General features: G+C 40.8%; 2 protein-coding genes across 6 annotated transcripts; both read right to left on the bottom strand.

The window, feature by feature from the left end:
- Positions 1 to 26,617: 26,617 nt before the first annotated feature.
- LOC130912834 (myosin regulatory light chain 2, atrial isoform-like) lies at positions 26,618 to 43,516 on the bottom strand. 5 transcript variants are annotated; one of them, XM_057830910.1, is made up of 9 exons: positions 43,457 to 43,516; positions 43,299 to 43,400; positions 43,152 to 43,227; positions 41,498 to 41,602; positions 41,351 to 41,429; positions 27,277 to 27,460; positions 27,147 to 27,189; positions 27,041 to 27,068; positions 26,618 to 26,974 (listed from the first exon to the last, which is right to left on the bottom strand). In XM_057830910.1, exons 1-7 carry the CDS (start codon positions 43,457 to 43,459, stop codon positions 27,148 to 27,150), a joined length of 591 nt encoding a protein of 196 aa, XP_057686893.1. In that variant the 5' UTR covers positions 43,460 to 43,516; the 3' UTR covers positions 26,618 to 26,974; positions 27,041 to 27,068; position 27,147. The 5 variants fall into 5 exon arrangements, with proteins under 5 accessions (XP_057686893.1, XP_057686892.1, XP_057686895.1 ...); XM_057830909.1 differs by having other exon boundaries at positions 26,634 to 26,974; positions 27,285 to 27,460; XM_057830912.1 differs by lacking the exons at positions 26,618 to 26,974; positions 27,041 to 27,068; positions 27,147 to 27,189; positions 27,277 to 27,460 and adding exons at positions 33,725 to 35,364; positions 41,237 to 41,285 and having other exon boundaries at positions 43,457 to 43,514.
- Positions 43,517 to 48,050: 4,534 nt separating this feature from the next.
- Positions 48,051 to 244,113, bottom strand: LOC130913039 (hexokinase-4-like). Its single transcript, XM_057831303.1, has 13 exons — positions 243,963 to 244,113; positions 226,323 to 226,689; positions 217,282 to 217,534; positions 86,079 to 86,105; positions 80,062 to 80,224; positions 79,836 to 79,990; positions 72,678 to 72,797; positions 72,512 to 72,607; positions 69,077 to 69,176; positions 68,835 to 69,018; positions 67,035 to 67,190; positions 53,118 to 53,351; positions 48,051 to 48,198 (listed from the first exon to the last, which is right to left on the bottom strand). The coding sequence occupies exons 1-13, from the start codon at positions 244,111 to 244,113 to the stop codon at positions 48,051 to 48,053; spliced, it is 2,154 nt and encodes a 717-aa protein (XP_057687286.1).
- Between the last annotated feature and the right edge of the window lie 14,209 nt (positions 244,114 to 258,322).

The raw sequence follows: 258,322 nt of genomic DNA, 5'->3' as shown, positions 1-258,322 counted from the left end.
ATACCGATACCAGCCTATCTGAGCATGTATTAAAGTTTAAAGTTATTTAGCCTCCTTACTTAGTTGTCAGACTCATGTTGAAAAGGGTTTTAGTACTCTTGATAACAACTAGCCAGCTGAATTAGGTGAGTTTGAATAACACACAATGATTGGTAACAAGAAACTGAACTGTTTATTCAGTGACAAACACAAAACATTATAAATAACAAACAGAAATGGCATAGTCAGTCAGTAATACATAATAATACATACATAATACATAATACATAATAATAAAACGTGCAAGTAATATTGTAAACTGTCAGTGGAAAATCCCACAAACCCCCCCAAGCTATTAGATGCTTTTAATGTTTCGTGCATTAGTTACAATAATTGTATAAAAAGCCTCTCAGGTTTAAATAAACGACTATTTCAGTATCAAGTTAACATTTTGAAACGGTAAATAAAATACTCAAGTCCCCATTCTGTATCAGCAGCTTTAAATTACATTCAATTAATTTAATTTTGCGAATCAACTGTTAAAGTTGTTAAAATTGCTCCCGTTATTCCATAATTTCCCTTCTGTCTACTTTTAACATGTGAAAGTTTTAAAACTGTTTTGAAGATAGATTCAAGTCAAGATTTTGCGGATTTAGGAGTATTTTAAATAGTTAATTACGTTCGCTTGAAAGGTTCACTACAACAGCCTACAAGGGAAGTCTCCTGCTTTAAGATGGCGGCTGTTTACTAACGCACGTAGTTTTTAATGCACGTGTTGCTAACGGTGTCGAGTCTGTCATTTTGCATCTAGTTCTACATACATATGATATCTATTAGACAAGCATGATGGACGGCATTGTGTCCCGAAGACTGCACTGTGTATTAGTTCCGCTTTACTTGACATATTTCAAAAATCGGAATTTGGATGTCTGTGAATTGTTCTCGAATCTTCCACGGCTGAATCGCTGAAGGACGTAATGACGCCTGGGCATGTTGTGCCGTGGTTCTAATGCTGCGTTCCAGAAAAGTGGGATGTCGGACTTTTCCGACTAGGAAAATATCATTGGAACGCCACTCTAACTGGGAGGTCCAAGTCGCAAAGTCGGAGAAAAAATAACTACCCCGACTTCCAAGTTGTTTCAATCTGACGTCACTGGACAAAATGGCGCTCAAGAAAACGTATTGAATGATAACACAATAATGAAGTAAATCAAGTTTATTTGAGATGCCATGTATTTTTTCTCATACAGTGAATTATCTTTGTTGTGCCATGTTTTTATAATGACGATCAGCAAAGGATGTAACTAAAAAAAGGCAGTTTACAGTGTGGGCAATAATGCAGCCGTCGTTTTTCCTCTACTATTTGATCGCTTATAGGAAGGCAGGTTCGCTGGAGGTCAAAATGTCTTTGGATGGCCAAAATAAAACACACCTCGTCGCGATCAGCCATCTTTGTTGTTTACATTTGCTTGGAACGCTTTGAGGTCGGAACTGGTACCATCCGAGTGGGATAAATCCGACTTCCCACTTCTCTGGAATGCAGCATAAAGGTGTTGGATGGTGCGCCTTTACTCACGAGAGATAATGGCTTGTCATCCATCATGAATTCTTCGGCAATGACTCTTGTTATTCCCTTGGCTTTGGGACTGTCGAGTGCCAGTTTGTCACGCATAGCAAAAGTTTCTGCCAGTGTTAGTTGCGTTGGTTCTATTAAAACTTCTTACAGCTTTACCACCACGCTTGACTTTATTGTGGCATATGTTGCACTCTGCCTCTTCGTCTTTGTCGTCCTTTAAGGTGAAATGATCCACACAGCTGACATTTTTACCGATAAAGTCTCTCGGTAAATTGGGAGACGGTAATGTAGTGTGTTGAAGGAGTGCCGTAAAATGCGGATCGGATTTTAGGGAAACCGAAGCAAAAACTGGAATGGATTATGTATATCGGTGTGCTGGAAAAACCGGACCGGATTTTCCAAAAAACTGGATCGGAAGTCTGGATCGGAATTTTTCCGTGTCGGCCGATCCGATACCGATCCGCATTTTTTTGCCCATATCGGCATCCGATCCAATCCAAATATCGGATCAGGACATCTCTAAGATGTACTGTAGTCATGTACTAACCACATACTGTATGGTATACACTGGGGGGAGGGGGCATTCCATTTGATGAGGACACCGATCCAATCCCGATCGTTTTAGTTTGAGTATCTGCCGATCCTGATATTTCCCGATCGATTGCTTTTTTTTTTTTTTTTTTTTTTTTTGCTCCCGATTCAATTCCAATCATTCCCGATAATTTTTCCCGATCATATACAGTGGGGAGAACAAGTATTTGATACACTGCCAATGGATTTTCCCATTGGCAGTGTATCAAATACTTGTTCTCCTCACTGTCCATTTTGGCAATGCATTAAGAAAAAAATGAATAAAACTCGGACGAATATATACAGTTGTGGTCAAAAGTTTACATACACTTGTGAAGAACATAATGTCATGGCTCTCTTGAGTTTCCAGTTATTTCTACAACTCTGATTTTTCTCTGATAGAGTGATTGGAACAGATACTTTGTCACAAAAAACATTCATGAAGTTTGGTTCTTTTATGACTTTATTATGGGTGAACAGAAAAAAGTGATCAAATCTGCTGGGTCAAAAATACACATACAGCAGCGCTAATATTTGGTAACATGTCCCTTGGCCATTTTCACTTCAATTAGGCGCTTTTGGTAGCCATCCACAAGCTTCTGGCAAGCTTCTGGTTGAATCTTTGACCACTCCTCTTGACAGAATTGGTGCAGTTCAGTTAAATTTGATGGCTTTCTGACATGGACTTGTTTCTTCAGCATTATCCACAAGTTCTCAATGGGGTTTATGTCAGGACTTTGGGAAGGCCATTCGAAAACCTTAAATCTAGCCTGATTTAGCCATTCCATTACCACTTTTGATGTGTGTTTGGGGTCATTGTCCTGTTGGAACACCCAATAGTACCCAAGACTCAATCTTCGGGCTGATGACTTTAGGTTATCTTGAAGAATTTGAAGGTAATCCTCCTTCTTTATTATCCCATTTACTCTCTGTAAAGCACCAGTTCCATTGGCAGCAAAACAGCCCCACAGCATAATACTACCATCACCGTGCTTGACGATAGGCATGGTGGACTTGGGGTTAAAGGCCTCACCTTTTCTCCTCCAAACATATTGCTGGGCATTGTGGCCACAAAGCTCGATTTTTGTTTCGTCTGACCACAGAACTTTCCTCCAGAAGGTCTTATCTTTGTCCATGTGATCAGAAGCAAACTTCAGTCGAGCCTTAAGGTGCCGCTTTTGGAGCAAGGGCTTCCTTCTTGCACGGCAGCCTCTCAGTCCATGGAGATGCAAAACATGCTTGACTGTGGACACAAACCTGTGTTCCAGCAGCTTCTAATTCTTGGCAGATCTGCTTTTTGGTGATTCTCGGTTGAATCTTCACCCTCCTGACCAATTTTCTCTCAGCAGCAGGTGATAGCTTGCGTTTTCTTCCTGATCATGGCAGTGACAAAACAGTGCCATGCACTTTATACTTACAAACAATTGTTTGCACTGTTGCTCTTGGGACCTGCAGCTGCTTTGAAATGGCTCCAAGTGACTTTCCTGACTTGTTCAAGTCATTGATTTGCTTTTTCAGATCCATGCTGAGCTTTCCCATTGTAGCGTTTGTGGGCGTTTGCATCCAGTGAGCCCTATTTAAATGGCCTCAGAGAAGTCAAAATTGCTAATTCGTGTTGCTCTATGTATATTTTTGACCCAGCAGATTTAATATAATAAAGTAAATAAAATACATAATAAAGTCATAAAAGAACCAAACTTCACGAATATTTTTTGTGACAAAGAAGTATCTGTTCCAATCACTCTATCGGAGAAAAATCAGAGTTGTAGTAATAACTGGAAACTCCAGAGAGCCATGACATTATGTTCTTCACAAGTGTATGTAAACTTTTGACCACAACTGTACATTCAACATACAGTACATAAGTACTGTATTTGTTTATTATGACAATAAATCCTTAAAATGGCATTTACATTATTAACATTCTTTCTGTGAGAGGGATCCACGGATAGAAAGACTTGTAATTCTTAAAGGATAAATGTGACTTCGTATATTGTGACTAAATATTGCCATCTAGTGTATTTGTTGAGCTTTCAGTAAATGATACCGTAGCCATTTAACTGTTATGCCCAAATGCATGATGGGAAATGCAACCATGAATGTGCGTAGTGGTACCAATTGATATATCTTCTCTGCGTTGGGAAATAACATAGGGTGTTAAGAAAAAGATCAATTACTACCTTTGTTCCCCACATTGCTTCCTACGATATTTGTAATCGTAGGTAGAGGGATTGTAAGGCTTTAGCCAATTAAAAAAAGGCTCCAAAGGCTGCCAAAATTCACTCTACTCATTTCACGCTGCCTTTTAGCTCTTTATATAGGTAAAACGGCGCCATTACAGATTGACCGCGACAATGCGTGCGTGGGTCGTGCAGCGCATGCGTTAATTGCGTTAAATTTGATAACTCTACCTTAAGCCTAAACTAAACTCTGGATGAGTGTAACATATTAAGTCTGTAACGTTAAATACAATTAGAAAACGATATAATTAAAAAATATATATTAAAAAAAGGCATGTCCGATATTTTTTTTGCCGATTCCGATACTTTGAAAATGACGTGATTGGACCCGATCGATCGGGACGATCGGGGCATCTCTAATTTAAACCCTTGATGCCTATATTGTCGCGAAATAGTGACATTACAGAACAAAAGATTCAATGGCTTTTAACCATGCTACGGAATTTATTAGTTTATGTCATGATGATGATGATGAGTACCTCATTGACAGCAATAAACGTCGAATCCATCCATCCATAAATGGGGTGGCGTGGCTCAGTGGTAGAGTAGTTGTCCCCCAACCCAGGCAATGTAGTGTAAAGCGTTTTGAGCACCTTGAAATGTGGAAATTCCATACAAGTATAACACCATTCTATAGACCCTACTCACCTACGTCACAAAATGACGTGTTGCTGTATCTGGCCGCCATATTGTCCATCATTTTTTAGCCCTATTCTCAATGGTTTCAATTAGTCGTGCAATTTATAGAGCAATTCATGGAAGCCCCGGTGTTATCTGACGCTGTAAACTCACTTGATGCGTTGCATAAAAGGCGTTATGTGGAAAAGCTTCAGTTTATCCATTCGACCAGATCCATATTTGATGCCTAAATCGATGTTTTTCGACCCGCTGTCTCTGCCTGACATCTGCTACCCTGATATTTACAACTATCTTGTCCACACAAAATCAGCCTATTCTCACGAAAGTTTGAAAAACTTTAAGAGCTTGGAGGCTTATAAATACTTTGTTGCTGGGGAAACAGGTCCTCGTCCACGAAAATTCGGCAGGAATCTATCTTGTGCTCGGGAAGGTGAGTTACGAAATTTTCAATTCAAAATCTTTTGCTCTTGCTAACATCCACTGTCAAGTCCAATGTATTTCATGTCATTTGTCAATGGAGCTAGGGCTTTTAATGTTTATATGGTTTAGCGATAGCACTCTCACTACATACATATATAATATGTAATAAATATGAAGTGCGATAGCACTACTCCAGATTGTCCCTAGTTGAATTTATTTTTTGGCTTTTGACTTCAATAGTGAAATTGTAAATTAATTGTATGACAACTGTCTTATTATCCCCTTATAATTATATATTTTCAGTTCAATTACAACGTCTGAGTGTATGTTGTCGGCGATTAGCCTAGCAATGATCTTAATTGTGGTTGGCCCAAAACCCTCTAAATATATATTAAATGCATCTTACCAGATATAAAATGACTACTACATAATCTGTGGTAATCGTTTGGAGCCCAGTTTTCTCGTCGAATTGCAGCAGCCCATCTCGCTCTCCTCTCCGGGTCTCTCGGAATCCGGTAGAACTTCAAGTCTCTCCGTCTATCTTCTCTGTTATTGCAACCGACCGCCACACACGCCTTCACCATTTTGATTATTAATGTTAACGAGCAGAAAAACACGCCATAATAGGAGGAGTTTACGTAGCGGTAATGCATCAACAGTGACGAGTTGACAGACAATATGGCGCGGGGGCGTGGTTGTGACGTCATGTGAGTAGGGTCTATACAAGTATAACACCAAGCCATTTTGGCTGGGAGTCAGGTAAAACTGTATTGGACGTCTGTTGCCGTCAGTGGCAGTGAAATGTGCTAGTCAGTGCCAGTCATCCCAGTTGAATTGGATTTTATGTGAAAGATTTTTAAATCATGTTTTCTTTTTTAATTTTGGCATAAAGGGTCTTCTGCCCTCAGTTGAGCGTATGGCTACTCGACTTCGGCAGCGAGCTAAACTGACAAAAAAAATGGAGACCCAAACTCCTTCCTCTCATTTATTTCTTTGTGTGAACGTGTGTGTGCGTGGTAAAACTGAAACATACATAAAACACCAATGTTATACACAATATAAAAGGTTCTATACAATAACATGTTTATGTAAATAACAGAAAACTGGCTCAATTATGAGCTAATAAAATGAAGTGACTACTTTAGCTTAGCACAAAAACGTGTGGGTTCGCGCCACATAAATAACAACAAATTAACAGAATAGAGACAACAAAATTACATCTAACCCATTGTTAAAACGTACAAACTTACAGATTTTGTTTTGTCAAGGGTTCCCAACGATGTATGGTGCAGAGGAGGTGTGTAACGTCTTAACACCTCAAAGCCTCTTTTACAACTGAAATAAAGTTCTTTCTGCCTGCTGCTTACAGCAAGTCGCCACTAGGGGAAGCCAAGCGCACACAGCAATACCAAAGAAAAACTGCAAAGTCAGAGTTACAATAGCGACATCCTGTGGACAGATGAACAATGTACAATCTAAGAAAGAAATTAAACCCAAAAAGTAGTCAACATACGACCAGAGGACATAACAAAGGGGTTAAAGTGCCTGTCCAGAGAAAATGGTCAAGTCCAGTTTATTAGCCCAAATTTGATCTAATTAAGCATACTAGCACGCATTAGTCCCAACCTGTCAAGTAGTTTTGACACAGTCCCCATTGGTAGTGTTTCTGCCCAATAAGTTTAAAGAGCCTATAGCAGGGGTCAGGAACCCGCAGCTCTACAGCCGCATACGGCTCTTTCGTGCTGCCCTAGTGGCTCCCTGGAGCTTTTTCAAAAATATTTGAAAATGGAAAAAGAGATTTTTTGTTTGTTTGTTTTAATATGGTTCTGTAGGAGGACGAACATGACATAAACATTCTTCTAATTCATTAACATTGTAATAAAGTTAAAGGGCAACTGAAGACCTTTCCGGATTTTGGTGTAATTTTACGAATATAAACTTTGGACGAGTTCATCAAAACAACCATGACATTATCAACACGTAATTGCAAGGATAATTTGCGTTTTTTTTTTTTTTTAGTTTTTTTGCAGTCCGTTAATGGTCCCTTCGCTGACGTATATTTCCCTGACGCAACAGAGAAGACTATCCACAGCTAGCATAGCAGCAGCAACGATGTAAGTGATATTTCCACCAAAGGTAACCATTCAGGATCGCTCTTTCGTGACGCTACCGATGGCAAAGGCTCCCAGGAAAGATGAACTACAATTAATCCCTACAATTTTGAACCTGAGGCGTCAGATGACGGCGATTTACTTGACACAGCAGATGTCGTCATGACGCCAATTGACAGCTTGACACTTCATGAACGGGAGAGTGAGTGATAAGCCTAAGTCCAGCATCGTGATTTTTTATTTGAGAGAATGCGATTACGTGGTTGTATATTTTTCCATGCTCTCCACAAAGCTAAAACTGGATATTAGGTAATGGGACAGCTCCTACCGATCTAAATATGGTAAAGCTAGCCCAAATGTGGCTAAATGAATTATATGTTATTGATTTTTTGATATGTTTTTATTTTTCAGGTGTTGCTGTAAACCGTCAAGTAATTACCCTTCCAAGAGTATGCCTGTGTCGTCAGGAGATCCCAGACGTGAGAGCCAAACTTGAGGAGGCTGAAGCACTGACAGGGGCATGAATTACATTTAAAAAATAAAACCATAAATTGTAAACAACTGACATATTTTGTTGACTGTTTAATGTATTCTATTGGCATATAATATATTATAATTATATTACATTCTGAAAAAATATTCAATAGGCCCCAATAATAAATGATAACAGATTTATGTTGAATCAGCATCAGCTTTCGCTGTCAGATTGTGACACAACATAGAAAGCTAAGTTATATCAAGCACACAATAGCACACATCAAAGAACATAAATTTAGTAAACAATACTAAGTTAGTAAGCAATACAAAGTTAGGATAGCAACGGACTAGCGCAACATTGAAAAATTATCATGGCAGTGGGAAATATGTATTTACTCTTTTCTGTAGCATTAAGTGTTCTCTGTACAAAGATAAATCATTATCATTAAAATATGAAGGTAACTAGATTTTTCTTTTAAAAAATTGTACTGTATATATGACTAGTTTATGATTTCATGTCATCAAAATTTGCTACATTTATTTCTCCTAAGTCATCGTCATCTGATGTCGCAGTCGGAAGAAATTGAGCATCTGGCAGGCCTCATAGGATCTCTTCAGTCGTCATCGCTGGACACCGCATCACTTGGGTCATCATATGACTCGACCCACTCCCTCTTGAGTTTGGGAAACTGGGTGACGACTGACTTGCAACGCTTTTTTCATCATGTTGGGTTTCCGCCGCTTAATTTTTTTATGTTTGGCTTACTGGTGGAGAAAAAAAAAATCACAGCAGCATGAAAATATTGGATGAATCCTAATTTTAATTTCATAATAATTTCTTGGTGATCAAATAATAATGCGCCAGTCAAAGCAACATCTATTTGATGCTATTGTTCCCTCTTCAAATAGGCAGACCTTGATGTTGCAGTACAATAGTTATTGTTGTATTGAGATGTATTTGATACATTAGGGCCTGGCAGGTGGGTAGTTTTATATATAGGCTTTATATTTACCTTATGACAGGCCAAAAAACAACGAGCCAAGGACCTATTTGGTGCTGGGGACATTTGAATTTACATAATACCTATTGATATAGTAATAAAATCACATGAGTAGACCTGTCAGCAAACCTATCTACTAGAGATGTCCCGATCGATCGGCATCCCGATCGATCGGGACATCATCATCATCATAAACTAATAAATTCCGTAGCATGGTTAAAAGCCATTGAATCTTTTGTTCTGTAATGTCACTATTTCGCGAAAATAGGCATCAAGGGTTTAAATTAGAGATGCCCCGGTCGTCCCGATCGATCGGGTCCGATCACGTCATTTTCAAAGTATCGGAATCGGCAAAAAAATATCGGACATGCCTTTTTTTAATATACTGGACTGTCTCAGGAAATTAGAATACACAATATTCTAATTTTTTGAGACAGTCCTGTGTATATATACAGGACTGTCTCAGGAAATTAGAATACACAATATTCTAATTTCCTGACTGTCTCAGGAAATTAGAATATTGTGTATTCTAATTTCCTGAGACAGTCCTGTATATATACACAGGACTGTCTCAAAAAATTAGAATATTGTGTATTCTAATTTTCTGAGACAGTCCAGTATATATGTTTTTTAATTAAATCGTTTTCTAATTGTATTTAACGTTACAGACATAAATTGTTACACCCATCCAGAGTCTTTGGTTTAGGCTTAAGGTAGGGTTATCAAATTTATTGCGTTGATGACAGTAATAAATTTTCAAAAAATTTATCACGTTAAAATATTTAATGCAATTAACGCATGCGCTGCACGACCCACTACTCACGCATTGTCACATTCAATATATAATGGCGCCGTTTTACCAATATATAGAGCTAAAAGGCGGCGTAAAATGAGTAGAGTGAATTATGGCAGCCTTTGGAGCCTTTTTCTAATTGGCTAAAGCCTTACAATCCCTCTCCCAACGATTAGAAATATCGTGAGAAACAATGTGGGGAAGAGGGGTAGTAGTTGATCTATTTCTTAACACCCTATATTATTTCCCAACGCAGAGAAGATACATCAATTGGTACCACTACGCACAGTAATGGTTGCACTTCCCATCATGCATTTGGGCATAACAGTTAAATGGCTACAGTATCATTTACTGAAAGCTCAACAAATACACTAGATGGCAATATTTAGTCACAATATACAAAGTCACATTTATCCTTTAAGAATTACAAGTCTTTCTATCCGTGGATCGCTCTCACAGAAAGAATGTTAATAATGTAAATGCCATCTTGAGGATTTATTGTCATAATAAACAAATACAGTACTTATGTACTGTATGTTGAAATATATTCGTCCGAGTTTTATTCATTTTTTTTTAATGCATTGCCAAAATGTATATGATCGGGAAAAATTATCGGGAATGATTGGAATTGAATCGGGAGCAAAAAAAAAAAGCAATCGGATCGGGAAATATCGGGATGGGCAGATACTCAAACTAAAACGATCGGATCGGGAGCAAAAAAAAATGATCGGAACAACCCTACTATCTACTTATGACAGGGCAATAGCAACAAAAAAAAAATGTCGCGCTTCAACAAACAGGCAGTAGGAGTCCCCCTCATTTATCAACAGAAGTGCATCAAATTTTAGAATCAGAGGGTCTACTTACGTCTTTGTAAAACCAAGGTTGCATTGTTTTAGGTTTTCAAAGCTGTCGTCGCTGAAATAATGAAAACAATGAGCCGATTGGAGACCTGTATGCATGCTCACAAAATCGGTCCAAACCTTTGCAGGAGAAGTTTTTTTGGACCACTCATAGAGTCTCGAGTCTTCCTGTGAGCAATGCATCGCTACACATCGAGATGGCATGACGAATCTCGCGAGTAAAACCCAGCAAATGTTTGCAATATATGGCGAGGATAGCATGGTACTATATTTCTGTGTTCAGAGTGGTGGCGAAGCTCCCTGGAAGTTACGTCATCAGGTAGCGGTCGGCAGGGCGGCGCGTCCCTCGTTGCTATGGTGTTGCTATGGCCATAACTCAAAAACTACGCAGTCAGTCATTATAATTTTTTTTTTATGTGACTTTTTGAGACAGCGAATGATGCATTTAATACAATTCAACTGAGTAAAACACTCAAGAGCGAAATCTGAAAAGCTCTTCAGTTGCCCTTTAAACTTCAGGCGGCATCATACAACAGAGGAGTCATGTGGTACATCCTTCTCTAGGATTCACTGCCGTGAAAATATACATTTAATCATGAAGTCTCATTATGTTTTTGTAGCCAATTTAGTAATTTTGATCGTAGCCTAATATAGGTACATAGAGCCTGTGCTGCCTTCATCATACACATTTGTTTTTTTGGTTCAATATGGCTCTTTCAAATTTTGAGTTGCCGACCCCTGGTAGCGGCGGACTGGGAGGTGCGAAGTGATCCGGGAGTCATACAAAGACCGGCCCACTTCATGGATGGTGTTGGAAGCCATCCAACCAGCAACATAGACAGGTCCACTACTAATATCAACTAGGCCTGTCGCGATAACAAATTTTAGTGTGCGATAATTATTCTCATAAATTATTGCGATATGCGATATTATTGCGCCCCCCCCCCCAATTTTTTTTAACCAATTTACAATAACACAGTGCGAATACAGTATATATTAATAGATCAAGTACACCCATTTAAACACAATAAATATTTACTCTTAAATTCAAATACACTTTTTAAGAAATCACAACTAAAAACAATAGACTCTGCCTCTTAAGTAAAAAACAACAATATTGATACCGCACAGAAACACAGAATAAATGTGTTTAATAAAAAAAAAAATTGCACTTAATAACTTAAGCATTTAGGAAAATGAAAAAATTTCAAGTCAGAGCTTCTGCAATGGTGTTCCATAGGAATGCAACGATACAGTTAAGTCATGGTTCGGTACGAATTTTGATACGGGGGACACGATTTTTGAGCCGATTCAAAACATTTAATGCTCTGTAAAAAAAAAAAATAACAATTGTATTTTTTGTTTCTTTTTTTTTTTTTTTTTTTGCTAACAAGCAAAAATTAAATTGCCATCATATAAACATGCATTTTAGTGCATAATATTTATGTGCTTACTTCTTACTGATATGAAAAAAAATGGTATAAAAGTGCTGAGAACAATCTTTACTGTTTGTAAAGTGAGGCAGGGCACACCGTTGATTGCTACAGCTCTCTTAGCAGCTAGGTTTACTACATGAGCAAGACATCCTATTTATGGTCCGAATCCATCTGTGTCACGTACTGAGTTAGCAATATTTGCAACATTATCTATAGTCACTGGTATGGATTGATTTGGCCTTCTTAATCTCATGTGACAAATGACAGTTTAGAATTCATCGATGTAGTATATGGACTACATGTCCCATAATCACTCTTGGGCTCACGTAGCCAATGGCATGGGACGTAGCACATCTAGTTTGCCATTTCATGATATCTAGTGTGTGCGCGCAAGCATATGACGGCTTTCATAAACAGGACGAGTTTGAAGCACAGCGCTCTTAATTTCATTCAGCTGTTCGTTGTCAAAGTGAGGTTATTCGTAGCAGCCAAGTCGGTAACAATGTTTTGGCGGACTTCGTTGTAAATATCCAGCGTTGTGCCGAAAAATAGCCGCCCCGCGTGAAATGTCACTCCTGACGGGAGCGCCCACAGTCAACAACACCGGCGCGCCATAGATGGTCCACAGTCACTCCGGAGCACTGACGCGGCCGGTATACGTTGAACAATAAGATATAATGGGAAGAGATTGGCTCTGGCGCTAGTTTTTGCCGGACCTGGAACGAAGATGCATTTTGCGCAGTTGGTAACGAACTTTTAACAGCACGTCTGCCGCACGCGCGCACACACGTGCACGTGAGGCGATAAATCGCAGCGGAAAAATTACCGCCTTAATGTTTATATATCGCGCGATAAATAGAATTATTGCATATTGCGACAGGCTTAATATCAACTAACCTTGGCCAGAACCTATTCAGAACAGTGGATTTACAATACCACAAATCTGAGAGCTGTACCCTGGAACCCAATCTAAGTCCACATTTACTACTTTTAATTCAAATTTGCATTATATTTGTACAGTAAAAATGCATAGTTTTGAGTGTGGGAGTAGTCAGAGAAGTCTACTACTAATATTCAACAACCTTGGCCAGAACTTATTCCGAATTGTGGATTTACAGTACCACAAAAATGAAAACTGTAACCTGCTCAAAGTACAGGGGGGCAAATAAGTATTTAATCAACCACCAATTGTGCAAGTTCTCCTCCTTGAAAAGATTAGAGAGGCCTGTAATTGTCAACATGGGTAAACCTCAACCATGAGAGACAGAATGTGGGAAAAAAAAACAGAAAATCACATTGTTTGATTTTTAAAGAATTTGTTTCCAAATTAGAGTGGAAAATAAGTATTTCGTCTCCTACAAACAAGCAAGATTTCTGGCTGTCAAAGAGGTCTAAGTTCTTCTAACGAGGTCTAACGAGGCTCCACTCGTTACCTGTAGTAATGGCACCTGTTTTAACTCATTATCGGTATAATAGACACCTATACCTCAACCTCAGTCAGTCACGCTCCAAACTCCACTATGGCCAAGACCAAAGAGCTGTCGAAAGACACCAGAGACAAAATTGTAGACCTGCACCAGGCTGGGAAGACTGAATCTGCAATTGGTAAAATGCTTGGTGTAAAGAAATTAACTGTGGGAGCAATTATTAGAAAATGGAAGACATACAAGACCATTGATAATCTCCCTCGATCTGGGGCGCCATGCAAGATCTCACCCCGTGGCGTCAAAATGATAACAAGAACGGTGAGCGAAAATCCCAGAACCACACGGGGGGACCTAGTGAATGACCTACAGAGAGCTGGGACCACAGTAACAAAGGCTACGATCAGTAACACAATTGCGCCGCCAGGGACTCAAATCCTGCACTGCCAGACGTGTCCCCCTACTGAAGAAAATACATGTCCAGGCCCGTCTGCGGTTCGCTAGAGAGCATTTGGATGATCCAGAAGAGGACTGGGAGAATGTGTTATGGTCAGATGAAACCAAAATAAAACTTATTGCAAAGGCTTTAGCTACTAGATTAGAACAAACTCTTCCCACTATAATTCATAAAGACCAGACCGGCTTTATTAAAGGACGTAACTCTACAAACAATATAAGACGCTTGTTAAATCTTATTAATATTGCACAGAAGTATAAACAGAAAGCAATTATCCTCTCTTTGGACGCAGAAAAAGCATTTGACAAAGTCAACTGGATTTTTCTCTTCAAAATTTTGGAAAAATTTGGCTTCGGTGAGCCATTTATCCGTTGGATAAAAATATTCTACAACGCCCCAAAAGCCACGGTAAACACAAACGGGGTCATTTCACAAAGTTTCTGTCTTCAAAGGGGAACTCGACAAGGCTGTCCACTCTCACCCCTATTGTTCGCTCTATTTATTGAACCATTAGCAATTGCATTAGCAATAAGACTAATATCAAAGGGATCTGCTCGCAAACATCAGAACACAAAATTAATTAATACGCAGACGATATACTATTATATATAGAAAAAACAGAATCCTCCCTACATGAGACTTTTGAACTAATAAAGACATTTTCACAAATATCAGATTATGCTATAAATTGATCAGAATCAAATATAATGACCTTATCAACAAACTCATGGAATCCTGCAGATGGTAAATGGTGTTATACTTATATAGCGCTTTTCCACCTTTCAAGGCGATTTACACTATCTCGCCATCCACCTGCTGGTGATGCAGCACCAGGAGCAACATGGGGTTCAGTATCTTGCTCAAGGACACTTAGGCGAGTTCATCAGGGCGGAGAATTGAACCCACAACCTCTGGTTTGGGGGACAACTACTCTACCACTGAGCCACGCCACCCCACAGATCAAGATCAAAATCACAATATTCCAATAAGGAATATAAAGTATCTTGGAATCAACATTTCACCAAAACTTACCGAATTAACTAAACTAAATCATACACCCCTCTAAGCAAAAATATGTGAAGATTTGACACACTGGAATAATCTACCCATCTCACTTTTGGGCCGGATAGCAACAGTCAAAATGAAAGTATTACCACAAATAAACTATTTGTTCTCAATGATCCCCTTTAAACCCACTCAAAAATGGTTTCAAGACCTAGACTCAGCCGTCACAAAATTCTACTTTAAAAACAAGAAAAGCAGAATTAGCCTTGCCAAATTGCAAATAAATAAACCAGAGGGGTGTCTAGAGGCCCCTAATTTCCAACACTATTATATCGCAAATCAAATACAATATCTTATTAGGTGGTTATATCTTAACACTGAACAACAGTCATGGCTAGAATTAGAGCAAACAGACTGCAACCAAATACAATTGGCAAACCTCCCCTTTATTAGTTCTAGTATTAAATACCATAGCTGCTTCAAAAACCCAATGATAGCATGTACCTTGAAAGCCTGGTGGAGAGGTATGAAAATTACGCAATCACAACAAGCCCTGTGTAAATTTTCACCAATCTGGCACAACCCAGACTTTGGCGTTAATAAAATTCCTATCTATTTCAGCACAGGGGATGATACAGGAATAAACCAGTTACAGCATTTGTTTAAAGATAATACATTCATGTCATATGAAAAAATAATAAAGGATTTCCAGATCAAAGGGGTCAATTTCCTTCAATACAATAAAATCAGAGCAGCCATCAGAAGCAAATTTCCATCACTAACGGGTACGTTAGACCCACCACCTTTCGTAAATAAAATAATAAATATACATCCTCAACAAAAAAAAAATACTTTCAAAAGTATATAAAGCCCTCTCATGTAACAACTCTACTTGCCTACCAATCGAAAAATGGAATAATGAACTTTCGGTAACATTAGATAATAACTATTGGTCCAACATCTGTAAAAATACATTTATAATGACAAAGAATAAGAACCTTCAGCTTATACAGTTCAAAATACTGCACAGATGGCATATTACTCACTACATCTAAAATGCACAAAATGGGGTTCTCCCAATCCGATAAATGTACAAGCTGCAACGAAGATACTTCAGATACATACGTTCATGCTCTTTGGCAATGTAAACCATTACAAGATTTCTGGGCACAGGTAACGAAGAAACTCTCTTTCCTATTGAACTGCAGGATTCCATTGTCTCCAACTCCTTGTCTGCTTGGCGATCTGAATACAGTGAACATCTCTATCCATCAAACCCGTCTACTACTAGCAAGTTTAACGATAGCCAAAAAACACAATATTGTTGAATTGGAAAAACAAACAAAACATTAGCATTAACCAATGGCTAAATCTAATCATTGAATATATAACATTAGAGAAAATATCTGCCAAACAGACAAATAAAATGGACAAATACGAACAACAGTGGGAAACGGTCGCAAGAATGATGAACATAGAATAAGGATTCTCTCTCACCTGCGATGGAATGCCACAAAAATAATAAAAATGTATACATAAATTGATGTGGGGTGTCCAGGGAAGTTGTATGCATCCTTCTGCAGCTGCAAACTGGACATGTTTAAATCCGAACTGTTTTATACACTCCCAGCAGCATGTAATAAATAATTTTTCTTCCGTCACAGTTTAGTCGGTCAATGGGCTTATTTTACTGTTACGGATGGGGAGTAATTTTTCCTTTTGTTCAGGTATGTATGTTTTTCCTTTTACTTTGTACTGGTTTATGTTGGTTTTCACCTGTATTTTTCATTTGCAGTAGTTTCCACCTGTGTGATCTCAGAAGGCCTCCACAGCTGGAACCACTTCCTCATTAGTCAATCATCCAATCATCTGTTCGTCCTGCCACTATATAAGTTGAATTGTTTGCTCTGTTCAAGAGAGGCGGTGGCAGCTCTCACTTTGGTTGTATTGGTTTGTTGAAGCCTGTTATGTTTTGACTTTGATTCCGTTTGTGAAGTTTGCTTTCTGCCACTTGTTTATTAATGATCTCTTTTGTCTTTTTCTTTAGGTTGGCGCAGAGCACAGAGGTAGGGACTTTAGTTAGACACCTGCAGGTCTACATCGTGTCTCCCACCTCACGTAGGTACCAACTCTCTGTATTAGTCCATTAGATAGAGCGGCAACACCACCCATGTATTTTGGGGCACAATAGGTGCCTGTCACTGTAGTGTTTTAGTTTGGGGGTTGTTTTGGGTTCTAGGTTTAGTTGGGGTTTTTGAACTGTTTATTTGGTGTTTGCTGCATAGTGCAGGGGGTTGGGTAAATGTTTGTGTGCTCTGTGTCCATTGTTTCTTTTCTGTTAAATAAACTTTTTATTTGCAATTTTGACTTGTCACTGCCTCCTCATTGCACACCTGCCGTCTTATGTTACGCCGCGGCCCCTGACCACCAGGGGTACTCGTAACATTTGGGGGCTCGTCCGGGAGCTTTGTGGTTCCGCGGGGGCGGCAGGTGTGTTGGTGTGCAGTGGCGGTCGGATTGCGAGTTTTGTTTATTTAACTTTAACTTTTTTTGGTAATTCCCTGCACGCCCTGGTAGACGATGGCCACAGGCTTTAGTGTTGAGGATTTCTTGGCGGGTCCCACGGTGGGACAATTGGACCATTGTAGAAAAGCGGATTTTTGTGCAATCGGTGCGCATTTTGGAGTTGAGCTTCCCATGTCTAAATCTTGGGCTCAGCTGAAGGCGTCGGTCGTTGAGTTGCTGGTCATGGAGGGCGTGTCCGTTGAGGGGGTAGAGGGTCTGTCGGATTCTCAAGTCCCTCCAGTTTTTCGAGTTGTGGGGAGTGCGACTCCTCCCACTAGCCGTAGGTCATCGTTGGATGGAGCCGGTTCGTCCCCTCGGTTAAGGGTTCGCTTAGCTCGTTTGAAGCTTGAGAAAGAGGAGAGGGACCGTGAGCTCGAGTACAAACATCAGCAGGCCTTGTATAAATTAGAACTCGAGGCTAGAAATGCTGTCCGATTGAAGGAATTGGAACTGGAAATTAAGAGGCTTGATGTAACATCGGGAACTAATTTGGTCGCAACACAGGGTGATAATTCATCACATAAACCATTTGACGCTAGTCGGCAAATTGGTCTCGTCCCCGAATTCCGTGAGTCGGAGGTGGACGAGTATTTTGAGACCTTCGAAAGAATAGCCACGGCTTTTAAATGGCCACCGGAGGCGTGGGCGCCCTTGCTGCAGAGCAAGTTGATTGGGAAAGCTCGTGACGTGATGAATAAAATGCCTCTGAGGGATAGCATGGTTTATGCTACGTTAAAAGAGACTGTCCTGCGTTCATATAGCCTTGTTCCTGAAGCATATAGACAGCGTTTCCGTGTTCACAGGAAGGCCCCGGAGAAAACATTTGTTGAGTTTGCTAGTGAAAAGCAAACTCTTTTCAATCGTTGGTTAAAGGCAAGTGAAGTCACGGATTTCAATTCGCTCTGTGATTTAATTTTGATGGATTTTAAGAATAGTCTATCGGATCGGTTGGCTACTTATTTAAATGAGCAGAAGGTCACTAATGTGTCCGAGGCAGCTGTGCTGATAGATGAGTATGTGATTACTCACCGACAGCGCATTGACAAAAAAGATGACTTTGAGAAACGGGACAAAAGTAAATCGAGTTTTAAAAGCCGGTCTTGGTCAGGGCGGGGGTCGCCGCCTCCTTCGGCAGAACGTCGCTGTTTTCTTTGTCATAAAAATGATCATTTAATAGCCAACTGTCCAGAGCGGAAAAATGATGACTGTAAGCCTGAATCTTCCCCGATTGGGTTATGCGCTGTGCGCTCTGAACCGGTTCGAGTACATGAAGGTGGGGGTTCCTCTTACGAACCTTTTATGCTCGACGGTTGTGTTTGTATAGGCTCGGGTTCTAGGTTTAGTTGGGGTTTTTGAACTGTTTATTTGGTGTTTGCTGCATAGTGCAGGGGGTTGGGTAAATGTTTGTGTGCTCTGTGTCCATTGTTTCTTTTCTGTTAAATAAACTTTTTATTTGCAATTTTGACTTGTCACTGCCTCCTCATTGCACACCTGCCGTCTTATGTTACGCCGCGGCCCCTGACCACCAGGGGTACTCGTAACATTTACAAAGAAACCCATAGACAATTTGGTTTCCAGCTGCTGGGGAACGTATGCAACTTTTTTTTTTTTGGAACACCCTAAATATTACTTATCAGACTTGGTACAATTAAGGAACTATGCGTAAATAATACACTTCACCGGTCCTTGGCATACATCTAATGGTGTTTAACCCTTTAAGGTCTGGGCCTATTTTGTCTGATTTTGCATGCCTTTGAAGTTGCCTTTATGTTTCAAAGAAAGAATTGTTTACGATGGCCTGGTTTGGTCCCTTTTTTTGTGACACCTTGAACTTCATGTCCAAACTGTTGTTTCCGTCACTGACCAATTATAAATCATCATTTTGGGCCCAAAAAGACCAAAAATTCCACAATCGTTTTGTCAAAATTTTTAATTTTGATGTCCAATTGACAACCAAACATGCGTAACGAACCGTTTTGAAACTTTGTAATATTTATTCAACATGTTAGGATGAACATTCAACCAAAAAAATTTAGAATAAATAGTCTTATATTTGACAATTCAACATAAACAACAGGTATAGCATAGGCGTTTTTTGCCTTTATACATGCTCTAGTCAAAACAGGTTATATACAGCAGACCGAACAGTGAAAAAATATATACCATCTAACACAAGTGTTTAGAGGCCATCTCTTTATGAGTTTAGGTATTGCGGCCCATCACCTGATGAAAACTATGTACACACAATCAAGCTTCTTGAACACACATTTATATACACAAATTGAGAAGACTGATTGTGGGAAAAAATGTATATATATATAACATTGGGGGGGAAAAAAGTATTTTCAAAAATATTTACAATAAACAAGTTAATTTTTTTTCAGGCATGCCACTCCGAAAAGCAGTTTCGTCCTGGAATTCGAAACAGGGCGACATCACACAGCCCACACTTCCATGGGGTGTTGGTCCTCTTTCCACCCTTCCATTTTCATTTCACTTTACTTTCATTGTCACTATAAATGTACATGAAAAAAAGTCAGTATTTATGAAAATAATAAAGTATAAAATAAAAATATATACAGCAATAAATAATATTGGAAATCTATATGTATGACAATAGAAAGAATACCATAGCTGAATATGTGCTACATCCCTAATCTTCATATAGAAAGAAGATCACCACAATTATAAATTCCTGCCTTGGATACACACAGTTCACGTACGACTTTGATCTGATATGCACATTTTATTATTATATACACAAACACACACTTATATTGCATCAAAATTAACTTTGTCTTGCAATATCAAAAGAAACTTTCAAAAGAAACTTTTTCCAGCCTAAAAAAAAAAAAGTGAGTTTGCTTACCTCTGCTCGTCGATGGCGTCACCCACGTGTTCAAATACGTCACTATCTTCACTCGAGGACTCTTCCGAAGAAGACGATGACGAATTTGGACCATCCTCTTCCTCAAGTTGATCAAATAGCACAATTGCTTGCGCTAAATTTAGTTTTCCGTTCATTCTCAAAGTCACACAAAGTCGCTGCTCGATCCAAACGGCCGTCGGCTCGCCACCTCGCTGCTTCAGAACACTCCTCCCTCTCGTTCGGTGGAACCTCGCATGGCAGTTATATTTACTTAAAAAACGCATTTAGTGCGTCCACTGTGACTTCGAAAGGGTTCGTTTGATTTGTGTTTTTTTCATGGAGCTTCCGTTTTGAAAAAGGACAAGAAATGATGGAAATATAGACACAAACAAATGATCCATGCAGCGTTTTAATGTTTTTTTGAGAGGACAATAAAACTATAAAACTTAAATGACAATATCTCATGTTTTAATTGGTCGATTGACTTCAAATAATAACGAGAGTAAACCGCAACTTCCGCACTTTAAAACGAGACCAACCAACGGCATGTGGGTGACGTATTTAAAACGTGAGGGCGCTTCAAAGACGACGTGCGCTGAGGACGCGCCGGCGCGTCCTTCGACTCTCAAGGGTTAATAAACCTCTTCTTCTGTCAGCTTTACAGGTGGAGTTTGTTGGCGTCCTGCCCTGGGCCATCCCGTCGCCGGTCTTGGCCCCCGGGATTTTCGGCCGGGGCTTGTCTGGTTGCATCTGGTTGTGCGGGGGTCCTGTCGGGCGCGTGCTGGTGTCGTGGGCGGGTCGGGGTGCCGCGCGGGTGCCGGTCCGGGGCCGCGGCCCTTCCCCGGCCAGCCGGGGTGGGGGCTGGGGGGTGTATGCGGCGGCCATGGTTCCCTCCCGGGTCCGCCCAGTCGGAGCCGCGTCTCCCTTTACCGGGTGCCGGGGAGGTGCCCTCTGGTGTCATACCGCGCGCCCCTCCTGGCCCGGGGGGGTGCGCTTCCGTCCCCTTGGTCTGTTTCCGGCCCTGTCCTTCTTCCTGGGCCGCGGCGGCCGCCGCTGCCCCCCGACCGGCGGGGTCGTCGACAGGGCCTCTTGGGGCCCACGGGGCCTTGGGTGGGGCTTGCTGTCCCTTGCCGGTGGGGCGGACGTCCCCTGGTCGCCGGCGCTTGGTGTGGCGCCTGCTCGGGGTGCGGGGTGGGTGCTCGGTGGGGGGGCTGTCGCGGAGGCACCGTGGGTGGTCTGGGGCCCTGACGCTTCTTCCGCCCTGCGGCCGGTGGTTCTGGTGGACGGGGCCACGCCCGCGGGAGCCTGCCTCTTAACTCACGCACTTCTCACTTCGGCACTGTAAATATTTTTCACCCTGGCACTTACATGCTCATACATTTCTCCGGAGAGAGTTGGCTTTACAGTCCCGGCCCGGCTTCCCCACTGTTTTTAATGCACCACAAATCAAGGTTGTGGAATGGTTGGGACCTATTGGGGGGGGTACATCACGGTTGCCTCCTCACCACAGGCCCCGCCATCCCTGCACCTTTTTTAAATGCACCACACACATCATCCACAGGAGAGCTCCGGCAAAGGGTGGTGGGACGGGCGGCTGGGCAGAAACTCCATGCCCTAAGCCAAGCTCTCCTATTTTAATGCATACATTGCACTACCCTCCCCTCACATTCCCATCACGGTGCTGGGTGATGGCTGCCAGTCGGGAACCTGGCAGCCACAGTAATAGGGTGGTAGGTGGGTCCCACACTTTTTCCATATGGCGTGGCTCCTGGGGTGTGGCCTCCCTTCTGCCTGGGCTGCCGGCCGCAAGAGTGGGTTGGGGGGTCGGGGTTCCGATCTTGCATCGCCCCGTGGCTGTTCCTGGGCGTTCTCCTGCCTCTGCCTCCCCCCCTCTTCTCTGGCTGGGCATCCGCCCTGCGCTCCGTCGCGGGTCGCTGGCTGGGCGCCGGTGTATCAGCGGGGTGTCGCCTGCACCGGCGGGGGGACCCTGCCTTGCCTGGGGCTTGGTGGGCCGCTGGGGGTCCCGTGGCGTGCTGTGCCGGTTGGGGGGCTGCGGCTGTGGCTCGTGGCCCCTTGGGGGTAGGCGTGGGGTTGGTGGTGTGTCCCCTCCGGCCATCCCTGAAGGCCGGTTGATGGGTGCGCGGGTGGCCCGGGGGACCACCCTGGGTCCCGGGGGGGGGGAACGACGGCTCCTTTGCTGGGCTGCGGGAGGAGGGATGGGCCGCGCTTGGCCCCCCGGCCACCCGCCCGCCCTCCCTCCCCGAGCTGGCTGGGTCGGGCCGTGGCCCTGGGTTGGCGCCCGCGCGGCTTCTCCACCCGTCTGCGTGGCTGTCGCGCGCCTGGTGGGGCTTGCGTGCTGCTGGATGTGGTAGGGCATGCTCGGGTTGGGGGTCCCGTGCCGGGATTGGCGATGCGGCGGCGTAGGGTTGGTCGCCAACGGGCTTACACTCATAAGAGATTCACACGATTACTGGGTTCTAGATCACAGAACTGATTTGTGTACACTCTACCCCTTTCAATCACTTGGCTTATAGGCTTATAGACACCCCCACCCCAATCCCCCTCTTTCACTGGCCAATAGGCCCCCACATGGTGTAAACCGGAAATACATCTCACTGACGATAGCACCAGCATATTAGTGACTAGTCTAGTTGTTCAATGTATTTCTTGTTTTGTTTGTGTATGTGTTTCTTTCCTTTCTTCTTTTGTATTTCTTTTCTTCTGTCCCCCCATAATCCCCTCCTGTTCGCTGTTTTGTCATAATAAAAAGGTATTTTGAATGATCACAACGGGAGTATGTCAGACTCTCAATGTGAAACATTAAAACTGTTCAGACTATCCGGGCACTTAGACTTCCATTCTCTGTGTCAAACAGCTGACCAGGACAGGTTAAAAAAACAAAAACAAATCAAAAACAAAAAAACAAACAAAAACAAAATAAAAACTTTTTGGTAGCAACACAGGTTCTCGTGTTTGGAGGAGAAAGAATACTGAACTACTGTGAAGCATAGGGGTGGATTCATCATGCTTTGGGGCTGTTTTTCTGCAAAGGGACCAGGACAACTGATCTGTGTAAAGGAAAGAATGAATGGGACCATGTATCGAGAGATTTTGAGTGAAAATGTCCTTCCTTCAGCAAGGGCATTGAAGATGAGACGCGGCTGGGTCTTTCAGCATGACAATGATCCCAAACACACAGCCAAGGCGACAAAGGAGTGGCTTCGTAAGAAGCAGTTCAACGTCCTGGAGTGGCCTTGCCAGTCTCCAGATCTCAACCCCATAGAAAATCTGTGGAGGGAGTTGAAAGTCCGTGTTGCCCAACGACAGCCCCAAAACATCATTGCTCTAGAGGAGATCTGCTTGGAGGAATGGGCCAAAATACCAGCAACAGTGTGTGAAATGCTTGTGAAGAGTTACAGAAAACGTTTGGCCTCCGTTATTGCCAACAAAGGGTACATAACAAAGTATTGAGATTAACTTTTGGTATTGACCAAATACTTATTTTCCACCATGATTTGCAAATAAATTCTTTAAAAATCAAACAATGTGATTTTCTGGTTTTTTTTCCCATATTCTGTCTTTCATGTTTGAGGTTTACCCATGTTGACAATTACAGGCCTTTAATATTTTCATGTGGGAGAACTTGAACAATTAGTGGTTGACTAAATACTTACCGTATTGGCCCGAATATAAGACGGCCCTGATTATAAGAATACCCCCTCTTTTTCAAGACTCAAGTTTGAAAAAAGACTTTTTGAACACCAAATTAATTTTTATACAGAAAATAATTCCAGTACATCTGAAACGAATGATAACAATATATTTGAGAGAAAAAGCATGCTATTTTGCCTCATTCAAATCTTAATATCAACATTTAAATATGTAAACTAAAGTGCAATCATATTCATAAATGCATGGCTTCTGGTTTTTGAAATGTAAATAATAACCATCAAAGTGAAGTCTAACTGTAACTGTAGTTTGAAACAAATCTGAATAAGGAAAAACATTCCAATAAAATAATGCAAACTGGTTAAACTAGTAGCTGAGATCTGTCATGACAGAACATCGCTTCAATGAGATCTGGCGTCATCTAGCGTCGTGAATGGGTATAATGTCTAGACCGGGAATATAAGACGACCCCCCTCTTTTTCAATCTTATTTCAATGCAAAAAACACCGTCTTATATTTGGGCCAATACGGTATTTGCCCCACTGTATACATGTAGGACTTTTAATTCATTTTTCTAAATATTGGTACAGTAAAAATGTTTTGAGTATGGTAGTAGTCAGAGAGGTCTACTATTAATATTCACCAACCTTGGCCAGTACTTTTTCAGATTTGTGGATTTACAGTGCCACAAAAATGAGAACTGTAACCTACAATTTACTACAACAACTCGTTGCTCAGGGCAATCACATAATATTGGACTGACATGACAGTGCATGTAACACACATGTAAGATGGAGTGGTTTTAAGAGCAGGCGACATGATTTCATTTTTAAATGATGACAATGGTGGCATATATTTTAGAGTGTTGAGATTGTTTTTAAGAGTTGGGAACAAAGCTAGCACAGGGAAGTCGACTGCCTTGCCGCTTGCTGCATTTACCGTAATGCCTGGATTACACAGGTGCGCTAATTTTAGGTTCCGCTCATTTGCCCATCAGCTCATCGGGGAAATCCCCAGTATCCCCGTATGCCAGTCCGCCCTTGACCCCTGGTCTAGAGTGTGACATCACAAAAGGTGTTAACACTGTCGTATGGCCACACTTCCTTATTCCAATTTGCGAGTCCATCCATCCCTTTTGGCTTTATTTAATGAGTGACAGCTTGTGTAATGTATGGCTGTACTAAAAATCCTTTCAATACAAGATTCACATCTTTGTCCATTCACATCATTCATGTTTCAACATGGTACTACAACATTTGACACTCAAGGGGAGTCAAAATCAAAAGATAATAGTATTATCAATGCAATAACATTGACACTCCTATTTGATTTACTCAACCCCTTGATGCCTGTTGTCGAGAATTTTTGACATTTCAGAACAAAACTACTAAAATGCCTGTTTGCTGTATTATTATTTTATGATGTAGTTTACCTTATTGGCTGCCCGTGACAGCAACAGATGTCCAATCCAATTAGTCAAAATGGATTGGTTGTCTATCGCCGTGAATAGCACTCAAACATTATTACTCACTGTCAGACCTACCAGTTCAAATGTATTGGAAGTCTTATTGCCATCAGTGACAGCCAATGTTCAAGGGAACCTTAAAGACTTGTAGAAACAAATATTATTGCCGTTGATTTAAAAATCTATAATATTTAGTACAGACCTACGGAGGGCGTCATGTTTTATGAGCGCAATGCACGCTGGGGGTGATCACGTGGTTGGGCTGCACTGGGAGAATAGCTGTGCTGGCTAGCAAGCGAAGCTAGTATGACAACTGACATGATTTTGTGACATTCTGTTGCTGGTCAGATTGTTTTGTCACAGAGCTGTGGGCTGAGTTCCCAATGTCGTACCTGCATCCAATTCCAGCTCATCAGCAGTGTCTGTAAACTGATCCGATCCTAGACGTCTTGCCGAGAATTGACTTGCTTGTTTTGTATATCCCGTTGTTGCTAGTTGCATCCTTGCCTTGTTTTTGTTTCGTTCGTCTGCCTCTCACCGTGGTTTTCACTCTGTTTTTTCTTTTTCTTTATTGATCCCAACCTAATGTCACGGACCCAGGTTTTACAGCAAAGAGACAGAAAACGCATGTGGGTTGCGATTGAATTATCAGAAAAATCAAGACTCTGACGTCACGCGGAAATATAATCCTGTGGTCTACACGCTTGTCTGTCGGACCACAAACGTGGGTTTTAATCCCGCTGGAGACCTTGGTTTAATTGCTTTTGCTGCTCGTTTTGTGAAATATCGACAGTTCTGTCCTGTTCATCACTTGTCCGCTCAGGTAGAAATTGGAAAGGCAGAACCGACGACATGCTTATGTAGCTTAAAAGTGATTTTTTTTTTTTTACGCTGTGGTAGCCCAGCAGCACCGCCCAGTGACGTCACTGCCCCAGAGTGCATTGCGTCGTCAACAACATTGCCGACCTTCTAAATTTCATTAAAACGAAAAAAATTAAGAGGGGTTTTAATATCAAATGATTATAACTCGTATTAACATTTATCTTTTAAGAATTACATGTCTTCCCTTTGATGAAGGAAGCGAGCAATTGTCACGTGGGAAAAAATTCAATCGAAATGCTATGATTTGAACCCATTTTAATGTTATCCAAGTGTACAAAATCAAATGGCACTACATTTTTAGCAGCTTCCCTATTTTTATCTTACACAGCCTCATAAACAGGTAAAACAAATCACGGCACTTAAATAACACCTAACATGGCAGTCACTGTGAATGGTCAACATGGTTTGAGGCATTTAAAGTAGAAGACACAAATGAGACTTTTTGGTTGGCTGACCAATAGATGCTTTGCTGCTTATTTGGTCCTCACTGTCTTCCATCTTGAGTTGTTTTTCACTGACGTTAGACTTGTTACCTGAAAACAAATGAAGGAATTTCAATTTGTGAATTCAATATTGATTTGGACATTTGTGCACTTTACTTGAATGGTCCACGCTGCCTTCTTTGTCCTGAAACAGCAATGATAGCTTCACTGTACATTGGCTTGCTGTATATTTTAAAAAAGCTCATCAGAAGGGATTTCCTACCTCAGTTTTGGTAGTTTTGTTTTTCTTCCTCTGTTCCAAATATCTGCAAATTGATGACAACAATGAAAAGCTGAGATTACTTCAAAGAATTTTCTTTTTAGCAGCTCTACCAGTGCGAGTTGGCAGTAACCTTCCCACCGTTGCAGATACGAGTCGCAGTTCCTGTGGTCAAATTTGGCTGCCGCCTTGAGCGTGTCCGAGAATCCCACATCCACTCGGCCTGACGCCCCAGATGCAATCGGCATCTCGACCCGCGTTCATTTGGATGCGACTCAGCAGTCGGTCCTGTCGTATGGATTTTCAAATGCGCCTTCCTATTTATATATGAGCGAGCAGAAAAAAGAGGCCACTTGGATTTTAACTGGGGGTTTGTTGTCATATCCATGGCAACAGGAATGGCAGCTGTAAAAGGGGCTTGATGGTTGGTTTGGGGTGAATCTAAGGGCACGTGTAGAATGGGAACTTGGACACCGAACAGAAACGAGCATCCGTCAAATATTTGTGTTGTCTTGGTGACCAAAATCTCCAGATGAAAGAGCAGACAAGACAAGCAATTCTTCCTACTTATTACCACTATTAATTAAATTAACTCTTATATGACTTCTATTTTTGTGGGATTTGTAACTTGCTCTTAAGTTTTATGTGTGTATATATATATATATATATATATATATATATATATATATATATATATATATACAGTGCCTTGCAAAAGTATTCGGCCCCCTTGAATCTTGCAACCTTTCGCCACATTTCAGGCTTCAAACATAAAGATATGAAATTTAATTTTTTTGTCAAGAATCAACAACAAGTGGGACACAATCGTGAAGTGGAACAACATTTATTGGATAATTTAAACTTTTTTAACAAATAAAAAACTGAAAAGTGGGGCGTGCAATATTATTCGGCCCCCTTGCGTTAATACTTTGTAGCGCCACCTTTTGCTCCAATTACAGCTGCAAGTCGCTTGGGGTATGTTTCTATCAGTTTTGCACATTGAGAGACTGACATTCTTGCCCATTCTTCCTTGCAAAACAGCTCGAGCTCAGTGAGGTTGGATGGAGAGTGTTTGTGAACAGCAGTCTTCAGCTCTTTCCACAGATTCTCGATTGGATTCAGGTCTGGACTTTGACTTGGCCATTCTAACACCTGGATACGTTTATTTTTGAACCATTCCATTGTAGATTTGGCTTTATGTTTTGGATCATTGTCCTGTTGGAAGATAAATCTCCGTCCCAGTCTCAGGTCTTGTGCAGATACCAACAGGTTTTCTTCCAGAATGTTCCTGTATTTGGCTGCATCCATCTTCCCGTCAATTTTAACCATCTTCCCTGTCCCTGCTGAAGAAAAGCAGGCCCAAACCATGATGCTGCCACCACCATGTTTGACAGTTGGGATGGTGTGTTCAGGGTGATGAGCTGTGTTGCTTTTACGCCAAACATATCGTTTTGCATTGTGGCCAAAAAGTTCAATTTTGGTTTCATCTGACCAGAGCACCTTCTTCCACATGTTTGGTGTGTCTCCCAGGTGGCCTGTGGCAAACTCTAAACGAGACTTTTTATGGATATCTTTGAGAAATGGCTTTCTTCTTGCCACTCTTCCATAAAGGCCAGATTTGTGCAGTGTACGACTGATTGTTGTCCTATGGACAGACTCTCCCACCTCAGCTGTAGATCTCTGCAGTTCATCCAGAGTGATCATGGGCCTCTTGGCTGCATCTCTTATCAGTTTTCTCCATGTTTGAGAAGAAAGTTTGGAAGGACGGCCGGGTCTTGGTAGATTTGCAGTGGTCTGATGCTCCTTCCATTTCAATATGATGGCTTGCAAAGTGCTCCTTGAGATGTTTAAAGCTTGGGAAATCTTTTTGTATCCAAATCCGGCTTTAAACTTCTCCACAACAGTATCTCGGACCTGCCTGGTGTGTTCCTTGGTTTTCATAATGCTCTCTGCACTTTAAACAGAACCCTGAGACTATCACAGAGCAGGTGCATTTATACGGAGACTTGATTACACACAGGTGGATTCTATTTATCATCATCGGTCATTTAGGACAACATTGGATCATTCAGAGATCCTCACTGAACTTCTGGAGTGAGTTTGCTGCACTGAAAGTAAAGGGGCCGAATAATATTGCACGCCCCACTTTTCAGTTTTTTATTTGTTGAAAAAGTTTAAATTATCCAATAAATGTTGTTCCACTTCACGATTGTGTCCCACTTGTTGTGGATTCTTGACAAAAAAATTAAATTTCATATCTTTATGTTTGAAGCCTGAAATGTGGCGAAAGGTTGCAAGATTGAAGGGGGCCGAATACTTTTGCAAGGCACTGTATATATATATATATATATATATGTGTGTGTGTGTGTATATATAAAGCCTGTATAAATATATATATATATATATATATATATATATATATATATATACAGTATACACATATGGCGAAAAACACTCAGGTGACTTGAAGTTCCACTCTGAGACCCCCAATTTGGCCAAATTTCAAAATTGTCCGATATGCATGTGTGGTACATCATTAGAAAGCTTAAAATCTCCATTTTCTGGAGGAAGAAAAATTTTGAACATGAGGGCTTTTTGAAAAAAAAAAAAAGTTTTTTAAACAGCAAAACCTTATCTGGAGGCGAGAGCACGCGAGAGCAGAATTACAGACGCCGTGATTTTAACACGATATTATTGCGTACTTATCTTGTTTCGATCCACAGACTCCATGTAGCAATCACTGTGTCCAGACACAGTTGTGAACGCCCACAGCTGGATTTCTGGGGGATTTTATGTGTGAAACATGGCAATATAACAAGGGTCGCGATGCAGAAATCGCAGACATCAAGGAGTGGTCGAGATTTTCTTTTTCATATATTTACCCCTTTAAAACGTTTTATTTTTCAATTCTTCTTTGTTTGGATCGATTATTTATCATCTAACATATCGGAGAAAATGCAACAGTAACCAAAAAAAAAAAAAAATACAATTGAGCAATAGTTATGAGGTAGACATCCGTGACTTTTTTACAGACGCCATTTTTTTCATTTGTTTAAGAGTTTGAAATATGCGAGTGAATAATTTTTTAAAGTCTTTTTTTTTTTTTAAACGAAATAGACGAAATTAGACATCAATTAATGATTATAAGCTAAAAATGACAGACTTTTTGAATAATAAATATAATTAATTACCTTAGTTTTATGGCTGGGTTAAAACAAAAGCGGTTGCGCGCTTGGGTGCGACATATTTTATGGGTTTCAGCACAATGAGCGTTGTGTAATTATTGACATCAACAATTCCAAGCTACGAGTTTATTTTTTGTTTGAAAATTTTAAAATTTTATTTAAACGGAAACATTTAGAGGGGTTTTAATATGAAATTTCTATAACTTGTACTAACATTTATCTTTTAAGAACTACAAGTCTTTCTATCCATGGATCGCTTTAACAGAATGTTAATGTTGATGCCATCTTGCTGATTTATTGCTATAATAAACAAATACATAACTTATGTACAGTATGTTGGATGTATATATCCGTCTTGTGTCTTATCTTTCCTTTCCAACAAAATTTTACAGAAAAATATGGCATATTTTATAGATGGTTTGAATTGCAATTAATTACGATTAATTGGCTGTGATTAACTCGAATAAAAATTTTAATCGTTTGACAGCCCACCCGGGCGGTATGGTCTCTCGTTTCAAGCTCGGGTCCTCTACCAGAGGCGCAGGATCTTAGCTGTCCCTAGGATTGCACTCTTCTGAATCGAGATGTTGGACGTTGTTCCTGGTATTTGTTGGAGCCATGCACCCAGCTTGAGGGTTACTGCCCCTAGTGTCCCGATCACTACTGGCACCACTCTTGCCTTCACTCCCCACATTTTCTCCAACTCTTCCTTCAACCCTTGATATTTCTCCAGCTTTTCATGTTCTTTTTCCCTGATGTTGCTATTGCTCGGGATTGCTACATCTATCACTACTGCTGTCTTCTGATGTTTATCCACCACCACTATGTCAGGCTGGTTGGCCATCACCAGTTTGTTTGTCTGGATCTGGAAGTCCCAGAGGATCTTGGCTCGGTTGTTCTTGACCACCTTCTGAGGTGACCCCCACCTTGACTCTGGGTTCTCCAGTCCGTACTCGGCACAGATGTTCCTGCACACTATGCCTGCTACCTGGTTATGTCATTCCATGTATGCCTTGCCTGCTAGCATCTTACACCCTGCTGTGATGTGCTGGACTGTCTCAGGGGCCTCTTTGCATAGCCTGCACCCGGGGTCCTGTCTGGTGTGATAGACCCCAGCCTCTATTGCTCTTGTGTTAAGGGCCTGTTCTTGTGCTGCCATGATCAGTGCCTCCGTGTAGTCTTTCAGTCCGGCCTTTTCCAGCCACTGGTATGTTTTTCCCATGTCAGCTACCTCCTCGATTTGTCGGCGGTAAACACCATGCAGGGGCTTGTCCATCCATGGTAGCTCCTCAGGGTCCTCCTCCTTATTGGGGTTCTGTTGCCTGAGGCATTCACCGAGCAGGTCATCACTGGGGGCCATTTTCATTATGTACTCTTGGAGGGATGTAGTTTCCTCCTGGATCGTGGCTCTGATGCTCACTAGTCCTCGGCCTCCCTCTTTCCGCTTTGTGTAGAGCCTCAGGATGCTGGACTTAGGGTGAAACCCTCCGTGCATTGTAAGGAGCTTCCTTGTCTTGATATCCGTAGCCTGCATCTCTTCCAGTGGCCAGGATACGATGCCAGCAGGGTATCTGATTACTGGTAGAGCATAGCTGTTAATGGCCTGGATCTTATTCTTGCCATTCAGCTGACCCTTGAGGACCTGCCTCACCCTCTGTAGGTATTTGGTTGTGGCAGACCTTCGAGTTGCTTCCTCATGGTTTCCACTTGCCTGTGGGATCCCCAGGTACTCGTAGCTGTCCTGCACATCTGTTATGTTGCCTTCAAGTAGTTCAGCCCCTTCAGTTGAGATCACCTTCCCTCTTCTGGATACCATTCGCCCACACTTATCTTGTCCGAATGACATCCCGATGTCATTGCTTTTTATTCTCGTGAGGTGGATCAGGGAGTCGATGTCACGCTCGTTCTTGGCATACAGCTTGATGTCATCCATGTAGAGGAGGTGACTGATGATTTTTCCACTTCGGAACCAGTACCCGAAACCACTCTTGGTGATGATCTGGCTGAGGGGGTTTAGGCCTATGCAGAACAGCAGGGGTGACAGAGCATCTCCTTGGTAGATACCGAATTTGATGCTCACATGTGCAACTGGCTTCGTGTTGGCTTCGAGAGTTGTCTTCCACAGCCCCATCGAGTTCTGGAGGAAGATCCTTAGTGTCCTGTTGATGTTATACAGCTTCAAGCATTCCAGAATCCATGTCTGTGGCATTGAGTCATTGGCTTTCTTGTAGTCAATCCAGGCGGTGCACAGGTTGGTGCTCCTAGCTCTGCAGTCCCAGACGACTGCCCTGTCCACCAGTAGTTGGTGCTTGGCTCCCCTGGTGTTATTGCCAATCCCTTTCTGTGCCATGTGCCTGCTCATTTTAGCCGCCAATATGCCTGATAGGAGCTTCCATGTGGTGCTGAGGCAGGTGATAGGCCGGTAGTTGGATGGTGCTGTCCCCTTCTGGGGGTCCTTCATGATGAGGACTGTCGGACCTTGGGTTAGCCACTCTGGGTGGGTCCCCGACCTCAGCAGCTGGTTCATTTGTGCTGCTAGGCGTTCATGGAGTGCAGTTAGCCTCTTAAGCCAGTAGGCATGAATCTTGTCGGGCCCTGGAGCTGTCCAGTTCTTCATCTAGCCTTCGTTTCCATGGAGGCTCCTTCTGGCTACTGGCGCTGCTTATCTTGTAGCCAAGTGAACAAGTATTTGATACACAGTCAATGGGAAAACCCATTGGCAGTGTATCAAATACTTGTTCTCCCCACTGTATATATATATATAGGCTATATATATATATTTCTATATATATATATATATATATATATATACAGGGGAGCATCATTTGCTTCTAGCCATGGTATCTCCTTTAGCCACTTTTCAGCAAAAGTCATTTTTTTCGGTAGCTCCGGTGACGTCTCTGTCGTCTATCTTTTGACGGGGGTGGGGGAACACGGAAGTAATTACTCAGTGTGGCCTGCCTCTTCAACATTTTGAGAAGTTATTTTCTCGTGTCTGCCGCAAATACAGTGGTCAGCCATCGGTACGCAAAAGCGTATGGAAGCCGTTGAGGGCCAGCGCGTTTGTCTACGTCCAGTACGCATGCAGACCACTTATGTGCACCCCTGTATATATATATATATATATATATATATATATATATATATATATATATATATATATATATATATATGCATATATATATATATATATATATATATGTATATATGCATATATATATGTATATATATATATGTATGTATATATATGTGTGTGTGTATGTATATATATATATATATATATATATATTGGTACCTCTACTTAAGAAATCAATTGGTTCTGTAAGTAGTTTCTTAACTTTAAAATGTTATATTTGTCACATTTAAATGTAGTAATCCGTTCCAAGCCGCCCAAAATTCAGACAGAAATCTTTTATAATGCATAAAAATGCATCAAAACATGTAACAAATATATATTACAATTACATTTTTGCACAATAAACATAAAATCTGAGTTGTGCATAATGTCAAAAAAATAAAAATAAAAAGAATAGAGTAATGAATCAATGCACTCATATAAAGCTGTCGGAACACAAGGGGCACAGGACGCTGGGATACACACATACACATAAGGTAGAGATTCCTCTTAACCAATTGAATGCCAGGAATGCTAGGCAAAAGCCAATTGCAGAGCAGCTATAAGTATGTTATGTTCAGTCAACTTGGGAGCTGTGAGTACTTTCTTAACAAGAGGCAATATTTTCCCATTGAGGCGTGTCTTAATCTCAAAATTCTGTATGTAGAGACGTTCATAAGTAGAGGTACTACTGTATTTAAAAAAAAACAACAACAACAAAAAAGCTATGAAATAACACATTTGAAACACCTTTACCTCAACTTCATGATCTGCCTTCAACAGTTAGAATATTAATATATTTTCCAAATACTATATAATAAGCATATGACAAAATTTAATTCTTGTCAAAAGAACAAACAAGATATTTAAGTAGAAAATAGGGAAAAAAATATTATTCAACCAATTGACTTACAGTAAGTGTGTCCACCCGTTTATTATTAAGATGTAATTTAATAATAATACTAATAGAGATGAATAAAATGATCAATATACCATTCATACCCACATATGGTCCATCCATTCTCAACACCGCTTATCCTTGTCAGGGTCAGGTTTTATTGTTATTTTATTTCCACTGTGATGAAGAGCCATCGTATCTTTTTTTTAAATTTTGCATTAACTTTTTGAACTACCTATAAATATGATATTTGCTATTTGCAACAATGATAATTAAAAATTTTAGAACTAAACCGTTTTACATGATTTAAAATATTACTTTTTTTCCCCTAAAGATTTTCTTGCATTTTCATACTTGTCCTTGTCTATTAACATTCTGGATCCAAATACTGTACTACTATTTCTGTCTTGTTAAATTGAACAACAACACAAAAAACAATTCATCATGAATTCCCATTTCTTTCTCGAGAAAGGTTTTGTGAAAAAAGATGTCATGTTTCATCACTGACCGTTACGTTTTACTTATGGGCTGCTACTGAACGTTCATTTGCCACTCCCAGTCAAAAATGAATTGGCGTCTCGCGCCGCCTTTTGCACTGAAAATGATCATTCATCAACAGTCCTCCCAGTTCAATTAAGCTTTAGTTACATTTTCTTAGATGCACCAGACACAGCTTAAAAAAAAACTTCAAAATATGAAGGATCTCTTTGAGAGTTATTGAATTTGGGACTTGAGTAACTTAATTTTATGCCATCATGTGCACAAGCGTGCGGGGGGGGGGGGGGGGGGGGGCGGGGGAGGTTAAGGAGTTACTTGTGTTAAGGAAAAAGAATCTGTTCTGAACTGAACTGACACAAACACTGGTGTAGGTATTTCTTTCTTTCGACATTTTCCGCATGACTACCATGCGAGGCTTGTTCACGACTCTTCCTTCTCATCTCCGTGGGTGATGATGTAGCAGAGAGACTTGTAGTCAATGTTCCCTGTCGGGTCGATGGGAGCCAGCGCAAATGCCTGATCCACCTAGAAGACACATGACTTATGGCTCCAACTTTGGATATTTCAAAGTTAAAAAAAAATGTGTGTATATATAGTGTTGCACCCATACCTTAATTTGGCTCCCAATACCGAGTATGTTATGTGGCTGTGTGGCATCGACCATTGCTAATACTGTACTAATTAGAGATGCCCCGATCAATTGGCATCCTGATCGATCTGGTCCGATCACATCATTTTCAAAGTATCGGAATCGGCAAAAAAATATCGGCCATGCCTTTTTTAAATATATTTATATATTTTTTAAATTAAATCGTTTTCTAAATGTATTTAACGTTAGAGACATAATATGTTACACTCATCCAGAGTCTTTAGGCTTAAGGTACCGATAACGGCGGTAATTAATTTTAAAAAATGTATCACATTAAATATTAAACGCAATTAACGCATGCGTCGCGCGACCCACTCACGCTCAATCTGTAATGGCGCCGTTTTACCCATTTAGAGAGATAAAAGGCAGCGTAAAATGAGAAGAGTGAATTTTGGCAGCCTTTGGAGCCATTTTTTAATAGGCTAAAGCCTTACAATTCCTCTCCCTACAATTGGAAATATCATGGGAACAGGGGTCGCGTTAACCGAATATTTTCCGTCGTTGACCGATTTTTTAAAAACGGTGACGGAAAAAACTGAAGTCCATCCGTCATTTTGACCGGTTGCAATTCACACCCCAGACCACAGGGTAGCAAGTGAGCATATTAATTAGCTATTGTCTCTCTTGATGCATGACGTCGTTGGCCTTACTCTGAAAAATGTCAAGGCAACTGAGTGTCCGAAGTTTCTTCAAAAAGCCCCAAAACGACGATGGTGTTGATAAAAGAGGTGAAAAAACAGGGACTGCACAAGCGGGCACGCAATTCAAGTCCATGCGCACCAGGAGGAAAGTGTGAGACTACGTTCAGGCCACAGCAGGTGAACTGTTAATTTCATTGTTCCTTAATGTAGCCTACCTACTGGGGCCAGTCAGCTGTTTTTGTCACTGCGGAGAAAAAGTTACATATTCATCTGCTTGATGTGTGATGGCACGGTGTGGATTCTCTGTTAAGCTTGTTCGGACAGAATATTAATTTAAAATGAATGAAAACTAAATACTATTGAATATGTTGAAGCGGTATGCAATGTTAAGAGTCTTGTTAGCTGCGGGCGCACGATCCTATTCCCCTCACTATCCACTCGCGGGGGCCTGCGCTTGTCAGTGACGTTCCTTATTCTCGCTATATGATTATACAACTTTAACATTTGTTAATAATACGCTCTGTGTGTAGTATCATCCATCGCTTTTCCTTTTTAAATGGGCACTTATAAGCGAACGCAAGAAGAAACAACGGGAACATTTTTAAACAGGCATTTCACGGGAGAGCATTTCGACTCTTCGGCCAATCATATAGCGAGAGCAAGTGGATAGTGAGGGGACTGCGCGCGGCTCTTAAGTGTCTCTGTCACGTGACTGTCGTAGCCGGTGTAGGTTCACTATCCTCTTCCCCTCACTATCCACTCGCTCTCGCTATATAAGCTATATAATTGGCCGATGAAATGCTGTATGTTGAATGTATATATTCGTCCGAGTTTTATTCATTTTTTTTCTTAATGCATTGCCAAAATGTATATGATTGGGAAAAATTATCGGGAATAATTGGAATTGAATCAGGAGCAAAAAAAAAAAAGCAATCGGATCGGGAAATATCGGGATCGGCAGATACTCAAACTAAAACGATCGGATCCGGAGCAAAAAAACATGATCGGAACAACCCTAGTACTAATACATTTTTTTTCTAAACAAATACAAAATTATTTTTTTCTTTTATACAAAATTACTGCAAAGTCACTTTAATGTAAAGAAAAATGCTATCATGGCTTGGTCGGACTCTGCTTAACAAACTCTGTGCCTACCTGGTATGGGTGACAATAAATGAATGAAGACTGAATGAATGCTCTCAAAATACAACTAAAAAAAAAAAAAAAAAAAAAATTTTTTTTTTGATAACATCTTTATTGATGCCAATGGTTGTTTCTATCTATTAAATTTAGAGGCCCAGAAATGCTTCATATTCACATATTCTCACCCGAACGAGATTTTATTCCTAATGAGAAGGGGAGTTTTATGTGGAAGTATAATGCATTAAAACACTTATTCCAAAAATTTGGAACAATTTTTTTTTACCATGCATATCTGTGACATCGTGACACGTGTTTCAGTTACTAAAAAGCTAGTAAAAGCTGAGCAAGCTGAAGACAGGGCTGGTGCAAGACTGAACTGGTCTATCCAAGACAAACATACCGTATTGGCCCGAATATAAGACGACCCCGATTATAAGACGACCCCCTCTTTTTCAAGACTCAAGTTTGAAAAAAGACTTTTTGAACACCAAATTAATTTTTATACAGAAACGACCACGGAAAGCTTTTCTCTGACTGTGAGCATTTTTTAGGCGATCTTTTTGAGCTCTACATCTCCGTACATTACACTCTGTGACACCATATTTCACAGCCGCTTTGCAGTTGTTTGAAGACAGCGCCTCATTTATCACCATCAACTTGAAGTTTGCGTCATAACTTCTCCTCAGCTGCCGGTGTTCTGCCAAAATGTCCTACATCGGCGAAACGTCCTACATTAGTCGAATTTGACACCTAAATTACTACCGTGTGCTCTAAACTTGTTTTGTTTAGATGCATACAGGAATAACGTACTAAAGAAATGCCTGCAGAAAATACTTAAATGTAGTTATGTCAAATAAGGACGGTTTAAATACGCTACGTGACTAATGTGGTCAACTGCTTCAAAGCTAACACAAAAAAACACAATGGTTAAAAGTATGAGAGGGTAATACATGCAAAAAGTATCTTTGAGGCTGTGAAAAGGTTCTAAATAACTAAATAAAAACAAAAATAGTGAGTACTCGCCGCTTCCAACCGATGTGCGCATGCGTGTGAATGCATATGCAAGCGCCCTGAGCATTGTGTAGGACGTTTCGCCGCGTAGTAAGGAATGGCCAAACACCGGTTAACCTGGCCAATCTTCGACCCACTTTTCTCCAAATTGTCGCGAAGTTTCTCCATTTTCGGTTATCTCTTCTATTACCGGTATTTTCTTCTCTTTTCCTTCTTACCACTTTCTTCTTCGTGTCAGGGGTTCGCTTTGGCCGCCCGAGTCGCGTTCAGCATTCGATTCATTGATGACTGGCGCCATCAAGCGTCGTGAATGGGTATATGTCTAGGCCGCAGTTTTTTTTTTTTTTTTTTTTTTTTTTAGGCCGCAGTTATAAGACGACCTCCTCTTTTTCAATCTTATTTCAGTGCAAAAAACATCGTCTTATATTCGGGCCAATACGGTATTTATGTACAGCACAGGCCAAATGTTTGGACACACCTCATTCAATGCAACACAAATGAAGGCTCCAACCCCATTGATAAAGCAATAAATTACACTATTCAACCCTGAAAAGGCATACCTGTGAAGTCAAAAACCATTTTAGGTGACTCCCTCTTGATGCTCATCAAGAGAATGTCAAGAGTGTGCAAAAAAGTAATGAGAGCAAAGGGGGGCTACTTTGAGTATACTAAAATATCATACATGTTTTTAGTTATTTCACCTTTTTTTTTTTGCTCAGTACAGAATTCTACATGTGTTCTTTCATAGTTTAATTACCTTCAGTGAGAATTTACAATGTAAGTAGTGATGACAATAAAATGCACAAATACAGTTGTGTCCAAAATTATTGGACGGCCGCAGTCATTAAGTGTTTTTGCAAGTTTGACATTCATTTTTCATCTTGTTTATAATCACATCAAATAATGGCATGTCAAATAGACAAATACAACTGAAATAACCTAAATATTTTGGGGAATATTCCAATTAATGGCCTTTCCGTGATTATCTCATTGACAAAATTATTCAACCCCCCAAGTACACCACTGTTAAGAACAAAGGTTTCCATCAGGTGTTGTCAAATGATGATGAAAACATCTGTAGATGTGAACGGAACCCTAATAAGCAGCAATTAAGCAGATTTTAAAGGACTGTGACACATGGCTCTTCTTGGTCAAAAAAAGTTCAGAGAGGAAGTCATTTCACTTCATAAGGAAGGATATGGATATAAAACGATAACAAAAGGCATAAAAATTTCAAGAGACACAATTGGGAGAATAGTCTGCAAGTTTAAAGCTAAAGGCACAGTGGAAATGCTACCTGGGCCTGGTAGAAAGAGGTTACTGTCTGCAACTGCTGTGTGATACCTGAAGCGAAAAGGTGGAGAAAAATCTCCGGGTGACAGCTGAGGAACTACGACAGGACATGTCATTGGAAGTTATTCCGGTTTTATCCAAGACCATAAGACGCACACTGCGAAATGATTGCTTCCATGCAAGAACTCCCAGGCCCAAACCGCCTGCTGACTCCAAAGCACAAGAAGAATGCCAAAAAAACATGTGGACAAACCACAAAGGCTTTGGGATACTGTTCTCTGGAGTGATGAGACCAAACTGGAACTTTTTGGGCTAATGGATCAACGCTACGTGTGGAGGAGAAAGAATGATGCCTATAAAGAAAAGAACACCCTATCTACTGTGAAGCACGCTGGGGTGTCAGTCATGCTATGGGGTTGTTTTGCTTCATCAGGCACAGGGAATCTTCAGCGTGTGCAAGGTATTATGAATTCAGTTAACTAACAGGAGATCTTGGATGAAAATGTCATGCAGTCATTGACAAAGCTGAGGCTTGGGTGAGGTTGGACCATCCAACAGGACAATAATCCTAAGCATACCTCAACATTTATCATATCTTGGTTGCAAAAGAAGAGCTGGAAGATTCTGGAGTGGCCATCGCAAACACCAGACTTCAATCCTATTGAAAATCTGGTGGTACTTGAAGAAGGCAGTTGCAGCACGCAAGCCCAAAATTGTTAATGAACTGGAGGTCTTTGCCCATGAGGAATGGGCAAATATACCTGTGGATCACTCCAATAAACTTGTGTTAAGCAATGCTTCACGTCTAAAGGATGTTATTGTTCCAAAGGATGTTGTACTAAGTACCAAAGTTATACATACCTATCGGGTTGAATAATTTTGTCAATGAAGTAATCACAGAAAGGCCATAAATTGGAATATTCCCAAAAATATTTTTGTTATTTCAGTTGCATTTCTCATTATTTAATGTGATTATAAACAAGATGAAAAAGAAATGTCAGACTTGCAAGAACACTTATCTACTGTGGGGGTTGAATAAATTTGAACACAACTAGGGCGGACAACACAGACAAGACTGAAAAAGCAGTTTCTGCTCTTACAACCCTCTATAAAATAAACTGCTGTATTTTAAGCCATTTGGTCAATCTGCACAAAATAATTTGTTCTGACCGAAAGTGTGATGCATGAACGCAAATCCTCTTCTGATCAATAATTCCAGTGTTTATCTAAAACTGTGCATTCGATCATAATTTTAATCCAACCTCTAATTAGATTAAAAGAATTTTTTCCATGTAAATGTTGCCAATGTTCATGAAATTTTTAATCCTGGCTAGTGTTACCATTTGACATGTCATTTAGCAACCATCTAAAGTATATACCAATACATCGAAAATATGACTGCGATTGAATGTGAATGAACGTGATCGAACTACGAATGTGATCATATGATCTATTCAACAACACTTACCAAAATTAAAACTCTCCTAAGATTATATGTACAGTATATCTTGGGAAGAGGAGCCATCGGTTGAAAACTAAATCTCGAATTATTTCTTTTTACTCGCTGATACCGATGCCTGCATTTTAGTGTCGTATCGGGGCCCCTCCGGATACTAGTTTCGGGATCGGTGCAACACTAAAAAACAGACCACGAGCTAACCTCTTCTGCTGTAAATTTATCCGCCTGGTTCATCAATAATCGTCGAAATCTGGTCCAGAACAGAGTTGAATTAAGATTGAACGTGATGGTGATGAAATCAAAATGACAACCTACTCTTCCTTGTTGACGAATCCCGTTGCATTGGGGTCGAAGAGCTTAAAGGCGGCGAGGATGGTGTCTTCCGGATCGGTCCCTGCACACCAAATGCATTAAATTCAAAGCCCGATGTCGTGGAATCGAAGCTACCGGTCAAGTTCTCACCATTGAGTTTCTCGCCAAACAGCGATAAGAAGACGGTGAAGTTGATGGGACCTTTGCCCTCGTTCAACATCTCATCCAGTTCTTCTTCCTTTATGTTTAGCTTTCCTGGGAAGCAAATAGTGATCTTTTATTGGAGACTTCCAGGAAATACATTCATTCATTCATTTTCCATGCCGCTTTTCCTCACGAGGGTCGCGGAGGTGCTGGAGCCTATCCCAGCTAACTACGGGCAGTAGGCAGGGGACACCCTGAACTGGTTGCCAGCCAATTGCAGGGCACAAGGAGACATACAACCATCCACGCACACACTCACACCTACGGACAATTTAGAGTGTTCAATCAGCCTACCATGCATGTTTTTGGGATGTGGGAGGAAACCGGAGTTCCCGGAGGAAACCCACGCAGGCACGGGGAGAACATGCAAACTCCACACAGGAAGGCCGAAGCCCGGGATTGAACCCTTGATCTTAGAACTGTGAGGCAGACGTGCTAACCACTCAGCCACCGTGCCGCCCCTCCAGGAAATATTCATCGATATTTTTTTTTTCACCCCTTTTTTTAATTTAAAATATTTTGTAATAAATACAATGGGGAAAAAAAGGTTTTCTTTTTTTTAGATAAAAAATTTAAGCAAATGTAAATCTTTATGAAAGACACTATTGACTAATAACGATGAAATTTGTACCAGTCATTTATTTTTTTGAACTCAAGCCATACATTTTTCTTTTACATTACGAGCAATGAAAATGATGTAAAATTAGTTTGCAAATTATTATATGAAATTAAATTGACATTACATTGACAATGATAGACCATGTGGCTCTTAAAAACCAAATAAAAAACTCTCAAAGTGAGTTTATCACACTTAGATGTCCAATCCATTTGAAGTGGGACAGTGGCAACAAATGTAAGCTTTCCTACTTCTGATAAAATAATTTATGAATGTCAATTTAAAATAATTGAAAAATGATTAAATGATTGTCATAAGATTAATTGAAAATCATTTTTTTAATAACTCATTGAGTGCCATAACAGTGATAGACGTCCAATCCATTTTCACTGTGAAGGCTGTTAGCGATCGAACAAGTCAAAATGGATCTATCGCCATCAGTGACATTGCAAAAGTTAACGAAAAGTGGTGATGTTCAAATCAACTTTAGTCATTTGTATGTTAATCTTTTTTTCATGATAATGAAATGATTTAAATGTTGTGTAATGAGATTAATTGACAATATATCTTTTTATTTACAAAATTATATAATAAATTCAATATCTACACTGTTAACTAATGGTGTTTCCTACCTGTGTGACCAATGTACAAATATTTTCAAATTTATATTGAAATAAAGTTGACCCCACTCATTTTTTTTCAATTAACAAATTTATGAAATTTATACTTTAAACTTAATATAAACATATTACAATTTAAGAAAGGAAAACCATTATAACTACAGCGCTACAATTATTGGTTACACTTCATTTGAATGCTTCTTATGACATAGTCATAAGACTGTCATAAATATGACATGACAACTATGATGAATATAAATCATTACTTACAGATTACAGATGTCACTACCCAGTCATAATTATTATTAAATGTAGGTGTTTCAGTCCATTTTTAGGTGTCAAAACTTTTCCATCAAATTATTACCCAGTTGTGCATAGGTCTCCTTCAGGTCTTGTTTCTTAATAACGCCATCTCTGTCCTGGTCAATGCAACCAAAAGCCTGTACAGGAAACGGCAACAAAAAATACAATGGAGACTTTGTAATAAATTGAAATTTTTTTCCAGTCTTACCTCCTTGAACTCTTGTATCTGTGACTGCTCAAACATGGAGAAAACATTGGAGCAAGTCTTCTGCGCTCCCCTTTGTCTCTTATTGGACGCTTTCTTGCTGGCCTACAACATGACCCATGTAAAATCACATCTTCTCTTTGAGTGATTTTGTGACTTACCATGTCTGCGTGATCTGGCGTAGATTCCCAATCGAGGCCTGACGTCCGATTGGCTTTTATACACACAGCGTGTTATCTGCTGCCTCCTATAATAACGTATGGAGGGAGCGCAGACCCATACATGGCTGCAACTGCTGTCCATGTGTCACCAAAAGGAGCTGATAAGAGGAGAGGCAGGATTCTTGCAGGTTGGACATTGGAGATATGCCAAGCAGCAAGTGAAGCTTGATGTTTGACAGGTCAGGCCTCACTAACTTTTTCCAGTGATTGGATTGTATTCTTAGTTTAATAAGTGTGACTGGACTCGATGTGCACTTTTTGGCCTTTTAATATGTCCACCCAACATCGGTATCGTATGTATAACTACATTGCACAAACAGACCTGAAATATTGCACCACACCTCAGGTACATAGGCATCTCACCAAATTGTAATACATATTTCTGTTGTGTGATTGTTTCTGATTAAAATTACATTTCTTGAGATGGGGATTTTGGATTATTTGACAAGATAAGATCATGAAATGTTTCAGGAACAAGTAGTTTTGTCATTCTCAAGACTAGTCTAGGTCCTGGGATCCCATTTTGAGTTTCTTGGGCTGGTAAATGGACCTGCGAGACCAGTACCTTTAACATAATTCATGTCATTTTATGGAAAATCACTTGGTAGAAAAAATATTACTTTTTTGTGTTAGTGACATTCCGCCACCCCTGTCAATAGTTGCAACCTTACATATGTATACATAACTGGGACCGTGTGCTTTGGTCAGATGAGACCAAGATTGAGCTTTTTGGCAACAAACACTCTAAGTGGGTCTGACGTGCCACGAAAGACGCGCATGCTGAAAAGCACCTCATACCCACTGTGAAGTATGGGGGTGGGTCAGTGATGCTGTGGGGCTGTTTCGCTTCCAAAGGCCCTGGGAACCTTGTTAGGGTGCATGGCATCATGAATGCTTTGCAATACCAGGAAATTTTAAATCAAAATCGGTTGCTCACTGCCCGAAAGCTGAAGATGGGTCGTCACTGGTCAGCAAGACAATGACCCTAAACATATGGCCAAATCTACACAGAAATGGTTCACCAGACACAAAATCAAGCTCCTCCCATGGCCATCTCAGTCCCCAGACCTTGTTTTGTTGGCAAAAGGGGGTTGTACAAAGTATTAACACCAGGGGTGCTAATAATTGTGACACACATTATTTGATGTCAAATATTTTTTTCTTTGTGTGGGATTTTTTTCCCCACTGAATGAATGCACTTGTATTGAAGGTTGGATTGTTCTCTTTTTTTCTATTAAGGTCCCATATTATTTGAATAAAAAAAATATTAGAAGCTAAAAAACACATCTTTTTCAGGGGTGCCAATAATTATGGCGGGCACTGTATATACAGTATTCATTCACTCATTCATTTTATGTGCCGCTCATTCTCATTCTTCTGACGAGGTCTAACGAGGCTCCACTCGTTACCTGAATTAATGGCACCTGTTTTAACTCATTATCGGTATAAAAGACACCTGCCCACAAACTCAGTCAGTCACACTCCAAACTCCACTATGGCCAAGACCAAAGAGCTGTCGAAGGACACAAGAGACAAAATTGTCGACCTGCACCAGGCTGGGAAGACTGAATCTGCAATGGGTAAAATGCTTGGTGTAAAGAAATCAACTGTGGGAGCAATTATTACAAAATGGAAGACATACAAGACCACTGATAATCTCCCTCGATCTGGGGCTCTATGCAAGATCTCACCCTGTGGGGTCAAAATGATAACAAGAACTGTGAGCAAAAATCCCAGAACCACACGGGGGGACCTAGTGAATGACCTACAGAGAGCTGGGACCACAGTAACAAAGGCTACTATCAGTAACACAATGCACCGCCAGGGACTCAAATCCTGCACTGCCAGACGTGTCCCCCTACTGAAGAAAGTACACATCCAGGCCCGTCTGCGGTTCGCTAGAGAGCATTTGGATGAGCTAGAAGAGAATGTGCTATGGTCAGATGAAACCAAAACAGACCTTTTTGGTAGAAACACAGGTTCTCGTGTTTGGAGGGGAAAGAATACTGAAGAACACCATACCCACTGTGAAGAATGGGGGTGGAGACATCATGCTTTGGGGCTGTTTTTCTGCAAAGGGACCAGGACTACTGATCTGTGTAAAGTAAAGAATGAATGGGGTCATGTATTGAGAGAATTTGAGTGAAAATCTCCTTCCATCAGCAAGGGCATTGAAGATGAGACGTGGCTGGGTCTTTCAGCATGACAATGATCCCAAACACACAGCCAGGGCAACAAAGGAGTGGCTTCGTAAGAAGCATTTCAAGGTCCTGGAGTGGCCTAGCCAGTCTCCAGATCTCAACCCCATGAAAGTCCATGTTGCCCAAAGACAGCCCCAAAACATCACTGCTCTAGAGGAGATCTGCATGGAGGAATGGGCCAAAATAGCAGCAACAGTGTGTGAAAAGCTTGTGAAGAGTTACAGAAAACGTTTGGCCTCCCTTATTGCCAACAAAGGGTACATAACAAAGTATTGAGATGAACTTTTGGTATTGACCAAATACTGTACTTATTTTCCACCATGATTTGCAAATAAATTCTTTAAAAATCAAACAATGTGATTTTCTGTTTTTTTTTTTTCACATTCTGTCTCTCATGACTGAGGTTTACCCATGTTGACAATTACAGGCCTCTCTAATATTTTCAAGTGGGAGAACTTGCACAATTAGAAAGAAAAAAAGAAAACAAAAAAAACCTACAATGCTCAAGTATGTCGAAATCCAGCGTAGGGCTACTGCACCTTAAAACATGTTTTGTTTTCTCCTTGAGATAACCGTTGTTGTGATTTGGTCCAAACAAATAAAAGTTGATTTGATTTTATTTGACTTAGAACACATCCATAACTGAACAGTATGGACATGCAGGTGAATATGGTTTTTTTTCTCGGTTTTATTATTATTATCATTATAGCTATTCTTTGTTCCGCAGCCCCTTTGAGCTCAATTTGAGCCCTTAGAATGCTTCAAAATGCACCAAAATCGGCAAGGAGGTCAAGACTGGTGCAATCTTTGATACCGTGTAAAGACAAATTCCAAATACACTATGTAGCTCGTCCTAGCAGTCTTTCTTTGTCCCGATGCTTTGAGCCCTACTTTGACCCCCTCAGAATGCTTCAAAACTCACCAAACTCAACAGCCAGGTGAACACTGGTGAAAACTTTGATAAAAGGTAAAAAAAAAAAAAAAATCAAAATATGCGTAAATATGTGTAGCGCCCCCTAAGAACAAAACCAACATTTCTTTTTTTTTTTTAAGGTGAAAGAGGAGGTAACAACGCAAAGGTTAAAACGTAAAACACATCAGTACTATATGAATGGGATACCATACGCAGTGCCCAGACTGCCGTTAGTACTACATCCAGTTTTCTTTGGGTGGGCAAAGCGTTCTGTGGGTGGGCACTGCCCACCTCCCACCACCCCCCCAACTCAGTAACGCCTCTGTTTCAGTGAGTGATCTATACAGGGCTAAGACTAAAAATACAGTATATTTTTCATTAAAATGATTAAAATCGATTTTTTTTTTTTTTTTGTCTTGTCTCAAACTCAGCTTATCTAAATTTTGGTCAGTTTCAACTCTCTTCTTCGTCTTGGTCTCAGATGGTGTAGTTAGAGTGCAACACTGCAAATAATTGAGACCTGTCTGTGTTTCCTCTTCATCTTCATACCTAGAGTAAGCACAGTACGCCACTGACATCTATTGTCCACAATATAAAACGGGATTTTTTTGGGGGGGGGGGTGTCCTTCTGTCATTGAAGACCAAACACACAGATAATTTAACTCAATAGCTGCCACTGACAGCAATAAATTTCCAATTCTGACTGGGAAGGGTTGGCAGATATCAAACAAAGGCCAACCCCTCCCAGTCAGAATGGATTACAGTGATCCCTTGTTTTTTGCAGTTAATGGGGACCCCCCCAACACAAAAATAGAAAATCCGCGAAGTAAAGGCGGAGCTTATTTACACTAAAAAAAAGAAAAAAAATCAGATTGAACCGCATCGGAAAGAGAAACATATAAGAAATGTTTAGTTTCCCTTTTTTCCCCCAGAGAATAAAAAAAAAACTAAAAAAAACAAATAATAAATAGATTTTAAGCACTGAAAATGTAATATTTATACTATAAATGACATACTGTATATATATATATATATATATATATATATATATATAAGAAAAAAATGATTTGTACATGCATACATGCATTATCTTAACATTTTTAAATAACACACTGTATTAATTTGTTTTTATTGAAAAAAATTCTGCAATGGACTAAGGGCGCGAAGTTTGTGGCGCAATATAACGAGGGATCAATGTCGATGTCTAGCACCGTGATAGGTAATATAAGAGTTCAACATCTGTCCAAAGTTCTCCAATAAAAACAAGATCACTGCAGAGCAAACCAATACATTTGATTCAGTCATCCCAATGGATTAGACGTCTATCACTGTCAATGGTAGCCAAAGAGTTAATACCGATTACAAATAAAATCTCTTCCTGTCAACAGTGAGAGTTCCTTCATCCCACCAAGTCCGCCTTTCACCGTGTCATCATGGAGGCCGCCATCTTGCAGGCCACAGCGGAGATCAGCGCCGCTCCCCGACCGCTTCCCTCTTCTGATTGGATGAAGGTGATCTTGCAGTGTGGCGTCAGCTCTCTGACTATTTTGTGGAACCTGTCACGGAAACTACATGCAAAAAATAAGTCAAAATCTCACTTTAAATTAGTACTAAAATTAGAGATGTGACCGAAAATTCGGCAATGAAAACCTTCGGCCAAAAATAGTTAAAACTGTATTTTCGGTTTTCTCTTTAAGGGCAGAAAGTTTACCACTGAAAAGTGTGAGTCTTAGCACTCTTGTGATGACATCATCAAAACACGCTGTCTCGCTAACACTACTGGCTCACAGCCAACATGTCTGCGGTTTGAAAGTATTTCAAGGTCTCAAAGAAATGTTAAAGTTATTAAATGAAGGAAAATTAAAAAATTTTTTTTGCTTCATCGCCGCTACACGCTTCTTCTGAAGTTGCTTTCCATTGATGTCTCGCGTCACATCGAGTACAGGGCATTTGAGCCCGTGCGTGAGTAGTTTGGAGTTCAAACAAGCAAACAGTATACAATTAAGTAGTATTTAAATGCATACAGTATATGTGCATTCACTATTGTTGAGTACAATACATTTATAGCACAACCACTTCCTCTTTTAGTCACTTTTTCCGCGACCTCCACACCCCATCTGCCAGTTGTCGTTTAAAGCAGAGACTTCGATCAGCTCGCGCTGGAACTCGGCCCACTCGCCTGGTTCCAGATCGAATACACGTGTTACGCACGAAAGTACTGAGTCTTATTTTAAGTAGTAGGAGAGTTATAATAGCCTAATAATAAATAGTCTAATAGTAAAGAGTTTTACTAGTTTTGGCGAAAATGAAATAGCTTTTTGTTGTGAACCATAGGTGGAGTTTGACTGTTGAGGCGGGGGGGGCACAACATGTTGATGACCGTGAAACGCAGTGTCAGCAATAAAATTAACTTAGAAGAATATTTATAATAATAAGTTGAGAATGAGTGTTTTTTTTGTTTCCCATCACTTTTGAGGCAAATTCTAAATCAGGCTGCTAGCAGGACAGCTATGCTTTTCGCCAAAATCACCATCCATTGAATATGGTACGCCAGCCGGTGTCGTGCCAATGTAGTTACCTCAATCAAAAAATGTTATCCCCCGGGCGGAGCCATATGGAGGTAGATTTGTGTCTTCATTATTCGATCAAAAAAAAGTTGCTTCAATCAAAAAAAAATAGTTACATCAATCAAAATATATTTTTTCAATTAAAAAAAGTCACTTTAATCAAAAAAATGTGTTTGAATGCAAAAATAAATTTGAAAAAAAAAAAAAAAAGCTATTTTTATTTGATTTTTTTTTTTTTTTCTGATTCAAGCAACTTTTTTGATTGAAGTAATGTTTTGTGTTTGGGCCACATTTTGGCTAGGACATTTGTGTCTTTATTATTCAATTATGATGATCGAACACTCTGACTCTGTCTCACTTTATGCCCTGCTTTTTGTCAGCTTGTCTTGGGTAAATAACTAAGTTAAATAACGAGTTTTAGACCCAACATTTAATCATAGAAAAAAAAAGTTTTTGAATGCGAAAAAATATTTGAGGCTCAAAAATGTGAATTTACACACTTAATTTTTCATTTAAAAAGTTTTCTTTGATTTTAGCAATCCTTTTTTGTGTTTGGGCCATATTATGGGTAGGAGATTTGTGTCATTCAATCCCCCAAAAAGTTGCTTCAATCATAAAAAAATATTTTCAATCAAAAAAAAAAAAAAATCATTTAAAAAATAAAATTGCCCTCCCCAATTTGTGTGTGTGTGTGTGTGTGTGTTGGGGGATAATATGCAAGGCAAATGACTGTCTAAGGTACTAGTCACATGATCTGTTCAAAAAATAACTTTGACCCATTATGAAAATATCTTTTTTGTTCATTTCACTCATTTTGTTGCTTTACAACTTATATATATATTTAAAAAAAAAAAAAAAAAAAAAAAAAAAAAATATATATATATATATATATATATATATACATTTATACATACATACACACACTCACCGGCAACTTTATTAGGTACACCTGTCCAACTGCTCATTAACACTTAATTTCTAATCAGCCAATCACATGGCGGCAACTCAGTGCATTTAGGCATGTAGACATGGTTTAAGACAATCTCTTGCAGTTCAAACCGAGCATCAGTATGGGGAAGAAAGGTGATTTGAGTGACTTTGTACGTGGCATGGTTGTTGGTGCCAGAAGGGCTAGTCTGGGTATTTCAGAAACTGCTGATCTACTGGGATTTTCACGCACAACCATCTCTAGGGTTTACAGAGAATGGTCCAAAAAATAAAAAGTATCCATTGAGCGGCAGTTCTGTGGGCGGAAATGCCTTGTTGATGCCAGAGGTCAGAGGAGAATGGCCAGACTGGTTCGAGCTGATAGAAAGGCAACAGTGACTCAAATAACCACCCGTTACAACCAAGATAGGCAGAAGAGCATCTCTGAACGCACAGTACGTCGAACTTTGAGGCAGATGGGCTACAGCAGCAGAAGACCACGCTGGGTGCCACTCCTTTCAGCTAAGAAGAGGAAACTGAGGGTACAATTTGCACAAGCTCATCGAAATTGGACAGTGGAAGATTGGAAAAATGTTGCCTGGTCTGATGAGTCTCGATTTCTGCTACTACATTTGGATGGTAGGGTCAGAATTTGGCGTCAACAACATGAAAGCATGGATCCATCCTGCCTTGTATCAACGGTTCAGGCTGGTGGTGTAATGGTGTGGGGAATATTTTCTTGGCACTCTTTGGGCCCCTTGGTACCAATTGAGCATCGTTGGAACGCCACAGCCTACCTGAGTATTTTTGCTGACCATGTCCATCCCTTTATGACCACAATGTACCCAACCTCTGATGGCTACTTTCAACAGGATAATGCGCCATGTCATAAAGCTAGAATCATCTCAGACTGGTTTCTTTAACATGACAATGAGTTCACTGTACTCAAATGGCCTCCACAGTCACCAGATCTCAATCCAATAGAGCATCTTTGGGATGTGGTAGAACGGGAGATTCGCATCATGGATGTGCAGCCGACAAATCTGCACCAACTGTGTGATGCCATCATGTCAATATGGACCAAACTCTCTGAAGAATGCTTCCAGCACCTTGTTGAATCTATGCCACGAAGAATTGAGGCAGTTCTGAAGGCAAAAGGGGGTCCAACCCGTTATTTGTACGTGTACCGTGTACCTAATAAAGTGGGCGGTGAGTCAGCAACAATACTCAGGTAGGCTGTGGCGTTCCAACGATGCTCATTTGGTACCAAGGGGCCCAAAGAGTGCCAATAAAAATATTCCCCACACCATTACACCACCAGCCTGAACCGTTGATACAAGGCAGGATGGATCCATGCTTTCATGTTGTTGACACCAAATTCTGACCCTACCATCCGAATGTCGCAGCAGAAATCGAGACTCATCAGACCAGGCAACGTTTTTCCAATCTTCTACTGTCCAATTTCGATGAGCTTGTGCAAATTGTAGCCTCAGTTTCCTATTCTTAGCTGAAAGGAGTGGTGCCTGGCGTGGTCTTCTGCTGCTGTAGCCCATCTTCCTCAAAGTTCGACGTACTGTGCGTTCAGAGATGCTCTTCTGCTTACCTTGGTTGTAACGGGTGGTTATTTGAGTCACTGTTGCCTTTCTATCAACTCGAACCATTCTGGCCATTCTCCTCTGACCTCTGGCATCAACAAGGCATTTCCGCGCACAGAACTGCCGCTCACTGGATATTTTTTCTTTTTTGGACCATTCTCTGTAAACCCTAGAGATGGTTGTCTGTGAAAATCCCATTAGATCAGCAGTTTCTGAAATACTCAGACCAGCCCTTTGGCACCAACAACCATGCCATGTTCAAAGTCACTCAAATCACCTTTCTTCCCCATACTGATGCTCGGTTTGAACTGCAGGAGATTGTCTTAAACTATATCTACATGCCTAAATGCACTGAGTTGCCGGCATGTGTTCGGGTGATTAGAAATTAAGTGTTAACGAGCAGTTAGACAGGTGTACCTAATAAAGTGGCTGGTGATTGTATATATACTATATATATGAAAGTCAATTACTTGCAATGACAACTCTCGGCCACCAGGGTGGGTGTGGTCCCCCCCTTAAACTCCGCTTACGTTGTGAACTACATTTCCGGACAAACGTACATTAAGATCTTATTTAGCTTAGCAATTTGAAGCATGATACCCATTTTTCGAGTGTCCCAAACGTTGCGTGACATGTGTGTCTGCGTCCCCCAAACAGAATGCTATAATGTCGCCAGAGTTCACTGCCACCGGGAACGCACCCTCCTAGTGGCGGTTGTAAGGGGGAACCACAAGGGCCTCCTCTCTAATTTGAATGGGTGCCCCGGTTCCCATTTTATTAGAAAGCATTGCAATCGGCGAATTATTCTTTTCTGAAGTGAGCGCGAATGAGATAATGTTTCTAGAGCATGTTAAATATTAATGCTAATTTTGTTTTTAAAGTGGCTTTTCAAAAAAGTGATTACATTTACTGCTCCATGAATTGTATCCTTACTTACACACATTATGATTAAATTTGAATTATTACAAATTTGACCGGTTTTTACCTATAGTATTTCTTACCAGATGTTTTTACCGCCTTATGCAGGATAATCTGCATATTGCCGTGTTTACCAAAACAAACACTGAACAAAGATGGCATCAACACTTTGCCCGTTTCAGAAAAATCCTAGAACCGCCACTGCACCATCCCATGGGGTTTCAGAATCAGCAGCTGTCAAATGAAATTCCTCGAGCCTCTAGGGTTGAAGAACTAATGCCAAGGCAAAGGGCAGTAATAACCGAATAATGATTTTTTTTTTTTTTTTTAAGAATGAATTATATGCATGTGTATTTTCTGGCTTTTCAGTTTTTCAGCCAAGTGTTTCTAATATTTGGTTTTCGGTGTCAGCCTTGAATTTTGCTTTCGGTACATCCCTAACTAAAATATATTTGGTGTGTCTTAGGCAGATGGTCTCACCATGGGTGCAGCTTGTATACGGAACCGTCCACCCCCACGGTAATGGTGAGGGCCTCTAAACCGCGTCGCTCCCGCATCAAGTTGATGACGCCGGCCAAGCCTGCGCCGCACATGTGAGCCGAGCGAGTGGAAACGCTCTCGCAGACGAGACCCACGATGTCACAGTCCAACTCGGACGGTAGAACACCCAGCGAAGACAGAATATTGTAGATGTGCTTACGGTCACCCGAATCACTGGAAAGAGTCAGGCACAATATTATATTGCTGCTACTACCATTTCTTTTGAATGCATCACTTACTATAAAGTTTGGGAGGGAGCATGTTTATGTTTTTTTTGTTTTTGGTAGTATTTTTTTAGTTTTTCCTATCTAAAAACAGCCTTTTCGGTGTTTTCTCCATACAAGGCATGCACAATGGCAGTACACACCAGTACTGGATAGTTTATGTACTACTAGTGGGTTAGTAACAAAGACAGCGTTCTACTTCACCAGCAGTGTGTGTTGGAGTTTTTGTATTGGAAATAAAAGAGCCCGTGTATGATAATGCAAATCCAACAGCTCAACGGCGCAATTACACGAACACATTTGAAAACTAAAAGGTCCCATTACCACCTGCCTTTTCACAACACTAAAATTAATTGCTCAAGAATATCCAACAGCGTTCTGCACGGCGGCAGCTCAACAGCAGTAACAAACTATAATATGGCTACTATGCATGTCCTTTAATTCGTATTTGCGCCATGTTAACCCTTCCTCAGTCAACAGTTAACTTTTCCATTCCAGTAGCGCCTTATTCAACGTGATTCGGTAGCAAGCAAGGTGGCAGGTGGTGACCATGTTATTAACAAAAAAAACAACAACTTCGAAATATACTGTATATGTCACATTGTGCTGAAGATTGTCGTGTCATGGTCATTTCCTGCTTTATTTCCCTAATCACCAATTGGTTCCACCTGTCCCCCATTAAAGGGCAACTGAAGAGCTTTTCGGATTTCGCTCGAGTGTTTTACTCAGTTGAATTGTATTAAATGCATCATTCGCTGTCTCAAAAAGTCACATTAAAAAAAAATAATAATAATGATTGATTGCGTAGTTTTTGAGTTATGGCCATAGCAACACCATAGCAACGAGGGACGCGCCGCCCTGCCGACCGCTACCTGATGACATAACTTCCAGGGAGCCTCGCCACCACTCTGAACACAGAAATATAGCACCATGCTATCCTCACCATATATTGTAAACATTTTCTATGTTTTACTCGCGAGATTCGTCATGCCATCTCGATGTGTAGCGATGAATTGCTCACAGGAAGACTCGAGACTCTATGAGTGGTCTAAAAAAAACTTCTTCTGCAAAGGTTTGGACCGTTTTTGTGAGCATGCATACAGGTCCCCAATCGGCTCATTGTTTTCATCATTTCAGCGACGACAGCTTTGAAAACCTACAACAATGCAACCTTGGTTTTACAAAGACGTAAGTAGACCCTCCGATTCTAAAATTTGATGCACTTCTGTTGATAAACGACGGGGACTCCTACTGCCTGTTTGTTGAAGCGCGACATTTTTTGCTGTAGCTGTTGCCCTGTCATAAGTAGATAGGTTTGCTGACAGGTCTACTCATGTGATTTTATCACTATATCAATAGGTATTATGTAAATTCAAATGTCCCCAGCACCAAATAGGTCCTTGGCTCATTGTTTTTTTGGCCTGTCACAGGGTAAATATAAAGTCTATATATAAAACCTGCCAGGCCTTAATGTATCAAATACATCTCAATAAAACAATAACTATTGTACTACAACATCAACATCAAGGTCTGCCAATTTGAAGCGGGAACAATAGCATCAAATAGATGCTGCTTTGACTGGGGCATTATTATTTGATCACCAAGAAATTATTATTAAATTAAAATTAGAATTCATCCAATATTTTCATGCTGCTGTGATTTTTTTTTTTTTCTCCACCAGGAAGCCAAACATAAAAAATTAAGCGGCGGAAACCCTCAAAACGATGAAAAAAGTGTTGCAAGTCAGTCGACACCCAGTTTCCCAAACTCAAGAGAGAGTGCGTCGAGTCATATGATGACCCAAGTGATGCGGTGTCCAGCGATGACGACTGAAGAGATCCTATGAGGCCTGCCAGATGCTGAATTTCTTCCGTCTGCGACATCAGATGACGATGACTTCGCAAATGTAGCAAATTTTGATGACATGAAATCATAAATTAGTCATATATACAGTACACAGTTTTTTAAAAGAAAAATCAAGTTACCTTCAAATTTTAATGATAATGATTTATCTTTGTATAGAGAACACTTAATGCTACAGAAAAGAGTAAATACATTCGGCAGAACAAGTATTTGATACACGGCCGATTTTGCTGGTTTTCCCACTTGCACGCTATGTAGAGGTCTGTAATTTGTTTCATAAGTTCTCTTCAACTGTGAGGGACGGAATCTAATACAAAAATCCAGAAAATCACATTGTATAAGTTTTAAATAATAAATTTGTATTTAACTGCATGAAATAAGTATTTGATACATCACCAACTAGTAAATATTTCGGCTCTTAGTTCTTTTTTAAGAACCCCTCCTGTTCTCCACTCATTATCGGAAGTAACTGCACCTGTTTGAACTTGTTACCTGTATAAAAGACAACTGTTCACATGCTCAAACAAACAAACTCCAACCTCTCCACAATGGCCAAGACCAAAGAGCTGTGTAAGGACATCAGGGATAAAATAATAGACCTGCACAAGGCTGGGATGGGCTACAGGAAAATAAGCAAGCAGCTTGGTGAGAAGGTAACAACTGTTGGAGCGATTATTAGAAAATGGAAGAAGTTCAAGTTGACGGTCAATCTGCCTCGTTCTGGGGCTCCATGCAAGATCTCACCTCGTGGGGCATCACCGATCATGAGGAAGGTGAGGGATCAGCCCAGAACTACACGGCAGGACCTGGTCAATGCCCTGAAGAGAGCTGGAACCACAGTCTCGAAGAAAACCATTGGAAACACATCACGCCGTCATGGATTAAAATCCTACAGCACACGCAAGGTCCCGCTGCTGAAGCCAGTGCATGTCCAGACACGTCTGAAGTTTGCCACTGACCATCCAGAGCAGGGGTGGGCAAACCGGTCCTCGAGGGCCGCAGTGGGTCCTGGTCTTTGTTCCAACTGATTCAGCACACACAGTATAACCAATGAGGTTTCAGTGGAAACAAGGAGCACCTGACTGCAATCAACTGATTGCACTTGTAAGAAACCAGATTGGTGAAAGGCTGTCCTCATGATGGGTATGAACAAAAACCCGCACCCACTGCGGCCCTTTGTGGAATTAATTGCCCACCCCTGATCCAGAGGATGATCCAGAGGAGCAATGGGAGAAGGTCATGTGGTCGGATGAGAACAAAACTGAACTGTTTGGTCTAAACTCGGCTCGTCGTGTTTGGAGGAAAAAGAAGGATGAGTACAACCCCAAGAACACCATCCCAACCGTGAAACATGGAGGAGGAAACATCATTTTTTGGGGCTGCTTCTCTGCCAAGGGTACAGGACGACTGCACCGTATTGAGGGGAGGATGGATGGGGCTATGTATCGCCAGATCTTGGCTGACAACCTCCTTCCTTTAGCAAGGGCATTGAAGATGGGTCATGGCTGGGTCTTCCAGCATGACAACGACCCAAAGCACACAGCCAAGGCAACTAAAGAGTAGCTCCGTAAGAAGCATCTTAAGGTCCTGGAGTGGCCTAGCCAGTCACCAGATCTGAACCCGATAGAAAATCTATGGAGGAGGCTGAAAGTCCGTGTTGCCCGGCAGCAGCCCCGAAACCTGAAGGCTCTGGAGAAGATCTGCATGGAGGAGTGGGCCAAAATCCCTGCTGCAGTGTGTGCAAACCTTGTCAAGGACTACAGGAAACGTTTGGTATCTGTAATAGCAAACAAAGGTTTCGGTACCAAATATTAAGTTCGATTTTTGTGATCTATCAAATACTTATTTCATGCAATTAAATGCAAATTTATTATTTAAAACTCATACAACGTGATTTTCTGTTTTTTTGTATTAGATTCCGTCCCTTACAGTTGAAGAGAACTTATGATACAAATTAGAGACCTCTACATGCTTTGCAAGTGGGAAAACCAGCAAAATCGGCAGTGTATCAAATACTTGTTCTCCCCACTGTACATATTTCGCAATGCCATAATAATTTTTCAATGTTGCGCTAGTCCGTTGCTATCCTAACTTTGTATTGCTAACTAACTTAATGTTGCTTACTAAATTTATGTTCTTTGATGTGTGCTATTGTGTGCTTGGTATAACTTAGCTTTCTATGTTGCGTCACAATCTGACAGCGAAAGCTGATGCTCATTCAACATAAATCTGGTATCATTTAATATTGTGGCCTATTGAATATTTTTTCAGAATGTAATATAATTACAATATATTATATACCAATAGAATACATTAAACAGTAAAGAAATTGTGTCAATGTTGTTTACAATTTATGGTTTTATTTTTTTAATGTAATCCATGCCCCTGTCAGTGCTTCAGCCTCCTCAAGTTTGGCTCTCACGTCTGGGATCTCCTGACGACACAGGCATACTCTTGGAAGGGTAATTACTTGACGGTTTACAGCATGGGTGTCCAAACCTGTCCTCAAGGGCCGCTGTGGGTTCTAGTTTTTGTTCCTACCAATTGAGCACAGACAGTTTAACCAATGACGTTTGTGCTAAAACAAGCAGCACCTGACTGCAATCAAATGATTACACTTGTGAGACACCAGATTGGTGAAAAGATGGCGTCTTCTTTGGTAGGAATGAAATCCAGCAACCACTGCGGCCCTATGTGGAATAATTTGGACATCACTGGTTTACAGCAACACCTGGAAAATAAAATCGTTTTGTCATTTATTTTGAAAAATCAATAACATATAATTCATTTAGCCACATTTGGGCTAGCTTTACCATATTTAGATCGGTAGGAGCTGTCCCGTTACCTAATATCCAGTTTTAGCTATGTGGAGAGCATGGAAAAATATACAACCATGTAATCGCATTCTCTCAAATAAAAAATCACGATGCTGGACTTAGGCTTACCACTCACTCTCCCGTTCGTGAAGTGTCAAGCTGTCAATTGGCGTCATGACGATATGTGCTGTGTCACGCAAATCGCCGTCATCTGACGCCTCAGGTTCAAACATGTAGGGATTAATTGTAGTTCATCTTTCCTGGGAGCCTTTGCCATTGGAAAGAGCCATCCTGAATGGATACCTTTGGTGGAAATATCACTGACATCGTTGTCGCTGCTATGCTAGCTGTGGATAGTCTTCTCTGTTGCGTCGGGGAATCTACGTCACACTTCCGGGTTTGCAAAGGGACCATTAACGGAGTGCAAAAAAACTAAAAAAAAAAAACGCAAATTATCCTTGCAATTACGTGTTGATAATGTCATGGTTGTTTTGACGAACTCGTCCAAAGTTTATATTCGTAAAATTACACCAAAATCCGGAAAGGTCTTCAGTTGCCCTTTAACTTCTGTCCTCTTTGTTTTGTTCCAGAGTGGCTTTGTCTGCTGACGCATCATCAGAACCTGCTGTTATCCACAGCCAAAGTCACCATGTGAATCAAGAATTTTGTAAGGCCTTTAAGTTTTTTTGCTACTTTGTTTTTTGATGGTGTTTTTGTCCTCCATGGTGGAGTGGATTTTTGTTTGAGATCCTTTGTTCATTTTTGACCCTGACGGAGGGTTTGTAAACTAAAGTCTCTTTTTAACCGCATCTGAGTCCTGCCTTGAGTTCGGTCCTGACTGTATATTTATCTATTATAGTTAATTATTAAGTTAAATACGCTATTGTTTCAATAAATTTTATTTATTTTTAACATCAACAAAAAAGAATCTACCAAAACACTTTTTTCCCACCTCAACACCAGGGGAAGCTGCAGCCCTGTCCTGGACATGTCACGCCTTCAGTCCACTGACTAAGGCCACGTCTACACCTAGCAGGGTTTTTTTTAAAGCGAGGATCCTGGCCTCATACGTCCTGAAAAAGGAATTACGTCTACACCACCACGTTTGTAGAAAAAAAGCATCCACAGCCATATATATTCATTTGCTTTTAAATCATAACATTCATAACAAAGCGCGAAAATAATTGTGGATAATTTTGTCTCGTCCTTCACTTGTGTTGTATTCCTCAATATGCAACAATGCTAGAGCAAAGACTTCACTATCAGTTAACGGGACAGCTCCTGTAGATATTGCGCCGCGCCTTCCCGGAAGAGGCCGACGCAGGCAGGTAGAGCTGTGATGAACTCAAGCACATGCTGCGTTCTAACACCGGATTTAGGTGGAAACGGAAACAGGACGAAAGTTTTAGTGCATACAAGCAGGCACGAGTGTCTCAAAAGTGATTTGGTCAAGGATTCAAGGTAATTATATTTTTCGCACCATGCATGCACTTTGAAATGTTAATACAATGAAATGAATGGAAAAAATTAGCCTAATGTTAGCTTGAAATATTTACGTAAAATGAATAATGGCTGCCCATTTTTTTGCTTTTAACCAAGAATTTAAAGTGTTTCACGTTCATATCTATAAAATACCCGGGTTTTGTGCATTTATTTACAAGAATTTTCAACCTAAAAAGTTTGTTGTTTTGTTACGGCCGCCACGTTGGATCACACAATAGCTTAATAGTTTGAAATATTTTGGTAAAACGAATGATAGCTGCCCAGTTTTTTTTTTTTACTTTTAACCAAGAATGTAGAGTGTTTTACATTCATATGTATTTTTTAAAATTCCAGGATTTCCGCTTTTTTTTTTTTTTTTTTTTTTTTTTACAAGAATTTTCAATTTTCTTAAAAAGCTCTGTTTTGTGACTTGATTGTGATTTGATTTTCCTTTCAGAATCTCCCTGGACAAGGATGCCATAGAGCAGAACAGGCAGTTCCTTTCTTTCCATATGATCCTGTGCTGGGAGTGCTGCCCACCATGGCCAATGTGCTGATGATTGGAAAGAACGGGAGCTACTGGACCAGCGTAAAGAGCTTCATGGTCAGCAACAGGCTGGCCCTGTACCTGCACTTGCTAAAGCCTGTTTGGTTCTTCCCCGGTGACGTGTGGGCCGAGCTTGCCAGGGAGCTGGCCGACGATCAGCCAGACCCGCCGACGGAGGAGTTGCTCCTCGCCGCAGTCGGCAACTATGCCGGCTACCTGGCCAGGAAGGTCCAGGCCAACTCCTCTGTGGCTCAGACCCGACCTTGCAGGGGTGCAGGTGCCAGGAGGGGCAGAGGCTGGCCAACACCATTTTACCGCACATCAGCAGGTCCCCCCTTCAACTGTTTTTGTACGAACTTCTCCTAGGATGTGACTTCAAAAGCGAAGGAGAACAAGGCCTTGGAGTGGCCGACCGGCAGGAAGGGGAGCAGAGTCAAGGAGGGCAGGAAAGAGACGGCTAGGGACAGGGACTTGTACAAGTCCAGGAAGCCATAGGCCAAGTGGCTATGTGATTGGTGAAAGACGAGGGCCAGATAGCAGACAAAATTATGCAATTGTGACATCGGAATTCAGTAATTTCAATAAGTTGCCATTGTATATAGAAAAATTGATATTTTGCTTTTGTTCAATAAAATTAAGATTGTTCTGCATGCTTTCATTAAGTCTTAAGTTTTTGATGTGAAACTTGAGTGATTTATTAGCTGTGAAAAACATATGTCAAAATTGCACTAAATGACAAAAATTTAAGTTGCTATTTTGGGCAAAAACTGATACGATATGCTAAATATTTTTATTGATCCTGAAAATACAGGTGATTATCTCTGCATTTGGTGATTTTTAGCGTAAAAATCTGAGAATTTTATCGTCATTTCAAGTTTTGTTATACTTACATAAAAAAGAATTGTGATTTTATAAAGGAACAACTTTTTTATGCCGATGCTCATGAAGACTCATAGCACATAGCACATATAATCTAATAGAGTCTAATAATTAGATCTAAACCCACATCCATGTTGACTAAATGTAAACATTGGTTTATGTGTCACTTAGGAACAAAGATTGTCACAGACAGGGATGTTTTCACGGTTAAATCTTCAGTTATCAGGGTCCATGTGATGGCGCTACAAATGCAGAATTCGTACATTTTCACTTTAGTAGAGGTTTTTAATATCCCTCCAAAAAATGCGTGTGCGTGTGGATGATAGGCCACATCGTAGAAAAAAGTTCTTTTTTTTTGCTAATATACCCTACCACGTGTAGACATGGCCTCAGTGAAATATGCCTCACTTTGTTTCTCACCAGCATATGTGTCAGCATACTAGGGATGCAACGATACAATTAAGTCACAGTTCAGTACGATTTTCGATACAAGGGACACAGTTTTCGATTCGATTAAATACATTTAATGCTCCGAAACAAAAAATACAAGTGTTTTTTTTTTATTTTTTTTTTTTAATTTTGCTAACAAGCAAAACTAACAATGCCATCATATAAACATGCATTATAGTGCATACTATTTATGTGCTTACTTCTTACTGATCTGAAGAAATTTTGTATAAAAATGCTGAGAACAATCTTTACTGTTTGTAATGTGAGGCGGGGCACACTGTTGATTGCTACTGCTCTCTTAGCAGGTATGTTTACCACATGAGCAAAACATCGTATTTGTGGTCCGAGTCCATCTGTGTTACGTACTGAATTTTTTTAAATTTTTTTTTATGGGGATCAGAAGCAAGTGGGACAATCCACATTAAAGAGGCAATCAGCAGTAGATGTGCCCATCATCAGTTCATCAAATCCCCCTTAACTTTTATTTTTATACAACAACCAAACAGAACGACAACCCCAAAAACAAACAAACAAACAAACAAACAAACAAACAAACAAACAAACAAAAAACAAAAAAAACCCCAAAAAAACAAAAAACAAAAAAAAAAAAAGAAAAAAAGAAAACATACCGAAACCCACCCCCCGACCCCTAAAACCCCCGGCACATATCTCCGACCCATGTATTGTTATGAACAAAGGCTACATAACCAAAGTGTACATCTATATTCTGAGAGTTTTCAGGCATATTTCAAAAATTTAAACCAAGATGACAATCTGTGCTCCTAACATATAACAAAAAAGGGTTCCAAGTATTTTCAAAGGACCCAGATGATCCACCGAGTGTCAGTCTAATTTTCTCCAATTTGAGAAAATACAGCATCTCTTTAATCCAATAGCCTTGCGTAGGCGGTACTGAAGATTTCCATCGCAAGAGAATTAGCCTCCTGGCCAAAAAGGTTGAAAATGCAATGAGGTCTCTCTTCAGGGGAGGAAGAGAACGTGCAGATGGAACTACACCAAACAAGGCAGTCAAGGCATTTACAACAATATCTAACTCAGTGACCTTGGATAAAACAGAAAAAATGTCAGACCAATATGAAGTTAATGAAGTGCATGACCAGAACATGTGGACATAATCGGCTGGAGCCTGCTTACATCGATCGCAAGTGGATGAGACTGTATCAAATAATTTGGCCAGCCAAGCTTTAGTATAATGGGCCCTTTGTAGGATCCGGCACTGAGTATAACTATGTTTTGCACAAATTGAAGATTTGTGTGTCCTATGTAAGACTTCTCTCCAGACCTCCTCAGATATACTCATTCCCAAGCTCGACTCCCAAACCGCTTTCAGGGTGTTTAAGGTGGGGTCTGAACTGATTTTGTAAATGTTGGAATAGACTGTCGTTATTGCACCCTTTAATGACGGCAAAGGTGTTAAAAAGGTGTCTAACGCAGAGGCGGCAGGGAGTGTAGGGAAGCTTGGCCAAAGTGAGCGGACATAACTGCGAATTTGAAGATATCTAAAGAAATCACCATTAGGCAATGAATACTTTCCAACTAACTGTTGAAAGGAAGCAAAAATTGAATCCATATATAAATCCTCAAATGTTTCTATGCCCAGCCTAGTCCAGGTAGTGAATGTATTATCCAATAGAGAGGGAGGGAAGGCATGATTAAGCGAAATTGGAGCCTGACAGGAAGGCGCCTGTAGCCCAAAATATTCTCTGAATTGGTTCCAAATTCTGAGACACGAGAATACCACAGAATTTCGTAAATATGGAGAGGTGGATGACAGAAGTGGTGAAAACAGTAAGGATTTCAATGTCACCGGTTTAACGGAGTTGGCTTCGACAGCGAGCCACAATGGAATGCTATCAGTGTTCCCACCGCGGAGCCAATATGAAAGGTTTTTAATGTTCGCTGCCCAGTAATAGTATAATATATTAGGGAGAGCCATTCCACCCAGTTCTTTGGGTCTCTGTAGAGTTTTATAGCGCAGCCTGGATTTCTTTTTATTCCATATAAAATCTATAATAAGGCTGTCCACAGATTTGAAAAAAGAAAGAGGGAGAAACATCGGAATGCACTGGAACAAATAAAGAAAACGGGGGAGAATGTTCATTTTAACCGCGTTTATTCGAGCCGGAACGGAAAGATTAAGCAAGGACCATCTTTGAAAGTCCTGCTTGAGCTGCACAAGCAGCGAGTTAAAATTCATCTTACGAAGGTTACTCCACGTGTCAGCCACATAGACTCCAAGATAGACAAACCCTGATTTAGATACTTTAAATGGGAAGTTCTCTAACGGATATCCTTTGGCTAGCTGATTTACAGGAAATATTTCGCTCTTCCCAAAATTCAGTTTATACCCAGAAATTTCACTAAAATCACTTAAAACAGTGAGAGCTGCAGGGATAGAGCGAGATAAATCCGAAAGAAATAACAAAAGATCATCTGCATAGAGTCCGACTTTCAGCTCCACACCATGTCGCACTATACCACGTAAATCAGGGTGACATTTCAGCGCAGCCGAAAGAGGTTCCATGGCCACCGCAAACAACAGCGGGCTCAAGGGACAGCCCTGCCTGGTAGATCGAAACAAGTGAAAATATTCCGAATTTATGTTATTGGTTCTAACTAACGCTTGTGGAGACGAGTACAGAAGCCTAATCCAGGATACAAATTTCGTTCCAAACCCAAATTTCCCCAGACAAAAAAATAAATAATCCCATTCCAGTCGGTCAAAGGCCTTCTCAACAAGGCCTCCGACCGATCTTCCATTGAGTGGTTGTACACAGCGTTAAAAACCCTTCTAAGGTTAAAAAAAGAGTGTCTCTCACGAATGAAACCAGTCTGGTCTTGAGAGATAATCAATGGCAGTACACCCTCTAGACGAAGAGCCAATAATTTAGACAGAATTTTAAAATCTACATTCAACAGGCTAAGAGGGCGATAAGAGTTGCACTTTACTGGGTCTTAGCCCTTCTTAAGAATCAGGGAGATACATGCCTGGTTTAATGTTTGGGGGAGTACACCAAGCTCAAAGGACTCCGTAAACACTTCCAGCAAATATGGAGCTAATGGCTTCCAAAACGTTTTATAAAATTCACTCGGGAAACCATCTAAACCAGGGCTTCTGCCGCTCTGTAAGGATTTCACTGCCTTTTCCAGTTCAGGTCCGGTAATAGGGCGTTCCAGCTCCTCTCTCAAAGTATAATTCAGGACTGGGAGCGGTATTTTGCTAAAAAACTGCTCTAATTGTTCAGGCCCAAAAGAGTGATCCGATGTATACAGTAATTTATAAAACTCTAAAAATGTTTTATTTATTTCTAAGGGATCTGATGTAATTCCCGAGTCAGTCTCCACTCGTGAAATTAACTGAGAGGATGACCTTTGACGTAACTGGTGAGCTAAAAGCTTATTAGCTTTATCTCCCTGTTCATAAAATTTAGACCTTGAAAGCAGTAAGAGCCTAATAGTTTGTTGTGAAGAAATGGAATCGTATTCCGCTTGAAGAGCCATCCGCTCTCTGTAAGTCTCAGGCAATTTAGAAACGGCATACTGAGCATCCAACGCTGCTATATTTCGAGAAAGTTTTGTCAGCTTTGTTATGGTTGTTCTCTTTTGATGTGCTTCATATGAAATGATTTCCCCCCTCATAAATGCCTTCATTGATTCCCATACTAACGTAGCTGAGATACCCGGAGTTCTGTTAACTTGAAAGAAAAAATTCAATCGCTCGGTCATATGCTCAACAAAGTTCATGTCAAGTAAGAGTTGGGTATTGAGGCGCCAAGGTGGACGTGCATTTATGAATTTACGAAAGTATATCTTCATAGAAACTACGGAGTGGTCGGATAGAGTTATTGCGTCATATTTACAGCCAGAGGCAGCAGTAAGCAAAGAGTTATCTATTAAGAAAAAATCAATTCGAGTAAAAGTCCGATGGACATGCGAAAAAAAGGAGTATTCTTTTTTATACGGATTGAAAAAACGCCAAGGATCCGAGACATTAAACTCATCCATAAAGGCTCCAATTATTTTACTTGATCTCGACTGTGGCACTAAATTCAAAGAGGACCGATCTAATGAGGGATCTAGCCAACAGTTAAAATCACCGCCCAGCACTAATTTATATTCTGCCAAATCAGGTAACATTGAAAAAATCTGTTTAAAAAAACCCTCGTCATCCCAATTTGGCGCATATATATTGACAAAGACAACCTTAACTTCATAAATGTGGCCGATTACTATAATGAACCTGCCAGTAGAGTCTGAAATGGTTTTAGTATGAACAAACGGAATGTTTTTATGCAAAAGTACAGCCACCCCTCTTGCTCTACTGGTAAAAGAGGAAAGAAATATCTGGCCAACCCAATTACGTCGCAATCTGAAGGCGTCTGTGTTTCTAAGGTGTGTCTCCTGTAGATAAACAACATGAGCATTAAGTTGGCCTAAGTGATGCAAAATCTTACTCCGTTTAATAGGATTGTTTAGGCCTTTGCAATTCCAGCTCACAAATTTCACATCTCCGCCTAGCCTGATGTTAGCCATTGCAAGGGATGAGTGATATTGGGAAAAAATAAATCTGATGAGGCCTGTGATAAATGCCATATGCAAACAGAAGGAGATATGTGCCATCCTCCCCGTGCTGAAGAGCCCAACCCACTCTGGGCCCCCCATCCCAAAGTACACCTAAAAAGGACCCCACAAAACCAAAAGACAAGAGAAGAAAACCAAACAAACCAAGACAAAAAAACGGAAAGAAAAAAAAAAACAACAAAAAAAAAAAACAAAAAAACAAAAAAAACACTTACTCTCTCCTAGCAGAAGCATCCCAAAGGGGGAGCATGCTACCTTACCTAGTGACAAACTAAACTCTGTCATGCCTTAAACTAAAACTACCGTACGTACTGAATTAACAATATTTGCAGCATTATCTATAGTCACTAGTATGGATTGATTTGGCTTGCTTAACTTCCATTAAAAAAGAAGTCACGTTTGCTCATTACTGCACAACACCAGCATTTGACTATCAACTTTCATAAACAGAATGAAGTACAGTTCTCTTAATCTGGCACTCATTCTTCATCATGTAACCGTGAGATATCTCTCAGTGTCGTCCCATGGTGTCCAGCCGTCTATTGTCAAAACGAGGTTGTTAGTAGTAGTAGTAGTAGACTTTGTTGTACGTATCCGTAAAGACAGTCTTTGTTAAATATGTACGAGTAGGGATAGCATATCAGCCACCCAAAATGCTGCCAAACAACAGATCTGAACGACACTTAAGCTGGCATTCCGCCTCCTTAAGTTTCTGTTTTTCTTCACAAGCACTGATCCTTGTGCGCCACACCTCCCACCTTTCAGGCTGTTTGGGGGAGGAGTCGTGAAGGGGGGCTGCTAGCGGCAGAGTTTGTTTTTTCAAGGCAAAGCTGCACCGGACATTTTAGCGAGAGAGACGACAAAAATACATTCGGAAAATACATTTTGGGAGCTTTTCATTTGGATCGAATGTTTTTGCGTATTGAATTGAAGAGGGCGTATCGAATGGTTCAATACAAAACCGAGTATTGTTGCATCCTTACAGCATACTCACCTTTCCACCTGCGAGACGTGCCTGGTCTCGAAGCTGCTGCGTTTCTTCAGCATCTCTGAGGCCTCGCCATTGAACAGCAGGTTCTCGTTGACCAGCTTCATCATGACCAGCCTCGCCAGCTCGCCCATGTACTTGCCGCTGATCAGCTTCTCAAAGCTGCGGGGTGACAAAAGAACAAACAGTCGGAGTGCCGGAGAGGCCCGAGTGAATCTGGCCTTAGCGGTTGTCCGGTGGCCAAGGTAAACAACCCATTAAGCCTACTGGCTCTGCGGCCAGCTCATTAATCTGACAGCCTCGCCCGAGGGCCGGCCGCTGACGTGTGAGGCCCACGACCGTCTATAAACACCCTTAAGCAAGTGCAACCGGTAGCTCAGCAACCAACTCAGATGAGCGTCGGGTGAGCCCTAAAAAAGAACACTGCCAAAGATTAAATGTGTCACTGTAAGAGAACAGACCAATTACAGTGGGGAACATCATTTTTGTTGGGTTAGGCAGCTGTTTTTTTAGGTGTGGAATACAAAATTGATGCCAGTTTTTTAGATATCAGCTTGTTTTCTAAAACAAATAAAAAATCAAACAATGACATAGAAAGAAATATGAAAGAAATACAGTAAGAATGATGAGTATGTTTATTTAAAACAATTATATTTGTTTTTACAAAGCATATGGCTAGTTGTGTTAAGTAATAAAAACAATCTGTGACGAACAAAATTTGATGGGCTGGAACACATACTGACTCATCAGAACAAAACTCTAACAGATTTCTTTTTTAAATGCTATCCGCTCTTTTCGTTTGATGTTGTAAATATTTTTATGGACAAAGTGAACGAGTGGTTAGGACATCAACCTCACAACTCTGTAGCTGTGGACTCATGTTAATGTATAAGCTATAGCTCATAGATATAAATTTTTTGGGGTGGGGGGTCATCCCCCCGGGATCCAGGGTGGTCCCCCGGAGCATTCGCACCACCATTAACTGGCTTTCAGGGAAGGGATGAAGGGACGCCCCACCGCCGCCTACGCATGCCCCAACCACCGCCCGCCCACCCGGCCCACCAGCCACCCCCGCAACCCCCCCAGCCGAAGCAGCACACCGAGGGACCCCCACAGCCCACTACGTACGAGGCAGGACAGGCTCCCCAATCGGGGTGGGTGACACACCGCTGACCCACCGGGGCCTTGCCAGCTACCTGCGCCGAGCCCAAGGAGGAGAAAAGAAAGGGGAAGGCAGGAGCCGGAAAACGCCAAGATGCCCCCCCTCATCCTCGATGTATATGATGCATTAAAATCAAGGGGGAGACGGCCCAGGACTGGCCCAGTTCAGACTCCCCCCGAAGACATGCATGAGTGTGTAGGTGCCAGAGGTGAAAGATATTTACAGTGCAAAAGGAAGCGTGCATGAGCCCCGCCTGCCAAAACCACTGGCTGCAGGGCGAGAGAAGCACCAGGGCCCCGACCACCCCCCGCCCCAGACTAACCCAAGCGCCCCCACCCCCTGGGCACCCACCCTGCATCCCCGAACGGGCACCACGCCAAGCGCCGGAGACCAGGGGACAACCACGCCCCCAGCAGGGGACAACAAACCCCACCCCAGATCCCACGGGCCCCAGGCAGGCCCGCCGATGACACCGGTCAGCTACAGTTGCCGAATGCTGGATGGGTTTTCCCATTGGCAGTGTATCAAATACTTGTTCTCCCCACTGTATATATATATATATATATATATATATATATATATATATATATATATATATATATATATATATATATATATATATGTATTTACGAGATAACACTCACAGCTGCTGTCCAGGATTGACCGAGTTCTCATCCACCACTCTATCGTACTCCAGCCTGAACTCTTCCAGCTCGCCATTATCTCCGAACGCCCCCCACTCGGTGTTGACGCACATGCGGCCCTCCTCGCCTTCCGCCAACTCCACCGTCCTCATCTCTTCCATGTAACAGGCATTGCAACCTGTACCTAGTAAATAAAGTGGATTAGATTGTTTACGGACTGGTTTTGTGTCATTATTTCTTACCGACAATCATCCCCACTTCACAGCTGCGGTCCTCGTAGTAGCATGAAATCATGGTTGCCACTGTGTCATTTACCATGGCGACGACATCCATCTCAATATCCTGAATGGCATCAAACAGTAAGAAGTGTAAGAAGACAGTAGTCATTGACAAACTCAGTTAGTGTTGACTTGCAATTTGAATGGTGTTGCAGTGGACAGACATCCACATCTATCTGACTGACTATCCACATATTTGTGTGACATATATTTTTAAAATGAAAAAAAATACTGGTGGCGCAAGCAGATGCAAAATTTACCTGCATGATGTCAAATCTTATCTTTTTTTTAAATTGCTAAACTGTAAAGCAAAAATTCTATAAGCATAGGTGGAGTTTGACTTTTGGGGCGGGGGTGGGCACAACATGTTAATGACCCCGAAACGCAGTGTCAGCAATAAAATGAACTTACAAGAATATTTATAACAATAAGTTGACAATCAGGGCTTTTTTGTTTCCCATCGTTCTTGAGGGGAATTCTAAATCAGGCTGCTTAGGCAATACTTTTCGCCAAGATCGTCATCCATTGAATATGATAGCCCCGCTGGTGTCGTGCCAATGTAGTTAACCCAGTCAAAAATTGAATCCCCTGGGCGGAGCCATATGGAGGTAGATTTGTGTCTTTATTATTCAATTAATAAGAAATGGCTTCAATAAAAAAAAAAAAAGTTGCTTCAATCAAAATATATATTTTCAATTTAAAAAAAAGTCACTTCAATCAAGAAAAAAAAAATGTGTTTGAATGCAAAAATAAATTTGAAACTCAAAAAATTCACGTGAAAGCTATTTTTCTTTGAAATTTTTTTTTTCAATGGATGGATGGAGTCAAGTTTATTTTGATTGAAGCAACTTCTTTGATTGAAGCAATGTTGAATTGTGTTTGGGCCACATTTTAGCTAGGACGTTTTTGTCTTTACTATTCAATCAAAAAAGTTGCCTCAAAAACATATATTTTCAAAAAGAAAAATCACTTCAATCAAAAAAAAAAAATCAATCATAGAAAACGTTTTTGAATGCGAAAAAATATTTGAGATTGAAAAATTTGCATTTGAACACTTAATTTTTAATTGAAAAAGTTGAAGCAATCCTTTTTGTGTTCGGGCCATATTATGGGTAGGACATTTGTGTCCAAATCATTCAATCCCAAAAAAGTTGTTTCAATCCCCAAAAAATATTTTCAAAGAAAAAAAAACATTTGAAAAATAAAATTGCTGTCCCCTAATTCTTTTTTTTTTTTTTTTTTTTTTTTGTGAAAATTATATGCAAAGCAAATGACCGTCTAAGATGCTAGTCACATGATCTGTTCGAAAAGTAATTTTGACCCATATATATATACAGTATATATATACATTATATACAGTATATATATATATGTATATGTACTGTGTGTGTATATATATATATATATATATATATATATATATATATATATATATATATATATATATATATGTATATATATATATATATATAGTACTGTGCAAAAGCCTAAAACTTTTGCACAGTACTGTATATTTTTATTATATTATGTATATACAGGATATACTGTATGTATACATTTTCCCCAAGTGGAAGCTTCCATGATCCTAATAAATGTAGTAATTAAAAACAATATATATATATATATATATATATATATATATATATATATAAGAAAGCCAATTTCATGCAATGACACTGTTCTGCCATCTGGGGGGCCTGGCCCCCCCTTAAAATCCCCTTATGTCTATCAGGGCAAAATTATTCAACAATGAATAAAGTCCCATTATTTTTCAAATTTGAATGGATAAAATGGTTATGATTTTTAAAATTCTGACATCTAAGGCACAGGTTGCAAACTCAAGACACGGGGGCCAGATCTGGCCCAGCACTTATTTTTGACTGGCATACGAAGGCAATCATGTGATTCACAGAATGTTTACTGTTTTTGTCCTTTTATTAAAAATAAATAAATAAATAAAAATAAAAATATAAAGAGAATACCTGTTGTTCTCCATTTTTTGTTTTTTAATAAAACGATCTAACAAATTAAAAATAAATACATATAAAATAATATAACAAAAAACAAGAATTTTTACAGTCTTTGCCTTTTGTAATAAAACATTTTTACACTTTTTTAATTAAAAACAAATAATTACATTTACATTTTAAAAAGAGATTCTATACTTTTTTAACCTTGTTTATATTGTTAAAAAGTATAATTAAATAATAAATAAATAAATAAATAAATAAATACAGTGGTACCTCTACATACGATCACTTCGACACACGATCTTTTCGACATCCGACGTAAAATTTGAGCCGCCATTTGTTTCTACATCCGACGAGTTGCTCGAAATACAACGACATGACAGCACTGCAAACGAACCCACGGTGGATTTTCTTATGTGAGAAATCAACACAGTTTTCAAAAAAAGTTGATACAGTTGGAGAAACAAGGAAAAAAGTGATGCTTACCTTTGAAATGAAGATGCAAGTTATAGAAAAATATGAGCTTGGGGTGCGCGTCCCTGAACCGGCTCAACAATACAGCTCCATGGTCCTCTTATGACCACCGTTCGCCACTATTTATAAGTTAAGGTGACAATTATTATTGTGGTAACATTGCCAAGGAAATCGCCAGCTTTGTCACGTTTTTATCATTTATTTAAGAACTTATCCAACACAAAACGCTCATTGTCTTAAGCAGTTGACTGCTCTCAGGAAAACGAAAGTATTATCTCTACCGCACCGACCTATCTCACTGGAGACGTCACCTTCGCGGTGCGTTCAGGGACAGTAAAAAGTGTCCGCCATATTAGAATCCGATTCGTTACATTATTTTCAGGAATAATTATTAATTCTTCTTCTTCTTCTTATATTATTCTGAATTATTTATTTATAACTTATTTGTTTTTCTATGTTTAATTGCCATTTGTAACAGTGCCAGCAGTATTTATTAAGAATTTAGTGTATGTTTTTAGGCTTTGGAACGAATTAATGGAATTATAATGTATTCCTATGGGAAAATCCTGCTCGACATACGACCATTTCGACTTACAAACAAGGTCCTGGAACGAATTAAATTCGTATGTAGAGGTACCACTGTAAATAAATAAATAAATAAATAAAAGAATATTTGCCATAAACTGGCTGAAAAAAAGGGATTTGACTTTCTTTTCCGGTCAACAGTGTCTGTAAACAATTAATTGCCTATCAAAATAGTTGTTGATTTTATTTTCCAATCCATTATTTGTCAGTTAGTCAATTAATTAGGACAGCCCTCGTTGACAGACACACATTAATAAATGTGGCCTACGACAAAGATGGTTTGAAGAAACGTAATATACAACATTGCAAACACAATGAGCATATGTTATTATTTCACATTATTATCCTGTTTGCTTTGATGCATACATACCCCTCTTCTTTTGATAGCATCTCTTAGCAAACCCACAACATTATTCCCTTCAGCACCAGAAGCCTTGAAACCTTTAGTCCAGTTGAGTAGGATTCCCTGCAGGTACACAAGAGGCTGTAACCCTACTGAACAACAAGTGAAAAGAGTTATTGAGACGGAATGCTACTTTGTCAATGTCCTCGTGGCGCACCGGGAAGGAAAATGTAAAACCCAGAGGAAGCTTTTTGTGCTTGATGTTGTGCTGGTCTAAAAAGTTGGACATGCATTCTGCAATGTAGTCAAACAGCTGTAAATGAGAGGACAACAACAGTAATATGGTTGGGAACCTCTTGGTACCTCCCGATACAATTTGCGATAAGAGGCTTGCGATAATAATGATCTCACAGTACGACAATTACTGATACACGGGTCAGGAAATCAATCAACGATGCAACTAGTAATTAATTTTGCCTGACTCCGTCAATGGTAGCCAATGAGTAGACACTTTTCTAGTAGAAAAGTTGGCTCACAACCTGTTGGTTCCTTTATTAAACAGTGGTATTATTTTAAAGCAATATATCGGTTCTTAGCAGGAACCTATTGGGATCAGAGACTGGTACTAGTAATGCATTTACTCAATTCCATTTATTTGAGAAAAATGTACTTCTTAGAGTAGTTTTACCATGCAATACTTTTGACTTTTACTTGAGTAGATTTGTGAAGACGTAACACAACTCTCACTCCGCTGCTTTGGGCTACACTACAGTCATTACATTTTTCCTCTTTGTACATAGTGACTTTATTTTTGCACAGAGATGGTGACGGTGGTCTCAGTTTCACCAATACACAACAACAACCACATGACTCTACTTTAACACATGTTCCCTCTAAGCTGCACGCGTGCGCAATAGGGCAATACTTACAAATATGCAGCCCACAAGACATCTCTGCAGCGTACAAAATACAATTAGAAACCTATTGTAGGGTCACCAGGAGCGACACTTCTATTGGTGCATTCGATACAGCAACACGATGCTCCCATTGGTGGCTTACTACGCCATGTTTAGATATAACTTTGAGGTACATGACCTGAGTGGGTGCGGAGAAAAAAAAAAGAGTGAAAAGTGATTTAGTGAAGCAAATTATCAAATTATAGAACTGATATAATCAAGTTAATCAGACCAACAAAATTGTTTTCTGTACCATTTTGCAACGTAACTACGTAAATCAACAACAGGTGTTTTGCCAGTAAAGTTTTTCTCATTGTATTGGTACGTTTTTCAGATCAAAATTGAAATTCTCAAAACCACTTGTTTAATCCTCACGACATGTCACACAAGTAGCAAAACAACATGGATTACTTGCAAAAGCTAGTTTTCTGTGCAAAATACTTCGTTTTGAGAATTTCATTTCTGATCTGAGAAACGTACCAAATCAGTTGAAAAAAACTAATACAGAGAGGCTGTCAGAGTATAGAAGAAACTAGAATAGAAGAACAAGTGGTGAAACTGTGTGAGATTTTTCTTTTCTTTTTTTTTAACCTGTCCTGTATAGCTGCTTAGACACAGTGAATAAGAAACTTGAGTGTCCTTATCGTCTGAACAGTTTTAATGTGGGGATTTGATATACTCCCATTGTGGTTGTTCATTATCACATTTATTAGTTTTTCTTAATTGCTCTGATACGTTTCTCAGATCAGAATTGAAATTCTCAAAACAGTTTGTGTATTTCTCAAAACACGTCACTCAAGTAGCAAAACAACATGGATTACCTACAAAAGCATTTTTCTGTGCTTAGTCTATCGCTCAAAATTACATTTCTCTGTCAATGAACATGTCGGTGCTGTCAGAATGACAAGTCCTTGTTTCATTATGTACAGACAAGACAGTCAGATTGCTTAGTTATGCTCTCAATTGAACAGTTACCGTATTTTTTGGACTATAAACCTCTATTGTTTTCTCCATTTTCACCCTGCAGCTATTATAAGGAAGCGTCTTATTTATGGATCAGCCGCTACACTAGCACCGATAAAGCTTGCCAGAATCTCGTCAGACTTACTCAAAATCTAAAGATGCGCCGATATCAGCAGGGGGGGACTGATCTAACTGACCTAAAATGGTGATATCGGTATCGGCGAGTACCAACAAAGAGGGCGCCGATACCATTTACCAGTCCAGTATTATAAAACTTGACTACAGCCTTTTTTTCTCCTGATGCTCACTACACTCTGTTGTGTGATGACACGTGATCACTTTGAATGCCGAGCAGCTATCGCTATTTGCCTGCTCCAAACCGGTGAGAGCGGGCCAATAGCCGCTCTTAGCCAATGCCGGGGCAGCTTTTTCATATGGAGGAAAAACAAAGTACCAGAGGAAAATGTCTGTAAATATTTCACTCTATAATCTTCGTCGCGTACAATGGCTGCATGCAAGATTTACGACCTGAAAGTTTGGAGAGGTGGAGTTAAATCGGCCAGTTTCAATACCTGATAAAACATTTGAAGACAAAACATGTGAAAGAACGCAAACAATTTAAGGCTGCAACAGCAGGACTGCTATCCAGAGAAAGGTGGCTGGACCGTAGCAACAATCTCTTTAATTGTCTTTTACTGGAAAGAAATGCTGCAGTAATTTGATACCTATTTCAAAAGTAGGGTTGCCACCTTTTAAAAATAGAAATTAGGGACGCTCCCCTCGTGCCCAAAGCCGTACAGGCGACGAAACAAAAGGGACATCCCTAAAACCCCAATAATGCATAGAAATGTATCTATTTCTATATATTCCTTATTGGTTTAAAACGGAATGCAAATTTTAATTCCCAATTCGGAACGGTTCCTTATTTCAAAGGAAGGGTGGCAAGCCTATTCAAAAGTGCTGTAAAAGGAAGCAAAGTGAGCCAAGCTATGGGGCTAAGTGTGTGTTGCTGCTGATGCACAGAGAGGGAGGCTAATAGAGAGACAGGATGCTGTGGTCAGTTATTATCATTTATAATTTCATGTAACTTGCACTGTTTGGCCTTTGAGAAACAAAATTCAGGGTTTAAAAAAGTTTATTAATTATTTATTCATTGTATTTTTACCTTCTTACTGTTGGGCTAGTATTATACATATTTAATTTCAAGAATTTAGCACTATTTTGGCCTTTGAGAGCCAAATGTTTATTTAACTATTGTAACCCATACCAGGTATGCAATAAAATGTTCTACTGGATTCACATATATATATATATATATATATATATATATATATATATATAAAACACAGACGAGGCTGAAAAAGCAGTTTCTGCTTTGCACTCCTCTATAAAAGAATTGATGTCTAACATTTCGTTTGGAAAAAAAAAAAAAAACGACTTTAAAAAATTATTCACTTGCATATTTTAAACTTTTAAACAAATTACGTCACAATGAAAAAATTGACGTCTGTTAAAATGTCACGGATATCTACCTCATAATTATCACTTAATTTTATTTTTTTCGTTACTGGCGCATTTTCCTCAATATTTTAGATGATAAATAATCGATCCAAACAAATAAAAATTAAGGAGAAAAAAAAGTTTCAAAGTGATACATGCTACATGAAGTTTTTGGATCGAAACAAGGTAAGTACGCGATAATATCTCGTTAAAGTCATGGTGTCTGTAATTCTGCTCTCGCGTGCTCTCACCTCTAGGTAGGGTTTTGCTGTTTTGCTGTTCTTGTGATGTAATACACATGCATATAGGACAATTTTGAAATTTGGCCAAATTGGGGGTCTCGGAGCAGAAGTCATACATATTTATATATTTATATATATATATAGTCACAGTTCGGTATGATTTTCGATACGGCGGAAAACACAGACAAGACTGGCGGATTAAGCCCGTTTTTAATTTGCCCGTTTTACCCTGAAAACCCCCGTTTACAGACGTCGAGCAACCGCTTTTGTTTCGACCTAGCCATAAAAAGAAGGTAAGCAATCATATGTAATAGTCGAAATGTCTGTCATTTTTAGCTTAGAATCATTAATTGATGTCTACTATTTAGTTTAAAAAAATAATACAACATTAAAAAATTATTCAATCGCATATTTTAAACTTTTAAACAAAATAAGTCACAATGAAAATTTGGCGTCTGTAAAAAAGTCACGGATATCTACCTCATAATTATCGCTTAATTGTATTTTTTTGTTACTGCCGCATTTTCCCCGATTTGTTAAATGATAAATAATCGATCCAAAGAAGAAAAATTCAAAAATAATGTTTAAAACAGTAAATATATGAAAAGGAACATCTCGACCACTCCTTGATGTCTGCGATTTCTGCATGGCGACCCTTGTTATGTCACCATGCTTCACCCATAAAATCCCCCCAAAATCCGGCTGTGGCTATTCACAGCTGTGTCTTGACACTCGGTGATACATGCTACATGGAGTTTTTGGATCGAAACAAGGTAAGTACGCGACAATATCTCATTAAAATCGTGGCGTCTTTAATTCTGCTCTTGCGTGCTCTCGCCTCCAGTTAGGGTTTTGCTGTTTAACATTTTTTTTTTTTTTAATGCCCTCCTGTTCAAAAATTTTCTTCCCCCAGAAAATTGAGATTTTAAGCTTTCCAATGATGTATCACACATGCATATCGGACAATTTTACATTTCAAACAAAGTGGTATCGGTATGGTATCAGTATTGGCCGATACTGCACAGCCAGGTATCGGTATCCATATCAGGGCCAAAAATTGGTATCAGTGAAACAACTATCAAAATCTCATAATTTTATAGATGAATATGGCTCCATCTGATACTAAATGTTGTTACAAAAGAACAATTTTAAATGGATGGGCATCCACTACTTGCTATGGCAAGGGAAAGCGATGCTAGCGTTGATTAGCCGTTTTCAACTAGCATTCGGAAGACTTTATTACTACAGTATTCTACATCAAAGCTGCTATGTAAGGGTTAGCGCTATTAAACACTTTTAAGAGGACTTCATTCCCTTCAAGTTTGGAAGGTAAAGTGGATTATATATCTTTGCAAATGTAGTGACCTGTTTTTATAAAGTTAGTTTGTTTTTAGGCATTCAGACAACATGTGTTGGTGATGATGATGTTTGTTTATCCGGTTAATAAATATAATTTTGATCAATCAAATATTTTGATGTAGCATCTATGTGAATATCCAATGTTAAGATATGGACACCTGTGGCTTATAGTCAGGAATGGCATATATCTGGATATATTTCTAAAATATTGTGGATTTTGGCCGCTTTATAGTCCAGAAATTACGGTACTCTGGTGGAAGACTCTGGTGCTGAAGATGGTGAAGGTGATCGTCTCATGAACGAGATTATTATTATTTTATTTTTCATTTTAAGTGGGCCAAATCAATTATATAACAGTTTTTCCTCAATTGCTTTACTACATTTCTCTGATCAGACTTGTTCAATCCTCACGTTATTAGTGCGCATCAAAAAAGCAGTTTCTTATTTCTTTGAACAAGTTATACTATATATATTCATACACCCAACCCCAATACTAACCCTTCTCTGCTGTGTCCTATATTATCAGCTGCATCTGTCATGATGGTCAAAATTGATTATTATGGGTCTCTATTGAATAGTCTCACCACCCAAAACATTTAGTCATAAGTTCATTGCATAAGTCTTTACATGCAAAATGCATTAGCATGTTGTCAGAATAGCCTATATGTGTGCTTATTTCCAAGCCTTTTCGTTACTTATTTTACCTAACTTATTTACCAGTCAAAATTTGTAATAGTTTGGGACAATGTGAGTTTCCACCACATCAACATAACCAGGGAATGGTTTGCAACGCACAACAGAATGGAAATGGAGTTCTTCCGACCATACTTCCCATTCCTCCATCCCATAGAAGAATTTCCCCCCACATAGAGATGGCAAGTGTATGATCGCCAGCTTCACACTAAGATGATTCTCCTGGGTGCCATGAATGCAGCATGCAGAGACATCACAGCAGATGCCTGCAGAGGCTGGATAAGGCATTCAAGAAGATTCTCTCCACGCTGTATAGAGGACAGCCATTGTGATGTGGATGAAAATTTGTGGCCCAACAGTCAATATGTGTAAAAAGAATGGGGGGGGGGGGGGGGGCAACAGCACTCAAGGTATACAGTAGTTGTGTTGAATGTCTTATGTTCACATTTCTCATTTAGCTTTTTTTTTTTTTTTTTTTTTGTGATACTCAGTGCTGTCTTTTGCATGTCTCTGTATCGCAATGACATGGTCTGTCAAGACATTGTAAACACAGTAAAAGCGTAAACTGTATCTTGACCAGTCTCTTGCAATAAATATCTCACATACAAAGGTGTAACTTGCAATTTTCATCAAGACTTACGTAAACCATCTTTGACATGAGAGCTTTCTACCAAAGTTGTATTGAGAGCATGACAAAGCAATTTGACTGCCTTGTCTGTACACAATGAAACAAGGACTTGTCATTCTGACAGCACTGACATGTTCATTAACACAGAAATTTAATTTTGAACGATAGACACTTTATTTTGCACAAAAAAATGGCTTTTGCAGGTCATGCATGTTGTTTTGCTACTTGTGCGACATGTTGTGAGGATTGAACAAGTAGTTTGGAGAATTTCAATTCTGATCCGACACAGGTACCAAAGCAATTGAGAAAAACTGTAATAAGCCATGTAATTTGCTATGATCCAAAGTTTTGAACAGGCGTGATACTGATGTGTGGCCACAGCGTGCACATCTAATGTTGCTCGCAGTGGTCCTCAGTGTGCTCAAGGAGCTGGGGAGCTTGTGTGTCTGCTCAGACACATGAAAATTTTTAGGGAACATTGATCATAACAGTCAGAAGTGACAGTGTTTTTTCTCCACTACAGGGCACTCATGCTCTTTGGACGGGTGATTTTTCATAGTTTTGTTCTAGTCTGAGTTTGTTTATTTTTGTATCTTTTTGGCCTAATATGATCATGTAATAGGTTATAGTATTGTATAATAATAACAGTTCATATAGATGAAGTTGTGCTGAGAGAAAAAAAATATACCATTATTTTTTAAAAATCAGACATTGTAAGCAGTTACTCAAAACTCATTACTTGAGTATTCTTTTCAACAAATACTTCTTTACTTGTAATTAAGTACCGGTACATTTTTTTGGGGGAAGACTACTTTTACTTGAATAATATTGTTTAGAAGAAATGCTACTCTTACTTGAGTAAAATCTTTGGCTACTCAACCCGCCTCTGATTGGGATACAAAGTATCGTGATGTATCCCCATATCGATATAAACGTGATCTATTGTCCCACCCCAAAACAGGAAGTGAGCAGTGTTGCGAAAAAGTGAAACATCTCGACAAAATCCTCACCATCTCGGCCGTTCCTGTCATGGCATCCTCAGGAATGGAATACATCTGATTCATGGTCTCCACTTTCCAACTTCTTTCCTCGTCCGCTCCCACCTTAACCAGCATTACGCGGAAATTAGTGCCCCCTAAATCCAGAGCCAGGAAGTCGCCCACCTCTGTTCCAACACATACTACACGTCAAAAGACACAGTTGAGGAGTACTTGACCATATGTGAGGGAAGGCTACCTGATCCCTCGGGTGTGGAGCAAACATAAGTGGGCAGCATTTTGACGCTGGCCTCCTCATGCGTCTCCAAACGCAAGCCTTTTTCCATTTCGCGCCGCATCCTCTTCATGATCACTTCCAGCTCGTCCTTCTGCAGCCTGAACTCAGACAGAATTTGATGGACCTGTGGGGAAATTGAGAGCATAAAGCATTTGTTACTATGAGTAATCACCAATTTCGTGATAATACATTGTAAAAACGATAACAATCTATATATATTACTATACAATAAATCGTTTTGATAGAAAACAAAAATATATACAGCTAAAACTCAACATTTTAAACCCAGGGGCACTTTTCACTACAGTTTATTACTATTTTTGGTCATTTAAAAAAAAAAAATGACTGAACAAGTAGTTTTAGAATGAGATTACAGCATCAATTTTCATTAGGTTACTTTTAGTTTTTCTCAATTGCTTTGGTACATTTCTCATATCACTATTGAAATTCCCATAACTACTTCCTCACAACATGTCGCACAAGTGGCAAAAGAACAACATGGATTACCTGCAAAAGCCAGTTTTTTTTGTGCAAAATACTTGGTATATCACTCATAATTAAATTTCTGTGCCAGTGAACATGTCAGTGCTGTCAGAAAGATAAGTCCTTGTTTCATTGTGCACAGACGAAACTGTCAAATTGCTTAGTCATGCTCTCCATTGAACAGTTACTCTGGTGGAAAGCTCTGATGCTGAAGATGGTGTACGTAAGTTTTGATGAAAATTGCAAGTTATACCTTTGTGGGATGGAGATTGATTACAAGATTCGGTTTACACTTTCACAGTCCATGTCATTGCAATACACAAAGCAAGACAGCACTGAGTATCACAAAGAAATATAACATATAAACAAAATTAGAAATATGAACAGAAGACAATCGGCACAACGAAACTTTGAATGCTGTCAGGATTATTCAGCCTGTCTTTCTACTCATCTTGACGTTCCTCTCTGTTTGGCCACAAATTTTCATCCACACCACAACAGATGTTCTCTCTTGCTATACAGCGTGGAGCGTATCTTCTTGAATGCCTTACCCAGCCACTACAGGCATCGGCTGTGATGTCACTGCATGCTGCATTCATGGCATCCAGGTGAGTCATCTGATTGTGAGGCTGGCGATCATACACTTACCATCTCCATATGGAGAAAAATTCTTCAATGGGATTTAGGAATTGGGAGTATAGAGGTATGAACTTCATTACCATTCTGTTGTGGATTGCAAACCATTCGCTGGATATGTTTGTGTTGTGGAAACTCACATTGTCCCAAACTATTACCAATTTTGGCAGGTGAAAAAAAGTTAGGGTCATGGAAGAAATTATTGCCACCCCTGGAATTTTTCCAGAAAATACAGCCTCACAGAAATGAACGCAACTACAAATGTTTTCATTATGAATGTGCTATTTCTTGAATGTGCATTGGAAAAACACAAGAAAGCTGAACAGAAAAGCCAAAATGTACACAATTTTACACAGACTGAAAAAAATGGGCTGGACACAATTGTTGGCACCCTCAACTCAATATTTGGTTGCGCATCCTTTAGAAGAAATAACAGAAAGCAATCGCTTCCTAAAACCATCAACAAGTTTTGTGCACCTCTCAGATGGAATTTTAGACCACCCTTCTTTTGCAAACTGTTCCAGGTCTCTCAGATTTGAAGGGTGCCTTCTTGCAACATCAATTCTGAGATCTTTCCATAGTGTTCAATGTGATTTAGATCCGGACTCAATAATGGCAGCCTCAGAATTGTCCAGCACTTTGTCTCCAACCATTTCTTGGTGCTATTTGAGATATGTCTTTGTCATTGTCCTGTTGAAACACCCATGACCTCCGATGCAGACCCAGTTTTCTGATACTACACCGTACATTCCGGCCCAAAATATTTTGGTAGTCTCCATATTTCATGACTCCTTGCACACTGTGAAGGCACCCAGTGCCAGAGGCAGCAAAACAACCCCAAAACACAATTGGACCTCCACCATGTTTGACTATAGGCACTGTGTTCTTTTCTTTGTAGGCCTCATTCTTTTTTTTTGGCACTAGTCTCCAACCATTTCTTGGTGCTATTTGAGGTATGTTTTGGGTTAATGTCCTGTTGGAACACCCATGACAGGCCCAAAACATTTTGATAGTCTCCATATTTCATGACTCCTTGCACACTGTTAAGGCACCGGAATACTGAAATCATTTGTAATGGCGTACCGCAAGCAACACGCCACTTTTGCTCATTAATATTCATTAGGTTAGCAATTTTTGCTAGACGGGTCAACCTCCCGTTTGTCCCTAATAGTAAATGCGTGGAAATAGTGTAGGAACGTGATGTTTACTGAGCTAAATCTACCAATTCTGTCCGAAAATGATGTCCCTGGTGCCAAATTCACTGTTAAAGATGTGGTAGAACATACAAATGTTCAGTTATAGAGATGGCTTGAGTGTCGAGGACTGAAAAAGAGCCGACCTGATCCAGAATTAGCTTTTTAACCGATACATTTTTCTTGTGTGCATTGCCTTATGCCACTGACAATAACATTCTCGGGTTTCAACAATCTATCCTTTACCAACATATGCCCTGTCTTTCTTTTATATTATATCCTCTGGTTGTATTATGCTGTTGACCTTTCTTGAGGGCAATTTACATTGCTATTGTTGGGTAGTGATCGCAATTGCTACTCAGTGACAGCCAACGAATACTTTTAATGTTTTCATTAATAACAAATCTTAATTTTATAATTTATTTAAATTTCCCCCTTACTAAAGTTTTTTAAAAATTTTATTTATTTATCTATTTATTTTTTTACAACAGAAAAGGTAACAACAGTGGCAGCCAGATAACATTTTAATTTTTTCAGGTCATTCATTGTCAGACAAGCAGCACGGCAAAACGCTCCTTGTTTATCTGTCTAGCCGTCCTGGGAGTGGATCTCTCTGTGGTACTCCCCAAGGTTTCTCATTTCTCCCAAAGAGTTTTGGAGTTTTTTCCTTGCCGACATGGAGGGTCAAAGGATGGGGGATGCCCAGGACTTGGACTGTATTTATTTCATCTGCTGTTTCTGACTGTGTATCATATTGCCCCTGCAAAGCCCTTTGAGACAACCTTGTTGTGATATAGGGCTATACAAATGAAATTGAATTGAATGGAATTGACAACATGTTCATCCATTTTGCATGTATATACTCATGCAATGAACTAATGACTTAATGTTGTGGGTCGACTCATGAGACTATTCAATAGAGACCCATGATAATCCATTTTGACAATCATAGCAGATGCAACTGATAATGTAGGAAACAGCAGAGAATTGTACAAAATTATTTGTATATATATATATATATATATATATATATATATATATATATATATATATATTTATACTGGACTGTCTCAGAAAATTAGAATACACAATATTCTAATTTTTTGAGACAGTCCTGTGTATATATACAGGACTGTCTCAGGAAATTAGAATACACAATATTCTAATTTCCTGACTGTCTCAGGAAATTAGAATACACAATATTCTAATTTCCTGACTGTCTCAGGAAATTAGAATATTGTGTATTCTAATTTCCTGAGACAGTCCTGTATATATACACAGGACTGTCTCAAAAAATTAGAATATTGTGTATTCTAATTTCCTGAGACAGTCCAGTATATATATATTATAGTTTTCCTCAATTACCTTAGTATGTTTCTCTGCCCAGACTTGAAATTCTCAAAACTACTTGTTCAATCCTCACATCACTAGTGCACATCAAAAAAGCAGTTTCTCATTTCTTTGAACAAGTTGATGTTTTCGTACATCCATGCAAATGATTTGTACAATTCTCTTCTGTTTCCTACATGATCAGCTGCATCTGTCATGATGGTTTAAATGGATTATCATGGGTCTCTACTGAATCGTCTCACGAGTCGACTCACAACATTTAGTCATTAGTTCATTACATAAATCTTTACATGTAAAGTGGATGAACATGTTGTCAGAATATGTCAAAATGTGTGTGCTTATTTTTAAGCATTTTCATTATTTGTTTTGTAAATCTGTCTTGAATTGGTAAATTGCTACCAGGTGAATCTTTGGCCACAGAGCTGTGATCGATGTGCCAGGCTAAAGGAGAGGGAACATAACGATGGTGCTGCAATTGCTTAACCATATTCTCATCATAGGACCTAACAAACCAGAATGTCTTGTTAATTTTTTAGACACACTCTTCAGGGATGAAGATCAGCACCTCCAAATCCGAGACCATGGTCCTCAGCCGGAAAAGGGTGGCATGCCCTCTCTGGGTCGGGGATGAGATTTTGCCCCAAGTGGAGGAGTTCAAGTATCTTGGGGTCTTGTTCACGAGTGAGGGTAGGAGGGAGCGGGAGATTGACAGGCGGCTCGGTGCAGCGTCTGCAGTGATGCGGACTCTGCTTCGGTCCGTCGTGGTGAAAAAGGAGCTGAGCCAAAAGGCGAAGCTCTCGATTTACCGGTCGATCTACGTTCCTACCCTCACCTATGGTCACGAGCTGTGGGTTGTGACCGAAAGAACAAGATCCCCGATACAAGCGGCCGAAATGAGTTTCCTCCGCAGGGTGTCCGGGCTCTCCCTTAGAGATAGGGTGAGAAGCTCGGTCATCCGGGAGGGGCTTGGTGTCGAGCCGCTACTCCTCCGCGTTGAGAGGAGCCAGTTGAGGTGGCTCGGGCATCTGGTTCGGATGCCTCCTGGACGCCTCCCATGAGAGGTATTCCGGGCATGTCCCACCGGCCGGAGGCCCCGGGGTCGACCCAGGACACGCTGGAGAGACTATGTCGCTCGGCTGGCCTGGGAACGCCTTGGAATCCCGCCGGAGGAGCTGGCTGAAGTGGCTAGGGAGAGGGAAGTCTGGGCTTCCCTGCTAAAGCTGCTGCCCCCGCGACCCGACCCCGGACTAAGCGGAAGATAATGGATGGATGGATGGACTCTTCAGGGACCTCATTCCTGAACATGAGAAGGATCAGATTGGGCATGACCTGCCAAAATTTGTAATAGTTTGGGACAATGTGAGTTCCCACCACTCCAACATAAGCAGGGAATGCTTTGCAACCCGCAACAGAATGGCAATGGAGTTCCTCCCACCGTACTCCTCATTCCTCAATCGCATAGAAGAATTTATCTCCACATGGAGATGGCAAGTGTATGACCGCCAGCCTCACACTCAGATGACTCTTCTGGATGCCATGAATGCAGCATGCAGTGACATCACAGCAGATGCCTGTAGAGACTGAATAAGGCACTCAAGATGATTCTTTCCATGCTGTATAGAGAGGACATCCGTTATGACGTGGATGAAGATTTGTGGCCTAACAGAGAGGAACGTCAAGATGTGTAGAAAGAATGGGGAAAAATTCCAACACCACTCAAAGTTTAGTTGTGTCCATTGTCTTATGTTCACATTTCTAATTTTGCTTTTGTTTTTTTCTTTGTGATACTCAGTGCCGTCGTTTGCTTTCTGTATTATCATGACATGGTCATGGTAAAGACATTGTAAAACCAGTAATGCATAATGTAAGTCATTTGTACTTATTTGTGTTCATGTAAGATAAAGTGTAAGTTGTAATTTTTTTGCAGATCATTGAAAACATACAATTTTAAATGAAAATCAGTTTCTCGTGTATGTATGTCTTGACACAGTAAGTGTAATGCAGTAGTCCAATGCATATGTAAAACCTGTTAAACCTTCCCCCTTCACCACCACCACCACCACCAAAAAATAAAACATTTTTGGCTCCGTAGCGACCTTTATGTCAGGGAGTTCCAACAAGACATTCTAGCCACTTTCACCCCTGCCTAAGCCAGCTACATACACTGCCATAAAAAAGGAACGCTTGTCGCCCTTACCAAGATAATGATACACCTCCAATCTTGTTGCAACCAAGCCTTTCTCTGCTGTGAATTTCAATGTTGAGGTTAAAAAATATATAAAATGTTCTTCTTCTAGCCAAGATGCACTCTCCCACCAAATTCACTTTATCACTAGTAGATGCCCAATCCATTTGATGAGGGAGGGTTGGCAGCGAATGAACATTAATCGTTGAGTAATATCTGACCAAGCCATGATAGCAATTACTTTAAATTCAAATGAGTGTGCAGCAATTTGGCATTAAAAAGACAAAAATTATATACAGTACTTCTTAAAGCAAACGTGGTACTGGTACAGTACTGTCATTGGCCGATACCACACAGCTGCCAGTTGATATCGGGAGCCAAAAAATGGTATCGGTGCAACACTAATTACAAGAACCCCTAAAAAATAAGAGCTACACTCGTGGAAATGCAAGCTTTGAGACTTTTCACCAGTCAGATGGATTAGTAAGTCTTAAAACCTTTGACCAATGGTGTATGTTTAAAATGCATGTTTCTTTAGACCTATCAATGCATATACAGTATAAATATATATTGACGTGTATATTTACAAAACAAAGAAATGGAACTGAAATGAACAACAGGACTGACCTGTAAAGCTAACAATAGCAAGAAGCAGGGTAAGATCTCCCGTGCTTATTGGGGCAACGTTGACCCCTGTGATCTGACACCACCATCTATTAGTGAACCTAACCTTGACATTATGACACACTTTGACAGGTTGCATAACTAATACACCAACATGGACGGACAGATAAACAAATGCTTTTCCACGTACCTTATCCATTGTGTGACGACAAGGAGGTCCTCATTGGTATGTTGCTGCCTTCCGAAGATTCTTATATTGATTAAATTTGAACTGTGCTGTCTTGAAAAATCTTAAACTTGCAGGATTTTTTTCTATCCTTACTACATTATGAACAGCAGGAAATCCAACAACAGTTACATGTCGAGAAAAGCATCTTCTTATAGAAATACATGAAAAACATTTAGCAGTATGAATGACCAATGAAATTATCCTTATTGATTTGATTTGTTAAAAAATGGAAAATACAATCGCCTCCATTGAAAAAAACAAAGCTTCTTCATCTTCTTTTATATTCCAAGTTAAGAATTAGTCCCAAAACGTTTTACAACCTTAAAAAGAAATCATGAGCCCCTCATCCATTAAATCCGAAGTCACGTTTTGGCACTCAAAAAAAACTAAAACAAAACAAGGAAATAAACCAAACAAGCATCTGCTTTGGATTTTGTTCAAGCTGTAGACGCAAACCGAGCCAAGTTCCGGGAAAAGAATGTTGACTTCCTTTCAGCCGTCAAACATTTGCCTCCAAAACCATCATCCAAGTGTTGCCTAGGAAATCAGTTACAGGCACACTTGTGGCATCGAAAACACTCACCGGAGAGCTAAGTGGCCAGGAGGGATTGTTAAATGGAGCAAAACTACCAGATAAAAAACATCAGCTCAAGTCTGACCAAGGAAAACCCCGCTGCTGACCAAAAGACACACATTTTTTTCTCATACTGGAGTTTGCAAAAATGTACCTGAGTAAGCCTCAGTACCTTCGGGAGAAGGTTTTGTGGCCACACAAAGGTACATTAATGTGAGCTTTTTGGCGAAGCACTTCACTCTACTGTTTAATGAAAAAAGACTGATGCCTACAAAGAAAAGAACGTACCGCTTGAAGTCAAACATGGTTGAGGTTCAGTGACAGGGGCGCTGGAAGTCACTCACAGCAGGGGGTGCTGAAGATATCATTTTGTTTTTCCCCCATCCAAAAATAGCTCTTTCGGTCCAAATTTTTCATACAGGCGCCTTTTCTCCGTACAAGACATTCACAATGGCAGTGCACATGCATGCTGGATAGTTTACATACTACTACCAGGCTACTACAAAGACAGCCCTCTATTTCACCTACAGTGTGTGTTGGAGTTTTTGTATTGAAAATAAAAGCGCCTATGTATTGTAATGCAAATCCCCACAGCTAGACGGCGCAATGTCACACAAACACAATTGAAAACTAAAAGGTCCAATAATCCTCGGTTTAACACCCACTGTTCTCAACACTCAAATGAATTGCACACGAATATCCAACAGCGCTCTCCACGGCGGCAGCTCAACAGCAACAAAAGTGACTAAGGTGCTAAAGAGCCTACATCCCATGAAGGCACCTGGACCTGACAACATCCACCCCTACCTCCTGAATGATCTTCAACCTATCCTGGGTGTAACCAACAAATCCACGCACGCACTCGCACATACACAATCATAGTGTAGCACTTGCAAGATTTGGCAGCGGAAATTAGCTTCAGTAAATCAGCATAGAAGTCTCGCTCACTTTTTATTTTTGTCCGCGCTCACTCAGGTTCTACCAGTAACACACCAATGGGAGCATCGTGTTGCCGCATCAAACGTACCAATAGGATGGTCGCGCTGACCAATTGCGTTGCCAAGATTATTGCGAGTGACGCTACACAGCTAGTTGGTTAGATGTCCTCAGCAACTGCAGCTTCCAGAATGTTGTCCCGCAAATGGCAAGGAAGTCTGCGGCGCTGGGCGAACACGCTTTGTTTTTTCATTTGTTCCTCCAGCCTGGCTTTCATCTATTCTCGCAGTCGGCGTGATGTCACTATGACGTTATCTCGCATAGCAACGTGTCGCCATTTTGAGAGGGCGGCATGCACAGGTAAACATCCGTAGACAAACGTCTAAAATTCTTATATTTCAGCTGTGTTTTGCGTCTTTTTTTCATAAAAACGTCTTAAACATGAATTATTATTATCACGAGTCACTGCCGAAAACCGCAAGGAGGCGATACAACTTAAAATTAGCGTGTATTGGCCTGCAAATCTGCCCATACAAAGCTGTTGTTTATCCAGCTGGATAAACAATCCAAAGGAATTGCCTGCAGTGGTGTTCGGAAACATCTACAACTACCTCATTAAGTCACTCAGTAAGTTGACCTTTATCAATTATGTGGAATATGTACTGTGTGGAACTAAGAAAACTGGTAGTATATACGAAGTGATTATTTCTGCCGTAACCGGTAATTTGCCTCCAAGCGTTATGTAGCCGTGAACACGTCACGGCAAAATAACCAATTCCCACCAGGCCAATAATATACCAATTGACCAGAGCAGTTCACAGCAAAAGAAAAATAACGCTTTGCGAGTTGTCGCTTCTGGTAATAATAACCACTGCATCCTGAATACTAGCAGCTAATTGGGGCAAAAAAAAAAATCGATTAAAGTTTACTCACCAATAATAAAATATCGGCTGCAAACCTAAATGCGCCTGCTCCAAGAAACAGTCTTCTTTTACTGTTCCTCGATTGATTGCTTTCAGCCAATTGCTTGTCCTTTTCTTCTCACGAAGAAGAATGAAGAACTTCAAATGCGGCTCCGAACTCTTCCTTGTGTTACAACCTGCAACTTTTAGTCATTCCGACGGAAAAAAGACCGCAAATAAGACAAAAGTTCAACACTTTTGTACTACAATGCACGACAGAGCAACTGCTTGTGACTCGTGTTTTGCCCCCATTTCAATATGGCGACGCTTTGTTGGTGACGCCATTAATGCCCGGATGTCCGACTGCAAGAATGGAGATGGTCGGGATTAATAGGGGGCGGGCCGGCCTCAATGAAGGACGGCCACCCGGTTTCTCCTCAATCGTGGTTGTCATCCTACATTCCACTTTTGACACCAGTGTTGCGCTTGTAAGAATTGGCAGCTCACTTTGTACAGTTTATTTTTCTCCGCACTCAATTATGATGTCAGTCACCCACCATTGGGAGCGTCGTGTTGCCGCATCAACAGGAGGGTCGTGCTGACACATTATTGCAGCGCTTCCAAGTGACGGTACTGTACAATCGTTTTAGGAAGAAACAAAAGCACTGTGCATCCCATGCAAATGACCTACATAGATTTTGTTTTGTGTAAATGTCATTAAAATCAAGTTAAAATTACATTCATAATACTTTTATAAACATAATTTACTTTGAAAGAATGGATATTGCTGCCGGTCTAATTCCTGTTTGGTGCATGCTAAACGGCAGCACTTGATCCGGCCGCAGGTTGACGGACCAGAAAATAGACTTCGTCCGTATTTTACTTTTGACCGACCGGAGAGGCCGGACTCGGGCGGATCGGAGCTGAGCGGCTCATGTGGACCACCTCGTACTGACTACAATACAAACGTATTTGTTGCGTCGTTCGGACTGTAGATGAGTGTAGTGCGGCGGACCCAGTGGGATTCTGGGGTTAGTCTACAACAAAGACAGTGCTATTTCACCTCCAGTGCGTGTTGGAGTTTTTGTACTGGAAATAAAAGTGCCCATGTTTTATAATGGAATTCCCCGCAGCTAGACGGCGCAATGACACACAAACAATCTGAAAACTAAGAGGTCCAGTAAACCTCGGTTGAACGCCCCCTTTTCACAAATAGCACCTTATTCAACCTGATTAGGAGTCAGGTAGTGACATTGTTATTAAAAAAACAAACAAATATTTTTCAACATATATATTTAATCCCAATATACAACAATATGCTACTGTTTCCATAGGTTTGATTTATTTATTTTTACCACCCCCTCAAAAAAAATCTACTAAAACATTTTTTTTTTCAGCACCCTAAGCGCCCCAAATCCCTCGCCACTGTCAACATGTAAAGCAATATTCAATGTGTGATAAAATCATTGAACGCTGAAACATTCTAGCAGCCCCAAGTGTTATAAAAGGTCATATTTGTTTAAAATTGTTGTTTGTTGTTTAAAATTGTTGTTGAATTTCACTGTATTACATATTCTTTTAATGTGGCACATAAAAGACTGTGTGGAATCAAGTGTCACTCCAGGGTTCTTAAATTCAGAGACAATTTGTAGTTCCTGTCCTCCCAAAAACACCTTAATGTTTGATGTCCGAAGGTCACTTTGTGAATATCATACAAGCAGTTTTAGTTGTGTTTAGGTTAAGCCATTCATTTATAGGAATCATCGCAATTGTGAGAGCAGAGGCTGCGTCTTAAATATTTGTTTGCACCGGTGAAGATGACAGCATCATATTTTTCATATACAGTATTTGAAATTCAACATTTACACATTATTATCAAAATTATGAATTTGGCAAGTCATTATTTTACATAGCACATAACAGTGGGCCAAGTATTGTGCTCTGAGGCAGGCCAACAGGGACATTTAAAATGTTGATTTGACACTGTTAATGCAGACTCAGTTTACTGAGTTCTAAATATTATTTTATCCACTGAATTGCATCCAAGGAAAAATTCAAATAGGTTCATTTAGACAGAAGAATTTCATGATTTACGGTGTCATATGCTTTTCTCAAATCTGGAAATACTGCACTAACGCATGGTTTGGTGTCCAACATGCATTTGTACGGTGGCCCTGAAGTGCAAAACACAACGGCAAATCAAAAAACACAACGGCAAATTAAAAAACAAAACGCCAAATTAAAAAACACAACTGCAAATCACTTAACAAAATAACAAATTAAAAAACAAAACGCCAAATTAAAAAACACAACTGCAAATCACATAACAAAATAACAAATTAAAAAACAAAACGCCAAATCACATAACAAAAAAACATTAAAAAACAACTGCAAATCACATAACAAAAAAACAAATTAAAAAACACAACGCCAAATTAAAAAACACAATTGCAAATCACATAACAAAAAAACAAATTAAAAAACACAACGCCAAATCACATAACAAAATAACAAATTGAAAAACACAACGCCAAATAAAAAAACACAACTGCAAATCACATAACAAAAAACAAATTAAAAAACACAACGCCAAATTAAAAAACACAATTGCAAATCACAAAACAAAAAAACAAATTAAAAAAACACAAGGACAAATCACATAACAAAATAACAAACTGAAAAACACAACGCCAAATAAAAAAACAAAACTGCAAATCACATAACAAAAAAACAAATTAAAAAACACAACGCCAAATTAAAAAACACAATTGCAAATCACATAACAAAAAAACAAATTAAAAAACACAACGACAAATCACATGACAAAATAACAATTTAAAAAACGCAACGACAAATTGGAAATGACATCAGATTTCGGCCCGAAATGAAATTACATTTGGCCAACCGGAAAAGGTAGGGACTAGGGATGGGAATCGAAATCCGATTCCAATTCAGAACCGGTTCCGAGTGTTTCGAGGCCTCGACATCACAATGAAAAAGTCTTAACGATCCCTTTAACGATCCCTAAAGACGCATATTGCGTCGTGACGTGTCTTGTTGTCCAGACGCATCAATCTAGCATGGCGCCAAGAACCATTCGCTCCAAAGTTTGGCTACACTTCACCAGGAAAAAGGGTGAAAATGAAAGGTTAAGATTGTTTAGCACGAGCGTTGCCGCCGTAAACATAACAATGACGTAGGTTCGAACGCTCGAAAGTGTGTCTTCACTTCACGAGGAAAAATTACAACAAAGCGACTTGCAGTCATTGCGAGATGGAAATAACTGCATCGGGAGGGAATAGACTGCACTGTCCTCACCGAGACGCTAAGGCTCAGTCCTGGCTATACAGCTAGCTAAACTCCCAAATGACGATGCAGAAGACGTTGGTATAATTTGCTGACTTTATTCAACCATCACTTGAAACTAAAAATAGAAATGAAACAAATCAATTTCGTCCCCAATAACAAACAGGTTCGCATCAACGTAAATCAGCGATGATTAGCTGCTAACACAGTCATAGCAAACAGTAAGCATGCGTTCGCTAGCATTAGAACGTCGTTTAAACCACTACACAACTGGATTTAAGTGTCCGATCGCGAGTGGAAACACACAACAACAACACAGAAGATGATACATACAGGCGTTGGCTCTGTGGATATTTTACAAACATTAACAAAGAACGTAGGCTCGTGGCAGTGTTTCCCTTTCTCACTAACTCGCTCACTGGCTTGGATGCGCATTTCTTCTTCTTCGCGCTCTTCTTCGCGTGAGGAAGCGCAAGGGCGCCACCACTTGAGCGTGAAAGCGCCATAAAAAACTAAAAGGCATGCATTTCAATATACTGGTAAATAAAAACAGGGGTCCCCAAACTACGGCCCGCAGCTCCATATTTGGTCCGGCCCGCTGAACAATTCCAGAGAGCATTTTGAATTTTTTTTTTTGTTTTTTTCTCCCTCAGTAGTGTTATTTATTTCCTGGCCTTTTTTAGTGAAGAACTCAGAGAGGGTTATTTGGTTATTATCTATTTAATAATAGTGCTATTATTATTTATTATTATTATATTATATTTTTATTTTTATTTTATTTACTTTTGTTCCGTGAAGAATCCACAGAGGGTTATTTGATTGTGGCTTTCTGAAAAACAATAATTTTTTTACATTTCGCACTCCTGCAATCGTCACACTTTTTCTGTTACAAACTGACCCCAGCCTCTCATCAGAGAAGGGAAAAGTTATTTGGCCCTCACAGGAAAAAGTTTGGGGACATTGCCAAAGGCAGAACAACGATCTATATGCCAAAATATGCCAATATTTTTATTTCTATTAGAAAAATGTTTCAGTAAAATGTTACACATTCTTGTGCATTTGCCACTTATTGCCACAGTTAACATTGAGGCTTTGGGCCTCTTTTGACCTCATTGTGAGTTTGTAAGGTTGTGACTTCTGATTAAACAAACTTGATGGCAATCAAAATGTTTGTTCTTCCTCTTCCCGAAATTAGAATCAATAAGAGAATCGATAAAGAATCGAATCGTTAAGCAATATCGATAATGGAATCGGAATCGTAAAAATCGTATCAATTCCCATCCCTAGTAGGGACCAGTCAAAATGTTAACTCATTGCTGATTGGACGAATCCACCGGAAACAGTATGCTCGAGACGGAAGACTCAACTGCAAGACGGCGCCTACCAGCAGAGATAGTTACTGCTCGCTTTTGGTTGAAGTTCAACATTTGGCCAAAAATATGTAAAACACAACTGAAATCTTGAAGTATAATGCATTGCCAGACCTGTGGAAAGCAGTTGGTAGAATCTTCACCTAATTTTTGCAGCGGCTGTGACAAGAGGCTTCGAGAAGTTTCTAATGTCAATGACGCAGAACGTCCTTCGAGTAAGTAAAACAGTGCAGTATGACTTTCTTTACCTCTGGAAAACGATACATACGTTTACCGGAGAAAGCTAACATTATTCATTTGGTTACCAGGCCTTAATAAGATTTCCTTGACATGTCCTAATTATATACTTTTATTTTGGTAATAAAAGCATTGCGTAATGCAGGCCAATCAAATGATCTACTGCATTGTTGCCATTCTTATTTCAGAGAAAGTTGCAGCCGTTTCCCTGGAAGAAGTTCTGATGTTCACATTTCCACCAGCCCCTTCCACGCATCGAGTTCTTGACACTCACGTTCCACTCGCCAAGACTTGTGCCAATACATTGTCAGCTTTATTTTAAGACACATATGGTGTCTTCAAGCAAAACATAGACTTTGAAATCCAGAATTCACCTGGATTTGGGTGTTTTTAATGTACTGTATTTACAGTGTGACCCCAAAAAAAGTTTACACTGCCATAATACAACTTAAATGCCATGTTTATTCAGCTTAGAATTAGAATGTAATCACAAATTATACATTATTGTAAAGAACAATGTACAGTACACTCTATTTTTCAATGTGTCCTCCCTTAAGTGACACAACAGCCTCCAGGCGCCTGCGGAACGCTTGACAGGTCTTCTTTATGTAGGATGCTGTCATCTTTTCCCAAGATCTAACAATGGACCCAAGGCTGCCACAGAAGTTTGTGGCTTCCTACAGGCACTGTCCTCCACAGTTGCCCATATGCTATAATCCAGGGGATTGAGATCTGGACTCTGGGGTGGCCACATATCACCTTGTCAATCAACTTTTTGGTCCGCACAGATCGGGTTTTCCAGACCCAGGTTTTCGTGAGGCTGTTCCAGTATCTTTCAGCTTCTTTTTAACTTTGTAGACTGCACATCTGGATATTCTCAGATTTGCTGCAATCTCAGTAGGTGTCAGACCGGCACGCAGCAATTCAGGTAGAGCTAAAGTTTTCTTCATTTTCAGCAGAAGCACAGGAATTGTAGAGACGAGAAATTACCAGCTGCATTGAGTGACCTTAATGAATCACTTAAGCATGACAACCTATTTGGATATGTTTCAATGGCTTTTAAACAAGCCCCCAACTGAGTGTAAACTTTTTTTTGGGTCACCCTGTACATTGTTTTTTGTATGACGTTTTGAGAAACATCCTATGAAATTTTTAAAGTAACAATTAACTCAATGCCATTGACGACGCTAGACCACGTGGCTCTTTTCATACTTCTGCTGTGAATTTAAATATCACCAGCAGACATATAATCCATTTAAAATAGGTGGGGTGACAGAATGAACATCCATTCCTTTGCTAACACTCCCATTTCAATAGATTTGACATCTAGCGTCGTCAATGGCATTGAGTTAACTAGAAACTGCAATTTCGGGAGAAATTACACCTTGGTCTTTCCTCTGTGGAGATACAGATCTTAGCCCCACTCAGGTCTATCAATAGAATGGACCATAATGCCAGTCAATGGCACGAAACAAAGTAAAAGCCATTAGAAATGAATGGGAAATTTTGACGTCCATGGCCGTCAATGGCGGAGCCCTCAATAAGCGTCAATGCAGTTGGGGACATTTGGGGTAAAGGTCCTACTGATATCTGGTGATTTCCTACTGATTTGGGGACATTTTTTGTTTTTGCCATTGAAAATGAATGGGAAAAATTTGGACGTCCATGGACGTCAATGGCATCACCCTCCATAAGCATCAATGCTATCGGGGACATTTGGGGTAAAGGTCCTATTGATATCTGGTGATTTCCTACTGATTTGGGGACATTTTGTTTTTTCCCCATTGAAAATGAATGGGAAAAATTTTGGACGTCCATGGCGGTCAATGGCATCGACATCCATATAGTCAATAGAATCCAAGTACATTGGCATCAGTAAATTAGACATGCATGGCCGTCAATGGCATCAATGCAATGTAAAGTCCATAGGAAATCCCATTGGAAGTGAATGGGAACTTTTCCCATTACAAATGAATGGGAGAGTTTTTGGCCAATTTCCGTGGAACCGTAATTTTTTGCCAAATTCTGTATACAACTTTTATGCCCCTCAACGTCCCGGAATTTTTGATGCCCAAATTATGTGATTTGGTCAAAAATTGTAGGACTAGATACATTTTGAAACTTTTTTTTTTTCCGGAAAATTGCCGTTTACGGGCGAACGGAAAATTTTTCGGGGCCGTTTGAAAAATTCCCATCGTCGCGCGAAAATTCCGGTCGTGCCGATACTTGAACGGTACCGATCGGAGGTATGGTTCGGGCTGCGCGGCGTGCCGAATAAAACATCAACAATTATTGAATAATAATAATAACTAGAAACTGCAATTTCGGGAGAAATTACACCTGGGTCTTTCCTCAATGGAGATACAGATCTTCGCCCCACTCAGGTGTAGCAATAGAATGGTCAATAATGCCAGTCATTGGCATTAAACAAAGTAAACGCCATTAGAGATGATTGGGAGAATTGGACGTCCATGGCCGTCATTTGCGGCACCCTTCATAAGCGTCAATGGAATTGGGGAAGTTTGGGGGACACGTCCTATTGATATCTGGTCATTTTTTGTTGATTTGGGGAAAAAAAAAATTCCCATTGAAAATGAATGGGAAAAATTTTGGACGTCCATGGCCGTCAATGGCGGCACCCTTCATAAGCGTCAATGGAATTCGAGAAGTTTGGGGGACACGTCCTATTGATATCTGATCATATTTTGTTGATTTGGGAAAAAAAAAAAAAAATTCATTGAAAATGAATGGGAAAAATTTTGGACGTCCATTGACGTCAATGGTATCAACTTACATAAGCGTCAATGGAATCCAAGTACATTGGCATCAATAGAATGAAAAAACATAATTAAATGCTATTAGAAATGAATGGGAAATTTGGACGTCCATGGCCGTCAATGGCGGCGCCCTCCATAAGCTTCAATGGAATTGGGGAAGTTTGGGGGACACGTCCTATTGATATCTGGTCATTTTTTGTTGATTTGGGGAAAAAAAAAAATTCCCATTGAAAATGAATGGGAAAAATTTTGGACGTCCATTGAAGTCAATGGTATCAACTTACATAGGTGTCAATGGAATCCAAGTACATTGGCATCATTAGAATGAAAAAACATAATTAAATGCCATTAGAAATGAATGGGAAATTTGGACATCCATGTCCGTCAATGGCGGCGCCCTTCATAAGCGTCAATGGAATTGGGGAAGTTTGGGGGACACGTCCTATTGATATCTGGTCGTTTTTTGTTGATTTGGGGAAAAAAAAAAAATTCCCATTGAAAATGAATGGGAAAAATTTGGGACGTCCATTGACGTCAATGGTGTCAACTTACATAGGCGTCAATGGAATCCAAATACATTGGCATCAATAGAATGAAAAAACATAATTAAATGCCATTAGAAATGAATGGGAAATTTGGACGTCCATGGCCGTCAATGGCGGCGCCCTCCATAAGCTTCAATGGAATTGGGGAAGTTTCGGAAACACGTCCTATTGATATCTGGTCACAATTTGTTGATTTGGGGAAAAAAAAATTCCCCTTGAAAATGAATGGGCAAAATTTTGGACGTCCATGGACGTCAATGGCATCGACATCCATATAGTCAATAGAATCCAAGTACATTGGCATCAATAGATTCGACATGCATCGCCGTCAATGGCATCAATGCAATGTAAATTCCATTGGAAATCCCATTAAAATGAATGGGAAATGTTCCCATTAGAAATGAATGGGAGAGTTTTTGGCAAATTTCCGGGGAAACGTAATTTTTTTCCAAATTCTGTATACAACTTTTATGCCCCTCACCGTCCTGGAATTTTTGATGCCCAAATTATGTGATTTGGTCTAAAATTGTAGGACTAGATACATTTTGAAACTTTTTTTTTTCTCCGGAAAATTGCCGTTTACGGGCAAATGGAAAGTTTTTCGGGACTGTTTGAAAAACTTCCCTGCGTCCCGCGAAAATTCCGGTCCTGCCGATACTTGAATTGTGCCGATCGGTCAAACGGTTCGGGCTGTGCAGCGCGCCGTATTTTTCATTAACAATGAATAGGAATATTTTTTGCAAATTTCCAGGGAACCGTAAATTTTTTCCAAATTCTGTATACAACTTTTATGCCCCTCAACGTCCGGGAATTTTTGATGCCCAAATTATGTGATTTGGTCAAAAATTGTAGGACTAGATACATTTTGAAACTTTTTTTTTTTTCGGGAAAATTGCCGTTTACGGGCGAACGGAAAATTTTTCGGGGGATTTTGAAAAAGTCCCTGCGTCGCGCGAAAAATCCGGTCGTGCCGATACTTCAACGGTGCCGATCGGTGGTATGGTTCGGGCTGCGCGGCGCGCCGAAAAAACGCGGAGAATAAGATGATGATATAATAATAATAATAATAAGGCGAATAAAGTTGCAGAATAACAATACCTTGTTCTTTCCATAGGAAAGACCAAGGTAACTAGAAACTGCAATTTCGGGAGAAATTACACACCTTGGTCTTTCCTCTGTGGAGATACAGATCTTAGCCCCACTCAGGTCTATCAATAGAATGGATCATAATGCCAGTCATTGACAAAAAACAAAGTAAAAGCCGTTAGAAATGAATGGGAGAATTGGACGTCCATGGACGTCAATGGCGGCACCTTTCATAATTGTTAATGGAATCGGGGAAGTTTGGGGGACACGTCCTATTGATATCTAGTCATTTTCTGTTGATTTGGGAAAAAAAAAATTTCCCATTGAAAATGAATGGGAAAAATTTTGGACGTCCATGGACGTCAATGGTATCAACTTACATAAGCGTCAATGGAATCCAAGTACATTGGCATCAATAAAATGAACAAACATGAAGAAATGCCATTGGAATGAATGGGAAGTTTGGACGTCCATGAACATCAATGGCATCACCCTCCATAAGCGGCAATGCAATCGGGGACATTTGGGGGACACGTCCTAATGATATCTAGTCATTTTCTGTTGATTTGGGAAAAAAAAAAAAATCCCATTGAAAATGGATGGGAAAAATTTTGGACGTCCATGGACGTCAATGGTATCAACTTACATAAGCGTCAATGGAATCCAAGTACATTGGCATCAATAGAATGAACAAACATGAAGAAATGCCTTTGGAAATGAATGGGAAGTTTGGACGTCCATGGAAGTCAATGGCATCACCCTCCATAAGCGGCAATGCAATCGGGGACATTTGGGGGACACGTCCTAATGATATCTAGTCATTTTTTGTTGATTTGGGGAAAAAAAAAAAAATTCCCATTGAAAATGAATGGGAAAAATTTTGGACGTCCATGGACGTCAATGGTATCAACTTACATAGGCGTCAATGGAATCCAAGTACATTGGCATCAATAGAATGAACAAACATGAAGAAATGCCATTGGAAATGAATGGGAAGTTTGGACGTCCATGGACGTCAATGGCAGCAACCCCCATAAGCGTCAATGGAGTTGGGGACGTTTGGGGTATACGTCCTATTAATATCTGGTCATTTTCTGTTGATTTGGGGAAATTTAGTTTTTTCCCCATTGAAAATGAATGGGGAAAATTTTGGACGTCCATGGACGTCAATGGCAGCACCCCCTATAAGCGTCAATGGAGTTGGGGACGTTTGGGGGACACGTCCTATTGATATCTGGTCATTTTCTGTTGATTTGGGGAAATTTAGTTTTTTCCCCATTGAAAATGAATGGGAAAAATTTTGGACGTCCATGGCCGTCAGTGGCATCGACATCCATATAGTCAATTGAAGCCAAGTACATTGGCACCAATAGATTCGACATGCATGGCCGTCAATGGCATCAATGCAATGTAAATTCCATTGGAAATCCCATTGAAATGAATGGGAAATTTTCGCATTAGAAATGAATGGGATAGTTTTTGGCAAATATCCGGGGAAGCGTACATTTTTTCCAAATTCTGTATACAATCTTTATGCCCCCCACCGTCCCGGAATTTTTGATGTCAAAATTATGTGATTTGGTCAAAAATTGTAGGACAAGTAGCGTTTTGAATTTTTTTTTAAAAATTGGAAAATCGGCGTTTACGGCCGAACGGAAAAATTTTCGGGGTCGTTTGAAAAATTCCCATCGTCGCACGAAAATTCCGGTCGTGTCGATACTTGAACGGTGCCGATCGGTGTTATGGTTCGGGCTGCGCGGCGCTCCGAAAAAAACGTCAACAATTATTGAATAATAATAATAACTAGAAACTGCAATTTCGGGAGAAATTACACCTTGGTCTTTCCTCTGTGGAGATACAAATCTTAGCCCCACTCAGGTCTATCAATAGAATGGACCATAATGCCAATCAATGGCACTAAACAAAGTAAAAGCCATTAGAAATAAATGGGAGAATTGGACGTCCATGGACGTCAATGGCATCACCCTCCATAAGCCTAAATGGAATTGGGGACGTTTGGGGGAAACGTCCTATTGATATCTAGTCATTTTCTGTTGATTTAGCGAAAAAAAAAAAATTCCCATTGAAAATGAATGGGAAAAATTTTGCACGTCCATGGACGTCAATGGTATCAACTTACATAAGTGTCAATGGAATCCAAGTACATTGGCATCAATAGAATGAACAAACATGAAGAAATGACATTGGAAATGAATGGGAAGTTTGGACGTCCATGGACGTCAATGGCATCACCGTGCATAAGCGGCAATGCAATCGGGGACATTTGGGGGACACGTCCTAATGATATCGAGTCATTTTCTGTTGATTTGGGGAAAAAAAAAAATTCCCATTGAAAATGAATGGGAAAAATTTTGGACGTCCATGGACGTCAATGGTATCAACTTACATAAGCGTCAATGGAATCCAAGTACATTGGCATCAATAGAATGAACAAACATGAAGAAATGACATTGGAAATGAATGGGAAGTTTGGACGTCCGTGGACGTCAATGGCATCACCCTCCATAAGCAGCAATGCAATCGGGGACGTTTGGGGTACATGTCCTATTGATATCTAGTCATTTTCTGTTGATTTGGCGAAAAAAAAAAAAATTCCCATTGAAAATGAATGGGAAAATTTTTGCACGTCCATGGACGTCGATGGTATCAACTTACATAAGCGCCAATGGATTCCAAGTACATTGGCATCAATAGAATGAACAAAAATGAAGAAATGCCATTGGAAATGAATGGGAATTTTGGACGTCCATGGAAGTCAATGGCATCACCCTCCATAAGCGGCAATGCAATCGGGGACATTTGGGGGACACGTCCTAATGATATCTAGTCATTTTTTGTTGATTTGGGGAAAAAAAAAAAAATTCCCATTGAAAATGAATGGGAAAAATTTTGGACGTCCATGGACGTCAATGGCAGCACCCCCTATAAGCATCAATGGAGTTGTGGACATTTGGGGGAGACGTCCTATTGATAACTGGTCATTTTCTGATGATTTGGGGAAATTTAGTTTTTTCCCGATTGAAAATGAATGGGAAAAATTTTGGACGTCCATGGACGTCAATGGCAGCAGCCCCCATAAGCGTCAATGGAGTTGGGGACGTTCGGGGTTTACGTCCTATTAATATCTGGTCATTTTCTGTTGATTTGGGGAAATTTAGATTTTTCCCCATTGAAAATGAATGGGAAAAATTTTGGACGTCCATGGACGTCAATGGCAGCACCCCCTATAAGCGTCAATGGAGTTGGGGACGTTTGGGGGACACGTCCTATTGATATCTGGTCATTTTCTGTTGATTTGGGGAAATGTAGTTTTTTTCCCCATTGAAAATGAATGGGAAAATTTTTGGACGTCCATGGACGTCAATGGCATCGACATCCATATAGTCAAATGAATCCAAGTACATTGGCATCAATAGATTCGACATGCATGGCCGTCAATGGCATCAATGCAATGTAAAGTCCATTGGAAATACTATTGAAAGTGAATGGGAACTTTTCCCATTGGAAATGAATGGGATAGTTTTTGGCAAATATCCGGAGAACCGTAAATTTTTTCCAAATTCTGTATACAATCTTTATGCCCCCCACCGTCCCGGAATTTTTTATGTCCAAATTATGTGATTTGGTCAAAAATTGTAGGACAAGTAGCGTTTTGAAAAAGTTGTAAAAAATCGGAAAATCGCCGTTTACGGGCGAACGAAAAATTTTTCGGGGTCGTTTGAAAAATTCCCATCGTCGCGCGAAAATTCCGGTCGTGTCGATACTTGAACGGTGCCGATCGGTGGTACGGTTCGGGCTGTGCGGCGCGCCGAAAAAACGCAGAGAAACCATTGCATAATAATAATAATAACTAGAAACTGCAATTTCGGGAGAAATTACACCTTGGTCTTTCCTCTGTGGAGATACAAATCTTAGCCCCACTCAGGTCTATCAATAGAATGGACCATAATGCCAGTCAATGGCACTAAACAAAGTAAAAGCCATTAGAAAAGATTGGGAGAATTGGACGTCCATGGCCGTCAATGGCGGCACCCTTCATAAGCGTCAATGGAATTGGAGAAGTTTAGGGGACACGTCCTATTGATATCTGGTCATTTTTCGTTGATTTGGGGAAAAAAAAAAATTCCCATTGAAAATGAATGGGAAAAATTTTGGACGTCCATGGACGTCAATGGTATCAATTTACATAAGCGTCAATGGAATCCAAGTACATTGGCATCAATAGAATGAACAAACATGAAGAAATGCCATTGGAAATGAATGGGAAGTTTGGACGTCCATGGACGTCAATGGCATCACCCTCCATAAGCAGCAATCCAATCGGGGACATTTGGGGGACACGTCCTATTGATATCTGGTCATGTTTTGTTGATTTGGGGGAAAAAAAAAAAATCCCATTGAAAATGAATGGGAAAAATTTTGGACGTCCATGGACGTCAATGGTATCAACTTACATAAGCGTCAATGGATACCAAGTACATTGGCATCAATAGAATGAACAAACATGAAGAAATGCCATTGGAAATCAATGGGAAGTTTGGACGTCCATGAACGTCAATGGCATCACCCTCCATAAGCGTAAATGGAATTGGGGAAGTTTGGGGGACACATCCTATTGACATCTAGTCATTTTCTTTTGATTTTGGGAAGAAAAAAAAAATTCCTATTGAAAATGAATGGGAAAAATTTTGGACGTCCATGGACGTCAATGGCAGCACCCCCCATAAGCGTCAATGGAGTGTGGGACGTTTGGGGTATACGTTCTATTAATATCTGGTCATTTTCTGTTGATTTGGGGAAATTTAGTTTTTTCCCCATTGAAAATGAATGGGAAAAATTTTGGACGTCCTCGGACGTCAATGGCAGCACCCCCCATAAGCGTCAATGGAGTGTGGGACGTTTGGGGTATACGTCCTATTAATATCGGGTCATTTTCTGTTGATTTGGGTAAATTTAGTTTTTTCCCCATTGAAAATGAATGGGAAAAATTTTTGACGTCCATGGACGTCAATGGCAGCACCCCCCATAAGCGTCAATGGAGTTGGGCACGTTTGGGGTATACGTCCTATTAATATCTGGTCATTTTCTGTTGATTTGGGGAAATTTAGTTTTTTCCCCATTGAAAATTAATGGGAAAAATTTTGGACGTCCATGGACGTCAATGGCATCGACATCCATATAGTCAAATGAATCCAAGTACATTGGCATCAATAGATTCGACATGCATGGCCGTCAATGGCATCAATGCAATGTAAAGTCCATTGGAAATATTATTGAAAGTGAATGGGAACTTTTCCCATTGGAAATGAATGGGATAGTTTTTGGCAAATATCCGGAGAACCGTAAATTTTTTCCAAATTCTGTATACAATCTTTATGCCCCCCACCGTCCCGGAATTTTTGATGTCCAAATTATGTGATTTGGTCAAAAATTGTAGGACAAGTAGCGTTTTGAAAAAGTTGTAAAAAATCGGAAAATCGCCGTTTACGGGCGAACGAAAAAATTTTCAGGGGCCTTTGAAAATTTCCCATCGTCGCGCGAAAATTCCGGTCGTGTCGATACTTGAACGGTGCCGATTGGTGGTATGGTTCGGGCTGCGCGGCGCGCCGAAAAAACGCGGAGAAACCATTGCATAATAATAACTAGAAACTGCAATTTCGGGAGAAATTACACCTTGGTCTTTCCTCTGTGGAGATACAGATCTTAGCCCCACTCAGGTCTATCAATAGAATGGACCATAATGCCAGTCAATGGCACGAAACAAAGTAAAAGCCATTAGAAATGAATGGGAGAATTGGACGTCCATGGACGTCAATGGCAGCACCCTTCATAATTGTTAATGGAATCGGGGAAGTTTGGGGGACACATCCTTTTGATATCTGATCATTTCCTGTTGATTTGGGGAAAAAAAAAATTCCCATTGAAAATGAATGGCAAAAAATTTGGACGTCCATGGACGTCAGTGGTATGAACTTACATAAGCGTCAATGGAATCCAAGTACATTGGAATCAATAGAATTAACAAACATGAAGAAATGCCATTGGAAATGAATGGGAAGTTTGGACGTCCATGGACGTCAATGGCATCACCCTCCATAAGCGGCAATGCAATCGGGGACATTTGGGGGACACGTCCTAATGATATCTAGTCATTTTCTGTTGATTTGGGGGAAAAAAAAAATTCCCATTGAAAATGAATGGGAAAAATTTTGGACGTCCATGGACGTCAATGGTATCAACTTCCATAAGCGTCAATGGAATCCAAGTACATTGGCATCAATAGAATGAACAAACATGAAGAAATGCCATTGGAAATGAATGGGAAGTTTGGACATCCATGGACGTCAATGGAATCACCCTCCATAAGCGGCAATGCAATCGGGGACATTTGGGGGACACGTCCTAATGATATCTAGTCATTTTCTGTTGATTTGGGGAAAAAAAAAAATTCCCATTTAAAATGAATGGGAAAATTTTTGGACGTCCATGGACGTCAATGGTATCAACTTACATAGGCGTCAATGGAATCCAAGTACATTGGCATCAATAGAATGAACAAACATGAAGAAATGCCATTGGAAATGAATGGGAAGTTTGGACGTCCATGAACGTCAATGGCATCACCCTCCATAAGCGTAAATGGAATTGGGACGTTTGGGGTATACGTCCTATTAATATCTGGTCATTTTCTGTTGATTTGGGGAAATTTAGTTTTTTCCCCATTGAAAATGAATGGGAAAATTTTTGGACGTCCATGGACGTCAATGTCAGCACCCCCTATAAGCGTCAATGGAGTTCGGAACGTTTGGGGGAGACGTACTATTGATAACTGGTCATTTTCTGATGATTTGGGGAAATGTAGTTTTTTCCCCATTGAAAATGAATGGGAAAAATTTTGGACGTCCATGGACGTCAATGGCAGCACCCCCCATAAGCGTCAATGGAGTTGGCGACGTTTGGGGTATACGTCCTATTAATATCTGGTCATTTTCTGTTGATTTGGGAAAATTTAGTTTTTTCCCCATTGAAAATGAATGGGAAAAATTTTGGACGTCCATGGCCGTCAATGGCATCGACATCCATATAGTCAAATGAATCCAAGTACATTGGCATCAATAGATTCGACATGCATGGCCGTCAATGGCATCAATGCACTGTAAAGTCCATTTGAAATACTATTGAAAGTGAATGGGAACTTTTCCCATTGGAAATGAATGGGATAGTTTTTGGCAAATATCTGGAGAACCGTAATTTTTTTCCAAATTCTGTATACAATCTTTATGCCCCCCACCGTCCCGGAACTTTTGATGTCCAAATTATGTGATTTGGTCAAAAATTGTAGGACAAGTAGCGTTTTGAAAAAGTTGTAAAAAATCGGAAAATCGCCGTTTACGGGCGAACGAAAAATTTTTCGGGGTCGTTTGAAAAATTCCCATCGTCGCGCGAAAATTCCGGTCGTGTCGATACTTGAACGGTGCCGATCGGTGGTATGGTTCGGGCTGCGCGGCGCGCCGAAAAAACGCGGAGAAACCATTGCATAATAATAATAATAAAGTTGTAGAATAACATAACCTTGTTCTTTCCTTTGGAAAGACCAAGGTAATAATAATAAAGTTGTAGAATAACATAACCTTGTTCTTTCCTTCAGAAAGACCAAGGTAACTAGAAACTGCAATTTCGGGAGAAATTACACCTTGGTCTTTCCTCTGTGGAGATACAGATCTTAGCCCCACTCAGGTCTATCAATAGAATGGACCATAATGGCAGTCAATGGCACGAAACAAAGTAAAAGCCATTAGAAATGAATGGGAGAATTGGACGTCCATGGACGTCAATGGCAGCACCCTTCATAATTGTTAATGAAATCGGGGAAGTTTGGAGGACACGTCCTATTGATATCGAGTCATTTTCTGTTGATTTGGGGGAGAAAAAAAAATTTCCATTGAAAATGAATGGGAAAAAATTTGGACGTCCATGGACGTCAATGGTATCAACTTACATAGGTGTCAATGGAATCCAAGTACATTGGCATCAATAGAATGAAAAAACATGATTAAAAGCCATTGGAAATGAATGGGAAGTTTGGACGTCCATGGACGTCAATGGCATCACCCTCCATAAGCGGCAATGCAATCGGGGACATTTGGGGGGACACGTCCTAATGATATCTAGTCATTTTCTGTTGATTTGGGGGAGAAAAAAATTTCCAATTGAAAATGAATGGGAAAAATTTTGGATGTCCATAGACGTCAATGGTATCAACTTACATAGGCATCAATGGAATCCAAGTACATTGGCATCAATAGAATGAAAAAACATGATTAAAAGCCATTAGAAATGAATGGGAAATTTGGACGTCCATGGCCGTCAATGGCGGCAACCTTCATAGGCGTCAATGTAATTGGGGAAGTTTGGGGGACACGTCCTATTGATATCTGGTCATTTCCTGTTGATTTGGGGGGGGAAAAAAATTTCCAATTGAAAATGAATGGGAAAAATTTTGGACGTCCATAGACGTCAATGGTATCAACTTAAATAAGCGTCAATGGAGTCCAAGTACATTGGCATCAATAGAATGAACAAACATGAAGAAATGCCATTGGAAATGAATGGGAAGTTTGGACGTCCATGGAGGTCAATGGCATCACCCTCCATAAGCGTCAATGCAATCGGGGACATTTGGGGTACACATCCTAATGATATCTAGTCATTTTCTGTTGATTTGGGGGGGGAAAAAACTTCCCATTGAAAATGAATGGGAAAAATTTTGGACTTCCATGGACGTCAATGGCATCGACATCCATATAGTCAATTGAATCCAAGTACATTGGCATCAGTAGATTCGACATGCATGGCCGTCAATGGCATCAATGCAATGTAAATTCCATTGGAAATCCCATTGGAAGTGAATGGGAACTTTTCCCATTCGAAATGAATGGGATAGTTTTTGGCAAATTTCCGAGGAAGCGTAATTTTTTTCTAAATTCTGTATACAACTTTTATGCCCCTCACCGTCCCGGAATTTTTGATGCCCAAATTATGTGATTTGGTCAAAAATTGTAGGACTAGATACATTTTGAAACTTTTTTTTTTTCACGGAAAATTGCCGTTTACGGACGAACGGAAAAATTTTCGGGGCCATTTGTGAAGTTTCCTGTGTCACGCGAAAATTCCGGTCGTGCCGATACTTGAACGGTGCCGATCGGTCTAACGGTTCGGGCTGTGAAGCGCGCGTTTTTTTTCCATTCAAAATGAATAGGAAAGTTTTTGGCAAATTTCCGGGGAACCGTAAATTTTTGCCAAATTCTGTATACAACTTTTATGCCCCTCACCGTCCCGGAATTTTTGATACCCAAATTACGTGATTTGGTCAAAAATTGTAGGACTAGATACAATTTTAAAGTTTTTTTTTTTTCGGAAAATTGCTGTTTACGGGCGAACGGAAAATTTTTCGGGGCCGTTTGAAAAATTCACATCGTTGCGCGAAAATTCCGGTCGTGCCGATACTTGAACGGTACCGATCGGAGCTACGGTTTGGGCTGCGCGGCGCGCCGAAAAAAACGTCAACAATTATTGAATAATAACTAGAAACTGCAATTTCGGGAGAAATTACACCTTGGTCTTTCCTCTGTGGAGATACAGATCTTAGCCCCACTCAGGTCTATCAATAGAATGGACCATAATGCCAGTCAATGGCACGAAACAAAGTAAAAGCCATTAAAAATGAATGGGAGAATTGGACGTCCATGGACGTCAATGGCATCACCCTCCATAAGCGGCAATGCAATAGGGGACATTTGGGGGACACGTCCTAATGATATCTAGTCATTTTCTGTTGATTTGGGGAAAAAAAAAAATTTCCCATTGAAAATGAATGGGAAAAATTTTGGACGTCCATGGACGTCAATGGTATCAACTTACATAAGCGTCAATGGAATCCAAGTACATTGGCATCAATAGAATGAAAAAACATGAAGAAATGCCATTGGAAATGAATGGGAAGTTTGGACGTCCGTGGACGTCAATGGCATCACCCTCCATAAGCGGCAATGCGATCGGGGACATTTGGGGGACACGTCCTAATGATATCTAGTCATTTTCTGTTGATTTAGGGGGAAAAAAAATTTTCCCATTGAAAATGAATGGGAAAAATTTTGGACGTCCATGGACGTCAATGGTATCAACTTACATAAGCGTCAATGGAATCCAAGTACATTGGCATCAATAGAATGAACAAACATGAAGAAATGCCATCGGAAATGAATGGGAAGTTTCGACGTCCGTGGACGTCAATGGCATCACCCTCCATAAGCAGCAATGCAATCGGGGACATTTGGGGGACACGTCCTATTGATATCTAGTCATTTTCTGTTGATTTGGGGAAAAAAAAAAAAATCCCATTGAAAATGAATGGGAAAATTTTTGGACGTCCATGGACGTCAATGGCAGCACCCCCCATAAGCGTCAATGGAGTTGGGGACGTTTGGGGTATACGTCCTATTGATATCTGGTCATTTTCTGTTGATTTGGGGAAATGTAGTTTTTTCCCCATTGAAAATGAATGGGAAAAACTTTGGACGTCCATGGCCGTCAATGGCATCGACATCCATATAGTCAATTTAATCCAAGAACATTGGCATCAATAGATTCGACATGCATGGCCGTCAATGGCAATGCAATGTAAAGTCCATTGGAAATCCTATTGAAAGTGAATGGGAACTTTTCCCATTAGAAATGAATGGGATAGTTTTTGGCAAATATCCGGGGAACCGTAAATTTTTTCCAAATTCTGTATACAACTTTTATGCCCCTCACCGTCCCGGAATTTTTGATGCCCAAATTATTTGATTTGGTTAAAAATTGTAGGACTAGATACATTTTGAAACTTTTTTTTTTTTTCCGGAAAATTGCCGTTTACGGGCGAACGGAAAATTTTTCGGGGCCGTTTGACAAAAAGCCATGGTCACACGAAAATTCCGGTCGTGCCGATACTTGAACGGTGCCGATCGGTGCAACGGTTCGGGCTGCGCGGCGGGACGAAAAAACGCGGAGAATAAGATGAATAACTAGAAACTGCAATTTCGGGAGAAATTACACACCTTGGTCTTTCCTCTGTGGAGATACAGATCTTAGCCCCACTCAGGTCTATCAATAGAATGGATCATAATGCCAGTCATTGGCAAAAAACAAAGTAAAAGCCGTTAGAAATGAATGGGAGAATTGGACGTCCATGGACGTCAATGGCGGCACCTTTCATAATTGTTAATGGAATCGGGGAAGTTTGGGGGACACGTCCTAATGATATCTAGTCATTTTCTGTTGATTTGGGAAAAAAAAAAAAATTCCCATTGAAAATGAATGGGAAAAATTTTGGACGTCCATGGACGTCAATGGTATCAACTTACATAAGCGTCAATGGAATCCAAGTACATTGGCATCAATAAAATGAACAAACATGAAGAAATGCCATTGGAAATGAATGGGAAGTTTGGACGTCCATGAACGTCAATGGCATCACCCTCCATAAGCGGCAATGCAATCGGGGACATTTGGGGGACACGTCCTAATGATATCTAGTCATTTTCTGTTGATTTGGGGAAAAAAAAAAATTCCCATTGAAAATGAATGGGAAAATTTTTGGACGTCCATGGACGTCAATGGTATCAACTTACATAAGCGTCAATGGAATCCAAGTACATTGGCATCAATAGAATGAAAAAACATAATTAAATGCCATTAGAAATGAATGGGAAGTTTGGACGTCCATGTAAGTCAATGGCAGCACCCCCTATAAGCGTCAATGGAGTTGGGGACGTTTGGGGGACACGTCCTATTGATATCTGGTCATTTTCTGTTGATTTGGGGAAATGTAGTTTTTTCCCCATTGAAAATGAATGGGAAAAATTTTGGACGTCCATGGCCGTCAATGGCATCGACATCCATATAGTCAATTGAATCCAAGAACATTGGCATCAATAGATTCGACATGCATGGCCGTCAATGGCAATGCAATGTAAAGTCCATTGGAAATCCTATTGAAAGTGAATGGGAACTTTTCCCATTAGAAATGAATGGGATAGTTTTTGGCAAATATCCGGGGAACCGTAAATTTTTTCCAAATTCTGTATACAACTTTTATGCCCCTCACCGTCCCGGAATTTTTGATGCCCAAATTATGTGATTTGGTCAAAAATTGTAGGACTAGATAAATTTTGAAACTTTTTTTTTTTTCACGGAAAATTTCCGTTTACGGACGAACGAAAAAATTTTCGGGGCCATTTGTAAAGTTTCCTGTGTCACGCGAAAATTCCGGTCGTGCCGATACTTGAACGGTGCCGATCGGTCTAACGGTTCGGGCTGTGAAGCGCGCGTTTTTTTTCCATTCAAAATGAATAGGAAAGTTTTTGGCAAATTTCCGGGGAACCGTTAATTTTTGCCAAATTCTGTATACAACTTTTATGCCCCTCACCGTCCCGGAATTTTTGATGCCCAAATTATGTGATTTGGTCAAAAATTGTAGGACTAGATATATTTTGAAACTTTTTTTTTTTTTCGGAAAATTGCCGTTTACGGCGAACGGAAAATTTTTCGGGGCCGTTTGAAAAATTCCCATCGTTGCGCGAAAATTCCGGTCGTGCCGATACTTGAACGGTACCGATCGGAGGTACGGTTCAGGCTGTGCGGCGCGCCGAAAAAAACGTCAACAATTATTGACCTATAATAATAATAAAAAAAAAAAAGTACAATAAAGTTGTACAACAACATAACCTTGTTCTTTCCTTCAGAAAGACCAAGGTAATAATAATAATAATAATAAAGTTGTAGAATAACATAACCTTGTTCTTTCCTTTGGAAAGACCAAGGTAATAAGAAGAATAACTAGAAACTGCAATTTCGGGAGAAATTACACACCTTGGTCTTTCCTCTGTGGAGATACAGATCTTAGCCCCACTCAGGTCTATCAATAGAATGGACCATAATGCCAGTCATTGGCACTAAACAAAGTTAAAGGCATTAGAAAAGATTGGGAGAATTGGACGTCCATGTCCGTCAATGGCAGCACCCTCCATAATTGTTAATGGAATCGGGGAAGTTTGGGGGACACGTCCTATTGATATCTAGTCATTTTCTGTTGATTTGGGAAAAAAAAAAAATTCCCATTGAAAATGAATGGGAAAACTTTTGGACGTCCATGGACGTCAATGGTATCAACTTACATAAGCGTCAATGGAATCCAAGTACATTGGCATCAATAAAATGAACAAACATGAAGAAATGCCATTGGAAATGAATGGGAAGTTTGGACGTCCATGGACGTCAATGGCATCACCCTCCATAAGCGGCAATGCAATCGGGGACATTTGGGGGACACGTCCTAATGATATCTAGTCATTTTCTGTTGATTTGGGAAAAAAAAAAAATCCCATTGAAAATGAATGGGAAAAATTTTGGACGTCCATGGACGTCAATGGTATCAACTTACATAAGCGTCAATGGAATCCAAGTACATTGGCATCAATAGAATGAACAAACATGAAGAAATGCCTTTGGAAATGAATGGGAAGTTTGGACGTCCATGGACGTCAATGGCATCACCCCCCATAAGCGGCAATGCAATCGGGGACATTTGGGGGACACGTCCTAATGATATGTAGTCATTTTCTGTTGATTTGGGGGAAAAAAAAAATTTCCCATTGAAAATGAATGGGAAAAATTTTGGACGTCCATGGACGTCAATGGTATCAACTTACATAAGCGTCAATGGAATCCAAGTACATTGGCATCAATAGAATGAACAAACATGAAGAAATGCCATTGGAAATTAATGGGAAGTTTGGACGTCCGTGGACGTCAATGGCATCACCCTCCATAAGCAGCAATGCAATCGGGCACATTTGGGGGAAACGTCCTATTGATATCTAGTCATTTTCTGTTGATTTGGGGAAAAAAAAAAAAATTCCCATTGAAAATGATCGGGAAAAATTTTGGACGTCCATGGACGTCAATGGTATCAACTTACATAAGCGTCAATGGAATCCAAGTACATTGGCATCAAAAGAATGAACAAACATGAAGAAATGCCATTGGAAATGAATGGGAAGTTTGGACGTCCCTGGACGTCAATGGCATCACCCCCCATAAGCGGCAATGCAATCGGGGACATTTGGGGGACACGTCCTAATGATATCTAGTCATTTTCTGTTGATTTGGGGGAAAAAAAAAATTTACCATTGAAAATGAATGGGAAAAATTTTGGACGTCCATGGACGTCAATGGTATCAACTTACATAACCGTCAATGGAATCCAAGTACATTGGCATCAAAAGAATGAACAAACATGAAGAAATGCCATTGGATATGAATGGGAAGTTTGGACATCCCTGGACGTCAATGGCATCACCCTCCATAAGCAGCAATGCAATCGGGGACATTTGGGGGACAGGTCCTATTGATATCTAGTCATTTTCTGTTGATTTGGGAAAAAAAAAAAAATTCCCATTGAAAATGAATGGGAAAAATTTTGGACGTCCATGGACGTCAATGGTATCAACTTACATAAGCGTCAATGGAATCCAAGTACATTGGCATCAATAGAATGAACAAACATGAAGAAATGCCATTGGAAATTAATGGGAAGTATGGACGTCCCTGGACGTCAATGGCATCACCCTCCATAAGCAGCAATGCAATCGGGGATATTTGGGGGACACGTCCTATTGATATCTAGTCATTTTCTGTTGATTTGGGGGAAAAAAAAAAATTCCTATTGAAAATGAATGGGTAAAATTTTGGACGTCCATGGACGTCAATGGTATCAACTTACATAAGCGTCAATGGAATCCAAGTGCATTGGCATCAATAGAATGAACAAACATGAAGAAATGCCATTGGAATAAATGGGAAGTTTGGACGTCCCTGGACGTCAATGGCATCACCCTCCATAAGCAGCAATGCAATCGGGGATATTTGGGGGACACGTCCTATTAATATCTAGTCATTTTCTGTTGATTTGGGGAAAAAAAAAAAAATTCCCATTGAAAATGAATGGGAAAAATTTTGGACGTCCATGGACGTCAATGGCAGCACCCCCCATAAGCGTCAATGGAGTTGGGGACGTTTGGGGTATACGTCCTATTGATATCTGGTCATTTTCTGTTGATTTGGAGAAATGTAGTTTTTTCCCCATTGAAAATGAATGGGAAAAATTTTGGACGTCCATGTAAGTCAATGGCGGCACCCTTCATAAGCGTCAATGGAATTGGGGAAGTTTGGGGGACACGTCCTATTGATATCTGGCCATTTTCTGTTGATTTGGGGTAATTTTGTTTTTTCCCCATTGAAAATGAATGGGAAAAATTTTGGACGTCTATGGCAGTCAATGGCATCGACATCCATATAATCAATTGAATCCAAGTACATTGGCATCAGTAGATTCGACATGCATGGCCGTCAATGGCATCAATGCAATGTAAATTCCATTGGAAATCCCATTGGAAGTGAATGGGAACTTTTCCCATTCGAAATGAATGGGATAGTTTTTGGCAAATTTCCGAGGAAGCGTAATTTTTTTCCAAATTCTGTATACAACTTTTATGCCCCTCACCGTCCTGGAATTTTTGATGCCCAAATTATGTGATTTGGTCAAAAATTGTAGGACTAGATACATTTTGAAACTTTTTTTTTTTTCACGGAAAATTGCCGTTTACGGACGAACGGAAAAATTTTCGGGGCCATTTGTAAAGTTTCCTGTGTCACGCGAAAATTCCGGTCGTGCCGATACTTGAACGGTGCCGATCGATCTAACGGTTCGGGCTGTGAAGCGCGCGTTTTTTTTTCATTCAAAATGAATAGGAAAGTTTTTGGCAAATTTCCGGGGAACCGTAAATTTTTGCCAAATTCTGTATACAACTTTTATGCCCCTCACCGTCCCGGAATTTTTGATGCCCAAATTATGTGATTTGGTCAAAAATTGTAGGACTAGATACATTTTGAAACTTTTTTTATTTTTCGGAAAATTGCCGTTTACGGGCGAACGGAAAATTTTTCGTGGCGGTTTGAAAAATTCCCATCGTCACGCGAAAAATCCGGTCGTGCCGATACTTGAATGGTGCCGATCGGTGGTACGGTTCGGGCTGCGCGGCGCGCCGAAAAAACGCGGAGAATAATTTGATGATATAACTAGAAACTGCAATTTCGGGAGAAATTACACACCTTGGTCTTTCCTCTGTGGAGATACAGATCTTAGCCCCACTCAGGTCTATCAATAGAATGGATCATAATGCCAGTCATTGGCAAAAAACAAAGTAAAAGCCGTTAGAAATGAATGGGAGAATTGGACGTCCATGAACGTCAATGGTATCAACTTACATAAGCGTCAATGGAATCCAAGTACATTGGCATCAATAGAATGAACAAACATGAAGAAATGCCTTTGGAAATGAATGGGAAGTTTGGACGTCCATGGACGTCAATGGCATCACCCCCCATAAGCGGCAATGCAATCGGGGACATTTGGGGGACACGTCCTAATGATATCTAGTCATTTTCTGTTGATTTGGGGAAAAAAAAAATTTCCCATTGAAAATGAATGGGAAAAATTTTGGACGTCCATGTACGTCAATGGTATCAACTTACATAAGCGTCAATGGAATCCAAGTACATTGGCATCAATAGAATGAACAAACATGAAGAAATGCCATTGGAAATTAATGGGAAGTTTGGACGTCCGTGGACGTCAATGGCATCACCCTCCATAAGCAGCAATGCAATCGGGCACATTTGGGGGAAACGTCCTATTGATATCTAGTCATTTTCTGTTGATTGGGGGAAAAAAAAAAAAAATCCCATTGAAAATGAATGGGAAAAATTTTGGACGTCCATGGACGTCAATGGTATCAACTTACATAAGCGTCAATGGAATCCAAGTACATTGGCATCAAAAGAATGAACAAACATGAAGAAATGCCATTGGAAATGAATGGGAAGTTTGGACGTCCCTGGACTTCAATGGCATCACCCTCCATAAGCAGCAATGCAATCGGGGACATTTGGGGGACAGGTCCTATTGATATCTAGTCATTTTCTGTTGATTTGGGGAAAAAAAAAAATTTCCCATTGAAAATGAATGGGTAAAATTTTGGACGTCCATGGACGTCAATGGCAGCACCCCCCATAAGCGTCAATAGAGTTGGGGCGTTTGGGATATACGTCCTATTGATATCTGGTCATTTTCTGTTGATTTGGAGAAATTTAGTTTTTTCCCCATTGAAAATGAATGGGAAAAATTTTGGACGTCCATGTAAGTCAATGGCGGCACCCTTCATAAGCGTCAATGGAATTGGGGAAGTTTGGGGGACACGTCCTATTGATATCTGGTCATTTTCTGTTGATTTGGGGTAATTTTGTTTTTTCCCCATTGAAAATGAATGGGAAAAATTTTGGACGTCCATGGCCGTCAATGGCATCGACATCCATATAGTCAATTGAATCCAAGTACATTGGCATCAGTAGATTCGACATGCATGGCCGTCAATGGCATCAATGCAATGTAAATTCCATTGGAAATCCCATTGGAAGTGAATGGGACTTTTCCCATTCGAAATGAATGGGATAGTTTTTGGCAAATTTCCGAGGAAGCGTAATTTTTTTCCAAATTCTGTATACAACTTTTATGCCCCTCACCGTCCCGGAATTTTTGATGCCCAAATTATGTGATTTGGTCAAAAATTGTAGGACTAGATACATTTTGAAACTTTTTTTTTTTTCACGGAAAATTGCCGTTTACGGACGAACGGAAAATTTTTCGGGGCCATTTGTAAAGTTTCCTGTGTCACGCTAAAATTCCGGTCGTGCCGATACTTGAACGGTGCCGATCGGTCTAACGGTTCGGGCCGTGAAGCGCGCATTTTTTTTCCATTCAAAATGAATAGGAAAGTTTTTGGCAAATTTCCGGGGAACCGTAAATTTTTGCCAAATTCTGTATACAACTTTTATGCCCCTCACCGTCCCGGAATTTTTGATGCCCAAATTATGTGATTTGGTCAAAAATTGTAGGACTAGATACATTTTGAAACTTTTTTTTTTTTCCGGAAAATTGCCGTTTACGGGCGAACGGAAAATTTTTCGGGGCCGTTGGAAAAATTCCCATCGTCGCGCGAAAATTCCGGTCGTGCCGATACTTGAACGGTGCCGATCGGTGGTACGGTTCGGGCTGTGCGGCGCGCCGAAAAAAACGTCAACAATTATTGAATAATAATAATAAACTAGAAACTGCAATTTCGGGAGAAATTACACACCTTGGTCTTTCCTCTGTGGAGATACAGATCTTAGCCCCACTCAGGTCTATCAATAGAATGGATCATAATGCCAGTCATTGGCAAAAAACAAAGTAAAAGCCGTTAGAAATGAATGGGAGAATTGGACGTCCATGGACGTCAATGGCGGCACCTTTCATAATTGTTAATGGAATCGGGGAAGTTTGGGGGACACGTCCTAATGATATCTAGTCATTTTCTGTTGATTTGGGGAAAAAAAAAAATTTCCCATTGAAAATGAATGGGAAAAATTTTGGACGTCCATGGACGTCAATGGTATCAACTTACATAAGCGTCAATGGAATCCTAGTACATTGGCATCAATAAAATGAACAAACATGAAGAAATGCCATTGGAAATGAATGGGAAGTTTGGACGTCCATGAACGTCAATGACATCACCCTCCATAAGCGGCAATGCAATCGGGGACATTTGGGGGACACGTCCTAATGATATCTAGTCATTTTCTGTTGATTTGGGGAAAAAAAAAAAATCCCATTGAAAATGAATGGGAAAAATTTTGGACGTCCATGGACGTCAATGGTATCAACTTACATAACCGTCAATGGAATCCAAGTACATTGGCATCAATAGAATGAACAAACATGAAGAAATGCCTTTGGAAATGATTGGGAAGTTTGGACGTCCATGGACGTCAATGGCATCACCCCCCATAAGCGGCAATGCAATCGGGGACATTTTGGGGACACGTCCTAATGATATCTAGTCATTTTCTGTTGATTTGGGGAAAAAAAAAAAAATCCCATTGAAAATGAATGGGAAAAATTTTGGACGTCCATGGACGTCAATGGTATCAACTTACATAACCGTCAATGGAATCCAAGTACATTGGCATCAATAGAATGAACAAACATGAAGAAATGCCTTTGGAAATGATTGGGAAGTTTGGACGTCCATGGACGTCAATGGCATCACCCCCCATAAGCGGCAATGCAATCGGGGACATTTTGGGGACACGTCCTAATGATATCTAGTCATTTTCTGTTGATTTGGGGAAAAAAAAAAAATTCCCATTGAAAATGAATGGGAAAAATTTTGGACGTCCATGGACGTCAATGGCAGCACCCCCCATAAGCGTCAATAGAGTTGGGGCGTTTGGGATATACGTCCTATTGATATCTGGTCATTTTCTGTTGATTTGGAGAAATTTAGTTTTTTCCCCATTGAAAATGAATGGGAAAAATTTTGGACGTCCATGTAAGTCAATGGCGGCACCCTTCATAAGCGTCAATGGAATTGGGGAAGTTTGGGGGACACGTCCTATTGATATCTGGTCATTTTCTGTTGATTTGGGGTAATTTTGTTTTTTCCCCATTGAAAATGAATGGGAAAAATTTTGGACGTCCATGGCCGTCAATGGCATCGACATCCATATAGTCAATTGAATCCAAGTACATTGGCATCAGTAGATTCGACATGCATGGCCGTCAATGGCATCAATGCAATGTAAATTCCATTGGAAATCCCATTGGAAGTGAATGGGACTTTTCCCATTCGAAATGAATGGGATAGTTTTTGGCAAATTTCCGAGGAAGCGTAATTTTTTTCCAAATTCTGTATACAACTTTTATGCCCCTCACCGTCCCGGAATTTTTGATGCCCAAATTATGTGATTTGGTCAAAAATTGTAGGACTAGATACATTTTGAAACTTTTTTTTTTTTCACGGAAAATTGCCGTTTACGGACGAACGGAAAATTTTTCGGGGCCATTTGTAAAGTTTCCTGTGTCACGCTAAAATTCCGGTCGTGCCGATACTTGAACGGTGCCGATCGGTCTAACGGTTCGGGCCGTGAAGCGCGCATTTTTTTTCCATTCAAAATGAATAGGAAAGTTTTTGGCAAATTTCCGGGGAACCGTAAATTTTTGCCAAATTCTGTATACAACTTTTATGCCCCTCACCGTCCCGGAATTTTTGATGCCCAAATTATGTGATTTGGTCAAAAATTGTAGGACTAGATACATTTTGAAACTTTTTTTTTTTTCCGGAAAATTGCCGTTTACGGGCGAACGGAAAATTTTTCGGGGCCGTTGGAAAAATTCCCATCGTCGCGCGAAAATTCCGGTCGTGCCGATACTTGAACGGTGCCGATCGGTGGTACGGTTCGGGCTGTGCGGCGCGCCGAAAAAAACGTCAACAATTATTGAATAATAATAATAAACTAGAAACTGCAATTTCGGGAGAAATTACACACCTTGGTCTTTCCTCTGTGGAGATACAGATCTTAGCCCCACTCAGGTCTATCAATAGAATGGATCATAATGCCAGTCATTGGCAAAAAACAAAGTAAAAGCCGTTAGAAATGAATGGGAGAATTGGACGTCCATGGACGTCAATGGCGGCACCTTTCATAATTGTTAATGGAATCGGGGAAGTTTGGGGGACACGTCCTAATGATATCTAGTCATTTTCTGTTGATTTGGGGAAAAAAAAAAATTTCCCATTGAAAATGAATGGGAAAAATTTTGGACGTCCATGGACGTCAATGGTATCAACTTACATAAGCGTCAATGGAATCCTAGTACATTGGCATCAATAAAATGAACAAACATGAAGAAATGCCATTGGAAATGAATGGGAAGTTTGGACGTCCATGAACGTCAATGACATCACCCTCCATAAGCGGCAATGCAATCGGGGACATTTGGGGGACACGTCCTAATGATATCTAGTCATTTTCTGTTGATTTGGGGAAAAAAAAAAAATCCCATTGAAAATGAATGGGAAAAATTTTGGACGTCCATGGACGTCAATGGTATCAACTTACATAACCGTCAATGGAATCCAAGTACATTGGCATCAATAGAATGAACAAACATGAAGAAATGCCTTTGGAAATGATTGGGAAGTTTGGACGTCCATGGACGTCAATGGCATCACCCCCCATAAGCGGCAATGCAATCGGGGACATTTTGGGGACACGTCCTAATGATATCTAGTCATTTTCTGTTGATTTGGGGAAAAAAAAAAAAATCCCATTGAAAATGAATGGGAAAAATTTTGGACGTCCATGGACGTCAATGGTATCAACTTACATAACCGTCAATGGAATCCAAGTACATTGGCATCAATAGAATGAACAAACATGAAGAAAAGCCTTTGGAAATGATTGGGAAGTTTGGACGTCCATGGACGTCAATGGCATCACCCCCCATAAGCGGCAATGCAATCGGGGACATTTTGGGGACACGTCCTAATGATATCTAGTCATTTTCTGTTGATTTGGGGAAAAAAAAAAAATTCCCATTGAAAATGAATGGGAAAAATTTTGGACGTCCATGGACGTCAATGGTATCAACTTACATAAGCGTCAATGGAATCCAAGTACATTGGCATCAAAAGAATGAACAAACATGAAGAAATGCCATTGAAAATGAATGGGAAGTTTGGACGTCCCTGGACGTCAATGGCATCACCCTCCATAAGCCTAAATGGAATTGGGGACATTTGGGGGAAACGTCCTGTTGATATCTAGTCATTTTCTGTTGATTTGGGGGAAAAAAAAAAAATTCCCATTGAAAATGAATGGGTAAAATTTTGGACGTCCATGGACGTCAATGGCAGCACCCCCCATAAGCGTCAATGGAGTTGGGGACGTTTGGGGTATCAGTCCTATTGATATCTGGTCATTTTCTGTTGATTTGGAGAAATGTAGTTTTTTCCCCATTGAAAATGAATGGGAAAATTTTTGGACGTCCATGTAAGTCAATGGCGGCACCCCTCATAAGCGTCAATGGAATTAGGGAAGTTTGGGGGACACGTCCTATTGATATCTGGTCATTTTCTGTTGATTTGGGGAAATTTTGTTTTTTCCCCATTGAAAATGAATGGGAAAAATTTTGGACGTCCATGGCCGTCTATGGCATCGACATCCATATAGTCAATTGAATCCAAGTACATTGGCATCAGTAGATTCGACATGCATGGCCGTCAATGGCATCAATGCAATGTAAATTCCATTGGAAATCCCATTGGAAGTGAATGGGAACTTTTCCCATTCGAAATGAATGGGATAGTTTTTGGCAAATTTCCGAGGAAGCGTAATTTTTTTCCAAATTCTGTATACAACTTTTATGCCCCTCACCGTCCCGGAATTTTTGATGCCCAAATTATGTGATTTGGTCAAAAATTGTAGGACTAGATACATTTTGAAACTTTTTTTTTTTTCCGGAAAATTGACGTTTACGGGCGAACGGAAAATTTTTCAAGGCCGTTTGAAAAATTCCCATCGTCGCGCGAAAATTCCGGTCGTGCCGATACTTGAACGGTACCGATCGGAGGTACGGTTCGGGCTGTGCGGCGCGCCGAAAAAAACGTCAACAATTATTGAATAATAATAATAACTAGAAACTGCAATTTCGGGAGAAATTACACCTGGGTCTTTCCTCAGTGGAGATACAGATCTTCGCCCCACTCAGGTATAGCAATAGAATGGACAATAATTCCAGTCAATGGCATTAAACAAAATAAATGCCATTAGAAATGAATGGGAAATTTGGACGTCCATGGCCGTCAATGGCGGCGCCCTTCATAAGCGTCAATGGAATTGGAGAAGTTTGGGGGACACGTCCTATTGATATCTGGTCTTTTTTTGTTGATTTGGGGGAAAAAAAAAAATTCCCATTGAAAATGAATGGGAAAAATTTTGGACGTCCATGGACGTCAATGGTATCAACTTACATAGACGTCAATGGAATCCAAGTACATTGGCATCAATAGAATGAAAAAACATAATTAGATGCCATTAGAAATGAATGGGAAATTTGGACGTCCATAGCCGTCAATGGCGGAGCCCTCAATAAGCGTCAATGCAGTTGGGGACATTTGGGGTAAAGGTCCTATTGATATCTGGTGATTTCCTACTGATTTGGGGACATGTTGTTTTTTCCCCATTGAAAATGAATGGGAAAAATTTTGGACGTCCATGGACGTCAATGGCATCACCCTCCATAAGCATCAATGCTATCGGGGACATTTGAGGTAAACGTCCTATTGATATCTGTTGATTTCCTAATGATTTGGGGACATTTTGTTTTTTCCCCATAGAAAATGAATGGGAAAAATTTTGGACGTCCATGGCCGTCAATGGCATCGACATCCATATAGTCAATAGAATCCAAGTACATTGGCATCAGTAAATTCGACATGCATGGCCGTCAATGGCATCAATGCAATGTAAAGTCCATAGGAAATCCCATTGGAAGTGAATGGGAACTTTTCCCATTACAAATGAATGGGAGAGTTTTTGGCCAATTTCCGGGGAACCGTAATTTTTTGCCAAATTCTGTATACAACTTTTATGCCCCTCAACGTCCCGGAATTTTTGATGCCCAAATTATGTGATTTGGTCAAAAACTGTAGGACTAGATACATTTTTAAACTTTTTTTTTTTTCCGGAAAATTGCCGTTTACGGGCGAACGGAAACTTTTTCGGGGGATTTTGAAAAATTCCCATCGTCGCGCAAAAAATCCGGTCGTGTCAATACTTGAACGGTGCCGATCGGTGCTATGGTTTGGGCTGCGCGGCGCGCCGAAAAAACGCGGAGAATAAGATGATGATATAATAAATAATAATAATAATAATAAGGCGAATAAAGTTGCAGAACAGCACTACCTGGACTTTCCATAGGAAAGACCCAGGTAATAATAAATAATAATAAAAAAAAGTACAATAAAGTTGTACAACAACATAACCTTGTTCTTTCCCTTGGAAAGACCAAGGTAACTAGAAACTGCAATTTCGGGAGAAATTACACACCTTGGTCTTTCCTCTGTGGAGATACAAATCTTAGCCCCACTCAGGTCTATCAATAGAATGGACCATAATGCCAGTCATTGGCACTAAACAAAGTTAAAGCCATTAGAAAAGATTGGGAGAATTGGACGTCCATGTCCGTCAATGGCAGCACCCTCCATAATTGTTAATGGAATCGGGGAAGTTTGGGGGACACGTCCTATTGATATCTAGTCATTTTCTGTTGATTTGGGAAAAAAAAAATTTCCCATTGAAAATGAATGGGAAAAATTTTGGACGTCCATGGACGTCAATGGTATCAACTTACATAAGCGTCAATGGAATCCAAGTACATTGGCATCAATAAAATGAACAAACATGAAGAAATGCCATTGGAAATGAATGGGAAGTTTGGACATCCATGGCCGTCAATGGCATCACCCTCCATAAGAGGCAATGCAATCGGGGACATTTGGGGGACACGTCCTATTGATATCTAGTCATTTTCTGTTGATTTGGGGAAAAAAAAAAAATTCCCATTGAAAATGAATGGGAAAAATTTTGGACGTCCATGGACGTCAATGGTATCAACTTACATAAGCGTCAATGGAATCCAAGTACATTGGCATCAATAGAATGAACAAACATGAAGAAATGCCATTGGAAATTAATGGGAAGTTTGGACGTCCGTGGACGTCAATGGCATCACCCTCCATAAGCGGCAATGCAATTGGGGACATTTGGGGGACACGTCCTAATGATATCTAGTCATTTTCTGTTGATTTGGGGAAAAAAAAAAAATTCCCATTGAAAATGAATGGGAAAAATTTTGGACGTCCAGGGACGTCAATGGTATCAACTTACATAAGCGTCAATGGAATCCAAGTACATTGGCATCAATAGAATGAACAAACATGAAGAAATGCCAATGGAAATGAATGGGAAGTTTGGACGTCCATGCACGTCAATGGCATTACCCTCCATAAGCGTAAATGCAATCGGGGATATTTGGGGGACACGTCCTATTGATATCTAGTTATTTTCTGTTGATTTGGGGAAAAAAAAAAAAATTCCCATTGAAAATGAATGGGAAAATTTTTGGACGTCCATGGCCGTCAATGGCAGCACCCCCCATAAGCGTCAATGGAGTTGGGGACGTTTGGGGTATACGTCCTATTGATATCTGGTCATTTTCTGTTGATTTGGAGAAATTTAGTTTTTTCCCCATTGAAAATGAATGGGAAAAATTTTGGACGTCCATGGACGTCAATGGCAGCACCCCCCATAAGCGTCAATGGAGTTGGGGACGTTTGGGGTATACGTCCTATTGATATCTGGTCATTTTCTGTTGATTTGGAGAAATTTAGTTTTTTCCCCATTGAAAATGAATAGGAAAAATTTTGGACGTCCATGGAAGTCAATGGCGGCACCCTTCATAAGCGTCAATGGAATTGGGGAAGTTTGGGGGACACGTCCTATTGATATCTAGTCATTTTCTTTTGATTTTTGGAAAAAAAAAAATTCCAATTGAAAATGACTTTGAAGCGGGAGGTCGCAGGATCGAACCTCTGTCAATACCAAGTTAACTTTTGTCAATGCCTGTATCACATGATAACTTTATATACATATCACACAACACTGCATTTAGCAGATGGATAGCTCAGTGTTAATATCGCTGACCTTGGTACGAGAGGATGGTGGTTCGATCCCCGGTCAGTTACCTACTTTATGCGTATACCTCAGAGTGGATTGGACGTCGCCGACGTCATAAGAGGGGATGACGCCAACGTCCATCGAGAGGACGGCGCCGACATCAACGAACGGATGGTGACGACGTCCAACGAGCAAACGGCGCCGACGTCAAAAGTTAGCGTGAGAGGCGGACGTCACCGACGTCAAAAGAGCAGATGATGCCGACATCCCACGTGGGACAGTGACAACATTCAACAAGCAAACGTCAAAAGTGCAGAATGCGATGTCCAACGAGCCGACGTCCAAGACGTCAAAAGAGCAGATGACGCCGACGTCCCCGACGATCAACAAACGGATGGTGACGACGTCCAACGAGCAAACGGCGCCGACGTCAAAAGTTAGCGTGAGAGGCCGACGTCATCGACGTCAAAAGAGCAGATGACGCCGACATCCCATGTGGGACAGTGACAACGTTCAACAAGCAAAAGTCAAAAGTGCAGAATACGATGTCCAACGAGCGGACGTCACCGACGTCCAAGACCTCAAAAGAGCAGATGACGCCGACGTCCATCGAGCGCACGGTGCCGACATCTCACGTGGAACAGTGACGACGTTCAACAAGCAAACGTCAAAAGTGCAGAATGTGCCGTCTAACGAGCGGACGTCACCGACGTCCAAAGTGCAGAATGCGCCGTCCAACGAGCGGACATCACCGATTTCCAAACTGCTGACGGCGCCGACGTCCAACGAGCGGACATCACCGACGTCCAAAGTGCTGACGCTGCCGACGTCCATCAAGCGGACAGTGCCGACGTCCAACGTGGGACAATGACGACGTTCAACAAGCAAACGTCAAAAGTGCAGAATGCGCCGTCTTACGTCCAACGAGCGGATGGTGACGATGTCAAAAGAGTGGACGACGCCGACGTCCAAAGTTTGGCGACGTCCAACGAGCGGACGTCACCAACGTCCAAGACGTCAAAAGAGCAGATGACGCCGACGTCCATCGAGAGGACGGTGCCGACATCTCACGTGGAACAGTGACGACGTTCAACAAGCAAACGTCAAAAGTGCAAAATGTGCCGTCTAACGAGCGGACGTCACCGACGTCCAAAGTGCAGAATGCGCCGTCCAACGAGCGGACATCACCGATTTCCAAACTGCTGACGGCGCCGACGTCCAACGAGCGGACATCACCGACGTCCAAAGTGCTGACGCTGCCGACGTCCATCGAGCGGACGGTGCCGACATCCAACGTGGGACAATGACGACGTTCAACAAGCAAACGTCAAAAGTGCAGAATGCGCCGTCTTACGTCCAACGAGCGGATGGTGACGATGTCAAAAGAGTGGACGACGCCGACGTCCAAAGTTTGGCGACGTCCAACGAGCGGACGTCACCGACGTCCTAATTGCTGTCGCTTCCGACGTCCAAAGTGCTGACGCTGCCGACATCCAACATAAAGACGGCGCTGACTTCCAACGAGCGGACGGCGCCGACGTCCAATGAGCGGACGGTGACGACGTCCAACTAGCAAACGTCGCCGACGTCCAACATGCGGATGACGCCGACGTCCAGTCGACGAAGTCCAACGTGCGGATGACGCCGACGTCCCATAAATTCCCATTGAAAATGAATGGGAAAAATTTTGGACGTCCATGGACGTCAATGGTATCAACTTACATAGGCGTCAATGGAATCCAAGTACATTGGCATCAATAAAATGAAAAAACATAATTAAATGCCATTAGAAATGAATGGGAAATTTGGACGTCCATGGACGTCAATGGCATCACTCTTCACAAGCGTCAAAGGAATTGGGGAAGTTTGGGGGACACGTCCTATTGATATCTGGTCATTTATTGTTGATTTGGGGAAAAAAGAAGAAATTCCCATTGAAAATGAATGGGAAAAATTTTGGACGTCCATGGACGTCAATGGTATCAACTTACATAAGCGTCAATGGAATCCAAGTACATTGGCATCAATAGAATGAACAAACATGAAGAAATGCCATCGGAAATGAATGGGAAGTTTCAACGTCCGTGGACGTCAATGGCATCACCCTCCATAAGCAGCAATGCAATCGGGGACATTTGGGGGACACGTCCTCTTGATATCTAGTCATTTTCTGTTGATTTGGGGAAAAAAAAAAAAATCCCATTGAAAATGAATGGGAAAATTTTTGGACGTCCATGGCCGTCAATGGCAGCACCCCCCATAAGCGTCAATGGAGTTGGGGACGTTTGGGGTATACGTCCTATTGATATCTGGTCATTTTCTGTTGATTTGGGGAAATGTAGTATTTTCCCCATTGAAAATGAATGGGAAAAATTTTGGACGTCCATGGACGTCAATGGTATCAACTTACATAAGCGTCAATGGAATCCAAGTACATTGGCATCAATAGAATGAACAAACATGAAGAAATGCCATTGGAAATGAATGGGAAGTTTGGACGTCCATGAACGTCAATGGCATCACCCTCCATTAGCGGCAATGCAATTGGGGACATTTGGGGGACACGTCCTATTGACATCTGGTCATTTTGTTTTGATTTTGGGAAAAAAAAAAAAATTCCTATTGAAAATGAATGGGAAAAATTTTGGACGTCCATGGACGTCAATGGCAGCAACCCCCATAAGCGTCAATGGAGTTGGGGACGTTTGGGGTTTACGTCCTATTAATATCTGGTCATTTTCTGTTGATTTGGGGAAATTTAGTTTTTTCCCCATTGAAAATGAATGGGAAAATTTTTGGACGTTCATGTAAGTCAATGGCGGCACCCTTCATAAGCGTCAATGGAGTTGGGGACGTTTGGGGTTTACCTCCTATTGATATCTGGTCATTTTCTGTTGATTAGGGGAAATGTAGTTTTTTCCCCATTGAAAATGAATGGGAAAAATTTTGGACGTCCATGGCCGTCAATGGCATCGACATCCATATAGTCAATTGAATCCAAGTACATTGGCATCAGTAGATTCGACATGCATGGCCGTCAATGGCATCAATGCAATGTAAATTCCATTGGAAATCCCATTGGAAGTGAATGGGAACTTTTCCCATTCGAAATGAATGGGATCGTTTTTGGCAAATTTCCGAGGAAGCGTAATTTTTTTCCAAATTCTGTATACAACTTTTATGCCCCTCACCGTCCCGGAATTTTTGATGCCCAAATTATGTGATTTGGTCAAAAATTGTAGGACTAGATACATTTTGAAACTTTTTTTTTTTTCACGGAAAATTGCCGTTTACGGACGAACGGAAAAATTTTCGGGGCCATTTGTAAAGTTTCCTGTGTCACGCGAAAATTCCGGTCGTGCCGATACTTGAACGGTGCCGATCGGTCTAACGGTTCGGGCTGTGAAGCGCGCGTTTTTTTTCCATTCAAAATGAATAGGAAAGTTTTTGGCAAATTTCCGGGGAACCGTAAATTTTTGCCAAATTCTGTATACAACTTTTATGCCCCTCACCGTCCCGGAATTTTTTATGCCCAAATTATGTGATTTGGTCAAAAATTGTAGGACTAGATACATTTTGAAACTTTTTTTATTTTTCGGAAAATTGCCGTTTACGGGCGAACGGAAAATTTTTCGTGGCGGTTTGAAAAATTCCCATCGTCGCGCGAAAATTCCGGTCGTGCCGATACTTGAACTGTGCCGATCGGTGCTACGGTTTGGGCTGTGCGGCGCGCCGAAAAAAACGTCAACAATTATTGAATAATAATAATAAACTAGAAACTGCAATTTCGGGAGAAATTACACACCTTGGTCTTTCCTCTGTGGAGATACAAATCTTAGCCCCACTCAGGTCTATCAATAGAATGGACCATAATGCCAGTCATTGGCACTAAACAAAGTTAAAGCCATTAGAAAAGATTGGGAGAATTGGACGTCCATGTCCGTCAATCGCAGCACCCTCCATAATTGTTAATGGAATCGGGGAAGTTTGGGGGACACGTCCTATTGATATCTAGTCATTTTCTGTTGATTTGGGAAAAAAAAAAAAATTCCCATTGAAAATGAATGGGAAAAATTTTGGACGTCCATGGACGTCAATGGTATCAACTTACATAAGCGTCAATGGAATCCAAGTACATTGGCATCAATAAAATGAACAAACATGAAGAAATGCCATTAGAAATGAATGGGAAGTTTGGACGTCCATGAACGTCAATGGCATCACCCTCCATAAGCGGCAATGCAATCGGGGACATTTGGGGGACACGTCCTAATGATATCTAGTCATTTTCTGTTGATTTGGGAAAAAAAAAAAAAATCCATTGAAAATGAATGGGAAAAATTTTGGACGTCCATGGACGTCAATGGTATCAACTTACATAAGCGTCAATGGAATCCAAGTACATTGGCATCAATAGAATGAACAAACATGAAGAAATGCCTTTGGAAATGAATGGGAAGTTTGGACGTCCATGGACGTCAATGGCATCACCCCCCATAAGCGGCAATGCAATCGGGGACATTTGGGGGACACGTCCTAATGATATCTGGTCATTTTCTGTTGATTTGGGGAAAAAAAAAAATTTCCTATTGAAAATGAATGGGAAAAATTTTGGACGTCCATGGACGTCAATGGTATCAACTTACATAAGCGTCAATGGAATCCAAGTACATTGGCATCAATAGAATGAACAAACATGAAGAAATGCCATTGGAAATGAATGGGAAGTTTGGACGTCCGTGGACGTCAATGGCATCACCCTCCATAAGCAGCAATGCAATCGGGCACATTTGGGGGAAACGTCCTATTGATATCTAGTCATTTTCTGTTGATTTGGGGAAAAAAAAAAAAATTCCTATTGAAAATGAATGGGAAAATTTTTGGACGTCCATGGACGTCAATGGTATCAACTTACATAAGCGTCAATGGAATCCAAGTACATTGGCATCAAAAGAATGTACAAACATGAAGAAATGCCATTGGAAATGAATGGGAAGTTTGGACGTCCCTGGACGCCAATGGCATCACATTCCATAAGCAGCAATGCAATCGGGGACATTTGGGGGACTGGTCCTATTGATATCTAGTCATTTTCTGTTGATTTGGGGAAAAAAAAAAATTTCCCATTGAAAATGAATGGGTAAAATTTTGGACGTCCATGGACGTCAATGGCAGCACCCCCCATAAGCGTCAATGGAATTGGGGACGTTTGGGATATACGTCCTATTGATATCTGGTCATTTTCTGTTGATTTGGAGAAATTTAGTTTTTTCCCCATTGAAAATGAATGGGAAAAATTTTGGACGTCCATGGACGTCAATGGTATCAACTTACATAAGCGTCAATGGAATCCAAGTACATTGGCATCAATAGAATGAACAAACATGGAGAAATGCCATCGGAAATGAATGGGAAGTTTCGACGTCCGTGGACGTCAATGGCATCACCCTCCATAAGCAGCAATGAAATCGGGGACATTTGGGGGACACGTCCTATTGATATCGAGTGATTTTCTGTTGATTTGGGGGAGGAAAAAAAATTGCCATTGAAAATGAATGGGAAAAATTTTGGACGTCCATGGACGTCAATGGCATCACCCTCCATAAGCGGCAATGCAATCGGGGACATTTGGGGGACACGTCCTAATGATATCCAGTCATTTTCTGTTGATTTGGGGGGGGGGGGGGGGGGATTCCCATTGAAAATTAATGGGAAAAATTTTGGACGTCCATGGACGTCAATGGTATCAACTTACATAAGCGTCAATGGAATCCAAGTACATTGGCATCAATAGAATGAACAAACATGAAGAAATGACATTGGAAATGAATGGGAATTTTGGACGTCCGTGGACGTCAATGGCATCACCCTCCATAAGCAGCAATGCAATCGGGAACATTTGGGGTACACGTCCTATTGATATCTAGTCATTTTCTGTTGATTTGGGAAAAAAAAAAATCCCATTGAAAATGAATGGGAAAAATTTTGGACGTCCATGGACGTCAATGGTATCAACTTACATAAGCGTCAATGGAATCCAAGTACATTGGCATCAATAGAATGAACAAACATGAAGAAATGCCATTGGAAATGAATGGAAATTTTGGACGTCCATGGACGTCAATGGCATCACCTTCCATAAGCGTAAATGGAATTGGGGACGTTTGGGGTATACGTCCTATTAATATCTGGTCATTTTCTGTTGATTTGGGGAAATTTAGTTTTTTCCCCATTGAAAATGAATGGGAAAATTTTTGGACGTCCATGGACGTCAATGGCAGCACCCCCTATAAGCGTCAATGGAGTTCGGAACGTTTGGGGGAGACGTACTATTGATAACTGGTCATTTTCTGATGATTTGGGGAAATTTAGTTTTTTCCCCATTGAAAATGAATGGGAAAAATTTTGGACGTCCATGGACGTCAATGGCAGCACCCCCCATATGCGTCAATGGAGCTGGGGACGTTTGGGGTATACGTCCTATTAATATCTGGTCATTTTCTGTTGATTTGGGGAAATTTAGTTTTTTCCCCATTGAAAATGAATGGGAAAAATTTTGGACGTCCATGGCCGTCAATGGCATCGACATCCATATAGTCAAATGAATCCAAGTACATTGGCATCAATAGATTCGACATGCATGGCCGTCAATGGCATCAATGCAATGTAAAGTCCATTGGAAATACTATTGAAAGTGAATGGGAAATTTTCCCATTGGAAATGAATGGGATAGTTTTTGGCAAATATCCGGAGAACCGTAAATTTTTTCCAAATTCTGTATACAATCTTTATGCCCCCCACCGTCCCGGAATTTTTGATGTCCAAATTATGTGATTTGGTCAAAAATTGTAGGACAAGTAGCGTTTTGAAAAAGTTGTAAAAAATCAGAAAATCGCCGTTTACGGGCGAACGAAAAAAATTTCGGGGTCGTTTGAAAAATTCCCATCGTCGCGCAAAAATTCCGGTCGTGTCGATACTTGAACGGTGCCGATCGGTGGTACGGTTCGGGCTGCGCGGCGCGCCGAAAAAACGCGGAGAAACCATTGCATAATAATAACTAGAAACTGCAATTTCAGGAGAAATTACACCTTGGTCTTTCCTCTGTGGAGATACAAATCTTAGCCCCACTCAGGTCTATCAATAGAATGGACCATAATGCCAGTCAATGGCACTAAACAAAGTAAAAGCCATTAGAAATGATTGGGAGAATTGGACGTCCATGTCCGTCAATGGCAGCACCCTCCATAAGCGGCAATGCAATCGGGGACATTTGGGGTACACGTCCTTTTGATATGTAGTCATTTTCTGTTGATTTGGGGAAGAAAAAAAACTTCCCATTGAAAATGAATGGGAAAAATTTTGGACGTCCATGGCATCAATGGTATCAACTTACATAAGCGTCAATGGAATCCAAGTACATTGGCATCAATAGAATGAACAAAATGAAGAAATGCCATTGGAAATGAATGGGAAGTTTGGACGTCCATGAACGTCAATGGCATCACCTTCCATAAGCGTAAATGGAATTGGGGAAGTTTGGGGGACACGTCCTATTGACATCTAGTCATTTTCTGTTGATTTTGGGAAGAAAAAAAAAATTGCTATTGAAAATGAATAGGAAAAATTTTGGACGTCCATGGACGTCAATGGCAGCACCCCCCATAAGCGTCAATGGAGTTGGGGACGTTTGGGATTTACGTCCTATTAATATCTGGTCATTTTCTGTTGATTTGTGGAAATTTAGTTTTTTCCCCATTGAAAATGAATGGGAAAAATTTGGGATATCCATGGACGTCAATGGCAGCACCCCCTATAAGCGTCAATGGAGTTGGGGACGTTTGGGATATACGTCCTATTAATATCTGGTCATTTTCTGTTGATTTGGGGAAATGTAGTTTTTTCCCCATTGAAAATGAATGGGAAAATTTTGGACGTCCATGGCCGTCAATGGCATCGACATCCATATAGTCAATTGAATCCAAGTACATTGGCATGAATAGATTCGACATGCACGGCCGTCAATGGCATCAATGCAATGTAAAGTCCATTGGAAATCCTATTGAAAGTGAATGGGAACTTTTCCCATTAGAAATGAATGGGATAGTTTTTGGCAAATATCCGGGGAACCGTACATTTTTTCCAAATTCTGTATACAATCTTTATGGCCCCCACCGTCCCGGAATTTTTGATGTCCAAATTATGTGATTTGGTCAAAAATTGCAGGACAAGTAGCGTTTTGAAAAATTTTTTAAAAATCGGAAAATCGCCGTTTACGGGCGAACGGAAAATTTTTCGGGGTCGTTTGAAAAATTCCCATTGTCCCGCAAAAATTTCGGTCGTGTTGATACTTGAACGGTGCCGATCGGTGGTACGGTTCGGGCTGCGCGGCGCGCCGAAAAAACGCGGAGAAACCATTGCATAATAATAAAGTTGTAGAATAACATAACCTTGTTCTTTCCTTTGGAAAGACCAAGGTAATAATAAAGTTGTAGAATAACATAACCTTGTTCTTTCCTTCAGAAAGACCAAGGTAATAAAGTTGTAGAATAACATAACCTTGTTCTTTCCTTTGGAAAGACCAAGGTAATAAATAAATAACTAGAAACTGCAATTTCAGGAGAAATTACACCTGGTCTTTCCTGTGTGGCTATACAGATCGTAGCCCCGCCCAAGGCTATCACTAGAATGGACAAACATGCCAATCAATGGCATTAAACAAATTAAATGCCATTAGAAATGAATGGGAAATTTGGACGTCCATGGCCGTCAATGGCAGCACCCTTCATAGGCGTCAATGCAATCGGGGACATTTGGGGAACTCGTCCTATTGATATCTGGTCATTTCCTGTTGATTTAGGGGGGAAAAAAAAATTCCCATTGAAAATGAATTGGAAAAATTTTGGACGTCCATGGACGTCAATTGTATCAACTTACTTAAGCGTCAATGGAATACAAGTACATTGGCATCAATAGAATGAACAATCATGAAGAAATGCCATTGGAAATGAATGGGAAGTTTGGACGTCCATGGACGTCAATCGCATCACCCTCCATAAGCGGCAATGCAATCGGGGACATTTGGGAGACACGTCCTATTGATATTTACTCATTTTCTGTTGATTTGGGGGGGAAAAAAATTCCCATAGAAAATGAATGGGAAAAATTTTGGACGTCCATGGACGTCAATGGTATCAACTTACATAAGCGTTAATGGAATCCAAGTACATTGACATCAATAGAATGAACAAATATGAAGAAATGCCATTGGAAATGAATGGGAAGTTTGGACGTCCATGAACGTCAATGGCATCACCCTCCATAAGCGGCAATGCAATCGGGGACATTTGGGGTACACATCCTTTTGATATCTAGTCATTTTCTGTTGATTTGGGGGAAGAAAAAAAAATTCGCATTGAAAATGAATGGGAAAAATTTTGGACGTCCATGGACGTCAATGGTATCAACTTACATAAGCGCCAATGGATCCAAGTACATTGGCATCAATAGAATGAACAAACATGAAGAAATGCCATTGGAATGAATGGAAATTTTGGACGTCCATGGACGTCAATGGCATCACCCTCCATAAGCGGCAATGCAATCGGGGACATTTGGGGTACACGTCCTTTTGATATCTAGTCATTTTCTGTTGATTTGGGGGGAAAAAAAAAATACCCATTGAAAATGAATGGGAAAAATTTTGGACGTCCATGGACGTTAATGGTATCAACTTACATAAGCGCCAATGGAATCCAAGTACATTGGCATCAATAGAATGAACAAACATGAAGAAATGCCATTGGAAATGAATGGGAAGTTTGGACGTCCATGGCCGTCAATGGCATCACCCTCCATAAGCTGCAATGCAATCGGGGACATTTGGGGGGACACGTCCTATTGATATCTAGTCATTTTCTGTTGATTTGGGGGGGGAAAAAAATTCCCATTGAATATGAATGGGAAAAATTCTGGATGTCCATGGACGTCAATGGTATCAACTTACATAAGCGTCAATGGAATCCAAGTACATTGGCATCAATAGAATGAACAAACATGAAGAAATGCCATTGGAAATGAATGGGAAGTTTGGACGTCCATTGACATCAATGGCATCACTCTCCATAAGCGGCAATGCAATCGGGGACATTTGAAGGACACGTCCTAATGATATCTAGTCATTTTCTGTTGATTTGGGGGGGGGGGGGGAATTCCCATTGAAAATGAATGGAAAAAATTTTGGACGTCCATGGACGTCAATGGTATCAACTTACATAAGCGTCAATGGAATCCAAGTACATTAGCATCAATAAAATATAAAACATGCTGAAATGCCATTAGAAAACTAGAAACTGCAATTTCGGGAGAAATTACACACCTTGGTCTTTCCTCTTTGGAGATACAAATCTTAGCCCCACTCAGGTCTATCAATAGAATGGACCATAATGCCAGTCATTGGCACTAAACAAAGTTAAAGCCATTAGAAAAGATTGGGAGAATTGGACGTCCATGTCCGTCAATGGCAGCACCCTCCATAATTGTTAATGGAATCGGGGAAGTTTGGGGGACACGTCCTATTGATATCTAGTCATTTTCTGTTGATTTGGGAAAAAAAAAAAATTCCCATTGAAAATGAATGGGAAAAATTTTGGACGTCCATGGACGTCAATGGTATCAACTTACATAAGCGTCAATGGAATCCAAGTACATTGGCATCAATAAAATGAACAAACATGAAGAAATGCCATTGGAAATGAATGGGAAGTTTGGACGTCCATGAACGTCAATGGCATCACCCTCCATAAGCGGCAATGCAATCGGGGACATTTGGGGGACACGTCCTAATGATATCTAGTCATTTTCTGTTGATTTGGGGAAAAAAAAAAAATCCCATTGAAAATGAATGGGAAAAATTTTGGACGTCCATGGACGTCAATGGTATCAACTTACATAAGCGTCAATGGAATCCAAGTACATTGGCATCAATAGAATGAACAAACATGAAGAAATGCCTTTGGAAATGAATGGGAAGTTTGGACGTCCATGGACGTCAATGGCATCACCCCCCATAAGCGGCAATGCAATCGGGGACATTTGGGGGACACGTCCTAATGATATCTAGTCATTTTCTGTTGATTTGGGGAAAAAAAAAAAATTCCCATTGAAAATGAATGGGAAAAATTTTGGACGTCCATGGACGTCAATGGTATCAACTTACATAAGCGTCAATTGAATCCAAGTACATTGGCATCAATAGAATGAACAAACATGAAGAAATGCCATTGGAAATGAATGGGAAGTTTGGACGTCCGTGGACGTCAATGGCATCACCCTCCATAAGCAGCAATGCAATCGGGCACATTTGGGGGAAACGTCCTATTGATATCTAGTCATTTTCTGTTGATTTGGGGAAAAAAAAAAAATTTCCCATTGAAAATGAATGGGAAAAATTTTGGACGTCCATGGACGTCAATGGTATCAACTTACATAAGCGTCAATTGAATCCAAGTACATTGGCATCAAAAGAATAAACAAACATGAAGAAATGCCATTGGAAATGAATGGGAAGTTTGGACGTCCCTGGACGTCAATGGCATCACCCTCCATAAGCAGCAATGCAATCGGGGACATTTGGGGGACAGGTCCTATTGATATCTAGTCATTTTCTGTTGATTTGGGGGGAAAAAAAAATTCCCATTGAAAATGAATGGGTAAAATTTTGGACGTCCATGGACGTCAATGGCAGCACCCCCCATAAGCGTCAATGGAGTTGGGGACGTTTGAGGTATACGTCCTATTGATATCTGGTCATTTTCTGTTGATTTGGAGAAATTTAGTTTTTTCCCCATTGAAAATGAATGGGAAAAATTTTGGACGTCCATGGCCGTCAATGGCAGCACCCCCCATAAGCGTCAATGGAGTTGGGGACGTTTGGGGTATACGTCCTATTGATATCTGGTCATTTTCTGTTGATTTGGAGAAATTTAGTTTTTTCCCCATTGAAAATGAATGGGAAAAATTTTGGACGTCCATGTAAGTCAATGGCGGCGCCCTTCATAATCGTCAATGGAATTGGGGAAGTTTGGGGGACAGGTCCTATTGATATCTGGTCATTTTCTGTTGATTTGGGGAAATGTAGTTTTTTCCCCATTGAAAATGAATGGGAAAAATTTTGGACGTCCATGGCCGTCAATGGCATCGACATCCATATAGTCAATTGAATCCAAGTACATTGGCATCAATAGATTCGACATGCATGGCCGTCAATGGCATCAATGCAATGTAAATTCCATTGGAAATCCCATTGAAATGAATGGGAAATTCTCCCATTAGAAATGAATGGGACAGTTTTTGGCAAATTTCTGGGGAACCGTAATTTTTTCCCAAATTCTGTATATAACTTTTATGCCCCTCACCGTCCCGGAATTTTTGATACCCAAATTATGTGATTTGGTCAAAAATTGTAGGACTAGATACATTTTGAAACTTTTTTTTTTTTCCGGAAAATTGCCGTTTACGGGCGAACGGAAAATTTTTCGTGGCGGTTTGAAAAATTCCCATCGTCACGCGAAAAATCCGGTCGTGCCGATACTTGAACGGTGCCGATCGGTGCTACGGTTTGGGCTGTGCGTTGGCTCAAAAAAACGCGGAGAATAAGATGAATAAAAATAATAAGAACAACTAGAAACTGCAATTTCGGGAGAAATTACACACCTTGGTCTTTCCTCTGTGGAGATACAGATCTTAGCCCCACTCAGGTCTATCAATAGAATGGACCATAATGCCAGTCAATGGCACTAAACAAAGTAAAAGCCATTAGAAAAGATTGGGAGAATTGGACGTCCATGTCCGTCAATGGCATCACCCTCCATAAGCGTAAATGGAATTGGGGACGTTTGGGGTATACGTCCTATTAATATCTGTCATTTTCTGTTGATTTGGGGAAATTTAGTTTTTTCCCCATTGAAAATGAATGGGAAAATTTTTGGACGTCCATGGACGTCAATGGCAGCACCCCCTATAAGCATCAATGGAGTTCGGAACGTTTGGGGGAGACGTACTATTGATAACTGGTCATTTTCTGATGATTTGGGGAAATTTAGTTTTTTCCCCATTGAAAATGAATGGGAAAAATTTTGGACTTCCAGGGACGTCAATGGCAGCACCCCCCATAAGCGTCAAGGGAGTTGGGGACGTTTGGGGTATACGTCCTATTGATATCTGGTCATTTTCTGTTGATTTGGGGAAATTTAGTTTTTTCCCCATTGAAAATGAATGGGAAAATTTTTGGACGTCCATGGACGTCAATGGCAGCATCCCCTATAAGCGTCAATGGAGTTGGGGACGTTTGGGGGACACGCCCTATTGATATCTGGTCATTTTCTGTTGATTTGGGGAAATGTAGTTTTTTCCCCATTGAAAATGAATGGGAAAAATTTTGGACGTCCATGGCCGTCAATGGCATCGACATCCATATAGTCAATAGAATCCAAGTACATTGGCATCAGTAGATTCGACATGCATGGCCGTCAATGGCATCAATGCAATGTAAATTCCATAGAAATCCCATTGAAATGAATGGGAAATTTTCCCATTAGAAATGAATGGGATAGTTTTTGGCAAATTACCGGGGAACCGTAAATTTTTACCAAATTCTGTATACAACTTTTATGCCCCTCACCGTCCCGGAATTTTTGATACCCAAATTATGTGATTTGGTCAAAAATTGTAGGACTAGATACATTTTGAAAAAAAAAAAAAAATCTGGAAAATTGCCGTTTGCGGGAAAACGGAAAATTTTTCGGGGCCCTTTTTAAAAAAGCCATCGTCGCGCAAAAATTCCGGACGTTTCGATATCCGAACGGTGCCGATCGGTGCAGCGGTTCGGGCTGTGCGGCGCGCCGAAAAAACGCGGAGAATAAGATGAATAATAACTAGAAACTGCAATTTCGGGAGAAATTACACACCTTGGTCTTTCCTCTGTGGAGATACAGATCTTAGCCCCACTCAGGTCTATCAATAGAATGGACCATAATGCCAGTCAATGGCACTAAACAAAGTAAAAGCCATTAGAAAAGATTGGGAGAATTGGACGTCCATGGCCGTCAATGGCATCACCCTCCATAAGCGGCAATCCAATCAGGGACATTTGGGGGACACGTCCTAATGATATCTAGTCATTTTCTGTTGATTTGGGGAAAAAAAAAAAAATCCCATTGAAAATGAATGGGAAAAATTTTGGACGTCCATGGACGTCAATGGTATCAATTTACATAAGCGTCAATGGAATCCAAGTACATTGGCATCAATAGAATGAACAAACATGAAGAAATGCCATTGGAAAATGAATGGGAAGTTTGGACGTCCGTGGCCGTCAATGGCATCACCCTCCATAAGAGGCAATGCAATCGGGGACATTTGGGGGACATGTCCTATTGATATCTAGTCATTTTCTGTTGATTTGGGAAAAAAAAAAAATCCCATAGAAAATGAATGGGAAAATTTTTGGACGTCCATGGACGTCAATGGTATCAACTTACATAAGCGTCAATGGAATCCAAGTACATTGGCATCAATAGAATGAACAAACATGAAGAAATGCCATTGGGATTTAATGGGAAGTTTGGACGTCCATGAACGTCAATGGCATCACCCTCCATAAGCGGCAATGCAATCAGGGACATTTGGGGGACACGTCCTAATGATATCTAGTCATTTTCTGTTGATTTGGGGAAAAAAAAAAATTTCCCATTGAAAATGAATGGGAAAAATTTTGGACGTCCATGGACGTCAATGGTATCAACTTACATAAGCGTCAATGGAATCCAAGTACATTGGCATCAATAGAATGAACAAACATGAAGAAATGCCATTGGAAATTAATGGGAAGTTTGGACGTCCGTGGACGTCAATGGCATCACCCTCCATAAGCAGCAATGCAATCGGGCACATTTGGGGGAAACGTCCTATTGATATCTAGTCATTTTCTGTTGATTTGGGGAAAAAAAAAAAATTCTCATTGAAAATGAATGGGAAAAATTTTGGACGTCCATGGACGTCAATGGTATCAACTTACATAAGCGTCAATGGAATCCAAGTACATTGGCATCAATAGAATGAACAAACATGAAGAAATGCCATTGGAAATGAATGGGAAGTTTGGACGTCCCTGGACGTCAATGGCATCACCCTCCATAAGCAGCAATGCAATTGGGGACATTTGGGGGACACGTCCTATTGATATCTAGTCATTTTCTGTTGATTTGGGGAAAAAAAAAAAATTCCCATTGAAAATGAATGGGTAAAATTTTGCACGTCCATGGACGTCAATGGCAGCACCCCCCATAAGCGCCAATGGAGTTGGGGACGTTTGGGGTATACGTCCTATTGATATCTGGTCATTTTCTGTTGATTTGGAGAAATGTAGTTTTTTCCCCATTGAAAATGAATGGGAAAAATTTTGGACGTCCATGTAAGTCAATGGCGGCACCCATCATAAGCGTCAATGGAATTGGGGAAGTTTGGGGGACACGTCCTATTGATATCTGGTCATTTTCTGTTGATTTGGGGTAATTTTGTTTTTTCCCCATTGAAAATGAATGGGAAAAATTTTGGACGTCCATGGCAGACAATGGCATCGACATCCATATAGTCAATTGAATCCAAGTACATTGGCATCAGTAGATTCGACATGAACTGCCGTCAATGGCATCAATGCAATGTAAATTCCATTGGAAATCCCATTGGAAGTGAATGGGACTTTTCCCATTCGAAATGAATGGGATAGTTTTTGGCAAATTTCCGAGGAAGCGTAATTTTTTTCCAAATTCTGTATACAACTTTTATGCCCCTCACCGTCCCGGAATTTTTGATGCCCAAATTATGTGATTTGGTCAAAAATTGTAGGACTAGATACATTTTGAAACTTTTTTTTTTTTCACGGAAAATTGCCGTTTACGGACGAACGGAAAAATTTTCGGGGCCATTTGTAAAGTTTCCTGTGTCACGCGAAAATTCCGGTCGTGCCGATACTTGAACGGTGCCGATCGGTCTAACGGTTCGGGCTGTGAAGCGCGCGTTTTTTTTCCATTCAAAATGAATAGGAAAGTTTTTGGCAAATTTTCGGGGAACCGTAAATTTTTGCCAAATTCTGTATACAACTTTTATGCCCCTCACCGTCCCGGAATTTTTGATGCCCAAATTATGTGATTTGGTCAAAAATTGTAGGACTAGATACATTTTTAAACTTTTTTTATTTTTCGGAAAATTGCCGTTTACGGGCGAACGGAAAATTTTTCGTGGCGGTTTGAAAAATTCCCATCGTCACGCGAAAAATCCGGTCGTGCCGATACTTCAACGGTGCCGATCGGTGCTACGGTTTGGGCTGTGCGTTGGCTCAAAAAAACGCGGAGAATTATTGAATAATAATAATAACTAGAAACTGCAATTTCGGGAGAAATTACACACCTTGGTCTTTCCTCTGTGGAGATACAAATCTTAGCCCCACTCAGGTCTATCAATAGAATGGACCATAATGCCAGTCATTGGCACTAAACAAAGTTAAAGCCATTAGAAAAGATTGGGAGAATTGGACGTCCATGTCCGTCAATGGCAGCACCCTCCATAATTGTTAATGGAATCGGGGAAGTTTGGGGGACACTTCCTATTGATATCTAGTCATTTTCTGTTGATTTGGGAAAAAAAAAAATTTCCCATTGAAAATGAATGGGAAAAATTTTGGACGTCCATGGACGTCAATGGTATCAACTTACATAAGCGTCAATGGAATCCAAGTACATTGGCATCAATAAAATGAACAAACATGAAGAAATGCCATTGGAATATGAATGGGAAGTTTGGACGTCCATGAACGTCATTGGCATCACCCTCCATAAGCGGCAATGCAATCGGGGACATTTGGGGGACACGTCCTAATGATATCTAGTCATTTTCTGTTGATTTGGGAAAAAAAAAAAAATCCCATTGAAAATGAATGGGAAAAATTTTGGACGTCCATGGACGTCAATGGTATCAACTTACATAAGCGTCAATGGAATCCAAGTACATTGGCATCAATAGAATGAACAAACATGAAGAAATGCCTTTGGAAATGAATGGGAAGTTTGGACGTCCATGGACATCAATGGCATCACCCCCCATAAGCGGCAATGCAATCGGGGACATTTGGGGGACACGTCCTAATGATATCTAGTCATTTTCTGTTGATTTGGGGAAAAAAAAAATTTCCCATTGAAAATGAATGGGAAAAATTTTGGACGTCCATGGACGTCAATGGTATCAACTTACATAAGCGTCAATGGAATCCAAGTACATTGGCATCAATAGAATGAACAAACATGAAGAAATGCCATTGGAAATGAATGGGAAGTTTGGACGTCCGTGGACGTCAATGGCATCACCCTCCATAAGCAGCAATGCAATCGGGCACATTTGGGGGAAACGTCCTATTGATATCTAGTCATTTTCTGTTGATTTGGGGAAAAAAAAAAAAATTCCCATTGAAAATGAATGGGAAAAATTTTGGACGTCCATGGACGTCAATGGTATCAACTTACATAAGCGTCAATGGAATCCAAGTACATTGGCATCAAAAGAATGAACAAACATGAAGAAATGCCATTGGAAATGAATGGGAAGTTTGGACGTCCCTGGACGTCAATGGCATCACCCTCCATAAGCAGCAATGCAATTGGGGACATTTGGGGGACACGTCCTATTGATATCTAGTCATTTTCTGTTGATTTGGGGAAAAAAAAAAAATTCCCATTGAAAATGAATGGGTAAAATTTTGCACGTCCATGGACGTCAATGGCAGCACCCCCCATAAGCGTCAATGGAGTTGGGGACGTTTGGGGTATGCGTCCTATTGATATCTGGTCATTTTCTGTTGATTTGGAGAAATGTAGTTTTTTCCCCATTGAAAATGAATGGGAAAAATTTTGGACGTTCATGTAAGTCAATGGCGGCACCCTTCATAAGCGTCAATGGAATTGGGGAAGTTTGGGGGACACGTCCTATTGATATCTGGTCATTTTCTGTTGATTTGGGGTAATTTTGTTTTTTCCCCATTGAAAATGAATGGGAAAAATTTTGGACGTCCATGGCAGTCAATGGCATCGACATCCATATAATCAATTGAATCCAAGTACATTGGCATCAGTAGATTCGACATGCATGGCCGTCAATGGCATCAATGCAATATAAATTCCATTGGAAATCCCATTGGAAGTGAATGGGACTTTTCCCATTCGAAATGAATGGGATAATTTTTGGCAAATTTCCGAGGAAGCGTAATTTTTTTCCAAATTCTGTATACAACTTTTATGCCCCTCACCGTCCCGGAATTTTTGATGCCCAAATTATGTGATTTGGTCAAAAATTGTAGGACTAGATACATTTTGAAACTTTTTTTTTTTTCACGGAAAATTGCCGTTTACGGACGAACGGAAAAATTTTCGGGGCCATTTGTAAAGTTTCCTGTGTCACGCGAAAATTCCGGTCGTGCCGATACTTGAACGGTGCCGATCGGTCTAACGGTTCGGGCTGTGAAGCGCGCGTTTTTTTTCCATTCAAAATGAATAGGAAAGTTTTTGGCAAATTTCCGGGGAACCGTAAATTTTTGCCAAATTCTGTATACAACTTTTATGCCCCTCACCGTCCCGGAATTTTTGATGCCCAAATTATGTGATTTGGTCAAAAATTGTAGGACTAGATACATTTTGAAACTTTTTTTATTTTTCGGAAAATTGCCGTTTACGGGCGAACGGAAAATTTTTCGTGGCGGTTTGAAAAATTCCCATCGTCACGCGAAAAATCCGGTCGTGCCGATACTTCAACGGTGCCGATCGGTGCTACGGTTTGGGCTGTGCGTTGGCTCAAAAAAACGCGGAGAATTATTGAATAATAATAATAAAAAACTAGAAACTGCAATTTCGGGAGAAATTACACACCTTGGTCTTTCCTCTGTGGAGATACAGATCTTAGCCCCACTCAGGTCTATCAATAGAATGGATCATAATGCCAGTCATTGGCAAAAAACAAAGTAAAAGCCGTTAGAAATGAATGGGAGAATTGGACGTCCATGGACGTCAATGGCGGCACCTTTCATAATTGTTAATGGAATCGGGGAAGTTTGGGGGACACGTCCTAATGATATCTAGTCATTTTCTGTTGATTTGGGGAAAAAAAAAAATTTCCCATTGAAAATGAATGGGAAAAATTTTGGACGTCCATGGACGTCAATGGTATCAACTTACATAAGCGTCAATGGAATCCTAGTACATTGGCATCAATAAAATGAACAAACATGAAGAAATGCCATTGGAAATGAATGGGAAGTTTGGACGTCCATGAACGTCAATGACATCACCCTCCATAAGCGGCAATGCAATCGGGGACATTTGGGGGACACGTCCTAATGATATCTAGTCATTTTCTGTTGATTTGGGGAAAAAAAAAAAAATCCCATTGAAAATGAATGGGAAAAATTTTGGACGTCCATGGACGTCAATGGTATCAACTTACATAACCGTCAATGGAATCCAAGTACATTGGCATCAATAGAATGAACAAACATGAAGAAATGCCTTTGGAAATGATTGGGAAGTTTGGACGTCCATGGACGTCAATGGCATCACCCCCCATAAGCGGCAATGCAATCGGGGACATTTTGGGGACACGTCCTAATGATATCTAGTCATTTTCTGTTGATTTGGGGAAAAAAAAAAAATTCCCATTGAAAATGAATGGGAAAAATTTTGGACGTCCATGGACGTCAATGGTATCAACTTACATAAGCGTCAATGGAATCCAAGTACATTGGCATCAAAAGAATGAACAAACATGAAGAAATGCCATTGAAAATGAATGGGAAGTTTGGACGTCCCTGGACGTCAATGGCATCACCCTCCATAAGCCTAAATGGAATTGGGGACATTTGGGGGAAACGTCCTGTTGATATCTAGTCATTTTCTGTTGATTTGGGGGAAAAAAAAAAAATTCCCATTGAAAATGAATGGGTAAAATTTTGGACGTCCATGGACGTCAATGGCAGCACCCCCCATAAGCGTCAATGGAGTTGGGGACGTTTGGGGTATAAGTCCTATTGATATCTGGTCATTTTCTGTTGATTTGGAGAAATGTAGTTTTTTCCCCATTGAAAATGAATGGGAAAATTTTTGGACGTCCATGTAAGTCAATGGCGGCACCCCTCATAAGCGTCAATGGAATTGGGGAAGTTTGGGGGACACGTCCTATTGATATCTGGTCATTTTCTGTTGATTTGGGGAAATTTTGTTTTTTCCCCATTGAAAATGAATGGGAAAAATTTTGGACGTCCATGGCCGTCAATGGCATCGACATCCATATAGTCAATTGAATCCAAGTACATTGGCATCAGTAGATTCGACATGCATGGCCGTCAATGGCATCAATGCAATGTAAATTCCATTGGAAATCCCATTGGAAGTGAATGGGAACTTTTCCCATTCGAAATGAATGGGATAGTTTTTGGCAAATTTCCGAGGAAGCGTAATTTTTTTCCAAATTCTGTATACAACTTTTATGCCCCTCACCGTCCCGGAATTTTTGATGCCCAAATTATGTGATTTGGTCAATAATTGTAGGACTAGATACATTTTGAAACTTTTTTTTTTTTCCGGAAAATTGCCGTTTACGGGCGAACGGAAAATTTTTCAAGGCCGTTTGAAAAATTCCCATCGTCGCGCGAAAATTCCGGTCGTGCCGATACTTGAACGGTACCGATCGGAGGTACGGTTCGGGCTGTGCGGCGCGCCGAAAAAAACGTCAACAATTATTGAATAATAATAATAATAATAAATAATAATAAAAAAAAGTACAATAAAGTTGTACAACAACATAACCTTGTTCTTTCCCTTGGAAAGACCAAGGTAATAAAGTTGCAGAATAACAATACCTTGTTCTTTCTTTCAGAAAGACCAAGGTAACTAGAAACTGCAATTTCGGGAGAAATTACACCTTGGTCTTTCCTCTGTGGAGATACAAATCTTAGCCCCACTCAGGTCTATCAATAGAATGGACCATAATGCCAGTCAATGGCACTAAACAAAGTAAAAGCCATTAGAAAAGATTGGGAGAATTGGACGTCCATTGCCGTCAATGGCATCACCCTCCATAAGCGGCAATCCAATCAGGGACATTTGGGGGACACGTCCTAATGATATCTAGTCATTTTCTGTTGATTTGGGGAAAAAAAAAAATTCCCATTGAAAATGAATGGGAAAAATTTTGGACGTCCATGGACGTCAATGGTATCAATTTACATAAGCGTCAATGGAATCCAAGTACATTGGCATCAATAGAATTAACAAACATGAAGAAATGCCATTGGAAATGAATGGGAAGTTTGGACGTCCGTGGACGTCAATGGCATCACCCTCCATAAGAGGCAATGCAATCGGGGACATTTGGGGGACACGTCCTATTGATATCTAGTCATTTTCTGTTGATTTGGGGAAAAAAAAAAAAATTCCCATTGAAAATGATCGGGAAAAATTTTGGACGTCCATGGACGTCAATGGTATCAACTTACATAGGCGTCAATGGAATCCAAGTACATTGGCATCAATAGAATGAACAAACATGAAGAAATGCCATTGGGATTTAATGGGAAGTTTGGACGTCCATGAATGTCAATGGCATCACCCTCCATAAGCGGCAATGCAATCGGGGACATTTGGGGGACACGTCATAATGATATCTAGTCATTTTCTGTTGATTTGGGGAAAAAAAAAAATTCCCATTGAAAATGAATGGGAAAAATTTTGGACGTCCATGGACGTCAATGGTATCAACTTACATAAGCGTCAATGGAATCCAAGTACATTGGCATCAATAGAATGAACAAACATGAAGAAATGCCATTGGAAATAAATGGGAAGTTTGGACGTCCATGGACGTCAATGGCATCACCCTCCATAAGCGGCAATCCAATCGGGGACATTTGGGGGACACGTCCTAATGATATCTAGTCATTTTCTGTTGATTTGGGGAAAAAAAAAAATTCCCATTGAAAATGAATGGGAAAAATTTTGGACGTCCATGGACGTCAATGGTATCAATTTACATAAGCGTCAATGGAATCCAAGTACATTGGCATCAATAGAATGAACAAACATGAAGAAATGCCATTGGAAATGAATGGGAAGTTTGGACGTCCATGAACGTCAATGGCATCACCTTCCATAAGAGGCAATGCAATCGGGGACATTTGGGCGACACGTCCTATTGATATCTAGTCATTTTCTGTTGATTTGGGGAAAAAAAAAAAATTCCCATTGAAAATGAATGGGAAAAATTTTGGACGTCCATGGACGTCAATGGTATCAACTTACATAAGCGTCAATGGAATCCAAGTACATTGGCATCAATAGAATGAACAAACATGAAGAAATGCCATTGGAAATGAATGGGAAGTTTGGACGTCCATGGACGTCAATGGAATCACCCTCCATAAGCGGCAATGCAATCGGGGACATTTGGGGGACACGTCCTAATGATATCTAGTCATTTTCTGTTGATTTGGGGAAAAAAAAAATTCCCATTGAAAATGAATGGGAAAATTTTTGGACGTCCATGGACGTCAATGGTATCAACTTACATAGGCGTCAATGGAATCCAAGTACATTGGCATCAATAGAATGAACAAACATGAAGAAATGCCATTGGGATTTAATGGGAAGTTTGGACGTCCATGGACGCCAATGGCATCACCCTCCATAAGTGTAAATGGAATTGGGGAAGTTTGGGGGACACGTCCTATTGATATCTAGTCATTTTCTTTTGATTTTTGGAAAAAAAAAAATTCCAATTGAAAATGACTTTGATGCGGGAGGTCGTAGGATCGAACCTCTGTCAATACCAAGTTAGCTTTTGTCAATGCCTGTATCACATACATGATAACTTTATATACATATCACACAACACTGCATTTAGCAGATGGATAGCTCAGTGTTAATATCGCTGACCTTGGTACGAGAGGATGGTGGTTCGATCCCCGGTCAGTTACCTACTTTATGCGTATACCTCAGAGTGGATTGGACGTCGCCGACGTCAAAAGAGCGGACGACGCCGACGATCAACGAACGGATGGTGACGACGTCCAACGAGCAAACGGCGCCGACGTCAAAAGTTAGCGCGAGAGGCTGATGTCACCGACGTCAAAAGAGCAGATGATGCCGACATCCCACGTGGGACAGTGACAAAGTTCAACAAGCAAACGTCAAAAGTGCAGAATGCGATGTCCAAGACGTCAAAAGAGCAGATGACGCCGACGTCCCCGACGATCAACCAACGGATGGTGACGACGTCCATCGAGCGCACGGTGCCGACATCTCACGTGGAACAGTGACGACGTTCAACAAGCAAACGTCAAAAGTGCAGAATGCGCCGTCTAACGAGTGGACGTCACCGACGTCCAAAGTGCAGAATGCGCCGTCCAACGAGCGGACATCACCGACTTCCAAACTGCTGACGGCGCTGACGTCCACCGAGCGGACGTCACCGACGTCCAAAGTGCTGACGCTGCCGACGTCCAACGTGGGACAATGACGACGTTCAACAAGCAAACGTCAAAAGTGCAGAATGCGCCGTCTTACGTCCAACGAGCGGATGGTGACGATGTCAAAAGAGTGGACGTCACCAACGTCCAAGACGTCAAAAGAGCAGATGGCGCCGACGTCCATCGAGAGGACGGTGCCGCCATCTCACGTGGAACAGTGACGACGTTCAACAAGCAAACGTCAAAAGTGCAGAATGCGCCGTCCAACGAGCGGACGTCACCGACGTCCAAAGTGCTGACGCTGCCGACGTCCATCGAGCGGACGGTGCCGACGTCCAACTTGGGACAATGACGACGTTCAACAAGCAAATGTCAAAAGTGCAGAATGCGCCGTCTTACGTCCAACGAGCGGATGGTGACGATGTCAAAAGAGTGGACGACGCCGACGTCCAAAGTTTGGCGACGTCCAACGAGCGGACGTCACCGACGTCCTAATTGCTGTCGCTGCCGACGTCCAAAGTGCTGACGCTGCCGACATCCAACATAAAGACGGCGCCGACTTCCAACGAGCGGACGGCGCCGACGTCCAATGAGCGGACGGTGATGACGTCCAACTAGCAAACGTCGCCGACGTCCAACATGCGGATGACGCCGACGTCCAGTCGACGAAGTCCAACGTGCGGATGACGCCGACGTCCCATAAATTCCCATTGAAAATGAATGGGAAAAATTTTGGACGTCCATGGACGTCAATGGTATCAACTTACATAGGCGTCAATGGAATCCAAGTACATTGGCATCAATAAAATGAAAAAACATAATTAAATGCCATTAGAAATGAATGGGAAATTTGGACGTCCATGGACGTCAATGGTATCAACTTAAATAAGCGTCAATGGATACCAAGTACATTGGCATCAATAGAATGAACAAACATGAAGAAATGCCATTGGAAATGAATGGGAAGTTTGGACGTCCGTGGACGTCAATGGCATCACCCTCCATAAGAGGCAATGCAATCGGGGACATTTGGGGGACACGTCCTATTGATATCTAGTCATTTTCTGTTGATTTGGGGAAAAAAAAAAAATTCCCATTGAAAATGAATGGGAAAAATTTTGGACGTCCATGGACGTCAATGGTATCAACTTACATAAGCGTCAATGGAATCCAAATACATTGGCATCAATAGAATGAACAAACATGAAGAAACGCCATTGGAAATTAATGGGAAGTTTGGACGTCTGTGGACGTCAATGGCATCACCCTCCATAAGCAGCAATGCAATCGGGGACATTTGGGGGACACGTCCTATTGATATCTAGTCATTTTCTGTTGATTTGGGGAAAAAAAAAATTTCCCATTGAAAATGAATGGGAAAAATTTTGGACGTCCATGGACGTCAATGGCAGCACCCTTCATAAGCGTCAATGGAGTTGGGGACGTTTGGGGTATACGTCCTATTGATATCTGGTCATTTTCTGTTGATTTGGAGAAATTTAGTTTTTTCCCCATTGAAAATGAATGGGAAAAATTTTGGACGTCCATGGCCGTCAATGGCATCGACATCCATATAGTCAATTGAATCCAAGTACATTGGCATCAGTAGATTCGACATGCATGGCCGTCAATGGCATCAATGCAATGTAAATTCCATTGGAAATCCCATTGGAAGTGAATGGGAACTTTTCCCATTCGAAATGAATGGGATAGTTTTTGGCAAATTTCCGAGGAAGCGTAATTTTTTTCCAAATTCTGTATACAACTTTTATGCCCCTCACCGTCCCGGAATTTTTGATGCCCAAATTATGTGATTTGGTCAAAAATTGTAGGACTAGATACATTTTGAAACTTTTTTTTTTTTTCACGGAAAATTGCCGTTTACGGACGAACGGAAAAATTTTCCGGGCCATTTGTAAAGTTTCCTGTGTCACGCGAAAATTCCGGTCGTGCCGATACTTGAACGGTGCCGATCGGTCTAACGGTTCGGGCTGTGAAGCGCGTGTTTTTTTTCCATTCAAAATGAATAGGAAAGTTTTTGGCAAATTTCCAGGGAACCGTAAATTTTTGCCAAATTCTGTATACAACTTTTATGCCCCTCAATGTCCCGGAATTTTTGATACCCAAATTATGTGATTTGGTCAAAAATTGTAGGACTAGATACATTTTGAAACTTTTTTTTTTTTCCGGAAAATTGCCGTTTACGGGCGAACGGAAAATTTTTCAAGGCCGTTTGAAAAATTCCCATCGTCGCGCGAAAATTCCGGTCGTGCCGATACTTGAACGGTACCGATGGGAGGTACGGTTCGGGCTGTGCGGCGCGCCGAAAAAAACGTCAACAATTATTGAATAATAATAACTAGAAACTGCAATTTCGGGAGAAATTACACCTTGGTCTTTCCTCTGTGGAGATACAAATCTTAGCCCCACTCAGGTCTATCAATAGAATGGACCATAATGCCAGTCATTGGCACTAAACAAAGTTAAAGCCATTAGAAAAGATTGGGAGAATTGGACGTCCATGTCCGTCAATGGCAGCACCCTCCATAATTGTTAATGGAATCGGGGAAGTTTGGGTGACACGTCCTATTGATATCTAGTCATTTTCTGTTGATTTGGGAAAAAAAAAAAAATTCCCATTGAAAATGAATGGGAAAAATTTTGGACGTCCATGGACGTCAATGGTATCAACTTACATAAGCGTCAATGGAATCCAAGTACATTGGCATCAATAAAATGAACAAACATGAAGAAATGCCATTGGAAATGAATGGGAAGTTTGGACGTCCATGAACGTCAATGGCATCACCCTCCATAAGCGGCAATGCAATCGGGGACATTTGGGGGACACGTCCTAATGATATCTAGTTATTTTCTGTTGAATTGGGGAAAAAAAAAAAATTCCCATTGAAAATGAATGGGAAAAATTTTGGACGTCCATGGACGTCAATGGTATCAACTTACATAAGCGTCAATGGAATCCAAGTACATTGGCATCAATAGAATGAACAAACATGAAGAAATGCCTTTGGAAATGAATGGGAAGTTTGGACGTCCATGGACGTCAATGGCATCACCCCCCATAAGCGGCAATACACTCGGGGACATTTGGGGGACACGTCCTAATGATATCTAGTCATTTTCTGTTGATTTGGGGAAAAAAAAAAAATTCCCATTGAAAATGAATGGGAAAAATTTTGGACGTCCATGGACGTCAATGGTATCAACTTACATAAGCGTCAATGGAATCCAAGTACATTGGCATCAATAGAATGAACAAACATGAAGAAATGCCATTGGAAATTAATGGGAAGTTTGGACGTCCGTGGACGTCAATGGCATCACCCTCCATAAGCAGCAATGCAATCGGGCACATTTGGGGGACACGTCCTAATGATATCTAGTCATTTTCTGTTGAATTGGGGAAAAAAAAAAAATTCCCATTGAAAATGAATGGGAAAAATTTTGGACGTCCATGGACGTCAATGGTATCAACTTACATAAGCGTCAATGGAATCCAAGTACATTGGCATCAATAGAATGAACAAACATGAAAAAATTCCTTTGGAAATGAATGGGAAGTTTGGACGTCCATGGACGTCAATGGCATCACCCCCCATAAGCGGCAATGCAATCGGGGACATTTGGGGGACACGTCCTAATGATATCTAGTCATTTTCTGTTGATTTGGGGAAAAAAAAAAATTTCCCATTGAAAATGAATGGGAAAAATTTTGGACGTCCATGGACGTCAATGGTATCAACTTACATAAGCGTCAATGGAATCCAAGTACATTGGCATCAATAGAATGAACAAACATGAAGAAATGCCATTGGAAATTAATGGGAAGTTTGGACGTCCGTGGACGTCAATGGCATCACCCTCCATAAGCAGCAATGCAATCGGCCACATTTGGGGGAAACGTCCTATTGATATCTAGTCATTTTCTGTTGATTTGGGGAAAAAAAAAAAAATTCCCATTGAAAATGAATGGGAAAAAATTTGGACGTCCATGGACGTCAATGGTATCAACTTACATAAGCGTCAATGGAATCCAAGTACATTGGCATCAAAAGAATGAACAAACATGAAGAAATGCCATTGGAAATGAATGGGAAGTTTAGACGTCCCTGGACGTCAATGGCATCACCCTCCATAAGCAGCAATGCAATCGGGGACATTTGGGGGACAGGTCCTATTGATATCTAGTCATTTTCTGTTGATTTGGGGGGGAAAAAAAAATTTCCCATTGAAAATGAATGGGTAAAATTTTGGACGTCCATGGACGTCAATGGCAGCACCCCCCATAAGCGTCAATGGAATTGGGGACGTTTGGGATATACGTCCTATTGATATCTGGTCATTTTCTGTTGATTTGGAGAAATGTAGTTTTTTCCCCATTGAAAATGAATGGGAAAAATTTTGGACGTCCATGTAAGTCAATGGCGGCACCCTTCATAAGCGTCAATGGAATTGGGGAAGTTTGGGGGACACGTCCTATTGATATCTGGTCATTTTCTGTTGATTTGTGGTAATTTTGTTTTTTCCCCATTGAAAATGAATGGGAAAAATTTTGGACGTCCATGGCAGACAATGGCATCGACATCCATATAGTCAATTGAATCCAAGTACATTGGCATCAGTAGATTCGACATGCATGGCCGTCAATGGCATCAATGCAATGTAAATTCCATTGGAAATCCCATTGGAAGTGAATGGGACTTTTCCCATTCGAAATGAATGGGATAGTTTTTGGCAAATTTCCGAGGAAGTGTAATTTTTTTCCAAATTCTGTATACAACTTTTATGCCCCTCACCGTCCCGGAATTTTTGATGCCCAAATTGTGTGATTTGGTCAAAAATTGTAGGACTAGATACATTTTGAACCTTTTTTTTTTTTTCTGGAAAATTGCCGTTTACGGGCGAAGGGAAAATTTTTCGGGTCCGTTTGAAAAATTCCCATCGTCGCGCGAAAATTCCGGTCGTGCCGATATTTGAACGGTGCCGATCGGTCAAACGGTTCGGGCTGTGCAGCGTGCGTTTTTTTTTCATTCAAAATGAATAGGAAAGTTTTTGGCAAATTTCCGGGGAACCGTAAATTTTTGCCAAATTCTGTATACAACTTTTATGCCCCTCACCGTCCCGGAATTTTTGATACCCAAATTATGTGATTTGGTCAAAAATTGTAGGACAAGATACATTTTGAAACTTTTTTTTTTTTTCCGGAAAATTGCCGTTTACGGGCGAACGGAAAATTTTTCGGGGCCGTTTGAAAAATTCCCATCGTCGCGCGAAAATTCCGGTCGTGCCGATACTTGAACGGTGCCGATCGGTGGTACGGTTCGGGCTGTGCGGCGCGCCGAAAAAAACGTCAACAATTATTGAATAATAATAATAACTAGAAACTGCAATTTCGGGAGAAATTACACCTTGGTCTTTCCTCTGTGGAGATACAAATCTTAGCCCCACTCAGGTCTATCAATAGAATGGACCATAATGCCAGTCAATGGCACTAAACAAAGTAAAAGCCATTAGAAAAGATTGGGAGAATTGGACGTCCATGGCCGTCAATGGCGGCACCCTTCATAAGCGTCAATGCAATCGGGGACATTTGGGGGACACGTCCTATTGATATCTAGTCATTTTCTGTTGATTTGGGGAAAAAAAAAAATTCCCATTGAAAATGAATGGGAAAATTTTTGGACGTCCATGGACGTCAATGGTATCAACTTACATAAGCGTCAATGGAATCCAAGTACATTGGCATCAATAGAATGAACAAACATGAAGAAATGCCATTGGGATTTAATGGGAAGTTTGGACGTCCATGAACGTCAATGGCATCACCCTCCATAAGCGGCAATGCAATCGGGGACATTTGGGGGACACGCCCTAATGATATCTAGTCATTTTCTGTTGATTTGGGGAAAAAAAAAAAATTCCCATTGAAAATGAATGGGAAAACTTTTGGACGTCCATGGACGTCAATGGTATCAATTTACATAAGCGTCAATGGAATCCAAGTACATTGGCATCAATAGAATTAACAAACATGAAGAAATGCCATTGGAAATGAATGGGAAGTTTGGACGTCCGTGGACGTCAATGGCATCACCCTCCATAAGAGGCAATGCAATCGGGGACATTTGGGGGACACGTCCTATTGATATCTAGTCATTTTCTGTTGATTTGGGGAAAAAAAAAAAAATTCCCATTGAAAATGAATGGGAAAATTTTTGGACGTCCATGGACGTCAATGGTATCAACTTACATAAGCGTCAATGGAATCCAAGTACATTGGCATCAATAGAATGAACAAACATGAAGAAATGCCATTGGGATTTAATGGGAAGTTTGGACGTCCATGAACGTCAATGGCATCACCCTCCATAAGCGGCAATGCAATCGGGGACATTTGGGGGAAACGTCCTATTGATATCTAGTCATTTTCTGTTTATTTGGGGGGAAAAAAAAAATTCCCATTGAAAATGAATGGGAAAAATTTTGGACGTCCATGGACGTCACTGGTATCAACTTACATAAGCGTCAATGGAATCCAAGTACATTGGCATCAATAGAATGAACAAACATGAAGAAATGCCATTGGAAATGAATGGGAAGTTTGGACGTCCCTGGACGTCAATGGCATCACCCTCCATAAGCAGCAATGCAATTGGGGACATTTGGGGGACACGTCCTATTGATATCTAGTCATTTTCTGTTGATTTGGGGAAAAAAAAAAATTTCCCATTGAAAATGAATGGGTAAAATTTTGGACGTCCATGGACGTCAATGGCAGCACCCCCCATAAGCGTCAATGGAATTGGGGACGTTTGGGATATACGTCCTATTGATATCTGGTCATTTTCTGTTGATTTGGAGAAATGTAGTTTTTTCCCCATTGAAAATGAATGGGAAAAATTTTGGACGTCCATGTAAGTCAATGGCGGCACCCTTCATAAGCGTCAATGGAATTGGGGAAGTTTGGGGGACACGTCCTATTGATATCTGGTCATTTTCTGTTGATTTGTGGTAATTTTGTTTTTTCCCCATTGAAAATGAATGGGAAAAATTTTGGACGTCCATGGCAGACAATGGCATCGACATCCATATAGTCAATTGAATCCAAGTACATTGGCATCAGTAGATTCGACATGCATGGCCGTCAATGGCATCAATGCAATGTAAATTCCATTGGAAATCCCATTGGAAGTGAATGGGACTTTTCCCATTCGAAATGAATGGGATAGTTTTTGGCAAATTTCCGAGGAAGCGTAATTTTTTTCCAAATTCTGTATACAACTTTTATGCCCCTCACCGTCCCGGAATTTTTGATGCCCAAATTGTGTGATTTGGTCAAAAATTGTAGGACTAGATACATTTTGAACCTTTTTTTTTTTTTCTGGAAAATTGCCGTTTACGGGCGAAGGGAAAATTTTTCGGGTCCGTTTGAAAAATTCCCATCGTCGCGCGAAAATTCCGGTCGTGCCGATATTTGAACGGTGCCGATCGGTCAAACGGTTCGGGCTGTGCAGCGTGCGTTTTTTTTTCATTCAAAATGAATAGGAAAGTTTTTGGCAAATTTCCGGGGAACCGTAAATTTTTGCCAAATTCTGTATACAACTTTTATGCCCCTCACCGTCCCGGAATTTTTGATACCCAAATTATGTGATTTGGTCAAAAATTGTAGGACAAGATACATTTTGAAACTTTTTTTTTTTTTCCGGAAAATTGCCGTTTACGGGCGAACGGAAAATTTTTCGGGGCCGTTTGAAAAATTCCCATCGTCGCGCGAAAATTCCGGTCGTGCCGATACTTGAACGGTGCCGATCGGTGGTACGGTTCGGGCTGTGCGGCGCGCCGAAAAAAACGTCAACAATTATTGAATAATAATAATAACTAGAAACTGCAATTTCGGGAGAAATTACACCTTGGTCTTTCCTCTGTGGAGATACAAATCTTAGCCCCACTCAGGTCTATCAATAGAATGGACCATAATGCCAGTCAATGGCACTAAACAAAGTAAAAGCCATTAGAAAAGATTGGGAGAATTGGACGTCCATGTCCGTTAATGGCAGCACCCTCCATAAGCGTCAATGTAATTGGGGAAGTTTGGGGGACACGTCCTATTGATATGTAGTCATTTTCTTTTGATTTTGGGAAAAAAAAAAAAATCCCATTGAAAATGAATGGGAAAAAATTTGGACGTCCATAGACGTCAATGGCAGCACCCCCCATAAGCGTCAATGGAAGCAGGGAAGTTTGGGGGACATGTCCTATTGATATCTGGTCATTTTCTGTTGATTTGGTGAAATTTTGTTTTTTCCCCATTGAAAATGAATGGGAAAATTTTTGGACGTCCATGGCCGTCAATGGCATCGACATCCATATAGTCAATAGGATCCAAGTACATTGGCATCAGTAGATTCGACATGCATGGCCGTCAATGGCATCAATGCAATGTAAATTCCATTGAAAGTGAATGGGAACTTTTCCCATTAGAAATGAATGGGAGAGTTTTTGGCAAATTTCTGGGGAACCGTAAGTTTTTTCCAAATTCTGTATACAACTTTTATGCCCCTCACCGTCCCGGAATTTTTGATACCCAAATTATGTGATTTGGTCAAAAATTGTAGGACTAGATACATTTTTAAACTTTTTTTTTTTTTCGGAAAATTGCCGTTTACGGGCGAACGGAAAATTTTTCGTGGCGTTTTGAAAAATTCCCATCGTCACGCGAAAATTCCGGTCATGCCGATACTTGAACGGTGCCGATCGGGGCTACGGTTTAGGCTGTGCGTTGGCTCAAAAAAACGCGGAGAATAAGATGAATAAATAATAATAATAACTAGAAACTGCAATTTCGGGAGAAATTACACACCTTGGTCTTTCCTCTGTGGAGATACAGATCTTAGCCCCACTCAGGTCTATCAATAGAATGGACCATAATGCCAGTCAATGGCACTAAACAAAGTAAAAGCCATTAGAAAAGATTGGGAGAATTGGACGTCCATGTCCGTCAATGGCAGCACCCTCCATAAACGTCAATGCAATCGGGGACATTTGGGGGACACGTCCTAATGATATGTAGTCATTTTTTGTTGATTTGGGGGGAAAAAAAAAATTTCCCATTGAAAATGAATGGGAAAAATTTTGGACGTCCATGGACGTCAATGGTATCAACTTACATAGGGGTCAATGTAATCCAAGTACATTGGCATCAATAGAATGAAAAAACATGATTAAAAGCCATTAGAAATGAATGGGAAATTTGGACGTCCATGGCCGTCAATGGCGGCACCCTTCATAACCGTCAATGTAATTGGGGAAGTTAGGGGGACACGTCCTATTGATATCTGGTCATTTACTGTTGATTTGGGGAATAAAAAAAAATTTCCATTGAAAATGAATGGGAAAAATTTTGGACGTCCATGGACGTCAATGGTATCAACTTACATAAGCGTCAATGGAATCCAAGTACATTGGCATCAATAGAATGTACAAACATGAAGAAATGCCATTGGAAATGAATGGGAAGTTTGGACGTCCCTGGACGTCAATGGCATCACCCTCCATAAGCGGCAATGCAATTGGGGACATTTGGGGGACACGTCCTATTGATATCTAGTCATTTTCTGTTGATTTGGGGAAAAAAAAAAATTTCCCATTGAAAATGAATGGGTAAAATTTTGGACGTCCATGGACGTCAATGGCAGCACCCCCCATAAGCGTCAATGGAGTTGGGGACGTTTGGGGTATACGTCCTATTGATATGTGGTCATTTTCTGTTGATTTGGAGAAATGTAGTTTTTTCCCCATTGAAAATGAATGGGAAAAATTTTGGACGTCCATGTAAGTCAATGGCGGCACCCTTCATAAGCGTCAATGGAATTGGGGAAGTTTGGGGGACACGTCCTATTGATATCTGGTCATTTTCTGTTGATTTGGGGTAATTTTGTTTTTTCCCCATTGAAAATGAATGGGAAAAATTTTGGACGTCCATGGCCGTCAATGGCATCGACATCCATATAATCAATTGAATCCAAGTACATTGGCATCAGTAGATTCGACATGCATGGCCGTCAATGGCATCAATGCAATGTAAATTCCATGGGAAATCCCATTGGAAGTGAATGGGACTTTTCCCATTCGAAATGAATGGGATAGTTTTTGGCAAATTTCCGAGGAAGCGTAATTTTTTTCCAAATTCTGTATACAACTTTTATGCCCCTCACCGTCCCGGAATTTTTGATGCCCAAATTATGTGATTTGGTCAAAAATTGTAGGACTAGATACATTTTGAAACTTTTTTTTTTTCACGGAAAATTGCCGTTTACGGACGAACGGAAAAATTTTCGGGGCCATTTGTAAAGTTTCCTGTGTCACGCGAAAATTCCGGTCGTGCCGATACTTGAACGGTGCCGATCGGTCTAACGGTTCGGGCTGTGAAGCGCGCGTTTTTTTTCCATTCAAAATGAATAGGAAAGTTTTTGGCAAATTTCCGGTGAACCGTAAATTTTTGCCAAATTCTGTATACAACTTTTATGCCCCTCACCGTCCCGGAATTTTTGATGCCCAAATTATGTGATTTGGTCAAAAATTGTAGGACTAGATACATTTTGAAACTTTTTTTATTTTTCGGAAAATTGCCGTTTACGGGCGAACGGAAAATTTTTCGTGGCGGTTTGAAAAATTCCCATCGTCACGCGAAAAATCCGGTCGTGCCGATACTTGAACTGTGCCGATCGGTGCTACGGTTTGGGCTGTGCGTTGGCTCAAAAAAACGCGGAGAATAAGATGAATAAATAATAAGTACAACTAGAAACTGCAATTTCGGGAGAAATTACACACCTTGGTCTTTCCTCTGTGGAGATACAGATCTTAGCCCCACTCAGGTCTATCAATAGAATGGACCATAATGCCAGTCAATGGCACTAAACAAAGTAAAAGCCATGAGAAAAGATTGGGAGAATTGGACGTCCATGTCCGTCAATGGCAGCACCCTCCATAATTGTTAATGGAATCGGGGAAGTTTGGGGGACACGTTCTATTGATATCTAGTCATTTTCTGTTGATTTGGGAAAAAAAAAAAAATTTCCCATTGAAAATGAATGGGAAAAATTTTGGACGTCCATGGACGTCAATGGTATCAACTTACATAAGCGTCAATGGAATCCAAGTACATTGGCATCAATAAAATGAACAAACATGAAGAAATGCCATTGGAAATGAATGGGAAGTTTGGACGTCCATGAACGTCAATGGCATCACCCTCCATAAGCGGCAATGCAATCGGGGACATTTGGGGGACACGTCCTAATGATATCTAGTCATTTTCTGTTGATTTGGGAAAAAAAAAAAAATCCCATTGAAAATGAATGGGAAAAATTTTGGACGTCCATGGACGTCAATGGTATCAACTTACATAAGCGTCAATGGAATCCAAGTACATTGGCATCAATAGAATGAACAAACATGAAGAAATGCCTTTGGAAATGAATGGGAAGTTTGGACGTCCATGGACGTCAATGGCATCACCCCCCATAAGCGGCAATGCAATCGGGGACATTTGGGGGACACGTCCTAATGATATCTAGTCATTTTCTGTTGATTTGGGGAAAAAAAAAAATTTCCCATTGAAAATGAATGGGAAAAATTTTGGACGTCCATGGACGTCAATGGTATCAACTTACATAAGCGTCAATGGAATCCAAGTACATTGGCATCAATAGAATGAACAAACATGAAGAAATGCCATTGGAAATGAATGGGAAGTTTGGACGTCCCTGGACGTCAATGGCATCACCCTCCATAAGCAGCAATGCAATCGGGGACATTTGGGGGACAGGTCCTATTGATATCTAGTCATTTTCTGTTGATTTGGGGAAAAAAAAAAATTTCCCATTGAAAATGAATGGGTAAAATTTTGGACGTCCATGGACGTCAATGGCAGCACCCCCCATAAGCGTCAATGGAATTGGGGACGTTTGGGATATACGTCCTATTGATATCTGGTCATTTTCTGTTGATTTGGAGAAATGTAGTTTTTTCCCCATTGAAAATGAATGGGAAAAATTTTGGACGTCCATGGAAGTCAATGGCGGCACCCTTCATAAGCGTCAATGGAATTGGGGAAGTTTGGGGGACACGTCCTATTGATATCTGGTCATTTTCTGTTGATTTGGGGAAATTTTGTTTTTTCCCCATTGAAAATGAATGGGAAAAATTTTGGACGTCCATGGCCGTCAATGGCATCGACATTCATATAGTCAATTGAATCCAAGTACATTGGCATCAGTAGATTCGACATGCATGGCCGTCAATGGCATCAATGCAATGTAAATTCCATTGGAAATCCCATTGGAAGTGAATGGGACTTTTCCCATTCGAAATGAATGGGATAGTTTTTGGCAAATTTCCGAGGAAGCGTAATTTTTTTCCAAATTCTGTATACAACTTTTATGCCCCTCACCGTCCCGGAATTTTTGATGCCCAAATTATGTGATTTGGTCAAAAATTGTAGGACTAGATACATTTTGAAACTTTTTTTTTTTTCACGGAAAATTGCCGTTTACGGACGAACGGAAAAATTTTCGGGGCCATTTGTAAAGTTTCCTGTGTCACGCGAAAATTCCGGTCGTGCCGATACTTGAACGGTGCCGATCGGTCTAACGGTTCGGGCTGTGAAGCGCGCGTTTTTTTTCCATTCAAAATGAATAGGAAAGTTTTTGGCAAATTTCCGGGGAACCGTAAATTTTTGCCAAATTCTGTATACAACTTTTATGCCCCTCACCGTCCCGGAATTTTTGATGCCCAAATTATGTGATTTGGTCAAAAATTGTAGGACTAGATACATTTTGAAACTTTTTTTGTTTTTCGGAAAATTGCCGTTTACGGGCGAACGGAAAATTTTTCGTGGCGGTTTGAAAAATTCCCATCGTCACGCGAAAATTCCGGTCGTGCCGATACTTGAACTGTGCCGATCGGTGCTACGGTTTGGGCTGTGCGTTGGCTCAAAAAAACGCGGAGAATAAGATGAATAAATAATAAGTACAATAAAGTTGCACAATAACAATACCTTGTTCTTTCTTTCAGAAAGACCAAGGTAATAATAATAAGTACAATAAAGTTGTAGAATATCATTACCTTGTTCTTTCCTTTGGAAAGACCAAGGTAACTAGAAACTGCAATTTCGGGAGAAATTACACCTTGGTCTTTCCTCTGTGGAGATACAAATCTTAGCCCCACTCAGGTCTATCAATAGAATGGACCATAATGCCAGTCAATGGCACTAAACAAAGTAAAAGCCATTAGAAAAGATTGGGAGAATTGGACGTCCATGGCCGTCAATGGCGGCACCCTTCATAAGCGTCAATGCAATCGGGGACATTTGGGGGACACGTCCTATTGATATCTAGTCATTTTCTGTTGATTTGGGGAAAAAAAAAAATTCCCATTGAAAATGAATGGGAAAATTTTTGGACGTCCATGGACGTCAATGGTATCAACTTACATAAGCGTCAATGGAATCCAAGTACATTGGCATCAATAGAATGAACAAACATGAAGAAATGCCATTGGGATTTAATGGGAAGTTTGGACGTCCATGAACGTCAATGGCATCACCCTCCATAAGCGGCAATGCAATCGGGGACATTTGGGGGACACGCCCTAATGATATCTAGTCATTTTCTGTTGATTTGGGGAAAAAAAAAAAATTCCCATTGAAAATGAATGGGAAAACTTTTGGACGTCCATGGACGTCAATGGTATCAATTTACATAAGCGTCAATGGAATCCAAGTACATTGGCATCAATAGAATTAACAAACATGAAGAAATGCCATTGGAAATGAATGGGAAGTTTGGACGTCCGTGGACGTCAATGGCATCACCCTCCATAAGAGGCAATGCAATCGGGGACATTTGGGGGACACGTCCTATTGATATCTAGTCATTTTCTGTTGATTTGGGGAAAAAAAAAAAAATTCCCATTGAAAATGAATGGGAAAATTTTTGGACGTCCATGGACGTCAATGGTATCAACTTACATAAGCGTCAATGGAATCCAAGTACATTGGGATCAATAGAATGAACAAACATGAAGAAATGCCATTGGGATTTAATGGGAAGTTTGGACGTCCATGAACGTCAATGGCATCACCCTCCATAAGCGGCAATGCAATCGGGGACATTTGGGGGAAACGTCCTATTGATATCTAGTCATTTTCTGTTTATTTGGGGGGAAAAAAAAAATTCCCATTGAAAATGAATGGGAAAAATTTTGGACGTCCATGGACGTCACTGGTATCAACTTACATAAGCGTCAATGGAATCCAAGTACATTGGCATCAATAGAATGAACAAACATGAAGAAATGCCATTGGAAATGAATGGGAAGTTTGGACGTCCCTGGACGTCAATGGCATCACCCTCCATAAGCAGCAATGCAATTGGGGACATTTGGGGGACACGTCCTATTGATATCTAGTCATTTTCTGTTGATTTGGGGAAAAAAAAAAATTTCCCATTGAAAATGAATGGGTAAAATTTTGGACGTCCATGGACGTCAATGGCAGCACCCCCCATAAGCGTCAATGGAGTTGGGGACGTTTGGGGTATACGTCCTATTGATATCTGGTCATTTTCTGTTGATTTGGAGAAATGTAGTTTTTTCCCCATTGAAAATGAATGGGAAAAATTTTGGACGTCCATGTAAGTCAATGGCGGCACCCTTCATAAGCGTCAATGGAATTGGGGAAGTTTGGGGGACACGTCCTATTGATATCTGGTCATTTTCTGTTGATTTGGGGTAATTTTGTTTTTTCCCCATTGAAAATGAATGGGAAAAATTTTGGACGTCCATGGCAGTCAATGGCATCGACATCCATATAATCAATTGAATCCAAGTACATTGGCATCAGTAGATTCGACATGCATGGCCGTCAATGGCATCAATGCAATGTAAATTCCATTGGAAATCCCATTGGAAGTGAATGGGACTTTTCCCATTCGAAATGAATGGGATAGTTTTTGGCAAATTTCCGAGGAAGCGTAATTTTTTTCCAAATTCTGTATACAACTTTTATGCCCCTCACCGTCCCGGAATTTTTGATGCCCAAATTATGTGATTTGGTCAAAAATTGTAGGACTAGATACATTTTGAAACTTTTTTTTTTTTTCCGGAAAATTGCCGTTTACGGGCGAAGGGAAAATTTTTCGGGTCCGTTTGAAAAATTCCCATCGTTGCGCGAAAATTCCGGTCGTGCCGATATTAGAACGGTGCCGATCGGTCAAACGGTTCGGGCTGTGCAGCGTGCGTTTTTTTTTCATTCAAAATGAATAGGAAAGTTTTTGGCAAATTTCCGGGGAACCGTAAATTTTTGCCAAATTCTGTATACAACTTTTATGCCCCTCATCGTCCCGGAATTTTTGATACCCAAATTATGTGATTTGGTCAAAAATTGTAGGACTAGATACATTTTTTAACTTTTTTTTTTTTTTGGAAAATTGCCGTTTACGGGCGAACGGAAAATTTTTCGGAGGATTTTGAAAAAGTCCCTGCGTCGCGCGAAAAATCCGGTCGTGCCGATACTTCAACGGTGCCGATCGGTGGTACGGTTCGGGCTGCGCGGCGCGCCGAAAAAACGCGGAGAATAAGATGATGATATAATAAATATTAATAATAATAAGACGAATAAAGTTGCACAATAACAATACCTTGTTCTTTCCCTTGGAAAGACCAAGGTAACTAGAAACTGCAATTTCGGGAGAAATTACACACCTTGGTCTTTCCTCTGTGGAGATACAAATCTTAGCCCCACTCAGGTCTATCAATAGAATGGACCATAATGCCAGTCATTGGCACTAAACAAAGTTAAAGCCATTAGAAAAGATTGGGAAAATTGGACGTCCATGTCCGTCAATGGCAGAACCCTCCATAATTGTTAATGGAATCGGGGAAGTTTGGGGGACACGTCCTATTGATATCTGGTCATTTTCTGTTGATTTGGGAAAAAAAAAAATTTCCCATTGAAAATGAATGGGAAAAATTTTGGACGTCCATGGACGTCAATGGTATCAACTTACATAAGCGTCAATGGAATCCAAGTACATTGGCATCAATAAAATGAACAAACATGAAGAAATGCCATTGGAAATGAATGGGAAGTTTGGACGTCCATGAACGTCAATGGCATCACCCTCCATAAGCGGCAATGCAATCGGGGACATTTGGGGGACACGTCCTAATGATATCTAGTCATTTTCTGTTGATTTGGGAAAAAAAAAAAAATCCCATTGAAAATGAATGGGAAAAATTTTGGACGTCCATGGACGTCAATGGTATCAACTTACATAAGCGTCAATGGAATCCAAGTATATTGGCATCAATAGAATGAACAAACAAGAAGAAATGCCTTTGGAAATGAATGGGAAGTTTGGACGTCCATGGACGTCAATGGCATCACCCTCCATAAGCGGCAATGCAATCGGGGACATTTGGGGGACACGTCCTAATGATATCTAGTCATTTTCTGTTGATTTGGGGAAAAAAAAAAAATCCCATTGAAAATGAATGGGAAAAATTTTGGACGTCCATGGACGTCAATGGTATCAACTTACATAAGCGTCAATGGAATCCAAGTACATTGGCATCAATAGAATGAACAAACATGAAGAAATGCCTTTGGAAATGAATGGGAAGTTTGGACGTCCATGGACGTCAATGGCATCACCCCCCATAAGCGGCAATGCAATCGGGGACATTTGGGGGACACGTCCTAATGATATCTAGTCATTTTCTGTTGATTTGAGGAAAAAAAAAAAATTCCCATTGAAAATGAATGGGAAAAATTTTGGACGTCCATGGACGTCAATGGTATCAACTTACATAAGCGTCAATGGAATCCAAGTACATTGGCATCAATAGAATGAACAAACATGAAGAAATGCCATTGGAAATTAATGGGAAGTTTGGACATCCGTGGACGTCAATGGCATCACCCTCCATAAGCAGCAATGCAATCGGGCACATTTGGGGGAAACGTCCTATTGATATCTAGTCATTTTCTGTTGATTTGGGTAAAAAAAAAAAATTCCCATTGAAAATGAATGGGAAAAATTTTGGACGTCCATGGACGTCAATGGTATCAACTTACATAAGCGTCAATGGAATCCAAGTACATTGGCATCAATAGAATGAACAAACATGAAGAAATGCCATTGGAAATAAATGGGAAGTTTGGACGTCCATGAACGTCAATGGCATCACCCTCCGTAAGCGGCAATGCAATCGGGGACATTTGGGGGACACGTCCTAATGATATCCAGTCATTTTCTGTTGATTTGGGGAAAAAAAAAAAAATCCCATTGAAAATGAATGGGAAAAATTTTGGACGTCCATGGACGTCAATGGTATCAACTTACATAAGCGTCAATGGAATCCAAGTACATTGGCATCAATAGAATGAACAAACATGAAGAAATGCCATTGGAATGAATGGAAATTTTGGACGTCCATGGACGTCAATGGCATCACCCTCCATAAGCGGCAATTCAATCGGGGACATTTGGGGGACACGTCCTATTGATATCTGGTCATTTTTTGTTGATTTGGGGAAAAAAAAAAATTCCCATTGAAAATGAATGGGAAAAATTTTGGACGTCCATGGACGTTAATGGTATCAACTTACATAAGCGCCAATGGAATCCAAGTACATTGGCATCAATAGAATGAACAAACATGAAGAAATGCCATTGGAAATGAATGGGAAGTTTGGACGTCCATGGCCGTCAATGGCATCACCCTCCATAAGCTGCAATGCAATCGGGGACATTTGGGGGGACACGTCCTATTGATATCTAGTCATTTTCTGTTGATTTGGGGGGGGGGGAAAATTCCCATTGAATATGAATGGGAAAAATTCTGGATGTCCATGGACGTCAATGGTATCAACTTACATAAGCGTCAATGGAATCCAAGTACATTGGCATCAATAGAATGAACAAACATGAAGAAATGCCATTGGAAATGAATGGGAAGTTTGGACGTCCATTGACATCAATGGCATCACTCTCCATAAGCGGCAATGCAATCGGGGACATTTGAAGGACACGTCCTAATGATATCTAGTCATTTTCTGTTGATTTGGGGGGGGGGGGGGAATTCCCATTGAAAATGAATGGAAAAAATTTTGGACGTCCATGGACGTCAATGGTATCAACTTACATAAGCGTCAATGGAATCCAAGTACATTAGCATCAATAAAATATAAAACATGCTGAAATGCCATTAGAAAACTAGAAACTGCAATTTCGGGAGAAATTACACACCTTGGTCTTTCCTCTTTGGAGATACAAATCTTAGCCCCACTCAGGTCTATCAATAGAATGGACCATAATGCCAGTCATTGGCACTAAACAAAGTTAAAGCCATTAGAAAAGATTGGGAGAATTGGACGTCCATGTCCGTCAATGGCAGCACCCTCCATAATTGTTAATGGAATCGGGGAAGTTTGGGGTACACGTCCTATTGATATCTAGTCATTTTCTGTTGATTTGGGAAAAAAAAAAAATTCCCATTGAAAATGAATGGGAAAAATTTTGGACGTCCATGGACGTCAATGGTATCAACTTACATAAGCGTCAATGGAATCCAAGTACATTGGCATCAATAAAATGAACAAACATGAAGAAATGCCATTGGAAATGAATGGGAAGTTTGGACGTCCGTGAACGTCAATGGCATCACCCTCCATAAGCGGCAATGCAATCGGGGACATTTGGGGGACACGTCCTAATGATATCTAGTCATTTTCTGATGATTTGGGAAAAAAAAAAAATTTCCCATTGAAAATGAATGGGAAAAATTTTGGACGTCCATGGACGTCAATGGTATCAACTTACATAAGCGTCAATGGAATCCAAGTACACTGGCATCAATAAAATGAACAAACATGAAGAAATGCCATTGGAAATGAATGGGAAGTTTGGACGTCCATGAACGTCAATGGCATCACCCTCCATAAGCGGCAATGCAATCGGGGACATTTGGGGGACACGTCCTAATGATATCTAGTCATTTTCTGTTGATTTGGGAAAAAAAAAAAAAATCCTATTGAAAATGAATGGGAAAAATTTTGGACGTCCATGGACGTCAATGGTATCAACTTACATAAGCGTCAATGGAATCCAAGTACATTGGCATCAATAAAATGAACAAACATGAAGAAATGCCATTGGAAATGAATGGGAAGTTTGGACGTCCATGAACGTCAATGGCATCACCCTCCATAAGCGGCAATGCAATCGGGGACATTTGGGGGACACGTCCTAATGATATCTAGTCATTTTCTGTTGATTTAGGGGAAAAAAAAAAAAATCCTATTGAAAATGAATGGGAAAAATGTTGGACGTCCATGGACGTCAATGGTATCAACTTACATAAGCGTCAATGGAATCCAAGTACATTGGCATCAATAGAATGAACAAACATGAAGAAATGCCTTTGGAAATGAATGGGAAGTTTGGACGTCCATGGACGTCAATGGCATCACCCCCCATAAGCGGCAATGCAATCGGGGACATTTGGGGGACACGTCCTAATGATATCTAGTCATTTTCTGTTGATTTTGGGAAAAAAAAAAAAATTCCCATTGAAAATGAATGGGAAAAATTTTGGACGTCCATGGACGTCAATGGTATCAACTTACATAAGCGTCAATGGAATCCAAGTACATTGGCATCAAAAGAATGAACAAACATGAAGAAATGCCATTGGAAATGAATGGGAAGTTTGGACGTCCCTGGACGTCAATGGCATCACCCTCCATAAGCAGATATGCAATCGGGGACATTTGGGGGACAGGTCCTATTGATATCTAGTCATTTTCTGTTGATTTGGGGAAAAAAAAAATTTCCCATTGAAAATGAATGGGTAAAATTTTGGACGTCCATGGACGTCAATGGCAGCAACCCCCATAAGCGTCAATGGAATTGGGGACGTTTGGGATATACGTCCTATTGATATCTGGTCATTTTCTGTTGATTTGGAGAAATTTAGTTTTTTCCCCATTGAAAATGAATGGGAAAAATTTTGGACGTCCATGTAAGTCAATGGCGGCACCCTTCATAAGCGTCAATGGAATTGGGGAAGTTTGGGGGACACATCCTATTGATATCTGGTCATTTTCTGTTGATTTGGGGTAATTTTGTTTTTTCCCCATTGAAAATGAATGGGAAAAATTTTGGACGTCCATGGCAGTCAATGGCATCGACATCCATATAGTCAATTGAATCCAAGTACATTGGCATCAGTAGATTCGACATGCATGGCCGTCAATGGCATCAATGCAATGTAAATTCCATTGGAAATCCCATTGGAAGTGAATGGGACTTTTCCCATTCGAAATGAATGGGATAGTTTTTGGCAAATTTCCAAGGAAGCGTAATTTTTTTCCAAATTCTGTATACAACTTTTATGCCCCTCACCGTCCCGGAATTTTTGATGCCCAAATTGTGTGATTTGGTCAAAAATTGTAGGACTAGATACATTTTGAAACTTTTTTTTTTTTCAGGAAAATTGCCGTTTACGGGCGAAGGGAAAATTTTTCGGGTCCGTTTGAAAAATTCCCATCGTTGCGCGAAAATTCCGGTCGTGCCGATATTTGAACGGTGCCGATCGGTCAAACGGTTCGGGCTGTGCAGCGTGCGTTTTTTTTTCATTCAAAATGAATAGGAAAGTTTTTGGCAAATTTCCGGGGAACCGTAAATTTTTGCCAAATTCTGTATACAACTTTTATGCCCCTCATCGTCCCGGAATTTTTGATACCCAAATTATGTGATTTGGTCAAAAATTGTAGGACTAGATACATTTTGAAACTTTTTTATTTTTTCGGAAAATTGCCGTTTACGGGCGAACGGAAAATTTTTCGTGGCGGTTTGAAAAATTCCCATCGTCACGCGAAAAATCCGGTCGTGCCGATACTTCAACGGTGCCGATCGGTGCTACGGTTTGGGCTGCGCGGCGCGCCGAAAAAAACGACTATAATAATAAGAAGAACTAGAAACTGCAATTTCGGGAGAAATTACACACCTTGGTCTTTCCTCTGTGGAGATACAAATCTTAGCCCCACTCAGGTCTATCAATAGAATGGACCATAATGCCAGTCATTGGCAGTAAACAAAGTAAAAGCCATTAGAAAAGATTGGGAGAATTGGACGTCCATGTCCGTCAATGGCAGCACTCTCCATAATTGTTAATGGAATCGGGGAAGTTTGGGGGACACGTCCTATTGATATGTAGTCATTTTCTGTTGATTTGGGAAAAAAAAAAAAATTCCCATTGAAAATGAATGGGAAAAATTTTGGACGTCCATGGACGTCAATGGTATCAACTTACATAAGCGTCAATGGAATCCAAGTACATTGGCATCAATAAAATGAACAAACATGAAGAAATGCCATTGGAAATGAATGGGAAGTTTGGACGTCCATGAACGTCAATGGCATCACCCTCCATAAGCGGCAATGCAATCGGGGACATTTGGGGGACACGTCCTAATGATATCTAGTCATTTTCTGTTGATTTGGGAAAAAAAAAAAAAATCCCATTGAAAATGAATGGGAAAAATTTTGGACGTCCATGGACGTCAATGGTATCAACTTACATAAGCGTCAATAGAATCCAAGTACATTTGCATCAATAGAATGAAAAAACATAATTAAATGGCATTAGAAATGAATGGGAAATTTGGACGTACATGGCCGTCAATGGCGGCGCCCTTCATAAGCGTCAATGGAATTGGACTAGTTTGGGGGACACGTCCTTTTGATATCAGGTCGTTTTTTTGTTGATTTGGGGGGAAAAAAAATTCCCATTGAAAATGAATGGGAAAAATTTTGGACGTCCATTGACGTCAATGGTATCAACTTACAATGGAATCCAAGTACATTGGCATCAATAGAATGAAAAAACATAATTAAAAATAAATGGGAAATTTGGACGTCCATGGACGTCAATGGCATCACCCTCCATAAGTGTAAATGGAATTGGGGAAGTTTGGGGGACACGTCCTATTGATATCTAGTCATTTTCTTTTGATTTTTGGAAAAAAAAAAATTCCAATTGAAAATGACTTTGATGCGGGAGGTCGTAGGATCGAACCTCTGTCAATACCAAGTTAGCTTTTGTCAATGCCTGTATCACATACATGATAACTTTATATACATATCACACAACATTGCATTTAGCAGATGGATAGCTCAGTGTTAATATCGCTGACCTTGGTACGAGAGGATGGTGGTTCGATCCCCGGTCAGTTTCCTACTTTATGCGTATACCTCAGAGTGGATTGGACGTCGCCGACGTCAAAAGAGCGGATGACGCCAACGTCCATCGAGAGGACGGCGCCGACACCACGAACGGATGGTGACGACGTCCAACGAGCAAACGGCGCCGACGTCAAAAGTTCGCGCGAGAGGCTGACGTCACCGACGTCAAAAGAGCAGATGATGCCGACATCCCACGTGGGACAGTGACAACGTTCAACAAGCAAACGTCAAAAGTGCAGAATGCGATGTCCAAGACGTCAAAAGAGCAGATGACGCCGACGTCCCCGACGATCAACAAACGGATGGTGACGACGTCCAACGAGCAAACGGCGCCGACGTCAAAAGTTAGCGTGAGAGCGTGACGTCATCGACGTCAAAAGAGCAGATGACGCCGACATCCCATGTGGGACAGTGACAACATTCAACAAGCAAAAGTCAAAAGTGCAGAATACGATGTCCAACGAGCGGACGTCACCGACGTCCAAGACCTCAAAAGAGCAGATGACGCCGACGTCCATCGAGCGCACGGTGCCGACATCTCACGTGGAACAGTGACGACGTTCAACAAGCAAACGTCAAAAGTGCAGAATGTGCCGTCTAACGAGCGGACGTCACCGACGTCCAAAGTGCAGAATGCGCCGTCCAACGAGCGGACATCACCGATTTCCAAACTGCTGACGGCGCCGACGTCCAACGAGCGGACATCACCGACGTCCAAAGTGCTGACGCTGCCGACGTCCATCAAGCGGACGGTGCCGACGTCCAACGTGGGACAATGACGACGTTCAACAAGCAAACGTCAAAAGTGCAGAATGCGCCGTCTTACGTCCAACGAGCGGATGGTGACGATGTCAAAAGAGTGGACGACGCCGACGTCCAAAGTTTGGCGACGTCCAACGAGCGGACGTCACCAACGTCCAAGACGTCAAAAGAGCAGATGACGCCGACGTCCATCGAGAGGACGGTGCCGACATCTCACGTGGAACAGTGACGACGTTCAACAAGCAAACGTCAAAAGTGCAGAATGCGCCGTCCAACGAGCGGACGTCACCGACGTCCAAAGTGCTGACGCTGCCGACGTCCATCGAGCGGACGGTGCCGACGTCCAACGTGGGACAATGACGACGTTCAACAAGCAAACGTCAAAAGTGCAGAATGCGCCGTCTTACGTCCAACGAGCGGATGGTGACGATGTCAAAAGAGTGGACGACGCCGACGTCCAAAGTTTGGCGACGTCCAACGAGCGGACGTCACCGACGTCCTAATTGCTGTCGCTGCCGACGTCCAAAGTGCTGACGCTGCCGACATCCAACATAAAGACGGCGCCGACTTCCAACGAGCGGACGGCGCCGACGTCCAATGAGCGGACGGTGATGACGTCCAACTAGCAAACGTCGCCGACGTCCAACATGCGGATGACGCCGACGTCCAGTCGACGAAGTCCAACGTGCGGATGACGCCGACGTCCCATAAATTCCCATTGAAAATGAATGGGAAAAATTTTGGACGTCCATGGACGTCAATGGTATCAACTTACATAGGCGTCAATGGAATCCAAGTACATTGGCATCAATAAAATGAAAAAACATAATTAAATGCCATTAGAAATGAATGGGAAATTTGGACGTCCATGGACGTCAATGGTATCAACTTAAATAAGCGTCAATGGATACCAAGTACATTGGCATCAATAGAATGAACAAACATGAAGAAATGCCATTGGAAATGAATGGGAAGTTTGGACGTCCGTGGACGTCAATGGCATCACCCTCCATAAGAGGCAATGCAATCGGGGACATTTGGGGGACACGTCCTATTGATATCTAGTCATTTTCTGTTGATTTGGGGAAAAAAAAAAAATTCCCATTGAAAATGAATGGGAAAAATTTTGGACGTCCATGGACGTCAATGGTATCAACTTACATAAGCGTCAATGGAATCCAAATACATTGGCATCAATAGAATGAACAAACATAAAGAAACGCCATTGGAAATTAATGGGAAGTTTGGACGTCCGTGGACGTCAATGGCATCACCCTCCATAAGCAGCAATGCAATCGGGGACATTTGGGGGACACGTCCTATTGATATCTAGTCATTTTCTGTTGATTTGGGGAAAAAAAAAATTTCCCATTGAAAATGAATGGGAAAAATTTTGGACGTCCATGGACGTCAATGGCAGCACCCTTCATAAGCGTCAATGGAGTTGGGGACGTTTGGGGTATACGTCCTATTGATATCTGGTCATTTTCTGTTGATTTGGAGAAATTTAGTTTTTTCCCCATTGAAAATGAATGGGAAAAATTTTGGACGTCCATGGAAGTCAATGGCGGCACCCTTCATAAGCGTCAATGGAATTGGGGAAGTTTGGGGGACACGTCCTATTGATATCTGGTCATTTTCTGTTGATTTGGGGAAATTTAGTTTTTTCCCCATTGAAAATGAATGGGAAAAATTTTGGACGTCCATGGCCGTCAATGGCATCGACATCCATATAGTCAATTGAATCCAAGTACATTGGCATCAGTAGATTCGACATGCATGGCCGTCAATGGCATCAATGCAATGTAAATTCCATTGGAAATCCCATTGGAAGTGAATGGGACTTTTCCCATTCGAAATGAATGGGATAGTTTTTGGCAAATTTCCGAGGAAGCGTAATTTTTTTCCAAATTCTGTATACAACTTTTATGCCCCTCACCGTCCCGGAATTTTTGATGCCCAAATTGTGTGATTTGGTCAAAAATTGTAGGACTAGATACATTTTGAAACATTTTTTTTTTTCCGGAAAATTGCCGTTTACGGGCGAAGGGAAAATTTTTCGGGTCCGTTTGAAAAATTCCCATCGTTGCGCGAAAATTCCGGTCGTGCCGATATTTGAACGGTGCCGATCGGTCAAACGGTTCGGGCTGTGCAGCGTGCGTTTTTTTTTCATTCAAAATGAATAGGAAAGTTTTTGGCAAATTTCCGGGGAACCGTAAATTTTTGCCAAATTCTGTATACAACTTTTATGCCCCTCATCGTCCCGGAATTTTTGATACCCAAATTATGTGATTTGGTCAAAAATTGTAGGACTAGATACATTTTTTAACTTTTTTTTTTTTTCGGAAAATTGCCGTTTACGGGCGAACGGAAAATTTTTCGGGGGATTTTGAAAAAGTCCCTGCGTCGCGCGAAAAATCCGGTCGTGCCGATACTTCAACGGTGCCGATCGGTGGTACGGTTCGGGCTGCGCGGCGCGCCGAAAAAACGCGGAGAATAAGATGAAGATATAATAAATAATAATAATAAGGCGAATAAAGTTGCAGAATAACAATACCTTGTTCTTTCCATAGGAAAGACCAAGGTAATAATAAAAAGTACAATAAAGTTGTACAACAACATAACCTTGTTCTTTCCCTTGGAAAGACCAAGGTAATAAGACGAATAAAGTTGCAGAACAGCACTACCTGGACTTTCCATAGGAAAGACCCAGGTAACTAGAAACTGCAATTTCGGGAGAAATTACACAACTTGGTCTTTCCTCTGTGGAGATACAGATCTTAGCCCCACTCAGGTCTATCAATAGAATGGACCATAATGCCAGTCAATGGCACTAAACAAAGTAAAAGCCATTAGAAAAGATTGGGAGAATTGGACGTCCATGGCCGTCAATGGCATCACCCTCCATAAGCGGCAATCCAATCAGGGACATTTGGGGGACACGTCCTAATGATATCTAGTCATTTTCTGTTGATTTGGGGAAAAAAAAAAAATTCCCATTGAAAATGAATGGGAAAAATTTTGGACGTCCATGGACGTCAATGGTATCAATTTACATAAGCGTCAATGGAATCCAAGTACATTGGCATCAATAGAATGAACAAACATGAAGAAATGCCATTGGAAAATGAATGGGAAGTTTGGACGTCCGTGGCCGTCAATGGCATCACCCTCCATAAGAGGCAATGCAATCGGGGACATTTGGGGGACACGTCCTATTGATATCTAGTCATTTTCTGTTGATTTGGGAAAAAAAAAAAATCCCATAGAAAATGAATGGGAAAATTTTTGGACGTCCATGGACGTCAATGGTATCAACTTACATAAGCGTCAATGGAATCCAAGTACATTGGCATCAATAGAATGAACAAACATGAAGAAATGCCATTGGGATTTAATGGGAAGTTTGGACGTCCATGAACGTCAATGGCATCACCCTCCATAAGCGGCAATGCAATCAGGGACATTTGGGGGAAACGTCCTAATGATATCTAGTCATTTTCTGTTGATTTGGGGAAAAAAAAAATTTCCCATTGAAAATGAATGGGAAAAATTTTGGACGTCCATGGACGTCAATGGTATCAACTTACATAAGCGTCAATGGAATCCAAGTACATTGGCATCAATAGAATGAACAAACATGAAGAAATGCCATTGGAAATTAATGGGAAGTTTGGACGTCCGTGGACGTCAATGGCATCACCCTCCATAAGCAGCAATGCAATCGGGCACATTTGGGGGAAACGTCCTATTGATATCTAGTCATTTTCTGTTGATTTGGGGAAAAAAAAAAAATTCTCATTGAAAATGAATGGGAAAAATTTTGGACGTCCATGGACGTCAATGGTATCAACTTACATAAGCGTCAATGGAATCCAAGTACATTGGCATCAATAGAATGAACAAACATGAAGAAATGCCATTGGAAATGAATGGGAAGTTTGGACGTCCCTGGACGTCAATGGCATCACCCTCCATAAGCAGCAATGCAATTGGGGACATTTGGGGGACACGTCCTATTGATATCTAGTCATTTTCTGTTGATTTGGGGAAAAAAAAAAATTTCCCATTGAAAATGAATGGGTAAAATTTTGCACGTCCATGGACGTCAATGGCAGCACCCCCCATAAGCGTCAATGGAGTTGGGGACGTTTGGGGTATACGTCCTATTGATATCTGGTCATTTTCTGTTGATTTGGAGAAATGTAGTTTTTTCCCCATTGAAAATGAATGGGAAAAATTTTGGACGTCCATGTAAGTCAATGGCGGCACCCATCATAAGCGTCAATGGAATTGGGGAAGTTTGGGGGACACGTCCTATTGATATCTGGTCATTTTCTGTTGATTTGGGGTAATTTTGTTTTTTCCCCATTGAAAATGAATGGGAAAAATTTTGGACGTCCATGGCAGACAATGGCATCGACATCCATATAGTTAATTGAATCCAAGTACATTGGCATCAGTAGATTCGACATGAACTGCCGTCAATGGCATCAATGCAATGTAAATTCCATTGGAAATCCCATTGGAAGTGAATGGGACTTTTCCCATTCGAAATGAATGGGATAGTTTTTGGCAAATTTCCGAGGAAGCGTAATTTTTTTCCAAATTCTGTATACAACTTTTATGCCCCTCACCGTCCCGGAATTTTTGATGCCCAAATTATGTGATTTGGTCAAAAATTGTAGGACTAGATACATTTTGAAACTTTTTTTTTTTTCACGGAAAATTGCCGTTTACGGACGAACGGAAAAATTTTCGGGGCCATTTGTAAAGTTTCCTGTGTCACGCGAAAATTCCGGTCGTGCCGATACTTGAACGGTGCCGATCGGTCTAACGGTTCGGGCTGTGAAGCGCGCGTTTTTTTTCCATTCAAAATGAATAGGAAAGTTTTTGGCAAATTTTCGGGGAACCGTAAATTTTTGCCAAATTCTGTATACAACTTTTATGCCCCTCACCGTCCCGGAATTTTTGATGCCCAAATTATGTGATTTGGTAAAAATTGTAGGACTAGATACATTTTTAAACTTTTTTTATTTTTCGGAAAATTGCCGTTTACGGGCGAACGGAAAATTTTTCGTGGCGGTTTGAAAAATTCCCATCGTCACGCGAAAAATCCGGTCGTGCCGATACTTCAACGGTGCCGATCGGTGCTACGGTTTGGGCTGTGCGTTGGCTCAAAAAAACGCGGAGAATTATTGAATAATAATAATAACTAGAAACTGCAATTTCGGGAGAAATTACACCTTGGTCTTTCCTCTGTGGAGATACAAATCTTAGCCCCACTCAGGTCTATCAATAGAATGGACCATAATGCCAGTCAATGGCACTAAACAAAGTAAAAGCCATTAGAAAAGATTGGGAGAATTGGACGTCCATGGCCGTCAATGGCATCACCCTCCATAAGCGGCAATCCAATCAGGGACATTTGGGGGACACGTCCTAATGATATCTAGTCATTTTCTGTTGATTTGGGGAAAAAAAAAAATTCCCATTGAAAATGAATGGGAAAAATTTTGGACGTCCATGGACGTCAATGGTATCAATTTACATAAGCGTCAATGGAATCCAAGTACATTGGCATCAATAGAATGAACAAACATGAAGAAATGCCATTGGAAATGAATGGGAAGTTTGGACGTCCGTGGACGTCAATGGCATCACCCTCCATAAGAGGCAATGCAATCGGGGACATTTGGGGGACACGTCCTATTGATATCTAGTCATTTTCTGTTGATTTGGGGGAAAAAAAAAAATTCCCATTGAAAATGAATGGGAAAATTTTTGGACGTCCATGGACGTCAATGGTATCAACTTACATAGGCGTCAATGGAATCCAAGTACATTGGCATCAATAGAATGAACAAACATGAAGAAATGCCATTGGGATTTAATGGGAAGTTTGGACGTCCATGAACGTCAATGGCATCACCCTCCATAAGCGGCAATGCAATCGGGGACATTTGGGGGACACGTCATAATGATATCTAGTCATTTTCTGTTGATTTGGGGAAAAAAAAAAATTCCCATTGAAAATGAATGGGAAAAATTTTGGACGTCCATGGACGTCAATGGTATCATCTTACATAAGCGTCAATGGAATCCAAGTACATTGGCATCAATAGAATGAACAAACATGAAGAAATGCCATTGGAAATAAATGGGAAGTTTGGACGTCCATGGACGTCAATGGCATCACCCTCCATAAGCGGCAATCCAATCGGGGACATTTGGGGGACACGTCCTAATGATATCTAGTCATTTTCTGTTGATTTGGGGAAAAAAAAAAATTCCCATTGAAAATGAATGGGAAAAATTTTGGACGTCCATGGACGTCAATGGTATCAACTTACATAGGCGTCAATGGAATCCAAGTACATTGGCATCAATAGAATGAACAAACATGAAGAAATGCCATTGGGATTTAATGGGAAGTTTGGACGTCCATGGACGCCAATGGCATCACCCTCCATAAGTGTAAATGGAATTGGGGAAGTTTGGGGGACACGTCCTATTGATATCTAGTCATTTTCTTTTGATTTTTGGAAAAAAAAAAATTCCAATTGAAAATGACTTTGATGCGGGAGGTCGTAGGATCGAACCTCTGTCAATACCAAGTTAGCTTTTGTCAATGCCTGTATCACATACATGATAACTTTATATACATATCACACAACACTGCATTTAGCAGATGGATAGCTCAGTGTTAATATCGCTGACCTTGGTACGAGAGGATGGTGGTTCGATCCCCGGTCAGTTACCTACTTTATGCGTATACCTCAGAGTGGATTGGACGTCGCCGACGTCAAAAGAGCGGACGACGCCGACGATCAACGAACGGATGGTGACGACGTCCAACGAGCAAACGGCGCCGACGTCAAAAGTTAGCGCGAGAGGCTGATGTCACCGACGTCAAAAGAGCAGATGATGCCGACATCCCACGTGGGACAGTGACAAAGTTCAACAAGCAAACGTCAAAAGTGCAGAATGCGATGTCCAAGACGTCAAAAGAGCAGATGACGCCGACGTCCCCGACGATCAACCAACGGATGGTGACGACGTCCATCGAGCGCACGGTGCCGACATCTCACGTGGAACAGTGACGACGTTCAACAAGCAAACGTCAAAAGTGCAGAATGCGCCGTCTAACGAGTGGACGTCACCGACGTCCAAAGTGCAGAATGCGCCGTCCAACGAGCGGACATCACCGACTTCCAAACTGCTGACGGCGCTGACGTCCACCGAGCGGACGTCACCGACGTCCAAAGTGCTGACGCTGCCGACGTCCAACGTGGGACAATGACGACGTTCAACAAGCAAACGTCAAAAGTGCAGAATGCGCCGTCTTACGTCCAACGAGCGGATGGTGACGATGTCAAAAGAGTGGACGTCACCAACGTCCAAGACGTCAAAAGAGCAGATGGCGCCGACGTCCATCGAGAGGACGGTGCCGCCATCTCACGTGGAACAGTGACGACGTTCAACAAGCAAACGTCAAAAGTGCAGAATGCGCCGTCCAACGAGCGGACATCACCGACTTCCAAACTGCTGACGGCGCTGACGTCCACCGAGCAGACGTCACCGACGTCCAAAGTGCTGACGCTGCCGACGTCCAACGTGGGACAATGACGACGTTCAACAAGCAAACGTCAAAAGTGCAGAATGCGCCGTCTTACGTCCAACGAGCGGATGGTGACGATGTCAAAAGAGTGGACGTCACCAACGTCCAAGACGTCAAAAGAGCAGATGGCGCCGACGTCCATCGAGAGGACGGTGCCGCCATCTCACGTGGAACAGTGACGACGTTCAACAAGCAAACGTCAAAAGTGCAGAATGCGCCGTCCAACGAGCGGACGTCACCGACGTCCAAAGTGCTGACGCTGCCGACGTCCATCGAGCAGACGGTGCCGACGTCCAACTTGGGACAATGACGACGTTCAACAAGCAAATGTCAAAAGTGCAGAATGCGCCGTCTTACGTCCAACGAGCGGATGGTGACGATGTCAAAAGAGTGGACGACGCCGACGTCCAAAGTTTGGCGACGTCCAACGAGCGGACGTCACCGACGTCCTAATTGCTGTCGCTGCCGACGTCCAAAGTGCTGACGCTGCCGACATCCAACATAAAGACGGCGCCGACTTCCAACGAGCGGACGGCGCCGACGTCCAATGAGCGGACGGTGATGACGTCCAACTAGCAAACGTCGCCGACGTCCAACATGCGGATGACGCCGACGTCCAGTCGACGAAGTCCAACGTGCGGATGACGCCGACGTCCCATAAATTCCCATTGAAAATGAATGGGAAAAATTTTGGACGTCAATGGACGTCAATGGTATCAACTTACATAGGCGTCAATGGAATCCAAGTACATTGGCATCAATAAAATGAAAAAACATAACTAAATGCCATTAGAAATGAATGGGAAATTTGGACGTCCATGGACGTCAATGGTATCAACTTAAATAAGCGTCAATGGATACCAAGTACATTGGCATCAATAGAATGAACAAACATGAAGAAATGCCATTGGAAATGAATGGGAAGTTTGGACGTCCGTGGACGTCAATGGCATCACCCTCCATAAGAGGCAATGCAATCGGGGACATTTGGGGGACACGTCCTATTGATATCTAGTCATTTTCTGTTGATTTGGGGAAAAAAAAAAAATTCCCATTGAAAATGAATGGGAAAAATTTTGGACGTCCATGGACGTCAATGGTATCAACTTACATAAGCGTCAATGGAATCCAAATACATTGGCATCAATAGAATGAACAAACATGAAGAAACGCCATTGGAAATTAATGGGAAGTTTGGACGTCCGTGGACGTCAATGGCATCACCCTCCATAAGCAGCAATGCAATCGGGGACATTTGGGGGACACGTCCTATTGATATCTAGTCATTTTCTGTTGATTTGGGGAAAAAAAAAATTTCCCATTGAAAATGAATGGGAAAATTTTTGGACGTCCATGGACGTCAATGGCAGCACCCTTCATAAGCGTCAATGGAGTTGGGGACGTTTGGGGTATACGTCCTATTGATATCTGGTCATTTTCTGTTGATTTGGAGAAATTTAGTTTTTTCCCCATTGAAAATGAATGGGAAAAATTTGGGACGTCCATGGAAGTCAATGGCGGCACCCTTCATAAGCGTCAATGGAATTGGGGAAGTTTGGGGGACACGTCCTATTGATATCTGGTCATTTTCTGTTGATTTGGGGAAATGTAGTTTTTTCCCCATTGAAAATGAATGGGAAAAATTTTGGACGTCCATGGCCGTCAATGGCATCGACATCCATATAGTCAATTGAATCCAAGTACATTGGCATCAGTAGATTCGACATGCATGGCCGTCAATGGCATCAATGCAATGTAAATTCCATTGGAAATCCCATTGGAAGTGAATGGGAACTTTTCCCATTCGAAATGAATGGGATAGTTTTTGGCAAATTTCCGAGGAAGCGTAATTTTTTTCCAAATTCTGTATACAACTTTTATGCCCCTCACCGTCCCGGAATTTTTGATGCCCAAATTATGTGATTTGGTCAAAAATTGTAGGACTAGATACATTTTGAAACTTTTTTTTTTTTCACGGAAAATTGCCGTTTACGGACGAACGGAAAAATTTTCCGGGCCATTTGTAAAGTTTCCTGTGTCACGCGAAAATTCCGGTCGTGCCGATACTTGAACGGTGCCGATCGGTCTAACGGTTCGGGCTGTGAAGCGCGTGTTTTTTTTCCATTCAAAATGAATAGGAAAGTTTTTGGCAAATTTCCAGGGAACCGTAAATTTTTGCCAAATTCTGTATACAACTTTTATGCCCCTCAATGTCCCGGAATTTTTGATACCCAAATTATGTGATTTGGTCAAAAATTGTAGGACTAGATACATTTTGAAACTTTTTTTTTTTTCCGGAAAATTGCCGTTTACGGGCGAACGGAAAATTTTTCAAGGCCGTTTGAAAAATTCCCATCGTCGCGCGAAAATTCAGGTCGTGCCGATACTTGAACGGTACCGATGGGAGGTACGGTTCGGGCTGTGCGGCGCGCCGAAAAAAACGTCAACAATTATTGAATAATAATAACTAGAAACTGCAATTTCGGGAGAAATTACACCTTGGTCTTTCCTCTGTGGAGATACAAATCTTAGCCCCACTCAGGTCTATCAATAGAATGGACCATAATGCCAGTCATTGGCACTAAACAAAGTTAAAGCCATTAGAAAAGATTGGGAGAATTGGACGTCCATGTCCGTCAATGGCAGCACCCTCCATAATTGTTAATGGAATCGGGGAAGTTTGGGTGACACGTCCTATTGATATCTAGTCATTTTCTGTTGATTTGGGAAAAAAAAAAAAATTCCCATTGAAAATGAATGGGAAAAATTTTGGACGTCCATGGACGTCAATGGTATCAACTTACATAAGCGTCAATGGAATCCAAGTACATTGGCATCAATAAAATGAACAAACATGAAGAAATGCCATTGGAAATGAATGGGAAGTTTGGACGTCCATGAACGTCAATGGCATCACCCTCCATAAGCGGCAATGCAATCGGGGACATTTGGGGGACACGTCCTAATGATATCTAGTCATTTTCTGTTGAATTGGGGAAAAAAAAAAAATTCCCATTGAAAATGAATGGGAAAAATTTTGGACGTCCATGGACGTCAATGGTATCAACTTACATAAGCGTCAATGGAATCCAAGTACATTGGCATCAATAGAATGAACAAACATGAAGAAATGCCTTTGGAAATGAATGGGAAGTTTGGACGTCCATGGACGTCAATGGCATCACCCCCCATAAGCGGCAATACACTCGGGGACATTTGGGGGACACGTCCTAATGATATCTAGTCATTTTCTGTTGATTTGGGGAAAAAAAAAAAATTCCCATTGAAAATGAATGGGAAAAATTTTGGACGTCCATGGACGTCAATGGTATCAACTTACATAAGCGTCAATGGAATCCAAGTACATTGGCATCAATAGAATGAACAAACATGAAGAAATGCCATTGGAAATTAATGGGAAGTTTGGACGTCCGTGGACGTCAATGGCATCACCCTCCATAAGCAGCAATGCAATCGGGCACATTTGGGGGACACGTCCTAATGATATCTAGTCATTTTCTGTTGAATTGGGGAAAAAAAAAAATTCCCATTGAAAATGAATGGGAAAAATTTTGGACGTCCATGGACGTCAATGGTATCAACTTACATAAGCGTCAATGGAATCCAAGTACATTGGCATCAATAGAATGAACAAACATGAAGAAATTCCTTTGGAAATGAATGGGAAGTTTGGACGTCCATGAACGTCAATGGCATCACCCTCCGTAAGCGGCAATGCAATCGGGGACATTTGGGGGACACGTCCTAATGATATCCAGTCATTTTCTGTTGATTTGGGGAAAAAAAAAAAAATCCCATTGAAAATGAATGGGAAAAATTTTGGACGTCCATGGACGTCAATGGTATCAACTTACATAAGCGTCAATGGAATCCAAGTACATTGGCATCAATAGAATGAACAAACATGAAGAAATGCCATTGGAATGAATGGAAATTTTGGACGTCCATGGACGTCAATGGCATCACCCTCCATAAGCGGCAATGCAATCGGGGACATTTGGGGGACACGTCCTATTGATATCTGGTCATTTTTTGTTGATTTGGGGAAAAAAAAAAATTCCCATTGAAAATGAATGGGAAAAATTTTTGACGTCCATGGACGTCAATGGTATCAACTTACATGACATTGGCATCAAAAGAATGAACAAACATGAAGAAATGCCATTGGAAATGAATGGGAAGTTTGGACGTCCGTGGACGTCAATGGCATCACCCTCCATAAGCGGCAATGCAATCGGGGACATTTGGGGGACACGTCCTATTGATATCTAGTCATTTTCTGTTGATTTGGGGAAAAAAAAAAAATTCCCATTGAAAATGAATGGGAAAATTTTTGGACGTCCATGGACGTCAATGGTATCAACTTACATGACATTGGCATCAATAGAATGAACAAACATGAAGAAATGCCATTGGGATTTAATGGGAAGTTTGGACGTCCATGAACGTCAATGGCATCACCCTCCATAAGAGGCAATGCAATCGGGGACATTTGGGCGACACGTCCTATTGATATCTAGTCATTTTCTGTTATTTGGGGGAAAAAAAAAAAATTCCCATTGAAAATGAATGGGAAAAATTTTGGACGTCCATGGACGTCAATGGTATCAACTTACATAAGCGTCAATGGAATCCAAGTACATTGGCATCAATAGAATGAACAAACATGAAGAAATGCCATTGGGATTTAATGGGAAGTTTGGACGTCCCTGGACGTCAATGGCATCACCCTCCATAAGCGGCAATGCAATCGGGGACATTTGGGGGACACGTCCTAATGATATCTAGTCATTTTCTGTTGATTTGGGGGGAAAAAAAAAATTCCCATTGAAAATGAATGGGTAAAATTTTGGACGTCCATGGACGTCAATGGTATCAACTTACATAAGCGTCAATGGAATCCAAGTACATTGGCATCAAAAGAATGAACAAACATGGAGAAATGCCATTGGAAATGAATGGGAAGTTTGGACGTCCCTGGACGTCAATGGAATCACCCTCCATAAGCAGCAATGCAATCGGGGACATTTGGGGGACAGGTCCTATTGATATCTAGTCATTTTCTGTTGATTTGGGGGAAAAAAAAAATTCCCATTGAAAATGAATGGGTAAAATTTTGGACGTCCATGGACGTCAATGGCAGCACCCCCCATAAGCGTCAATGGAGTTGGGGACGTTTGAGGTATACGTCCTATTGATATCTGGTCATTTTCTGTTGATTTGGAGAAATTTAGTTTTTTCCCCATTGAAAATGAATGGGAAAAATTTTGGACGTCCATGGAAGTCAATGGCAGCACCCCCCATAAGCGTCAATGGAGTTGGGGACGTTTGGGGTATACGTCCTATTGATATCTGGTCATTTTCTGTTGATTTGGAGAAATTTAGTTTTTTCCCCATTGAAAATGAATGGGAAAAATTTTGGACGTCCATGTAAGTCAATGGCGGCGCCCTTCATAATCGTCAATGGAATTGGGGAAGTTTGGGGGACAGGTCCTATTGATATCTGGTCATTTTCTGTTGATTTGGGGAAATGTAGTTTTTTCCCCATTGAAAATGAATGGGAAAAATTTTGGACAATGGCATCGACATCCATATAGTCAATTGAATCCAAGTACATTGGCATCAATAGATTCGACATGCATGGTCGTCAATGGCATCAATGCAATGTAAATTCCATTGGAAATCCCATTGAAATGAATGGGAAATTCTCCCTTTAGAAATGAATGGGACAGTTTTTGGCAAATTTCTGGGGAACCGTAATTTTTTCCCAAATTCTGTATATAACTTTTATGCCCCTCACCGTCCCGGAATTTTTGATACCCAAATTATGTGATTTGGTCAAAAATTGTAGGACTAGATACATTTTGAAACTTTTTTTTTTTTTCCGGAAAATTGCCGTTTACGGGCGAACGGAAAATTTTTCGTGGCGGTTTGAAAAATTCCCATCGTCACGCGAAAAATCCGGTCGTGCCGATACTTGAACGGTGCCGATCGGTGCTACGGTTTGGGCTGTGCGTTGGCTCAAAAAAACGCGGAGAATAAGATGAATAATAACTAGAAACTGCAATTTCGGGAGAAATTACACCTTGGTCTTTCCTCTGTGGAGATACAAATCTTAGCCCCACTCAGGTCTATCAATAGAATGGACCATAATGCCAGTCATTGGCACTAAACAAAGTTAAAGCCATTAGAAAAGATTGGGAGAATTGGACGTCCATGTCCGTCAATGGCAGCACCCTCCATAATTGTTAATGGAATCGGGGAAGTTTGGGGGACACGTCCTATTGATATGTAGTCATTTTCTGTTGATTTGGGAAAAAAAAAAAATTTCCCATTGAAAATGAATGGGAAAAATTTTGGACGTCCATGGACGTCAATGGTATCAACTTACATAAGCGTCAATGGAATCCAAGTACATTGGCATCAATAAAATGAACAAACATGAAGAAATGCCATTGGAAATGAATGGGAAGTTTGGACGTCCATGAACGTCAATGGCATCACCCTCCATAAGCGGCAATGCAATCGGGGACATTTGGGGGACACGTCCTAATGATATCAAGTCATTTTCTGTTGATTTGGGAAAAAAAAAAAAATCCCATTGAAAATGAATGGGAAAAATTTTGGACGTCCATGGACGTCAATGGTATCAACTTACATAAGCGTCAATGGAATCCAAGTACATTGGCATCAATAGAATGAACAAACATGAAGAAATGCCTTTGGAAATGAATGGGAAGTTTGGACGTCCATGGACGTCAATGGCATCACCCCCCATAAGCGGCAATGCAATCGGGGACATTTGGGGGACACGTCCTAATGATATCTAGTCATTTTCTGTTGATTTGAGGAAAAAAAAAATTTCCCATTGAAAATGAATGGGAAAAATTTTGGACGTCCATGGACGTCAATGGTATCAACTTACATAAGCGTCAATGGAATCCAAGTACATTGGCATCAATAGAATGAACAAACATGAAGAAATGCCATTGGAAATTAATGGGAAGTTTGGACGTCCGTGGACGTCAATGGCATCACCCTCCATAAGCAGCAATGCAATCGGGCACATTTGGGGGAAACGTCCTATTGATATCTAGTCATTTTCTGTTGATTTGGGGAAAAAAAAAAAAATTCCCATTGAAAATGAATGGGAAAAATTTTGGACGTCCATGGACGTCAATGGTATCAACTTACATAAGCGTCAATGGAATCCAAGTACATTGGCATCAATAGAATGAACAAACATGAAGAAATGCCATTGGAAATAAATGGGAAGTTTGGACGTCCATGTCCGTCAATGGCATCACCCTCCGTAAGCGGCAATGCAATCGGGGACATTTGGGGGACACGTCCTAATGATATCTAGTCATTTTTTGTTGATTTTGGGGAAAAAAAAAAAATTCCCATTGAAAATGAATGGGAAAAATTTTGGACGTCCATGGACGTCAATGGTATCAACTTACATAGGCGTCAATGGAATCCAAGTACATTGGCATCAATAGAATGAACAAACATGAAGAAATGCCATTGGAAATGAATGGGAAGTTTGGACGTCCATGAACGTCAATGGCATCACCCTCCATAAGCGTAAATGGAATTGGGGACGTTTGGGGTATACGTCCTATTAATATCTGGTCATTTTCTGTTGATTTGGGGAAATTTAGTTTTTTCCCCATTGAAAATGAATGGGAAAATTTTTGGACGTCCATGGACGTCAATGGCAGCACCCCCTATAAGCGTCAATGGAGTTCGGAACGTTTGGGGGAGACGTACTATTGATAACTGGTCATTTTCAGATGATTTGGGGAAATTTAGTTTTTTCCCCATTGAAAATGAATGGGAAAAATTTTGGACGTCCATGGACGTCAATGGCAGCACCCCCCATAAGCGTCAATGGAGTTGGGGACGTTTGGGGTATACGTCCTATTAATATCTGGTCATTTTCTGTTGATTTGGGGAAATTTAGTTTTTTCCCCATTGAAAATGAATGGGAAAAATTTTGGACGTCCATGGCCGTCAATGGCATCGACATCCATATAGTCAAATGAATCCAAGTACATTGGCATCAATAGATTCGACATGCATGGCCGTCAATGGCATCAATGCAATGTAAAGTCCATTGGAAATACTATTGAAAGTGAATGGGAACTTTTCCCATTGGAAATGAATGGGATAGTTTTTGGCAAATATCCGGAGAACCGTAAATTTTTTCCAAATTCTGTATACAATCTTTATGCCCCCCACCGTCCCGGAATTTTTGATGTCCAAATTATGTGATTTGGTCAAAAATTGTAGGACAAGTAGCGTTTTGAAAAAGTTGTAAAAAATCGGAAAATTGCCGTTTACGGGCGAACGAAAAAATTTTCGGGGTCGTTTGAAAAATTCCCATCGTCGCGCGAAAATTCCGGTCGTGTCGATACTTGAACGGTGCCGATCGGTGGTACGGTTCGGGCTGCGCGGCGCGCCGAAAAAACGCGGAGAAACCATTGCATAATAATAATAATAATAATAATAAAGTTGTAGAATAACATAACCTTGTTCTTTCCTTCAGAAAGACCAAGGTAATAATAAGAACAACTAGAAACTGCAATTTCGGGAGAAATTACACACCTTGGTCTTTCCTCTGTGGAGATACAAATCTTAGCCCCACTCAGGTCTATCAATAGAATGGACCATAATGCCAGTCATTAGCACTAAACAAAGTTAAAGGCATTAGAAAAGATTGGGAGAATTGGACGTCCATGTCCGTCAATGGCAGCACCCTCCATAATTGTTAATGGAATCGGGGAAGTTTGGGGGACACGTCCTATTGATATCTAGTCATTTTCTGTTGATTTGGGAAAAAAAAAAAAATTCCCATTGAAAACGAATGGGAAAAATTTTGGACGTCCATGGACGTCAATGGTATCAACTTACATAAGCGTCAATGGAATCCAAGTACATTGGCATCAATAAAATGAACAAACATGAAGAAATGCCATTGGAAATGAATGGGAAGTTTGGACGTCCATGAACGTCAATGGCATCACCCTCCATAAGCGGCAATGCAATCGGGGACATTTGGGGGACACGTCCTAATGATATCTAGTCATTTTCTGTTGATTTGGGAAAAAAAAAAAAAATCCCATTGAAAATGAATGGGAAAAATTTTGGACGTCCATGGACGTCAATGGTATCAACTTACATAAGCGTCAATGGAATCCAAGTACATTGGCATCAATAGAATGAACAAACATGAAGAAATGCCTTTGGAAATGAATGGGAAGTTTGGACGTCCATGGACGTCAATGGCATCACCCCCCATAAGCGGCAATGCAATCGGGGACATTTGGGGGACACGTCCTAATGATATCTAGTCATTTTCTGTTGATTTGGGGAAAAAAAAAAATTTCCCATTGAAAATGAATGGGAAAAATTTTGGACGTCCATGGACGTCAATGGTATCAACTTACATAAGCGTCAATGGAATCCAAGTACATTGGCATCAATAGAATGAACAAACATGAAGAAATGCCATTGGAAATTAATGGGAAGTTTGGACGTCCGTGGACGTCAATGGCATCACCCTCCATAAGCAGCAATGCAATCGGACACATTTGGGGGAAACGTCCTATTGATATCTAGTCATTTTCTGTTGATTTGGGGAAAGAAAAAAAAAATTCCCATTGAAAATGAATGGGAAAAATTTTGGACGTCCATGGACGTCAATGGTATCAACTTACATAAGCGTCAATGGAATCAAAGTACATTGGCATCAAAAGAATGAACAAACATGAAGAAATGCCATTGGAAATGAATGGGAAGTTTGGACGTCCCTGGACGTCAATGGCATCACCCTCCATAAGCAGCAATGCAATTGGGGACATTTGGGGGACAGGTCCTATTGATATCTAGTCATTTTCTGTTGATTTGGGGAAAAAAAAAAAATTCCCATTGAAAATGAATGGGTAAAATTTTGGACGTCCATGGACGTCAATGGCAGCACCCCCCATAAGCGTCAATGGAATTGGGGACGTTTGGGATATACGTCCTATTGATATCTGGTCATTTTCTGTTGATTTGGAGAAATGTAGTTTTTTCCCCATTGAAAATGAATGGGAAAAATTTTGGACGTCCATGTAAGTCAATGGCGGCACCCTTCATAAGCGTCAATGGAAATGGGGAAGTTTGGGGGACACGTACTATTGATATCTGGTCATTTTCTGTTGATTTGGGGTAATTTTGTTTTTTCCCCATTGAAAATGAATGGGAAAAATTTTGGACGTCCATGGCAGTCAATGGCATCGACATCCATATAGTCAATTGAATCCAAGTACATTGGCATCAGTAGATTCGACATGCATGGCCGTCAATGGCATCAATGCAATGTAAATTCCATTGGAAATCCCATTGGAAGTGAATGGGACTTTTCCCATTCGAAATGAATGGGATAGTTTTTGGCAAATTTCCGAGGAAGCGTAATTTTTTTCCAAATTCTGTATACAACTTTTATGCCCCTCACCGTCCTGGAATTATGGATGCCCAAATTGTGTGATTTGGTCAAAAATTGTAGGACTAGATACATTTTGAAACTTTTTTTTTTTTCCGGAAAATTGCCGTTTACGGGCGAAGGGAAAATTTTTCGGGTCCGTTTGAAAAATTACCATCATTGCGCGAAAATTCCGGTCGTGCCGATATTTGAACGGTGCCGATCGGTCAAACGGTTCGGGCTGTGCAGCGTGCGTTTTTTTTTCATTAAAAATGAATAGGAAAGTTTTTGGCAAATTTCCGGGGAACCGTAAATTTTTGCCAAATTCTGTATACAACTTTTATGCCCCTCATCGTCCCGGAATTTTTGATACCCAAATTATGTGATTTGGTCAAAAATTGTAGGACTAGATACATTTTTTAACTTTTTTTTTTTTTCGGAAAATTGCCATTTACGGGCGAACGGAAAATTTTTCGGGGGATTTTGAAAAAGTCCCTGCGTCGCGCGAAAAATCCGGTCGTGTCAATACTTGAATGGTGCCGATCGGTGGTACGGTTCGGGCTGCGCGGCGCGCCGAAAAAACGCGGAGAATAATTTGATGATATAATAATAATAATAATAAGGCGAATAAAGTTGCAGAATAACAATACCTTGTTCTTTCCATAGGAAAGACCAAGGTAATAAAGAAATAAAGAAGTACAATAAAGTTGCACAATAACAATACCTTGTTCTTTCCCTTGGAAAGACCAAGGTAATAAAAAGTACAATAAAGTTGTACAACAACATAACCTTGTTCTTTCCCTTGGAAAGACCAAGGTAATAATAATAATAATAAGGCGAATAAAGTTGCAGAATAACAATACCTTGTTCTTTCCATAGGAAAGACCAAGGTAATAATAAATAAGAACTAGAAACTGCAATTTCGGGAGAAATTACACACCTTGGTCTTTCCTCTGTGGAGATACAAATCTTAGCCCCACTCAGGTCTATCAATAGAATGGACCATAATGCCAGTCATTGGCACTAAACAAAGTTAAAGCCATTAGAAAAGATTGGGAGAATTGGACGTCCATGTCCGTCAATGGCAGCACCCTCCATAATTGTTAATGGAATCGGGGAAGTTTGGGGGACACGTCCTATTGATATCTAGTCATTTTCTGTTGATTTGGGAAAAAAAAAAAAATTCCCATTGAAAATGAATGGGAAAAATTTTGGACGTCCATGGACGTCAATGGTATCAACTTACATAAGCGTCAATGGAATCCAAGTACATTGGCATCAATAGAATGAACAAACATGAAGAAATGCCATTGGAAATTAATGGGAAGTTTGGACGTCCGTGGACGTCAATGGCATCACCCTCCATAAGCAGCAATGCAATCGGGCACATTTGGGGGAAACGTCCTATTGATATCTAGTCATTTTCTGTTGATTTGGGGAAAAAAAAAAAAATTCCCATTGAAAATGAATGGGAAAAATTTTGGACGTCCATGGACGTCAATGGTATCAATTTACATAAGCGTCAATGGAATCCAAGTACATTGGCATCAATAGAATGAACAAACATGAAGAAATGCCATTGGAAATTAATGGGAAGTTTGGACGTCCGTGGACGTCAATGGCATCACCCTCCATAAGCAGCAATGCAATCGGGGACATTTGGGGGACAGGTCCTATTGATATCTAGTCATTTTCTGTTGATTTGAGGAAAAAAAAAAAATTCCCATTGAAAATGAATGGGTAAAATTTTGGACGTCCATGGATGTCAATGGCAGCACCCCCCATAAGCGTCAATGGAATTGGGGACGTTTGGGATATACGTCCTATTGATATCTGGTCATTTTCTGTTGATTTGGAGAAATTTAGTTTTTTCCCCATTGAAAATGAATGGGAAAAATTTTGGACGTCCATGTAAGTCAATGGCGGCACCCTTCATAAGCGTCAATGGAATTGGGGAAGTTTGGGGGACACGTCCTATTGATATCTGGTCATTTTCTGTTGATTTGGGGTAATTTTGTTTTTTCCCCCATTGAAAATGAATGGGAAAAATTTTGGACGTCCATGGCAGTCAATGGCATCGACATCCATATAGTCAATTGAATCCAAGTACATTGGCATCAGTAGATTCGACATGCATGGCCGTCAATGGCATCAATGCAATGTAAATTCCATTGGAAATCCCATAGGAAGTGAATGGGACTTTTCCCATTCGAAATGAATGGGATAGTTTTTGGCAAATTTCCGAGGAAGCGTAATTTTTTTCCAAATTCTGTATACAACTTTTATGCCCCTCACCGTCCCGGAATTTTTGATGCCCAAATTGTGTGATTTGGTCAAAAATTGTAGGACTAGATACATTTTGAAACTTTTTTTTTTTCCCGGAAAATTGCCGTTTACGGGCGAAGGGAAACATTTTCGGGTCCGTTTGAAAAATTCCCATCGTTGCGCGAAAATTCCGGTCGTGCCGATATTTGAACGGTGCCGATCGGTCAAACGGTTCGGGCTGTGCAGCGTGCGTTTTTTTTTCATTCAAAATGAATAGGAAAGTTTTTGGCAAATTTCCGGGGAACCGTAAATTTTTGCCAAATTCTGTATACAACTTTTATGCCCCTCATCGTCCCGGAATTTTTGATACCCAAATTATGTGATTTGGTCAAAAATTGTAGGACTAGATACATTTTTTAACTTTTTATTTTTTTCGGAAAATTGCCATTTACGGGCGAACGGAAAATTTTTCGGGGGATTTTGAAAAAGTCCCTGCGTCGCGCGAAAAATCCGGTCGTGTCAATACTTGAATGGTGCCGATCGGTGGTATGGTTCGGGCTGCGCGGCGCGCCGAAAAAACGCGGAGAATAATTTGATGATATAATAATAATAATAATAAGGCGAATAAAGTTGCAGAATAACAATACCTTGTTCTTTCCATAGGAAAGACCAAGGTAATAACTAGAAACTGCAATTTCGGGAGAAATTACACACCTTGGTCTTTCCTCTGTGGAGACACAGATCTTAGCCCCACTCAGGTCTATCAATAGAATGGATCATAATGCCAGTCATTGGCAAAAAACAAAGTAAAAGCCGTTAGAAATGAATGGGAGAATTGGACGTCCATGGACGTCAATGGCGGCACCTTTCATAATTGTTAATGGAATCGGGGAAGTTTGGGGGACACGTCCTAATGATATCTAGTCATTTTCTGTTGATTTGGGGAAAAAAAAAAAATTCCCATTGAAAATGAATGGGAAAAATTTTGGACGTCCATGGACGTCAATGGTATCAACTTACATAAGCGTCAATGGAATCCAAGTACATTGGCATCAATAAAATGAACAAACATGAAGAAATGCCATTGGAAATGAATGGGAAGTTTAGACGTCCATGAACGTCAATGGCATCACCCTCCATAAGCGGCAATGCAATCGGGGACATTTGGGGGAAACGTCCTAATGATATCTAGTCATTTTCTGTTGATTTGGGAAAAAAAAAAAAAAATCCCATTGAAAATGAATGGGAAAAATTTTGGACGTCCATGGACGTCAATGGTATCAACTTACATAAGCGTCAATGGAATCCAAGTACATTGGCATCAATAAAATGAACAAACATGAAGAAATGGCTTTGGAAATGATTGGGAAGTTTGGACGTCCATGGACGTCAATGGCATCACCCCCCATAAGCGGTAATGCAATCGGGGACATTTGGGGGACACGTCCTAATGATATCTAGTCATTTTCTGTTGATTTGGGGAAAAAAAAAAAAATTCCCATTGAAAATGAATGGGAAAAATTTTGGACGTCCATGGACGTCAATGGTATCAACTTACATAACCGTCAATGGAATCCAAGTACATTGGCATCAAAAGAATGAACAAACATGAAGAAATGCCATTGGAAATGAATGGGAAGTTTGGACGTCCCTGGACGTCAATGGCATCACCCTCCATAAGTAGCAATGCAATCGGGGACATTTGGGGGACAGGTCCTATTGATATCTAGTCATTTTCTGTTGATTTGGGGAAAAAAAAAAATTTCCCATTGAAAATGAATGGGAAAAATTTTGGACGTCCATGGACGTCAATGGTATCAACTTACATAAGCGTCAATGGAATCCAAGTACATTGGCATCAATAAAATGAACAAACATGAAGAAATGCCATTGGAAATGAATGGGAAGTTTAGACGTCCATGAACGTCAATGGCATCACCCTCCATAAGCGGCAATGCAATCGGGGACATTTGGGGGAAACGTCCTAATGATATCTAGTCATTTTCTGTTGATTTGGGAAAAAAAAGAAAAAATCCCATTGAAAATGAATGGGAAAAATTTTGGACGTCCATGGACGTCAATGGTATCAACTTACATAAGCGTCAATGGAATCCAAGTACATTGGCATCAAAAGAATGAACAAACATGAAGAAATGCCATTGGAAATGAATGGGAAGTTTGGACGTCCCTGGACGTCAATGGCATCACCCTCCATAAGTAGCAATGCAATCGGGGACATTTGGGGGACAGGTCCTATTGATATCTAGTCATTTTCTGTTGATTTGGGGAAAAAAAAAAATTTCCCATTGAAAATGAATGGGAAAAATTTTGGACGTCCATGGACGTCAATGGTATCAACTTACATAAGCGTCAATGGAATCCAAGTACATTGGCATCAATAAAATGAACAAACATGAAGAAATGCCATTGGAAATGAATGGGAAGTTTGGAAGTCCTTGAACGTCAATGGCATCACCCTCCATAAGCGGCAATGCAATCGGGGACATTTGGGGGACACGTCCTAATGATATCTAGTCATTTTCTGTTGATTTGGGAAAAAAAAAAAAATTCCCGTTGAAAATGAATGGGAAAAATTTTGGACGTCCATGGACGTCAATGGTATCAACTTACATAAGCGTCAATGGAATCCAAGTACATTGGCATCAATAAAATGAACAAACATGAAGAAATGCCATTGGAAATGAATGGGAAGTTTGGACGTCCATGAACGTCAATGGCATCACCCTCCATAAGCGGCAATGCAATCGGGGACATTTGGGGGACACGTCCTAATGATATCTAGTCATTTTCTGTTGATTTGGGGAAAAAAAAAAAATTCCCATTGAAAATGAATGGGAAAAATTTTGGACGTCCATGGACGTCAATGGTATCAATTTACATAAGCGTCAATGGAATCCAAGTACATTGGCATCAATAGAATGAACAAACATGAAGAAATGCCATTGGAAATGAATGGGAAGTTTGGACGTCCATGAACGTCAATGGCATCACCCTCCATAAGAGGCAATGCAATCGGGGACATTTGGGGGACACGTCCTATTGATATCTAGTCATTTTCTGTTGATTTGGGGGGGAAAAAAAATTCCCATTGAAAATGAATGGGAAAATTTTTGGACGTCCATGGACGTCAATGGTATCAACTTACATAAGCGTCAATGGAATCCAAGTACATTGGCATCAATAGAATGAACAAACATGAAGAAATGCCATTGGGATTTAATGGGAAGTTTGGACGTCCATGAACGTCAATGGCATCACCTTCCTTAAGCGGGAATGCAATCGGGGACATTTGGGGGACACGTCCTATTGATATCTAGTCATTTTCTGTTGATTTGGGGGGAAAAAAAAATGTTCCCATTGAAAATGAATGGGAAAAATTTTGGACATCCATGGACGTCAATGGTATCATCTTACATAACCGTCAATGGAATCCAAGTACATTGGCATCAATAGAATGAACAAACATGAAGAAATGCCATTGGAAATGAATGGGAAGTTTGGACGTCCATGGACGTCAATGGAATCACCCTTCATAAGCGGCAATGCAATCGGGGACATTTGGGGGACACGTCCTAATGATATCTAGTCCTTTTCTGTTGATTTGGGGAAAAAAAAAAAATTCCCATTGAAAATGAATGGGAAAATTTTTGGACGTCCATGGACGTCAATGGCAGCACTCCCCATAAGCGTCAATGGAGTTGGGGACGTTTGGGGGACACGTCCTATTGATATCTGGTCATTTTCTGTTGATTTGGGGAAATGTAGTTTTTTCCCCATTGAAAATGAATGGGAAAATTTTTGGACGTCCATGGCCGTCAATGGCATCGACATCCATATAGTCAATTGAATCCAAGTACATTGGCATCAATAGATTCGACATGCATGGCCGTCAATGGCATCAATGCAATGTAAATTCCATTGAAATCCCATTGTAAGTGAATGGGAACTTTTCCCATTAGAAATGAATGGGAGAGTTTTTGGCAAATTTCCGGGGAACCGTAAATTTTTTCCAAATTCTGTATACAACTTTTATGCCCCTCACCGTCCCGGAATTTTTGATACCCAAATTATGTGATTTGGTCAAAAATTGTAGGACTAGATACATTTTGAAAAAAAAAAAAAAATCTGGAAAATTGCCGTTTGCGGGAAAACGGAAAATTTTTCGGGGCCCTTTTTAAAAAAGCCATCGTCGCGCAAAAATTCCGGACGTTTCGATATCCGAACGGTGCCGATCGGTGCAGCGGTTCGGGCTGTGCGGCGCGCCGAAAAAACGCGGAGAATAAGATGAATAATAATAATAAAACTAGAAACTGCAATTTCGGGAGAAATTACACACCTTGGTCTTTCCTCTGTGGAGATACAGATCTTAGCCCCACTCAGGTCTATCAATAGAATGGATCATAATGCCAGTCATTGGCACAAAACAAAGTAAAAGCCATTAGAAATGAATGGGAGAATTGGACGTCCATGGACGTCAATGGCGGCACCTTTCATAATTGTTAATGGAATCGGGGAAGTTTGGGGGACACGTCCTAATGATATCTAGTCATTTTCTGTTGATTTGGGAAAAAAAAAAAAATTCCCATTGAAAATGAATGGGAAAAATTTTGGACGTCCATGGACGTCAATGGTATCAACTTCCATAAGCGTCAATGGAATCCAAGTACATTGGCATCAATAGAATGAAAAAACATGAAGAAATGCCATTGGAAATGAATGGGAAGTTTGGACGTCCTTGGACGTCAATGGCATCACCCTCCATAAGCGGCAATGCAATCGGGGACATTTGGGGGACACGTCCTAATGATATCTAGTCATTTTCTGTTGATTTGGGGAAAAAAAAAAAATTCCCATTGAAAATGAATGGGAAAAATTTTGGACGTCCATGGACGTCAATGGCAACACCCCCCATAAGCGTCAATGGAGTTGGGGACGTTTGGGGTATACGTCCTATTAATATCTGGTCATTTTCTGTTGATTTGGGGAAATTTAGTTTTTTCCCCATTGAAAATGAATGGGAAAAATTTTGGACGTCCATGGACGTCAATGGCAGCACCCCCTATAAGCGTCAATGGAGTTGGGGACATTTGGGGGACACATCCTATTGATATCTGGTCATTTTCTGTTGATTTGGGGAAGTGTAGTTTTTTCCCCATTGAAAATGAATGGGAAAAATTTTGGACGTCCATGGCCGTCAATGGCATCGACATTCATATAGTCAATTGAATCCAAGTACATTGGCATCAATAGATTCGACATGCATGGCCGTCAATGGCATCAATGATGTAAATTCCATTGGAAATCCCATTGAAATGAATGGGAAATTCTCCCATTAGAAATGAATGGGATAGTTTTTGGCAAATTACCGGGGAACCGTAAATTTTTGCCAAATTCTGTATACAACTTTTATGCCCCTCACCGTCCCGGAATTTTTGATACCCAAATTATGTGATTTGGTCAAAAATTGTAGGACTAGATACATTTTTAAACTTTTTTTTTTTTCCGGAAAATTGCCGTTTACGGGCGAACGGAAAATTTTTCGGGGGATTTTGAAAAAGTCCCCGCGTCGCGCGAAAAATCCGGTCGTGTCAATACTTGAATGGTGCCGATCGGTGGTACGGTTCGGGCTGTGCGGCGCGCCGAAAAAACGCGGAGAATAAGATGATGATATAATAAATAATAATAATAACTAGAAACTGCAATTTCGGGAGAAATTACACACCTTGGTCTTTGCTCTGTGGAGATACAAATCTTAGCCCCACTCAGGTCTATCAATAGAATGGACCATAATGCCAGTCATTGGCACTAAACAAAGTTAAAGCCATTAGAAAAGATTGGGAGAATTGGACGTCCATGTCCGTCAATGGCAGCACCCTCCATAATTGTTAATGGAATCGGGGAAGTTTGGGGGACACGTCCTATTGATATCTAGTCATTTTCTGTTGATTTGGGAAAAAAAAAAAAATTCCCATTGAAAATGAATGGGAAAAATTTTGGACGTCCATGGACGTCAATGGTATCAACTTACATAAGCGTCAATGGAATCCAAGTACATTGGCATCAATAAAATGAACAAACATGAAGAAATGCCATTGGAAATGAATGGGAAGTTTGGACGTCCATGAACGTCAATGGCATCACCCTCCATAAGCGGCAATGCAATCGGGGACATTTGGGGGACACGTCCTAATGATATCTAGTCATTTTCTGTTGATTTGGGAAAAAAAAAAAAATCCCATTGAAAATGAATGGGAAAAATTTTGGACGTCCATGGACGTCAATGGTATCAACTTACATAAGCGTCAATGGAATCCAAGTACATTGGCATCAATAGAATGAACAAACATGAAGAAATGCCTTTGGAAATGAATGGGAAGTTTGGACGTCCATGGACGTCAATGGCATCACCCCCCATAAGCGGCAATGCAATCGGGGACATTTGGGGGACACGTCCTAATGATATCTAGTCATTTTCTGTTGATTTGGGGAAAAAAAAAAAATTCCCATTGAAAATGAATGGGAAAAATTTTGGACGTCCATGGACGTCAATGGTATCAACTTACATAAGCGTCAATGGAATCCAAGTACATTGGCATCAATAGAATGAACAAACATGAAGAAATGCCATTGGAAATTAATGGGAAGTTTGGACGTCCGTGGACGTCAATGGCATCACCCTCCATAAGCAGCAATGCAATCGGGCACATTTGGGGGAAACGTCCTATTGATATCTAGTCATTTTCTGTTGATTTGGGGGAAAAAAAAAAAAATTCCCATTGAAAATGAATGGGAAAAATTTTGGACGTCCATGGACGTCAATGGTATCAATTTACATAAGCGTCAATGGAATCCAAGTACATTGGCATCAATAGAATGAACAAACATGAAGAAATGCCATTGGAAATTAATGGGAAGTTTGGACGTCCGTGGACGTCAATGGCATCACCCTCCATAAGCAGCAATGCAATCGGGGACATTTGGGGGACAGGTCCTATTGATATCTAGTCATTTTCTGTTGATTTGAGGAAAAAAAAAAAATTCCCATTGAAAATGAATGGGTAAAATTTTGGACGTCCATGGATGTCAATGGCAGCACCCCCCATAAGCGTCAATGGAATTGGGGACGTTTGGGATATACGTCCTATTGATATCTGGTCATTTTCTGTTGATTTGGAGAAATTTAGTTTTTTCCCCATTGAAAATGAATGGGAAAAATTTTGGACGTCCATGTAAGTCAATGGCGGCACCCTTCATAAGCGTCAATGGAATTGGGGAAGTTTGGGGGACACGTCCTATTGATATCTGGTCATTTTCTGTTGATTTGGGGTAATTTTGTTTTTTCCCCCATTGAAAATGAATGGGAAAAATTTTGGACGTCCATGGCAGTCAATGGCATCGACATCCATATAGTCAATTGAATCCAAGTACATTGGCATCAGTAGATTCGACATGCATGGCCGTCAATGGCATCAATGCAATGTAAATTCCATTGGAAATCCCATTGGAAGTGAATGGGACTTTTCCCATTAGAAATGAATGGGATAGTTTTTGGCAAATTTCCGAGGAAGCGTAATTTTTTTCCAAATTCTGTATACAACTTTTATGCCCCTCACCGTCCCGGAATTTTTGATGCCCAAATTGTGTGATTTGGTCAAAAATTGTAGGACTAGATACATTTTGAAACTTTTTTTTTTTCCCGGAAAATTGCCGTTTACGGGCGAAGGGAAACATTTTCGGGTCCGTTTGAAAAATTCCCATCGTTGCGCGAAAATTCCGGTCGTGCCGATATTTGAACGGTGCCGATCGGTCAAACGGTTCGGGCTGTGCAGCGTGCGTTTTTTTTTCATTCAAAATGAATAGGAAAGTTTTTGGCAAATTTCCGGGGAACCGTAAATTTTTGCCAAATTCTGTATACAACTTTTATGCCCCTCATCGTCCCGGAATTTTTGATACCCAAATTATGTGATTTGGTCAAAAATTGTAGGACTAGATACATTTTTTAACTTTTTATTTTTTTCGGAAAATTGCCATTTACGGGCGAACGGAAAATTTTTCGGGGGATTTTGAAAAAGTCCCTGCGTCGCGCGAAAAATCCGGTCGTGTCAATACTTGAATGGTGCCGATCGGTGGTACGGTTCGGGCTGCGCGGCGCGCCGAAAAAACGCGGAGAATAATTTGATGATATAATAATAATAATAATAATAAGGCGAATAAAGTTGCAGAATAACAATACCTTGTTCTTTCCATAGGAAAGACCAAGGTAATAATAATAAGGCGAATAAAGTTGCAGAATAACAATACCTTGTTCTTTCCATAGGAAAGACCAAGGTAATTAAAAATAATAAAAATAAGTACGATAAAGTTGTACAACAACATAACCTTGTTCTTTCCCTTGGAAAGACCAAGGTAATAATAAGTACGATAAAGTTGCAGAACAGCATTACCTTGTTCTTTCCCTTGGAAAGACCAAGGTAATAAAGTTGTACAATAACATTACCTTGTTCTTTCCTTTGGAAAGACCAAGGTAATAATAATAATAAAGTTGCACAATAACAATACCTTGTTCTTTCTTTCAGAAAGACCAAGGTAATAATAATAAAAATAAGTACGATAAAGTTGCAGAACAGCATTACCTTGTTCTTTCCCTTGGAAAGACCAAGGTAATAAAGTTGTACAATAACATTACCTTGTTCTTTCCTTTGGAAAGACCAAGGTAATGAATGGGAAATTTGGACGTCCATGGCCGTCACCCTTCATAAGCGTCAATGAAATTGGAGAAGTTTGGGGGACACGTCCTATTGATATCTGGTCATTTTCTGTTGATTGTGGGAAAAAAAAACATTTCCCATTGAAAATGAATGGGAAAAAATTTGGACGTCCATGGACATCAATGGCAGCACCCCCTATAAGCGTCAATGGAGTCAGGGATGTTTGGGGGACAGGTCCTATTGATATCTGGTCATTATCTGTTGATTTGGGGAAATTTAGTTTTTTCCCCATTGAAAATGAATGGGAAACATTTTGGACGTCCATGGACGTCAGTGGCATCGACATCCATAAAGTCAATTGAATCCAAGTACATTGGCATCAATAGATTCGACATGCATGGCCGTCAATGGCATCAATGCAATGTCAAAAATTCAATTGGAAATCCCATTGTAAGTGAATGGGAAATGTTCTCATTAGAAATGAATGGGAAAGTTTTTGGTAAGTTTCTGGGAAACCGTAATTTTTTTACAAATGCTGTATACAACTTTTATGCCCCTCACTGTCACGGAATTTTTGATGCCCAAATTGTGTGATTTGGTCAAAAATTGAAGGACTAGATACATTTTGAAACTTTTCTTCGTTTCCCATTAAAAATGAATGGGCCAGTTTTTGGCAATTTGCCGGGAATCCGTACATTTTATCCAAAAATTTACCGATGTCATTTTTATGCCCCTCGCCATCCCGGAATTTTTGACGCCCATCTTGTGTGTTTTCGTCAAAAATTGACGGACTAGTAACAGTTTGAAAGTTGTCTTTTTTTCCCATTAAAAATGAATGGGCAGGTTTTTGGCAAATTTCCAGGGAACCGTATATTTTTTCCAAATTGTGTTAATAACCTTTATTCCCCTCCCCGTCCTGGAATTTTTGATGCCCAAATTGTGTGATTTGGTGAAAAATTGTAGGACTAGATACATTTTGAAACTTTTTTTTTCTCATTAAAAATGAGTGGGCAAGTTTTTGTCAAATTTCTGGGGAACCGTACATTTTTTCCAAATTCTGTATACAACTTTTATGCCCCTCACCGTCCCGGAATTTTTGATACCTAAATTATGTAATTTGGTAAAAAAATTGTAGGACTAGATACATTTTGAAAATTGCTTTTTTTTTTCCGGAAATTTGCCGTTTACGGGCAAACGGAAAATTTTTCGGGGTCGTTTGAAAAATTCCCATCGTCGCGCAAAAATTCCAGACGTGTCGGTACTTGAATGGTGCCGATCGGTCAAGCGGTTCGGGCTGCGCAGCGCGCCGAAGGATTCCCATTCCAAAAAAAAAACACAATAACATATAGGGGGGAGGCCGTACAATCTCACTACCTGATCTTTCCAGAGGAAAGACCAGGTAATAAGGCGAATAAAGTTGTAGAACAGCACTACCTTGTTCTTTCCTTCAGAAAGGTCAAGGTAATAATATAGGGGGGAGGCCGTACAATCTCACTACCTGATCTTTCCAGAGGAAAGACCAGGTAATAAAAATAAATAAATAAAGAAGTACAATAAAGTTGCACAACAGCATTACCTTGGCCTTTCCAAAGGAAAGACCCAGGTAATAAATAAGAATAATAAAGTTGTACAATAACATAACCTTGTTCTTTCCTTTGGAAAGACCAAGGTAATAAAGTTGTAGAATAACATAACCTTGTTCTTTCTTTTTTTTTTTTAAACCTGTCCTGTTCAGCTGTTTGACACAGAGAATGGAAGTCTAAGTGCCCAGATTCTGAACAGTTTTAATGTTTCACATTGAGAGTCTGACATACTCCCATTGTGATCATTCAAAATACCTTTTTATTATTATGACAAAGCAGCGAACAGGAAGGGATTATGGGGGGACAGAAGAAAAGAAATACAAGAGAAGAAGGAAAAGAAACACATACACAAACAACAACTAGAAATACATTGAACATCTAAACTAGTTACTAATATGCTGGTGCTATCGTCAGCGAGATGTATTTCCGGTTTACACCATGTGGGGGCCTATTGGCCAGTGAAAGAGGAGAATGGGGGTGGGGGTGTCTATAAGCCTATAAGCTAAGTGATTGAAAGGGGTAGAGTGTACACAAATCAGTTCTGTGATCTAGAACCCAGTAATCGTGTGAATCTCTTATGAGTAAGCCCGTTGGCGACCAACCCTACGCCGGCGCATCGCCAATCCCGGCACCGGGACCCCCGACCCGAGAATGCCCTACCACATCCAGCAGCACGCAGGCCCCACCGGGCGCGCGACAGCCACGCAGACGGGCGGAGAGGCCGCGCGGGCGCCAACCCAGGGCCACGGCCCCCACCCAGCCAGCCCGGGGAAGGAGGGCGGGCGTGGGGGCGGGGGGCCATGCGCAGCCCATCCCTCCTCCCGCAGCCCAGCAAAGGAGCCATCGTCCCCCCCCCCGGGACCCAGGGTGGTCCCCCGGGCCACCCGCGCACCCATCAACCGGCCTTCAGGGATGGCAGGAGGGGACGCATCACCAACCCCACGCCTACACCCACCCCCGCCCGCCCACCCGGGCCACGAGCCACAGCCGCAGCCCCCCAACCGGCACGGCACGCCACGGGACCCCCAGCGGCCCACCAAGCCCCAGGCAAGGCAGGGTCCCCCGCCGGTGCAGGCGACACCCCGACCCGCGACGGAGCGCAGGGCGGATGCCCAGCCAGAGAAGAGAGGGGAAGGCGGAGGCAGGAGAACGCCCAGGAACTGCCACTGGGCGATGCAAGATCGGAGACCCGACCCCCCAACCTACTCCCGCGTTCGGCAGCCGAGGCAGAGGGGAGGCCACACCCCAGGAGCCACGCCATATAAAAAAGTGTGGGACCCACCTACCACCCTATTACTGTGGCTGCCAGGTTCCCGACTGGCAGCCATCACCCAGCACCGTGATGGGGGTGTGAGGGGAGGGTAGTGCAATGTATGCATTAAAATAGGAGAGCTTGGCTTGGGGCAGTGGGACCGCAGCATGGAGCTTCTGCCCAGCCGCCCGTCCCACCGCCCTTTGCCAGAGCTCTCCTGTGGAGTATGATGTGTGGTGCATTTAAAAAAGGTGCAGAGATGGCGGGGCCTGTGGTGAGGAGGCAGCCGTGAGGTACCCCCACCCCCAACAGGTCCCAACCATCCCACAACCTTGGTGTGTGGTGCATTAAAAACAGGGGGGAGCCGGGCCGGGACTGTAAAGCCCCGTCCCAACTCTCCCCGGAGAAATGTATGAGCATGTAAGTGCCAAGGTGAAAAATATTTACAGTGCCGAAGTGAGAAGTGCGTGAGTTAAGAGGCAGGCTCCCGCGGGCGTGGCCCCGTCCACCAGAACCACCGGCCGCAGGGCAGAAGAGGCGTCAGGGCCCCGATCAATCTCCGCCCCAGACCACCCACGGCGCCTCCGCGACCGCCCACCCCCCCCCACCCACCGAGCACCCACCCCGCACTCCGAGCAGGCGCCACACCAGGCGCCGGCGACCAGGGGACGTCCACCCCACCGGCAAGGGACAGCAAGCCTCACCCAAGGCCCCGCGGGCCCCAAGAGGCCCCGCCAACGACCCCGCCGGCCGGGGGGCAGCAGCGGCCGCCGCGGCCCAGGGAGGCGGACAGGGCCGGAAGCAGACCAAGGGGACGGAAGCGCGCCCCCCACAACCCACCCCCGGGCCAGGAGGGGCGCGCGGCATGACACCAGAGGGCACCTCCCCGGCACCCGGTACAGGGAGACGCGGCTCCGGCCGGGCGGACCTGGGAGGGAACCATGGCTGCCGCATGCACGCCCCGGCCCCCACCCCAACTCCACCCCACCCCGGCCGGCCGGGGAAGGGCCGCGGCCCCGGACCGGCACCCGCGCGGCCCCCCCACCCGCCCACGACACCAGCGCGCGCCCGACGGGACCCCCGCACAGCCAGACGCAACCAGACAAGCCCCGGCCGAAAATCCCGGGGGCCAAGACCGGCGACGGGACGGCCCAGGGCAGGACGCCAACAAACTCCACCTGTAAAGCTGACAGAAGAAGAGGTTTATCAAACACCATTAGATGTATGCCAAGGACCGGTGAAGTGTATTATTTGCGCATAGTTCCTTAATTGTTCCAAGTCTGATAATATATAGGGTGTTCCAAAAAAAAGTTGCATATGTTCCCCAGCAGCTGGAAACCAAATTGTCTATGAGTATCCTTGTAAAATAAGCCCATTGACCGACTAAACTGTGAAGGAAGAAAGTGTATTTATTACATGCTGTTGGGAGTGTATAAAACAGTTTGGATTTAAACATGTCCTGTTTCCAGCTGCAGAAGGATGCATACAACTTCCCTGGACACCCCGCATACATCAATTTATGTGTACATTTTTATTATTTTTGTGGCATTCCTTCGCAGGTGAGAGAGAATCCTTATTCTATGTTCATCATTCTTGCGACCGTTTCCCACTGTTGTTCGTATTTGTCCATTTTATTTGTCTGTTTGGCAGATATTTTCTCTAATGTTATATATTCAATGATTAGATTTAGCCATTGGTTAATGCTAATGTTTTGTTTGTTTTTCCAATTCAACAATATTGTTTTTTTGGCTATCGTTAGACTTGCTAGTAGTGGACGGGTTTGATGGATAGAGATATTCACTGTATTCAGATCGCCGAGCAGACAAAGAGTTGGAGACAATGGAATCCTGCAGTTCAATAGGAAAGAGAGTTTCTTCGTTACCTGTGCCCAGAAATCTTGTATTGGTTTACATTGCCAAAGAGCATGAAAGTATGTATCTGAAGTATCTTCGTTGCAGTTTGTACATTTATCGGATTGGGAGAACCCCATTTTGTGCATTTTAGAATGAGTAATATGCCATCTGTGCAGTATTTTGAACTGTATAAGCTGAAGGTTCTTATTCTTTGTCATTATAAATGTATTTTTACAGATGTTGGACCAATAGTTATTATCTAATGTTACCGAAAGTTCGTTATTCCATTTTTCGATTGGTAGGCAAGTAGAGTTGTTACATGAGAGGGCTTTATATACTTTTGAAAGTATTTTTTTTTTGTTGAGGATGTATATTTATTATTTTATTTACGAAAGGTGGTGGGTCTAACGTACCCGTTAGTGATGGAAATTTGCTTCTGATGGCTGCCCTGATTTTATTGTATTGCAGGAAATTGACCCCTTTGATCTGGAAATCTTGCATTATTTTTTCATATGACATGAATGTATTATCTTTAAACAAATGCTGTAACTGGTTTATTCCCGTATCATCCCATGCGCTGAAATAAATAGGAATTTTATTAACTCCAAAGTCTGGGTTGTGCCAGATTGGTGAGAATTTACACGGGGCTTGTTGTGATTGCGTAATTTCCATACCTCTCCACCAGGCTTTCAAGGTACATGCTATCATTGGGTTTTTGAAGCAGCTATGGTGCTTAATACTAGAGCTAATAAAGGGGAGGTTTGCCAATTGTATTTGGTTGCAGTCTGTTTGCTCTAATTCTAGCCATGACTGTTGTTCAGTGTTAAGATATAACCACCTAATAAGATATTGTATTTGATTTGCTATATAATAGTGTTGGAAATTAGGGGCCTCTAGACCCCCCTCTGGTTTATTTCTTTGCAATTTGGCAAGGCTAATTCTGTTTTTCTTGTTTTTAAAGTAGAATTTTGTGACGGCTGAGTCTAGGTCTTGAAACCATTTTTGAGTGGGTTTAAAGGGGATCATTGAGAACAAATAGTTTATTTGTGGTAATACTTTCATTTTGACTGCTGCTATCCGGCCCAGAAGTGAGATGGGTAGATTATTCCAGTGTGTCAAATCTTCACATATTTTTGCTAAGAGAGGTGTATGGTTTAGTTTAGTTAATTCTGTAAGTTTTGGTGAAATGTTGATTCCAAGATACTTTATATTCCCTATTGGAATATTGTGATTTTGATTTGCAGGATTCCATGAGTTTTTTGATAAGGGCATTATAATTGATTTTGACCAATTTATAGCATAATCTGATATTTGTGAAAATGTCTTTATTAGTTCAAAAGTCTCATGTAGGGAGGATTCTGGTTTTTCTAGATATAATAGTATATCGTCTGCGTATAAGTTAATTTTGTGTTCTGATGTGTGCGAGCAAATCCCTTTGATATTAGCGTTTTGTCTTATTGCAATTGCTAATGGTTCAATAAATAGAGCGAATAATAGGGGTGAGAGTGGACAGCCTTGTCGAGTTCCCCTTTGAAGACAGAAACTTTGTGAAATGACCCCGTTTGTGTTTACAGTGGCTTTTGGGGCGTTGTAGAATATTTTTATCCAGCGGATAAATGGCTCACCGAAGCCAAATTTTTCCAAAACTTTGAAGAGAAAAATCCAGTTGACTTTGTCAAATGCTTTTTCTGCGTCCAAAGAGAGGATAATTGCTTTCTGTTTATAATTCTGTGCAATATTAATAAGATTTAACAAGCGTCTTATATTGTTTGTTGAGTTACGTCCTTTAATAAAGGCGGTCTGGTCTTTATGAATTATAGTGGGAAGAATTTGTTCTAATCTAGTAGCTAAAGCCTTTGCAATAATTTTAATATCTGTATTCATTAAGGATATTGGTCTATAGTTTGCTGGTTGGGTTAGGTCTTTCCCTTCTTTTGGCAGTAGTTTGATTACTGCAGTGTTCATATTGTCTCTAATTTGACCCTTGGCACTGATTTCTTGAACCATTCTATAGAAAAGTGGTGCCAGCATATTCCAAAAGTGTTTAAAATATGATGTCGAGAACCCGTCGGGCCCCGGTGCGCGACCTGTTGGCATGTCCTTTACGGCATTCCATAATTCAGCGAGGGTAAGTGGGGTATCTAGCAATTGTTGGCTTTCTAAAATTATTTGGGGGATGTCAAGATTATTAATGAATAGGTCAATGTCTTCATTATGATCGTTTGTCACCGAGTATAAGTTTTTGTAGTAGCTGTAGAAAGTTTCGTTAATTTTTTCTGGTGATTGTGTTATTATGCCGGCTGAATCTTGTATTGTTGTAATTAATGTTTTTTCTTTGTTACGTTCGAGTTGGTTTGCTAAATATTTCCCGGATTTGTTATTATGCTCAAAGTTGGTATATCGTAGTTGTTGTAACAGAAACTGAGTTTTTTTAGACAGAATACTATTGAGTTGTTCTTTGGCGCTGAAAAGTTCTTTTGTGGTATTGTCCGTGGGATTATTGGCGAATTCCTCTGTCAGTTGTTTGATTTTTATTTCTAACTCGTTTTCCAACTTCTGTTCTTGTTTTTTTTTATATGATGAATATGAGATAATCTTGCCTCGAATTACGCATTTTCCTGTTTCCCAAAGCAGCGATGGTGAGATGTTTGGGGAATCGTTAAGTTCCATGAAGTCTTTCCATTCTTTCTTAACGAATGTATCAAATGCTGGGTCATCTAATAAGGAATCATTACAGCGCCAGGTTGCAGGGGGTATCGTGCGGGAGTCAATTTTAAGGGCTAAAGAAATTGGTGCATGATCACTGATGATTATTGGATGTATTCTTGGCGAAATATTATTAATAGCGGAATTATTCGCTAGAAAAAAATCGATTCTTGAACACGAACCATGGGCTAGGGATTGAAAGGTATATTCCCTTTTTGTTAAATGTTTTGCTCTCCAGACGTCACTTAAGCCGAAATCGTCCATATACTTCCTAATGGTTCTTGCAGTTTGTGACTGTTTAGTGAGTTTAAAATTGGAGCTATCTATACTTGGATCAAGTGTTGTGTTAAAGTCCCCTCCTATAATAATTGTTGAGTTCACTGACATGTCACTCAGTTTACCAAATATATTGTGGAAGAACTGTGTGTCCTCGTTGTTTGGGGCATATATGTTCACTAATGTGAACAGTTTATTACTTATGGTGGCTTGTACTATTATGAATCTACCTTCCGGGTCTGCAATTGCACTATTTAATGTGAACGAGATTATTTTATTTATTAATATTGATACTCCTCTTTGTCTGCTGTTATAGCTGGCTGAATACATCAAGTTAAAATTTGAGTGTTTAAAATATTTCTCTTCGGATTTGGCTAGATGTGACTCTTGCATAAAGAAGAGGTCTGCCTTTAATTTGGTGATGTATTCCATAATTTTAGTTCTCTTTGCCTGCGATCGGAAGCCATTCACATTAAATGAAACAAAATTTATATACGTCATATGCGGATATTTATAACTATCTTAAGGAAAGTAATGATCTCAGGATGTGAGTTATAATATTCGGTCCTGAATGTCAACGACCATTCACATTCATTAGAAGCCATACGAGTATGTAATAAATCAAGTTCTAATAAAACTGAATGCAATTTTTTGTAAACCTCTTGGCATAATTCACACAACATTAAGACGTTGTTAGAAGGATTAAATACATGGGTAGCATCAACACAAAACATTACAATTTTAAAGCGTGTACTTAGTGTGTGTTTGAAAACAGCGGTGTGGAAAAGGTGAGACAAATAACCCAGAAAAAGAAGAAAAGATATGAGCGCCAGTATAGAAATGTGTAGTGTGAGACATGCGTGACTCTTCTAGACTAAGTGATTATCATGCAACCCTGATCTGTACGTGTGCATTGTTGAAATCAAATCTACTTAATACGGCATTGTGTACATATTGGAAGTGTTTAGGAAATACAGACAAAGTGATTATCATGCAATCCTAATCTACAAATGTGCCTTGCTCAAACAAAAAGCAACTTAATTCAGCATTATATATGAACTGGAAGTGTTTCGAAGGTACAGACAAAATAGTTATCATGCAACCCTAATCTACATATGTGCCTTACTCAAACCAAAACAATTTAATTCAGCATTATATGCATACTGGAAGTGTTTAGGAATAGCAAACTAAGTACTGTATTAAGCATCCCTAATCTATACATTTGTCTTGCTTAAATCAAGACAGCTACATTCAGCATTTTATGCATAATAGAAATATTTAGGCATTACTTATCGGTCAGAATAGCCATGGGGTGAGCACTTGGTCTCGGTATAGTTGACCATCCACGTACGTAAAGTTTGTCGACTGCGATAACTGCACGTTTGCCCTCTGCTCTGGACCGCTTCAGAATTGGATAGAGGATTTTCCGTCTGTCGTTGATCTCGCGCGGGAAATGATCATTCATACCGAATCTTGTTCCTTGTAATTCTCTTCCTTTGGATTTCACCAGTACTTTCTGCTGGTAGAGCTCGAACTTGGCGATTATTGGACGCGGACCGATTCCTCTTGGCTTCCCAAGACGGTGTACCCTCGTAAATTTTATCGAATCCACAATTTCCTTGGGCAGCTTGAGAGATGTTTCCTTGTTCCTTTGGAAAGACCAAGGTAATTAAATCTATTGAAATGGGAGGGTTAGCAAAGGAATGGATGTTCATTGTGTCACCCCACCTATTTTAAATGGATTATATGTCTGCTGGTGACATTTAAATTCACAGCAGAAGAATGAAAAGAGCCACGTGGTTATACGTCTATCATTGTCAATGGCACTCAGAGTTTAGGATTTGTCGAAGTCTTTTTGCACTACTGCATGTTAGGCAAGTAGTAACCCCCTGCACCTTAAGAGTTCTGAGGTTGTGGACTCAAATGTGGCCTTGTCTGTTTAGTATATGTTATTCTGTTTATTAATATGCCAGTTCTCACCAGGTACTGTTGACCGGTGTTCGGCGATTCCTTACTACGCGGTGAAACGTCCTACACAATGCTCAGCGCGCTTGCGCAAGCATTGGCACGCATTGGCACGCATGCGCACATCGGTTAGAAGTGGCGAGTAAACACTATTTTTGTTTTTTAGTACCTTTTCATTGCCTCAAAAATACTTTTTGCATATATTACCCTTTCATACTTTTTACCATCGTGTTTTTCTGTGTCAGCTTTGAAGCAGTTGACCACATTAGTCACGTAGCATATTTAAACTGTCCTTATTACTACATTTAAGTTTTCTTAAGGCATTTTTTTTGTACGTTGTGCCTGTATGCATCTAAACAAAAGTTGAGAGCGCAAAGTAGTACTTTGGGTGTCAAATTCGACTCATGTAGAACGTTTCGCCGATGTAGGAAATTTTGGCAGAAACAGGTACTAAAGTTCTGAGAAGCGCCTAGCTTTATTTTTTTCTCATGATTTTTAAATCATTAATAAAGTGCCAGACTTAATTTTTAACTCATTTTTCTAGTATATATGGTTTTAAACATTCCATGTTGCTATGCATGTACTGGAAAATGGTATTCATTAACTGTACATTTTCAAGTCAGCCAATACATAGAGAAATTAACTACTAAATGCACTGACCATAATAATTTAAATACATTTGAATACATTTACTCGGAAGTGGCCAAAAATTTAAAATTCTTTGTTCTTAACTTTTTGGGTTTCATAATAAGTACCAGGTAAAATGTTACCATAGCAAGTTTATTGTAAGGAAAGAAAAGTCACATACTATGAGCGAGTTTCAAAAATACTATTTCCTCCAGAGTAAAATACAATTCTGTGGGTGACTTCCAGTCCTGTGGCCGCTGTAGTCAATATTGCTGAGCAGCGTGCTGTGGGTATTCTTCAATATTTGGGTCGTTGCACAACCCACGGTTTGCCTTGCCTCAGGAAACACATCCAGTTCCCTCCCAACAGGAAATCCACCGTCTCTGGAACCATATATGCAAAATGAGAAAATATGATTAAGGTTTCCTTACACAGATCAAATTAGACGTCAATCTCAGACATCACTACTAAATGAGTTTAAATTGACAGCATTTCCCCCATTTTGTTTGGAAAATCAGTTCTGATGGAATCATTTAACTGCACTTTGATATATTTCAGAGTCCCAAATAATTGCTTATCAGGTGATGGAATAGTAAACTGATAGAGAGCACTTATTCTTAAGTTGCTCTACCCATTCACACACTTTGAAAGACTAATAATGTGTATATTTTATGACGTAAAATGTGATACAATTCAACATGAAACAATTACCTATCGGGCAAGAGATAGTTCATTTAATATATCTCCAGGACAAGATGCAAGACCGCTTGGACGAATTCTGTGCTTGTTCCAGTGGTCCTTGCATTCATCCAGGTCTTTTTGTACACCACCACTGAAGCAAAATCCTAGCAGGCAGTTCGTGGCTTCCACTGAAACTTCCATAGTCTCTCAGGTCTCCAAAGAAGCCTATCCAAAACTGAGACCTGGGGATACATAAGATTTTATGTGGTAAAAATTAAACCTTATATGAGGTGAATTTAAAAAAAATAAAATAAAATAAATATATATATATATATATATATATATATATATATATATATATATATATATATATATATATATATATATATATATGTATATATAATTTGAATGACTCCCTTTTGGTATACACAATTTTGTTTAAAATGCTGTGTTCTTCTCATATACACACTCACCTTCTTCTGAACAACGACCACCAGGATTTAATCCGCTGATTGCCGATTGATGATCCATAACGGTGGGTGGATGAGCTGGCATAAGTCTAAGACGTTGATGGAGGGCACACTGTATTGCTGCCATTGACCCATTTTCCGTGCCGAGATCTGTTCGCATTCTCATTGGGATGGCACAAAGACCCGTGACACAATTAACAGAATTGCACGCGATTACAGATTGTTGTTTGTTGCACCACAAGCCAGCCACATTATTCTTCTCGAGAATCCATACACCCAGAGCCAGGCCAAAGGGTTTAAGTTTATCGTAGCCATCCACGTGCCTGATGTAATTTGCCCCCATGGAGTGGTACGTGCATCTCACAAACCTTTTGCTAGTATGTCAATAGGACTTCACACGAGATAGTGTAAAGCGCTTTGAGCGCCTTGAAAGGTGGAAAAGCGCTATATAAGTATAACACCACACCACGTATGCCCCGAATAAAAATATTCTTTTATAGCGAATGCCATGTTCGCATCTTCGGTAGGGCTCATTTTGAAATTCCACGCCAGAAGCGGAGAAACTTCCTTCTTCATCAATACTACGCTTTCCGGTGGATTCGTCCAATCCGCGATGAGTTAACATTTTGACTGGTCCCTACCTTTTCCGGTTGGCCAAATGTAATCCCATTTCGGGCCGAAATGTAATGTCATTTCCAATTTGTCGTTGTGTTTTTTAATTTGTTATTTTGTTATGTGATTTGTCGTTGTGTTTTTTAATTTGTTTTTTTGTTTTGTGATTTGCAATTGTGTTTTTTAATTTGGCGTTGTGTTTTTTAATTTGTTTTTTGTTATGTGATTTGCAATTGTGTTTTTTAATTTGGCGTTGTGTTTTTTAATTTGTTTTTTGTTATGTGATTTGCAGTTGTGTTTTTTTATTTGGCGTTGTGTTTTTCAATTTTTTATTTTGTTATGTGATTTGGCGTTGTGTTTTTTAATTTGTTTTTTCTTATGTGATTTGCAGTTGTGTTTTTTAATTTGTTTTTTTGTTTTGTGATTTGCAATTGTGTTTTTTAATTTGGCGTTGTGTTTTTTAATTTGTTTTTTTGTTACGTGATTTGCAGTTGTTTTTTTTTATCTGGCGTTGTGTTTTTCAATTTGTTATTTTGTTATGTGATTTGCAATTGTGTTTTTTAATTTGACGTTTTGTTTTTTAATTTGTTTTTTTGTTATGTGATTTGCAGTTGGGTTTTTTTAATTTGGCATTTTGTTTTTTAAGTTGTTTTTTGTTATGTGATTTGCAGTTGTGTTTTTTTAATTTGTTTTTTGTTATGTGATTTGCAGTTGTGTTTTTTTATTTGGCGTTGTGTTTTTCAATTTGTTATTTTGTTATGTGATTTGGTGTTGTGTTTTTTAATTTGTTTTTTTGTTATGTGATTTGCAGTTGTGTTTTTTAATTTGTTTTTTTGTTATGTGATTTGGCATTTTTTTTTTTTTTTTTTTTTTTTGTTATGTGATTTGCAGTTGTGTTTTTTAATTTGGCGTTTTGTTTTTTAATTTGCTGTTGTGTTTTTTAATTTACCGTTTTGTTTTTTGATTTGCCGTTGTGTTTTGCACTTCAGGGCCACCGTACATTTGATCTTTTCTACAAACAAACAGTTTGCAAATTCTGCGGAATGATTTCCACAGAACCCAAATTGCATTCGATGCAAATTATTTAAATAGTAATTGATCATTTTTGCTACCCATCTCTTTCGAAATCCCAGGTAGGATACTGATTGGCTGAGAGTTGGCTATATTTAAACTGTTACCCGATTTGAATATCGGGATGATGGCAGCCATTTTCCAAGATGACGGGACAACTTTTTGTTTACATGATAAGTTGACTATATATGTAATTGGTGAGAGTAGGGATGTTTTGCATAATTTGAGAACATTTGTATCTAGTCCATGGACATCCTTGGCTTTAGAATTCTTTAGTGAGCCAATGATAATAGCAACTTCCAGCTCTGTGGTCTCTTGTAAAGGAAAAACAGGCTGTGCAGGATTCATGGGTCTGGAAGTACAAATAGATGGCGAAAACATTTCTGAGCACAATATTTTTGTTTGAGTCTTTCATTTCTTTACCAGTTAATTCATCCAGATATTGCCGGTTCATTTTTGCATTGTCTTTTGCTTTGACAATAACATCAAAGAAGAATTTTGCTTGAGAAAGTTTTGAGTTATTGCTTAAACATGTAAATTTTTGTCTTTCTGTTGTGACACCAGTGACTTTTAATTGATCTTTTTAATTTGTTCATCTCCGTGCTTCATAATTTTGCTGCATTCATCGATTAACCAAGGCAATGAATTCCTCTTTGTTTTATGTTGATTCCCCTTTTTGGTGAAGCTTGACATTATTTTATTGAACAAGTTGCTGGACATCTCTGTCCTTGCTTTGTGATGTTTCACTCCAGTCACTCCTTTGCAGAGCAACCTTCAAGTTTTGCATTGCTTTTTTTGCGAACTGTACAACCCAAATTGTGGGTTTATGTAAACCATAATTTTTTTTTTTTTTTTTTAAAGCTTCCTTGAGAAAAAGATTGCATTGTTTCCTGACATCCCAGTCATATAGTTTAAAGTCTTTGTGATTCTTTCAGGTTGGCTTACGAATAGTAGATGTATGCGTGCTTTTGAACATGAGGTTCTGTTAGTTGTGTGAGATTAAAATGCTCAATAACGTTTTTTTTTCTGGTCTTTTTTTCATTCCAATTTATATTGAAATCTCCAATGATTATCATCTCTTTGTGTATATCACAAAGGTTTAGAAGAAATGTTAGTTGATAATAAAAATCTAATTTAGCCGTTGGTTTATGATATACACAGATCACGGTAAATGATATAGCTGTTGAGAGTGAGATATTCACACCAGCACAGTCAAGTTAGGTTTGTGTTCAAACCCTTCAATTTGTTTTACATTTTAAGGTGTTTTTGGCATACAATAGAACTCCTCCATCCCTGTGACAGGACACATTGTCATTCCTAAACACATTATACTGAGGCATGGCATGGATTTCTAGTTTTATTTATTTCTCTTGCTTGAGATGTGGTTCCGGCTAGCTGCAGTTGTCCGGCTAGCTGCGGTGGTCCGGTAAACATTGGTAATGGTCCGGCTGACTGAGGTGGTGGTCTTTGTCTAGTTTGCAGTGGTGGTGTTCTACCAGCTAACAGTGGTAGAGGTCCAGGTGGCAGTGGTGAAGGCCCAGCCAGCAGAGGTGGGAGCTAAGAGATGGAGAAACCGAGTTTTCCAAAACAATGAATCACTTTTGAGACAATTGCTCGAAATGGATTCACTGCTCAGAGGCATTTGACACACTGCAATAGAGCTCTGTCTGCTAGGAGTGTGACAAAATATCAAAATGGTGATATAACATGATACTTTGTATCCCAAAAGGTTATTGATATGCTCTGGCCAAGAATCCATACAGTATATAGTTTTTAAAAGGTGTCAATGTTAAAAAACAAATCATTACTAGGGCAGCAAGCAGGACTGAACAGGCCCTCGCACTTTGGCGCAACTCGGCCGTCACGCAACTTGGACGGCACGCAGGTCAGGGTGGTGGCAGATCGTCTCCCTCTCATACATTCACACACCTAGGTGAAAAAGCCCATATTGAAGAGAGTCCTACAAAAAAAAGGCGCTACTGAGGTGTACAGCAACGCCCTTATTCAAAAACAAAATGAATCTTCTAATTGGGCCAATTTGACTAAGTGTGCCAAATTTTGTGGGTCTATAAACTACCTAAGTCCCTGAAAAAAAATCTACTTCCTTTTAATGGTGAACAAAGGGTCGTCATGGCAACAGACAGAGACGTGGACATGGGCCTTAAATTGTAGTCTTCCAAAAGGTCTTAAAACTACAACGACCAACTTGAAAAGAACTAGACATGTATATAAGATGAGTGACTTTCTGTTGCCACTAGTTGGCGGTGTAGGGTTGATGCAAATGACCACTACAGGACCCTTCACCAAGCACGGGAAGTTTGGCGTAGATATGTTGTATGTCTGCCAAGTTATGAGTGTTCAGAATTTGTGGTGAGACGAAAGGGCGACGGTCATTTTCACTTTCCTGTTGGACCACTCTGCTTCAACCAAACCTCAACATTTTTCATCAGGCACCTGAACACTTGTCTTAAGGCTCCCCTGATGCAGGTTTGAGGTCAATAGTTTTTTTTTTCCCTTGGAGGAGGAGCCTGTCTCGTGAAAAAGGGCATTTTCTGTTCCCACTAGGGGGCGCCAGGCCTAATTGGTAATATTTCAATGACGTCTGCCTGTGTTCAGGCTGGGATACCTCACATTTATGCCAGATATGAAAAAGATTGAACATTGTATCAGTGAGTTATTAGTCATTTTCTGAATTTGGTGTTTTGCCATAAAAATGGCTGACTTTGGCACCCCGACCAGGTGAAACCAGAGCATTCGCAGCCCGTCTTACTGATTTTTGGGGTGTTTATAGGTAAATTTTTGTTCATTTTAGGCTATTTACAACTGGTAGTTGACTTTTTAGTCACTGCCTATTCATATGGGGGAATTCCCAGATTACTTTCTTTTCTGTAACCCAAAATCAACAGGAAGTTACCCATAAATGCCCCAAAATCAACATAAAATGACCTGAAATTCCCAAATTAAACTCATTGGTTGTCATTGACCGCCATAGATGTCTGATCTGTTTGAAGTGGGAGGGATGGCAGCGAATGAATGGATGCAACCCCCCCAGTTCAAATGGATCGGATGTCAACCAGTGATAAGCTCACAACTGAATGATGAAAATAGCTTGTTTTTCCTGTTTATTTGTTGTTTGGTAGAACGATGTCCTCATCAATGTATCGATAATCTTGTATCCCTATAACGTGAGATCATCGTTATCGTGAGCGTTGAATCGCAAATCGTATCGTATCATGAGGTACCAAGACGTTCACACCCCTACTATCTGCTGGATAAACCTGTGCACGTTTCTTTTTAAAACTTAAGTTCTCAGATTCATTCCATGCTGTCATGTAATGAGCCTCAACATTACATGTGTTCAATAGAATTAAGTGGATGTCGTCTAGCTCTTTCAACGGTGGGATTGTGGCGTCATTAAGTGTGATTTACACAATTAAAGTAGACGGTAGACCTTTTAAGCCTGTGTCATCGCTTTGTCTGTGATGATGTCAATTACAGTACGGTAAGTACAGTGCTTGGGAACAGGTTTTATTGCACAGTACATGGATTTCCAAAATCATAAGAGAGAAATAATTAAGCCGAATAAAAAGAAAGAAAAGATATGTCAAAAATGTTTCCTTTTTATTTTAAAGTATAATTTCTTCAGTGCTTGGCTGGAAACTGCTTATCCTTGGATTCACAACCTCTACAGCTTTGGAGAAGAGCTGCTCACAGGGTGTGTGTTTGTAGTTGTGTCGTATTTGTGTCAATTCTATATATCTAAACGTATGTCAGTATCTAGTGTGTAACAATGCGAATAAATTTAATGAAATTAAAGTGATAATGATATCCTCACTCCTGACTTGAAAATGAGCAAATGTCTGTAAGCGCTCGCGACAATTCCTCCTCTCAAAAAATAACTGCGTTATTCTGCTACTTTTTATTGTGTTCCCACCTATTGAGCCACCCCGATTGGGGCGGGCTCCCATCGAGTTTGAATTTTCCTTTGGAAACAGTGTGATTTGCTTACATCATCTGTGACGTTCGAGGCCTCGTCTGCAGTTGTCACGTGATTTATGGCCGGTCCGACGCCGTTTTCGAAACACTGCTTTGACACGCCTCTCCTGAGTCCTTCATTTGGTCGAATCGGATTCGAGCAGAAAGGCTCGAGAGTACCATCTCTAATGGAAGCCCAGCCAGCAGAGGTGTAAGCCCAGCTGGTAGTGGTGGCGGCCCAGTTAGCAACGGTGCATAGGCAGCCGAGGCGGAAGCCCAGCCAACATAGGCGAAAGCCCAGCTACCAACAGTGGAGGCCCAGCCTGTAAAGGTGGAGACCCAGCTAGCAGTGATGTTAGCTGGTCTAGCAATGATGTTAGCCCGGCTGCCCGAGGGGAACGCCAGGTTAGCAGTGGTGGAGACTGACACTCGCCTAGTGTTTAGTACAAATCACCAGGCAAAAGTTTCAGCATGAGAGTCAAAACCGGTTTGCCTGCTATTACACTGTAATAGCCTGTTCCTGCTCACCTGGTGGTGGCCTGGCAGCAGAGGTTGCGCTAGACATTTTCGTTGTCTGTCATTTTGACTGACAGGGTCATAAAAATCCGGTCATAATCTATTTTTACCCGTCACTTACATTTTTAAAATGATAATGATGACATATTCAATAGTATTTAGTTTTCATTCATTTTTAATTAATATTGTAACGCTTGCTTGCCGGCGAAAAATTAGACACGGAAGTTGTGGTATTTTTCTCCCTCTTTTTACTCTGCTTACCGCCAACAACACCAACAAAACAACAACTCCGCCCCCAAAGAAAAAGAGGCAACTATATAGACCCCAATCACCAACGTCACACAATGATCTTAATTGTGGTTGTCAGCCCAAAATCTTACCAGATATAAAATGACTACGACATAGTCTGTGGTGATCGTTTGGTGCCCAGATTTCTTGTCGAATTACAGCAGTCCATCTTGCTCTCCTTTTCGGGTCCCTCAGAATACGGTAGAACTTCAAGTCTCTCCGTCTATCTTCTCTGTTACTGCAACCAACCGCCACACACGCCTTCACCATTTTGATTATTAATGTTAACGAGCAGAAAAACACGCCGTAATAGGAGGCATGTATGTAGCGGTAATGTGTAAACACGACGAGCTGACGGACAATATGGCGGCTCCAGTCAGGGGGGCGGAGTTGTGACGTCATGGGATTGGGGTCTATACACAGGCGGCAATCTAGTCCACCAATTGGATGACGCGCTGGGACACCGGGTGCACCAATAAGAATCTCGCGTTGATGTGTCAATCACGGTGCCGCCGCCAGACCTCGGTGACGCTACAATATTCTGACAGAATAGCCAACGACGTCATGCATTAAGAGACAATAGCTAATTAATATGCTCACTCGCCACCCTGTGGTCTGGGGTGTGAATTGCAACCTGTCAAAATGACGGACGTACTTCAGTTTTTTCCGTCACCGTTTTAAAAAACCGGTCAACGACGGAAAATATTTGGTTAACGCGACCCCTGCCTGGCAGTCATGCCATAGTCAAGTACACTTGTGGATAGCATACATGTGCTGACTCCATCTGGCTGGCTATAACATTAGAGTGTCCGTTTTTCGTGGACATGATCTAATTAGTAGAAGATATAGGGTTACTAAAACAAAAAATGAATACATTCGTTAAAAAATCCATGGTCCTATTTGATGTTTGGATGTCTTTTTAAACAAATACACAGGGCCATTGTCTCGGATTTTGAGGTGCTGATCCCATCCCGTCCGCTTCACACTTGGCTGAGAACCGCTCCAGTGAGAGCTGGAGATCACGGCTTGATGAAGCCAACACCACCACCACATCATCTGCTAAAAGGAGATATGGAATGGTGAGGCCACCAAACCCGACCCTCTCAACGCTTCGGCTTATGTCATAAAGAGAAAAAACTTTAAAATCTCAAAGACTATTTTGGGATAAATTCAGCAGAATATAGCACACAATGTCACTACTGTTAGAAATGAGTTTTATTCAGGATTCCTATGTTCTTCCTACACATATAACTAAATCAAGTATTTTAACCAGACATTTCATTTGCTGTTATTTATTCAATTTGAGTATTATTTAGAGGTATGATACATTCCAGATGAAATTCTTCGTGATGATGAAAGAAAGGGGGAAATAAACAGATTACTACAACATAGACTTCCACATTAATTTGCTTCAACAATCTTTCAATTCTTTCATTTTGTTTCAGCCAATAGTTATGTCCAATACTAATAAAGATAGCTTGTGGAATTGCTGTCAGAGTTTGGATTTAGATGTGTCTCATATACTTGCCATAACACCACGACACGACGGTTTAACTTTGGTATGAAGTAAGGATGTCCCGATTGCATAATTTTGCACCGGAGTGAGAGTCACCTGATTTTGAGAATCTGTTGATACGGAGTCTCGATCCATTATCAAAAAAAGTTTAAATTTTTTTTATTTGAACAAAAGTTCCAAACATCACAGTACTGTAACTTTTACTTCCTCTTTTTCCAGGAGTGTTGCGGCGTATAAAACAAATTGTTTGGTATCTTTTGGCAATGCCATTGTATTTCTGGATTATGTTGTTACTTTTTAGCCCTTTATATATATACATTAGGGCTGTCAAAATTATCGCGTTAACGGTCGTTAATTAATTTTTTAAATTAATCACGTTAAAATATTTGACGCAATTAACGCATGCACTGAATGACCAGCTCGCACATTGCCTTAAACAGATTACAATGAGGCCGTTTATGGACATTAAGAGTGAAGAGAATGCCACCGGCCGCTTGGGGGCAGCGCCGTTCCATACTAATGTTATTTCTTCTAAACGTGGGAGAATTAGTAGTTGTGAGATGTTTATGCTGTATGCACAATGCAATGCAAATTGCTATTTGTGCTCCACACATATTTCGGTAAGTTTTCTTTCTTTTAGTGGCAATTATGTGTCTATTGTTGTATTTTGGGTAAGATATGTACAGAGATATGTATTTTATAAAGGCAAGTGGGCACAGGCGTTCTTTGGACCGCGCCGTATATTGGCATAAGCTTCTCCTTCACAACAAACATAAGTATCGTTTAGTGAAAGCACAACAAAAATAATATTCCTATTTCTCTCATAAAACATAATGTTCACAAAAAGAAAAGCACTTCAGTCTATAGTAATGAGGCCCTATTCTCACAGTTAAACAACAATGCAAAATGATTCCATATCAAAATAGCTATGCAAAATACACGTAAAACTTACTCAGACTTTGGTCACTCTATTCTTATTATTGTTATTCATTCATTCATTCATTCATTTTCCATGCCGCTTTTCCTCATGAGGGTCACGGAGGTGCTGGAGCCTATCCCAGCTAACTCGGGGCAGTAGGCAGGGGACACCCTGAACTGGTTGCCAGCCAATTGCAGGGCACAAGGAGACATACAACCATTCACGCACACACTCATACCTACGGGCAATTTAGAGTGTTCAATCAGCCTACCATGCATGTTTTTGGGATGTGGGAGGAAACCGGAGTTCCCGGAGGAAACCCACGCAGGCACGGGGAGAACATGCAAACTCCACACAGGAAGGACGAAGCCCGGGATTGAACCCTTGATCTCAGAACTGTGAGGCAGACGTGCTAACCACTCAGCCACCGTGCCGCCTATTGTTGTTATTTTTATTCTTATTATTATTTAAACTCTACTTTTGATTGAAAATTTAACAAATTTTATTAAAACGAAAACATGAAGAGGGGTTTTAATATAAAATTACTATAACCTGTAACTATAACATTTGTCTTTTAAAAACTACAAGTCTTTCTATCCTTGGATCACTTTAACAGAAAGAATGTTAATAATGCCATTTGTGGAATTATTGTTACAATAAACAAATACAGTACTTATGTACAGTATGTTGCATGTATATATCTGCCTTGTGTCTTATCTTTCCATTCCAACAATAATTTACAGAAAAATATGGCATATTTTATAGATGGTTTGAATTGCGAGTAATTGCGATTAATTACGATTAATTAATTTTTAAGCAGTAATGAACTCGATTAAAATTTTTAATCGTTTGACACCCCTTATATATATATACAGTATATGGGGTGAAACACAGACAAGACTGAAAAAGCAGTTTCTGCTCTTGCACTCCTCTTTAAAATAAACTGCTGTATTTTAAGCCAAAACAACTGTTGTGTTTGATAGAGCAATGTCTATATGCTGCTATAGCAGATTCATCGCGCATGAAGCCCCCGAACTATTTTTAATGTGTCCGTTTTACCCTGAAAACCCACGTGTACAGATGTCGCGCAACCGCTTTTGTTTCAACCCAGCCGTAAAACGAAGGTAATTAATTATATTTTTCAAAATGTCTGTCATTTTTAGCTTAGAGTCATTAATTGGTTTTAAAAAAAAAACAAAAAAACAAAATTTATTCACTCGCATAATTTAAACTTTTAAACAAATTACGTCACAATGGAAAAAATGGCGTCTGTAAAAAAGTCTATGTCTACCTCATAACTATCGCTTAATTGTATCTTTTTGGGTACTGTTGCATTTTCTCCGATATGTTAGATGATAAATAATGGATCCAAACAGAAAATTTGAAAAAAAAAAAAAGTTTAAAAGGGTAAAAATAGTAAAATCTCGACCACTCCTTGATGTCTGCGATTTCTGCATCTCGACCCTTGTTATATTACCATGTTTCACCCATAAAATCCACCCAAAATCTAGCTGTGGCCATTCACAGCTGTGTCTTGACACTCAGTGATACATGCCACAGGGAGTTTTTGGATCGAAACGAGGCAAGTATGCGATAATATCTTGCTAAGTCATGGCGTCTGTAATTCTGCTCTCGCGTGCTCTTGCCTCCAGATAGGGTTTTGCTGTTTAAATTTTTTTTTTAAATGCCTTCCTGTTCAAAATTTTTCTTCCGCCAGGAAATTGAGATTTTAAGCTTTCCAATGATGTATCACACATGCATACTGTATAGGACAATTTTGAGTTTGGCCAAATTGGGGGTCTCAGAGCGGAACTTCAAGTCACCTGAGTGTTTTCCACCATATATAATTATAGTATATTAGGCCTGAATGATATTGGACAAAATTAACATTGCCATACAGTATACATATTACTAAGGCGCCACATTTTTTGCAACTTTTTGCACCAGCACAAAATGTACGCACACCTAGGCCTGTCGCGATAACAAATTTTAGTGGGCGATAAATTATCTCATAAATTATTGCGATATGCGATATTATTGCGCCCCCGCCCTCCCCCCAAAACATTTTTTTTGAGCGTTTATTTATTTATTTATTGTCATCATCATCGGTATCATTGACAGTTGCAAGATGTGATATGAGCAACCCGAAAAAAACGAAGAAAAGACAAGGGCTGATGAGAGAAGCATATGCTTATCATGTCCCGTCCCCTTTTAACCGATTTACAATAACACAGTGAGAATACAGTATAGGCTATATTAATAGATCAAGTACACCCATTTAAACGCAATAAATGTTTACTTTTAAATTAAAAAAATACCTTTTAAGAAATCACAACTAAAAACAATAGACCATGCCTCTTTCAAGTAAAAGACAACAGTATTAATACTGCACAGAAACACAAAATAAATGTCTTCTTTCAAGAAAAAATAAAATTGCACTTAAAAACTGAAGCATTTAGGCACATAGGTATAAAGTTGCAGTAACAGTAATTGCACTTCAACAACAACAGAGAAAAATAGACTAATTAAGTAGCAGTAACAAAAATTTGGCTCCCAAAGGTATGAAATATAATTTAACAGAGGTAAAATGGTCTCATTTCTTCAGCAATGTAGCGGACTTCACTTTCCGTGAGGGAACGCTATTTTGCACGGTGTCGTCTGTACTTCTCACATCAAGCGAATACCTCTAATTGTCAATTAACATGACGAGGAGGCTCCGCTTGTTGCGATGCAGTTTTCTTACTAAGCAGTGAAAACTGGAGAGGATGATAGTGTTTCAAATGAGCATGTAGATTTATTCTGTTGGCCATTTTTGTTGAAACAACCTCCAGAAACATTTTGCAGACTGGTTCGTCCTCTTCCTCATTCTGCTCGCTCATTGCTGTGCGCCGACAGTGCACTCGGCCCTGCCTCCATCCATTAAATGACGGTCACTCAAACTCAAATGTATAAAACGAACATACCCAGAAGTCAATAAAACAGAGTGGCACAAGGAAGCTGAACTTTAAACAGCACTGTCAAACACGTCTGTCACACATCTGCCGCAAGCGCGTGCGTCACGCGCTCACGTAACAAACGCGCGCACGTGGACGCGAGGTGATAAATCGCAGCAGGAAAATTACCGTCTTCATTTTTATATACCGCGCGATAAATGGAATTATTGCATATTGCGACAGGCTTACGCACACCCACATTTTTCATTGCATCACCTTTAATGTCATACTTTTAATCACCCTCCATAACATTCATATAATTCACTCATACTTTGACGTTGAAGCTGCCAAGAACAGCCTCTAGACATCGAAGATTGACCAAACAATGATTAGCCTTTGATCGTAAAGTGACCCTTCACTCGCCAGATCAAAGTTACGAACCTATCAATGATTGTTACCTTTAAGTAATAAACTCCAGCTGCTTGCTGACCAAGACAAGCAGCAGGCGGGAGAGTGAGCTGTTGTCCGAGCATGAAGCAGAAAAAGATATATTTATCTAATTAAAACCTGATCCTTTTCACCCGATTCCGATCCTCTGGAAAATAGCAAGATCAGCCAGAGTTCCAATCACGTGATCGGATGAGGACATTCCTAGTATGAACATAGCTTGACTGTCGAGTAACTTGACATCAGTTGTGGGCAAGGGCGTAGGTTTGCATAGAGATGGGGAGGGACATAACACTACCAACTTTTCAGAATGTCCCCACAAACTTCTAAGCAACCTTATTTGCATTATATAACGACTTCAGTTATCTAGGTAATTTAGACTGCCTTCCAATATCTTGTAAGGATAGCATTGAGCCTACCATTATTAAGTGAATTTCAGCACTTTCATTATATTTAGACTTGACTACATTGACCCCTTTTCACTTATTGAATGTGCCAATCCATTTTCTACCCCCTCAAACACACGTATGACTGGCTGATGACTCGACCCCCCCCCCTTCCCACACATACACACACACACAGACACGCCAACAGAAATATAACAGCCTCCTCCGCCCCCTTCGAACACAAGGGATATTAGAAGTTTTTTTCCGCCTACAGTAGCCACTGTCAGTAATGTATGAAGGTAAATGTGTTGGTGGGGAACACACCACTAATTATGCTACTGAAAGTCCAACCTGCATCAGTTAGCATAACATTAATATGTGTGAATTTCTCAAACTCGAAGAGGAAGCTGCTTTCAGAGAAATATTCTGTATGTTATGTTTAACATTTATTTATATAATTTTGTGTGGTATTTTTTTTTTTTTTTTTTTGCATTCCTTGATAGTTATGGGATGATTAACAAGTTTGTATTTTTTGTGTATGTTAATATGTGTTCAAATATTGCAATATAAATTCGCTAATAAAATCCAGACATTTATTCTGGAAGTTTTCAAAAATGTTTCCTTGGTAGTTTTTGAAAACAAAGGTGTGAATCGCACCTGAACCAATACATATGCACTGCAAAAACCCACCTTCTTAAAACTTGCTTTCAGTGTAAATCTACTAGTGAAATTATCTGCCAGTGCGTCAAATAAATTTTACCCACTTAGATTTCTTGAAATAAGAAAAATAGCTAGCTGAAAATAAGCTTAACAGACTTAAGCAAAAAGTTTGTATATTTAATCAGAATATTATCAGTTATCATCAATATCAGAATCATCGTTTGTCAGAAATGTTCTTAATTCAAGAATATTGTTCAAAACATTTGAAAGCATTTCTGAAAAATGACCAACTTTAGATGTATTAGTAATAGTAATATTACTAAATAGTAATAGTAATAAATAGTAATATTTACTTAAAGTGGAAGACACTGATGCATTAATCTGTTAACTAGCCCCAAATATTCAAAACAAGATGGAGAAAATGATTCGATCATTAAATAAAAAATATCAGATTAGGATGTTATAAATTTACAGTGTGGAAGTTAGTATAAATCAATTCAGAATTATTTTGCATTAATCGTTTAGCCTATCAATTAATTAGGTTCATATTCGTGAGAAATGTAGCCCTGAACCCCGTTCACCCAAACGGTTTGGTCTTCTTAATGTCCCGTCCCCAGCAAAAACTGTTATATCGTCTCTACCAATATTGAGACCAAACCTACGCCCTTGGTTGTGGGAGGTAAGTTTTTTTGTTGCTGTAAATATTTACTGTGTGCCCTGAAAAGGAAAAATGAAATTATACGTTGTGAAATGTTGTGAGAGCATTTTTGGAACTTTCGTCGGGTTGGATGGCGAATCGTTGCCACAGAAACATTTACTCGCCGTTGTGCATGCACAAATGCATATTCAAATAATACTTGGAAGAAAAGCTTTGGCTGCACAGTGCGCAAACAAAAGGTTTTTCTCCCGTGTGTCTTGCCGTGTGCGTAATCAAAGTGACCTTGTGAGTAAATTTATCGCCGCAAATGGAACACGCAAAAGGTTTCTCTTCTGTGTGCGTTCGCATGTGTGACGTCATCTGCAACTTCTGGGTACATTTTTTTACCGCAAACTGGGCAAGTGAAGCGTTTCTCGCCGGTGTGCGTCCGCATGTGTAATTCCAAGTTAAACTTCTTGACAAAGTGTTTTTGGCAAACAGAGCAGCTAAAGGCTTTCTCGTTGGCGTGTGCTCTGCTGTGGCTGCTCAAATATTCTTTACGAGTGAACCGTTGGCCGCACTCTGAGCAACAGTAGGGTTTCTCTCCTGTGTGTGTACACATGTGCTCGCTCAATGGGAACTTGTATGAATACTTTTCGCCGGAAACGAAACACGCACAAGGTTTTTCTCCTGTGTGCGTGCCAGTTTGCGCGGTCAAAAGGACCCTGTAGTGGAATTTTTCTATGCACACCAAACAAGCAAAGGGTTTCTCTCCAGTATGCTTTCTCATGTGTATGTTTAAATTGTGCTTACAAGTAAAACTTTTCCCACAAACTGAGCAACTGCAGCGCTTTTCCCCCGTGTGCATCCACGTGTGCGTGATCATGTAATCCTTTCGAATAAACTTTTTAGCACACACCGGGCAACTGAACGGTTTGTCGCTGCCGTGACATCTTCTGTGCGCCGACCCCCTTTTTCTAAGCGGTCATCTTCCTCGCCTCTATTTTCTGCTTCGTCCCTCAAAAGTTCGTTCGCCTCTTCACGCAGACTATGACGTTCGAGGTGTGACGTATCAGGTGCTTGGGCTTTGCCGTCTTCGCGCTTCACAACAACAGTCAGTGGCAACGTGCTGAGGACGTGCTCTTCTTCTTCTACTTTGACGGCAATGACACGTTGTGGATCATTCCCTTTTTCTTGAACATTGAAAGGCTCCTGCTCAAATCTAGTGCTTCCCCCCTGCAGCTGAGGACTTAGTAGTTGCGGAAGACCAATCAGCTGCTGGACGCCTATGAAACACAAACAGAACAAATTAATACAGCGGTGATATAATCGGAATTCTAGAATCATTGCCACACACAATGAATGATGCATTCAAAACAATTGCAAATAATAGAAACACGACAAGATATGTAATCCATAAAATAGACAGTAGGAGTGGAAACCTCTTGGTACCTCATGATTACGGATGAGAATTGATACGATTTTTACGATTCAGATTCCATTATCGATATTGCTTAACGATTCGATTCTTTATTGATTCTCTTATCGATTCTAATTTGAGGAAAAAGAAGAACAAAACGTTTTGATTGGCATTGAGTTTGTTTAATCAGAAGTCACAACCTTACAAACTCACAACGAGGTCAAAAGAGGCCCAAAGCCTCATTGTTAACTGTGGCAATAAGTGGCAAATACACAAGAATTTGTAACATTTTACTAAAACATTTTTCTTATAGAAATAAAAAATATTGGTATATATTGGCATATAGGTCGTTGTTCTGCCTTTGGCAATATGTGTTAAGGCAGAGGTCCCCAAACTTTTTCCTGTGAGGGCAACATAACTTTTCCCTTCTCTGATGAGGAGCCGGGGTCAGTTTGTAACAGAAAAAGTGTGACGATTGCAGGAATGCCTAAATGTAAAAATGTGTTTTTCAGAAAGCCACAATCAAATAACCCTTCCTGGATTCTTCATGGGACAAAAGTAAATCAAATTAAAAAATATATATATAATTTAATATAATAATAATAATAAATAATAATAACACTATTAATTGAATAGATAATAACCCTCTCTGAGTTCGCCACAGAAAAAGGCCAGGAAATAAATAACATAATTGAGAAAAAAAACAAAATATAATCAAAATGCTCTCTGGTATTGTTCAGGGGGCCTGACCAAATGTGGAGGCGGGCCGTATTCGGCTCGCGGGCGGTAGTTTGGGGACCCCTGTGTTAAAGTCCGTCCGTCCGTCCGTCCGTCCATCCATCTTCCGCTTGTTCGGGGTGCTTTCACGCTCAAGTGGGGGTGCCCTTGCGCTTACTCACGCGAAGAAGAACGCGCTCTTCTTCACGTGAGCGCTCACGTGAAGAAGAGCGCGCTTACATTTGAAGAAGAAGTGCGCATCCAAGCGAGTGAGCGAGTTAGTGAGAGAGGCAAACACTGCTACGAGCCTACGTTCTTTGTTAATGTTTGTAAAATACCTACAGAGCCAATGCCTGTATGTATCATCTTTTGTGTTGTTGTTGTTGTGTGTTTCCACTCGCGATCGGACACTTAAATCCAGTTGTGTAGTGATTTGAACGATGTGCTAATGCTAGCGAACGCATGCTAACCGTTTTTGTTATTAATGTATTAACAGCTAATTATCGCTGATTTACGTTGATGCAAACCTGTTTGTTGTTGGGGACGAAATTGATTTGTTTCATTTCTAGTTTTAGTTTCACTCTTCAAGTGATGGTTGAATAAAGTCAGCAAATTATACCAACGTCTTCTGCATCGTCATTTGGGAGTTTAGCTAGCTGCTGTATAGCCAGGACCGAGCCTCAGCGTCTAGGTGCGGACAGTGCAGTCGTATTCCCTACTGCTGCAGTTATCTCCACCTTGCAATGACTGCAAGTCGCTTTGTTTTAATTTTTCCTCGTGAAGTGAAGACACACTTTCGAGCGTTTGAACCTACGTGCTGTCATTGTTATGTTTACGGCTGCAATGCATGTGCTAAACCATCGTAACCTTTCATTTTCACCCTCTTTCCTGGTGAAGTGTAGCCAAACTTTGGAGCGAGTGGTTCTTAGCGCCATGCTAGTTTGATGCGTCTGGAGTTCTGGACAACAAGACACTTCACGTCACGACGCAATACGTGTCTTTAGGAATCGTTAAAGGGATCATTACGGCTTTTTCATTGTGATGTCGAGGCCTCGAAACACTAGGAACCGGTTCGGAATTGGAATCGGATTTCGATTCCCATCCCTACTCATGATACGATACGATTTGCGATACAAAGCTCATGATAACGATGATCTTACGATATGGCGATATATCGATTATGGATACATTGGTCAGGAAATCATTCTAGGATATTCTACAAAACTAATAAACTGTAAAACAAGCTATCTTCACCCTTTTGCTGTGAGTTTATCAGTAGTAGATGTCCAATTCATTTGAACTGGCAAGGTGACAACATATGAACCCCTCCCTCTTCAAACGGGCCCCTCCCACTTCTATGGCCGTCAGTGGCAGCCAATGCCGGGCAACAAGGTAATTTTGGGCCATTTCACGGAAATCTTTTGATTTGCAGTCACTTCCGGTTGACTTTGGGGCATTTTATGGGTCACTTGCGAACCGGGAATGAATAGGCAATGACTGAAACGAAGTAGGAAGTGACCTTTAAATGCCCTGAAATGAACAGAAAGTGGCCTGTAAATGCCCCAAAAATCGGAAAGACTGCTCTATGGTTCTAAATGAACGTCACACACCGTCAATGACAGGCATAGAGTTAAATGATACACTATGACGGAAGATTTTGGTAGCAACTTGTTGGTTCCTTTTTTTTTTTTTTTTTTTTAAACCGAAGGAGCCTAAATAATGTTAGGTTAATTCAGGTTAATTGTGAATAAATTAATTTTTGGTTCTATAAAACAAGTTGTTATTTGTCTGTTTGGTTTCGTGGGACGGGCTTGTGACGTCATGTCATACGATGTGGATGCACAGCAAGAGCTGTTTGGGCGAGTGAGTTGGCGTGAAGGCAGGAAGGAGGAAGCATAAGAGTCCAAACAGTTTTTTTTTTTACCATTCACCTCTCCTGTTTACCTCTCCCTATATTTGTGGATTTGCCTTTCGAGTGGATTGTTTTTCATTTACTCAAACTCTCATTTGCCATTTTGTTTGCCGTGGATTACTTTATGTTGGATTAAAGAACGAATGCATAACGAACAAACGGCGCGGGAGTTTTTCTTTGCCGCTGACTAGCGGGATTCAAGAAGACGGAAGAGGATGACGTCGGGCTGACGGCTTTTTTGCATTGTGGAACCTACCTAAACATTGACACCTTTTTTATAACGATATCTCGATTCCTGGCATGAGCGTATCGATAACCTTTTGGGATGCAAAGTATCACGATATATCACCATTTCGATATTTCGTCCCAGCTCTAAAAGACAGACAATACAATTCATTGAAGTATTAATATCTATGAATTAATTAGACACTACAGATGCACAAAAGACAGACAAAAAAAAGCCTTTCTTTTTGAGAGCCATCACCACTCTGAACTCTAAATTACTGGTCAGTCAATGCAATGAATCATTGTGGGCAAGGAAGCTAAACTCAAGTTACCATGGTCCTACATATTTTATTTGATTCGATTTTTTTATTTGTATTTATTTAATTTCTACTTTGCACTTCAATTGTTGAACTATTGTTTTTATCTTGATGTATGCAATGAACAGGAGAAGGCTCCCCTATCTTATTGTACCATGTAAAATGACTATAAACTATTCTGTTCTGTTCTAGCTGAGATAGGTGCCGTCATCCCTGCAACCCTTGTGAGGATGAGTAGCACGGATGATGAATTCATAAATATTAATAATATTATGCTATCTTTATATACCGTAATTTCCGGACTACAAGCCGCTACTTTTTTCCCCTCATTTTGGGTCCTGCGGCGTGTGCAATGATGCGGCCAATTTGTGTATTTTTCTGACTGCCACCAGGGGCGTTCGAGCATGGAATGTGGGAGTGAGACACGTGGAATATATGTGTCGAGGAAGACGCTAGTTTGCACTATTACCGGTAGTTTAACTTTGTGCGTTGTGCATGAATAGAGGTGGCGGACCCTTGTCTTTGTGCATGAGTAGAATTGGCAGACCTGCATCATGGAAAATGCTAGGAGAAATCAAATTGGCCATCCGAGTTGTATGGGAAGCTTTGATGATGAGCGGCAAGATAATTTGTCAAGACTCGCCACATGCGAAGAGCAGCTTTAACACAGGTTTGCCGGGGGAGCCTGGCAGCGTGAAGTGCTGTGAAAGAGTCCGCCATCACCAACGGGTTTCGAGGGGCCAGTCTGCTGCGTGACGAGGACGACAGCACAGGCTGGGAGTGAATTTGCCTCATTATGGGAGATATTAAAGGCGACAGCGAAGGAGAGACTGAGTAGGTGCGTGGCGAAGTGCATCTGAGCGTCTTTATATCCGACACTGAGGGGGAAGACTTCCATGGTTTGAATGCACAGGAGGAAGATGAAGCTTGCTAACAAAGCCTTTCATTTTTTTTATTAACCAGCGCAATTAGTGCTGCACCGCCATGCTGATGCTATGTAACTTCCGTGCCGCTGCTACAGTATATAACTGCCGTGTTTGCCGGCGCTGTTTGGAACGAAAAGTTAAGGTGTGTTATTAAAATTTTGAAAACTGTATTTCTTTGTCACTGTCTCTTGTTACTAAGTGGGCACACGCGGCTTATAGGCAAGAGAGGCTTATGTATGTACAAAATGTTTTTTCCTTAAAAAATGTACTAGGTGAGGCTTGGATTCAGGGGCGCCCAATAGTCCAGAAATTACGGTACTCTTAAAAGTTAAAACTACTTCCAAGTCCCATGGTACCTATGATTGCATCGACATACGATCCTTTCGACATCCGACATAAAATTTGACTCGCGATTTGTCTCGACATATGGCGACAGCACAGTAGATAGTAGTAGTAGTAGTAGTTTCTTTTGTGAAAAATTGTGGTGTGCAGCGTCAGTGAAGTGGCTTGACAATATGGTCGGAAAATGTCTACGATGTTGACGGTCATCAAGCAGCCATCCACCTCCATTCACCAGTGACTTAAGGTGACAATAAAATTGTTTATTTCTTATTTATTCATAATTTATATATTTTACATGTTTCTAAGGTAATGCATTTGTTAAATTAGACAGAACACAGCTCAGTTCCTGCACCTACACACCTAAGCCTGTCGCAATATGCAATAATTCCATTTATCGCACGATGAATAAAAATGAAGGCGGTAATTTTTCCGCTGCGATTTATCGCCTCGCGTGCAAGTGCTTGCGCGCGTACGGCAGACGTGCTGTTAAAAGTCCGGATTCCTTGTTACCAACTGCACAAAATGCATCTTCGTTCCAGGTCCAGCAAAAAATAGTGCCGGAGCCAATCGTTCCCATTGTATCCTATTGTTCAACGTATACCGGCCGCGTCAGTGCTCCGGATTGACTGCGGACCATCTCCAGCGCGCCGGTGTTGTCGACGTGTGGGTGCTCCCGTCAGGGGTGAAATTTCACGCGGGGCGGCTATTTTTCGGCACAACGCCGGATATTTACAACGAAGTCCGCCAAAACATTGTTACCGACTTGGCTGCTACGAACAACCTCGCTTTGACAACGGACAGCTGAATGGAAATGATGAACATTGAGTGGCATATTAAGAGCACTGTGCTTCAAACTCGTCCTGTTTATGAAAGTTGATTGTCATATGCTGGTGTTGTCCAGTAAGGAGCCAGTAAGTTTGCTAACTTTTTTAATGCGCGCACACACTAGATATCATGAAATAGCAAACTAGTTGTGCTACGTTCCATGCCATTGGCTACGTGAGCCCAGAGTGATTATGGTACACATAGTCCATATAGTACATCGATGAATTCTAAACTGTCATGACTGAATGGAAGTTAAGAAGGCCAAATCAATCCAAACCAGTGACTATAGATAATGTTGCAAACATTGTTAATTCAGTACGTGACACAGATGGATTGTGACCACAAATCGGATGTCTTGCTCATGTAGTAAACCTAGCTGCTAAGAGAGCTATAGCAATCAACAGTGTGCCCGGCCTCACTTTACAAACAGTAAAGATTGTTCTCAGCACTTTTATACAAATTTTTTTCAGCTCAGCAAGAAGTAAGCACATAAATATTATGCAGTAAAATGCATGTTTTTGCACTTTGCGTTTCAAAATAGCTGCGAATACAGCGATTACAAAGTAAACACTACAAACTTTCTTTAAATAAAGGACTATTTACGTTTGATCATGGATGAGCATGTAAAAAGCTCTACTCATACACATTGTCATGTTAGCTGAACAACAACTGCAGCCACTGTCGTATGACTCTCGCTGTTTACGTCTTCGCCGTGTAGTAAAGCATTATTTTGCCATATTTGTGTTGACCATTTGGCAGCTCCACGCTCCTCCAACGTCGGCCGGTTTGTTCGGCGGTCATTGCCCAGCTGCTTCCCCGGTGAGCTCTCCTGTCCGTAGTAGCAGGGGAACAAGCTGTAACTTGCTCTCTGCCGGGCGGGTTGCCGATTGGCTAAGACAATCGACAACCCTGCGGCAGTGTGAAATGATCAGGGCTAGTTTTGTGTGATTTTTCGCTTCGAAAAACGAAAATAAGACTTTGAGACGTAACTTGGTTCGGGTTAGCATGTCAGCTAGCTGTCACGCCTCTTGGTTTGTTTACATTCTCGAAGCCGGGGGGCAGGGAAATGTCAAAAGTCTGAATAACTACGGCGGCTTAATATAGCGTTCGGGAGGTGCGACAGTAAAGGTGAAGTCGACAGTTTTGACCATTATGGATTCATTTTACCATGTCGTACTGAATAAATGCATTTTTATTATTTCATATTCCATTTAGCACAAGATTGTTATTTGTCATGACCATACCATTTATTTAGCAATTGGGAATACTTCGATAAAAAAAATATCCTTTAAAAATATTGGAGATTTTTATTGGAGAGACTGAAACAATTACATTTTGCGGCTCTCTTCGTCGCATTTTCCTCGTAATGAATAATTCCCCCTCAATGGGCTGCATCCTAAATCAGATGAAACCATTCTCCCGCTGACGTCATCCACCTGTTGGGGACGCTAGAGCCCTATAATGGTAGGCGTGGCTAGACGGCGGATTAAAACACTAATTTCTTGTCATCTGCGCTTTGCCAAATTGTATATATACATATATATATATATATGTAAGCGGTGTGTCAGCGCCGCCCCGCGTTCCTCTCCCACCTCTGACCAGGCCAGGACGCGAACCCGCGCGCCACGACGCTTCCACTCGGCAGGCAAAGACGATAACCACTGCGCCAATAAAGCTCGAGCCAACGGCGCAGCCGTTAGTGTCCTTACATGAAGGAATCGGCAGGGAGGTTTCCACACTCCACAACGGACCTGCGTGTACCCGTCACACTCACCCCCTGAAACCTTCGCTGCTGATACGGATCACGGCACCATTGTAACCGGTGTGTCAGCGCCGCACCGCGTTCCGCTCCCACCTCTGACCAGGCCGGGACGCGAACCCGCGCGCCACGACGCTTCCAATCGGCAGGCAAGGACAGTAACCACTGCGGCAATAAAGCTCGAGCCAACGACGCAGCCGTTAGCGTCCTTACATGAAGGAATCGGCAGCGAGGTTTCCACGCTCCACAACAGATCTGTGTGTACGCGTTACATAAATATATATATATATATATATATTAGGGCTGTCAAATGATTAAAATTTTTTATCGAGTTAATTACAGCTTAAAAATTAATTAATCGTAATTAACCGCAATTAATCACAATTCGAACCATCTATAAAATATGCCATATTTTTCTGTAAATTATATATATATTCTGTAAAATAAATTGTTGGAATGGAAAGATAAGACACAAGATGGATATATATACATTCAACATACGGACTGTAGTGGGCATTTCACTGTACTGTACTGTCATTTAAATCTGTCTATGCTCTATACTTTTTCCAAAGCTAGACAGCTAGTGAACGATGCCTTAATAATTAGACTTCTTCCTTTTTCATCTGATTTATTAATAAAATGGCCTCAAACCATTGTCCTCTTTAGACCGTCGTAAAACTACAAAAAAAAAGCACACAAGCATTGCATTAGCAACAACGTTAGCTTAGCACGCTATACAGGTTCACTAAACACAAACAAAAAGCGTCTCATACAAAAAATATAACATTTCGCTTACTAACATAATATGTACATTCTTTACAACAACCATACTTACGGACAAATCTTGTCCAGGGATCATATAAGCACAACATTATCAGCCCGAGACGTCGTGCAGCCATAATGAACTGGCAAGAAAACAATAAACCATGTCGCAAAGCGACCCCAAGAGTTCGCTGTTGGACAGCACAAAAAGCCTTGCTGTAAAACTTACCAAAAGGCAGAATACTTTCTGAGCGGGACATGTGCGTTAATTGCGTCGAATATTTTAACGTGATTCATTAAAAAAATTAATTACCGCGCGTTAACGCGATAATTTTGACAGCCCTAATATATATATATATATATATATATATATATATATATATATATATATATACAGTGCTGCTCAAAAGTTTGTGAACCCCCTCAACATTTTGGAATTTTCTATTATTTCAACCTGATTTCCTAATCAATCAATTCAGTAGTTTTTTTTTTGTTTTTTTAACAGTTGTGTTGTCGAGACTAAATTAAAAAGAGTTTTCATCAACTGATGTAGGTGCAAAATTGAACTGTTTGGTCACAACCAAAACCGCCATGTCTGGCGAAAAGTCAACACTGCATACCACCAAAAGAACCTTCTCCCAACAGTGAAGCATGGAGGTGGGAATGTCAAGATCTGGGCTTGCTTTTCATCCTCAGGACCTGGACAACTCCACATAGTCCAGGGAATCATGAATTCTGAGGAATATTGTCAAATCCTAGAACATAACCTGACGCCATCTGTTTTGAAGTTAAAGCTTGGCAGAAGGTGGATCATGCAACATGATAATGATCCAAAGCATTCCAGCAATACAACCAAGGAATGGCTGAAAAAGAAGAAGATTCGTGTTCTGGACTGGCCCAGTCAAAGTCCTGACCTAAATCCCATTGAAATGCTGTGGCGGGACCTGAAGCGAGCAGTTCATGCCAGACGCCCATCAAACCTCTCTCAACTGACTGCGTTCTGCAAGGAAGAATGGGCAAAAATCCCCCAAAGTAGATGTGAGAGGCTGATTAGTCACTACAGAAACCGTTTGGTTGAGGTAATCTCTGCAAAAGGAGGCGCAATATCCTATTAACTGAAGGGGTTCACATACTTTTGCACACATGATATCTGAGTTTTTCTTAAATCAACCACTTTTGTTAAATAAAGAATGACAATATAACTATTTCTTTTGTTTCAGTCCATTATTTGGAATGTCAGTATTGTGGATTTGGGTATAACTTAACATTTAATAAGGTTATTTTAGTTTTTTTTACAAAAAATCTGACCATCGCTGTGGGGTTCACAAACTTTCGAGCAGCACTGTATATATATATATATATATATATATATATATATATATATATATATATATATATATATATATATATATATATACACATATATAATTTGCCTTTCAGACCCCGCGTAATGGTCAGCTTTCTTTCTAAAAGAAAGAAGAAAAAAGTCCTGTGCTAAAGAGAAAAGCAATCCCAATGACAAAGATTTTAACATGTATTTTACAAATGAAATGCCTCACTGAAACATTTTTTTTCTTATGAACGGTTTTCAAAAGCTTTATTGGTGGATTTTCTCAAGTTAAAGCGAAACAATTCATATTGTTTAATTACAGGTGTTTTAGCTCATTTCAATTTATTTTATTTAAATGGGCTATTATTTATTTTATTATGTGTTTATATTTTACAAATGTGATGTAGTATTCATTTATATTGTATATTTTATGTAGTATAACTTTAGTTCCTATGTGAATATTAGTTCCTACTTGTTTTGTTGTGGTAGGAGGGCTTTGTTTTGAACATGGGGCCGTGTTGGTTATTATTATAGACAGCCGTAAATCAACAAAGGCAAGTCAACTGTGCCCTGATCTACAACTCAAGAGATGTAAGGGATTCATAAAGTAGGTTACGATTGCATATTAATTTGAAAATCGACCGGATCCACCGTATTATTACACGAGTGACTCCCGGCCCGATCCTAGCTAGTAGTATTGACGCAGGAGGGCCGTGTCTGGCATCAAGTAATAAACTCTGCCGTTCTTTCCGCGTGCGTTGCGTTGAGCCGCTTCTGGGACGCATCTAACACGCGGCTGCACTGCGACTGGTGTGCATTGGCTGATTGACTCTAACGCCCGCGTTTCACTGCATTCTCGCGGCGGCCACGTTGTCGCGCCGTTGACGTTTCTGGACTGTCCTACCATGTTGGTCCTCATTATAGTAGAGAAGACGGACTAAATATAATGTACACAAAGGAACTGTAACCCGATCGACTCACAGCCTCGAAAAGTAAGGGTTATATTACGTCAGAAACTCGTTCGGTACGCGTTCGTTCCGAAACGACTACCATGTACTGGAACGGTTCAAAACTATTACACGTACCGTACACCCTTAATATAAAAAAAAAATATATATATATATATATATATGTACACTCACCGGCCACTTTATTAGGTACACCTGTCCAGCTGCTTGTTAACACTTAATTTCTAATTATAAAAGTACTGTCTAATTCTAATTATAAAAGTACTGTCGGAGCTAGAGCCTTTAGCCACCAAGCCCCTGTTTTATGGAATCAGCTTCCAGCTAGTATTAAAGAAGCCGAGACAGTCTGCACATTTGAGATTAGATTAAAAACGTTCCTTTTCGACAAAGCTTATGGTTAGGCTAGTTGAAGTCGGAGTAGACTCATAGTTTAGTCTAAGCTGCACTAGAAGCTATAATGCTGGGGGCAGTACAGCCGCTGAGTTCTATCTCCTTTTCTTACTCTACCTACCACTTGTCTTACTTTATTTCTATTTTCCAATGTTAATATCTAGTTGTCTAGTCTCTTCATCACCAGTCACCCGGTGTCCCCTTTCCCCCCTCCCCAGAGGGGAGGGGCTATTTTTCAGCTGCAGCCTCCTGACTGTCCGGACCCCTGGCTGGATAGACGTCCTCGCTGCTACCCCCGTCTCATCTGACTAGAGGGACCTCTTCTTGCTCCTTTACTCCACTGTATTTTTACGGACTATAACTTCGCTTGCTAATTCCCATTAGCAGTTCTGGGGTTCCTGTCTATCCGTCCTGGGAGTGGATCTCTCCTGACTGTGGTACTCCCCAAGGTTTCTCATTTTTCTCCCAACTGACTCTGGAGTTTTTGGAGTTTTTCCTTGCCGGCATGGAGGGTCTTAAGGATAGGGGATACCCAGGACTTGAACTGTATCTATTCATCTTTGTTGCTTGATTTGTAATTGTGTATCATATTGCCTCTGTAAAGCCCTTTGAGACTTCTGTTGTGATTGAGGGCTATACAAATAAAATTGAATTAATCAGCCAATCACATGGCGGCAACTCAGTGCATTTGGGCATGAAGACATGGGCTGCGTTCCAATCGCGGTTTGAGTTGCCCTCGCTGATTTGCCCTAAGCACTTGCGATGACGTCACACTGAGGCCACTTGGAGGGAAGAGGGAAAGTGGGCGGAGGGGGAGCGAAAGACGTAAATGGAACACTCCTGCCCTCGTTCACTCACAGGCAAGAAAATCTTGGAACAACCACAAGGTGTTGGAGTAGCGCTATATTGCCTATTTCAAATCAGTGGCGCCTCCAGAAATTCTTCATAGGGGTGGCCAAATGGGGCCACTTAAAACCTTGGGGTGGCACACCAAAAAATAAAAGCCATAATATCAGGTTTTTACTATGTTGTAGTATTAAACAGGCCAGTAGAAAATTGTCAGAAAGACTTCAAGACACACCTTCTGATATACTTTTGTTGATGGTGTTATATTGTATATTGTAAACTATTATATTATGTTAATGTACATAGTCCATAATAGTCCAGTCAAAATTTTGAGTTCCGCAGCTACTACAATCTGACATTATACTGGCGAGTGGGGTGACCAGTAGCGGTGCAACAGTTTGCGGTTCAAAGCCGAACCGTATGGTTCGCCCTGTACGGTTCAATACGCCTTTATGAACCGCGCCTTTTCGGTTTTGCAATTAATGTATTCCGAACGCTTGTGGAATGAATTGATCGAGCTCTGTGTGCCTGTGTGTGACGTGAAGCACCGCTGTGGAGAAATTCCTGCCCCGCAAGTAAATGTCGGATCGCTGTCAAGCACCTGTGTAATAGAAGCCGAGTAACGCCCTCGCTCGCTTACGAGCGAAGTGAAAGTGAAACAAGAAAGAAAACAAATAGCAATGGCGAGTGGAAAGACCGAATTTTGAGGAAGCACCACCTTCTTTCAAATCTGCGGTGTGGCAACATTTTGGTTTCCCCGTGGACTACAATGCGGATGGAGAGAAAATATTGAAGAAAAAAATTGCAAGCATTGCTCAGCGCTTGTTCCCCATGCTAATGGCAACACTTTTATAACATGACTCCGGCACCTTAGCCGCCATCACCCACAGATATCACTTTCTAAGGGTAGGACAACCCCGAAGATGACACCAGTGAAAACACACGGCGGGCTTCGTTAATTTATTTTTCACGCTTGACCCACGTTACATTGTTCCCTCGCGGACATATTTCGCCAACAACGTAATCCCCGACATTTATGAAATAGCACGCAAAGCCATCGAAGATGATTTCGCTAAAACACATAGTTTCACTCTGACCACTGATAGTTTGACGTCCCGTGCTACAGAGTGCTACTACCTGTGACGGTCCACTATAATTCATACCTGTCAAATTGTACGGCCTCGTCGTAATTTGTACAAGTGAGCACTCATTTTTAAATGTGTACGCCGTACGTTACGTTCAAAATCTGCACGTTTTTCGTGCATTACGTTTTTTTTTCGTCCGTTACGATTTGGTCACCGTTTCTGCAACGAGACAATGCATTGGTTGAATGACGCGAGAAAAGTCAGAGAGAGGGAAGACAGTTTGTTGAGACGCTGTACCAAACGTGATGCTAGGCTAGATGCCTCCAATATTACCTGACAACATACAATCTACGCCTAGATATCTCATTCATATAGAACTACATGCGAAATGACAGACTCGGTAGCGTTAGTAAACAGCCGCCATTTTAGAGCAGTAAACTTCTCAGAAAGGCTGTTGTAGTAAACCTTACGAGCAAACCTAAGCAACTTTTTATCTTAAATACTTAAATACTACTTAAATCGGCAAAATATTGACTTGAGTCTATCTTTAAAGAAAAAGTTTTTAAATTTTCACATGTCAAAAGTAGACAGATGGGAACTAATGCAAAAACGGGAGCAATTATCAACTTTAACGGTTGATTCACAACATTAAATGACTTTCAAACATAGCAAAGGTGACTATGTTTTTGGGTTTGTTTGTTGTTTTTTTAATGAAAAAAAAAACATGAAAGGTATCACCAGTTACTTTGCCAAGTAACTTTTTTACTACGGTGTGTGTATTTCAGTAGTCTGTCACTACACTAGCCAAAGAGCTAAGAGGCATTTTAACAGTCGAAAATGTTTACATTTTAAGTGTTTATTTCATTTTTTAAAAAGCAAAATAAAGGCAGTTTAAAAAAAAAATAATAATAAAATAAAAAAAAAATAAATAAAAAAAAAGCAAAACGCAAACCAATACCGAACCGAAACCGTGATCCCAAAACCGAGGTTCAAACCGAACCGTGGGCTAACTGAACCGTTGCACCCCTAGTGACCAGTGGTGTAGGCAACAAATTCATTGGGGGAAGCCGTGGCCAGGCCTCGCCACCCCCGGTGGCAGCATTAGTCCACATCGCACAAAATTTACTGCGACTCATGTCAATAAGCCAGAGAAGTATTCCGCGCTTGATGGCAATACGTTGGTACCTGGGAATTATCAGAATTATTAGTTTTGTATCAAATTTTATTTGGGATTTCATTATTAATTAATTAGCATTAATTAATTATTTGGCATTTCATTATTAATTAATTTATTTTTTGTCTATACCTTACAATCTGTAAACAGATTGGATGTTTAAATACATTTAACCTATTTGAAGTTTAGTTTCAGTCCCTCCCAACGCCATTTGATTGACAGACCATTACTTTCGTTAAAAGCAAAATAGAAAAGGCAAGCGAAATAGAAACATCAATGACAAAAATTGTCATTCTTTTTTCCTTTTCTTTACTAACAAAAGTGAAAGTCAATAAAAAAGTAACTTTACTCTTTATTTATTCATTTATTTCTCTGTATTTTTATTTATTTATTTATTTTGGCACTCCCGTGATTCCACACGTCCTGCCATAACTGCCACATACAGTCTTAATTTTTTAAATTTTTATTTATTAACAACAATGATAAATTTTACAATTCCAAAGGCAGTGTGGTATCACATTCAAACACCGTGCTGGATCCTCCATTCATTTTCTTCTCTGGTGGTAAATAGACAGCAGCCAAAGGTAATGGTAAATGGCGTTACACTATTTTTCAGCTGCAGCCACCTGACTGTCCGGACCCCTGGCTGGATAGACGTCCTCGCTGCTACCTCTGTCTCATCTGACTAGAGGGACTTCTTCTTGCTCTTTTACTCCACTGTATTTTTACGGACTATAATTTCGCTTGCTAATTCCCATTAGCCGTTCTGGGGTTCCTGTCTATCCGTCCTGGGAGTGGATCTCTCCTGACTGTGGTACTCCCCAAGGTTTCTCATTTTTCTCCCAATTGACTCTGGAGTTTTTGGAGTTTTTCCTTGCCGGCATGGAGGGTCTTAAGGATAGGGGATACCCAGGACTTGAACTGCATCTATTCATCTTTGTTGCTTCATTTCTAATTGTGTATCATATTGCCTCTGTAAAGCCCTTTGAGACTTCTGTTGTGATTGAGGGCTATACAAATAAAATTGAATTGAATTGAATTGAATTGAAAATTGAATAGAGGTCAGAGGAGAATGGCCAGACTGGTTCGAGCTGATAGAAAGGCAACAGTGACTCAAATAACCACTCGTTACAACCAAGGGAGGCAGAAGAGCATCTTTGAACGCACAGTACATTGAACTTTGAGGCAGATGGGCTACAGCAACAGAAGACCACGCCGGGTGCCACTCCTTTCAGCTAAGAACAGGAAACTGAGGCTAAAATTTGCACAAGCTAATCGAAATTGGACAATAGAAGATTGGAAAAATGTTGCCTTGTCTGATGAGTCTCGATTTCTGCTGCGACATTCGGATGGTAGGGTCAGAATTTGGCGTCAACAACATGAAAGCATGGATCCATCCTGCCTTGTATCAACGGTTCAGGCTGGTGGTGGTGGTGTACTGGTGTGGGGAATATTTTCTTGGCACTCTTTGGGCCCCTTGGTACCAATTGAGCATCGTTGGAATGCCACAGCCTACCTGAGTATTGTTGCTGACCATGTCCATCCCTTATGACCACAATGTAGCCAACTTCTGATGGCTACTTTCAGCAGGATAATGCGCCATGTCATAAAGCTGGAATCATCTCAGACTGGTTTCTTGAACATGACAATGAGTTCACTGTACTCAAATGGCCTCCACAGTCACCAAATCTCAATCCAATAGAGCAAAATAGGGATGTGGTGAAACGGGAGATTTGCATCATGGATGTGCAGCCGACAAATCTGCACCAACTGTGTGATGCCATCATGTCAATATGGACCAAACTCTCTGAGGAATGCTTCCAGCACTTTGTTGAATCTATGCCACGAAGAATTGAGGCAGTTCTGAAGGCAAAAGGGGGTCCAACCCGTTTCTAGCATGGTGTACCTAATAAAGTGGCCGGTGAGTGTATATATATTTAAAAATGTTAATTTCTATATATTAAAAATGCGATTATGCTTGATAACACACATCACTTAAGCGTTAAGTATTTTCCCACGTGTTTCAATTGATTTTCCATTTGTGTCAAGCTATTTTTAAGTTCTAGCTAAGTTTTAAGTTAGTCTAAACTGTAAGTCCTGATAGGATTTTGAGTTTTTGCAGTGTTCAAAAGAAATGTATTGCAACATATCAGGTTACAATATGGCCGGGATACTTGCATGCGTTCCTGAATGCACCACGTGACGTGCGGAGGTGAGGGAGGTGCGGGAGAGCGAGAAACGTGCCTTCCTGTTGTTGTCTTTCTGGCAGGTGCGTGTACGTCGGCTGCGGCAGACCGCAGTCGTGTGTTAGTTGTTCCACAAGTTCCCCCAAAATAATTCCAATCTAACTAAGCGGGTGACTCTTTGTCAACGTTACAGTATGATACCTGCTGTATTGGAACACATTAAGGACCAGTGCTACTTGGTTTTTTATCCAGCAATGACTACTGAGCTAAAATTGAAAGTTAGCATTATTAAGTTTTTATTTTACACCCTCATCACGCTACAGCGCTATGTTTTCACAGATTAAATAAAGCCTGCATGTAAGACATGTTAGCCACGCATCGACAGTGGTCATAATTAATAGAAACCTTGCCCTCCGCTGGGCTAACGTTACGTGAGCGAGTGACAGTTATTTATTAGCACTGAGAAGTCTACTGCTTCAAGATGGGGGCTGTTTACGAACGCCGCTGACTCTGTCATTTCGCATCTAGTTCAACATACATGTGATATCTATGAGACGCATCAGACGCTACCTGCTAGTGCTACCACCGTAGCATCTTGCGGGCTAGTTTTTAGCAACGTCCGCGTATTTTGTAGCGGCTGTCGGATGCAGTTAGGTATTTTTTTATTGCTTTTTCCTCTACGCAGGCGACATCAGCTCGTTGTCCCACATTAAAAGTAGTCCGGGCAAAACGTGATGCTTAGAGCTGGCAAAATTGAACGATTCCTCGAGGTGAATAAAATTACTTGCATCAGTTTTTAAACTCGAGTTACTCGAGTTGCTCGAGTATTCGTTTCAGCTCTACTGGCGAGTAAACTTTAATAGATTTTTTTGCCCCAATTAGCTGCTAGGATCCAACAGACTAGGCTGTTGTTACTATTACCGTAACCGACAACTCGCAAAACGCTATTTTTCTTTTGCCATGAACTGCTCTGATTGGTCAAGCGGTATATTATTGGCCTGGTGGGAATTGGTTATTTTGCCGTGACGTGACTTATGCACTGCGTTCTTGCCTCGTGACACACCATTTAGTTGTACTACCACGGTTCACAGCTAAATAAGGCTTGGAGGCGGTGACTCATGATCATAATAAGTCATGTTAAAGACGTTTTTATGAAAAAAAAACACGCAAAACACAGCTGAAATATATGAATTTCAGACAACGTTTGTCTACGGATGTTTACCTGTGCGTTTTATTTCTTTTTGGAGTTAACAGCGCCCACCAATACTCAATAACTAAATTACTTATCATATTGCGCAACAATTATTATTATGTTGGTTCGTAAAATACGAATATTTTACTTTTTTTTTTTTTTTTTTTTTTTTGCAAAACACACCTGGCATGTGCCACACCATCGGATGAGCCCGGACAGCAGCTTCCAGTTGTCGTCGTTGTCGCTCATTCTCTTCTCTCGCTCGAACAAGTTCCTCCTTGTACGACGCTATCGTTTTTTTCAAACAGGTTGCAAACTTCATCGGCGGCCGCATCAAGGCGCTCCCTCACAGCATTTTCCAACATATTCGTTCCTTTCGTCTACTTCGCAGTTTTGTTTCTGACGTAATTTAGGCAACTGCGTTCACTTCCGCCTTTTTCTTCTTCGGTGGTTGTTTCAACTCCAATAGTTTATTGTATGGTAGTGAAGGAAAAGGATTTATCCTTGTTACAGGTTGTTTTATTCTTATAAAGAACAGGAGATGATGACATAGAATTCGGAAATGAAAAAGAACAAAGACTTTACATTGAAAGACACACAGACAGAATAAACGAGACATGGCCCGGACGAGACGCAAGACAAAAGTGTTTCTCTCTCTGCTTGGAGTCCTTTTCTCTCTTACTTGGGGGTGGGTAAAGTTCCTTGGAATGTGCATTGTGAACCCCTATAGCTAATGTTTTCCAGATGTGCTGCTACTCGAAGGCATACACGGTCTTAAGTTGGAGAATGCAATGTCCATATATAATTATTATGAATAAATGGAAATATAATTCTTCAATTCCCTCTTTTGGATTCTAATTGAAAATTGAATCCACCCAACTAAAAAACAAAACAACAAATCAGCAAAAGAAAAAGAACAACAACAAAACCCAAGTAGACTCAAAGAAAAATACATCACAAACCACGCGAGAGGTGACGAGACAAAACGGTAAAACAAAGAAACGAAAAACGTATAATATAAACAGTTAAAAAATAAACCATAATATCAGAGTCCAGAAAGCAAAACACATTTCCATTTCCCAAGGGTGAGCACACACGAATTCCCAGAGTCTGTCCCAAACAGGTGTGCAAAGTTAAAGTCAGCATCGCTGCAATCTCATGGCCTCTGTGTTATAAGCAGTGTTGTTAATTTTACTTTAAAAAAGTAATTAATTACAGTTACAAATTACTTCTCCCAAAAAGTAATTGCGTTAGTAACTCAGTTACCTGAATGTAAGAGTAATTAGTTACTTGGCAAAGTAACTAGTGATATATATATATTTTTTTTTTTCTCAAAAAAAAAAAAAAAAAAAAAAACACAGGTCATACAATGTGAAGCTTAAAGGGTTTGGGGGACAATTGGCCCTAACCCAATTCTTTACCCTCCGCTTAACTAGACACAAGGGTATTGCGATAACTAGCTAGTAACTTTTGCTATGTGTGGAAGTCATTTAAAGTTGTGAATCAATCGTTAAAGTTGTTAAAATTTCTCCCGTTATTGCATTAGTTCCCTTCTGTCTACTTTAAACATGTGTAAGTTTTAAAACTGTTTCATCATTTAAAGATAGATTTAAGTTAAGATTTTGCCGATTTAGGAGCATTTTAGATTAAAAAAAAATTACTTAGGTTCGCTAGGAAGGATCTCTACATCAGGGCCTTCCTGAGAGGTCTACTGCTTTAAGATGGCGGCTGTTTACAAACGCATGTAGTCTTTAAAACATGTTGGCAATGCAGCAGTGTCTGTCATTTGCATCTAGTTCTATAATATGATATCTACCGTGTCATGTGGGCGTAGTTTGTCGGCTATGGCTGCAGTCAGGTATTATTGGAGCCATCTAGCATCGCGGTTGCAACGGCGTCTTCCCCACTCCTGCTCAGCTCTCGTCCCCGTGAGTCCGTTTCTCTCAGACTTTTTTTTTATTCAACAAACTTAGTAACGCGTAGTAACGCACGCCTTTCCCGCCTCAGTAACGGTAACGGCGTTGCCAAGATGAGAAAAGTAATTAATTAAATTACTCATTACTGAAAAAAATAACGCCGTTAGTAACGCCGTTATATTGTAACGCCGTTATTAACAACACTGGTTATAAGGGATTGAGCCCATAACTTACTCCTCGGGAAAAGTGTTCGGTCCATGAAAAGGGTCAGTTCCATGTTGATATTCCATGGCTCAGGTTGAAACTAATCCTTTTTGTCAATGTGTTTTGAAAAAAAAAAAAAAAAACGCAATCCTTAACGCAGTGCCCAGTAGTCGAGAATGCAGTTCAGAAAACAACACGCAATCATCAATATCTTATACTATATCAACACTGACACCGCCCTCTTTTGTGCTGTAATCTGTTCAACTAAAAAACACAGAATGCAATAGAAAAACATCAAATCATAAACAATTAAACATAAAATGAGTCAGCCTATCTAAAAAAAGCAATGTTGGTCGCTCTTGTAGGTTGTAACGTCATAGTTGCTCATAAGAAAGAAAAAATATGTATTAATACTATAAAAATGGTCGTTTAAATGTGATACAAGTTAAACATTAATCAGAACTATCACTCAATGACCTCATTTAAATAAAATGCTTGTTGGAATTCTACAGGCAGGAAGATAACTGTCACAATTAAAATTCATTCATGTCAAGGAACCTGAAAACCTTCACGCACAGAAGGGACAACACCCTCGGCTGGGATGAAACTCGCACCAGTTAAAGCCAACGGGTGCACCCACTCTGTGTTCCTTTAATTTTTGTGAGCAGTATATACTGCACGTATATACACTATCATATACTTAAATATATTATATTACATTATATTATATTAAATATTATATAACTAAACTACTATTTCAATATCAAGTTAACAGTTCAAAACAGTAAATAAAAAACTCCAGTCCCCATTCTGTATCAGCAGCTTTAAACTACATTCAATTAATTTAATGTTGTGAATCAACCGTTAAAGTTGTTAAGATTCATCCCGTTTTTGCATTAGTTCCCTTCTGTCTACTTTTGACATGTAAAGGTTTTAAAACTGTTTCATCATTTAAAGACAGATTCAAGTCAAGATTTTGCCGATTTAGTAGTATTTTACAAAAAAGTAATTAGGTTCGCTCGGAAGGTTCGCTACAACAGCCTTTCATAGAAGTCTACTGCTTGAGGATGGCAGCTGTTTACTAACGCCAGGGAGTCAGTCATTTCGCATCTAGTTTTCTATACATGTACTGCTAACACCACCGAGTCTGTCATTTGGCATCTAGTTCTTTATACATGTGATATCTAGATAGCATTAGATAGCGTTAGATAGCATTATGTGGACGTAGTTTGTAGTAGCTGTTGGCAGCAGTCAGGTATTATTGTTTTATATCTAGCGGCATGATATGAGCCAGAGCCGTGAGTTGAGCATGATGTTTACTCTCGGTCTGTTCCTCATTGCGTCCCGCGCTGTGTTTTAGTTCCGCTTTATTTGACATATTTCAGTAATCGGAATTTGGATGTTTGTGAATCATTCTCGAATCTTGCACAGACGAATCGCGAATAATCTAACAATCGGAAATTTCGCACACCTCTGGTCTCCAACTCAGTTTTTAAGTAGAGGTCTCTCCCCTGTCACCCTCTTTGCTCCTCTGCTCTGACTCCAACAGGTCAATAAAGGTGGTGGAGTGAATATTATTAGTGTATTATTATGACTATTCACTGATGATAATCATTCGTGAATTAGCTTAGCTCCTGTACTGAACTATGCTTTAAGTGAAAAACATAGCTGATGCTCCAAAAGGAAGTCACCCAAAGATAATGGTAACAAGAGTGCACACTTAACACTACTAGAACCTTGACAATGCATTTCAGACTAACTAGCTAGCACCAGCTAAGTAGCAGGGTTATTTTAGAGCTGGGATGTAACTTTTGACCATAAAACAACAAAGACATGTGCCCAGAGACTGACTGCGGAAAAAAAATTAGTACCGACTAGCAATGTCACAGGGAAATGCGGACTGGATTTTCAGAGATGTGGGCGTTCTCTATATGAACAAATGAAATTGACTGGATAGCTACGCAGTGAAGAGGCACTCTACCTTTCTCTATGAAGTATGGGGAAACTGACAAATTTATGATCATAGTTAAGTTAATAATGACAGGTTATATGATTATTGATTTAAACTAATATTCTGGCAACTTTATAGTGAATATGTCAGCATTTTTGTATTTTTTTTTAACAACACCAAATTATTTAGGGGGGGGGCTTGAGAATATTTTAGAGGGGCTGAAGCTCCCCTAAATAGGCCTAACTATGCCACTGCAAGAGAATATTAATTCAACATCACAAACATTAATAAGAATATTGTAGAAATCAGTAAGAAAGTGTGGCAGATTCTACTTATGACTAGTTTGCTCAAATGTGTTGACCACCACATAGGCTCCAGTTAGAGAGCACAGGAAATGAAATCAACTAATAAAAAATAAATTTTTGGGGCTCATGTGCAGGTGTGCATACATGTATACACATTTAGTATCTGGTGAATAACATAGACATATAGTCAAAATTCAGAGACCTCTTAATGTGTTTAGCTTATGAAACATAAAAAAACATTATTTTAACTATGGCTAAACGAACTATAGTGAACATTTGCGCGCTCTCCGTTCAAACCACGACATTCGCATGAATTATTTTGATGTGATGCTAGCAGTCGTAGCCGATAAAAAAAAAAAAAAAGAAGCTAACAACCAAGAAATTATGAGTGTGAACTCGTGTGAAAAACAAACTGCCACAAAAACATATTTAACACAACTATTCCTCCACCTAGCATTTTGAGGAATGTTCACGATCTATGTGCAGCACCTTTAATGCTCACATCATCATTGACGAAGCAGACGCGGGAAATGCAGAACTGGAAATAAAAGCACGAGCAGTTTCCAAAATTCAGGGTGTTCCAAAATGGTTGACCCCATTCTAAATGCCCATATGTCGGACACTACTTGATGAATCTTAATGAAACTAAATACACTTAATGTTGAAGGTCATAAGTTTTACTGGTAAGATTTACCAAGAAAAGTACAAATATTTGTTGCTTCTATGACAGATTTTCATAAATGTTCAATATGAGCGTCGCCTGTGACTGCACACGTCGAGTCGGTATTTGAGCTCGTGCCAAACTCGCTGAAATTTCTTGAAATTTTTGGTGCCAATTCCTAATTTGTTTTGCAGTTGGTGCCTTCTTTGCAAAATTTGTGAAGAAGGCACGCTGCACTGTCTGTGACAGTCTGTCGGTGACTCAGTCCGAGCATACTCTAACACGCAAAACTACCTTTTCTTTTGACGTGAACGGCATTTCTTAACCTGAAAAGATAGACACGCCAAAAGTTACACACAAAAACTTGAAACGTTTCTACACAAGCTGTGAAACTTTGAGGTCATTCCAACGAAAATTGTCAAAATTATTCGCCTACGAAATGGGGTCAAACATCTTGGAACACCCTGTAGTTTCTCCTTAATTTGGGGTTGCGTGCAGACAGTAACTGCGGTCTGCAGGGGGCGTCATTGGAACGCTAGGGGCGCCAATTATAATAGTAGAAAATCACTCGCGTACATGCATCCCTAGCGATTTGCCCCCATGGAACACCGCCCAACCAATCCCTGCCAGGAACCGCCATTGCGTATAGATCATATAAACTGGGTGAATGCTCATGTTTCCATGCCGTTGATGGTGCCATAAGTCCCAAACATGTTAACATCCGGCTGGCCGGTGTTCTGTCAATCAAATTGTGCTCTGAAGCGCTACTGAGCGTGCGCACAGCCACCACGTCTCCAAGGGTTATCACAGGTCAAATGTCCATTGATATGAACTACCATTTTGACTTTTGCTGAAAGTTAATAATATTTTTAAAGTGTATTCATTTTATACTGCCTTTTGACCATTCACCCATGTATGCACGAAAACATTGAAATAGAATATTCATGATATTGCGAGACAATGGCTGACCACGATTTATGCTGCTGTCAACAATGGGGAGTTTACTTCAAAATCGACAAGAACACCGGCTTTGTAATGATGTATATACAGTATGTATACTTATACAATACATGTATGTATGTGTGTATATATATATATATATATACATATATATATATATATATATATATATATATATATACTAGTATATACATATATACACATATATATATAAACAAAAAAGGCCCCATTTTTTTTCGAGGGGATAAAATTACTGCTAGAACTAGTTTACTTAATTATAATTTGATGCATGACGTTCTTAAATAAATAAATTTAAAAAAAAAACAACACACAGACATTCATAGCTAGTCTCTTTTTGTTACAAAAAAAAAAAAAAAAGACACCTGTCCAAATTTGGGGCCTGTTTTTCTAAGGTCCCCCTGTACAAGTTGTATATATGCATGCATTAATTATGCCCCCCTTAAAGGGGAACTAAACTAATTTTCCAATATGTATTTTGAATTGTAGCAGCACAGTGGCAGTCAATCCCAGGCCTTCCTGTGTGGAGTGTGCATGCTCTCCCTGTGCCTACGTGGGTTTTCTCCAGGTACTCCGGTTTCCCCCCACATCCCAAAAAACATGCATGGTAGCCTAGGTTGATTGACGACTCTACATTGTCCTTAGGTTCTACGTGTACGTGAATGGTTGTTCGTCTCCTTGTGCTCTGTGATTGGATGGCAACCGATTCAGGGTGTACCCTGCCTACCGCCCATAGTTAGCTGGGATTGGCTCCAGCACCCCCGTGACCTTCATGAGGATAAGCGGCTCGGAAAATGAATGAATGAATATTTTAAATAGTTTCATAGATATAAGGGTTTGCACTCGATGAAGTGAGTTATACGTATATGATGTTTTTTATTTGATTGCAGAGAAGTTTACAAGTTAAATTGTTCTGCACATGATAGGTTTTGAAATTGGTCACGGTGTGGCGTCACACCGTCCCTTATTATGCAAGCACCTGTCCTCTTTGTTCTTACTTCTTCGTCCTTCCTCTGAGCACTGAGGAAAGCAGTCTGGAGTTGTTAGACTTGTGCACCGACAAAAGTTGTCCTCCTCGCTTGGTCCATGATCAACTTCCCCCATTATCCCATCATGAGTCAGTCACCAGCAGTGTAGTTCATCTTATTTTAAAAAGCAATTAGTTACAAATGCCTTCTCCCAAAAAGTAATGGCGTTACTCAGTTACCTCATTGTAAGAGTAATTAGTTACTAATCAAAGTAAATGACGTTACTTTTCATGTTTTACACATTATACATTCTGTAACATCTTTCCCATCGAAGATGTTTATATTAACTGATTAAACTGATTTTTTCATAAAAAACAAAAATGTAGGTCACACTTGTTTTTAATTTCACCTATATAAGAGTGTAACGGTAAAAAAAACTTTAACTTTTAAATGCTGTGAGAAAAAAGCCTTTTTGTTTTTCCTGTTGTACTGAACTCGCACCAAACCGCTAACCCCGTAACAAGGTACGTACTGAACCGTGACTTGTGTGTATCCTACCCTTAATATATAGATATATAGGGTACAAGGCTCATGGATACATCATTCAAGAAAAGTTTAGGGCAAGTGACTATTTTAGGTAATAGAACAAAATATTTGGCGAAAAACACTCAGGTGACTTGAAGTTCCGCTCTGACTCACCGAGTGTCGACACAGCTGTGAATGGCCACTGCCAGATTTTTTGGGGATTTTATGGGTAATATAACAAGGTCGCGATGCAGAAATCGAAGACATCAAGGAGTAGTCGAGATTTTATTTTTCGTATATTTACCCTTTTAAACTTTTTTTTTTTTCCAAATTATCTTTGTTTGGAACGATTATCATCTAACATATCGGAGAAAACGAGACAGTAACAAAAAAAAAAAAAAAATCAATCAATCAATCAATTAATGATTCCAAGCTAAAAATGACAGACATTTTGAATAATAAATATAATTAATTACCTTCGTTTTATGGCTGGTGTTGTGTTTTGGAATTATTACACTATTGATTTGCAATTCCACCATGCCGCCAGTGGGCGCCAGTATGTGACTGTACTTGGGTTGCGAGGAAGAAGGAGTTGAGTTGAATAAAATCGAGAAGTGTGAATGTTAAGAGAAGACGCTTGTCTCGTGTACTCCTTCGGCCTTATTCTAGTGATACAGAACAAATTGGCGTCAAGGATGGCGGTTGCAGTGCCTCTTCCTGCTTTATTTCTGCCGTGTGCGGGTCAACCTACAATTCCGTTCGCACGTGGGCTAAAATGTTCGAGAACTACCTGCTTGCTATCAACGCGGTTGGCGATGACTGGCCGGACACGAGATTACGCGCTCTCCTTCTTCATTGCTTGGGCACAGAGGGTCAGCGTTTGTTCGATACACTTGCAAATACTGGTACTACATACAAAGAAGCTATGGCTGCTCTCTGTGCGCACTTCTACCCTCAATAAACGTCGTGGTGGAACGACACAAGTTCGGGCAAAGAATACAGAAGCCGCATGAGTCCATTGCTGAGTATCCTGCCGCACTGCGTGAGCTTGCTGCTACGTGTGGGTTTGACTACAATTGTGATGAAATGATTCGGGACCAGATAACTGAGCATGCAAACTGTTCAAAAGTGAGAGAGACTGATGGTGCAAGATGATGCTAATTTGACACTGGAAAAGACATTACAAATTGCATGTCGAGTGGAAGCTTCTATTGGATATGCACGGACGCTGGGACCAGAATCCCAGGCCCCAATACAAACTGTAAATGCTAAAACTAAGCATCTGAGGAGCAGAGGAAAGGGCAACAATGCTGTGGCTGCTACAAATGTCGGCACAAGACGGGACCGCCGCTGCTGCTTCAGGTGTGGATCTTCTAATCATCTTGCAAATTCCCAAGATTGCCCTGCTCTGAAGGTAAACTGCCGTAAATGCAACAAAGTGGGACATTTGCCAAAGTGTGCAAGTCTTCAGACAAGGAGTATGAAAGAAAAGTAGATGACAACACAACATATACAGAAAATAACATGCGACGTGAACATCACTGCTGAATCAAGGTCCTGCACAGTGGAACTGGTGGTGGATACAGGTGTTGCTGTGTCTATCATTCCTGAATCTGTCTACAAAGAACATTTCAACGGCGTGCTCCTTTCTGAACCAAAACTAAAATTAATGTCTTATACAAAGACACACATCCCTGTGCTAGGCTGCCTATCTGCTTTAGTGCAGCATTCTACGTTTTCTGTGCCAGCCCTATTGTACATCGTGAGGAAGACGGACACAGCTATATTAGGGATGGACTTATTCAAAGCACCGAGACTTTCCATTGTTAATGACACTGTGTGCTCACCTGAACTCCCAGTGAATGAGGTCAAAGCTGGACTAGCGACTGAGAAGCTAGGCTTGGCTAAAGGATTTGTTTACCGGGTGAGAGTGAAGGAAGGCAACGAAGCAGTGAAACCTGTGCAACAAAAGCTGCGGGGGCTTCCTTTTTCAGTCCGTCAAGCTGTCTCCACCGAACTACAGAGACTATTGGAGATGGACGTTATTGAGAAAATTGATGCATCACCCTGGGTCTCGCCAATTGTGGTTACACGACGCAAGAATGGTGCGGTGAGACTTTGTGTGGATTTACGTGAACCTAACAAGGCGATAGTGATGGACTGTTATCCACTTCCACATATGGATGACTTATTTTCTGAAATGAGCGGTGCTACAGTATTTTCCACTATCGACCTTGCAAATGCTTATCATCAAGTCCTCTTGGCAGAGGAAAGCCGAGACTTGACTGCATTCATAACGCACGATGGACTTTATAGGTTTAAGCGAGTACCTTATGGTCTGTCCTCAGCTCCAAGTGCGTTCTCCAAGATGATGTCACTTGTAATGAAAGGGAAAAAAGGGGTCCAGTACTATTTGGACGATGTCATTGTTTATGGCACAATGAAAAGTGACCATGATCGCAACCTGCAGGAGGTGCTTGCAGGGATCAAAGATGCCGGACTACAGCTAAATGTGGAAAAATGCCAATTCAACCAGGCCAGCCTTCGATTTCTAGGACACACAATTTCCGCAGAGGGTCTTCAACCACTTACAGAACACGTCAAAGCCATTACCGATGCTCCTGCGCCAAGTGATGCTACGACACTGCGCTCATTTCTAGGGCTCACTGCATGGTACCAGAAGTTTGTACATAACTACACTTCACTCGTGGAGCCAATGAGAGCATGTTTGCGTGACGACATGTTCCAGTGATCTACGGAAGCTCAGGAGAGTTTTGAGGATGTCAAGGACCGCATTGTGAATAGTTCTGCGCTTTCTGTTTTTTACTCCAGCCTTCCCACCATTGTGTCTACAGATGCATCGGATTATGGTTTGGGGGCGGTGCTTACACAGTTACATCCTGATGGTACCGAGCGTACTGTTGCATGTGCATCACGCACATTGAATGCTGCTGAACGGAAGTACTCCATTGTTGAAAAAGAAGCACTTGCTTGTGTGTGGGCTGCTGAAAGATGGGGCACTTTCTTGTGGGGCACAAGATTTACACTGCGCACCGATCACCAAGCGTTAACAACTTTGCTTTCTACAAAAGGATTGGGTCGCGCAGGAATTCGTATTGCACAATGGTCTGCGATACTTTTGTGTTTTACTTATGATGTGGAATATCGTCCTGGCTCACAAAACCAAGCGGCTGACTGCTTCTCCCGCTTGCCTCTCCCTGAGGAAGAGGATGCAGACCCGGTGATGGAACCAGAACTTGTTGCTCTGTTGGACACAGAATTAAATTCACTTTCTGTGAAGGAATTTGTTGACGCATGTGAGGCGTGTCCTGAGCTCACAGTCCTTAGAGTACAGATAAATAGGGGCTGGCCTGAGACTGCAAAATATCTACCAAAAGAGCTCAAACCATACTTTGCTACAAGACATGAACTTTCAATTCAAGATGTGATCATTTACAGGGGACCTCACCGTCGACTTGTGCCAGTTGCATTGAGGAAGAAGCTGGTGCACTTGGCACATGAGACTCACCAAGGAGTTGTTCGTACCAAACAAAGACTCAGAGACTTGTACTGGTGGCCAAGCATGGACATTTGTGTGCAGGAAACTATTTGTTCATGTGAAGCTTGCCAGTTGAATGACAAAATTGCAAAGACTCATTTCGCACCACTTCAGCCTATTCCATTTCCTGATGCTCCGTGGCAAAAAGTGGGCATAGACATTGTTGGACCGTTTGAGTCTGCTAGCTGGGACTGCAGGTTTGCTGTGACACTCACGGATTACTACACAAAGTGGCCTGAGGTTGCTTTCACTCCAAGTATAACTTCTACAACGATTACCACCTTCCTTGCTTCAGTGTTTGCTCGGTTTGGAAATCTGAATGAGGTGGTCAGCGACAATGGAACTCAATTTACTTCTGCCGAGTTTGCTGAGTTTCTGGTAGCAAGGGACATTAAACACAGAAAAGTGTGTCTTTATTATCCTCAAGCTAATGGTGCTATAGAGCGCTGGAATCGCATTCTTAAAGAAACAATACTGTCTGCCGAACAAGTGAAAATGCCATGGAAACCTTTTGTTCAAGAATTTCTACTTTCTTACCGTGCTACACCACATGCTACTAATGGGATGTCACCGTATGAACTCATGTTCAATCGACCAATGTGTACCAAAGTGGACGTTGGTTCTGCACGGAAACCTGACTCACTTCAATTGGAAGGATTATGAAGCTGCGTCACAGCTAAACAGAGTGCAACTAAAACTTACACGGATTTGAAGCGAGGTGCACGGGTGCCGAAGATCAGAGAAGGAGGCAGGTCCAAGCATGGGTCTTGCCTTGATTGTGGGTACGCTTTCAACGTCCTCGTAGAGAGAATAACAGGCCACACCAATACTGCAGAGACTGCTACAAGGCTCGACGGCACAAAAAGCGACTACTGCCGACCCCGGACAGTCATCAGGCCGCCACTAAGTCAGAACTGATCGCATTGGTCCCGGCAATTCATTCTGGGTCCCGCCCTGCCCAGCGCCGCCGGTGTAGTTGCTGCCGACTATTGTCACATGGGTATGTCGTCGGTTCCCCTCCCATTAGACTTCGATCATCATAATTTTTGTAAGGGCGAATGGAGGCGGGCCAGGCTCAGAGACCACCCCCATGTCTTCATCACCATATCCTTAGACTCTACGACTGACCCTCGGAGCAGGTCCCGCACTCAGGGCACTCTGGAGGGGCCTAGGGTATCTGCTATCGCTGACACTGGTGAACAGTCAGACCTTTCATCTCTGGATGAATTCCTCGCTTACGGGTTCTCGTGTCGTGATCTACGCCCCGTTAATCTCAGCATGTCTGCCACCAACCGCTTCCCCCATCGCTATTGAGGGGGTGTTCTTTGCCAGACTCTTGATGGCCTGCGGTGACGTTACGATGGTGTCCTGCTGCTCCATGGTGTACATGAGAAACTCAGTACAGGCCATGGTCCTGTAGTATGATTTGCTGCTCAACCTTGGCCTCCTGCCTTCTTTCCTTCCGTCTGACTGCGGTAGCCCCCATGCACTTATTCAGCATTCATCCATTTATGGCGAGAAGCTCCCATCTTACCCAATGTTCCTGCCCTCAGCGGTCGGTCCCCCCGGCTCGCCCTGCTGCTTTACAATTTCCTTGTGTACCTGAGAATAATGGACGCATGAAAAGTTCTCAAGAGGTATGCATCGTCCACTTTTAATACCTGTCCTCATCCGGCGCATGGTGGGGCCACCGGTCAAGGTACATGTGGACCCCGAGGCCACCCCGAAACCCTGCCACACTGCAGCCGCTGTGCCCCTGCACTGGCAGCAGAGAGTCTACGATGACCTCCTGCGTGACGAAGCCCTTGGTGTCATTGAGCGTGTGCAACATGGCAAACGTGTGTGTGTCTGTGACGTGGTGTCATCGTATGGTGGTCACTAGGAAGCATGACGGTTCCTCACGTAGGACTGTGGACCTCTCTCCCCTTAATAAGTTCTGCCTGCGTGAGACTTTTGCTACAGACTCGCCATTCGATCTTGCTCGGAAGGTTCCAAAAGATACCTGGAAGTCTGTTACGGATGCTTGGAATGGTACCACAGCGTGCCCCTGCATGAGTGTGATCAACATCTCACCACCTTTATCACGCTTTTTGGCCTCTGGCATTACACGAGAGCTCCGCAAGGCTTCCTCCCATCAGGGAATGGCTACAACCGCCGTTTTGACGCTTTCCTCTCCGACTTTGAGCGCAAGGAGCATTGCGTGGATGACACAAACCACTACGACACCGATTTGGAGTAGCATTGGTGGCAGAACGTCGACTTCCCCACCCTTGTTTGGCATGCCGGCATCGTGTTGAACCCTGACAAATTCCAATTCGCCATCCGCGACTTCCCCATCCCCGTCCGCACCACGGATATCAGGAGCTGGTTCGGCCTAGTCAACCAGGTGGACAACTATGCCCAGTTTCACGACATGATGGCCCCATTCAAGCCTTTTTCAGCCCTCGCTGCAAGTTCTTTCAGCGGTCCATGCTGGCAATCATAGAGGCCATCCGTCAGGGCGAGGAGATCTATGACATGTAGAAGTGCACCTGTCTTCGCCCTGACTGGTCCAGGCGTGGTATTGGATACTTCTTTCTCCAGAAACAGTGCGCCTGTGCTTCAGGTTTGCTAGACTGCTGTCCTGGTGGCTGGAGGATTACTCTTGCTGGCTCGCGCTTCCTGAACCCTGCTGAATAGCGTTACGCTGCTGTTGAGGGGGGTGCCCTGGCCGTGGTCTGGAGTTTGGAGCAGACGCACTACTTCACCCAAGGGTGCGACAATCTTGTTATGGTCACCGATCATAAGCCCCTTGTGAAACTTTTTGGGGACCGTACGCTGGATGAGATTTCGAACTCGCGCCTGTTCAGGCTTCAGCAATGGACCCTACCGTGGCGCTTTGAGATCGTTCACCTGCCTTGCAAGAGCAACCATGCTGCTGATGCTGCTTCGAGGTATGCCAACCCTTCGGGCTTGGTGTGTGGCTTCTGGCTGGGGGTGCCGAGCGTTCCAGATGCCGTGGAATCGGCTCTCATGTCTTCCATCCGTGACAATACACGGGAGCTTGGGGGCCATCTCCTTTTCCTTCTTGCACTCTAGACTGACGCTTGCATGGATCACCTTTTGCGCCTTATCGAATGTGGGGGTGTGGTGGACGCACATGACCGTGCCCCGGCAGACCTATCTGCGGTCTGCTGTTCTATCTTCTTCTTCTATCTATCTCATTCTTCGCCACCTTCGGCGTGCCAGAAGAGCTTTTGAGTGATTATGGCCTAGAGTTTACGGGTAGCCAGACTGAGGATTTCCTCTGTGTTTGGCAGGTCAGGCATCCTCTGTTGCCTTCCCTCAATCGAATGGCAGGGCTGAGGTCGCTGTGAAGACTGCCAAGCGCCTCCTCATGTCTAATACTGGCCCAACAGGATCAGGACCGTTTCTTGCGTGCAATGCTGCAGCTGTGCAACAGTCCTGACCCGGACTGCAACCTCCCACCTGCGCAG

The sequence above is a fragment of the Corythoichthys intestinalis genome, chromosome 3 (genome assembly GCF_030265065.1).
Source record: "Corythoichthys intestinalis isolate RoL2023-P3 chromosome 3, ASM3026506v1, whole genome shotgun sequence".
Taxonomy (NCBI): Eukaryota; Metazoa; Chordata; class Actinopteri; order Syngnathiformes; family Syngnathidae; genus Corythoichthys; species Corythoichthys intestinalis.
The sequence above is the reverse complement of the archived record's forward strand: the minus strand, read 5'-3'. Positions and strand labels throughout refer to the sequence as shown.

What these genes read in the sequence shown, in the direction of transcription:
- LOC130912834 (XM_057830909.1), bottom strand. An exon ending in AGATACAAGAGTTCAAGGAG is followed by an intron (nt 43,228 to 43,298) that starts GTAAGACTGGAA and finishes TTTCCTGTACAG; the next exon opens with GCTTTTGGTTGCATTGACCA. An exon ending in ACAAAACTACCAAAACTGAG is followed by an intron (nt 27,069 to 27,146) that starts GTAGGAAATCCC and finishes TTGCTGTTTCAG; the next exon opens with GACAAAGAAGGCAGCGTGGA.
- LOC130913039 (XM_057831303.1), bottom strand. Translation starts at nt 244,113, where the DNA reads ATGCGGCCGCCGATGAAGTTTGCAACCTGTTTGAAAAAAACGATAGCG. An exon ending in TGAAGTGGGGATGATTGTCG is followed by an intron (nt 69,019 to 69,076) that starts GTAAGAAATAAT and finishes TTTATTTACTAG; the next exon opens with GTACAGGTTGCAATGCCTGT. An exon ending in GTATACAAGCTGCACCCATG is followed by an intron (nt 48,199 to 53,117) that starts GTGAGACCATCT and finishes TTTTGCATGTAG; the next exon opens with TTTCCGTGACAGGTTCCACA.